A 222,030-nucleotide genomic window follows, 5' to 3' on the forward strand; every position below is an offset into this window, starting at 1 on the left:
GAAGCTCTTAAAGGGCTTCTACCAGAAGACCTTAAGGGGCTTCTATCAGAAGCTCTTAAAGGGCTTCTTTCAGAAGCTCTTAAAGGGCTTCTATCAGAAGCTCTTAAAGGGCTTCTATCAGAAGACTTTAAAGAGCGTCTATCAGAAGACTTTAAAGAGCGTCTATCAGAAGATCGTAAAGAGCTTCTATCAGAAGACCTAAAGGGCTTCTATCAGAAGACGTTAAAGGGCTTCTATCAGAAGACTTTAATGGGCTTCTATCAGAAGACTTTAAAGGGCTTCTATCAGAAGACTTTAAAGGGCTTATATCAGAAGCTCTTAAAGGGCTTCTATCAGAAGAATTTAAAGGGCTTATATCAGAAGACCTTAGAGAGCTTCTATCAGAAGACGTTAAAGGACTTCTATCAGAAGTCGTTAAAGGGCTTCTATTAGAAGACTTTAAAGGGATTCTATCAGAAGACTTTACAGCGCTTCTATCAGAAAACTTTAAAGGGCTTCTATCAGAAGCTCTTAAAGGGCATCTATCAGAAGCTCTTAAAGGGCTACTATCAGAAGACCTTAAAGGGCTTCTATCAAGAGACCTTGAAGGGCTTCTATCAGAAGACTTTAAAGGGCTTCTATCAGAAGACCTTAAAGGTCTTCTATCAAGAGACCTTGAAGGGCTTCTATCAAAAAACATTAAAGGGCTTTTATCCGAAGACCTTAAAGGACTTCTATCAGAAGACTTTAAAGGGCTTCTATCAGAAGCTCTTGAAGGGCTTCTATCAGAAGACTTTAAAGCGCTTCTATCAGAAGACCTTAAAGGGCTTCTATCAGAAGACTTTAAAGGGCTTCTATCGGAAGACTTTAAAGGGCTTCTATCGGAAGACTTTAAAGGGCTTCTATCAGAAGACCTTAAAGGGCTTCTATCAGAAGATCTTAAATGGCTTCTATAAGAAGACTTTAAAGGCCTTCTATAAAAAGACCTTAAAGGCCTTCTATAGGAAGACCTTAAAGGTCTTCTTTAAGAAGGCCGTAATATACTTCCCTAAGCCGAGCTTATAAGGCTTCTATTAGAAGTCTTTAAATGACTTCTATAAGAAGTCTTTAAAGGCTTTCTATAAGAATACATTTAAGACCTTCAGTAAAACGACCTTAAAGCTGTGTGAACGGATTTTTCAGCGAATTATTTGAATTACCTTAACACAGAGAGTCCCCAGTATTCTTATTACACCTAATAATCCTCCAAAACATTAGTTTCACTTCCGTGTGAGAGTAACTACCATTCTCCATTGTTATTGTTGTTGGCCTGATTCAAAGGATTTTATGGCGCGCTATTTTTTCTTATCTTTTATTTCAGTGTTAAAGGACTCCATGAATGACAACATCATCATCACCAACATCGTCATCACTAACACTACAACCACCAAGCCACCATTACGAACATCACCATCCGTAACAATAACACCCAAAAGCAACAGCAACAGCAAACAATGATAATGATGTGCCAAAGCGTCGCAATTCGAAAGCGCCAAATCAAGGCGCCAAGTGCGCGTAACAAGTGGCTATTTGGGAAATTGTTGCAAATTGCGACAACTTGTCGGCAAATCGGGATTGTTGGTGTTGTTATTGTCATTGTCGTCGTCGTTGCTGCTGCTGCTGATGCCACACTACTTAACAGTCTGGTTGATTGGTGCCTGCTGGCTGGCGCTGACGTTGCCGCCACAACGCTTTTGTATCTTCGTCTGTTTTTTTGTCTTTAGTCGATTGTTGCTGCTGGTTACTGCTTCGGCTGGTGTTATATGGGCCCCACAAAAATTTTGTAAACACAAAACTAGAAAATCAAAATCAAGCGTGTCGTCGGACTATCTGTCTGATTTAAGACAAAATATTAAGAGGGAGCCAAATGCCAGTAAAAATGGCCAAACAGTAGCAGTGGCGTGCGTCTTTGGCTCTCGCTCATCATCGAAAAGGCGACAACAAAGTCGCGTCTCATAACGGCATCGTGGAGACACACGTTCGTTGTTTATGAATAACTAACCATCCAAGACACCGAGCGCCAAAGAAACATCACAGCTCTCTGGGTGGGTCTTTTTTCGTGGTTTGTTTTTCTTTGGTTTGTCTTTCCTTTGGGTGGTTATGTATTTCCTTTCCAAAAGTCTCAACCTTAAGAACAATTCACATTAGAAGTCGAGTAATTTGTCGCACTGGGGGGATAGTTATTGTGGTATTTAATATGACGACAACAATAATTGTGACTCCAATGGGACAGACCGACCGGTAAAGAAGTCATGTTGCACAAGGAGGCACAGTGGGTAAGATTTTCTTTAGTACAATTTTTCTAAAATAAGGGAGTCTTTATATATGAGCAGAACTGAAAGAAGACAGTTAAGAAGAACTTAAAGGTCTTCTATATAAAGGTAATAAATTCCTTCTATAAGAAGACCTTAAAGGCCTTCCATAACAAGACCTTAATGGTCTTATTTAAGGAGACCTTAAAGGGTTTCCATGAGAAGACCTTATAGGCCTTCTACAAGAAGACCTTAAAAGCCTTCTATAAAAAGAAGACCTGATAGGCCTTCTATAGGAAGACCTAAAGGCCTTCCATAAGACGACCGTAAAAGCCTTTTTTAAGAAGGCCTAAAATGCCTTCTATAAGAAGCCCTTAAAGCCTTCTATAAGAGGACCTGAAAGGCATTCTATAGAAGACCTGAGAGGCCTTCAATAAGAAGACCTGAACGGCTTTCTATAAAAGGACCTTAAAGCCCTTCTATAAGAAGACCTAAAAGTCCTTCTGTAAGAAGACCTTCCTAAAAAGAAGACCTGAAAGGCCTTCTTTAAAAAGAAGTCCTTAAAGGCCTTCTATAGACAGAACTAAAGCCCTTCCATAAGAAGACCTTGAAAGCCTTCTATAAGAAGACCTTAAAAGCCTTCTTTAAAAATACCTAAAATGCCTTCTATAAGGAGACCTAAAAGGCCTTTTATAAGAAGTCCTTAAATGTCAGCTGTAAGAAGACCTTAAAGCCTTCTATAAGAAGAACTTTAAGGCCTCCTATATGAATACCTTAAATTCATTCCACAAGAAGACCATAAAGACCTTCTATAAGAAGACCTGAAAGGCCTTCTATAAGAAGACCTAAAGGTCTTCTATAAGAAGCCCTGAAAGCCTTCCATAAGAGGACCTGAAAGGCCCTCTATAAGAAGACCTTAAAGGCCCTTTATAAGAAAACCTGAAAGGCCTTCTATAAGGAGAGCTGAAAGGTCTTCTATAAGAAGACCTGAAAGGCCTTCAATAAGAAGACCTGAATGCTTTCTATAAGAAAACCTTAAAGGCCTTCTATAAGAATCATTTAAAGCCTTTTATAAGAGGACCTGAAAAATCCTCTATAAGAAGACCTTAAAGGCCTTCTATAAGAAGACCATAAAGGCCCTTTTTAAGAAAACCGGAAAGACCTTCTGTAAGAAGACCTGAAAGGCTTTCTATAAGAAGACCTTATAGGCATTCTATAAAAAGAAGACCTGAAAGGCCTTCTATAAAAAGAAGACCTGAAAGGCATTCTATAAGAAGACCATAAGGCCTCACCTTATCTATAAGAAGATCTTAAAGACCTTCTATAAGAACACCCTATCTATAAGAAGACCTTAAAGGCCTTCTATAAGAAGACCTTAAAGGCATTCTATAAGAAGACCTTAAAGGCCTTCTATAAAAAGACCTAAAAGGCCTTCTATGAGAAGACCTGAAAGGCCTTCTATGAGAAGACCTGAAAGGCCTTCTATGAGAAGAACTGAAAGGCCTTCTATGAGAAGACCTGAAAGGCCTTCTATGAGAAGATCTGAAAGGCCTTGTATGAGAAGACCTGGAAGGCCTTCTATAAGAAGACCTAAAAGGCATTGTGTAAGAAGCCCTTAAAGCCATCTATAAAAGGACCTAAAAGGTCCTCTATAAGAAGACCTTAAAGGTCCCTTATAAGAAAACATGAAAGGCCTTCTATAAGAAGACCTGAAAGGCCTTCAATAAGAACACCTGAAAGACTTTCTATAAGAATACCTTAAAGGCTTTCTATGAGAAGACCTGAAAAGCCATGAAAGGCCTTCTATGAGAAGACCTGAAAGGCTTTTATAAGAAGACCTTAAGGCCTAACCTTATCTATAAGAAGATCTTAAAGGCCTTCTATAAGAACACCCTATCTAAAAGAAGACCTTAAATACCTTCTATAACAGGTTCGGAGATACCACCCTTCCGTGGAGAACTCCCTATTTCCGCACATATAGTTGATTATCCAACTTGTCAAACATTGCTAGGGAGTGGCCTTTTCTACATCCTTGAACAGCTTGGCATGGTTGACGGTATCGAAAGCCATCGATAGGTCAAGAGCCACCATATCTGTTCGGTAACACTGTCTGTTTTCTACTGCACTATGTATTTTCCGGTATCGTTGTTGATGTTGGACAACTGGAAAACTGCTTCCCAACGTTTGGAGGAGTAGTGCCTCTAGAATCTTTGCTACTGGCATCCTTGCCAGTCTTCAGTAGCGGAACCATCCTGTCTTCTGGTACAATTGGGCGACAACGATAGGTTGGACACTTGTTATATACCAGCTCCGGGTTCTTCCAGTTACTTAAGCATTACCATTAATATTCCATGTGGGCCCGGATAAATTACCGCTCCCAAGAGAAAAAAGCCCATCTGCCTAGAAAACATGGATTTTTTAAAGAATTTTTTATGGATCCCAACTGCCTAGAAGACGCGGATTTTTAAAGAATTTTTATTGAGGCAATCTGCCTAGAAAGCGTGGATTTTTTAAAGTACAATATGGGCGACAACGATAGGTTGGACACTTGTTATATACCAACTCCGGGTTCTTCCAGTTACTTAAGCATTACCATTAATATTCCATGTGGGCCCGGATAAATTGCCGCTCCCAAGGAGAAAAAAATACACGAACACAAACACCTAATTGTTGAGGTGGTGATCTTATGTCGAAGATTACTCCGAGTCAATCCGGTGCATAGAACCGGGAGCAGTGGGATTGTAGACAAGGGGTAGGGAGTCTTTATAGCAGAGCGGTGGGGTGTCTTTATAGACGATCGGTAGAGACTCTTTATAGAAGAGTGGTAGGGAGTCTTTATAGACGAGAGGTAGGTACTCTGAAGGGAGTTTTTATTTTTATATTTATAAATAATTAAAAATTGTCCCCACTGTTCTAACTTCAAAACCCTTTCCGCTTATTTTCAATAAAATCATCAGTCGATGTTAATATGGAAAAATTTGTAATTTCTTATGCCGTGTGTGTGTTTGTTTCCTTCTCTTTCTTTCATTGTTTCCTTTGTGGCTAGCCCTTTTGCTTATCATTTATTCATTTAATATCCATTGCTTGGAGAGAGAATGGTATGTAAGTGCCGATTTGATTGGACGCCAATATAGACGCCAATTGTCGCTAAAATCATGTCGCGTCAATATTTTACGGAATATTACATTCACCCCAAAAACTAAAGTAGACGTAGATTTGTGTTTTTTAGCAAACCGTATAAATACGAATGTAAACAGGGTACGGATATGGGTGTGAGTGTGCTCGGGTGTCTGTGTGTGAGAGTTTATTTTTGTAGTATGATGTGGTCTTTGGCATATCAAAAGAGAGGTATGACACAATTAAATGAAGACTTACTTTTTCATATTTTAACTGTAGAAGACAGACAGACGGACAGTAGTTGGAATATGTTTGTGTTTTTGTGCCGTTGGCGTCTCAAAGCGATCATTTATTGGAAAAACAAAAAACTGGGCTACGTACTATTGAGGTCTTGTGAATGGGGACAGTTTTTAGATAGTCCAAACAAAACAGGACATTTCTACTGCCGGGGTTGCCCGGGGGTAGGCCCATCTGCTCAGAAAACGTGGATTTTTTAAAGCATTTTTTATGGAGCCATTCTGCCTAGAAAACGTGGATTTTTAAAAGAATTTTTTATGGAGCCCATCCACCTAGAAAACGTGGATTTTTTAAAGAATTTTTGTTTATGGTGTCAATCTGCCTGGAAAACGTGGATTTTTTAAAGAATTTTTTATAGAGCACATCTGCCTAGAAAACCTGGATTTTTAACGAATTTTTTATGGAGCCCATCTGCCTAGAAAACGTTGATTTTTTTAAAGAATTTTTTATAGAGCACATCTGCCTAGAAAACCTGGATTTTTAACGAATTTTTTATGGAGCCCATCTGCCTAGAAAACGTTGATTTTTTAAAGAATTTTTTATGCAGCCCATATGCATCGAAAACGTGGATTTTTTAAAGATTTTTTATGGAGCCCAACTGCTTAGAAAACGTGGGTTTTTTAAAGATTTTTTATGGAGCCCATCTGCCTAGAAAACGTGGATTTTTTAAAGATTTTTTTATGGAGCCCATCTGCCTAGAAAACGTAGCTTTTTAAAGAATTTTTATGGAGCCCATCTGCCTAGAAAACGTGAATTTTTTAAAGAATTTTTTATGCAGCCCATCTGCCTAGAAAACGTGGATTTTTTAAGAATTTTTTATGGAGCCCATCTGCCTAGAAAACGTGGATTTTTTAAAGAATTTTTTATGCAGCCCATCTGCCTAGAAAACGTGGATTTTTTAAAGAATTTTTTATGGGGCCCATACGCCTGGAAAACGTGGATTTTTTTAAAGAATTTTTTATGGAGCCCATATGCCTGGATTTTTTTAAAGAACTTTTTATGCAGCCCATCTGCCTAGAAAACGTGGATTTTTTAAAGATTTTTTTATGGAGCCCATCTGCCTAGAAAACGTGGATTTTTTAAAGAATTTTTTATGGAGCCCATCTGCCTAGAAAACGTGGATTTTTTAAAGAATTTTTTAAGGAGCCCATCTGCCTAGAAAACGTGGATTTTTTAAAGAATTTTTTATGGAGCCCATCTGCCTAGAAAAGAATTTTTTATGGAGCCCTTCTGCCTAGAAAACGTGGATTTTTTAAAGAATTTTTTATGGAGCCCTTTTGCCTAGAAAACGTGGATTTTTTAAAGAATTTTTTATGGAGCCCTTCTGCCTAGAAAACGTGGATTTTTTAAAGAATTTTTTATGGAGCCCTTTTGCCTAGAAAACGTGGATTTTTTAGAGAATTTTTTATGGAGCCCTTCTGCCTAGAAAACGTGGATTTTTTAAAGAATTTTTTATGGAGCCCTTCTGCCTAGAAAACGTGGATTTTTTAAAGAATTTTTTATGGAGCCCTTGTGCCTAGAAAACGTGGATTTTTTAAAGAATTTTTTATGGAGCCCATTTGCCTAGAAAACGTGGATTTTTTAAGGAATTTTTTATGGAGCCCATCTGCCTAGAAAACGTGGATTTTTTAAAGAATTTTTTATGGAGCCCATCTGCCAAGAAAACGTGGATTTTTTAAAGAATTTTTTATGCAGCCCATCTGCCAAGAAAACGTGGATTTTTTAAAGAATTTTTTATGCAGCCCATCTGCCAAGAAAACGTGGATTTTTTAAAGAATTTTTTATGCAGCCCACCTGCCAAGAAAACGTGGATTTTTTAAAGAATTTTTTATGCAGCCGATCTGCCAAGAAAACGTGGATTTTTTAAAAAATTTTTTATGCAGCCCATCTGCCAAGAAAACGTGGATTTTTTAAAGATTTTTTTATGCAGCCCATCTGCCAAGAAAACGTGGATTTTTTAAAGATTTTTTTATGCAGCCCATCTGCATATAAAACGTGGATTTTTTAAAGAATTTTTTATGGAGCCCTTCTGCCTAGAAAACGTGGATTTTTAAAGAATTTTTTATGGAGCCCTTCTGCCTAGAAAACGTGGATTTTTTTAAAGAATTTTTTATGGAGCCCATCTGCCTAGAAACCGTGGATTTTTTAAAGAATTTTTTATAGAGACCATCTGCCTAGAAAACGTGGATTTTTTAAAGAATTTTTTATGGAGCCCATCAGCCTAGAAACCGTGGATTTTTTAAAGAATTTTTTATGGAGCCCATCAGCCTAGAAACCGTGGATTTTTTAAAGAATTTTTTATAGAGACCATCTGCCTAGAAAACGTGGATTTTTTAACGAATTTTTTATGCATCCCATCTGCCTAGAAAACGTGGATTTTTTAAAGAATTTTTTATGCAGCCCATCGGCCTAGAAAAAGTGAATTTTTTTAAAGAAATTTTCATGCAGCCCATCTGCCTAGAAAACGTGGACTTTTTTAAAGAATTTTTTATGCAGCCCCAACTGCCTACAAAACGTGTATTTTTTTAAAGAATTTTTTATGCAGCCCCAACTGCCTACAAAACGTGTATTTTTTTAAAGAATTTTTTATGGAGCCCTTCTGCTTAGAAAACGTGGATTTTTTAAAAAAATTTTATGGAGCCCTTCTGCCTAGAAAATTTTGATTTTTTTAAAGAATTTTTTACGGAACCCTTCTGCCTAGAAAACGTGGATTTTTTAAAGAATTTTTATGGAGCCCATTTTTTATTGAAAACATGGATTTTTAAGAGAATTTTTTATGGAGCCCATCTGCCTAGAAAACGTAGATTTTTAAAGGACTTTTTATGGAGCCCTTTCTGCCTAGAAAACGTGGATTTTTTAAAGAATTTTTATGGAGTCCACCTGCGTAGAAAACGTGGTTTTTTTAAAGAAATTTTTATGGAGCCCATCTGCCTAGAAAACGTGGATTTTTTAAAGATTTTTTTATAGAGCCCATCTGCTTTGCAAACATGGATTTTTTAAAGAATTTTTTATGGAGCCCATCTGCCTAGAAAACGTGGATTTTTTAAAGAATTTTTTATGGAGCCCATCTGCCTAGAAAACGTGGATTTTTTAAAGAATTTTTTATAGAGATCATCTGTCTAGAAAACGTGGATTTTTTAAAGAATTTTTTATGGAGCCCATCTGCCTAGAAAACGTGGATTTTTTAAAGAATTTTTTATAGAGACCATCTGCCTAGAAAACGTGGATTTTTTAAAGAATTTTTTATGGAGCCCATCTGCCTAGAAACCGTGGATTTTTTAAAGAATTTTTTATAGAGACCATCTGCCTAGAAAACGTGGATTTTTTAAAGAATTTTTTATGGAGCCCATCTGCCTAGAAACCGTGGATTTTTTAAAGAATTTTTTATAGAGACCATCTGCCTAGAAAACGTGGATTTTTTAAAGAATTTTTTATGGAGCCCATCAGCCTAGAAACCGTGGATTTTTTAAAGAATTTTTTATGGAGCCCATCAGCCTAGAAACCGTGGATTTTTTAAAGAATTTTTTATAGAGACCATCTGCCTAGAAAACGTGGATTTTTTAACGAATTTTTTATGCATCCCATCTGCCTAGAAAACGTGGATTTTTTAAAGAATTTTTTATGCATCCCATCTGCCTAGAAAACGTGGATTTTTTTAAAGAATTTTTCATGCAGCCCATCTGCCTAGAAAACGTGGATTTTTTAAAGAATTTTTTATGCAGCCCATCTGCCTAGAAAAAGTGAATTTTTTTAAAGAAATTTTCATGCAGCCCATCTGCCTAGAAAACGTGGATTTTTTAAAGAATTTTTTATGCAGCCCATCTGCCTAGAAAACGTGGACTTTTTTAAAGAATTTTTTATGCAGCCCCAACTGCCTACAAAACGTGTATTTTTTTAAAGAATTTTTTATGGAGCCCTTCTGCTTAGAAAACGTGGATTTTTTAAAAAAATTTTATGGAGCCCTTCTGCCTAGAAAATTTTGATTTTTTTAAAGAATTTTTTACGGAACCCTTCTGCCTAGAAAACGTGGATTTTTTAAAGATTTTTTATGGAGCCCTTCTGCCTAGAAAATTTTGATTTTTTAAAGAATTTTTTACGGAACCCTTCTGCCTAGAAAACGTGGATTTTTTAAAGATTTTTTATGGAGCCCTTCTGCCTAGAAAATTTTGATTTTTTTAAAGAATTTTTTACGGAACCCTTCTGCCTAGAAAACGTGGATTTTTTTAAAGAGTTTTTTTTTATGGAGGCCATCTATATGGAAAGAGTGAATTTTTTAAAGAATTTTTTATCCAGCCTATCTACATAGAAAACGCGGATTTTTAAAGAATTTTTTATGGAGCCCTTCTGCCTAGAAAACGTGAATTTTTTAAAAGTTTTTTTTTGAGTTCATCTGCCTGGAAAACGTGAATATTTTAAAGATTTTTTATGGATGTCATCTGCCTTGAAAACGTGGATTTTTTAGAGATTTATTTTATGGAGGCCAACTATATAGAAAGCGTGGATTTTTTAAAGAATTTTTATGGAGCCCATTTTTTATGGAAAACATGGATTTTTAAGAGAATTTTTTATGGAGCCCATCTGCCTAGAAAACGTAGATTTTTAAAGGACTTTTTATGGAGCCCTTTCTGCCTAGAAAACGTGGATTTTTTAAAGAATTTTTTATGCAGCCTATATGCCTAGAAAACGTGGATTTTTTAAAGAATTTTTATGGAGTCCACCTGCGTAGAAAACGTGGATTTTTTAAAGAAATTTTTATGGAGCCCATTTGCCTAGAAAACGTGGATTTTTTAAAGATTTTTTTATAGAGCCCATCTGCCTAGAAAACGTGGATTTTTTAAAGAATTTTTTATGGAGCCCATCTGCCTAGAAAACGTGGATTTTTTAAAGAATTTTTTATGGAGCCCATCTGCCTAGAAAACGTGGAATTTTTAAAGAATTTTTTATAGAGATCATCTGTCTAGAAAACGTGGATTTTTTAAAGAATTTTTTATGGAGCCCATCTGCCTAGAAACCGTGGATTTTTTAAAGAATTTTTTATAGAGACCATCTGCCTAGAAAACGTGGATTTTTTAAAGAATTTTTTATGGAGCCCATCAGCCTAGAAACCGTGGATTTTTTAAAGAATTTTTTATGGAGCCCATCAGCCTAGAAACCGTGGATTTTTTAAAGAATTTTTTATAGAGACCATCTGCCTAGAAAACGTGGATTTTTTAACGAATTTTTTATGCAGCCCATTTACCTAGAAAACGTGGATTTTTTAAAGAATTTTTTATGCATCCCATCTGCCTAGAAAACGTGGATTTTTTTAAAGAATTTTTCATGCAGCCCATCTGCCTAGAAAACGTGGATTTTTTAAAGAATTTTTTATGCAGCCCATCTGCCTAGAAAAAGTGAATTTTTTTAAAGAAATTTTCATGCAGCCCATCTGCCTAGAAAACGTGGATTTTTTAAAGAATTTTTTATGCAGCCCCAACTGCCTACAAAACGTGTATTTTTTTAAAGAATTTTTTATGGAGCCCTTCTGCTTAGAAAACGTGGATTTTTTAAAAAATTTTTATGGAGCCCTTCTGCCTAGAAAATTTTGATTTTTTTAAAGAATTTTTTACGGAACCCTTCTGCCTAGAAAACGTGGATTTTTTAAAGATTTTTTATGGAGCCCTTCTGCCTAAAAAACGTGGATTTTTTAAAGAGTTTTTATTTAGCCCTTCTGCCTAAAAAACGTGGATTTTTTGAAGAATTTTTTATGGAGCCCTTCTGCCTAGAAAACGTGGATTTTTTAAAGAATTTTTTATGGAGCCCTTCTGCCTAAAAAACGTGGATTTTTTAAAGAATTTTTTATGGAGCCCTTCTGCCTAAAAAACGTGGATTTTTTTAAAGAGTTTTTATTTAGCCCTTCTGCCTAAAAAACGTGGATTTTTTAAAGAATTTTTTATGGAGGCCTTCTGCCTAGAAAGCGTGGATTTTTTAAAGAATTTTTCATGAAGCCCATCTGCCTAGAAATCGTGGGTTTTTTAAGGAATTTTTTTATGGAACTGACATCAACATAATTCAATGGCCAAATGCTGTGCCGAATACTTTTGTCACCCCAATTGACTTTGGTATCAGTGGCGTTGTATTGTTGATGTTATTCCGATTGTTATTGGTTTTGTTAGTGAAAAGTAATGACTAAATCATGCATATTTGACAAAGTGATTATGTCGGAAGATTCCTTAACCACTTGCCTTAAGCACATTCCCCTTGGTTAAGCAGGACTTAGAAGCTTTTTTTATTTTAGTTCCTGCTAAGGTCGGTAATCATGGCGGGTGATGATCTGTAGGGCTATGATGATGGCATTATTGATGTCGCCGCCACCAATGCTGCTGTCAATGAATATGGTAACGGTGTGTTTTGTTCACATGATTTTGTTATGATGTTCGGGTCGACAGCTTGGTTGGTTGGTTGGTCGCCGTTGTATTGAAGCGCACACAAATTTTTGTGTTCGAAACGTCTGTGAGACATGCCGGCAGCCAAGAATCTTTTCCAAACTGAAATAAGAAACTACGCCACACAGATAGATTTCCATTCGCATTCCGACACCACGGGGACTAGACGATAAATGTCGCCATATTAGCAGCAATAGCTGTAGTCATCGCCAAATGAACTAAACAACCAAACAACCAGCCTGGCAGCCAGTGTCTCGCAAAAGACTCATAAAGACAGAGTGTGTTTAAAGAAAAATGGTAAAGAAACCGATGACAAAATAACGAACCACCAAAGAAGCGCCAAGCTCAAGAGAAACAATATCAAGAACATGGAAGGCGAAGATGTAGAGCAAAGGCAGAAGAGTCAGGACTTGTTTGTTTTATTCACATTACAAATTTTTCAATTGTTTCTTTCAGCGGAGTTTTTGTTTTAGGGGAATACCCTATAGACAGCAAGTTGGCCCATAAGTAATGCCTCCTTGTGGCCTTCTAAAAAGAATCCCTTGTGATCGCCTACAAAGACTCCCTTCTGGTCAGCCATAAAGACTCCCCTCTGGTCGTCTACAAAGTCACTTCTGGTCTATCATAAAGACTCCCTCCAGAGCATTCATAAAGACGCCCTCTAACTCGTCTATAAATACTCCCTTCAGCTCGTCTATAAAGACTCCTTTCAGCTCGTCTATTAAGACTTCCTTCAGCTCGTCTATTAAGTCTTTCTTCAGCTCGTCTATAAAGACTTCCTTCAGCTCGTCTATAAAGACTCCCTTCAGCTCGTCTATAAAGACTCCCTTCAGCTCGTTTATAAAGACTCCCTTCAGCTCGTCTATAAAGACTCCCTTCAGCTCGTCTATAAAGACTCCCTTCAGCTCGTTTATAAAGACTCCCTTCAGCTCGTCTATAAAGACTCCCTTCATCTCGTCCATTAAGACTCTCTTCAGCTCGTCTATAAAGACTCCCTTCAGCCCGTCTATAAAGACTCCTTTCAGCTCGTCTATAAAGACTCCCTTCAGCTCGTCTATAAAGACTCCCTTCAGCTCGTTTATAAAGACTCTCTTCAGCTCGTCTATAAAGACTCCTTTCAGCTCGTCTATAAAGACTCCCTTCAGCTCGTCTATAAAGACTCCCTTCAGCTCGTTTATAAAGACTCCCTTCAGCTTGTCTATAAAGACTCCCTTCAGCTCGTCTATAAAGACTCCCTCTAACTCGTCTATAAATACTCCCTTCAGCTCGTCTATAAAGACTCCTTTCAGCTCGTCTATTAAGACTTCCTTCAGCTCGTCTATTAAGTCTTTCTTCAGCTCGTCTATAAAGACTTCCTTCAGCTCGTCTATAAAGACTCCCTTCAGCTCGTTTATAAAGACTCCCTTCAGCTCGTTTATAAAGACTCCCTTCAGCTCGTCTATAAAGACTCCCTTCAGCTCGTCTATAAAGTCTCTTTTCAGCTCGTCTATAAAGACTCCCTTCAGCTCGTCTATAAAGACTCCCTTCAGCTCGTCTATAAAGACTCCCTTCAGCTCGTCTATAAAGACTCCCTTCAGCTCGTCTATAAAGACTCCTTTCAGCTCGTCTATAAAGACTCCCTTCAGCTCGTCTATAAAGACTCCCTTCAGCTCGTCTATAAAGACTCCCTTCAGCTCGTCTATAAAGACTCCTTTCAGCTCGTCTATAAAGACTCCCTTCAGCTCGTCTATAAAGACTCCCTTCAGCTCCTCTATAAAGACTCCCTTCAGCTCGTCTATAAAGACTCCCTTCAGCTCGTCTATAAAGACTCTCTTCAGCTCGTCCATTAAGACTCTCTTCAGCTCGTCTATAAAGACTCCCTTCAGCCCGTCTATAAAGACTCCTTTCAGCTCGTCTATAAAGACTCCCTTCAGCTCGTCTATAAAGTCTCTCTTCAGCTCGTCTATAAAGACTCCCTTCAGCCCGTCTATAAAGACTCCTTTCAGCTCGTCTATAAAGACTCCCTTCAGCTCGTCTATAAAGTCTCTCTTCAGCTCGTCTATAAAGACTCCCTTCAGCTCGTCTATAAAGACTCTCTTCAGCTCGTCTATAAAGTCTCTCTTCAGCTCGTCTATAAAGACTCCCTTCAGCTCGTCTATAAAGACTCCCTTCAGCTCGTTTATAAAGACTCTCTTCAGCTCGTCTATAAAGACTCCCTTCAGCTCGTCTATAAAGACTCCCTTCAGCTCGTTTATAAAGACTCCCTTCAGCTCGTCTATAAATACTCCCTTCAGCTCGTCTATAAAGACTCCCTCTAACTCGTCTATAAATACTCCCTTCAGCTCGTCTATAAAGACTCCTCTCAGCTCGTCTATTAAGACTTCCTTCAGCTCGTCTATTAAGTCTTTCTTCCGCTCGTCTATAAAGACTTCCTTCAGCTCGTCTATAAAGACTCCCTTCAGCTCGTTTATAAAGACTCCCTTCAGCTCGTCTATAAAGACTCCCTTCAGCTCGTCTATAAAGACTCCCTTCAGCTCGTCTATAAAGACTCCCTTCAGCTCCTCTATAAAGGCTCTCTTCAGCTCGTCTATAAAGACTCCCTTCAGCTCGTCTATGAAGACTCCCTTCAGCTCGTCTATAAAGACTCCCTTCAGCTCGTCTATAAAGACTCCCTCCAGCTCGTCTATAAAGACTCCCTCCAGATCGTCTATAAAGACTCCATCCAGCTCATCTATAAAGACTCCCTTCAGCTCGTCTATAAAGACTCCCTTCAGCTCGTCTATAAAGACTCCCTCCAGCTCGTCTATAAAGACTCCCTCCAGCTCATCTATAAAGACTCCCTCCAGCTCGTCTATAAAGACTCCATCCAGCTCGTCTATAAAGACTCCCTTCAGCTCGTCTATAAAGACTCCATCCAGCTCGTCTATAAAGACTCCCTTCAGCTCGTCTATAAAGACTCCCTTCAGCTCGTCTATAAAGACACCCATCAGCTCGGCTATAAAGGCTTCCTTCAGCTCGTCTATAAAGACTCTCTTTAGCTCGTCTATAAAGACTCTCTTCAGCTCGTCTATAAAGACTCCCTCCAGCTCGTCTATAAAGACTCTCTCCAGCTCGTCTATAAAGACTTCCTCCAGCTCGTCTATAAAGACTCCCTCCAGCTAGTCTATAAAGACTCCCTCCAGCTCGTCTATAAAGACTCCCTCCAGCTCATCTATAAAGTCTCCCTCCAGCTCGTCTATAAAGACTCCCTCCAGATCTTCTATAAAGACTCCATCCAGCTCATCTAAAAAGACTCCCTCCAGCTCGTCTATAAAGACTCCCTCCGGTTCTTCTATAAAGACTCCCTCCCGTTCTTCTATAAAGACTCTCTAATGCACGTCTATAAAGACTCCCTACCGCTCGTCTAGAAAGACTCCCTTTAGCTCGTCGATAAAGACACCCTGCAGCTCATCTATAAAGACACCCTTCACCTCGACTATAAAGATTCCCTTCAACTCATTTGCAAAAAGAATTTTATTTAGGTCATTGGTAAAAACTCCCATTAGATCGTCTAAAAATCCGTAGGTCTTACCGCATTCGATCTTCACTACGCTAATAATGTACAAATAGAAAAAACTCCTTAACCCCCTTTGAAGAAGCGTATGGAGACAGCGGAACAGAATAGTTGCCATAATTATTTTGACTACAACTGATGTTAGTAATTTGTTGTTATTGTTCAATATTATTAGTGTTTCAAAGCTGTGGTCACATTTGACTCATGCAACTGTATTCCCGTCCATCCATCCGAACCATGCCACCCTTTGCAAATATCACCATTATGACCAATTGAAAGCGCCACGTTGTGCCGCCACTTTACTGATGTTATTGTTCTAATGACGGTGATGATGATGTTGATGATGATAGGCGAGATGGCGGCCACAACGACGGCAATGCCGGTTGTTTTCCATTGCGCCAAGGAATCATATCATTGATGGCGACTGTCTTTTGTTTTCTGGAGTGTGATGAAGTTTTGTTGGTTTCGTTTTTTTGTTGTTCTTGTTTGTTTGTAAAGAAAACCATAACAATCTAGAGAAGAGAGGGAAAGAGAGTGAAGGAGAGAGAGAGGGAGATATGCATATTATGAGGAGTGGTGGTAATGCATTCATTATCAAATAACGGCATGAGTGTCATTTTAAAGAACAGCAACAATCATCAGCAGCAGCAAAAATATTCAAATGGCCTTTTAATGAAAATTTGAATTAAGGAAGCGTTAGACCAAATTAAATGGCTGCAAGCGAAATGTGTCAGCGTATAATCAGTTTTCTAATTGCATATAATTATGGTATTTAATGAAGCAAATGGTGGGGTTATGCGGTAGGTAGGTACTATCAAGGGGGAAGGAATTAATTTATACATAAATCCCACAAAAGCCTTAAGATTAATTATGGCGTATGATTATTACAATTTCCAAAAATTAAATTACTCATACGCCAAAGATCACTGTAATTTTAATGATCCGAAAAGAACAATCGTTTTTAGTTGTGCTCGGAATTATGCGTAGAAGCCAATAAAACAAAGTCCTCCGTTATCATCTAGTTGTCCTTTTTATGAACTTTAACAAATATTCTGTACAAATGATACCCTGATAAAGGCTCGTCTAAAAACCTCCCTTCTCTTAGTCTATATGTAGCTTACACTGTTCGTCTCTCTTTTCGTTTGTCCATGAAGAGCATTCATTCTAGTCATTACCTAGACATCTTCAGATGTCGCATGTCCAAAAGGCATCCGTCTTTTGGTATATAAAGACAAATACGAGGGGAACTAGAAAAGTTTGCGGCCTAGGCAACAGGACGCCAGACGCCATTTGACATTTTTGTTGGAAAGTTTGACAGTTTTTAGCCTAAACGTACTCAGGACAGTTTGACATTCGATCATGTGTTGTGTTGTTTACAGCAATCGACCGTGTAGGTCTCGAAGGTGAGTCAAAACCTACGAAAGTTGTTATTTTTCGAGTATTTTATGGACGGACTAGGGTGAACTCTTCTTTTTAAATACCCTAATGAATCTTAGCTCCAATAAATTCGAAAAAAATTGGAGTAAATGGAGTAAACAAAATATTTGAGGCGTGCAGTGAGAGGGGAAGTGTGTTTCAGAACATACCCGTATAAGTTTTTTGCCTGAAGTCTCCGGAGAAATTTAAACAACAAACATGAGAAGACGAAACCTTGTGCACCATGACAATGCGAGCTCTCAAACATCAATCCAAAGCAACGCCTTTTTGAAAAAAAAAAAAAACGAGAAATTGATGGGTGATCTGCCGTACATCCCTACCTTGGCATTCAATGACTTCGTTTGATTCCCGAACATCAAGAAAAAATGCGTGGTCAACGATTTTCGTCGCCAGAATATGATGTTGAGGCATTCGAAGACCATGTCTTGCAGGTGTCTCAATCAAGTCACTCTAAACAACACAACACATGATCGTATGTCAAAGTGTTCTGAGTACTTTAAGGCTATAAACTGTCAAACTTTTCAACAAAATGTCAAATGGCGTCTGGCAACAGAACGTGTTGTCTAGGCCGAAAACTTTTCTAGTTATCTTCGTATTGCTCGTCTATAAAGACTCCCGGCAGCCCGTCTAAGATGACTCACTCCAGAACGCCAAAAAAGACTCCCTCCCGCTCGTCTTTAAAGATTCCCTCCCGCTCGTCTATAAAGGCTCCATCCTGCTCGTCTATAAAGACTCCCTCCCGCTCGTCTATAAAGACTCCCTCCAGCTCGTCTATAAAGACTCCCTCCCGCTCGTCTATAAAGACTCCCTCCCGCTCGTCTATAAAGACTCCCTCCCGCTCGTCTATAAAGACTCCCTCCCGCTCGTCTATAAAGATTCCCTACCGCTCGTCTATAAAGAGTCCCTTCAGCTCGTCTATAAAGGTACCAGTCAGCTCCTCTATAAAGACTCCCTTCAGATCGTCTGTAAATCGTATATAAAGAATCCTTCAAGCTCGTCTATACAGACTCCTTTCTGCTCGTCTATGAAGACTCTCTTCCGGTCGTCTATAACGACTGCCTTCAGCTCGTCTATAAAGACCCTATACAACTCGTCTATAAAGACTCCTTCCAGCTCGTCTGTACAGACTCCTTTCAGCTCGTCTATGAAGCTTCTCTTCCGGTCGTCTATAAAGACTCCCTTCCTGTAGTTTATAAAGACTCCCTGCCGATCGTGTATAAAGACTCCCTCCTGGTCGTCTATAAAGAATCCCTTTTGGTCGTCTATGAAGACTTCATTTTGGTCGTCTATGAAGACTCCCTTGGGCTCGTCTATAAATCCTCCCTTCAGCTCGTCTGTAAAGACTCCCTTCAGGTCGTCTATAAAGACTACCTTCAGCTCGTCTATAAAGACTCCCTTCAGCTCGTCTATAAAGACTCCCTTCAGCTCATCTATAAAGGCTTCCGTCAGCTCGTTTATAAAGACTTCCTTCAGCTTGTCTATAAAGACTCCCTTCAGCTCGTCTATAAAGACTCCCTTCAGCGTGTCTATAAAGACTAACTTCAGCTTGTCTATAAAGACTCCCTTCAGCTCGTCTATAAAGACTCCTTTTTGGTCTATGAAGACTCCCTTGAGCTTGTCTATAAAGACAACCTACAGCTCGTCTATAAAGACTCCCTTCAGCTCGTCTGTAAAGACCCTATACAACTCGTCTATAAAGACTCCTTCCAGCTCGTCTATACAGACTCCTTTCAGCTATGGAGCCTCTCTTCCGGTCGTCTATAAAGACTCCCTGCCGATCGTGTATAAAGACTCCCTCCTGGTCGTCTATAAAGAATCCCTTTTGGTCGTCTATGAAGACTTCATTTTGGTCGTCTATGAAGACTCCCTTGGGCTCGTCTATAAATCCTCCCTTCAGCTCGTCTGTAAAGACTCCCTTCAGCTCGTCTGAAAAGACTTCAGCTCGTCTATAAAGACTCCCTTCAGCTCGTCTATAAAGACTCCTTTTTGGTCGTCTACAAAGACTCCCTTTTGGTCTATGAAGACTCCCTTGAGCTTGTCTATAAAGACAACCTACAGCTCGTCTATAAAGACTCCATTCAGGTCGTCTATAAAGACCCCTTTCAGCTCGTCTATAAAGACTCCCTTCAGCTCGTCTATAAAGACTCCCTTCAGCTCGTCTATAAAGACTCCCTTCAGCTCGTCTATAAAGACTCCCTTCAGCTCGTCTATAAAGACTCCCTTCAGCTCGTCTATAAAAACTCCCCTCAGCTCGTCTATAAAAACTCCCATCAGATCGTCTGTAAAGACTCCCTTCAGCTCGTCTATAAAGACTCCCTTCAGCTCGTCTATAAAGACCCCTTCAGCTCGTCTATAAAGAATCCCCTCAGCTCGTCTATAAAGACTCCCCTCAGCTCGTCTATAAAAACTCCCATCAGATCGTCTGTAAGGACTCCCTTCAACTCGTCTATAAAGACTCCCTTCAGCTCGTCTATAAAGACCCCTTTCAGCTCGTCTATAAAGACTCCCTTCAGCTCGTCTATAAAGACTCCCTTCAGCTCGTCTATAAAGACTCCCTTCAGCTCGTCTATAAAGACTCCCTTCAGCTCGTCTATAAAGACTCCCTTCAGCTCGTCTATAAAGACTCCCTTCAGCTCGTCTATAAAAACTCCCCTCAGCTCGTCTATAAAAACTCCCATCAGATCGTCTGTAAAGACTCCCTTCAGCTCGTCTATAAAGACTCCCTTCAGCTCGTCTATAAAGACCCCTTCAGCTCGTCTATAAAGAATCCCCTCAGCTCGTCTATAAAGACTCCCCTCAGCTCGTCTATAAAAACTCCCATCAGATCGTCTGTAAGGACTCCCTTCAACTCGTCTATAAAGACTCCCTTCAGCTCGTCTATAAAGACCCCTTTCAGCTCGTCTATAAAGACTCCCTTCAGCTCGTCTATAAAGACTCCCTTCAGCTCGTCTATAAAGACTCCCTTCAGCTCGTCTATAAAGACTCCCTTCAACTCGTCTATAAAGACTCCCTTCAGCTCGTCTATAAAGACCCCTTTCAGCTCGTCTATAAAGACTCCCTTCAGCTCGTCTATAAAGACTCCCCTAAGCTCGTCTATTAAGACTCCCCTCAGCTCGTCTATAAAAACTCCCATCAGATCGTCTGTAAAGACTCCCTTCAACTCGTCTATAAAGACTCCCTTCAGCTCGTCTATAAAGACTCCCTTCAGCTCGTCTATAAAGACTCCCCTCAGCTCGTCTATAAAGACTCCCCTCAGCTCGTCTATAAAAACTCCCATCAGATCGTCTGTAAGGACTCCCTTCAACTCGTCTATAAAGACTCCCTTCAGCTCGTCTATAAAGACCCCCTTCAGCTCGTCTATAAAGACTCCCTTCAGCTCGTCTATAAAGACTCCCTTCAGCTCGTCTATAAAGACTCCCTTCAGCTCGTCTATAAAGACTCCCTTCAGTCTATGGAGACTTCCTTCATCTCGTCTATTAACACTCCCTTCAGCTCGTCTATAAAGACTCCCTTCAGCTCGTCTATAAAGACTCCCTTCAGCTCGTCTATAAAGACTCCCCTCAGCTCGTCTATAAAGACTCCCCTCAGCTCGTCTATAAAAACTCCCATCAGATCGTCTGTAAGGACTCCCTTCAACTCGTCTATAAAGACTCCCTTCAGCTCGTCTATAAAGACCCCCTTCAGCTCGTCTATAAAGACTCCCTTCAGCTCGTCTATAAAGACTCCCTTCAGCTCGTCTATAAAGACTCCCTTCAGCTCGTCTATAAAGACTCCCTTCAGCTCGTCTATAAAGACTCCCCTAAGCTCGTCTATAAAGACTCCCCTCAGCTCGTCTATAAAGACTCCCTTCAGCTCGTCTATAAAGACTCCCTTCAGCTCGTCTATAAAGACTCCCTTCAGCTCGTCTATAAAGACTGCCTTCAGCTCGTCTATAAAGACTCCCTTCAGTTCGTTTATAAAGACTCCCTTCAGTCTATGGAGACTTCCTTCATCTCGTCTATTAACACTCCCTTCAGCTCGTCTATAAAGACTCCCTTCAGCTCGTCTATAAAGACTCCCTTCAGCTCGTCTATAAAGACTCCCTTCAGCTCGTCTATAAAGACTCCCTTCAGCTCGTCTATAAAGACTCCCTTCAGCTTGTCTATAAAGGCTCCCTTCAAGTTCGTCTATAAAGCCTCCCTTCAGCTCGTCTATAAAGACTCCCTTCAGCTCGTCTATAAAATCTCCTTTCGGTTCGTCTATAAAGACTCCCTTCAGCTCGTCTATAAAGACTTCCTTCAGCTCGTCTATAAATACTCCCTTCAGCTCGTCTATAAAGGCTCACTTCAGCTCGTCCATTAAGGGACCCTCCAGACCTAGGAAGACTCTTTCCAGTTCGTCTTTAAAGACTCCCTTCAGCCTCGTCTATCAATACTCCTTCTACCTCGTTTTTAAAGATTTTTTTCTGGTCTTTTATAGAGACATACTTTCGTTCGTCTCCTTTGTAGTCGTCTATTCAGCTCCCTCCATGTTATTTATAAAGACTCCTGTCAGCTCCTCTATAAAGACACCCATCAGCTGGTTTATGAAGACTCCTCTCCACTCGTCTATAAAGACCTTCTTTAGATCGTCTATAAACTTCGGTTCGCATCTTAAGTCTTCCTCCAGCTCGTCTACAAAGAATCCTTTGTAGTCGTCTGTAAAGTCCCCCCCAGTTCTTCTGGGTTCTTTGTAGACAAGTTTAAGGGAGTTTAACTTGTCTATTATTCATATTCCAATTTTGTAATTCAATTATTCCTGCTATTAATGAACAGATTTCTTATTGTTATTATTGCTGTTGTTGTATTATTTTTTAAGTTGTTGATAATCTACTTTTTTGTGTAGAGTTATTATTATTATTGGTATAACAATTGTTGTTGCTACTATTTAAGTTTGTTGTTATTGCCTAAAAAAGGAATTATATATACGTGTATGTGTGTGTTCGCCCGATGATGTATGCAACAAACATTGGAACAAAACAATATGCCACCATCAATGGAGACAGAGACAGTGGCGTTATATTGTGGCGACAATGAACAGAGAAAAAAAAACAAACATCCTGCCACTGTGGGCCAACCATGCGAGCCAATCGTCGTTTGAAATTCAGGAGTCAGGATGAATGGCGACCGGCAAAAGGACGCTGTACTTACCAAACATATCATCGTATCAGAATAAAAAACAAAAAGAAAAAATATATATTCGAAACGCAAAAATCCTTTTGTGAATTGTACTCGTCGCCGTCGATGCCGCCGCCGCCAGTTAAAACGGCGAGGACAAAATTGGTTGGTGGTTATGATGTTTACGGAGATGACGATGATGATGTTGTTATTGTTGTCAATGTCGCCGAACAGAGCACATGTTTTCATGGATAGACAATTAGAAAAAAACAGATTACAAATAACTACGACAAAATTTTCCCGCGAATTTTTCTCAAAGCTTTCACCCATTGGCAGCCATGTGTGTGTGTATCTTCAAAGGACAATGACGATGATGATGATGTACTATTTGGCATTCTCTATAAAAGTAGCATCACCACAACGAATCCTGTTTAGTTCACATGCTAACATGATTAAGATAACTTCGTCCTTTCGGTTCTAAAAAAGAAAAAAAAAAGAAAAATCCACAAATCGAAACAAGTGAAAATAGAAAATATCGAAAACTCGAATGGCTTTACGAAACTTTTGTGATCGTATCTAAAGGTGATCCTATTTATTAATTGTCAAGTGTACAAATTGACCAAAGTACAACCAAAATAGAAGACAATACTTAAAAAAAGTGATAATTAATTAAAAATAATTTATTAATTAATAAATATAATTTACATGGAAATTTTGCATACATTTGTTGAGTGCGGTTAGATGAAAGGTAAGTATTGGATACTGAAATGCAATGACGGAATATAATATTGAAGTGAACTAAAAAAAACATATTGGTAATTTAATTTTTACAAAAAATGTAAGCAATAGTCGTAAATTAATATACATAATTCGTATAAGAATAAAATGAGTAATAAAAAATAATAATTTATTTTTCAATTCTATTTTATACATAAAAATAAAAAAAATTAAAAAATGTATAATATAAAGAATATAGAAACCATAATAATGTTTTATTTCTTGAAACGCGTTTGTATTTTATAATATAGAGGTCCCAAAGCCTACTTTGTTTTATCTGGTCCAGTTACCTTTTGGATTCTATGTAATTGAATGCTGATATGTTTTAAAGAAAAAAATGTAAATTTAGTATTCCCCCTCTTCAATCTTCGCCATAGGTCAAATTTCTGAGATATCGCGTGATGAGTTTTTTGATTTTTTCCCTACAATACTTGGGAATTTTTGGAAAAAAAATCCAAAAATTCATCACGCGATATCTCAGAATCTTGACCTATGGCGAAAATGTTCTTATGGGTTCTTGATATACTCACCAAGGGATTTTATCTCCGAAAGAAATTTTTCACCCCAAAGACTTTGAGTTCCATTTTGTGTCACAGTGTTATAAAACTGATACATTTTTTTAGTTTCCGATTTCAAATGAAATAATTCGAATTGTAAATACCTATATTTCGAATTTTAAATGGTACTCGTATGTAACAAATTACATTTAAAATGTTTCGAATTACATCCGAACAAGTAAAGAGAATCAACCTGTAAAATAAATAACATTTCCGTAGGCGAAAAAAGAAGTTTTGGATGTTTTAAGTGTACATTCTTAGCTCGACGTTTCGCTGGCCTTTTCCAGCTTTTTTAAGAGCGTTTTATTGAAAATATTACTTTTTTTGTAATTACCTATAGTAATTAATATTAAAAACTGTACTCCACAGCACATAAGTAATATAATAAAAATTAATAATTAAATAAATCACAGTAATAATTAAAGCTAAATCACAGTTATAGTTAGGTTATTGGAATACTTTTTTGTATTTTTATCACCTATCGAATCAAAAAAATAGAAAAAATTTTACACATTGGAAATGAAATTTTCGCGATTTATTATTAAAAATCATTTTTTATCAATTTCATTGAATTTCTTGAAATTTTCTGTATTAATATACGATTAATTACAAAAATGTTAAGTCTTATTTGATAGTAGGATTCGAATAGTTACTATTTTTTTTTCTTCAAAATTTTTCAATACAATTTTTCCATTATACCAGTGCACTATGGTTTCAAACAGGAATTTTTTGGCCAAAACTATTTTTTTGAAGTATCAAAATTTTAATTTGTTTTTGCGCAGAATAATAAAAAAACACTTCAAGTCAACCGAAAATAATTAGTTTTTGTAAATACCGTTAGTTGGTTGGCGCATTACCAAAATTGACACTTTTTTATGTAAAAATAAAACAGATTTTGTGTTGTAAAATATACAATTTTTGTTGTATTGCGCCGCTGCATAAATATACTGAAGTGAGACCAAAGTTATTATAAATCGGGAAGCTGTTAGTGAGTACTTCCATAATATTAACAAAAAGATCGAAGAATTTTGTAAAACTAGGGGTCTGTACTAGGATGAGGGAATTTTTTGTAAATACCTGTTGTGACTGTAAGTAGTATCCAATTGAAATAGAACGATAATACCCACATCTATCAACCGATTTTTCTTAAAATTCATTTAAGGGTTTCAGAATGTAGAAAACATGTATGTTTTATTTTTTTTTTTTTTTGAAAATAGGTCCATTTTTTGTCATTGCCCCCACATAAAAGTACCGTCCGATTTTAGATATTTTGTGGATTTTAGCGACGCTTTATGACCGATTCGGCTTAACTTTGGTATTTCGACCTCTTGGAAGATATGAATCCTTCGTACCAAAAATTATTAACATAGGTCAATGTTTTGGTTTAGACCCCACACAACGAGACTACCCTGTTCAACACATTTTGGCTGTTTTTGGTCATTTGGGTCGATAAAACGTAAAAATTGCTGTAATATAAATAATAATTAATTTCAATACAAAATGGATGTTGAAATAGTTTTGGCCAGAAAATTTGGATTTGAGACTATTGTGCAGTGTGAAACTTTTGTTATCTTACCAAAAAAATAAAAAAAATACATTTCTTAACCTTTGTTTTGTTGTTTTATTTAGGAATTTACCTTGAGCATCTCAAAAACTCCCTAATTTTTCGATTTTGAAAAGGGATTAGAAATTTTTGTACCAGCCAAACAATAAACTAACTAAATTGATGATCAAGACAGCTACAGATTCGGCATCCATGCCGAATAATCTAAAGTGATATTTTCACCAGAAGATAGTTATTTAAATACGAAAGGGGATTTGAATTTGAGATATTTAATTGCCAAACTTATCTCAGGCACAAAAAATTTCATTCATTCTTTTTCAAAATCGCAAAATCAAGCAGCTTTTAAGATGCTCAAAAAAAATTGCGAAATAAAAAAAAACAAAACAAATTAACACCCTGTTTATGTATGTCGACCGAAAGTTTTCTTGCGCTTCCGAAATGGAAAAAATCATTTTCTGTTCATGTAAACACCTTCGAAACGAACATTTATGTGACCGACAAGCCATACGAAATAACACGTAAACGTACACTTTTTCCATTAAATTTGGGTTTATCTTTTTCGAAAGGACTGTCTTTTGGAGAAAGAGAATGTCAAAATCACTCACTTGCTTTGTAGCTATTGAGTAACGACATTCTTGAAACAAAATAAAAATTTTGTAGACACGTTTTAAAGGCGGTTTCATTCATTATTTTCAACAAATCAATTGAATAAAGTAATTCAAAATACCGACACATTTTATTTTCTCAAACAAAATAAATCACATATCCCAGTTGTTCGGGTAACTAGGGAATAACTAGCAATTTTGCTGCCTACTGGTAAACACAACTAGTTACCACCCAATCTACTCGTAATGCTATAGACTGGTGAATTTAACATGGGGATGTCATAGGAAGGGGTCTATTGTCTGCTCACTGCATTACCAGTAAGCACCCAATTCGTTAGTCGTGTGAAAGGCAATTGTCTCCTCATTGCATTACCAGTAACCAGTCAATTCGATAGTCTTGAGAAAGCCACTTGTCCCTTCATTGCATTACCAGTAACCAGTTAATTCGGTAGTCAGAAATGATAGCCATAATCACTAGTAACTTGTAATCAGTATACCAGTTTAAACATTTTAATTATAACAGTTAATCTGTATATTTCTTATATGAGCTAACCACGCTTTATTTAATTACATGACGTGTATATACATACATATATTGGAAATGACAATTTAATATTTATAAGGTTCTTTGTTGTGAATCCTTGATACTGGAGCTAAGGTTTATTTGGTCCTGGGAATGTGCATCTCCAGTGTGCTGCGAATAATTCAGAAGTGTCTGAAATAAAATGTATAAACGTTTAATGAGATAATGAAAAAATGTATTGTCCCAAAGAAAGTATCTATTACTTACCAAATATTCTTCTGAAAATATTCATCCTTTTTTATACCCTCAGCATTTATGCTTCATACGGGCAAAATGTATGTTTGGACGAAATGTGTTTCAGACAATTTGGAGTCGATTTAGCAATGTCCAGCCGTCTGTCTGTCTAGCTGGCTGTTGTGCAAGATAACTCCCGAACGGATGAACCGATTTGGTCCAAAATTTGGCTTTCGCAATATTTTGTCCAAACTTAGTTTAAGTTCGAAGATGGGTTTTTTCGGTCCACTCCTTCTGGTACCTCCCCGAAAATGTTCGGAAAATTTGTGCGCACGATAACTCTTGAAGGGTTTCTCCATACTTTGCACAAAATTTCGGTAAAGTTCATTTTAGGATCTGCTTTCGAATCTCTTTGATTTTTGCTGTAACAACTTGTATTCACTGCCTTCCATACGACGGTACAAGTTTCATGAAGGGCAAAACCATACTTCCTGAGAAAATAGCCTGAAAGTTTCAAAAAACCCCTATGACACCGTGTGTAGTGGTTGGATTGCAAGATAACTCTCGAAGGGTTCTGCCGATTTGGTACAAAATTTGGTCATCGTAATATTTTATTTAAGCTCATCCGGCTTTGTAAGATGACTTTAACTGATACTAGGTCCTCAGTTAAAATTGGAAAGAACCTCTCCGAAGAATTTTGTACCAAAAGAGGTTTCAGACAAGGAGACAGCCTTTCGTGTGACCTATTCAACATTTTGCTGGAAAAGGTAATACGAGATGCAAATGTCAAAAGAAATGGCACAATTTACACCAATAGCCACATGTTACTTGCCTATGCTGATGACATAGACATCATGGGACGGTCAGTAAAGGAAGTAACTGATACCTTTAGGAAGGTCGAAGCAGAATCTGCGAAAGTGGGTCTGGCGGTAAACGGCGAAAAGACCAAATTGATGGTGTCGACGCGCAAAGCGTCCATAGAGCTCGGGCCAACTGTGGAAGTTGGTACCTACAATTTTGAGGTAGTTAAAGACTTCGTCTACCTCGGCACTGCCATAAACACAACAAACAACATCAGTTGCGAAATAAGAAGAAGAATTGTATTGGCCAACAGATGCTACTATGGTCTAAGTAAGCAATTTAAAAACAAAGCCACATCTCGTCACACAAAAATAACACTATACAAAACGCTGATACTACCCGTGCTAATGTATGGCTCCGAAGCATGGGTACTTGCGCAAGCAGATAAGGCAGTGCTTGGTGTGTTTGAGAGGAAAATTCTTCGAAAGATCTACGGGCCGATTTGCGTTGACGGTGAATATCGACGTCGTATGAACCACGAGCTATATAAGCTATACAAAGACATGAATATAGTTAAACGTATCGAGATGCAACGATTGCGTTGGCTAGGCCATATCATGAGAATGAGCGATGATGAACCCGCTAAAAAGGCGTACGAATACATGCCAGATGGCGGTGCACGCAGAATCGGCAGGCCTAAGCTTCGATGGAGCATACAAGTGGATGAAGAAATGAAAAGGCGCGGTATTCCAAAAAGTCAAGCGAAAAACAGAGAGGAATGGAGATCTTTTTTTAGTTCGGTCTATGGAACAAATGTTCTGTAATGGGCCAACTAAGTAAGTAAGTAATATTTTATTTAAACTTAGTTTAAGTTCGAAGACAAGCCATATTGGTTCACTCCTTCAGGTAGCTCCCCCACAAAAGTTCAAAAATGTTCGGAAAAATTTTGGCACGATAACTCTTAAATGGAGTAACCGATTTGGTCAATACTTTGCAGATCGTGAAGCTTCTACCAGACATAGATAACGTTCAAATATGGATTCAATCGGTCCACTTCTTCGGGTACATCCCACACAAAATTTCGGAAAAGTTCAGTTTAGGACTGTAACAACTTGTACTCAGTGCCCCTATACGAGTGTAAAAGATTTATCAGGGGCAAGTCCATACTTCCTGAGAAAATAGACCGTAAGGTGCGAAAAACTCCTATGACACCGTTTGTAGTGGTTGGTGCGCAAGTTAACTCTCGAACGAATCCACCAATTCGGTTTAAAATATGGCGTTCGTAATATTTTGTTCATACTTACTTTAAGTTCGAAGAGGAGCCATATCGGTCCACTCCTTCAGGAACCTCCCCCACAAAAGTTCAAAAATGTTCGGAAAAATTGTGCGCACGATAACTCTTGAAGGGAGTGACCGATATGGTTCACACTTAACACATCCTAATATATCTACCAGATATAGATCAAGTTCAAATATGGACTATATTTGTTCACTCATTCGGGTACCTCCCACACAAATTTTCGGATAAGTTCACTTTAAGACCTGATCTTGAATCGTTTTGATTTATGTTAAAGCAAAAAAAAATTTCAGGGGCAAGACCATACTTTTTGAGAAAACAGCCTGAAAGATGGAGTGGTTAGAGAGCACTCTCGAACTGATTAACCGATTTGGTCCAAAATTTGGCCTTCGTCATATTTTATCCAAACTTAGTAGCAATACAAAGATGAGCAATACCGGTCCACAACTTCCGGTACTTCCCCCCAATATTAAAAAAATGTCACTAAAATAGTATGCACAATATCCCCTGAACGGGGCAACCAATTTGGTCCAAACTTTGAATCTATTAATATTTTTTTTCCAAATTTAGTTTAACTTATAAAATGGCCCAGATCGGTCCTCTCCTTACGGTACCTCCCCCACATAAGTTCAAAGTTTCAATTTACATAGGCGGAGGGTATACCTCTGTCGGCAAAGCCGACTGATACTTTCTTACTTGTTTGGTATAGAAGTTTCTATTACTCCTAGGATGTTTAGTATTGCAAATGAGCAATATCGGTCCACGTTTTGATATAACCCACATAGAACGGTACCACCCGATTTTCGGTATTTTGAAGGGTTTAGCCTCATTATCACACCGAAATGGCAGAAATTTGGTATTTAGCCTTCGATAACTTTCCGCCAGAAATTTGTCGGTATAGGTCCACGCCTTCATATAGCCCCCATAGAACGTTTCGGAGGAATATTGAGGCCACAACCATTAAAAACACAGAAAATCGGAGGTACGTTCTATGGGGACTATATGATTTGTCGTTATAGGTCCACGCCTTCATATAGCCCCCATAGAAGGGTACCCCACGATTTCCGGTACTTTGAAGGTTGTGGCTTCAATATTCCTCCGAAATGGCTGAAATTTGGTTTTTAGTCTTCATGTTGGCTATAAAACTATACATTTGAAATTTGTCGGTATAGGCCACGCCTTAGTATAGCCCCCATAGAACGGTACTTCTCGATTTTCGGTACTTTGCAGGTTGTGGCCTCAATATTCCACCGAAATGGCTGAAATTTAGTATTTGGTCTTCATTTAGGGTATTAAATGTTTCATATGAAATTTGTCTGTATAGGTCCGCGACTTAGTATAGCCCCCATAGAACGGTACCTCCCGATTTTCGGTACTTTGAAGGTTGTGGCCTCAATATTCCACCGAAATGGCTGAAATTTTATATTTGGTCTTCATTTAGGGTATTAAACGTTTGATCTGAAATTTGTCTATATAGGTCCACGCCTTCACATAGCGCCATAGAACGGTACCTCCCGATTTTCGGTACCTTGAAGGTTGTGGCCTCAATATTCCTCCGAAATGGCTGAAATTTGGCATGTAGTCTTCATTTGGGGTACAAAACTTTCCATTTGAAATTTGTCGGTATAGGTCCACGCCTTCATAAAGCCCTCATAGAACGTACCTCCGATTTTCGGTGTTTTGACGGTTGTGGCTTCAATATTCCTCCGAAATGGCTGAAATTTGGTATTTAGTCTTTGTTGGAGGTAAAAACCGTTCTGACTGAAATTCGTCGCTACAGGTCCACGTTCCGATATAGCCCCCATAGAATGGTACCCCCCGATTTCCGTAATTCTGAAGGTTTTGACATCAATATCCCACCGAAAGACTGAAATTTGTTATTTATTCTTCCTTAAAAAATATTCCAGAAGAGAATTATTAGTATGAATTATTAGTATAGATCCGTGGGTTCCTGTATCCTTCATAGACGCGTACTTCTTTATTTTCGGTATTTTAAAGGTTTTTCCGAAATATCGGAAATTTGTTATTTAGTCTTCTTTGAGTCTAACAACTTTCCGCCAGAAATTTTACTTTAATACAACTCGCGGTGGAGGGTATAACAAGTTCGGCCTGGCCGAACTTAACGCCGTTCTTACTTGTTTTAAATTGTCAGGGGTAAGAAATACATTCCACCTTTTCCTTCAAATTACGGATTTTTTTAAAACAAAATATTTATACTTTACTGAACAGTGTGGAAAGGGTATTTTAAGTTTCTTTTGCCCAATATTACTGTGACATCGCGAAATATTCGTCGCAGACCCCCCTTGAAATTTCAGATCTCGACAAGATAAAGCGATCTGTGTGTGTCCGTCCGTCTATTAAAAATTGTAATAAAAACCCCAGGCCTCAATTATGGACCGATCGTCACGAAATTTTGTGAGGCGGTGAAGTTCCGAACAGAAGAGACACCATTAGTTAGTTGCAAGGGGTCGTATGGAGCAAAAACAAAATTCTTATCCGATTTTATAGCTATCCTGTAGGTCGCAATAACAGTCCAATCCTCCCGAAATTTTAGGAAATGTTTGAGTTTTAGACAAAGAAGAAGCTTGCAATTTAACATGATGGTCAGATAATAATGAACAGGTTTAATGAACCAAAACTTTTGGCCCAGTTGGTTAGTTAGTTGGTTGCCATGAACTTTTTTTGAACTTTTGTGTCTTTATGTCAGGAAGCATGGACTTGCCTGCGAAAGAAGTTATATCGTTGTAATCAGAATCCATGGACTACCTTCGACGAGAATATCAAAGCAATCCTCGAACAGAACTGAACTGAGCTTACTTGAAAATTTTGAATTTTTGTGTTATAGGTACTCGAGCTGTTGTCCGTATTGACCTTCTTGGAACTTGATGTGCGTTTGATAGAAGTATTACGAAAGTCAAAGGTTGGACCAATGTCAGTCGTTTTCCGGGAGAAGTACCCTAAGGTATTGTCCGTATTGTCTAAGAGAAATATTACGATGAACAACGTTTGGACCAATGTCAGTCATTTTAGTGGTTACCATAGGATTTTTAGAGCTTTTAAACTATTATCTCTGCAGGGAGTTTTCCGCGAAAAACATAATATCACTGTACAACAAGGAGTACCTTCGGTGAAAATTTCATCTACGGATAGATCGAATGTATTTAGGGTCTTTTCAGAAGTTCATAGCCCTTTTTATACATTTGAATTTGCCAAATTTTAGATTAGGACTAAAGTTCAAAAGCTCTGCGGAGGAAGTACTTAAAGTAATGGACCGACATAGTCCATTATGGACGTGGATCTTATACCGCACCGTACCGTAAGTTGTGGACCGGTATTGCCCATCTTCGAACTGAAACTAAGTTTGGACAAAATATGACGAAGGCCAAATTTTGACCAAATCGGTTGGTCAGTTCAGTCAGTTGACCAAATGGTTGGTCGTGCTCTCTATCCACTACATATGGTGCCATAGGGATTTTTACATCTTTCGGGCTGTTTTCTTAAGAAGTATGGACTTGCCCATGAAAAAAAGTTTACCGTCGTTATTGAGGCAGCGAATGCAAGTTGCTTCAACAAAAATCAAAGTGATCCGAGAGTAGGTCTTAAAGTGAGTTTATCCACCCGACGGAGTGGAAAAATATAGCCCATATTCGAACCTGACCTATATCCGGTAGCTATGTTAGGATGTGTAAAGTATGGAACAAATTTGTCACTCCCGTACGCACAATTTTTCCCAACATTTTTGAACTTTTGTGGGGAGGTAACTGAAGGAGTAGCCCGATATGGCTTATCTTCGAACTTAAACTAAGTTTGCACAATATATTACGAAGGCCACATTTTGGACCGAAACGGCAGATCCGTTCGAGAGTTATCTTACGCTCCAACCACTACACACGGTGTCATAGGGTTTTTTTTTGCACCTTTCAGGCTATTTCCTCAGAAAGTATGAATATAAGTTGTTGCAGCAAAGCGATGCGAGAGCAGGCCCTAAACTGAACTTTTCCGAAATTTTGTGTGGGAGGTACCCGAAGGAGTGGACCGATTGAGTCCATATTGAAAACTCATCTAAGTCTGGTAGGAATTTCACGATGTGCAAAGTGTGCAAAATCGGTTACTCCCTTTAAGAGTTATCGTGCGCACAAATTTTCTGAACATTTTCGAACTTTTGTGGGGAAGGTACCTGAAGGAGTAGACCTATAACTCTTATTTTCGAACTTAAACTAAGTTTGGACAAAATATTACGAAAGCCAAATTTTGGACCGAATTGGTTGATCCGTTCGAGAGTTACAGACAGACAGATATACAGACGGACGGACATGGCTAAATTAATTCCAAATTGCCTGAAACGCATTTCGTCCAAACATACTTGGGGTCTAAAACCATTATTTCGATGAGGCACATTTTGCCCGTATGAAAATGTATATACCCTCATTAGCATAAATTCTGAGGGCATAATGAGTAAAATGATCCTCGAACTGTGCTTAAACGAAAATTTTGAACTTTTGTGAGGGAGGTACCCGAAAGTGTTATCCAAAATATACCTTCTTGGAACTTGATGTACGTTTGAAATAAATTCTACTACGTGGAAAATTGCGACCCAAGTTATTTAGCAAAATGTTGAACTTTTGTGGAGGAGGTACGTGAAGCAGTGGACCAGATGCGGGTGGTAAAGTTTGGACCAAAACGGTTGATATAGTGATATAGTATACAGACCGACAGACTGACGGAAGGACAGGTTTAAATCGACACCAAATTATCTAAAACGGGTTAATTTCAAACATTTCGACTAGTCAGTTTTTATCGTATCAAAGTGCTTATACCATGGATACTCTAAAGGCTGAGAGTATAATCAAGAAGTACACGATAAGCATTTTCATAATAAGTCTGTAAAACTTTAGCTGGTAGCTCAATTGCGTATTTTTCCATTGTTGAAATTGCAATAATCTAAAATCCAGAAAAGTCTAGTAACATCCAGAAAAAACTCAACGTTTATGTGAGGATCACATTCAACATTGACTTTTCCAATGTAACCACTTTTTAGATATTCTTCTGACAAACGAATACTAGACCCTAAAAACTTCATTATTACTCTTCCCTTTTGATTTGTTTTATTTCATCCATTTGATGAATTAATTCACTTAACCGACACAAACCAAAAAAATTCACATCACATTTGTTGCAAATTCAGTGGAAACGCCATTAAATGGGGGCAGGTGTAATTACCATGTCTCCAGCGGAAACATGGCTTTGTGTGTTCACAAAATGTTCGACCTTATTTTTTAGCGAATGTGTGTGCGCCTTTTTGCAACATTGGGGAAATCAGTCTGAATTCTTTTTTCAGTTTTTGTTTTTAACTTAAAATTCCATCAGACCGGCGACTTCTTTTATGGATGTTTTACCTTAAGACAGACAGAAGAGGAACAGAAACAAGTTTTTTTTCATGTTTCGACAAAAGTTTGTGTTATTGTTGTGTGTGACTTCTGCCTACCTTACCTGGTTGTCTTCCTTCAAGCGTGCGGTTGGAAAAAAAATGAATTACTTCCTTTTAACTTGTCTGTAGATTGACACGACGACACTCGAGGAAAAGTATTTTCGAGGGAACTCCTTATAAAAGATCATATGTTATGTTAGATCAATGAACTCTAAGCTCAAAATTGTCTCCTCTATTCTATTCATTCTGAAAGGGTCAATAATGTGCCTCATCGAAATAATGGTATGGCAAGTATATTTGGACGAAATCCGTTTCTGTCAAATTGGTCCATACTTTGCACATCGTAATATTTCTATCAGACATAGATCAGGTTCGAAAATGGAATATATCGGTTCATTCCTTGGGGCACCTCCCACACAAAATTACAGATTAAGACCAGATTTTGGATTGTTTTGATGTGTTTGCAATATATTTCCTAAGATAGTGGCACAAAAGGTCCAAAGAAAACCCTACCGGCACCAACTAAAATGAGCACGATAACTGAGTTTTCGGCTTGGGCGAAACTTTGCACGTAACAACATTGCTTCCAAAAGTTCGTCGAGTTGCAAGAAGGTATATATCGGGAAACTCCCTCAGAAATGTTCCCTTAAGTACAGTTTAGGGGCTGTTAAGAATATTTTTGACATTTTTACCGAAGATTATCCTTGTCATCCTGTTAAAAAAAAATTCTAGGGAGACCGACAAAAAGAACTTGTTGGCGCGATGAGGAGTGACTGGCATTCGCTCAATTTTTGCACATCGCAATCTTTCTATAATTGTTCCACAAACATCCCATAAGGGACAAGGGAGACTTCTCTCATATCAATGAGTGCACCCCGATTCGTATTAACTCAATGATAGGGCATCTACCGTTTATCGCCGAGTCCGAACGGCGTGTCTAGGACACTACTTTTTTTTAGAAGTTTTACATTTGCATCAAAGGTAGTCCTGTCGATTCGGATTATATTTTTTTGCGCGATCAGGTCATGTTTCCTAACATAACGACCAAAAACCTCTAAAAAATCCTACGGTGAAATACTATTCTTTTGCTAGGGGGGACAAGAAATATGGGTCCCATAATTTAAAGCCACTATTTCATATACTTCTAGTTTTGTCTTTGTTGCGCAACTATAATTTAATTGTCCATAATTTTCTCGACAACGGCGGAATGTTGCAAAAACCCACAAAAAATGCCCTAGATCTCATCTCAATGTTCCAAAAACCCCGCCAAAAAAGACCCTATATCATCATCTATATCATCAACTCGTCTATAAAGACTCCCTTCAGCTCGTCTATAAAGTCTTCCATCAGCTCGTCTATAAAGACTTACTTCAGCTCGTCTATAAAGACTTCCTTCAGCTCGTCTATAAAGACTCCCTTAAGCTCGTATATAAAGACTCCCTTCAGCTCGTCTTTAAAGACTCCCTTAAGCTCATCTATAAAGACTCCCTTAAGCTCGTCTATAAAGACCCCCTTAGGCTCGTCTATAACGACTCCCTTCAGCTTGTCTATAAAGACTCCCTTAAGTTCGTCCATAAAGACTCCCTCGAGCTCGTCTATAAAGACTCCCTACAGCTTGTCTATAAAGACTCCTTCCAGGTTATCTATAAAGACTCCCTTCAGCTCCCCTATAAAGACTCCATTCAGCTCCTCTATAAAGACCCCCTTCAGCACCTCTATAAGGACTCCCTTTAACTCGTCTATAAAGACTCCCTTCTGGTCGTCTATTAAAACTCCCTTTTGGTCATCAATAAAACTCCCTTCTGGTCGTCTATAAAGACTCCTTTCTGGTCGTATATAAAGACTCGCTTCTGGTCGTCTATAAAGGCTCCCTTCTGGTCGTCTATAAAGGCTCCCTTCTGGTCGTCTATAAAGACTCCTTCCAGCTCCTCTATAAAGACTCCCTTCAGCTCGTCTATAAGATTCCCTCCAGCTCATCCATAAAGACTCCCTTCAGCTCGTCTATAAAGACTCCCTCCAGATTGTCTATAAAGACTCCTTCCAGCTTATCTATAAAGACTCCCTTCAGCTCGTCTATAAAGACTCCCTCCAGCTCACCTGTATAGACTCCCTCCAGCTCCTCTATAAAGACTACTTTCAGCTCGTCTATAAAGACTCCCTCCAGCTTATCTATAAAGACTCCCTTCTGGTCATCTATAAAGACTCCATTCTGGCCATCCATAAAGACTCCCTTCTGTTCTCTATAAAGACTCCCTACTGGTCGTCTATAAAGACTCCCTTCTGGTCGTCTATAAAGACTCCCTTCTGGTCGTCTATGAAGACTCCCTTCTGGTCGGCTATAAAGATTCCCTTCAGCTCGTCTATAAAGACTCCCTTCAGCTCGTCTATAAAGACTCCCTTCAGCTCGTCTATAAAGACTCCCTGCAGCTCGTCTATAAAGACTCCCTTCAGCTCGTCTATAAAGACTCCCTTCAGCTCGTCTATAAAGACTCCCTTCAGCTCGTCTATAAAGACTCCCTTCAGCTCGTCTATAAAGACTCTCTTCAGTTCGGCTATAAAGACTCCTTTCAGTTCGTCTATAAAGACGATTTCCTGTGTTTATAAAGGCTCCCTTCAGCTCATCTATAAAGACTCCCTTCAGCTCGTCTATAAAGACTCTCTTCAGTTCGGCTATAAAGACTCCCTTCAGCTCATCTATAAAGACTCCCTTCAGCTCATCTATAAAGACTCCCTTCAGCTCATCTATAAAGACTCCCTTCAGCTCATCTATAAAGACTCCCTGCAGCTCGTCTATAAAGACTCTCTTCAGTTCGGCTATAAAGACTCCCTTCAGCTCGTCTATAAAGACTCCCTGCAGCTCGTCTATAAAGACTCCCTTCAGCTCGTCTATAAAGACTCCCTGCAGCTCGTCTATAAAGACTCCCTTCAGCTCGTCTATAAAGACTCCCTGCAGCTCGTCTATAAAGACCCCCTGCAGCTCGTCTATAAAGACCCCCTGCAGCTCGTCTATAAAGACTCCCTTCAGCTCGTCTATAAAGACTCCCTTCAGCTCGTCTATAAAGACTCCCTTCAGCTCGTCTATAAAGACTCCCTTCAGCTCGTCTATAAAGACTCCCTTCAGCTCGTCTATAAAGACTCCCTTCAGTTCGTCTATAAAAACTCCCTTCAGCTCGTCTATAAAGACTCCCTTCAGCTCATCTATAAAGACTCCTTTCAGCTCGTCTATAAAGACTCCCTTCAGCTCGTCTATAAAGACTCCCTTCAGCTCGCCTATAAAGACTCCCTTCAGCTCGTCTATAAAGACACCCTGCAGCTCGTCTTTAAAGACTCCCTTCAGCTCGTCTATAAAGACTCCCTTCAGCTCGTCTATAAAAACTCCCTTCAGCTCGTCTATAAAGACTCCCTTCAGCTCATCTATAAAGACTCCGTTCAGCTCATCTATAAAGACTCCCTTCAGCTCGTCTATAAAGACTCTCTTCAGTTCGGCTATAAAGACTCCCTTCAGGCCGTCTGAAAAGACTCTCTTCAAGTCTCTCTCCCTTCAGATCGTCTATAAAGAATCCATTCAGCTCGTCTTTAAAGTGTCTTCATGTCGTCTATAAAGACTCCCTTCGACCTATTTTCTGGTCGTCAAAAAAGCCTCCCTTCTGCTCGCTTATAAAGTCTCCAGTCTGCTGGTCTATAAAGACTCCCTTAGTGTCGTCTATAAAGACTCCCTTCATGTCGTCTATAAAGAGTTCTTTCATTGAATACAATCATTCCTCCTTGTCAGAAGCAAAATAGCTTATGATTCTATAAAAAGAGCGCTTCCATTGAATTGCGAATTTTTCTCGAGTCTAACAATGAAGCTCTCATTCTCTCTGTGCACCCTTATTCCATTTATGTTCGTTCACATGAATATGTCGTGTCCATAGCCCGACTGACACTGCGCCAACTAAATGGCTACAGTTGAGTTGTTCTAAGTCACCCAAGTTGCTCTCGTACATGAACTGGTGGCGCCGGTAATTGTCAAGAATCTTCCGATCGCTTTGTTAAACATTGTAAGTCAGTCGGTGATGAGAGCAGACCTCTAATACAACAACGCTGCCGACTGTTGTCTCAAGTAGGTGGTAAATGCATTCAAATGAATGTTGTTTCTCTGGTGGCTATTGACAGTGAAGACGTCGTCGTCTGTCGTCTGAATAGCTCTGAAATTAATTTAATATGCTAATAAGTTATATGCGGTTGCATGTTGGGTTGTTCTTTAATGAAATTGTAATAAAATAGCCAAAAGGTTTGCTATTTAGAGAAGACAAGGTTAGACATGACAAGATCATCAGATGTCAGATATAAATTTGGAATATTTTCTTTAGACAGCCTATGGTGACTGTGGAATTCCTTATAAATAAAATTGTCCCAAACACTTTGGAGGATCATCACCACTTGAGAAAGACTTTTAAAATGTCCTCTTAATATTTCGACGGCATAACTTTGTAATCTACCAAAAATGCCGCTGATCCCACTCATCGTCTGCCTATAGTAATTCACATCGTTAATTAGCCCCAAAATGAAGCATATGTAGGTAGGTAGGTATGTATGTATGGAAGTTTGCTAAATGAATGTTGTTGTAAACGATCATCAATCGCATCAAAAGACAATCCCTTCATAATAAAAAGCAATCTCAATTTCTTCTTGACTGACCCGCTGATGATGTTCAATGTCCATTTAAGCTACGCCAGCGCCATTTATGAAAACAAAACAACAACAACAGACAACCAAAGCATTTCCTTACCTTGGAACAAAAGGCGCATACCCAATGTTTGTTATTGATCTGCTACTCTTTTTTCCCTTAGTTACTTATTGCAAAGCGGGTCGGACACAAACTGTTGTTCCCTTTTCTTAGAATTGCCCAGAAAAAACAGGCAAACACAAAGCAAGAAGAACAAATAATACATTCCTTAATGGGATTGAGACCACAACAGGAACAAATTCCATAGCAAATACTAATCATATACCGGAGAAAAGATGATGATGGTGATGTTTCTGTTGATGACCACGAATATTGGGATAGATGTTGAAATAAGGATGATGAGAGGTGAAGGGAAACTAATTCAAGTTAATTTGGCATAAAGGTTTTTTTGGGAGGTGACTTTACACTGTCCCACACAAAGTGGAACAGAGGACTGATCTTTGTATGAATCTGTGCTATAAAAATTGATATCTGATATATCGGAGCTATAATTGGGGATTTCTGAGATTTTGATCTTAGAGTAACCGTCTGAGATATACGCATTGATATAACATTTTTGAGAAACAAAAAACGGAATTAAAGGTACTAGGTTAGGTTCGGTTCAAGAATGCGCAACCCTGTAATACGCTGACTTCTTCACTCGGCCTATGTTCCATTTTGTTCATTCTGCAGAAAAGGTTCATCCGGTAATTCGATTTCCATTATATTACAAATAACATATAGAAACTTTTCTAGAACTTTTCTGCAATCGAGGATAGGACGAGAGTTTATGGTCCATGACTTGAGAGCCTTAATGACCGCCTGACTATCGACATATGTAGTCATTGATCCTGTAAGTTTACTTTTATGTCCATTTGCCAATTCTGCTGCTTTCATGATTGCAAGAATCGCTGCCTGAAAGACTCTGAGTATTTGGTTAATGGATTCTCGCAGTAGACGCCGGTGTCAGTACCTTCCACCTTCGTGGACCCGTCTGCATATATACCAGACCTTCCAGAGGGAAAATTACGGATAGTGAGTCAATCTTGAAGGAGGTGTGCATATATCGTTTGAGCAATATTTATCTTTAAATTCAAGCTGACTGTCAATTAAGTTAAATACCTTCGTCAGAAATGTGAAATCTGGCACGGATGAGTACTTTTGACGGCTCCGATCATCAGTATTTACCCAACACTTTGTACATTCGATTGTATGGAATGCTTTATTCCCATGTGGTTACCGCATCACAAGATCGGCTTAGGTTTAAGTTAGTCATGACATAGCCCATAACGCCATAACCCATGGCGGAACTACCAGGTAGTGGTATCACACCAGCTGATCGAATATGAATATTTATAAAAAAATTATTTTTGTTGTAATTTCCCCAACAACATAAAGAAAGTTTTGACATAACATATTCAAAATTTTACGATGCCACTACCTGGGTAATTGTGCCATGCCATAACCATAAAAAAACCAAAAATCATTTGGTTATTATGGTTATGGCTATGGCGTTATGTTATGTCACTACTAATCGAATACCTTGATTTCCATAGGTGTGGTTCAATCAGCTGATTGATATGGCGTTATGGTTATGTTATAACTAGACAGCGGAATCCTATGCAAATGCATATATGGTTAAGATGGTCGTAGAGAAAATCTGATTAGACAGAAACTCGTTTTATCACAAAATAAAACGAATTAGGCCCAGAAATTTTTGCATATTTTGACATATTTTTATATATTTGCATAAAATGAGCATATGCAAAAATAGATACAAGGATTTGCGGTCCAAAAATTCCTCAGAAATGTCTGAAATGTGGTATTAAGTCTTCGTTAGGGGTATGAAACTTTACACCTGCAAATTGTCCGCATGGGTCCACGTCTTCATATAGCCCCCTTAAAACGGTTCCTCCCGATTTTCGATATTTTTAAGGTTGTGGCCTCAACATCACACTTATATGACTGACATTTTGTATAAAGTCTTCGTTGGGAGTATAAAACTTTCCACCTGAAATTTGTCAGTATAGGTCCACGTCTTCATATAGCCCCCATAGAACGGTACCTCCGGATTTCTGGTATTTTGAAGGTTGTGTCCTCAATATCCCTCCGAATTGGGTGAAATTTGGTTTTAAGTCTTCGTTGGGGCTATTAAACTTTCCACCTGAAATTTTTCGATATAGGTCCACGTCTTCATATAACCCCCATAGAACGGTACCTCCGCATTTCGGGTATTTTGAAGGTTGTGGCCAAAATATCCATACGAAATGACTGAAATTTGGTATTAAGTCTTCCTTGGGGGTATAAAACTTTTCACCTGAACTTTGTCGATATAGGCCCACGTCTTCATGTAGCACCATAGTACGGTACTTCCCGATTTCCGGTATTTTGAAGGTTGTGGCCTCAATATTAGATTCAGGTTATACATTTCTCTTCTTTATTGACTTGTCTGAAAAGAATTTTAATTTGCATATGCAAAAATTTATGCATTTTGCATATGTTATATGTTCCGATTGCAATTTAATCAGATGCCAAAAATATACCCTGTCCCAAAATTTGACATGAATCACACCAAAAATAGGGTTTGCATAAAATTCCGCTGTCCAGTCATAACTAATTCTACCTTAGATAGGAAAAACCCCGGTTACTTCCTTCCGGTCGTCTATAAAGACTTCCTTCCAGCCGTCTATAAAGACTTCTACCGGTCGTCTATAAAGACTTCTACCGGTCGTCTATAAAGACTTCCTTCCGGTCGTCTATAAAGACTTCCATCCGGTCGTCTATAAAGACTTCCTTCCGGTCGTCTATAAAGACTTCCTTCCGTTCGTCTATAAAAACTTCCTTCCGTTCGTCTATAAAGACTTCCTTCCGTTCGTCTATAAAGACTTCCTTCCGGTCGTCTATAAAGACTTCCTTAAGGTCGTCTATAAAGACTTCCTTCCGGTAGTCTATAAGGACTTCCTTCCGTTCGTCTATAAAAACTTCCTTCCGTTCGTCTATAAAGACTTTCTACTGGTCGTCTAAAAAGACTTCCTTCGGTTCGTCTATAAAGACTTTCTACCGGTCGTCTATAAAGACTTCCTTAAGGTCGTCTATAAAGACTTCCTTCCGTTCGTCTATAAAGACTTCCTTCCGTTCGTCTATAAAGACTTCCTTCCGTTCGTCTATAAAGACTTCCTTCCGTTCGTCTATAAAGACTTTCTACCGGTCGTCTAAAAAGACTTCCTTCCGTTCGTCTATAAAGACTTCCTTCCGGTCGTCTATAAAGACTTCCTTCCGTTCGTCTATAAAAACTTCATTCCGTTCGTCTATAAAGACTTCCTTCCGTTCGTCTATAAAGACTTCCTACCGGTCGTCTATAAAGACTTCCTTCCGTTCGTCTATAAAGACTTTCTACCGGTCGTCTATAAAGACTTCCTTCCGTTCGTCTATAAAGACTTTCTAACGGTCGTCTATAAAGACTTCCTTCCGGTCGTCTATAAAGACTTCCTTCCGGTCGTCTATAGAGACTTCATTCCGGTCGTCTATAAAGACTTTCTTCCGTTCGTCTATAAAAACTTCCTTCCGTTCGTCTATAAAAACTTCCTTCAGGTCGTCTATAAAGACTTCCTTCCGTTCGTCTATAAAGACTTTCTACCGGTCGTCTATAAAGACTTCCTTCCGTTCGTCTATAAAGACTTTCTACCGGTCGTCTATAAAGACTTCCTTCCGGTCGTCTATAAAGATTTCCTTCCGGTCGTCTATAGAGACTTCATTCCGGTCGTCTATAAAGACTTTCTAACGGTCGTCTATAAAGACTTCCTTCCGGTCGTCTATAAAGGCTTCCTTCCGGTCGTCTATAGAGACTTTCTTCCGGTCGTCTATAAAGACTTTCTTCCGTTCGTCTATAAAAACTTCCTTCCGTTCGTCTATAAAAACTTCCTTCCGGTCGTCTATAAAGACTTCCTTCCGTTCGTCTATAAACACTTCTATAAAGACTTTCTACCGGTCGTCTATAAAGACTTTCTACCGGTCGTCTATAGAGACTTCCTTCCGGTCGTCTATAGAGACTTCCTTCCGGTCGTCTGTAAAGACTTCCTTCCGGTCGTCTATAGAGACTTCATTCCGGTCGTCTATAAAGACTTTCTTCCGTTCGTCTATAAAAACTTCCTTCTGTTCGTCTATAAAGACTTTCTACCGGTCGTCTATAAAGACTTCCTTCCGGTCGTCTATAAAGACTTTCTACCGGTCGTCTATAGAGACTTCCTTCCGGTCGTCTGTAAAGACTTCCTTCCGGTCGTCTATAGAGACCTCCTTCCGGTCGTCTATAAAGACATTCTACCGGTCGTCTATAAAGACTTCCTTCCGGTCGTCTATAAAGACTTCCTTCCGGTCGTCTATAAAGACTTCCTTCCGGTCGTCTATTAAAACTTTCTACCGGTAAGGACTTCCTTCCGTTCGTCTGTAAAAACTTCCTTCGGATCGTCTATATATAGACTCCCTCCACGTCGTTTCAGGCCGTCCATAAAGACTGCCTTGAGGTCGTCTATAGAGACTCCTTTCCGCCTTTCTATAAAGGCTCCCTTCAAGTAGTGTATGTTGTTGTTGTGACAGTATTTTTTATGGGCATGTGTCGCATGCTGGGCAGATGTTTTGCACTGTGTCAACGATCCTTGATCTATAATAATTTAGACGGCTGCACCATCCCCAGCATAGTTGAGCCAAAACTACACTTACTTGTCGTGGCAGCTGACTCTCCTCAGCTGCGATAGATGGGGGATGTAATCTGAGGACTGCATTCAAATGATAGTTGCTCATGGCATATGCGACTGCGTCCGTATGAATGCTATTCAAACCTGCTTGATATGCTTGTTGATCTTGGGGGTTCTCTCTTGTAACGCTGGACCTCTCCTCCTTTTCCATTGCATTATTTTAATTTTCAAGACATTGTTTCAATTCTCATATTCCCGGACCACAAGGGCACCGCATAGTATACCACAGACCAAACTATCGCGTTATATGTGGTTTCTTTATCTTCACCCTCTTTTCTAGGAACTTGAGGACCTTTTTCCTACATCTCAGCTTGTCGCCGATGCTGTGGCGTGCGCGGATGGCATGAACACACTGTCGAATGTGATCCCTACATTTTTGGGATAGTTTGTGGTCGGAATTCTGCTACCATCGACCATGACATTCAACTCTGTTCTCACCTGTGCCGTCCATTTGGTGAACAGAGTGGCCGTCGATTTAGTGGCGGATATTTGCATACTCCTCTAGTGGAAAAAGTGGTAATATCTGTCCAATTGGTGTTGAGCCTTTTACAAATAACATGTAGGAAGGTATCTGATGCCAAAATCGTACAATCATTAGCATACGTTACGATTTCAATGCTCTCTGGAGAGGTGGAATACAGGAGAGGTAGAGCTTAAACAGTTCCGGAGATATCATCCCACTACCTCCCTGGTTCACTCTAAGGGGCTTGGACTTCTTGTTCCTGGCGTCCACATATATAGTTGATTATCAAACTTGGTCGTAGGGTTGTCCGTTTGATGTCTTGAAACAGCGTGGAGTGCCTGACACTATCAACGGCTTTTGATAAGTCAAGCGCCAGCATCGCTCTTCTGTCACACGGTCTGCTCTGTTTAAGTCCTTGACTAATAATATGTGTGGAAATGGCGTGCAGCGCTGTTGTCGTGCTGTGCTGCTTACGGAGCCAATGTTGATGATCGACAAATGGACAGCTATTTTTTTGCTACGGGCGACAAAAGCGAAATCGGTCTGAACGATTCACTTTTGGTGCTATCCTTGTCCAAACTTTGGAAGCTATGTAGGTGGCTAGCGACAGTTGAGAACTTTAGAGAGATTTCCGACTTCTGGTACATCCAGCTATTTCAACATAACCATGGAGATTCTATCAGAGCCCAACGCTTTGGATGACTTAAGTCTACCTTCTGGTCGGCTTTAGGACGTCTATAAAAGCTGCCTTTAGTACGTCTATAAAGACTTCATTCAGCTCGTCTGTAAAGACTGCCTCCAACGACTATAAAAACTTCCTCCTTGGTACCTTCAGGTCGTCTATAACGACTGCTTCTTTTGTGAATTTTACGAAGACTTCAAGTCGCCTTTAAAGACTCCCTTCATCTGTAAAGACTTCCTTTAGCTCTAGCTCTTCTATTACGACTCCCTTCATGTTGTCTAAAAAGACTCCCTTCAGCTCGTCCATAAAAAACTCTCTTCAGCTTATTTTAAAGAGACCCTCCAACTCCTCTGTTAAGTGTCTTTCCTGGCTCCATTCAGGTCGTATTAAAAGACTCCCTTCCGGCCGTCTATAAAGGTTATTTTAGTACTTGGGATTGTTTCTTTAGAAAAAAAGTATTTGGGATATACTGACAGTCTAAATAAGCCTCAAAAGAACCTACTTATTTTTTTCACCCTCTTACTCTGGGTATGGTTGGAATTTCATGTTGGTAGCATCATCATCATCATCTCATCATAAGACAATGTGATGGAGGGAGACAAGTTAATGTTGAAAGGAAGAATGAAATTAATTTTTGAATTTTGGAGTAGATCACGCTGAGGTTGTTTATGTTAAACAAGGAAACGAAAGAGCCAAGAGCAACGTTTTTTTTTGGTTATGGGAAGGTATGCCTATGTCTAACTGAAAATTTGTTTTGTTATGATGTTTTAAAAAGTTGTAAAATAATCATTTCAAGTTTGTCCAGAGGAATTTATTTAGTAATGACTCATTCTCAAAATATATTCAAGCCTTGTTTACGGGTATACCTTCCCACAAAATATTACCAAGAAACGAAAAACAAATAAGACAGGCACGCACAAAATTGCTTTGCTTTTTGGGATTCCTATTAAGACGGACCACTCCATTGTATCCAAAATAACAAAAATTGTGAACCATCAACGGCCACAAAACTGATACCCAGTTGTTTGGAGAACATTAAAGCCTTTTAGCAATGATCTTTCTTATAACCGGCAAGGTAAGTAAGTGGTGGTGGTAGTACCTGTACGTAAAGCAGACGAACGAACAACATATTGGGAAGGTAGCATTCTTTTTTCGTTGATTTTTTTTTAGGATGTGCCGCCTTATATTTAGAAGAAACCAAGAAAAAAATAGTAAAAAAAAAAAAAATAACATAAAAAACGTGGAGACCGGCGTCTTAGTTTTTTGTTTAAGTGGTCAAGAGCAGCATGGTGCGGATGATTCTGCATAGGATTGCATATTCGTATGGTGCGGGATTTAAATGTTGATACGTTACGATATGAGCACCGGGCGGAACAGTGGATGTGTGGTGGTCACAGATAACAATAATAACAACAAAATTCAGCACAACAACAACAAAACATAGCAAAAAAAGTAATTAATGCCATCAGAATGAAAGCAAATTATCTCATCTGCGTTTTTATACCCTACACCACTATGTGGTAAGGGGTATTATGTGTTAGTGCATTTGTATGTAACATACAAAAGGAAGCGAGATAGACCCATAGTTCCTTCTAGGGATATACATAGAATCACTTTCTGAGTCGATTTATGCATGTCCGTCCGTCCGTCCGTTCGCAACATACAGGTCGCATTTGTTGACCGATTTCGCTGAAAATTTTTTTAGCCGTCGGAAGATCAAGTTCGAAGATGGGCTATATCGGTCCAAGTTTTGGTATAGCCCCCATATAACGGTACCTCTCGATTTAAGGTATTTTAAGGATCTTAGCCGCATTTGTTGCCCAAACCAGCTGAAATTTTACATTTGAGGTTCCCAATGGCCGCGAAATTGCACCACTAAAAATTGTCAAGATAGGTCCACCGTTTGGTATAGTCCCCATATAACGATACCTCCTGATTTAAGGTATTTTATGGATCTTAGCCACATTTTTTGCCCAAACTAGCTGAAATTTTACATTTGAGGTTCTCAATGGTCGCGAAATTACTCCACTAAAAATTATCAAGATAGGTCCACGGTCTTAGCCACATTTTTTGCTTGAACTAGCTGAAATTTTACATATGTGGTTCCCAGTGGCCACGAAATTTCGCCACTTAAAATTATTAAGATAGGTCCATGTTTACATATTTCGACTGGTGTAGGGTATTACATAGTCGGCGCCGCCCGACTTTGGACTTTTCCTACTGGTTTCTTCTTCTGTTGAGCATGGCGACTTTTTTCCAAAATTTGTTGTATTTATCTTAATAGTTTGTTTTTGTTGTTGGATTTTTGTCCCTTAGAAGATCAGGTAATACTTATCGAAGTACTTTCTATGTATGGATAAAAACCAACAGAGTCCTACATTTACGTTTGTATGTGGAAAGTGAACGAAAGGAAGTCCTCATAGCATAACATTTATGGCCTGTTTCACTAAGACGATTCGAACACAAAATCGTTCGAAATACTGCCACACATCTTTTTTTTTTAATGTTTGAATTGTTTTTATTTTCAATCAAACAAACCTTTCCTACAAAAACAGGAGTTTGGTAATATTTCGAACGAATTTGAATTCGAATCGTCTTAGTGAAACAGGCCATTAGTATTTTTTTGTTGTTGACTCATGGCTATCAGACAGACACAATTTACAAAGTTTGCAGAAAACATAGCTCACGTAGCAAGTTTCGTCGCCTTATGTAACAAGTTCCGTGTATACAAAGATGCATTTCAATCATGGAGCCAAGTGATCTGACATGTCATCAATTTTACAGAGCCCGGACATAACTCCCAAAATGATTTTGGAACTTATGTCCATTAATGAACTCCCACCAAGTTGTGGTAGTTAAGTTTGCTATGTGTTCGTACGAGTTACATGTGTCACTACACCCAATTTTGCTTCTTCCGAATTGCAGTTTATTTCAGATCAGTTCATTTTCCCCAGCAGGGCAACTTAATTTCAGTTTAAGAGCTTTTCGAAGATCGTTTTGAAAATTTCAACGTAGCTAGCCCTAGTGGTCGTGATTACAAACATATAATTTGTCCATTGGCAAGTCCGCACTTCTTGAGATAATACCCAAAAACCTCTAAGTATCTTTACGTTGACCAACTACGATAACTCGTAGGTACGACAACTATCGAAAAGAGTGACTGATTTTGGTTAAACGTTTTGAACGTCGTAATATATGTATCTATCAAACTTTAATCAAGTTCCCTCAGAAAAGTTCCAAGGTGCGAACATCGATTCGGACCATTATCTTGTAGCAGCAAAGATACGCCTCACCCGGTTTTATTTTAACAGATTGCACGAGCTTCCTCCGCTCATCGCGTCAACTTCTTGGAAGACGGCACTCCTTGTCTTTACAAACTGAAGCAAAAAAAAGCTGTCTGCTTTATAGAAGATCCTTAAGGTCTTCTTACAGCCTTCAAAGTATACTTATACAAGGTCTTTAAGGTAATTTTATTGAAGCCTCTTAAGGTGTTCTCATAGAATATTAGGTTGAGAAGAAGGGCGATACAAAAATCGGCACATGTCCGTATGGACATACACTTAAGCCGGAGAAGGTTTGTTGTGCGCTCTAATTTGGAGTCTAGAGGTAGTTATATTTCATATTCCTCAAGTAGAAAAACTGCATTATGTCAGCTATGTATCCGCATACATGACATTATCTATGCCGTTTGAACGTATGTACTTTCAGAAATATAGAGGTTAAACAGTTCCGGAGATATCATCCCGCCTTGGGGAACTCTTTGTTTCACTCTATACGGCTGAAGGGAAATCTTTTCTATATCCTCGAACAGCTTGGCATGGTTGACGGTCTCGAAGGCCTTCGATAGGCTTATATGTGTGGATATGTCGTGTAATGCTGTTGGGTGCTGTACGGTTCACCACTGCTGGCATCCTTCTCTGACTGCAGTAGCGGGACCACCCTGAAAACATTCCAGGCTTCGAAGGATTGAGGACACTTTTTAAAAACTCAAGCCCGCCTTCATCCATTGAAAATAACAGCAGTTCTATCACCCATATTTCCCGTATACGAGAGTGATTTAACCATTGCCCACAATTTACTTAATCCTGTATCAGTGTTGCATTGTTTCAGGTGGTCTAGTTTGTTGACTACAAGACTAAGTTCTCTAAGTCATTGGTCTTCAGGGTTCGTACGTAGAAGCTCATCACGCTCATTAGCTAGTTTCGTCTCCTCTGCTTGGGAACTATGTCTAATGTCCCGAAAATTTCTCTCAGCTACCCAAAGATCTGAGGGAATAGACAGCTCCATGGTTCAGGAAAGTACGGCGTTCAAAGTTTTTGAAGTCGGGTGGTCTGTTTACGGAGACGATAATCGGAAGATGGTCTGAGCCAAGGAAAATGACGGGTTGCAAGGACACGTCATTTAGCAGACTGCTTGTACAACGGTGATGTCTGGCGAGCTGTGACAGTCACCTCTCATTCTCGAAAGGGCGTCTTCATTCACCGTGCAAAATATGGAGCTATCAATTTGCTCGACCAACGCTGTACCCCTCTGTTCATTGTAAAGGCCTGAATGTCAAAGCTCATGATGAGCGTGCAATTGTCGTAGGATCAGACAATTATTGCCCTCCAAAAGCGAATTAATATCGGTCATCTATAGAAGCCCGCTCTCTTTCAAAAGGAGTCTATAGAAGACCCCATTCTCTCAGAAAGGGTCTCTAGAAGTCCGCTTTCTTTCAGAAAGGAAGGAAGAAGGCCGATTTCTTTTAGAAAGGGTCCATAGGAGCCCGCTTCTTTCAGAAAGGGTCTAAAGAAATACCCTTTCTTTCAGATAGTGTCTGTTTTTCAAAAAGCGTCTATAGAAGCCCGCTTCCTTTCAGAAAGTTTCTATTGAAGTCCGTTTCTTTCAGAATGTTTCTGTTAATGTCCGCTTTCTTTCAGAAAGGGTCTATAGAACCACGCTTTCTTTCAGAAAGGGACTGTAGAACCCCGCATTCTTCAGAGAGTTTCTATTGAAGCCCGCTTTCTTTCAGAATGTTTCTGTTGAAGTCCGCTTTCTTTTAGAAAGGGTCTATAGAACCACACTTTCTTTCAGAAAGAGTCTATAGAAGCCAACTTGCTTTCAGAAAGGGACTATAAAACCCCGCATTCTGCAGTGAGTTTCTATTGAAGCCCACTTTCTTTCAGAAAGTTCCTATAGAAGCCCGCTTTCTTTCAGAAAGTGTCTATATGGGCCCGCTTTCTTTCTGAAAGGGTCTATTGAAGCCCGCTTTCTTTCAGAAAGTGTCCATAGAAGCACCCTTTCTTTCTGGAAGGGTTATAGAATTTCGCTTTTTTAGAAATGGTCTATTGAAGACCGCCTCCTTTCAGAAAGTTTCTATTGAAGCCCGCTTTTTTCAGAAAGAGTCTATAGAAACACATTTTCTTTCAGAAAGGGTCTATAGAAACACATTTTCTTTCAGAAAGGGTCTATAGAAGCACCCTTTCTTTCAGGAATGGTGTATAGAACTGCGCTTTCTTTCAGAAAGTTTCTATAGACGCTATAAAAAGACCCTAATTTTTAGAAAGGGTCTATAGAAGCAATCTTTCTCTATAGAAGTCCGCTTTCTTTCAGAAAGGGTCCACAGAAGCCCGATTTCTTTCAGAAAGTTTCTATAGAAGGCCGGTTTCTTTCATAGACGGTCTATAAAAGCCCGCTTTCTTTTAGATAGGGCATATAGAAAGTTTCTATAGACGTCCGCTTTCTTTCAGAAAGAGTCTATAGAAACACCCTTTTTTAGAAAGGTTCTATAAAAGAAAGAAAACAGGACGGGTCTATTGAGGCCCCCTTTCTTTCAGAAAGAGACTTTAGAAGTCCACTTTCTTTCAGAGGCCAGTTTTCTTTCAGAAAAGGTCTATAGAAAGACCCCGCATTCTTCAGAGAGTTTCTATTGAAGCCAACTTTCTTTCAGAAAGTTTCTATAGAAGCCCGCTGTCTTTAAGAAAGTGTCTATATGGGCCCGCTTTCTTTCTGAAAGGGTCTATTGAAGCCCGCTTTCTTTCAGAAAGTGTCTATAGAAGCACCCTTTCTTTCTGGAAGTGTGTATAGAATTTCGCTTTTTAGAAATGGTCTATTGAAGCCCGCCTCCTTTCAGAAAGTTTCTATTGAAGCCCGCTTTTTTTCAGAAAGAGTCTAAAGAAACACGTTTTCTTTCAGAAAGGGTCTATAGCAACACATTTTCTTTCAGAAAGGGTCTATAGAAGCACCCTTTCTTTCAGGAAGGGTGTATAGAACTGCGCTTTCTTTCAGAAAGTTTCTATAGACGCTATAAAAATACCCTAATTTTTAGAAATTGTCTATAGAAGCAATCTTTCTCTATAGAAGTCCGCTTTCTTTCAGAAAGGGTCCACAGAAGCCCGATTTCTTTCAGAAAGTTTCTATAGAAGGCCGGTTTCTTTCATAGAGGGTCTATAAAAGCCCGCTTTCTTTTAGATAGGGCCTATAGAAAGTTTCTATAGACGCCCGCTTTCTTTCAGAAAGAGTCTATAGAAACACCCTTTTTTAGAAAGGTTCTATAAAAGAAAGAAAACAGGACGGGTCTATTGAGGTCCCCTTTCTTTCAGAAAGAGTCTTTAGAAGTCCACTTTCTTTCAGAGGCCAGTTTTCTTTCAGAAAGGGTCTATAGAAAGACCCTTTTTAGAAAAGGAAGCACCCTTTCAGGAGGGATATATAGAAGCACCCATTTTTTCAGAAAGGGTCTATAGAAGCCCGCTTTCATTCAGAAAGTTTCTATAGAAGTCAGCTTTCTTTCAGGAAGGGTCTATAGAACCTCGATTTCGATTGGAAAGTGTCAATAGAAGCCCGCTTTCTTTCAGAAAGGATCTATTGAAGCCCGCCTCCTTTCAGAAAGTTTTTACTGAAGCCCGCATTCTTTCAGAAAGTTTCTATAGAAGAACGCTTTCTTTCAGAAAGGGTTCATAGAAACACCCTTTCTTTCAGAAAGGGTCTATAGAAACACACTTCCTTTCAAAAAGGGTCTATAGAAGCACCCTTTCTTTCAGGAAGGTCTATAGAAACATTCTTTCTTTGAGAAAAAGTCTTTCAGAAAAGGTCTATAGAAACATCCTTTCTTTCAGAAGGGATCTGTTGAAGCACCCTTTCTTTCAGGAAATGTCTATAGAAGCCCGTTTTCTTTCAGAAAGCGTCTATAGCTTTCTTTTAGAAGTGTCTATATGGGCCCGCTTTCTTTCTGAAAGGGTCTATTGATGCCCGCTTTCTTTCAGAAAGTGTATATAGAAGCACCCTTTCTTTCAGAAAGGGTCAATAGAACCTCGCTTTCTTTTAGAAAGTGTCTATAGAAGCCCACTTTCTTTCAGAAAAGGTCTATAGAAGCCCGACTCCTTTCAGAAAGCTTCTATTGAAGCCCGCTTTCTTTGAGAAAGCGTCTGTAGAAACACCCTTTCTGTCAAAAAGGGTCTATAGAAACTCCCTTTCTTTTAAAAATGATCTATAGAAACTCCCTTTCTTTTAAAAAGGGTCTATAGAAGCACCCTTTCTTTCAGGAAGGTCTATAGAAGCACTATTTCTTTCAGAAAAAGTCTTTGAGAAAAGGTCTATAGAAACATCCTTTCCTTCATAAGGGATCTGTAGAAGCACCCTTTCTTTCAGAGGGGATCTGTAGAAGCACCCTTTCTTTCAGAAGGGATCTGTAGGAGCACCCTTTCTTTCAGAAGAGATCTGTAGAAGCAACCTTTCATTCAGGAAATTTCTATAGAAGCACCCTTTCTTGCAGAAAGCGTCTATAGAACCACGCTTTCTTTCTGAAAGGTTCTATTGAAGCCCGCTTTCTTCCAGAAAGGGTATATTGAAGCCCGCTTTCTTTCTGAAAGGGTCTATTGAAGCCCGCTTTCTTTCAGAAAGTTTTATAGAAGCCCGACTCCTTTCAGAAAGCTTCTATTGAAGCTCGCTTTCTTTCAGAAAGCGTCTATAGAACCACGCTTTCTTTCAGAAGTGTCTATATGGGCCCGCTTTCTTTCTGAAAGGGTCTATTGAAGCCCGCTTTCTTTCAGAAAGGGTCTATTGGAGCCCGCTTTCTTTCTGAAAGGGTCTATTGAAGCCCGCTTTCTTTCAGAAAGTTTTATAGGAGCCCGTTTTCTTTCAGAAAGTATCTATAGAAACCCGACTCCTTTCAGAAAGCTTCTATTGAAACCCGCTTTCTTTCAGAAAGCGTCTATAGCACCACGCTTTCTTTTAGAAGTGTCTATATGGGCCTGCTTTCTTTATGAAAGGGTCTATTGAAGCCCGCTTTCTTTCAGAAAGTGTCTATAGAAGCACCCTTTCTTTTAGAAAGGCTCGACGCCCTTCAGAAAGCTTCTATTGAAGCCCGCTTTCTTTGAGAAAGCGTCTATAGAAACACCCTTTTTTTCAAAAGGGGTCTATAGAAAACTCTTTCTTTCAAAAAGGGTCTATAAAACGCCCTTTCTATCAGATAGTGTCTTCAGAATCAACCTTTCTTTCAGAAAGTGTCTATAGAAGCCCGTTTTCTTTCAGAAAGGGTCTATAGAAGCCCGCTTTCTTTCAGAAAGAGTCTGCTCCTTTCAAAAAGTTTCTATTAAAGCCCGTCTTTTTTCAGAAAATTTCTATTGAAGTCCGCTTTAATTCAAAAAAGTTATAGAAGCCCGCTTTCTTTCAGAAAGGGTCTATAGAACCACGCTTTTTTCAGAAGGGGTCTATAGAAGCCCGGCTCCTTTCAGAAAGTTTCTATTAAAGCCCGCCTTCTTTCAGAAAGTTTCTATTGAAGCCCACTTTCTTTCAGAAAGAGCTTATAGAAGACCGATTTCTTTCAGAGTTAGTCTTTCAGAAAAGGTCTATAGAAACATCCTTTCTTTCATAAGGGATCTGCAGAAGCACCCTTTCTTGCAGAAAGTGTCTATAGAATCAACTTCTCTTCCTGTTTTGTTAAGTTGTTTATTTTTATTATCCAATTGGAACAGCTGATTGTGGTTTTTTCATCTTACATTTCATAATAAAAAATATTTTTCTCTGTTTACAATGTAAATTTTTACATTGCATAGACTGTGGCAACTCTGTTATGTTGCAATGTTTGTGTGTGTGTGTGTGTGCGTGTGTTTAAAAACGTTCTGTTATGCTCTTCGTGTATCACACAGATACACGATTTGTTGTTTAACATTTCCGTATCTCTGCTATACTATGACACACAACTCACACAGATACTACCACTGTGTTAGAGTGTGGGTGCATGAGAGACAAGTGTGTGACCACGAGCAAGAGAGACCAATCTGTTTTACGGCTGTCGGCAACATGAAAAATTTTCTTTACTTGACCCGTTCAGTTTAGTTGCTGTTTGAAACTAGTCCGCACAACGTGTTCGGCGCGAATAATGATTAAAAATAAAATAGATATAAATATATTTTTTTTGTTTTAATATAGAATTTATGTAAAAAAGTAGTTTTTTGTTTCTCTTAAAAAGAAAAAAACAAGAAAGCAAACGACACATACTGCTGCCATATGAACCAAGCAAAGAAAATAACAAAAGAATAAAAAACGAACCAACGAATGGTAATAGTGTGGCGTATAACTATTACTGCCGTAAAAAATGTGAAAAACATAAAAATATTGATGATGAAAAAGTAAATAGTTTTTGTGTAATCAAAAAAAAAAAAGTGGAAATTAGCAAAAAAAAGTGACAAACAAGTTTAATTTCCTTATATTTGTGCTTGTGTAAAAGATTTTATTAGATGAAAAAAAAATTGTATTTGTAAAACTACTGCCGGATTTTCAAGAAGCCTCAGAGAAGAGTGCCCCCACTCCCTCCATTCCCCAAAGATAGAAAATAAAACCAGAAAAAACATTTTGAGTAAATCAAATCAAGAGAGATAGAGAAGAATACGAGTAGTGTGAACTCTATATGTGTGAGTGTGTGTAAAAGAGACCTGCCTTGCACACCCATCTCTGGTGTGCTGCCACTTTTGCGCTAGTCCGTTTTTATACTCAGTTTTTTTTTTGGTTCTTTGGGGGAGCTTTGGTTGTCGTCTGTTTTGTTGTCTTTTCATGTGTTTCTTATCGCCATTTAAGCTACGACGTGCCGTAACATATTGGATGCCACCACCATCAATACTACCTACCGACCCAACTACCAACCCCCGTTGCGCTGCTGGCTCCCCATTTTAACTAACGTCAGCAGTCAGCCGTTGTCCATTGCCGTATGTTATATGAAACGTTCAATTTTCATAGTATTTAAAACGACAACAACAACAACACCAACAACAAGTAGGAAGAAGGAGATTTGAATACAACTTGCCATTACTCTTTTTTTTCTTTGTTTTTGTTGTTGTTTTTTCTTCTTATTCTGTTGCTACTGCTGGGTTAAACTACATACGTTTCTATACAGCAAAACTTGCAAATAAAACAAATAATCAAAACGAAAAAGAAGAAGAACAAGAAAACTAATAACAACAAGAAACAGCAAAGAACAGCGGCGGGCGGCCACACAGAAATTGCAAAGAGAAATCACAAGCTAAAGGTATTACAGAGAACACACAAACATTGAAACTATTTGTACAAAGGGATTTTAGCAACAACAACAACAACATATCATTGTCAACAAACATTAGCAATTCCTGGCACATATCACAATAATAACAACAATAGCAACATTATTATACATAAATATTTGTTTGCATTCTAGACTTGTTGTAACAGAGAGCAAGAAAGAACAAGTAAACGGCCTTTTAACATCAACAATAACAACAAAAAGAACAACAACAACAACATTGCAAGAAAACCGGTGAAAAATCAACGTATTAACACCCCTTTTAAATACCCAAGAGATTCACACACAAACACACAGAATCAACCAGAGTCAATCAATCGGTACTCGCTCTCTATCCCCCCAATAATACTCTCCCCCCAACGTTTCGGCAAACGAACAAACAAACAGTGTCAATTGCCTACATAAATGTTAACGATCACAGTGGGAGCAGAGAAGGTGGCCCCCCTAAAATTTCAGTGAGAGCCAAACCACAAGAGACATAGAGGGAGAATAACTGTGGAGTGTGTTGTTTTTATAATATTGTGAAAAAAATCGAGAAAGAGAGCTCCACACAATCCCCATCCATATATGGGAGATTAAGGGGCATTGCTGTGTGTGAATAGGAACCAAGTGAGGTGTTTTTTGTGTTAAATCAAACCACACGTTTTTTTATTATAATTTTTCGAACAAAAATTACAAAAATTCAAAACACGTAATATTTGACGTTCATTGTGGTGTATATCAATAAAAATATTCTAAACAACAAAATTAAAAAAGAAAAAAAAACCATCATCATAAACCAACATTAAAAAATTGTTTTAAACAAAAAGAAAAAAAATCCTCAAAGCAAAAGAAGGAGAAGAAAAGCAAAAAATATCTTATCACAAAAAATATGTAATATAATGTAAATGTAATTTAAATATAATAACAACAACAAATACATATCCCCCAAACATATCAATCAAATAAAACATCATCACGCGTTACGTTCGTAGAACAAAAAGTAAAAATAATTAATAAATAAATTTAGTTTAGAAAAAGATATCGAAAATTTAAGTGAGTGTAATTTTAAAGTGAAACAACGACTGTAACGAGTAAAAGATAACAAAAATTGCAAAATCAAAACCTACATATCAAGTAAGTTGCAATCAAAATTATTTCTTTTTATTTGCTTTTATTTTACAAAAATTATTGCAAAAAAGTATCCATCGAAATTATAGTTTTTTTTTCAATTTTTTTTTTTTACTTTAAACACAAATGTGAATTAAGTTAATTTGTACACTATTTGAAAAGTTAGGTATTTGTGTGGAATTTGAATACTGTGGGTAAAAATTTCAAAATTCCGAAAATCGGGAGTAACGTTCAATGGGGACTGTATCAAAACGTGGACATGTATCGTAAAAAAATATGGAGGAAAGTTTTGTAACTACAGAGAAGACTAAATACTAAATTTCAGTCATTTTGGTTGAATAATGTGGCTAAAATTCTCAAAATACAGAAAATCGGACGGTACCTTTCTATGGGCGATATAAGAAGACATGGACATATTCCGACAATGAAATCGGGTAAAAGTTGTATACTAAGGTTATGACTTTTTCACAACCTCATATCCCCGTATAATAGCGTGATGAGTTTCTACATAAAATTACATAAAATCTTAATTATAAAGTGATTCGATAAAAAAGCTTCCGCACAAAAAGAGTTTAATGTTTTTATTTTGCAGAAATTTTGGACATTTTTTGAAGTCACTATGAAAAGATATTTATCTGAAAACAAGGGGCACACGACATTACCGATACGACATAATCGTTGGTTTCTCACTAATTTATCATCGTATTATTACATATATATCATTTTATATTATATATAACATTATTTTATATATCATAAAAATTAAAAGTGGTTTGTGAGGGACATTTTTCAATATTTATGTATATGAAATAAAAGTTATATTAGTCATTAATAGGCAAAAGGTCATTCATTCGTACATTAGGAAATAATTTGTTGAGATTTTTATACCCTCAGCCTTTAGGCTAAAGAGGGTATTTACACTTTGATACGACCAAAAATGTGCCTCATCGAAATAATGGTTTTAGACCCCAAGTATGTTTGTACGATATCCGTTTCAGACAATTTTGAGTAGATCTAGCAATGTCCGTCCGTCTGTCTGTCCGTCTGTCTTTCCGTCTGTCTGTCTGGCTGGTGCGCACGATAACTCTCGAACGGATCAATCGATTCCGTTCAAATTTTGGGTATCGAAATATTTTGTCCAGATTCGATTTAAATTCGAAGATGGGCCATATAGGTCCACTTCTTCAGGTACCTCCCCCACAAATGTTCAAAAATTGTCGCAAAACTTGTGCGCACGATAACTCTTTTAGGGAATAACCGATTAGGTCCATACTTTACACATCGTGTAATTTCTACCAAACTTAGATGAGGTTCCAATATGGACTCAATCGGTCCACTCCTTCGGGTACCTCCCAAACAAAAATTTCGGAAAAGTTCAGTTTAGGACCTGGTCTCGAATCGCTTTGATTTTTGTTTACGCAAGTTGTATTCGCTGTCCTCTATACGACGCTGTAAGTTTTATTAGGGGCAAGTCCATACTTCCTCCCACACGAAAATTTCGGAAAAGTTCAGTTTAGGACCTGGTCTCGAATCGCTTTGATTTTTGTTTACGCAAGTTGTATTCGCTGTTCTCTATACGACGCTGTAAGTTTTATTAGGGGCAAATCCATACTTCCTGAGAAAACAGCCTGAAAGTTACAAAAAACCCTATGACACCGTGTGTAGTGGTTGGAGCGCAAGATAACTCTCGAACGGATCTGCCGATTCGGTCCAAAATTTGGCTTTCGTAATATTTTGTCCAAACTTAGTTCAAGTTCAAAGATGGATTATATCGGTCCACTCCTTCAGGTACCTCCCCCACAAATGTTCAAAAATTGTCGCAAAACTTGTGCGCACGATAACTCTTATAGGGAATAGCCGATTAGGTCCATACTTTACACATCGTGTAATTTCTACCAAACTTAGATGAGGTTCCAATATGGACTCAATCGGTAAACTCCTTCGAGTACCTCCCACAAAAAATTTCGGAAAAGTTCAATTCAGGACCTGCTCTCGAATCGCCTTGGTTTTTGTTGCAACATCTTATATTCACAGTCCCCTCTACGAAGGTACAAGTTTCCTCAGAGGCAAATCCATACTTCCTGAGAAAACAGCCTGAAAGTTACAAAAAACCCTATGACACCGTGTGTAGTGGTTGGAGCGCAAGATAATTCTCGAACGGATATGCCGATTCCGGCCAAAATTTGGCCTTCGTAATATTGTTTCCAAACTTAGTTTAAGTTCGTAGATAAGCCATATCGGTCCACTCCTTCAGGTACCTACCCCACAAATGTTCAAAAATATTCAGAAAAATTGTGCGCACGAAAACTCTTGATGGGAGTGACCGATTTGGTCCATACTTTACACATTCTCATAATATCTACCAGATATAGATCAGGTTCGAATATGGACTATATTTGTCCACTCCATCCCGTACCTCCCACACAAAATTTGGGATAAGTTCACTTTAAGACCTACTATTGAATCACTTTGATTTTTGTTGAAGCAACTTACATTCGCTGCCTCAATTACGATGGTAAAAGTTGTTTTAGGGGCAAGTCTATACTTCTTGAGAAAACAGCCTGAAGGGTGTAAAATCCCCCTATGGCACCCCCATGGTCTATGTCGGTCCATTCCTTTAAGTACCTTTGCAGCAAAATTTTTGAACTTTAATCCTAATCAACATTTTTGTCGGTTCATACGAGACCAAAATTTTGAAACCCCCTAAATACATAAGTTTTTTGTGAAAAAAGTGTTTCAATTTGCACAGGCTGAGGGTATATCTCTGTCGGCAAAGCCGACTGATACTTTTTTACTTGTTTTTTTTTTTTTAATTTCATAGTATTTTTTCAAAAAAAAAAAAAAACAAGTAAAAAAATATCAGTCGGCTTTGCCGACAGAGATATACTCTCAGCCTGTGTGGATTGAAATATTATTTTTTCCCAAAAAAAAAACTTAGGATTATATCTCAAAAGTTTGCGGGGATATCGATAGATTGATACCTTTGGTAAAAATGTCCAAAGGATCCTCGAACAGACCCTTAACCACACAAAAATGTTGAACATTTGTGTGGGTGGTACCACAAGGATTGGACCGATAGGGGTTAAATTGGAACATAAACTAAGCTTCGACAATATTTATTAGATATCAAGAGTTTGGCGCGTACCACTTTAGCGAATATTTTCGAACTTTTGTGGGGGAGGTACCGTAAGGAGTGGACCTATAAGCACCACCTTCGAATTTAATCTAATATTCGAAGAAATATTATAATATCCAAAGTGTGGACGAACGCAGTATTAGGTTTGAGCACTCAAGCCACTCATATGGTGCCATAGGGATTTTTCTACAACTTTCGGGCTGTTTTCCCAAGAAGTATGGACTTACCCCTGAAAAAAAACTTTTACTGTCGTAATTGAGGCAGCGAATGCAAGTTGCTTCAACAAAAATCAAGGTGATTCGCGAACAGGTCTTAAAGTGAATTTATCCAAAAATGTGGACAAATATAGTTCATATTCGAACCTGCCCTATACCTGGTAGATATATTAGGATGTGTAAAGTATGGACCAAATCTGTCACTCCCATCAGGAGTTATGGTACGCACAATTTTTCCGAACATTTTTGAACTTTTGTGGGGGAGGTACCTGAAGGAGTGGACCGATATGGCTTATCTTCGAACTTAAACTAAGTTTGCACAAAATATTACGAAAACCAAATTTTGGACTGAATCGGCAGATCCGTTCGAGAGTTATTTGCGCTCAAACCATTACATACGGTGTCATAGGGGTTTTTTGTACCTTTCAGGCTATTTTCTCAGGAAATATAGACTTCCTCCAGATGAAACTTGCACTGTCGTTAAGAGGGCGCTGAATATAAGTTGCTACAACCAAAATCAAAGCGATTCGAGACCAGGCCCTAAACCGAACTTTTCCGAAATTTTGTGTGGGAGGTACCTGAAGGAGTGGAACTATTGAGACCATATTGGAACCCCATATTACTCTGGTAGAAAGTTTACGCTATACGAAGTATGGACCAAATCGGTTACTCCCTTCAAGAGTTATCGTGCGCACAAACTTTCCGAACATTTTCGAACTTTTGTGGGGGAGGTACCGGAACCCAGCAAAATTTATTTGAATTTGTTCCTTGTGAAGTAGTGATTGAATAGCTTTTTTTGAAACAGTCCACGCAGAGTCATGAAAAATGCAGTCCGTTCTTCACATTTTGACAATGTCCGATTTGTATCCATTTCATAAATTTTTCACATTTTAGAAATTTCAAAATTTTGCAAAAAAAAAAACTTAAAAAGACAAAGAACATAATTTGTTTCTTGTTAATTATAATAACAGCAATATGTTTGCATCCATAAAAAGTAATTTGTATACAAACAAGTAAAAAAGTATCAGTCGGCTTTGCCGACAGAGATATACCCTCAGCCTGTGTATATTGAAACAATTTTTCCAAAAAACGCATGTATTTAAGGAGTTTTAAAAATTTTGGGCGTTTGAACTGACAAAAATGTTGATTAGGATTTAATATCAAAAGTTTTGCGGAGGAGATACTAAAAAGAATGGATCTCCAGCCACTACATATGGTACCATAGGGGTTTTTTAGAACTTCAGGGATGTTTGCACAAGAAGTATGAACTTGCCCCTGAAACAACTTTTACCATCGCAATTGAGGCAGCGAATGCAAGTTGCTTCAACAAAAATCAAAGTGACTCGAAAGCAGGTCTTAAAGTGAACATGTATCCGAAATTTTGAGTGGGAGGTACCGGATGGAGTGGACAAATATAGTCCATATTTGAACCTGGTCTATATCTGGTAGATATATTAGGATGTGTAAAGTATGGACCAATTCGGCCACTCTCTACAAGAGTTATCATACGCACAATTTTTCCGAACATTTTTGAACTTTTGTGGGGGAGGTACCTGAAGGAGTGGGCCGATATGGCTTATCTTCGAACTTAAACTATGTTTGGACAAAATATTACTAAGGCCAAACTTTGGACCGAAACGGCAGACCTGTTCGAGAGTTATTTTGCCCTCCAACCTCCTCACACGGTGTCATAGGGGTTTTTTGCAACTTTCAGGCTATTTTCTCAGGAAGTATGGACTTGCCCCTGATGAAACTTATACCGTCGTATGGAGGGCAGTGAATACAAGTTGCTAAAGCAAAAATCAAAGCGATTCGAGAGATGTTCCTAAACTGAACTTTTCCAAAATTTTGTGTGGGAGGTACCCGACGGAGTGGACCGACTGAGTCCATATTAAAACCTGATCTAAGTCTGGTACACGCTCCTCGATGGGCAAAGTATGGACCAAATCGGTTACACCCTTCAAGAGTTATCGTGCGTACACATTTTCCGAACATTTTCGAACTTTTGTGGGGGAGGTACCGGAAGGAGTGGACCGATATAGCTCATCTTCGAACTTAAACTAAGTTTGGACAAAATATTACGAAAGCCAAAATTTGAACCGAATCGGTTCATCCCTTCGAGAGTTATCGTGCGCTCCAGCCAGCCAGACAGACAGACAGACGGACGGACATTGCTCAATCGACTCCAAATTGTCTGAAACACATTTCGTCCAAACATACTTGGGGTCTAAAACCATTATTTCGATGAGGCACATTTTGCCCGTATGAAAGTGTATATACCCTTCATAGCCTAAAGGCTGAGGGTATAAAAATAATAAAAGTGATTTCGAACTACATCATTGTTTGTAGCCAAAGAAGTAGTTGAATCATATGTTGCTGTGATTTATTCACTACAAAGAACTAATGCAAAATTTGTGCTTAAGAAGTAAATTAGACAGTATCCTCACTGCACCATGCCCTTGTAAAAATCATGACTTCTTTCACGTAAAAAGATGTAGTCCGAAATCACTTGCACTCATGATTTAACTACTTCTTTGGCTACAAACATTTTGCTGGGAAGGAGTGGACCGATGTAGCTCATCTTCGAACTTAAACTAAGTTTGGGCAAAATATTACAAAAGCCAAAATTTGATTTGAATTCGGTTCATCCGTTCCAGAGTTATCGTGCGCTCCAGCCAGCAGGACAGACAGATAGACAGACGGACGGACATGGCTAGATCGACTCCAAATTGTCTGAAACACATTTCGTCCAAACATACTTGGGGTCTAAAACCATTATTTCGATGAGGCACATTTTCATCGTGTCAAAGTGTATATACCCTCTTTAGCCTAAAGGCTGAGGGTATAATGACGCGTACTTTATATGGGGCGTTATATGGGGGCTATACCAAAACGTGGAATTATATAAACAAACTTTGGTAGAAATGTTTTTTAGCCTCTGCAGACACAAAATACCAAATTACAACCAATTCCAATTGGTAAAATGGGACAAATATCTTAAAAATTCCTTACATTTTCGTGTCTTTGACAACTTTACTGACAATAATGTGGGGAATATTTTTGTTAAAAATATTAACCCTCATGCGGTTCATTAAAGAGGTCTTTTTGGTCCTTTTTTCAAATTATTTCCTGTTGGTCACCAAAGAAATCAAGTCTCCATTTGAATGACATTTTAGATATTTCGCAAAAAATTTGACAATTTTGTTTGATGAAATTTACGGATTTAATTGACACGGACAATTTTGTGGAACATTTTGATCAAATATGATCAGGATTTGTGTTAATTTTCTCGTTTAGAGTTAAGCTTGATGATCTGAAATTATTTGCAAGTGAAAAAGGAAAGCCAAGGACTCGAACCCACATAGTCATCAAATTACGTTACCTGGTTTCATTGGTGGTAAAGCAAATCTTCGGACGTATCGACTATGCAATGGCTTCTCTGTCCTAGAACTTATCGTTTTTCAAATGCAAATGTGTTTTTTGTACATTAACGCGGATACTTGGCCACAGAAATGTATTCTTCATGACAAACGCTTTTTGCGCTGACTTTGAAGTTATGAGTTGGCTTTGAACGCTAACACGCCATGACAACATTTTTTGATATGTTTTTCAAGGACGTGGGTTCAAATCCCAGCCGGGCTCAGCCTGTTTTTTATTTTTTGAAATTTTGCCTTTTTATGGCGAAGATCATTTTTTAATGATTTTTGTTAATTTTCTCGTTTAGAGTTAAGCTTGATGATCTGAAATTATTTGCAAGTGAAAAAGGATTTTTTGAACGATTTTTCGAAAAAATTACCAAAAGGACCCTTTGATAAACCGAATGATGTCTATAAAATCCATACCTTGGTCCAGAATGGTTTTTTCCTGGCCAAAAATTCGGTAACTTTTGAACGGCTAGAAATAATCAGACAGACAAACAGGTAACATGGTAATCAGTCAAGTGGTTGAGGCATTTAGGCTGAAAATCAAATTTTTGAAAATTTTGCGATTTTTTGTTTTTATACCCTCAACCTTGGTATAGAGGATATATTAAGTTTGTTTTTCAGTCTCTAACGCATTGAAATGATAATTTGCAACCTTATAAAGTATATATTGGGGTGAACAAAAAAAATTGAAAGGCCTGCTCCCTAAACCTTTTCCATTTGATCCAAAATCCTTATATGAAATTTTATGGGGATCGGTTAACGTTGACCCGTGCCACCTGATTGATCTTTGTTTCCATAGTAATTTGTATTGGGGATCAAAGCCCACGAAATCGCTCTGCAGGCCATATTTATTGTCAAATCAATGGAAAATTCTACCAATTCTACAATTTTTTATTTTTGCCTTATTAAGACGAAGGTCATTTATAGTGATTTTTAATTAATTCTCTTTCGAGTTTGAGCTTATTAGACCTATTATATACATTGACAAATTAGGAGTCTACCGAAGTCCCACGCATTCAACCATTACGCTACGTTTCACGGGTGGTTAAGCCGATCTTCAGGCGTATTGAATGTTGTTTTTGTGGCAGACGAATGTTTATGTTTATGAAAATCGGCTGGCATTTTTATATTCCAAATTTGGATATTGGAGCAGTATCATCCTAGTATATACATATATTCTTGATGAGGATAAAATTCTGAGTCGATATAGCCATGTCCATCTTTTGTAGTCAATCTAGGGTCAGCAATAACTGATCAAGAACCTGAGGGTCTTTTTTCCCATGGTAAGTTTAAGTTCGAATCCTCCATATAACGGTACCCCTCCGATTTTAGCTACATTTTTAACCGAACTAGCTATAATTTGACATTTAAGGTTCTTAGTGGGCACAACATTTCTCCGTCAAAATGTGTCAATATAAGTCAATGTTTAGGTATAGGCCCCACATCACGATACCTCACGGGTTTCGGTATTTTGAGCATTTAACCCTGCTACTACGTTAGAAAAAAATCACATACGCTATGTTGGGGTCATTTGATGACCCATTTATTGAAAAAATTATATAATATACATTTTTAAAAGGGTTTTAAGGCGTGGGATAATAGCTTGAAGTGTTTATTAGATACACTTTTTGTCTGATCACTAATAAATTCAGTAAATAACTAAAAATTTACATAAATTCGATGTCAATAATATTCGCAAAAAATCTGTCACTGAACTGAAAGCATTACGATTCGTTGTTATTGAATGTAAAAATTACAACAATAAATGTAAATTTTTGGTATTCTTTATTACTTTTTTGTTTTGTTGACATCTAAAACTAGAAAAATATGTAAGGAAAATGCTAAAAAAAAATAAATTAAATTTTGACTTGCCATATTATATACGCACGGGGTCATAAAATGACCCTAACATGTTATGTGTATACACATGCAATAAATAGACTTCTAAGCAGAAAATATTTATGAAACTAATTGATTTCAGTATATCTCAAAAATTCATGCACTGAGTAGTAAGGACTTTTAATTATATCCCACCAGTAAGACATACGGTGATGATAAATACGATTTGGGTCATCAAATGACCCCAACGTAATAGCAGGGTTAAGCTAATTTTTTTGACCGAATTATATTTAATTATTATATTTGAGGTTCTTAGTGGTCACAGCACTTCTCCACTACAAATTATCAACATACATAGGTCCTTGTTTTGACATAGCTCATATATAACTAACGGTACTCCCGATTTTCGGTATTTTGAGGATTTTAGCCAAATTTTTGATAAACTTTGCCACCAAAAATTGACAACGCAGATCCGTGTTTTGGTGTGGTGACTCCATATAATGGTACCTACCGATTTCCGGGATTTTAGCTACATTTTTTTACTGAAATAGCGGTAATTTCACATTTGTCATTCCCAGTGGTCGCAAAATTTCCACGTATATAACGATTTTCCGGATTTTTGGTGTTTTGTGGAATTTTATTTATTTATTCAATTCATTTTTAATACTAAAGCCTCCAAGGCCAATAAATAGTATTAACAAAAATTTTTACAACCTAAGTAGAAACTTATAATAATTAAGAGCTACATTTTTTAGCCGAATCATCTGTCATTTGACATTTGAGGTTCCCAGTGGTCACAAAACTTTTTTTTCGCCAAAATCTGTCGACATGGTCTGGTACTTCCACCCAAAAGTATGTTGAATGGAGAAACCGATTGACTAAATGCAGTTTAATTTAAAAAAGGGTCCATATCGGTCTTCTCCTTAGTATACCTCCCTTACAAAAGTTCAACATTTTTTTAGGTACAGTTTAGGACCTATTCGCAGGTCCTTTGGAAATGTATACCGAAGCTACTCATTGTGGTACAGCGATATTATGTTTTTCTTGAGAAAGTTCATGCTTCTAAATGACTCCCAAAATAAAATCCACTTCCAAAATAGACCATTTGGGTCCATTCCTTCAAGTACCTCCTCCGCAATACTTTTGAGCTTCAATAAAAAATCTGAAAATCTCAAAAATACATTATTATTAGGTAAAAATATGTTGGTTTCGTAGGCGGTATTCGATTCGATATTGTTACTATGAAAGTTTCAATTCATACAGGCAAAGGGTATATCTCGGTCGGCAAAGCCGATACTTTTATACTTGTTTTTTTTTTTTATTTTAAATTTTAGTCGAAAGGGTTCGATTTGTTCTCAAGACTCGTGGAGAGACATATCGTAGAATTAGAGTACATTTGGTGCAGTCCAACTGTTTCTGCAGTCTGGATTAATCCTAGATTTAGGGATGTTTGGACAATATTTTCGGCTATACCAATGATACCTTCACTTAAAACTCAGACCTTGACTTAGAATTTGGTGTAATGCCTTAGTTCCGTGTGTATTTCGCCAAGATCGTGTTAGGTAAGCGAATCAAATTTCTTTTGTCCTATAGATATTGTTACCTATGTCTATTCTAATTAACCATTCGGTGGATCTCCATTAAAAAAACATGTTCTAAGCTACTCTTTTTTTCTTTGGTCATATGTAGCTCTATATATGTGGAGTTTTAAAGAAAATGTCTTAGATCATTTGGAACATTTTCAGGCTGGATTTTGTTTTAAATTGTCTTATGATCATCGGTGTCACCTATAAGCGTGGACTTTAAAAGAATATTTATTAAGTTATTTGGGTCTCAATAAGGGTAATTTTTTTCTTCTGTATCACCTTTAAGCGTAGATTTTTTAAAGATTTTGTTAATGCTTTCTGGAACTAAGGGTGAATTTATAATAGTTATAAAGTTTATCTTGAACTAAGTGTGGATTTTTAGGTTATCTTTTTTTGGGTATTTTTTTTAATTGTTTATAGTCATCTTCAGCTCTTTAAAGTTTAGATATTTTTTATTTTTGAATGACCATCTTGAGCTCTATAATCGTGGATTTTTAAGAAATATTTTTAAACTTATCTGGAGCCCCATAAATGGGGATACTAAGGTCATTTTGAGCTCCCAAAAGCTCCATAAGTTGACTCACATAATTTTCTTATTCTTAATTTTTTGTTTTGCATTATTATTAATAATATTTATTGAACAAAAAATATTTTTTTTAGTATAGTACACGTCAAATATTCAAATGATATATTTATTTTAAACAATCATCTATACATACATGTGTATGTATGTATGTACATATGTTATATGCCCACCAAATATTTCCCAATAAACAAACGTGTTCTATATCATTTATAATTTATATTTTGTTTTCAAATATTTTGTGTATTATAACAAAATATTTTGTCTAATAAAATATGTTTTTTTTTTGTTGTGTGCGCTTAAAACATTGTATACAAAATGGCATATATGTATGTATATTCGTACATATATACAAACATATGACTGAGAAATAATATTTATAGAAGCCATAAATCCCAACCAAATATATTTCTATGAAAGCCACAAATTGTTTAGCTCGCTAAATCATCATGACCCTCATCATCATCATCATCTTCATCAGCATTATGAATAAAAAGATGAATGAATTGCCGCTAGAAAAATAATTTAAGAATGATTAACAAAATATCAAATTTGAAAATTTGTTATAAAACATTTTGTTTTAATTTAATTAAACATTGTGTAAAACACACAACAATAAAAATCGGGGTAATAAACAATAATTGATGTCCCCGTGGGAATTATTTGTTATGATTTTTTTCTATGAAAAAGAGAAGGAAATTCTCAAGAGAATATTAAAAAAACGTTATTAAAATCACAATTATAGCATGACATCTGCTTTCAAACTTACAAGGGGGACTAAACAGTTTCTGGACTAACAATGAAAACGCGAATATTTATTATCAAGAATAGTTTTATTGTTTTCTTAAGTATCTCCAGCAACACTTTTGTCGAAGCACTTTTTCCACTCCGATTGAAAAACCTCCAAAACATGGTTTTTGATGGCTTCTACAGCATCTTCTGGCGACTGCGGGTATTTTTCGTGCTCATACGCATATTTACATGATTCGTCACCTGGATCCATCTCGTAAACGTCTTTCGGAGCACCGCAATCGTACTTTTTCAAATTTCTTGCACCGATCAACACGGGATCCAACGAGAAAACCCCGATTTTTGCTGCCAAGTGTTCATGCAATATCAAATGATAGTTGGTGAAATAAATACCCAAGAATGTCGCTATCTCATGGTTTTTGGACGACCTTCGTTTTTTAGCAAGTGTCGGCCACCATTGAATTCACTAAACCAGTTTTTCATAAAGCTATAGAATTGTCCTATATCGACATACAAATATTTGATTTTTTCGGTGCGCTCTTGCCGTGATTATCTACGAAGAAAGTTGTGAACATTTTTCGACAAAAATGTTCACAAGTAAATTCCATTTTTTGCAAATCCCAGTAAACAAAATAATACATGGTCATATGTCAAACTGTCCTGAGTAGGTTTAGGCCAAAAACTGTCAAACTTTCCAAAATAAATGTCAACTGGGTCTGGCAACGCTTCGTCTTGCCTAGCCCAGATACTTATTTAGTTTCCCTCGTATTCATTAAAAAAAATATTCTTGAAAATCCATGTTGAGAACTGCCCTTAAAAATATAACTTTATAATCCAGGTTTTTAGCTCTGACTGTCCTTTAATAACTTCTTTTAAACTACACCCCACTGTAATATATCTTCATTAAAAATGCACACCCTTAAAGGTGTTTTCTTTAAAAATTCACGTCCTTAAGGATGTTTTCTTTAATTTTTCTTTTCAATATTTTTTTTTTAAATCCACTTCTTCAAATGGTTTTCTTTAAAAATCTACATCTTCAAATTTGTTTCTTTAAAACTCCACGCCTTCAATTTTTTCTTTAAAGATCCAAGTTTTCAAAATTTATTTCATTGAAAACTTTTCATTTGAAAATTGTTTTCTTTAAAAATACACGTCTTAATTTTTTTTTTTTAATACACGTCTTTCATTTTTTTATTTAAAAATACACGTCTTAATTTTTTTTTAAATACACGTCTTTAAATTTTGTTCTTTAAAAATCCACGCCTTCAAATGTTTTTTCCATAAAAGAAGAAAGAATTTTTTCTTTAAAAATCCAAGTTCTAAAACTTCTTTCTTTAAAAAATTCAGGTTCTATAAATTTTTTTCTTTTTAAAAGTCCACCTTCTAAAAATTTTGTCTTTAAAAATCCAATTTCTAACAAAATAATTTTCTTTAAAAATTAGTGTTCTAAAAATGTTTTGTATGTTTTATAAATCCAAGTTCTAAAAATTTTTTTCTTCAAATTTCTTTTTTTAAATCCAATTTTTCAAAATTTGTTTCTTTTTAAATTTTTTTCTTTTAAAATCCAAGTTTTGAAAATTTTTTTCTTTAAAAATCCACATCTTCGAATGGTTTTTCTTTAAAAATCCACGTTCTAAAGAATTTTTTTCATTAAAAATCTAAGTTCTAAATTTTTTCTTTAAAAATCCACGTTCTATAAACTTTTTTCTTAAAAATCCACACTCTAAAAATTTTTTCTTAAAAAATAAAAATCCTTTCAAAATTATTTTCTTTAAAAATTGGTGTCCTAAAATGTTTTTTCTTCCAAAATTCACCTTTTTACAATATTTTTTCTTAAAAAATCCACGTTCTAAAAATGTTTTTCTTCAAAAATCCAAGTTTTCAAAATGTGTTTCTTTTCAAATTTTTTCTTTAAAAATCCAAGTTTTGAAAATGTTTTTCCTTTAAAAATCCACGTCTTCAAAATATTTTTCTTTAAAAATCCACGTCTTCAAAATATTTTTCTTTAAAAATCCAAGATTTCAAAATGTTTTTCTTTAAAAATCCAAGTTTTTAAAATTTTTAGCTTTTCAATTTTTTTCTTCAAAAATCCTCGTCTTCAAAATTTTTTCCTTAAAAATGCACGTTCTAAAGAATTTTTTTCTTTAAAATCCAAGTTTTCAAAATTTGTTTCTTTTCAATGTTTGTCTTTAAAAATCCAAGTTTTCAAAATTTGTTTCTTTTCATTTTTTTTCTTTAAAAATCCAAGTCTTCAAATTTTTTTTCTTTAAAAATCCAAGTTTGCAAAATTTGTTTCTTTTCAATTTTTTTCTTTAAAAATCCAAGTTTTCAAAATTTGTTTCTTTTCAATTTTTTTTTTTTTTTAAATCCACGTCTTCAGAATTTTTTCCTTAAAAATCCACGTTCTAAAGAATTTTTTTCTTTAAAAATCCAAGTTTTTGAAATTTGTTTCTTTTCAATTTTTTTCTTTAAAAATCCAAGTTTTCAAAATTTTTTTCTTTAAAAATCCAAGTCTTCAAAATTTTTTTTCTTTAAAAATCCAAGTTTTCAATATTTGTTTCTTTTCAATTTTTTTTTTTTCTTTAAAAATCCAAGTTTTCAAAATTTGTTTCTTTTCATTTTTTTTCTTTAAAAATCCACGTCTTCAGAATATGTTCCTTAAAAATCCGCGCTCTAAAGAATTTTTTTCTTTAAAAATCCTAGTTTTGAAAATTATTTTTTTAAAAATCCATATTCTAACACTATTATTTTCTTAAAAAAAATTAAAATGTTTTTCTTAAAAAATTCACGCTCTAACAATTTTTTTTTTAAATCCACGTTCTATTTTTTTTTTAAATCCACGTTCTAATTTTTTTTCATTAAAAATCCACGTTCTAAAAATGTTTTTCATCAAAATTTTTTTCTTTAAAAATCCAAGTTTTCAATATTTGTTTCTTTTCAAATATTTTTCTTTAAAAATCCAAGTTTTGAAAATTGTTTTCTTTAAAAATCCAAGTTTTCGAATTTTTTTTCTTGAAAAATCCACGTCTTCAAAAGGGTTTTCCTTAAAAATCCACGTTCTAAAGAATTTTTTCTTACCATTGTAGGTAAGTCGAGCTTAATCTTATATTCGTTTTTTTTCAGACTTGAAAATCCTCGTTCTAAAATTTTTTTCTTTAAAAATCCAAGTTCTAAAAAATTATTTTCTTTAAAAATCCGCTTTCCAACAAAATTATTTTCTTTAAAAATAGGTGTTCTAAAAAGTTTTTTCTTTAAAATCCACGTTCTAAAGAATTTTTTTCTTTAAAATCCACGTCCTAAAGAATTTTTTTATTTATAAATCCACGTTCTAAAAAACATTTTCTTTAAAAATCCGTTCTAAAATATTTTTTTTTTAATCCAAAGTTGTTTTCTATAAAAATCCACGTTTTAATTTTTTTCTTTAAAAATCCACGTTCGAGAATGTTTTTCTGTAAAACTTCATGTTTTAATATTTTTTTCTTTAAAAATCCAGGTTCCAATTTTTTTTTCTTTAAAATCCACGTTCTAAAAATTTTTCTTTACGTATTTTTGTTTTTTTTTTCTATAAAAATCTATGTTCTAAAAATGTTTTTATTTAAAATCAACGTTTTTTTTTCTTTTAAAATCCACGTCCTTAAAATTTTTTATTTAAAAGTTCACTTTCTTAAAAAGTTTATAGAAAACCTTAAAGGTTTTATAAACAGTTTTTATGGTCGTCTCTTAGAAGACCTTAATGATTCTTCGCTAAAGTCTTCTTATAAGGTTCTCTTCCAGAACGCATTTGAGACCTCTTAGTAGAAAGCCTATAAGCCTTTTTTAAGCCTATAGAAGAAGATCTTTGACATATTTTTATAGAAGCCTTTAAGGTATCCTAATAGAAAGCCAATAGAAGATCTTAAATATATTTGTATAAAAGGCCTTTAGGGTCCTCTAAGAAATCCATTTAAAGTCTTGTTATAGAAGTCCTTTAGGGTCTTTTTATAGAAGACCTATAAGTTCTTCTTGTAGAAGGCCTTCTTCTTATAGAAGACCTGTAAAGTCTTCTTATAGAAGACCCGTAAGGTCTTCTTATAGAAGGCCTTTAAGGTCTTCTTTTGGCAGGCCTTAATGTCGTGTTATAATAGGTCATTAAGTTCTTCTTATAGCAACTTTTATAGAAGGCTTCTAAGGTCATTTTATGAAAGACTTTTGAGATTTTCTTTTAGAAGAAATTTAAGTCTTCGTATAGAAGACCTTTAAGGTCTTCATATAGAATGCCTTTAAGGCAATATCGGGCGTCATTACAAGTAAAGACTAAACATTGTGCATGTAGTGTGTTAAACAACAACAAATGCCTCAACCGAACGAAAGTACACGATGTATCCTATAGTGTAGGTGTGCATCCATATGCTGATGAGCATAGGTCATGCCCATTGCTGATTTAAAGTCTTCTAATAGAAGATCAATGATGATAAGAACCCATACAATTTTCTAGTAGAAGGGCTTTAAGGCCTTCTTATGGAAGCTCTTTGAGGTCTTGTTATGAAAGGCCTTTTCGGTCTTCTTATAGAAAGCCTAAAAATCTTCTTATAGAAGACCCTAAAGGTCTTCTTATAGCAGGCATTTAAGATCTTCTTGTAGAAGGCCTTTATGTACTTCTTATAGAAGGCCTGTAAGTTCTTCTTATGGAAGGTCTTTAAGGGTTCTATAGAGGTCCTTTAATGTCGTCTTATGGATGTCCTTTAAGGTCTTCTTATAGAATGTTTTTAAGACCTTAAGATCTTCTTGCAGAAGGAATGTCCTTTATAGTCTTCTTTTAGTGGTTCTTAGAAGCCTCAATTGGTAGACCCAAAATTATCCATCAAATAATCGAGTTAATATTATCCGATATTAATTTTATATGTATCCATAAAATGATCTTCATCGGCAGAGAACATATCAATTCAAACCTAGAAGAGAGTGAGATATCCCACACTGCAATATGAGTATCTCTACTCTTCATCTTGTAATATTTGTGGTCTAGCTATTTCAAATTGCAGTGTTCGTTTGTTCGTTTTTACTAAAGTATCTGTAAAGGAATTTTCTCTGTCCACCACCCCCCATTTTCCCCTACTCGTCAATTACTTCTTTATGGTAATGTTAATGTTTTCCATGTGTGTTCGTGTAGCCTATGTGCACTTTTCTCTTTTATGCACTCAGAGACAGCTGATATACACTATAAACTACATATTTATGAATGTATGTATGTGCATATGTCTCTCAATGCATGGAGAGTGCAGTGCAGTGGGGCTTTGGGGTCTGAAATTCTTGTTCAATTTCTACACTTGTTAGTTTTTATAAGTGAATGCAGCAGAACAATGTTGATGCGATGGATGGTGTTGATAGTGGTTGTATTGGATCATTTTCGGTATCTCTGCTCATTCTCATTTTGCTGTCAGTCCATATTTTGTGTAGTTGTGTGCCGGTGTGAATTGCGAGTGTGTGTTAGTGAGTATCTGTGTGCATGATTTGTATTTAGTTGAATTGGTGGCGCCATGCACGACGCCGCTGTTGCCGTTACTATTATTTCTTTTATTACGTCAGTGGCGCCCACTGGCGCCTGATGTTTTAAGCTGGCTGTTTTTTTTTTTCATTCTTTTTTCTTTTTCTACCTTTAACTGATTTAATTTGTTACTTCGTTTATTTGACTCCCTCCTTAGTTAGTTGTTCGCTCGTTTCGCCATCCGAGCGACTGGTTGTTTGGATAGTTTGCTTGCAATGTTAGTAACCAAGTGCCAGCCTGCCCCACTAACTAACCAAACTGAGTGACTGACTAAATGAATGAATAGTTTGGCTCCCCGGCTGGCTGGCTAGCTGACTGACTAACTAACTAGCTCTAGACATTAGACGCTATGAGTGCCATATAGTATGTTGAGTTATTGTTGTTGTTGTTTTCGACTGCACGCAAAGTAAAATAAAATACATTTGATTGTTATTCACGAAAACAACGTTCCATTAGCAGCGTCTATCAGACGCCGCTAACGAGACATCTTCTATGGTTCAATACCCACCAAAAACAAAAAATTTACAAAAAAGAGAAACAACAAAAATATTATTTATTTTTTTGGCGAACGACAACAAAAGTAACAAAAAAAATAGGTGTGATAACAAAATCTAATTTTCTAACGAAATAAAAAACTCAAAAAAAATTATTTGGGAATGGGTAGAGTTAGACATGACACGACATTTTTTCTTAAATAACCCGAGGAAGGTTTTGAAAAAAAAAAAATATGACACCATCTGTATATTACAGGAGACAAAATTACATTAGGCCTACTTATTAAAGCTATTTTAAGGTTCTTCTCGTAGGAACCCTCGAAGGGTTCCATAAAACGTGGATTTTTTAAACAATATTTCTCAACAATTATCAGCCCATAAAACGTGGATTTTTTAAACAATATTTTTCAACAATTATCAGCCCATAAAACGTGGATTTTTTAAACAATATTTTTCAACAATTATCAGCCCATAAAACGTGGATTTTTTAAACAATATTTTTCAACAATTATCAGCCCATAAAACGTGGATTTTTTAAACAATATTTTTCAACAATTATCAGCCCATAAAACGTGGATTTTTTAAACAATATTTTTCAACAATTATCAGCCCATAAAACGTGGATTTTTTAAACAATATTTTTCAACAATTATCAGCCCATAAAACGTGGATTTTTTAAACAATATTTTTCAACAATTATCAGCCCATAAAACGTGGATTTTTTAAACAATATTTTTCAACAATTATCAGCCCATAAAACGTGGATTTTTTAAACAATATTTTTCAACAATTATTGGGCCAAGAATCGTGGATTTTTTAAAGAATATTTTTCAACAATTATTGGGCCAAGAATCGTGGATTTTTTAAAGAATATTTTTCAACAATTATTGGGCCAAGAATCGTGGATTTTTTAAAGAATATTTTTCAACAATTATTGGGCCAAGAATCGTGGATTTTTTAAAGAATATTTTTCAACAATTATTGGGCCAAGAATCGTGGATTTTTTAAAGAATATTTTTCAACAATTATTGGGCCAAGAATCGTGGATTTTTTAAAGAATATTTTTCAACAATTATTGGGCCAAGAATCGTGGATTTTTTAAAGAATATTTTTCAACAATTATTGGGCCAAGAATCGTGGATTTTTTAAAGAATATTTTTCAACAATTATTGGGCCAAGAATCGTGGATTTTTTAAAGAATATTTTTCAACAATTATCAGCCCATAAAACGTGGATTTTTAAACAATATTTTTCAACAATTATCAGCCCATAAAAGTGGATTTTTTAAAGAATATTTTTCAACAATTATCAGCCCATAAAACGTGGATTTTTTAAACAATATTTTTCAACAATTATCAGCCCATAAAACGTGGATTTTTTAAACAATATTTTTCAACAATTATCAGCCCATAAAACGTGGATTTTTTAAACAATATTTTTCAACAATTATCAGCCCATAAAACGTGGATTTTTTAAACAATATTTTTCAACAATTATCAGCCCATAAAACGTGGATTTTTTAAACAATATTTTTCAACAATTATCAGCCCATAAAACGTGGATTTTTTAAACAATATTTTTCAACAATTATCAGCCCATAAAACGTGGATTTTTTAAACAATATTTTTCAACAATTATCAGCCCATAAAACGTGGATTTTTTAAACAATATTTTTCAACAATTATCAGCCCATAAAACGTGGATTTTTTAAACAATATTTTTCAACAATTATCAGCCCATAAAACGTGGATTTTTTAAACAATATTTTTCAACAATTATCAGCCCATAAAACGTGGATTTTTTAAACAATATTTTTCAACAATTATCAGCCCATAAAACGTGGATTTTTTAAACAATATTTTTCAACAATTATCAGCCCATAAAACGTGGATTTTTTAAACAATATTTTTCAACAATTATCAGCCCATAAAACGTGGATTTTTTAAACAATATTTTTCAACAATTATCAGCCCATAAAACGTGGATTTTTTAAACAATATTTTTCAACAATTATCAGCCCATAAAACGTGGATTTTTTAAACAATATTTTTCAACAATTATCAGCCCATAAAACGTGGATTTTTTAAACAATATTTTTCAACAATTATCAGCCCATAAAACGTGGATTTTTTAAACAATATTTTTCAACAATTATCAGCCCATAAAACGTGGATTTTTTAAACAATATTTTTCAACAATTATCAGCCCATAAAACGTGGATTTTTTAAACAATATTTTTCAACAATTATCAGCCCATAAAACGTGGATTTTTTAAACAATATTTTTCAACAATTATCAGCCCATAAAACGTGGATTTTTTAAACAATATTTTTCAACAATTATCAGCCCATAAAACGTGGATTTTTTAAACAATATTTTTCAACAATTATCAGCCCATAAAACGTGGATTTTTTAAACAATATTTTTCAACAATTATCAGCCCATAAAACGTGGATTTTTTAAACAATATTTTTCAACAATTATCAGCCCATAAAACGTGGATTTTTTAAACAATATTTTTCAACAATTATCAGCCCATAAAACGTGGATTTTTTAAACAATATTTTTCAACAATTATCAGCCCATAAAACGTGGATTTTTTAAACAATATTTTTCAACAATTATCAGCCCATAAAACGTTGATTTTTTAAACAATATTTTTCAACAATTATCAGCCCATAAAACGTGGATTTTTTAAACAATATTTTTCAACAATTATTGGGCCAAGAATCGTGGATTTTTTAAAGAAATATTTGTCCTCAATATTAGTTCTGCTTTAATTCCTGGACAAACTGTGATTGACTGAATCCCAATTAGTTTGCAAATGTTGATTACAACATCAGCAGTAGCATGACATCAGGTAAAATAACCAACAAAAACAAAAGATAACACACAAAATGTTCGTCGCCGATGTTATCCTTCCTGTAGGGTTGGTCGTTTCTCGATCCGTTTTGTGTGCCCTGACGGGCTAACTTTATGTCGGCCTTTTTGGCAGACAGTTTTAATGGTTTGTTGACGAGTTAACTGACTGCCAGACATTAATATTAATGATAAGTCAAAGAAGAAGAAGAAAAAGAGAAAAAACCAAACAAACATAAGACAACTCAGGAGGTAGTAAGGAGAGTCAAAGGAGGAACAAATTACAACAGCAAAGGAATAGATAATAGTCACATATTAGGGTGTAACTTAGTGAAAATTGATTTGGGAATATCGCAAACATTTATATTGCACCAAAGATTCTATCAGCAAATAATAGTTCCAATAGGTGATGGCATAACGGTTTGGCATTGATATAGCCACATTATTTCAATGCCACACGCTTTAGAATGGTAGTAAAGGGTGTAAGAACAAATTTTACCACCCTAATGTGTGTAAGAAAAATACACCGGCTAGACAAGGTATGTAATAAACTAAAATGCATCCATAGGGGTTCTATATAAGACAACGATGTTGTCGTTGTCGTCATCATCACCATCATTATTATTATTACCAACATCGAAGACAAGCCAACATCGACCAGCCGGCAGGCAGGCGGCAGACACAGATATGCAGGTACTAAGAAAACGTTAACGAAAACAACATTGACAAGTTGATGGTGCTCGAATTGATGAAGGCAATTTAACAAGCAACTTGTCTTTAAAGACTCATTTACAATTCGTATGCATTTCTTCTTTTTTTGGAATTGTGTTGCATTATGAATTGTGGTATCTTCCGCTGCCGCCACTACACCCCACCCATAAAGACACTTATTATTTCGCCTACCTTCCTTCCCTTCTTCCATACGTTAGTAATATGTAGTAAACTAAGTGGTAATGGCTGTGGCCGAGACAGACCTCCAACCAGCACCCTTGACTTGTAGTAACGGTAGTAGTCATGGTTCGATGATATTTCTAGCTTTGATGGATGGATGGTCTGTCGGTCGGTCGGTCGGTCGGTTGTTCATACATTCGATTACTGTGAGTAACTACCTCAGAACAACAATGAAGAGTAGAACGAACTATTGTCGCAAAATATAACAACAACAAAAAACTATTTCAACCATGACATCAAGTTAATCCGCGCGGAACATATTGTTGTCTCATTTGATAAAATAGTTTTATTGGCGCCACCACCAATGCCTAGTCGCCACTCGACATCACGCTAGCCAAAAGTGCTTAACAACCCAAGAAAGTAAAATTAGCAGCAAGTAATGCAAATTACTTTTGAATGGCATATTTAAATGGATGTTGGGAGAAGAAGAATGAATATGTGGTGCTGGACTTTCAAGATTATTGGCCTAATATTTTTTGATCAATATTCTTTAAAAAATCCACAATAATTGTTGAAAAATATTCTTTAAAAAATCCACGATTATTGGCGTGAAAATTGTTGACAAATATTCTCTAAAAAATCCACGATTATTGGCGTGATAATTTTTGAAAAATATTCTTTATTGATCTGATAATTATTGAAAAATATTCTTTAAAAAATCCACGATTATTGGCGTGAAAATTGTTGACAAATATTCTCTAAAAAATCCACGATTATTGGCGTGATAATTTTTGAAAAATATTCTTTATTGATCTGATAATTATTGAAAAATATTCTTTAAAAAATCCACGATTATTGGCGTGAAAATTGTTGACAAATATTCTCTAAAAAATCCACGATTATTGGCGTGATAATTGTTGAAAAATATTCTTTAAAAAATCCACGATTATTGGCGTGATAATTGTTGAAAAATATTCTTTAAAAAATCCACGATTATTGGCGTGATAATTGTTGAAAAAAATCCTTTAAAAAATCCACGATTATAGCCGTGATAATTGTTGAAAAATATTCTTTAAAAAATCCACGATTATTGGCGTGATAATTGTTGAAAAATATTCTTTAAAAAATCCACGATTATTGGCGTGATAATTGTTGAAAAATATTCATTAAAAAATCCACGATTATTGGCGTGATAATTGTTGAAAAATATTCATTAAAAATCCACGATTATTGGCGTGATAATTGTTGAAAAATATTCATTAAAAATCCACGATTATTGGCGTGATAATTGTTGAAAAATATTCTTTAAAAAATCCACGATTATTGGCGTGATAATTGTTGAAAAATATTCTTTAAAAAATCCACGATTATTGGCGTGATAATTGTTGAAAAATATTCTTTAAAAAATCCACGATTATTGGCGTGATAATTGTTGAAAAATATTCTTTAAAAAATCCACGATTATTGGCGTGATAATTGTTGAAAAATATTCTTTAAAAAATCCACGATTATTGGCGTGATATTTGCATAAAAATATTCTTTAAAAAATCCACGAGTATTGGCCTGATAATTGTTGAAAAATATTCTTTAAAAAATCCACGATTATTGGCGTGATAATTGTTGAAAAATATTATTTAAAAAATCCGCAATTATAGGGCTGATATTTCTTTAAAATATTCTTTAAAAAATCCACGATTATTGGCGTGATAATTGTTGAAAAATATTGTGTAAAAAATCCTCAATTATTGGCCTGATAATTGTTGAAAACTAAACTAAAAATATTGTTTAAAAAATCCTCAAAAATATTGTTTAATAAAAAATCCACAATTATTGACATAATAACTGTTGAAAAATATTCTTTAAAAAATCCACGAGTATTGGCCTGATAATTGTTGAAAAATATTCTTTAAAAAATCCACGATTATTGGCGTGATAATTGTTGAAAAATATTCTTTAAAAAATCCACGATTATTGGCGTTATAATTGTTGAAAAATATTCTTTAAAAAATCCACGATTATTGGCGTGATAATTGTAGAAAATATTCTTTAAAAAATCCACGATTATTGGCGTGATAATTGTGGAAAATATTCTTTAAAAAATCCACGATTATTGGCGTGATAATTGTTGAAAATATTCTTTAAAAAATCCACGATTATTGGCCTGATAATTGTTGAAAAATATTCTTTAAAAAATCCACGATTATTGGCGTGATAATTGTTGAAAAATATTCTTTAAAAAATCCACGATTATTGGCGTGATAATTGTTGAAAAATATTCTTTAAAAAATCCACGATTATTGGTGTGATAATTGTTGAAAAATATTGTTTAAAAAATCCACGATTATTGGACTGATAAATGTTGAAAAATATTCTTTAAAAAATCCACGATTATTGGCCTGATAATTGTTGAAAAATATTCTTTAAAAAATCCACGATTATTGGCCTGATAATTGTTGAAAAATATTCTTTAAAAAATCCACGATTATTGGCCTGATAATTGTTGAAAAATATTCTTTAAAAAATCCACGATTATTGGCCTGATAATTGTTGAAAAATATTCTTTAAAAAATCCACGATTATTGGCCTGATAATTGTTGAAAAATATTCTTTAAAAAATCCACGATTATTGGCCTGATAATTGTTGAAAAATATTCTTTAAAAATCCACGATTATTGGCCTGATAATTGTTGAAAAATATTCTTTAAAAAATCCACGATTATTGGCCTGATAATTGTTGAAAAATATTCTTTAAAAAATCCACGATTATTGGTGTGATAATTGTTGAAAAATATTCTTTAAAAAATCCACGATTATTGGCCTGATAATTGTTGAAAAATATTCTTTAAAAAATCCACGATTATTGGTGTGATAATTGTTGAAAAATATTGTTTAAAAAATCCACGATTATTGGTCAGATGTTGGTTGAAAAATATTCTTTAAAAAATCCACGATTATTGGTGTGATAATTGTTGAAAAATATTGTTTAAAAAATCCACGATTATTGGTCAGATGTTGGTTGAAAAATATTCTTTAAAAAATCCACGATTATTGGCGTGATAATTGTTGAAAAATATTCTTAAAAAATCCACGATTATTGGCGTGATAATTGTTGAAAAATATTCTTAAAAAAATCCACGATTATTGGCGTGATAATTGTTGAAAAATATTCTTTAAAAAATCCACGATTATTGGCCTGATAATTGTTGAAAAATATTCTTTAAAAAATCCACGATTATTGGTGTGATAATTGTTGAAAAATATTCTTTAAAAAATCCACGATTATTGGCGTGATAATTGTTGAAAAATATTCTTAAAAAAATCCACGATTATTGGCGTGATAATTGTTGAAAAATATTCTTAAAAAAATCCACGATTATTGGCGTGATAATTGTTGAAAAATATTCTTTAAAAAATCCACGATTATTGGCCTGATAATTGTTGAAAAATATTCTTTAAAAAATCCACGATTATTGGCGTGATAATTGTTGAAAAATATTCTTTAAAAAATCCACGATTATTGGCGTGATAATTGTTGAAAAATATTCTTTAAAAAATCCACGATTATTGGCGTGATAATTGTTGAAAAATATTCTTTAAAAAATCCACGATTATTGGCGTGATAATTGTTGAAAAATATTCTTTAAAAAATCCACGATTATTGGCGTGATAATTGTTGAAAAATATTCTTTAAAAAATCCACGATTATTGGCGTGATGTTTTTTGAAAAATATTCTTTAAAAAATCCACGATTATTGGCGTGATAATTGTTGACAAATATTCTTTAAATATCCACGATTAATGGCGGGATAATTGTTGAAAAATATGCTTAAAAAAATCCTAAATTATTGGCCTAATAATTGTTGAAAAATATTATTTAATATTCTTTCTTGTGCAGATGGATACTTTTTTGCTGTTTTTTTTTTTTTTGTTCCTTCTTTTTCTTTTCTATAATATTTCCATTAATTAATTGTTTTTCCATTCTCTATTCATTTACAGGAATATACTTTATTGTGTGTTCGTTCGATCGTATCCGCTCGTTAAGAAAAGTGCAAATATTCTCATACAGTGATTCGTCGATAAAGTGTTAAATCGGGAAATCAAACGCGTTTCGTTACGGAATTGACGTAAAATTGTTGCACACACAGTGAGAAAGAGAAAAAGAGAGAATCCTCTCGTTCGTTGCAATCGAAATAGGAAAAAAGGAGAACGCGATTTTTCGGAATATTTTGCGGAAGCGGAATTTGCCCCATTTCATTGAGTGTTCGTTCAACCATTGAAGTGAAAAGATTGTTCACAAAAAAATCACCTAAGCATTTGTCGGTAAACAAACTCAACGAAATAATAAAACACACACGCCACCCGACGACGCCAACACGCCGACGAAATTAAACCAATCCACTTAGTTAAGGCGAATAATGCAAATAGGATAAGATCGATGTTACCGCTACATTTAATGTCTCTCCATGAAATTTCAAAGCGAGAAGAAAGAACTATGGCGTTATGCGTCAAAAAACCTAACAACACCTGTACGTGGGACGACCAGACAGCCACCACTGCCGCATCGCCTTCCACCTCAACGCCACCCTCAAATGGAAGTGGATCATCCGTCATCCTTGTTGAGGCAGACATTCTATTGCGACGTCTCTGGCGAGAGTTCCAGTACGATGTCGCTGCGTCCACAACTGAATACACCGCCACCGCCCTATACGCCCATGGCCGGGGACGAATTGGATTGCACGAATCCATCACGCGACTTTTGTCAAATGTTCCGCCAGCCGCAGGCCTATGTAACGGATGGAGAAACAGAAACATCGCAGTCAGCGACCGAATCCGAAACCGGTTACGCCCGGAGGCAAGGTGGTTACAATTGCGTAAACACTGGCGACATAATGCACGTAGACGATTACGAAAAATTGAACGAGACCAGTTCAGGCAGCAGCAGCAGCAACAACACCACCTCCTCCTCAACCTGCACCAGTACCTTTCACCTAACGAAGGAATTGCCCAGGAGATTAGAACGGACCGTGAACCCCAACACCACCACCAACACAACGGTGCCACGGCGTGTGCTGTCGAAAAGCAATATTGCCCTGACCCCCGTTGCCACAACCATTGTGAATTCGGCAACCACCTTGACCTCGGCAACAACCTCATTTGCTGCCACAGCAGCAAAAATACTCAGGAATTGTTGTGGCGGAGGTTTCGGTTCCTCCAATTCCATTGTGGCCACCAGCAACACAATCACCACCGATATGAATCCAAGCCATTTAGCCTCCACGACCACAACCACCACCACCAACAACAACAACAATGCCTTACCTTACGAAAGTTCGAAAAAGTTAAGCGAAAATGTCAACTATACGGCGGAATATTATTTCAATGTTCTGATGAAACAACTCAAGGCCCGTCAAATAACCTGTCTATTAAAGGCTGTCAAATCGCGTCACGATCCAGTGACAACGTCAGCGGGAGCATGTTCTTCCAGCGGCAGCAGCACCAGTTCCATGACTACATATCAAACCAATTGCATATTAATGCGTCGTGCCGAAATACTCGGCGAAGAGCCATATGTGATAGTATGTCGCCTATTTTTGTGGCGAGATTTGAAAAATTCCTCCCAGCTAAAACGCTTACCCGTATGTCCAAACGAACGCGACCCAGTGTATGTGTGTTGCAATCCATTGCACTGGAGTCGCATTCTCGAAACAGGTATGTTAAAAAAAATAAAGAATAGAGTTAAGGGGAACAATAACGATGGTTCATGAGTGGAATGGAGAGACATTTGAATTTTTTGAAAATTGTATTAGAAATCTTTAATATTTTGAAAAAATTTTACTTTTTGATATTTTGGGCAATTTCTAAATAACACTACTCGTACCTAAAATTCCTGAGAATGTTGTGTGATTCGTCTCCTAAAAGTATGCACCACACATACCTATAAGTAACATCACAAATATTCCGTAAACATCCACAATTAATCCTCGGATTTTGGTTGAAAAATATTCTTTAAAAAATCCACGATTATTGGTCAGATGCTGGTTGAAAAATATTCTTTAAAAAATCCACGATTATTGGTCAGATGTTGGTTGAAAAATATTCTTTAAAAAATCCACGATTATTGGTCAGATGTTGGTTGAAAAATATTCTTTAAAAAATCCACGATTATTGGTCAGATGTTGGTTGAAAAATATTCTTTAAAAAATCCACGATTATTGGTCAGATGTTGGTTGAAAAATATTCTTTAAAAAATCCACGATTATTGGTCAGATGTTGGTTGAAAAATATTCTTTAAAAAATCCACGATTATTGGTCAGATGTTGGTTGAAAAATATTCTTTAAAAAATCCACGATTATTGGTCAGATGTTGGTTGAAAAATATTCTTTAAAAAATCCACGATTATTGGTCAGATGTTGGTTGAAAAATATTCTTTAAAAAATCCACGATTATTGGTCAGATGTTGGTTGAAAAATATTCTTTAAAAAATCCACGATTATTGGTCAGATGTTGGTTGAAAAATATTCTTTAAAAAATCCACGATTATTGGTCAGATGTTGGTTGAAAAATATTCTTTAAAAAATCCACGATTATTGGTCAGATGTTGGTTGAAAAATATTCTTTAAAAAATCCACGATTATTGGTCAGATGTTGGTTGAAAAATATTCTTTAAAAAATCCACGATTATTGGTCAGATGTTGGTTGAAAAATATTCTTTAAAAAATCCACGATTATTGGTCAGATGTTGGTTGAAAAATATTCTTTAAAAAAACCACGATTATTGGTCAGATGTTGCTTGAAAAATATTCTTTAAAAAATCCACGATTATTGGTCAGATGTTGGTTGAAAAATATTCTTTAAAAAATCCACGATTATTGGTCAGATGTTGGTTGAAAAATATTCTTTAAAAAATCCACGATTATTGGTCAGATGTTGGTTGAAAAATATTCTTTAAAAAATCCACGATTATTGGTCAGATGTTGGTTGAAAAATATTCTTTAAAAAATCCACGATTATTGGTCAGATGTTGGTTGAAAAATATTCTTTAAAAAATCCACGATTATTGGTCAGATGTTGGTTGAAAAATATTCTTTAAAAAATCCACGATTATTGGTCAGATGTTGGTTGAAAAATATTCTTTAAAAAATCCACGATTATTGGTCAGATGTTGGTTGAAAAATATTCTTTAAAAAATCCACGATTATTGGTCAGATGTTGGTTGAAAAATATTCTTTAAAAAATCCACGATTATTGGTCAGATGTTGGTTGAAAAATATTCTTTAAAAAATCCACGATTATTGGTCAGATGTTGGTTGAAAAATATTCTTTAAAAAATCCACGATTATTGGTCAGATGTTGGTTGAAAAATATTCTTTAAAAAATCCACGATTATTGGTCAGATGTTGGTTGAAAAATATTCTTTAAAAAATCCACGATTATTGGTCAGATGTTGGTTGAAAAATATTCTTTAAAAAATCCACGATTATTGGTCAGATGTTGGTTGAAAAATATTCTTTAAAAAATCCACGATTATTGGTCAGATGTTGGTTGAAAAATATTCTTTAAAAAATCCACGATTATTGGTCAGATGTTGGTTGAAAAATATTCTTTAAAAAACCCCCGATTATTGGTCAGATGTTGGTTGAAAAATATTTATTAAAAAATCCACGATTATTGGTCAGATGTTGGTTGAAAAATATTTATTAAAAAATCCACGATTATTGGTCAGATGTTGGTTGAAAAATATTCTTTAAAAAATCCACGATTATTGGTTAGATGTTGGTTGAAAAATATTCTTTAAAAAATCCACGATTATTGGTCAGATGTTGGTTGAAAAATATTCTTTAAAAATCCACGATTATTGGTCAGATGTTGGTTGAAAAATATTCTTTAAAAAATCCACGATTATTGGTCAGATGTTGGTTGAAAAATATTCTTTAAAAAATCCACTATTATTGGTCAGATATTGGTTGAAAAATATTCTTTAAAAAACCAACGATTATTGGTCAGATGTTGGTTGAAAAATATTCTTTAAAAAATCCATGATTATTGGTCAGATGTTGGTTAAAAAATATTCTTTAAAAAATCCACGATTATTGGTCAGATGTTGGTTGAAAAATATTCGGTAAAAAATCCACAAGTATTGCTCATATGTTGGTTGAAAAATATTCCTTAAAAAATCCACGATTATTTGTCTGATGTTGGTTGAAAAATATTCCTTAAAAAATCCACGATTATTTGTCAGACGTTGGTTAAAAAATATTCTTTAAAAAATTCACAATTATTGGTCAGATGTTGGTTGAAAAATTTTCTTAAAAAAATCCACAATTATTGGTCAAATGTTGGTTGAAAAATATTCTTTAAAAAATCCACGATTATTTGTCTGATGTTGGTTGAAAAATATTCTTTAAAAAATCCACGATTATTGGTCAGATGTTGGTTGAAATTATTTCTTTAAAGAAATCCACGATTATTGGTCAGATGTTGGTTGAAAAATATTCTTTAAAAAATCCACGAGTATTGGTCAAATGTTGGTTGAAAAATATTCTTTAAAAAATCCATGAGTATTGGTCGGGCGTTGGTTGAAAAATATTCTTTAAAAAATCCACGAGTATTGGTCAAATGTTGGTTGAAAAATATTCTTTAAAAAATCCACGATTATTGGTCAGACGTTGGTTGAAAAATATTCTTTAAAAAATCCACGATTATTGGTCAGATGTTGGTTGACAAATATTCTTTAAAAAATCCACGATTATTGGTTAGATGTTGGTTGACAAATATTCTTTAAAAAATCCACGATTATTGGTCAGATGTTGGTCGAAAAATATTCTTTAAAAAATCCACGAGTATTGGTCAGATGTTGGTTGACAAATATTCTTTAAAAAATCCACGATTATTGGGAGAATGTTGGTTGAAAACTATTCTTTAAAAAATCCACGATTATTGGTCAGATGTTGGTTGAAAATTTTTCTTTAAAAAAATCCACGATTATTAGTCAGATGTTGGTTGAAAAATATCTTTTCAAATATCGATGGTTATTGGGTCAGATGTTGGTTGAAAAATATTCTTTAAAAAATCCACGATTATTGGTCAGATGTTGGTTGAAAAATATTCTTTAAAAAATCCACGATTATTGGTCAGATGTTGGTTGAAAAATATTCTTTAAAAAATCCACGATTATTGGTCAGATGTTGGTTGAAAAATATTCTTTAAAAAATCCACGATTATTGGTCAGATGTTGGTTGAAAAATATTCTTTAAAAAATCCACGATTATTGGTCAGATGTTGGTTGAAAAATATTCTTTAAAAAATCCACGATTATTGGTCAGATGTTGGTTGAAAAATATTCTTTAAAAAATCCACGATTATTGGTCAGATGTTGGTTGAAAAATATTCTTTAAAAAATCCACGATTATTGGTCAGATGTTGGTTGAAAAATATTCTTTAAAAAATCCACGATTATTGGTCAGATGTTGGTTGAAAAATATTCTTTATAAAATCCACGATTATTGGTCAGATGTTGGTTGAAAAATATTCTTTAAAAAATCCACGATTATTGGTCAGATGTTGGTTGAAAAATATTCTTTAAAAAATCCACGATTATTGGTCAGATGTTGGTTGAAAAATATTCTTTAAAAAATCCACGATTATTGGTCAGATGTTGGTTGAAAAATATTCTTTAAAAAATCCACGATTATTGGTCAGATGTTGGTTGAAAAATATTCTTTAAAAAATCCACGATTATTGGTCAGATGTTGGTTGAAAAATATTCTTTAAAAAATCCACGATTATTGGTCAGATGTTGGTTGAAAAATATTCTTTAAAAAATCCACGATTATTGGTCAGATGTTGGTTGAAAAATATTCTTTAAAAAATCCACGATTATTGGTCAGATGTTGGTTGAAAAATATTCTTTAAAAAATCCACGATTATTGGTCAGATGTTGGTTGAAAAATATTCTTTAAAAAATCCACGATTATTGGTCAGATGTTGGTTGAAAAATATTCTTTAAAAAATCCACGATTATTGGTCAGATGTTGGTTGAAAAATATTCTTTAAAAAATCCACGATTATTGGTCAGATGTTGGTTGAAAAATATTCTTTAAAAAATCCACGATTATTGGTCAGATGTTGGTTGAAAAATATTCTTTAAAAAATCCACGATTATTGGTCAGATGTTGGTTGAAAAATATTCTTTAAAAAATCCACGATTATTGGTCAGATGTTGGTTGAAAAATATTCTTTAAAAAACCCCCGATTATTGGTCAGATGTTGGTTGAAAAATATTCTTTAAAAAATCCACGATTATTGGTCAGATGTTGGTTGAAAAATATTTATTAAAAAATCCACGATTATTGGTCAGATGTTGGTTGAAAAATATTTATTAAAAAATCCACGATTATTGGTCAGATGTTGGTTGAAAAATATTCTTTAAAAAATCCACGATTATTGGTTAGATGTTGGTTGAAAAATATTCTTTAAAAAATCCACGATTATTGGTCAGATGTTGGTTGAAAAATATTCTTTAAAAATCCACGATTATTGGTCAGATGTTGGTTGAAAAATATTCTTTAAAAAATCCACGATTATTGGTCAGATGTTGGTTGAAAAATATTCTTTAAAAAATCCACTATTATTGGTCAGATATTGGTTGAAAAATATTCTTTAAAAAACCAACGATTATTGGTCAGATGTTGGTTGAAAAATATTCTTTAAAAAATCCATGATTATTGGTCAGATGTTGGTTAAAAAATATTCTTTAAAAAATCCACGATTATTGGTCAGATGTTGGTTGAAAAATATTCGGTAAAAAATCCACAAGTATTGCTCATATGTTGGTTGAAAAATATTCCTTAAAAAATCCACGATTATTTGTCAGACGTTGGTTAAAAAATATTCTTTAAAAAATTCACAATTATTGGTCAGATGTTGGTTGAAAAATTTTCTTAAAAAAATCCACAATTATTGGTCAAATGTTGGTTGAAAAATATTCTTTAAAAAATCCACGATTATTTGTCTGATGTTGGTTGAAAAATATTCTTTAAAAAATCCACGATTATTGGTCAGATGTTGGTTGAAATTATTTCTTTAAAGAAATCCACGATTATTGGTCAGATGTTGGTTGAAAAATATTCTTTAAAAAATCCACGATTATTGGTCAGATGTTGGTTGAAAAATATTCTTTAAAAAATCCACGATTATTGGTCAGATGTTGGTTGAAAAATAGTCTTTAAAAAATCCACGATTATTGGTCAGATGTTGGTTGAAAAATATTCTTTAAAAAATCCACGATTATTGGTCAGATGTTGGTTGAAAAATATTCTTTAAAAAATCCACGATTATTGGTTAGATGTTGGTTGAAAAATATTCTTTAAAAAATCCACGATTATTGGTGAGATGTTGGTTGAAAAATATTCTTTAAAAAATCCACGATTATTGGTTAGATGTTGGTTGAAAAATATTCTTTAAAAAATCCACGATTATTGGTCAGATGTTGGTTGAAAAATATTCTTTAAAAAATCCACGATTATTGCTCAGATGTTGGTTGAAAAACTTTCTTTAAAAAATCCACAATTATTGGCCTGATGTAGGTTAAAAAATATTCTTTAAAAAATCCACGATTATTGGTCAGATGTTGGTTGAAAAATATTCTTTAAAAAATCCACGATTATTGGTCAGATGTTGGTTGAAAAATAGTCTTTAAAAAATCCACGATTATTGGTCAGATGTTGGTTGAAAAATATTCTTTAAAAAATCCACGATTATTGGTTAGATGTTGGTTGAAAAAGAATCTTTAAAAAATCCACAAATTTTGGTGTGGCGTTGGTCAAAAAATATTCTTTTAAAAATCCATCATTATTCCTCTGATATTGGCTGTAAAATTCTTTAAATATTCACGACTATTGTGACTTGACCTCCTAAAAGTATGCAGCACACATCGATATTACTAAATATGTTTTAAGGTGCGTAAATATTGATTGTTTTGAAATGTCAGTGTTGCTTAAATATTTATCGCAACGTTCCAGACATCACACGGAAACGGAAAATTGATAAAAACTGCTACTGAAAATTGCTTATGTGTAGCCTGCTTAAAAGTATACCTTAAATGTACATAAATACCAACGTTCATTACCATTGTTCCATTTTAGAAACACCACATTTATAATTCTGATATCTTTCAAATCATCTTTCATCTTACATATTCTATTTTCGATTGAAATATTCCCTTTCTTTATTTTTTTTATTTTTGATTTTTCTTAATACTATGTGACAGAGATCACGTTGCCCTCAATAACTGCAACAACAACAAATAATTCAAGCAATTCGTCAATACCAAATTATTATCAATAAAGGAAGAAATGAAAAAAAAATGTTTGCAACAATGTTTCGTAAAAAAAAAAATAATCAAGCAAAAAATATTGAATGATGAGAGCACGACTTAACAAACCACTGAAAACGCCACTCCTCCTCCTCTTCCCCGCAATTCCAAATACTATTTCATATTATTCAATACAACAATTACCAGCATGAATAAATGCAATATGAGGAGAGCGAAAACAACAAGAGAGCGAAGCAAAAAAAGCAACTCAATGACAACAGGCGTCTAAATTCTTTACAAGCGATTTGCGTAAATTTAGCAAGTGGCGCCAGGAAAATATACGCGTATGCCATTAAGTTCGCGTGGTTTGATGCGCTTGGCGGCGTTCACCAAATAACAGCAACAACTAATGTTGTTGTTTTTCATCTAATTCACCCATAAGTTGTGTGTGTATGGGGGATTTTATGGCATAGCGTCGCCAAAATTTCACAAAAAAAAAACAAGACGCATTTCAACTATTTGAAATAGTTAGCCTTTTGCTGCTAAAATGTGCTATTGGCGTTTTCTTAATGCATTTTCGAAAGCAGCAACTGCCAACACAAACCCACAAATTGAAAGAAAAAAAAAAAAAAAAATAAAATAAACAAATCAATTTTAAATATTTCTTGGCGCACATACAGAGGTGTAAATATTTATAGTTTTGAAAAGCAAAGCAAACAAAAAATGAATCATTGAGAAATATTAATATCAATAATTTCAAATCAAATAGATGAGAATATCATACAATTGCTTCCCATAATTTCAGAATTGCTGGACAACCATATGATGCTGTTATACTTAATACCATGTGTGATGCATACTTTTAGGCAACCAGTAATATTAGCTAATTCTCTATGGATCCTATGCATTTTATTGCCGGCAGCTCCTGCTGAATCATTGAATGATTAAAATTGAGAAAACAATATTTTTAAAAAACATTTGAAAACAATATTTTTAAAAATATATTCCTTAAAATTTCACGATTGGAAATATTCCTTAAAAAATCCACGATTATTTGTCTGATGTTGGTTGGAAAATATTCCTTAAAAAATCCACAATTATTTGTCTGATGTTGGTTGAAAAATATTCCTTAAAAAATCCACGATTATTGGTTTGAAATTTTTTGAAAAATATTCTTTAAAAAATCCACGATTATTGGTTTGAAATTTTTTGAAAAATATTCTTTAAAAAATCCACTATTATTGGTTTGAAATTTTTTGAAAAATATTCTTTAAAAAATCCACGATTATTGGTTTGAAATTTTTTGAAAAATATTCTTTAAAAAATCCACGATTATTGGTTTGAAATTTTTTGAAAAATATTCTTTAAAAAATCCACGATTATTGGTTTGAAATTTTTTGAAAAATATTCCTTAAAAAATCCACGATTATTGGTTTGAAATTTTTTGAAAAATATTCTTTAAAAAATCCACGATTATTGGTTTGAAATTTTTTGAAAAATATTCTTTAAAAAATCCACGATTATTGGTTTGAAATTTTTTGAAAAATATTCTTTAAAAAATCCACGATTATTGGTTTGAAATTTTTTGAAAAATATTCTTTAAAAAATCCACGATTATTGGTTTGAAATTTTTTGAAAAATATTATTTAAAAAAATTCACGATTATTGTTTTGAAAATTTTTGAAAAACATTCTTTAAAAAATCCACGATTATTGGTTGGAAGTTTTTTGAAAAATATTCAGTAAAAAATCCACGATTATTGGTATGAAGTTTTTTAAAAAATATTCTTTAGAAAATCCACGATTATTGGGTTTAAGTTTTTTAAAAAATATTATTTAAAAAAAAATCACGATTATTGTTTTGAAATTTTTTGAAAAACATTCTTTAAAAAATCCACGATTATTGGTTGGAAGTTTTTTGAAAAATATTCAGTAAAAAATCCACGATTATTGGTATGAAGTTTTTTTAAAAATATTCTTTAAAAAATCCACGATTATTGGTTTGAAATTTTTTGAAAAATATTCTTTAAAAAATCCACGATTATTGGTTTGAAATTTTTTGAAAAATATTCTTTAAAAAATCCACGATTATTGGTTTGAAATTTTTTTGAAAAATATTGTTTAAAAAATCCACGATTATTGGTTTGAAATTTTTTGAAAAATATTCTTTAAAAAATCCACGATTATTGGTTTGAAATTTTTTGAAAAATATTCTTTAAAAAATCCACGATTATTGGTTTGAGTTTTTTTGAAAAATATTGTTTAAAAAATCCTCGATTATTGGTTTGAGTTTTTTTGAAAAATATTTTTTAAAAAATCCTCGATTATTGGTTTGAAATTTTTTGAAAAATATTCTTTAAAAAATCCACGATTATTGGTTTGACATTATTTGAAAGATATTCTTTAAAAAATCCACGATTATTGGTTTGACATTTTTTGAAAGATATCCTTTAAAAAATCCACGATTATTGGTTTGAAATTTTTTGAAAAATATTCTTTAAAAAATCCACTATTATTGGTTTGAAATTTTTTGAAAAATATTTTTTAAAAAATCCACGATTATTGGTTTGAAATTTTTTGACAAATATTCATTAAAAAATCCACGATTATTGGTTTGAAATTTTTTGAAAAATATTCTTTAAAAAATCCACGATTATTGGTTTGAAATTTTTTGAAAAATATTCTTTAAAAAATCCACGATTATTGGTTTGAAATTTTTTGAAAAATATTCTTTAAAAAATCCACGATTATTGGTTTGAAATTTTTTGAAAAATATTCTTTAAAAAATGCACGATTATTGGTATGAAGTTGTTTTTTAAATATTCTCTAAAAAATCCACGATTATTGGTATGAAGTTTTTTTTTAAATATTCTTTAAAAAATCCACGATTATTGGTTTTAAATTTTTTGAAAAATTTCTTTAAAAAAATCGTCGATTAGTGGTCTGAAATTTTTTGAATAGTATTCTTTAAAACATCCACGATTATTGGTTTGAAGTCTTTTGAAAAATTTCTTTAAAAAATCCACGATTATTGGTTTGAAGTTTTTTGAAAAATATTCTTTAAAAAATCCTCGATTATAGGTTTGAAATTTTTTTTTTGAAAAAAATTCTTTGAAAAATCCACGATTATTGGTTTGAGGTTTTTTGAAAAAATATTCTTTAAAAAATCCACGATTATTGGTTTGATGTTTTTTGAAAAATTTCTTTAAAAAAACAATAATCGGTTTGAAGTTTTTTGAAAAATATCCTTTAAAAAATCCACGATTGTTGGTCAGATGTTGGTTGAAAAAATGTTCTTTAAAAAATCCACGATTGTTGGTTTGAAGTTTTCTGAAAAATATCCTTTAAAAAGTCCACGATTGTTGGTCAGATGTTGGTTGAAAAAATTTTCTTTAAAAAATCCACGATTGTTGGTTTGAAGTTTTTGAAAAATATCCTTTAAAAAATCCACGATTATTGGTCAGATGTTGGTTGAAAAAATGTTCTTTAAAAAATCCACAATTATTGGCCTGGTGTTGGTTGAAAAAAATTCTTAAAAAATCCACGATTATTGGATTAGGAGGTCTTCTATCCATAGAGCTGTTCTATTCATATACGACCTTTAGGAGGTCTTCTATCCATAGAGCTGTTCTGTTCATAGAAGACCGTTACGAGGTATTTACAGGAGACCTTTAGTTGGTCTTCTATCGATTGAAAACTTTCAGGAGGCCTTATATCCATATATGACCTTTAGGAGGTCTCCTAAAGACCTTTCGGAGGTCCCCTAAAGACCTTTAGGAGGTCTCCTAAAGACTTGGTATTGGTATTTTTCAAAGCGGCAACCCTGCACCATTAAATACACAGTGCGTTTTTGCTAATTTGCCATTGTGCGTGTGTGTGTGTAAAACAATTGTTTGTTTGTGTTAAAGAGAGAGAGAGAGCATATTAATGCAAGACTGGTGCATGTTACGATAATCAGCTAACGAAAGACGTCTACGACGCAGCATTGAACGCGTTCTAAACTTGTTGGGGCTAAGGCACACGTTATATTGAGTAGAAATACAGGCGTTTGGCTCTGACAAATACAATGGACATACTCGTACACTCATATCTCGCTCACATACACCGACACCGACGACATGCAAGTACGTATTTATGGCACTGAGTGTATCCATCGCGTAAAGTGGCGCCAAGCAAATAGGCGCCGACGACCGACAGACCATACTTTTAAATAATGTTGCCCATTGTTGTTGCTGCTGCTGTTTTATTGATACTTTGTTGATGTTGTTGTTGCTGCTGTTGTTACTGCTTATTGTTTGTATTATTCGTACGTTTGGGTTAAGTTCTTCAAGTAAGTTTAGTGTGTTGAGCTATTAAGTTTTTTGTTGTTTTTTTTTTTTAATTTTTGTTGTTGTCTTTTTTTTTGCTCTCGACGGTCATGATTGTGAACACCAACCACAGCAACACGAACAAAGTTGTCTGGACAAGTAAGAACCACGACAATGACGACAGCGGCAACGACTGACTCTTCTTTATGGCTCCATTGTAGTTCGAATCATATCACTTGTAGTACCAACTCCAACAACAACAACAACTCATTCACCATACACTTGATGTCCTTAGGGGTCAGAGTGGAGAGGTGGTTTGCTTCACTTAGTAAAGCAAACATTCATTTTTGTTGGTTTGTCAGTTTCAAAAATTGAAGTTAACTGATTTTAAGTGAGTTTGCGAACCAAAGTAATGACCATTAAATTCTGATTAAACATTTGAAGAAAGGTGTGTTCTGGAGAATAAAGCTACATAAACACACACCTTAGGAACTTCTATTATGAGTTATTTAGTTAAATTATGATAGAGAGAGGGCTGGGGGATTAATTATAAAATAAATAAATAAATAAAATATTGTCTTGCATTAACAAAAGAGAGCTTCTTAGAACCCTTTCTAAATCAAAAGAGAGCTTTTTATGACCCTTTCTAAAACAAAGAGAGGTTCGTAAAACCCTTTCCAAGGCTTCTTAAGACCATTTCGAAAGCAAAGAGAGGTCCTTAAAACCCTTTCCAAGGCATAGAGTGCTTTTCAAGACCCTTTCCAAAGCAAAGAGAGCTTCTTAAGACCCTTCCGAAAGCAAGAGAGGTTCTTAAAACCCTTCCCAAGGAAAAGAGAGCTTCTTAATACAAATTCGAAAGCAGAGAGAGTTTCTTAAAACTTTTTCCAAAGCAAAGAGAGCTTCTTAAGGCTATTTCCAAGGCAAAGCGAGTTTCTTACGACCCTTTCCAATGCAAAGAGAGATTCTTAAGACCATTTACAAAGCAAAAAGAGTCTCTTAAGGCCCTTTCCAAAGCAAAGAGAGGTTCTTAAGACATTTTCAAAGCAAAGAGAGCTTCTTAAGAACCTTTACAAAGCAAAGAGAGCTTCTTATGACCCTTTCTGAAGCAAAGAGAGCTTCTTAAAACCCTTTCCAAAGCAAAGAGAGGTTCTCAAGGCCCTTTACTAAACGAAGAGACCTCCTTAAGACCATTTCCAAAGCAAAGAGAGCTTCTTAAGGCCATTTCCAAGGCAAAGAGAGCTTCTTAAGATCGTTTACAAGGCAAAGAGAGCTTCTTAACGTTATTTCCAAAGCAAAGATAACTTTTTAAGAACCTTTCCAAAGGAAAGAGAGCTTCTTAAGACCCTCTCCAAAGCAAAGAGAGGTTCTTAAGACATTTTCAAAGCAAAGAGAGCTTCTTAGGACCCTTTCTAAAGCAAAAGAGAGCTTCTTATGATCCTTTCTAAAACAAAGAGAGCCTCTTAAGACCCTTTCCAAAGCAAAGAGAGGTTTTTAAGACATTTTTAAAGCAAAGAGAGCTTCTTAAGACTATTTCCAAGGCAAAGAGAGCTTTTTAAGACCCTTTCCAAAGCAAAGAGAGCTTCTTAGGACCCGTTCTAAAGCAAAAGAGATCTTCTTATGACACTTTTTAAAACAAAGAGAGCTTCTTAAGACCCCTTTCAAAGCAAAAAGAGTTTCTTAGGACCCTTTCTAAAGCAAAGAGCGCTTCTTTAGACCATTTCCAAGGCAAAGAGAGCTTCTTAGGATCATTTCCAAAGGTAAAGAGAGCTTCTTAAGGCAATTTCCAAAGCAAAGAGAACATTTTAAGATCCTTTTTTTCCAAAGTAAAGGGTGCTTCTTAAGACAGTTTGAAAGGAAAGGGTGCTTCTTAAGACAATTTCCAAAGCAAAGGGTGTTTCTTAAGACAATATCCAAAGTAAAGGGTGCTTCTTAAGACAATCTCCAAAGTAAAGGATGCTTCTTAAGACAATTTCTAACGGAAAGGGTGCTTCTTAAGACCATTTTCAAGGCAAAGAGAGCTTCTTACGATCGTTTCCAAAGCAAAGAGAGGGCTTCTTAAGGTAATTTCCAAAGCAAAGACAGCTTCTTAAGGTAATTTCCAAAGCAAAGAGAGCTTTTCCGAAGGCAAACAGAGCTTTTTATGACCCTTTCTAAAGCAAAGAGAGCTTCTTTAAACCATTTCCAAAGTAAAAAGAGCTTCTTAAGACCATTTCCAAACCAAAGAGAGTTTCTTAAGACCCTTTCCAAAGGAAAGAGAACTTCTTAAGGTTCTTTACAAAGCAAAGAGAGCTTCTTAGGACCCTTTCTAAGGCAGATAGAGCTTCTTTAAATGCTTTCCAAAGCAAAGATAGTTTCTTAAGACCATTTCCAAAAGACCCTTTTTAAAGCAAAGAGAGCTTCTGAAGACTCTTTCCAAAGCAAATGCAGCCTCTTAAGACCCTTTCCAAAGCAAAGATGGTTTCTTAAAGTCCTATTCCAAAGCAAAGATGGCTTCTTAAGGTCCTTTTCCAAAGCAAAGATAGCTTCTTAAACCCCTTTCCAAAGCAAAGCATAGAGAGCCTCTTAAAACCCTTTCCAAAGCAAAGAGAGGTTCTTAAGACATTTTCAAAGCAAAGAGAGTTTCTTAAGGCTATTTCCAAAGCAAAGAGAGCTTCTTAAGACTCTTTCCAAGGCAAAGAGAGCTTCTTAAGACCCTTTCTAAAGTAAAGAGAGCTTCTTAAAACCGTACCAAAGCAAAGAGAAGTTCCTATTACCCTTTCTAAAGCAAAGAGAGCTTCTTAAGACCATTTCCAAGGCAAAGGGAGCTTCTTAAGATCATTTCCAAAGCAAAGAGAGTTTCTTAAGACGCTTTACAAAGCAAAGAGAACTTCTTAAGACCATTTCCAAGGCAAAGAGAGCTTCTTAAGACCCTTTACAAAGCAAAGAGAGCTTCTTAAGATCCTTTCCAAACCAAAGAGAGCTTCTTAAGATCATTTCCAAAGCAAAGAGAGTTTCTTAAGACCCTTTACAAAGCAAAGATAGCTTCTTAAGATCATTTCCAAAGCAAAGAGAGTTTCATAAGACCCTTTACAAAGCAAAGAGAGCTTCTTAAGACCATTTCCCAGGCAAAGTGAGCTTTTTCCAAGGCAAAGAGAGCTTCTTTAGACCCTTTCTTAAGCAAAGAGAGCTTCTTAAGACCATTTCCAAGGCAAAGAGAGCTTCTTAAGACCATTTTCAAGGCAAAGAGAGCTTCTTAAGATCATTTCCAAAGCAAAGAGAGTTTCTTAAGACCCTTCCGAAATCTTCTTGGGAAATTAGAAATAAACTGTTTACATTTTAATCACTTAAACCACGGTTCCCCTCAAAAACAAAATTGGCTTATTGGCTTTAAATTCTGGTTTCATGTTACCTACAAAAACAGCATCTCAGTTGTTCATCTTTCTACCCAAAGAAATCAGGTTCCTTCAATTTTCCTTGGAAACCAAAGTTGAGATTTTGTGAACATCAAAAAACCAAACTGTCTTTCCGTTCAACTTTAAACTGATGATTGGTTTTTGACATTTGTTGGATGGTGGCTACAATGATGATGATCTTTCTTCCATTCTTGTCAAAATTGACAATCGTCTCGAAATACCACCACCACACAAAGACGAAGATGATGAGGTTGATGACGATGATATTGGCGCTGAACTAATTTCGGCGAAATTTTCTGATTTCCTTCAAGAAAGCAACGAAAACAAATAAAAATATTTCTAAGAAATATTTAAAAACGTAACCCTTGCGAACACAAGAAGAACCTGAAACCAAGCCATTAACTCAAGAACAATAACAACAACAACGCCGACTAACTGGCAATTTCCCATAACCAAAATGCCAGGTTATGTGGCAGAAAATAATTCTTCTTCGGTTTTTTGGTTTTACTCTTCAACGTTGTCTGATCGCCTTGTTACCTTTTGGGTTAGCTGGCTGAATGGTTGGTTTTCTGGCTGGTTGGCTACCTGTTGTTGTGGTTGGCTCTCCTCCTCCTTCTCCTCCTCTGTCTTGGGTGAATATTGAAATGTGCAATTTTTGTGTGTCTTTACGTCTGTCTTTTTGCTGCGGATGTAGCAAAACATCAAAGATATTTATAAACAAACACTAAACGTAAAATAAAATAAGATAATGGGCGAATATCATCCATCCTTTCAATGTCTGTCTGTCTGTCCATTTAGTTAATTTGCCACGATTTGTGGGTATGATCCCTGTGAATCCTAACTAGCCATCTACCTACAGCAAACGCCACCATACACCGTGTATGATCCTGATGAATGTTTTAGGCAAAAGCAACAACAAAAACCTGCAAAACTACAGCTCTTAAATGTTGATGATCTCTTAAGGAACTTCGATCAGTTGTTGTCTTTTAGATGTTTTTGTTGTTGTTGTTGTTGGTTGCTATGAATCGTTTGTATGCAGCATGTTTTGCGGTAATGTTTTATTGGCTTCTGGCAAATGAATGCCGTTTCTGATGTTGCTGCTGTTGTTGTTGTTTGCTGTTTGTTGCCTGGCTAGCTGACAAATCATGATATTTGAGTTACAGCCAGTCCATGGATGCTGTTGTTTAAATTGCGCGGGCCATGATGCAGGCGATGACGCTGCTGCTGCTGCTCATGATGGCGATGATGACGATGGCGGTTGGTTGTTGTTTGGGCTTGTTAACCATAATGAATGCCATCCTTGAAGCGCACACACGACGTCACGAAACTGACATAAATTAAAAAGGAGAACAACTTCAGTAACAACAGCAACAATAACAACAACAGCTAAATTGTCTTCGGCCAACAATTCCAAACAAAAACAATGGCAATGTTTTCTTGCAGCAGCAACAACAACAATAAAAAATACATTACAAAAAATCTGCAACAATAGCAACAACATCATCAGTTTAAACATGATCGTTACGATCACAAACGAGAAAAAAACTGAAATTTTTACAAGCTCTCCAATGAAGCAAAACAAAACCAAAAAAAAACATCCAAAGATACCCCAAGAGTATTCAAGCTTATTATACATCCATGGGGAATCAAAGAAGTCCACAAAGCCAAGATTTTCAGCATAATATGTCCGTCCCAAGAAATGCGAACAAGAAAAAAAGAAACGCTTCGCTTCAATCTTCTGCTGATTGATGAGCTTGTCTTTTGATGAATGCATACCAAAAATGCTCTTCTGCCTTACCTACATACCTGTCACTACCACAATCGATAGATAGCTAACAAGGCAGCAGACAGACAGACCCAGCAGCTTACGGTTTTCTTGTACTCCATTAGAAGACTATAAAACAAATTCTCCATTATAAATTAATTGTGTAAGAATGTATGAAGAAAAAACACCAACAACAACAACACACACTAGCCAGTACAACAGGCTTTGTGGTCTTGTCTAGTTTAACAATTTATTTAATTATAGCTTTATATAATCGGTGGGTTATGACTCAGCGGCGCTGTTTAGCCCTCTCTCTTTCGTGATCTAGCCAACCAGCCAGCCAGTCTTGAATGTTTTACAAGTGCTGCAAACTTTTAATTGGTTATTAACAATTACTTTATATTACAAACGCTTTTTGATTTAAAACAAATATCTCAATTAGTGCAAATTGCAATTTTGAAATGGGGAGACAATTTTAATAAAATTTTCAAAGTAATTTTATCAAAATTTAAACTTAAGGGAAAGGGTCTTAAGAAGCAGTTTTTAATTTGGAAAGGGTTTTAAGAAGCAGTTTTTACTTTGGAAAGGGTCTTAAGAAGCAGTTTCTACTTTGGAAAGGGTTTTAAGAAGCAGTTTTTACTTTGGAAAGAGTCTTAAGAAGCAGTTTCTACTTTGGAAAGGGTTTTAAGAAGCAGTTTTTACTTTGGAAAGAGTCTTAAGAAGCTCTTTCTGCTTTGGAAAGAGCCTTAAGAAGCTATCTTTGCTTTGGAATGGGTCTTAAGAAGCAGCCTTTCCTTTGGAAATTGTCTTAAAAAGCAGCCTTTCCTTTGGAAACTGTCCTAAGAAGCTTCCTTTCCTTTGGAAATTATCTTAAGAAGCAGCCTTTCATTTGGAAATTGGCTTAAGAAGCACCCTTTCCGTTAGAAACTGTGTTAAGAAGCGTCCTTTCCTTTGGAAATTGTCTTAAGAAGCAGCCTTTCCTTTGGAAATTGTTTTAAGAAGCACCATTTCCTTTGGGAATTGTCTTAAGAAGCACCCTTTCCTTTGGAAACTGTCTGAAGAAGCAGCCTTTCCTTTGGAAACTGTCTGAAGAAGCAGTCTTTCCTTTGGAAATTGTATTAAGAAGCAGCCTTTCCTTTGGAAATTGTCTTAAGAAGCACCCTTTCCTTTAGAAAATGTCATAAGAAGCATCCTTTTCTTTGGAAATTGTCTTAAGAAGCATCGTTTCCTTTGGAAATTGGCTTAAGAAGCACCCTTTCCGTTAGAAACTGTCTTAAGAAGCATCCTTTCCTTTCGAAATTGTCTTAAGAAGCAGCCTTTCCTTTGGAAACTGTTCTAAGAAGCGTCCTTTCCTTTGGAAACTGTCTGAAGAAGCAGTCTTTCCTTTGGAAATTGTCTTAAGAAGCACCCTTTCCTTTGGAAATTGTCTTAAGAAGCACCCTTTCCTTTAGAAAATGTCATAAGAAGCATCCTTTTCTTTGGAAATTGTCTTAAGAAGCATCTTTTCCTTTGGAAATTGTCTTAAGAAGCACCCTTTCCCTTGAAAATTGTCTTAAGAAGCAGCCTTTTCTTGTCTTAAGAAGCACCCTTTCCTTTTGAAATTGCCCTAAGAAGCACCCTTTCTTTCGGAAATTGTCTTAAGAAGCAGCCTTTCCTTGGGAAATTGTCTTAAAAAGCATCCTTTCCTTTGGAAATTGTCTTAAAAAGCACCCTTTCCTTTGAAATTGTCGTAAGAAGCAGCCTTTCGTTTGGAAATTGTGTTTAGAAGCACCCTTTCCTTTCGAAATTGTCTTAAGATGCGCCCGTTCCTTTGGAAATTGCCTTAAGAAACAGCCTTTCCTTTCGAAATTGTCTTAAGATGCGCCCGTTCCTTTGGAAATTGCCTTAAGAAGCAGCCTTTCCTTTGGAAATTGCCTTAAGAAGCAGCCTTTCCTTTGGAAATTGCTTTAAGAAGCAGCCTTTCCTTTGGAAATTGCCTTAAGAAGCAGCCTTTCCTTTGGAAATTGTCTTAAGAAGCAGCCTTTCCTTTGGAAATTGCCTTAAGAAGCACCCTTTTCTTCGGAAATTCTTTTAAGAGGCACCCTTTCCTTTAGAAAATGTCATAAGAAGCATCCTTTTCTTTGGAAATTGTCTTAAGAAGCATCGTTTCCTTTGGAAATTGGCTTAAGAAGCACCCTTTCCGTTAGAAACTGTCTTAAGAAGCATCCTTTCCTTTCGAAATTGTCTTAAGAAGCAGCCTTTCCTTTGGAAACTGTTCTAAGAAGCGTCCTTTCCTTTGGAAATTGTTTTAAGAAGCACCATTTCCTTTGGGAATTGTCTTAAGACGTAGCCTTTCCTTTGGAAACTGTCTGAAGAAGCAGTCTTTCCTTTGGAAATTGTCTTAAGAAGCATCTTTTCCTTTGGAAATTGTCTTAAGAAGCACCCTTTCCCTTGAAAATTGTCTTAAGAAGCAGCCTTTTCTTGTCTTAAGAAGCACCCTTTCCTTTTGAAATTGCCCTAAGAAGCACCCTTTCTTTCGGAAATTGTCTTAAGAAGCAGCCTTTCCTTGGGAAATTGTCTTAAAAAGCATCCTTTCCTTTGGAAATTGTCTTAAAAAGCACCCTTTCCTTTGGAAATTGTCGTAAGAAGCAGCCTTTTGTTTGGAAATTGTGTTTAGAAGCACCCTTTCCTTTCGAAATTGTCTTAAGATGCGCCCGTTCCTTTGGAAATTGCCTTAAGAAACAGCCTTTCCTTTCGAAATTGTCTTAAGATGCGCCCGTTCCTTTGGAAATTGCCTTAAGAAGCAGCCTTTCCTTTGGAAATTGCCTTAAGAAGCAGCCTTTCCTTTGGAAATTGCTTTAAGAAGCAGCCTTTCCTTTGGAAATTGCCTTAAGAAGCAGCCTTTCCTTTGGAAATTGTCTTAAGAAGCAGCCTTTCCTTTGGAAATTGCCTTAAGAAGCACCCTTTTCTTCGGAAATTCTTTTAAGAGGCACCCTTTCCTTTAGAAACTGTCTTAAGAAGCAGCCTTTCTTTTGGAAATTGCCATAAGAAGCACCCTTTCCTTTGGTAATCGTCTTAAGAAGCACACTTTCCTTTGGAAACTATCTTAAGAAGCACCCTTTACTTTGGAAATTGTCTTAAGAAGCACCCTTTCTTCGGAAATTCTTTTAAGAAGCACTCTTTCCTTTGGATATTGTCTTAAGAAGCTGCCTTTCCTTTGGAAATTGTGTTAAGAAGCACCCTTTCCTTTTAAAATTGTCTTAAGATGCGCCCGTTCCTTTGGAAATTGTCTTAAGATGCGCCCGTTCCTTTCGAAATTGTCTTAAGAAGCAGCCCTTCCATTGGAAATTGTGTTAAGAAGCACCCTTCCCTTTCGAAATTGTCTTAAGAAGCATCCTTTCCTTTGGAAATTGTCTTAAGAAGCACCAATTCCTTTGGAAATAGTCTGAAGAAGCAGCCTTTCCTTTGGAAATTGTTTCAAGAAGCAGCATTTCATTTGGAAATTGTCATAAGAAGCAGCATTTCCTTTGAAAATTGTCTTAAGAAGCAGCCTTTCCTTTTGTAATTTTCATAAGAATCGGCCTTTCCTTTGGAAATTGTGATAAGAAGCACCCTTTCCTTTTGAAATTGTCTTAAGATGCGCCCGTTCCTTTGGAAATTGTCTTAAGAAGCAGCCCTTCCATTGGAAATTGTTTTAAGAAGCAGCCTTTCCTTTGGAAATTGTTTTAAGAAGCACCATTTCCTTTGGGAATTGTCTTAAGGAAACTGTCTGAAGAAGCAGCCTTTCCTTTGGAAACTGTCTGAAGAAGCAGTCTTTCCTTTGGAAATTGTATTAAGAAGCAGCCTTTCCTTTGGAAATTGTCTTAAGAAGCACCCTTTCCTTTAGAAAATGTCATAAGAAGCATCCTTTTCTTTGGAAATTGTCTTAAGAAGCATCGTTTCCTTTGGAAATTTGCTTAAGAAGCACCCTTTCCGTTAGAAACTGTCTTAAGAAGCATCCTTTCCTTTCGAAATTGTCTTAAGAAGCAGCCTTTCCATTGGAAACTGTTCTAAGAAGCGTCCTTTCCTTTGGAAATTGTTTTAAGAAGCACCATTTCCTTTGGGAATTGTCTTAAGAAGCAGCCTTTCCTTTGGAAACTGTCTGAAGAAGCAGTCTTTCCTTTGGAAATTGTATTAAGAAGCAGCCTTTCCTTTGGAAATTGTCTTAAGAAGCACCCTTTCCTTTAGAAAATGTCATAAGAAGCATCCTTTTCATTGGAAATTGTCTTAAGAAGCATCGTTTCCTTTGGAAATTGTCTTAAGAAGCACCCTTTCCCTTGAAAATTGTCTTAAGAAGCAGCCTTTCCTTGGGAAATTGTCTTAAGAAGCAGCCTTTCCTTGGGAAATTGTCTTAAAAAGCATCCTTTCCTTTGGAAATTGTCTTTAAAAGCACCCTTTCCTTTGGAAATTGTCGTAAGAAGCAGCCTTTCGTTTGGAAATTGTGTTTAGAAGCACCCTTTCCTTTCGAAATTGTCTTAAGATGCGCCCGTTCCTTTGGAAATTGCCTTAAGAAACAGCCTTTCCTTTCGAAATTGTCTTAAGATGCGCCCGTTCCTTTGGAAATTGCCTTAAGAAGCAGCCTTTCCTTTGGAAATTGCCTTAAGAAGCAGCCTTTCCTTTGGAAATTGCTTTAAGAAGCAGCCTTTCCTTTGGAAATTGCCTTAAGAAGCAGCCTTTCCTTTGGAAATTGTCTTAAGAAGCAGCCTTTCCTTTGGAAATTGCCTTAAGAAGCACCCTTTTCTTCGGAAATTCTTTTAAGAGGCACCCTTTCCTTTAGAAACTGTCTTAAGAAGCAGCCTTTCTTTTGGAAATTGTCATAAGAAGCACCCTTTCCTTTGGTAATCGTCTTAAGAAGCACACTTTCCTTTGGAAACTATCTTAAAAAGCACCCTTTCCTTTGGAAATTGTCTTAAGAAGCACCCTTTACTTTGGAAATCGTCTTAAGAAGCACACTTTCCTTAGGAAACTATCTTAAAAAGCACCCTTTCCTTTGGAAATTGTCTTAAGAAGCACCCTTTCCTTTGGAAATTGTGATAAGAAGCACCCTTTCCTTTTGAAATTGTCTTAAGATGCGCCCGTTCCTTTGGAAATTGTCTTAAGAAGCAGCCCTTCCATTGGAAATTGTGATAAGAAGCACCCATTCCTTTTGAAATTGTCTTAAGATGCGCCCGTTCCTTTGGAAATTGTCTTAAGAAGCAGCCCTTCCATTGGAAATTGTTTTAAGAAGCAGCCCTTCCATTGGAAATTGTGTTAAGAAGCACCCTTCCCTTTCGAAATTGTCTTTAGAAGCACCCTTTCCTTTGGAAATAGTCTGAAGAAGCAGCCTTTCCTTTGGAAATTGTTTCAAGAAGCAGCATTTCATTTGGAAATTGTCATAAGAAGCAGCATTTCCTTTGAAAATTGTCTTAAAAAGCAGCCTTTCCTTTTGTAATTTTCATAAGAATCGGCCTTTCCTTTGGAAATTGTCTTAAGAAGCACTCATTCCTTTGGAAATTGTCTTAAGTAGCAGCCTTTCCTTGAATTTGTCTTAAGAAACAGCCTTTCCTTTGAAAATTGTCATAAGAAGCACCCTTCCCTTTGGAAATAGTCATAAGAATCATCCTTCCCTTTGGTAATCGTCTTAAGAAGCACCCTTCCCTTTGGTAATCGTCTTAAGAAGCACCCTTTCCTTTGGAAATTGTCTTAAGAAGCTCTCTTTGCTTTGAAAAGAGTCTTAAGAAGATCTTTTTCCTTTGGAAAGGATCTTAAAAAGCTCCATTTGCCTTGGAATGGTCTTAAGAAGCTCTCGTTGCTTTGAAAATGTCTCAAGAAGCTCTCTTTTCTTTAGAAAGGGTCTTAAGAAGCTCTCTTTGCTAGGGAAAGGGTCTTAAGAAGTTCTCTTTGCCTTGGAAAGAGTCTTAAGAAGCTCTCTTTGCATTGGAAATGGTCGAAATGGTCTTAAGTAGAGCTCTTTGCTTTGGAAAGGGTTTTAGGAACCTGTCTTTCCTTTCGAAATGGCCTTAAGAAGCTCTCATTGCTTTGGAAAGGGTTTTAAGAGCCTCTCTTTGCTTTCGAATGGGTCTTAAGATGCTCTATTTGCCTTGGAAAGGGTCTTAAGAAGATCTCTTTGCCTTTGAAATGGTTTTTAAAAGCTTTCTTTGCTTTCGAAATGGTCTTAAGTAGAGCTCTTTGCTTTGGTAAGGGTTTTAGGAACCTGTCTTTCCTTTCGAAATGGTCTTAAGAATCTCTCTTTGCCTTGGAAAGGGTTCTAAGAGCCTCTCTTTGCTTTCTAAAGGGTCTTAAGATGCTCTCTTTGCCTTGGAAAGGGTCTTAAGAAGATCTCTTTATAATAAGCTCGGAGCTGTCGTCAGTTGAAGCTGCTCAGTTGAAGAGATACTGGATAATTTGGGAATAGTTCAATTTAGCGGTTCACCTACAAGAGCGTACGAACTAGTTTACTTTATATATGCAGCTCATTCTAGTTCACTTCGTCAGTAAAAAAACATGGGTAAATTTGTAGGTGTTTCTGGGGTCGGTATCACAAAGATTGGACCTAATTATGTCCCGATATGATAACTGTGCTCCCATTCGAACTATCACCCAATTGGTAAACTTGTTATTTTTTTTTTTTGCTTCTTGAAAAAAATTTTGCCCAAAATTTGTTTAGCGCCAATATCATCGTCATCAACCTACCTCCACATCTTCGTCTTCGTGTGGTGGTATATTGAGATCATCATTGTAGCCACCATCCAACAAATGTCAAAAACCAATCATCAGTTTAAAGTTGAACGGAAAGACAGTTTTTTGTTTTGATGTTCACCAAATCTCAACCTGGGTTTCTGAGGAAAATTTAAGGAACCTGATTTTTTTGGGTAGAAAAAAATGAAAAAATGAGCAAAAAATTGCTGCTTTTGTAGGTAACATGAAACCAGAATTTAAAGCTAATAAGCCAATCTTTTTTGAAGGGAGCAGTGGGTTTAAGTGTTTGATAAGTACAAAAAAATATTTCAAATAAAGAAAGGAAGGAAAGGATGCTTCTATAGCCCCTTCTGAAAGAAAGGGTGCTTCTTCCGCGTCTATAGACCCCTTCTGAAGAAAAGGATGCCTCTATAGCCCCTTCTGAAAGAAAGGGTGCGTCTTCTGCGTCTATAGACCCTTCCTCTAAGAAAGGGCGCTTCTAAAGAACCCTTCTGAAGGAAAGGATTCTTCTATAGACCCCTTCTGAAGGAAAGGATGCTTCTATAGCCCCTTCTGAAAGAAAGGGTGCTTCTATAGACCCTTTCTAAAAGAAAGGGTGCTTTTATAGACCCTTCCTGAAAGAAAGTGTGCTTCTATAGACCCTTTTCGAATTGAAGGGTGCTTCATTAGTCCCTTTCTGAATGAAAGACTGCTTCTATAGACCCTTTCTGAATGAAAGACTGCTTCTATAGACCCTTTCTGAAAGAAGGAGTGCTCCTATAGACCCCTTCTGAAAGAAAGGATGCTTTTTCGGAAAGAAAGGTTGCTTCTATAGACCACAGCCGACCAAGAAGAGGGCACACAAAATTCTCAATATTTGCAACTTTTGACAGTGAGTTAGTAAGGTTGTATGCACGCATGCTGCAAAACAAAAACAAATCAAAACATTGGTGTGCTCTTTCGTTGCGTTCGGGTCGTGTGTGTGTGAATTGCCGAAAAACTTCGTAACTTTAACAATATCAAAGCACGACATTGCTATAGACCCTTTCTGAAACAAAGGGTGCTTTTATAGACCCTTTCTGGAACAAAGGGTGCTTCTATAGACCCTTTTTGAAAGAAAGAATGCTTCTATAGACCCTTTCTGAAACAAAGAGTGCTTCTATAGACCCTTTCTAAAACAAAGGGTGCTTCTATAGACCCTTTCTGAAACAAAGGTGCCTCTATAGACCCTTTCTGAAACAAAGGTGCTTCTATAGACCCTTTCTGAAACAAAGGTGCTTCTATAGACCCTGTCTGAAGTAATGGTGGTACTTTCTCTCAGAAAGGGTGCTTCTGTAGACCCTTTCTCTCAAAAAGGGTTCTTCTGTAGAGCCTCTCTGAAAGAAAGGCTGCTTCTATAGACCCTTTCTGAATGAAATTGTGCTTCTATAGACCCTTTCTGAAAAAATGAGTGTTTCTATAGACCCTTTCTGAAAGATGGATGCTTCTATAGTCCCTTTTCTGAATGAAAGGATGCTTCGTAAGACCCTTTCTGAAAGGAATTGTGCTTCTGTAGGCCCTTTCTGAATGAAATGGTGTTTCTATAGACCCTTTCTGAAAGAAAGAGTGCTTCTATAGACTCTTCCTGAAATAAAGGTTGCTGCTATAGACACTTTCTGAAAGAAAGGGTGCTTTTGTAGGCAATTTCTGAAAGGAAAGGCCCTTTCTGAAGGAAAGGATGCTTATATAGACCCCTTCTGAAAGAAATTGGCTTCTATAGACCATTAGTGAAAGAAAGTGGGTTCTTATAGACACTTTCAGAAAGAAAGGCTGCTTCTATGGACTCATTTTGAAATCTTCTTTTATAGGGTGCGCCATCTAAGTTTAAGAAGATATCCCTTAGCTTGTTCTATGGCTGCTTTCAAGGACCAAACCCACTGTCGATTCATGCCATTGCCATTAACCTCCTATACACACAACCATGCTCAGTAATATAAGCGTAACAACAACTTAACTTCCTTGTCGCGTTTCGTCTTAAATTTCTTTAGTTCTTCTTCATCGTTGTCGTATGTCTCGTCGTCCCTTGTGATTGCCCGATTAATGCTTACATAAGTATGGTTGTATTATTAACAAATGATAAGAGTGGCTAAGAGGCGAAGACAGGAAGACAGGCAACCGAGCAGGCAGTCAACAGCAAGTGGTGGTCGCAGTAGTAGAACCAGCACCAATTCCACTTTGTGTAGACAGCAAAACCAAATAAAAAAGCAACTACAGATCGTTCATCAATTCCTGGAATTGTAGCATGTACCATTGATGCATTTTAAAATCGAATGAAATAACAAAACAAAAACCTATAACCGATACGATGATGTACCCCCATTATGGCCAACAACAGCAACAACAATCAACGGCAGAGACAGGCAGTCCGTCCTACGACAAAAAAGACACGACACAAAGAGTCTGGCAAAGGTTTGCTTATTTTCCATGGCTCTTAAAAGCTTCGGCGCCATGTGCATTGTACGAAAAAAATGTTTAGAGTTTGTGAGTTCTCCGGCACAACCATCGTCATCATCATCGTCGACATTGCGGATGAAAGCTTCTTTTAGCATGACGATGGTGGAAGAGTCTCAAATTGTTTATGTTATTACTACCTCTAATATTGGGAATTGGTTTAGCTGCAAGGTAGGCAGGCAGATAGGTAGGTAGAAAAAATACATACCTACCGACAACATAACAGCGAGATCATTAGCAGCAACAACAACAGCAACAATCAAGAAATGAAGAACATTAAAGCACATTCCAATGTCTTGAAATTCAAGGAAAAAACATTTTACATATTCATTTAGAATTAATTGAATGGAATGGTTTGTGGTGGTCGGCTAAAAGAGGGAGAGAAGGAGGAAAGAATTAGCTTCTTTAACCCCTTTTTGCATTGCCGCCGCCATTAATGTAGCGCCGGCGTCTCATTTGATTTTTTTTTTTTTTTGCAGTCATGTTACAAAATAAAAGAATGTTTGGATATTTTTTACGCTTTGATGGCTTACGGATGTCAGAACTTCTAAAAAGGAAGAAATTAGTTTCGCTTGGTTTTCGTTAGAGAGACTAATATTAATTATTTATCAAACAGGCACACCTTATCAACGGCCAGTAGGTTTTCTTACATAAGTCCCAAAGGATTTTCAAAGAATATCAATAGTTTTTGTTCTTTACATTAGGTCTTCTGTCTACTCAGAAAAAAAAAACAAGAAAGTCACATACTTCTTACAAAAGGCCCAAGGGGTTATTATAAAAGACCCAAATGACTTCTTATAACAGGTCAGAGGTCTGATTTAATAGTACAAACAAGTACCCCTTTAATGGAGCCAAAGTTCTTCTTAAAAAATACCAAGGGGTCTTTAACATTCCTTCCACTACAAGCTAATCCGCCACCCAAACACCACAAATAAATTCCAGTTTGAAGCATGTCTGCCGAATTTCATTCATTTTTTTCCTCCTCATCTATTAAGCTAATCACATTCATTATTCATTCAGTAAAATATTTTCTTTGACGAATTTGTTGTCGTTTCGATGTCAATCAGCCAAAAGGGCCTAATGGCGGTTGCGACTGATAAACAAACATACATCATATACAAAACATAAACATTTTTTTTGTGGATATGTATATTTGTACTATTTAGTTTGTATATATGTAATTTGTGTGTGTATTCTTTTCTTTATACATTGAGAGGAGATCATACTCCACTAATATAATTTTGAATAAAATTTTTTTAGTTTGTTTATAATCAAGAAGAAGAAATAAATGACGAAAGCCATAGCTAAGAGGAAGACCTTCTGGTAATCTATAAGGAGCGCACAAGGTTTTCCTATAGAACACCACAAGGTCTTCATCTAATAGAAGAAAACAAAATGTTCTTAGAGAAGACCAGAAGGTCTTTCTCTAGAAGACTGCAAGGTCTTCGTATAGAACACCACAAAAACTTCTTATAGAAGACCACGAAATACCAGAAAATATTTTTTTTATAGAAGACCAGAAGGTCTTCCCCAGAAATTTTTAATAGACGACCAGAAGGTCTTCCATAAAGTATTCTTATAGAATACCACAAGGTCGGCTTAAAGAATGCCACAAGGTCCCCTTAAAGAAGACCAAAAGGTCTTCTTGTAGAACACCACTACGTCTTCTTATAGAAGATCATACGGTATTTTTATAGAGAACCTTCTTAGAGAAGACCAGAAGGTTTGCTTAGAGTATACCGGAAGGTCTTTTTATAGAAGACCAGAAGCTCTTCTTATAGAAGACCAGAAGGTCTTCTTATAGAAGACCAGAAGGTCCTCTTATAGAAGACCAGAAGGTCCTCTTATAGAAGACCAGAAGGTCTTCTTATAGAAGACCAGATGGTCTTCTTATAGAAGACCAGAACGTCTTCTTATAGGTCTTCTTATAGAAGACCAGAAAGTATTCTTATAGAAGACCAGAAGGTCTTCTTATAGAAGACCAGATGGTCTTCTTATAGAAGACCAGAAGGTCTTCTTATAGGTCTTCTTATAGAAGACCAGAAGGTCTTCTTATAGAAGACCAGAAGGTATTCTTATAGAAGACCAGAAGGTCTTCTTATAGAAGACCAGAAGGTCTTCTTATAGAAGACCAGAAGGTCTTCTTATAGAAGACCAGAAGGTCTTCTTATAGAAGACCAGAAGGTCTTCTTATAGAAGACCAGAAGGTCTTCTTATAGAAGACCAGAAGGTCTTCTTATAGAAGACCAGAAGGTCTTCTTATAGAAGACCAGAAGGTCTTCTTATAGAAGACCAGAATGCCTTCCTATAGAAGAGCAAAGGTCTAATTGTAGAAGACCAGAAAGTCTATTTATAGGAGAGCTGAAAATCTCCTTATAGAAGACCAGAAGGTATTCTAGGAGAAGACCATAGGGTCTAGAAATATTGTTTAAAAATCCACGCCTAAAGAGCTCAAGATGGCCTTAGAAATATTGTTTAAAAATCCACGCCTAAAGAGCTTAATATGGTTTTAGAAATATTGTTTAAAAATCCACTCCTAAAGAGCTCAAGATGGCCTTAGAAATATTGTTTAAAAATCCACACCTAAGGAGCTCAAGGTGGCCTTACAAATATTGTTTAAAAATCCACGCCTAAAGAGCTGAAGATGGCCTTAGAAACATTGTTTAAAAATCCACGCCTAAAGAGCTGAAGATGGCCTTAGAAATATTGTTTAAAAATCCACGCCAAAGAGCTGAAGATGGCCTTAGAAATATTGTTTAAAAATCCACGCCTAAAGAGCTGAAGATGGCCTTAGAAATATTGTTTAAAAATCCACGCCTAAAGAGCTGAAGATGGCCTTAGAAATATTGTTTAAAAATCCACGCCTAAAGAGCTGAAGATGGCCTTAGAAATATTGTTTGAAAATCCACGCCTAAAGAGCTGAAGATGGCCTTAGAAATATTGTTTAAAAATCCACGCCCAAAGAGCTCAAGATGGCCTTAGAAATATTGTTTAAAAATCCACGCCTAAAGAGCTGAATATGGCCTTAGAAATATTGTTTAAAAATCCACGCCTAAAGAGCTGAATATGGCCTTAGAAATATTGTTTAAAAATCCACGCCTAAAGAGCTGAATATGGCCTTAGAAATATTGTTTAAAAATCCACGACTAAAGAGCTGAAGATGGCCTTAGAAATATTGTTTAAAAATCCACGCCTAAAGATCTGAAGATGGCCTTAGAAATATTGTTTAAAAATCCACGCCTAAAGAGCTGAAGATAGCCTTAGCAATATTATTAAAAAATCCACACCTAAAGAGCTCAAGATGGCCTTAGAAATATTGTTTAAAAATCCACGCTTAAAGAGCTGAAGATGGCCTTAGAAATATTGTTTAAAAATCCACGCCCAAAGAGCTGAAGATGGCCTTATAAATATTGTTTAAAAATCCACGCCTAAAGAGCTGAAGATGGCCTTATAAATATTGTTTAAAAATCCACGCCTAAAGAGCTCAAGATGGCCTTAGAAATATTGTTTAAAAATCCACGCCTAAAGAGCTTAATATGGTTTTAGAAATATTGTTTAAAAATCCACTCCTAAAGAGCTCAAGATGGCCTTAGAAATATTGTTTAAAAATCCACACCTAAGGAGCTCAAGGTGGCCTTACAAATATTGTTTAAAAATCCACGCCTAAAGAGCTGAAGATGGCCTTAGAAACATTGTTTAAAAATCCACGCCTAAAGAGCTGAAGATGGCCTTAGAAATATTGTTTAAAAATCCACGCCAAAGAGCTGAAGATGGCCTTAGAAATATTGTTTAAAAATCCACGCCTAAAGAGCTGAAGATGGCCTTAGAAATATTGTTTAAAAATCCACGCCTAAAGAGCTGAAGATGGCCTTAGAAATATTGTTTAAAAATCCACGCCTAAAGAGCTGAAGATGGCCTTAGAAATATTGTTTAAAAATCCACGCCTAAAGAGCTGAAGATGGCCTTAGAAATATTGTTTGAAAATCCACGCCTAAAGAGCTGAAGATGGCCTTAGAAATATTGTTTAAAAATCCACGCCCAAAGAGCTCAAGATGGCCTTAGAAATATTGTTTAAAAATCCACGCCTAAAGACCTCAAGATGGCCTTAGAAATATTGTTTAAAAATCCACGCCTAAAGAGCTTAATATGGTTTTAGAAATATTGTTTAAAAATCCACTCCTAAAGAGCTCAAGATGGCCTTAGAAATATTGTTTAAAAATCCACACCTAAGGAGCTCAAGGTGGCCTTACAAATATTGTTTAAAAATCCACGCCTAAAGAGCTGAAGATGGCCTTAGAAACATTGTTTAAAAATCCACGCCTAAAGAGCTGAAGATGGCCTTAGAAATATTGTTTAAAAATCCACGCCAAAGAGCTGAAGATGGCCTTAGAAATATTGTTTAAAAATCCACGCCTAAAGAGCTGAAGATGGCCTTAGAAATATTGTTTAAAAATCCACGCCTAAAGAGCTGAAGATGGCCTTAGAAATATTGTTTAAAAATCCACGCCTAAAGAGCTGAAGATGGCCTTAGAAATATTGTTTAAAAATCCACGCCTAAAGAGCTGAAGATGGCCTTAGAAATATTGTTTGAAAATCCACGCCTAAAGAGCTGAAGATGGCCTTAGAAATATTGTTTAAAAATCCACGCCCAAAGAGCTCAAGATGGCCTTAGAAATATTGTTTAAAAATCCACGCCTAAAGAGCTGAATATGGCCTTAGAAATATTGTTTAAAAATCCACGCCTAAAGAGCTGAATATGGCCTTAGAAATATTGTTTAAAAATCCACGCCTAAAGAGCTGAATATGGCCTTAGAAATATTGTTTAAAAATCCACGACTAAAGAGCTGAAGATGGCCTTAGAAATATTGTTTAAAAATCCACGCCTAAAGATCTGAAGATGGCCTTAGAAATATTGTTTAAAAATCCACGCCTAAAGAGCTGAAGATAGCCTTAGCAATATTATTAAAAAATCCACACCTAAAGAGCTCAAGATGGCCTTAGAAATATTGTTTAAAAATCCACGCTTAAAGAGCTGAAGATGGCCTTAGAAATATTGTTTAAAAATCCACGCCCAAAGAGCTGAAGATGGCCTTATAAATATTGTTTAAAAATCCACGCCTAAAGAGCTGAAGATGGCCTTATAAATATTGTTTAAAAATCCACGCCTAAAGAGCTGAAGATGGCCTTAGAAATATTCTTTAAAAATCCACGCCTAAAGAGCTTAATATGGTTTTAGAAATATTGTTTAAAAATCCACTCCTAAAGAGCTCAAGATGGCCTTAGAAATATTGTTTAAAAATCCACACCTAAGGAGCTCAAGGTGGCCTTACAAATATTGTTTAAAAATCCACGCCTAAAGAGCTGAAGATGGCCTTAGAAACATTGTTTAAAAATCCACGCCTAAAGAGCTGAAGATGGCCTTAGAAATATTGTTTAAAAATCCACGCCAAAGAGCTGAAGATGGCCTTAGAAATATTGTTTAAAAATCCACGCCTAAAGAGCTGAAGATGGCCTTAGAAATATTGTTTAAAAATCCACGCCTAAAGAGCTGAAGATGGCCTTAGAAATATTGTTTAAAAATCCACGCCTAAAGAGCTGAAGATGGCCTTAGAAATATTGTTTAAAAATCCACGCCTAAAGAGCTGAAGATGGCCTTAGAAATATTGTTTGAAAATCCACGCCTAAAGAGCTGAAGATGGCCTTAGAAATATTGTTTAAAAATCCACGCCCAAAGAGCTCAAGATGGCCTTAGAAATATTGTTTAAAAATCCACGCCTAAAGACCTCAAGATGGCCTTAGAAATATTGTTTAAAAATCCACGCCTAAAGAGCTGAATATGGCCTTAGAAATATTGTTTAAAAATCCACGCCTAAAGAGCTGAATATGGCCTTAGAAATATTGTTTAAAAATCCACGACTAAAGAGCTGAAGATGGCCTTAGAAATATTGTTTAAAAATCCACGCCTAAAGATCTGAAGATGGCCTTAGAAATATTGTTTAAAAATCCACGCCTAAAGAGCTGAAGATAGCCTTAGCAATATTATTAAAAAATCCACACCTAAAGAGCTCAAGATGGCCTTAGAAATATTGTTTAAAAATCCACGCTTAAAGAGCTGAAGATGGCCTTAGAAATATTGTTTAAAAATCCACGCCCAAAGAGCTGAAGATGGCCTTATAAATATTGTTTAAAAATCCACGCCTAAAGAGCTGAAGATGGCCTTATAAATATTGTTTAAAAATCCACGCCTAAAGAGCTGAAGATGGCCTTAGAAATATTCTTTAAAAATCCACGCCTAAAGAGCTGAAGATGGCCTTAGAAATATTGTTTAAAAATCCACGCCTAAAGAGCTGAAGATGGCCTTAGAAATATTCTTTAAAAATCCACGCCTAAAGAGCTGAAGATGGCCTTAGAAATATTGTTTAAAAATCCACGCCTAAAGATCTGAAGATGGCCTTAGAAATATTGTTTAAAAATCCACGCCTAAAGAGCTGAAGATGGCCTTAGAAATATTGTTTAAAAATCCACGCTTAAAGAGCTGAAGATGGCCTTAGAAATATTGTTTAAAAATCCACGCCCAAAGAGCTGAAGATGGCCTTATAAATATTGTTTAAAAATCCACGCCTAAAGAGCTGAAGATGGCCTTATAAATATTGTTTAAAAATCCACGCCTAAAGAGCTGAAGATGGCCTTAGAAATATTCTTTAAAAATCCACGCCTAAAGAGCTGAAGATGACCTTAGAAATATTGTTTAAAAATCCACGCCTAAAGAGCTGAAGATGGCCTTAGAAATATTGTTTAAAAATCCACGCCTAAAGAGCTGAAGATGGCCTTAGAAATATTGTTTAAAAATCCACGCCTAAAGAGCTGAAGATGGCCTTAGAAATATTGTTTAAAAATCCACGCCTAAAGAGCTGAAGATGGCCTTAGAAATATTGTTTAAAAATCCACGCCTAAAGAGCTGAAGATGGCCTTAGAAATATTGTTTAAAAATCCACGCCTAAAGAGCTGAAGATGGCTTTAGAAATATTGTTTAAAAATCCACGCCTAACGAACTCAAGATGGCCTTAGAAATATTGTTTAAAAATCCACGCCTAAAGAGCTCAAGATGGCCTTAGAAATATTGTTTAAAAATCCACGCCTAAAGAGCTCAAGGTGGCCTTAGAAATATTGTTTAAAAATCCACGACAAAAGGGCTCAAAATGGCCTTAGAAATATTGTTTAAAAATCCACGTCTAAAGAGCTCAAGATGGCCTTAGAAATATTGGTGATTATTCCCAGTGAGTTTTTTGTGGCCATAGTTTTATGTTGAAATATGAACTGTAAGTAGTTTTTGCCCACTGTTGCTGTAGAACAAATCGACCAATGTTGCAAAACTTCATGATCCTAGCTTCAGGGGTTTTGCTTGAAAGTTAATGATTAGCTAGTCAGTGAGCCATCGCCTAAGAAATTAAATACACCTAGAATAGAATATTTAGTTCTGAATCATCCAATACAACATATTGCGTTAAACACATTTTCAAAATTTGTCTAATATAATAATTGTGTTAACAACATTTCCAATCTATTAACATTTCATAGGAAAGTTCCTATGGAATATTCCATGCCCGGTGTTCAAAACATGGTTGTCCAGGTAATAGTTAAAGAAACAATAACAAAAACAATAAGTATTTCGGTGACCATTATCAACTTTTTTTATAGAGGGAATGTTGTAGTTTATTTCTTCTTTGGAGCTACATACTTTGTTTCGAAATAGCAATAGTATTCTACTCTCCTATTTTGTATATTAGAGTCTTGTGTTTTTATATTATTTAAGTTTCGTTAAATATTTTTGAAGCTGTCACCTGGATTTTTGTTTTTGTGTTTTGCAATTTTGAAAAAAACTTTGGTTTTTTGCCTCATAACATAATGTCAGTCATTCTCAGTCGCCTGCCACACCTTAGATTTTTGTGTGTTTCGTTTGTTTATTTTGTTTGCCTCGAGAAGAATTTGTATTGTTTTTGTTGCTGCTGCTGTATATACAATTTGAGGGATTAAAATATTTTTGTATAGATTTTTGTTAATGACTTTTTGAGGTTTGTTTGAATGAACAAAAAAAAGACCGAAAAAGTAATAAGAAAAAAATAAATATAAAATATAAAAATATGCTCTGCATACCTTCATAGACAGCTTTGTGGAGAGATAGATACATATTTATGTGCAGATTAAAAGTTAATGTGCTTGGGAGACATTAATTGAAATAAATGTCTTTATGTCCAAAAGCTAAATTTATTCTTTCGATTTCGGATATATTCCCTAATGATTAATAATAAAGTTTCAGATATAACCCTCGAAATTAGGGAATGAAAAAACGGTATTTATGGTAGATTGTAATGTAATCAAAATTAATTTTTAGGACATCTAGGAGAATACTAGAACCTCACTACGGTCTTATAGTTACATCATACGATTGGAATGATAAATAAAACGATTTGTTGTTGACAAATCGTTGATGTGATTTTTTCAAAAATTTTAGTTCGTATATTTTTTGAACCAATTTGTAAGAATGTGATGTTTTTTTCTCGTTTAAACCCACGTGCAATTCCCAATTTACAATACACGTTTGTGGTGACAATTTTATGAATGAATTTTATATTGTTGTTGTACGTGTATTGCCTTATTATAAAATATTTGTATAAATAAATATGTGTAACATCAATAACAATAACCATAAAAACCAACAATCATAAAATACATACCGAAATACATACATATGTTAATAAGTATGTTTGTATTTGAAAACTTCAAAAGTTATGAATGAAATACTTTTGTGACATTTTAAGTTCACTATTACAGTATCAATTTGAAATTTACATTTTATTTCGACATTTTGATGTTGATCATCTATTATTAATGTCATATCAAGTTGCAATAGCATGTTTATGATGGTTTATGGGGAAATACAATAAAACAATATTTGTTGTTAACATTGGGGAACAAACCTTATATTCTCTAATTTTTATTCGAAAGCAACATTTAAATATCCATCCCATTTTATCAACTAAGTAATAGTGAATTTTACATAAAACTAATGTCAGTTTTTGGGTTATTTTTGTATTTACAGAAAGTGCCCCGCCTCCATATCGCAGCCAAAGGATGGACAGAAACGAAGGTAAGGAACTAAAATATCTGAAACTACAAGTTATAATTTTTAAACAATATTTCAAAGGCCATCTTCAGCCATTTAGGCGTGGATTTTTAAACAATATTTCTATGGCCATCTTCAGCTCTTTAGGCGTGGATTTTTAAACAATATTTCTATGGCCATCTTCAGCTCTTTAGGCGTGGATTTTTAAACAATATTTCTAAGGCCATCTTCAGCACTTTAGGCGTGGATTTTTAAACAATATTTCTATGGCCAACTTCAGCTCTTTAGGCGTGGATTTTTAAACAATATTTCTAAGGCCATCTTCAGCACTTTAGGCGTGGATTTTTAAACAATATTTCAAAGGTCATCTTCAGCTCTTTAGGCCTGGATTTTAAAATAATATTTCTAAGGCCATCTTCAGCTCTTTAGGTGTGGATTTTTATACCCTCAGCCTTTAGGCTAAGGAGGGTATATACACTTTGATACGATGAAAATGTGTCTCATCGAAATAATGGTTTTAGCCCCCAAGTATGTTTGGACGAAATGTGTTTCAGAAAATTTGGAGTCGATCTAGCCATGTCCGTCCGTCTGTCTGTCCGTCAGTCTGTCTGTCCGTCAGTCTGTCTGTCCTGCTGGCTGGAGCGCACGATAACTCTCGAACGGATGAACCGATTCGATTCAAATTTTGGCTTTAGTAATATTTTGCCCAAACTTAGTTTAAGTTCGAAGATGAGCTATATCGGTCCACTTCTTCCAGTACCTCCCCCACAAAAGTTCGAAAATGTTCGAAAAATTTTGTGAGCACGATAACTCTTGAAGGGAGTTACCGATTTGGTCCATACTTTATCTAGCGTAAACTTTCTACCAGAGTAATATGAGGTTCCAATATGGTCCCAATACGTCCACTCCTTCGGGTACCTCCCACACAAAATTTTGGAAAAGTTCAGTTTAGAGCCATCTCTCGAATCGCTTTGATTTTTGTTTTAGCAACTTGTATTTAGTGCCCTCCATACGACGGTACAAGTTTCATCAGGGGCAAGTCCATACTTCCTGAGAAAATAGCATGAAAGTTGCAAAAAACCCCTATGACACCCTGTGAGGTGGTTGGAGCGCAAGATAACTCTCGAACGGATCTGCCGATTCGGTCCAAAATATGGCCTTAGTAATATTTTGTTCAAACATAGTTTAAGTTTGAAGATAAGGAATATCGGTCCACTCCTTCAGGTACCTCCCCCACAAAAGTTAAAAAATGTTCGGAAAAATTGTTCGTACGGTAACTCTTGAAGGGAGTGGCCGAATTGGTCTTTACTTTACACATCCTAATATATCTACCAGATATAGATCAGGTTCAAATATGGACTATGCTTGTCCACTCCATCCGGTACCTCCCACACAAAATTTCGGATAAGTTCACTTTAAGACCTAATATCGACTAATTTTGATTTTTGTTGAAGCAACTAGCATTCGCTGCATCAATTACGATATTAAAAGTTTTTTTAGGGGCAAGTCCATACTTCATGAGCAAACAGCCCGAAGGGTGTAAAAACCCCCTATGACCCATATGTTGTGGCTGGAGATCCACTTCCGTAACGGTCAATGTCGATCCATTCCTTTTTGTATCTCCTCCGCAAAACTTTTGATCTTTAATCCTAATCAACATTTTTGTCGGTTCAAACGCCCAAATTTTTTAAAACCCCCTAAATACATACGTATTTTGGGAAAAAATTGTTTCAATATACACATGCTGAGGGTATACCTCTGTCGGCAAAGCCGACTGATACTTTTTTACTTGTTAAACAATATTTCAAAGGTCATCTTCAGCTCTTTAGGCGTGGATTTTTAAACAATATTTCTAAGGCCACCTTGAGCTCTTTAGGCGTGGATTTTTAAACAATATTTCTAAGGCCACCTTGAGCTCTTTATGCGTGGATTTTTAAACAATATTTCTAAGGCCATCTTCAGCTATTTGGGCGTGGATTTTTAAACAATATTTCTAAGGCCATCTTCAGCTCTTTAAGCATGGATTTTTAAGCAATATTTCTAAGGCCATCTTCAGCTCTTTAGGCGTGGATTTTTAAACAATATTTCTAAGGCCATCTTCAACTCTTTAGGCGTGGATTTTTAAACAATATTTCAAAGGTCAACTTGGGCTCTTTAGGCGTGGATTTTTAAACAATATTTCTAAGACCATTTTCAGCTCTTTGGGCATGGATTTTTAAACAATATTTCTAAGGCCATTTTCAGTTCTTTAGGCGTGGATTTTTAAACAATATTTCTAAGGCCATTTTCAGTTCTTTAGGCGTGGATTTTTAAACAATATTTCAAAGGGCAACTTGAGCTCTTTGGGCTCGATTTTTAAACAATATTTCTAAGGCCATCTTGAGCTCTTTGGGCTGGATTTTTAAACAATATTTCTAAGGCCATTTTCAGTTCTTTAGGCGTGGATTTTTAAACAATATTTCAAAGGTCGACTTGAGCTCTTTGGGCTGGATTTTTAAACAATATTTCTAAGGCCATCCGCAGGTCTTTAGGCGTGGATTTTTAAACAATATTTCTAAGGCCATCCGCAGGTCTTTAGGCGTGGATTTTTAAACAATATATCTAAGGCCATCCGCAGGTCTTTAGGCGTGGATTTTTAAACAATATTTCTAAGGCCATCCGCAGGTCTTTAGGCGTGGATTTTTAAACAATATTTCTAAGGCCATCCGCAGGTCTTTAGGCGTGGATTTTTAAACAATATTTCTAAGGCCATCCGCAGGTCTTTAGGCGTGGATTTTTAAACAAAATTTCTAAGGCCATCTTCAGCTCTTTAGGCGTGGATTTTTAACAATATTTTTAAAGGTCATCTTCAGCTCTTTAGGCGTGGATTTTTTAACAAAATTTCTAAGGCCATCTTCAGCTCTTTAGGCGTGGATTTTTAAACAATATTTCTATGGCCATCTTCACCTCTTTAGGCGTGGATTTTTAAACAATATCTCTAAGGCCATTTTCAGCTCTTTAGGCGTGGATTTTTAAACAATATTTCAAAGGTCAACTTGAGCTCTTTGGGCTGGATTTTTAAACAATATTTCTAAGGCCATCTTGAGCTCTTTGGGCTGGATTTTTAAACAATATTTCTAAGGCCATCTTGAGCTCTTTGGGCTGGATTTTTAAACAATATTTCTAAGGCCATCTTGAGCTCTTTGGGCTGGATTTTTAAACAATATTTCAAGGGCCATCTTCTGCTCTTTAGGCGTGGTTTTTTAAACAATATTTCTAAGGCCATCTTGAGCTCTTTGGGCTGGATTTTTAAACAATATTTCAAGGGCCATCTTCTGCTCTTTAGGCGTGGTTTTTTAAACAATATTTCTAAGGCCACCTTGAGCTCTTTAGGCGTGGATTTTTAAACAATATTTCTAAGGCCACCTTGAGCTCTTTAGGCGTGGATTTTTAAACAATATTTCTAAGGCCATCTTGAGCTCTTTGGGCTGGATTTTTAAACCATCTTGTGCTCTACGATTAAATTATTACCCTCTCCTTGAAACCCCAATAATTTAAAAAATATTTAACAAAAAGAATACTCAAGACGACAAGGTATTATGACTGCAATTATCACCTGGCTGGCTTGCGGACCACAAGGCATTCCTCTGTGCCTATGTGACGCGTACATTTTATTTTTAAAAGAAAGTCACAACGACCCATTCGTCTTCTACGCCAAAAAAATGAAATACAATGTGTTTTTCGTATAGATTTGCAAATATTATTTTATTTTTATTAATTTATTTATTTTTTATTCGTTCATTTCTTTAAGTAAAAGCGACAAGACAGAAAACACACAAACATTACGGCGCCGCAATAATTTGTGTGAATTTTTCCCTCTGGTCTTGTTGTAATTTTATTTTCATGAAAGGCTAACAAATAATAATGCGACCGACCGCCCGACAACTGAATGCTCTGCTACACCCACCGTCAGGTTGGCATTATGGGCCACCATGGCTATGGTTATCCCGTGCTGCCATTGACGCCGCTGTTGCTGTTATTTGTTGCCCTAATTCTTTGCATTTCAATTATTTTTTTTTTCTAAGGTTTTTGTTGTTGTTTGTTTTTTTTTTTTTTTGCAACACAACCCGCCACGTATGTTTTGATGGAGCAAATAAACATTTGGTTGGGTTTGTTGGCGCCGCTTTTATATTTTTCTTAATATTTTTATTTTCATTTCTTTTTTTTGTTTTTTTTTTTGTCTTTTGTGTAAATAAACCAAAATTGTTGTAAACGAAAATATTTTCCTTGTTGTAATGGTGATGGTTGGCCATCATCATTTTTGCACTATTGCATGTCCTTCACACAACATTCGTGGCAGCTTCAGACCACCTTCTCTGAAGTCATTCCCAAATATCCAATTGATGACCAACGTCACTGGTTCCGTTTTGGACTTTCTTGCTTGATTTGCACGCAAACTGCACATTTCCTCCAAACGCTTTATTGCCATGACTGTTCCCCACTTCCCCTCACTCCTCCCTATCTCTCTGTTGGTGGCAGCCAATGCTATGACGGCGATAATCACCTCAAAAAGCCATGAGAATAACGACGATATTTATTTTCTGTTGTTGTTGTTGTTGTTTTTCTTTCAAGTTAATTGCAGTTGGTTTGTATTTTCTTTGCAATCAGCCGTCAGCCTGTCGGTCTGCCACCCAGTGATAGTGACCAACAAATCAAGGCGAATCTGAATTGTTTATAAATTCTTAGTTTCTAAAGCACGCGTGCGGCACCCACAGTGCTTACCGTGTTCGCCAAGGAATTTCAAAGTGAAAATAAATAATGGAAAATTTAATAGAATGGATGGAATTCATACAGGGAAATTGTTTAAAGAAAAAAACAATTGTTGAATTATTTTTAAATGTTTTACCGAATACATACTTTGCTTCAGCTCTAAGAAAATCTACAACTCTTCATGTGTGGATTTTTTATAAATATTGTTAAGGCCTTCTCGAGCTCTTTAAGCGTGGATTTTTAAAGAATATTTCTTAGGGCATCTACAGCTCTTTAACGTGGATTTTTAAAGAAGATTTATAAGGTCATCTGCAGTTCTTTAAACGTGGAGTTTTAAGAAAGATTTCTATGGTCATATACAGCTCTTTAAACGCGGATTTTTAAAGAAGATTTCTACGGTAATCTACATCTCTTTAAGCGTGGATTTTTAAAGAAGATTTCTAAGGTAATCTACAGCTCTGTAAGCGTGGATTTTTATAGAAGATTTTTAAGGTCATCGACGGCTCTTTAAGGGGGATTTTTAAAGAAGATTTCTAAGGTCATCGACGGCTCTTTAACCGTGATTTTTTTAAGAAGATTTCTAAGGTCATCTAAGCGTGATCTTTTTAAGGAGATTTCTAAGGTCATATACGGCTCTTTAAGCGGGATTTTTTAAGAAGATTTCTAAGGTCATCTACGGCTCTTTAAGCGGGATTTTTTTAAGAAGATTTCTAAGGTCATCTACGGCACTTTAAGCGGGATTTTTTAAGAAGATTTCATCTACAGCTATTTAAGCGTGGATTTTTAAAGAAGATGACTAAGGTCATCTACAGCTATTTAAGCGTGGATTTTTAAAGAAGATTTTTAATGTTATTTTCAGCTCTTTAAGGGTGTATTTCTAAAGAAGATTTCTAATGGTATCTACAGCTCTTTAAGCGTGTATTTTTAAAGAAGATTTCTAAGGTACTCTACAGCTCTTTAAGGGTGTTTTTTCAAAGAAGATTTATCAGGTCATCTACAGCTCTTTAAGCGTGGACTTTTTAAAGAAGATTTCTAAGGTCATCTACAGCTCTTTAAGCGTGGATTTTTAAAGAAGATTTCTAAGGTACTCTACAGCTCTTTAAGGGTGTTTTTTCAAAGAAGGTCGTCTACAGCTCTTTAAGCGTGGATTTTTTAAAAGATTTCGAAGGTCATCTACAGCTCTTTAGGCGTGTATCTTTAAAGAAGATTTCTAAGGTCATGTTCTGCTCTTTAAGCGTGGATTTTTAAAGAATATTTCTAAGACCATTTAAAGCCCTTTAGGCGTGGATTTTTAAAGAATATTTCTAAGACCATTTAAAGCCCTTTAGGCGTGGATTTTTAAAGAATATTTCTAAGACCATTTAAAGCCCTTTAGGCGTGGATTTTTAAAGAATATTTCTAAGACCATTTAAAGCCCTTTAGGCGTGGATTTTTAAAGAATATTTCTAAGACCATTTAAAGCCCTTTAGGCGTGGATTTTTAAAGAATATTTCTAAGACCATTTAAAGCCCTTTAGGCGTGGATTTTTAAAGAATATTTCTAAGACCATTTAAAGCCCTTTAGGCGTGGATTTTTAAAGAATATTTCTAAGACCATTTAAAGCCCTTTAGGCGTGGATTTTTAAAGAATATTTCTAAGACCATTTAAAGCCCTTTAGGCGTGGATTTTTAAAGAATATTTCTAAGACCATTTAAAGCCCTTTAGGCGTGGATTTTTAAAGAATATTTCTAAGACCATTTAAAGCCCTTTAGGCGTGGATTTTTAAAGAATATTTCTAAGACCATTTAAAGCCCTTTAGGCGTGGATTTTTAAAGAATATTTCTAAGACCATTTAAAGCCCTTTAGGCGTGGATTTTTAAAGAATATTTCTAAGACCATTTAAAGCCCTTTAGGCGTGGATTTTTAAAGAATATTTCTAAGACCATTTAAAGCCCTTTAGGCGTGGATTTTTAAAGAATATTTCTAAGACCATTTAAAGCCCTTTAGGCGTGGATTTTTAAAGAATATTTCTAAGACCATTTAAAGCCCTTTAGGCGTGGATTTTTAAAGAATATTTCTAAGACCATTTAAAGCCCTTTAGGCGTGGATTTTTAAAGAATATTTCTAAGACCATTTAAAGCCCTTTAGGCGTGGATTTTTAAAGAATATTTCTAAGACCATTTAAAGCCCTTTAGGCGTGGATTTTTAAAGAATATTTCTAAGACCATTTAAAGCCCTTTAGGCGTGGATTTTTAAAGAATATTTCTAAGACCATTTAAAGCCCTTTAGGCGTGGATTTTTAAAGAATATTTCTAAGACCATTTAAAGCCCTTTAGGCGTGGATTTTTAAAGAATATTTCTAAGACCATTTAAAGCCCTTTAGGCGTGGATTTTTAAAGAATATTTCTAAGACCATTTAAAGCCCTTTAGGCGTGGATTTTTAAAGAATATTTCTAAGACCATTTAAAGCCCTTTAGGCGTGGATTTTTAAAGAATATTTCTAAGACCATTTAAAGCCCTTTAGGCGTGGATTTTTAAAGAATATTTCTAAGACCATTTAAAGCCCTTTAGGCGTGGATTTTTAAAGAATATTTCTAAGACCATTTAAAGCCCTTTAGGCGTGGATTTTTAAAGAATATTTCTAAGACCATTTAAAGCCCTTTAGGCGTGGATTTTTAAAGAATATTTCTAAGACCATTTAAAGCCCTTTAGGCGTGGATTTTTAAAGAATATTTCTAAGACCATTTAAAGCCCTTTAGGCGTGGATTTTTAAAGAATATTTCTAAGACCATTTAAAGCCCTTTAGGCGTGGATTTTTAAAGAATATTTCTAAGACCATTTAAAGCCCTTTAGGCGTGGATTTTTAAAGAATATTTCTAAGACCATTTAAAGCCCTTTAGGCGTGGATTTTTAAAGAATATTTCTAAGACCATTTAAAGCCCTTTAGGCGTGGATTTTTAAAGAATATTTCTAAGACCATTTAAAGCCCTTTAGGCGTGGATTTTTAAAGAATATTTCTAAGACCATTTAAAGCCCTTTAGGCGTGGATTTTTAAAGAATATTTCTAAGACCATTTAAAGCCCTTTAGGCGTGGATTTTTAAAGAATATTTCTAAGACCATTTGAAGCCTTTTAAGCGTGGATTTTTGAAGAATATTTCTAAGGCCATCTACAGCCCTTTAAGCGTGGATTTTTAAACAATTTGTCTAAGGCCATCTACAGCTCTTTAAGCGTGGATCTTAAAACAATTTGTCTAAGGCCATTTGAAGCCCTTTAAGCGTAGATTTTTAAAGAAGATTTGTAAGGTCATCTACGGCTCTTTAAGCGTAGATTTTTAAAGAAGATTTGTAAGGTCATCTACGGCTCTTTAAGCGTGGATTTGTCAAGAATATTTCTAATGGCATTTGAAGCCCTTTAAGCGTCGATTTTCCAAAAATATTTCTAAGCTCATTTGAAGCCCTTTAAGCGTGGATTTTTCAAGAATATTTCTAAGGCCATTGGAAGCCCTTTAAGCGTGGATTTTTCAAGAATATTTCTAAGGCCATTTGAAGCCCTTTAAGCGTGGATTTTTCAAGAATATTTCTAAGCCCATTTATTTCTAAGACCATTTGAAGCTACTCAAACGTGGATTTTTAAAGAATATTTTCAAGACCATAACTTCCCTTTTAAAATACATTATTTATTAATATTTTTATTTTCTTCTCTTTTTTAAGGACTAACTTTTCTAAATTACGGCAACTCAACATCTTTCGGAAGTTCAGATGCCGACGGCATTTCCAGCATACGAAAAGTCAATTCCGATATTTATGTTCGGAGGACAGAATCAGTTACCACTGACGGTGAAGGTAAGTGCAAGCAAAATAAGCCCCATAGCTCCCTATTAAAACATAAGGTCGCAATTATGAAATCCAAAATTCTATATCAAAATCTATGATGATATTGAATGCAAAACATTCTGATATTTTATGATGTTTCTTCTCCTAAGCTTAAATTTGTTAGATTTCCTTTGGCTGGGGAAACGTAGGTATTATTTGTCCTGCCTTAGATTTTTTTCACAATATTTTTTCCATTTTCTTTTTTAATTTGGTTGATGATCATCCTCCTCATTTATCCCATAGGATGAATAACGAACACTCTCTTACCATAGATTCAAAATATGATGAGATGCCTACTGAGCACTCAACTAACTGATCTCTTCTGCAATGCAATTACATGCAATGCAGCCATCAGCCGACATTCAATCAGTCGTTGCACTTCATATCAATGTCTGGCGATGCAATAGTATGTGTCAATAATATATGTACATGTGCGTTATGGCATTTTTTCTGTCTTCTATACTTTAATATTTGGTTGAAATTAAAAACAAAATATCAGCAGCAATAACAACAAAAATTTATAATAAAAAAATCGCACACTCACAATCTCGCTGAAAAGCTAAAATAAAAAAAAAATATCATCAATATATTGTAGAAAGTGACGACTTGACGCGGCAACCTGGCGCCTAAGAAAACATGACTACTAGCCCCCCATGTTTGTTGTATTTTCCGTTACTCGTCTTCCACCCCGTTTTTCAAATGGTGGAGACAAACACCACCCCAACCTTTTCTTCGCCATCCCCTTGTCGTGTGAATTCTGGGTGAGGAAGAAGAAGAAGAAGGAGACGACGAGTGTTGGAGTGTGCATATTTATTGTGTGGGGCTGACGCCGACAAAAAAAATCGTAAGATAAACGACGACAACATTGAATAAATAAACAAACAAGTGAGCCAACCAACCAGCCAGCAAGCAGCAAGCAAGCTAACTATCTAACAACAAGCGCAACGAACAAACGAATGAATGACTGAACGAACGTATATATGTTCTGTCTGTCGTCTAACCGGTAGGTAGGTCGGTCAGTCGATCGACCGGCTGACGAACATCATCGCCACACAACATTAGCGCACAGCATTCCGCAGTCACGGTATGGTTGGTTTTTTTTTTTGTGGTGATATGATTGTGGGGGCACACACTATTGCAATAGTGGTCTTATTTTATATGTTCGCTCTTTCTCGGGCCCCATTCTCTCACTCACAATATAAACAATCGAAACATATGAATGTCTTCTTATGTAGAACAGGCATGCTCACTTTGTTACGGTTTGGTATAGGTAAGAGGCTATATCGTCTTTTCGACACGACGGAAGATAGGAAGAAAGAGAGAATACGTGAGAATTGTAATCACGAAAGCAGACATTAGGCAGCACCACTGATTCGGATTTGATGAGCTACTAATGACCTGTGAAATATTCTATAAAACCCAAATGACCTTAGAAATATTCTTCCACTCTTAAAAGGGCTTCAAATGGCCGTAGAAATCTTCTTTAAAAATCCACGACAAAAGGGCTTCAAATGGTCTTAGAAATCTTCTTTAAAAATCCACGACTAAAGGGCTTCAAATGGTCTTAGAAATCTTCTTTAAAAATCCACGACTAAAGAGCTCAAGATTAGCTTAGAAATCCACGCTTAAAGAGCTCAAGATGGCCTTAGAAATCTTCTTTAAAAATCCACGTCTAAAGAGCTCAAGATGGCCTTAGAAATCTTCTTTAAAAATCCACGTCTAAAGAGCTCAAGACGGCCTTAGAAATCTTCTTTAAAAATCCACGTCTAAAGGGCTCAAGAGGGCCTTAGAAATCTCCGTTAAAAGAGTTCAAAATGGCCTTAGAAATATTCTTTAATAATCCACGCCTAAAGAGCTCAAGATGGCCTTAGAAATATTCTTTAAAAATCCACGGCTAAAAAGCTCAAGATGGCCTTAGAAATATTCTTTAAAAATCCACGCCTAAAGAACACAAGATGACATCAGAAATCTGCTTTAAAAATCTACGCATAATGAGCTGTATATGACCTTAGAAATCTTCTTTGAAAATCTACGCTTAATGAGCTGTAGATGGCCTTGGAAATATTCTTTAAAAATCCACGCCTAAAGAGCTCAAGATGACCTTAGAAATCCACGATTAAAGAGCTGTAGATGGCCTTGGAAATATTATTTAAAAATCCCCGCCTAAAGAGCTCAAGATGACCTTAGAAATCCACGATTAAAGAGCTGTAGATGGCCTTGGAAATATTCTTTAATAATCCCCGCCTAAAGACCTCAAGATGACCTTAGAAATCCACGATTAAAGAGCTGTAGATGGCCTTGGAAATATTCTTTAATAATCCCCGCCTAAAGATCTCAAGATGACCTTAGAAATCCACGATTACAGAGCTGTAGATGGCCTTGGAAACATTCTTTAAAAATCTACGCATAAAGAGCTAAAGATGACCTTAGAAATCCACGCTCAAAAAGCTGTAGATGGCCTTGGAAATATTCTTTAAAAATCCAAGCCTAAAGATTTAAGGATGACCTTAGAAATCCACGCTTAAAGAGCTCAAGATGTCCTTAGAAATCTTCTTTAAAAATCCACGTCTAAAGAGCTCAAGGTGGCCTTAGAAATCTTCTTTAAAAATCCACGTTTAAAGAGCTCAAGATGGCCTTAGAAATCTTCTTTAAAAATCCACGCCTAAGGAGCTCCAGATGGCCTTAGAAATCCACGCTTAAAGAGCAGTAGATGACCTTGGAAATATTTTTTTAATCCACGCTTAAAGACCTGTAGATGGCGTTGGAAATATTTTTTTTTTAATCCACGCTTAAAGAGCAGTAGATTATCTTGGAAATATTTTTTTAAATCCACGCTTATAGAACTGTAGATGGCCTTGGAAATATTTTTTTAAATCCACGCTTAAAGAACTGTAGATTATCTTGGAAATATTTTTTTAAATCCACGCTTATAGAACTGTAGATGGCCTTGGAAATATTTTTTTAAATCCACGCTTAAAGAACTGTAGATGGCCTTGGAAATATTCTTTAAAAATCCACGCTTAAAGATTTGAAGATGGCCTTGGAAATATTCTTTAAAAATCCACGCTTAAAGATTTGTAGATGGCCTTGGAAATATTCTTTAAAAATCCACGCTTAAAGATTTGTAGATGGCGTTGGAAATATTCTTTAAAAATCCACGCTTAAAGAGCTGTAGATGGCCTTGGAAATATTCTTTAAAAATCCACGCTTAAAGAGCCGTAGATGGCCTAGAAATATTCTTTAATAATCCACGCTTAAAGAGCCGTAGATGGCCTAGAAATATTCTTTAATAATCCACGCTTAAAGAGCCGTAGATGGCCTTGAAAAATATTCTTTAAAAATTCACGCTTAAAGAGCTGTAGATGGCCTTGGAAATACTCTTTAAAAACCCACGCTTAAAGAACTGTAAATTGCCTTAAAAATTGAACCTGCCAAAACCTTCAATCAAAACTTCAATAAATAGTGTGTTTGGGATGCATAAATACCATCCTTAGGCTTCTCCATACCCATGTTCATGTTACAACAACAATGTTGAAAAATCCTCCAACATTGTAATACAAAGTAAGATTGATTGACATTACCTAGAGTCTCTCCCAAAATAGAACTCAAACCTTACACGAGCCATGTTAATCTTCCAACATATTCATGCCACAGAACAGGAGACTACTTAAGCCTAGCATCACACCAAATAAATGACACAAACACTCCCACAGATATTCAAATTCAAATGTACCATTGCCATCACCATCACCTCCACCATTCTCATCATCATCGTCAGACATCAAATGTTGTTTGTTGGGAATTCTTTCAGGTAATCTGTATGCGGCGCTTAAAAAACAACAAAGCTGTAATTGATTATTGATAGACAAGACAGGCATATCTGAAGACAGACAGACCAGATAAAATGTTATTTATAGCTCAAAGTGTAGAAGCTTTATGTGTGTGTGTCTAATTGTAAGAATGTTTGTTGTTTCGCTTTGCAAAGTCTTTAATTGCTTGGCATTTCTCGATGCCGTGCATTATTTGAGTGAAATATTTATTAACTGCCAACAACTAAATTGCCAAGCGAAGCCAAGCCAAACCAAACTAAAGCGCTAAGGCATTAGAGGAGTCGAACCAAGCAAAAAAACAGTCGAGCAAACTGCCTGCCTGCCAACCAATCCAAGTCAATCCAATGTTTCAATAGAAATGACCTTCAATGTGACAAATCTCGCTGGAATTCCATGCATACCAAATGAGACACCACCACCACTACCAGAAAAGTACGTCGCAGCAAGTACTTGCGATTTGTAAAGTTGAAACGAACGTGTGTACATGTATGTTTTAATGGAATGGAAAACTATTATAGATAATTAGTTTTCGATTTTTTTGGAGAAATGTCTTTATAGACTTCCAAAAGGGAGTCTTAAATGAAGACCAGAATGAAATCTTTATAGGCAACCTAAAGACTGATTTTATAACGACCAAAAGGACTTCTTTATACGCCGGCAGACGAGTCCGTATAGTCGACCTACTCTTACAGACAGGTTGAATAGAGTCTTTATGTGTAAACAGAAGGGAGCCTTCGTAGATGACCAAGAGAGAGAGATTCTGGACATACATGCGGTTGTCTTTATAGACGACCAGTAGGAACACACAATAAAGGTCCACAATAGATTCTTCATAAACGACCAAAAGAGAGTTTTTCTAGACGACAGAAAGGAAGACTTAATAGACGATCAAAAGAAATTTAGGCAATCGAAATGAAACTTTGATATTCATCCAGAAGTAAGTCATCATATACTACCAGAATGGACCCATTTAGAAAAACAGAAGTGAGTGCTATAATCTCACATTTTACTGACTAGAGGATAGTCTTTATATACGACCAAAAGATGATCTTCATAGACAACCAGTACGAAAACTTTATAAAAGTCCGATAAGGAGTTTTTATATACAACCAGAAAAGCTTCTATTCTTTACAGACGACTGGAAAAAATTCTAGACGAACAAAAATGAGTTTTTAAAGACGACAAAGAGGACTCACTATGAACGACCAAAAGGGTGTTTTGTGAGTGTCTTTATTGGAAAGGAGTCTTTTTCATTAAGAGAATCTTCATGGACCACCGAAGGGTCTTTATAGACGACCAACAGGATTCGTTTTTCAACAAAGTGGATTTTTTCCAAGGTCGTGGATTTTTATAAAAATATTTTCAAGAAAAAATTTGTAGAACATTTTTTTTTGTTGTGAAAAAAATATTTTTTCAAGAACTTGGATTTTTAAAAAAATTTGTATAAAAATATTTTTAAGGACGTGGATTTTTATAAAAATATTTACAAGGACAACAATTTGTATAAAAATATTTTTGAGGACGTGGATTTTAATAAAAATATTTACAAGGACAAAAATTTGTATAAAAATATTTTTGAGGACGTGGATTTTTATAAAAATGCTTTTTTTTAAATACGGGACTTTTTAAAAAATATTTTTTAAGGATGTGGCCTTTATTATAAAATATTTGTCAGTTACGTGGACTTCTAGAAAAATATTATTCAAGGACGTGGATTTTGTAAAGAATATTTTTTATTCCAAACACGAGGATTTTTAAAGAATTTTTTTTTTCCAAAAACGTGGATTTTTTAAAAAATATTTTTTTTTCAAAAACGTTGATTTTTTGGAAAATACTTTTTATAACACGTGGATTTCTTAAAGAATTTTTTTTCCAAAAATGTTGATTTTTTAAAGAATATTTTTTATTCCAAAAACGAGGATTTTTAAAGATTTTTTCCAAAAACGTGGATTTTTTAAAAACATATTTTTTAAAGACGTAGATTTTAGAATGTTGTTTCCAAAAACCTTTTTTTCCAGAAAATATTTTTTTTATAAGCGTGGATTTCTTAAACATTATTTTTTTCAACAACGGGGATGTTTTTGTTTTTTTAAAACGTTGTCTTTTAAAAAATATTTTTTCCAAAACGTGGATTTTTTAAAGAATATTATTCCAACAACGTGGATTTCTAATTTTTTTAAACCTGGACTTTTAATTTTTTTTTAAAACGTGGATTTTTAATTTTTTTAAACGTGGATTTTTAATTTATTTAAACGCGGATTTTTAAATTTTTTAAAAACTTGGATTTTTTAAAAAATACTTTTTCTCTATTTTTTCCAAAAACGTAGATTTTTTTAAAAAAAATATTTTTTTCAACAACTTGCATCTTTAATTTTTTAAACCTGGATTTTTAATTTTTCTTTATAAAACGTGGATTTTTAAATTTTTTTAAAAACGTTGATTTTTTTAACGCAGATTTTTAAATTTTTTTAAAAACGTGAATTTTTTAAAAAATATTTTTTCTCAAATCGTGGATTTTTAAAGAATACTTTTTCTTTATCGTGGATTTGTTAAAGAATATTTTTTTAATCGTGGATTTTTTAAAATATATTTTTCCAAAAACATGGATTTTTAAAAAATATGTGGTTCACAAACGTGAGTTTTTTAAAAAATTATAATTATAATATTTTTAAGGACAAACATTTGTATAAAAGTATTTTAAAAGACGTAGATTTTTATAAAATATTTTCAAGGACAAAAATTTCTATAAAAATGTTAAGGACTTGGATTTTTATAAAAATGTTTTTTAAAGACGGGACTTTTTAAAAAATATTTATTAAGGACGTGGACTTTATTAAAAAATATTTGTCAGTTACGTGGACTTTTAGAAAAATATTATTCAAGGACGTGGATTTTTTAAAGAATATTTTTTTCCAAAAACATGGATTTTTTGGAAAATATTTTTTTATAACACGTGGATTTCTTAAAGGATTTTTTCCCAAACATGTGGATTTTTAAAGAATATTTTTTATTCCAAAAACGTGGATTTAAAAACAAAATATTTATCAAAGACGTAGACTTTTTAAAGAATATTGTTTCCAAAAACCTTGATTTTTTAGAAAATATTTTTTATACCCTCCACCATAGTATGGAGGGTATATTAAGTTTGTTTTTCCGTTTGTAACGCATTGAAATACTCATTTGCGACCCTATAAAGTATATATATTCTTGATCAGGGTAAAATTCTAAGTCGATCTGAGCACGTCCGTCCGTCCGTCCGTCCGTCTGTGGTAATCACTCTAGCATCCACAAAAATGGTGATAGGACGCTGAAATTTTGGGAAAATGCGTCTTTTGTTTGCAGGCAGGTCAAGTTCGATGATGGGCTATATCGGTCCACGTTTTGGTATAGCCCCAATATAATGGTACCCCCCGATTTACGGTATTTTGACGTTTTTAGCTACATTTTTAGACCGATTTGGCTATAATTTGACATTTAGGGTTCTTAAGTGTCAATAAACATATATAACAAAACTTGTGGACATAGGTCCACGTTTTGGTATAGCCCCCATATAACGGTACCCCCGATTTGCGATATTTTGACGTTTTTAGCCACATTTTTAGACCGATTTAGCTATAATTTGACATTTAGGGTTCTTAAGTATCAATAAACTTATATAACAAAAGTTGTGGACATAGGTCCACGTTTTGGTATAGCCCCCATATAACGGTACCCCCGATATACGGTATTTTGACGTTTTTAGCTACATTATCAGACCGATGTAGCTATAATTTGACATTTAGGGTTCTTAAGTGTTAATAAACTTACATATTTAGAAGTTGTGGACATAGGTCCACGTTTTGGTATAGCCCCCATATAACGGTACCCCCCGATTTACGGTATTTTGACGGTTTTAGCTACATTTTTAGACCGACTTAGCTATATTTTGACATTTGGGGTTCTTAAGTGTCATTAAACTTATTTAACAAAACTTGTGGACATAGGTCCACGTTTTGGTATAGCCCCCATATAACGGTACCCCCCGATTTGCGGTATTTTGACGTTTGTTGCTACATTTTCAGACCGATTTAGCTATAATTTGACATTTAGGGTTCTTAAGTGTCAGTAAACTTATATAACTAAATTTGTGGACATAGGTCCACGTTTTGGTATAGCCCCCATATAACGGTAGCCCCCGATTTACGGTATTTTTACGTTTTTAGCTGCATTTTCAGACCGATGTAGCTATAATTTGACATTTAGGGTTCTTAAATGTCAATAAACTTATATAACAAAAGTTGTGGACATAGGTCCACGTTTTGGTATAGCCCCCATATAACGGTACCCCCCGATTTACGGTATTTTGACGGTTTTAGCTACATTTTCAGACCGATTTAGCTATAATTTGACATTTAGGGTTCTTAAGTATCAATAAACTTATACAACAAAAGTTGTGGACATAGGTCCACGTTTTGGTATAGCCCCCATATAACGGTACCCCCCGATTTACGGTATTTTGACGTTTTTAGCTACATTTTCAGACCGACGAAGCTATAATTTGACATTTGAAGTTCTTAAATGTCAATAAACTTCTGTGACAAAACTTGTGGACATAGGTCCACGTTTTGGTATAGCCCCCATATAACGGTACCCCCCGATTTACGGTATTTTGACGTTTTTAGCTACATTTTCAGACCGATATAGCTATAATTTGACATTTAGGGTTCTTAAGTGTAACTAAACTTATATAACAAAAGTTGTGGACCTAGGTCCACGTTTTGGTATAGCCCCCATATAACGGTACCCCCGATTTACGGCATTTTGACGTTTTTATCTACATTTTCAGACCGATTTAGCTATCAATTGACGTTTAGGGTTCTTAAATGTCAATAAACATTTATAACTAGTGGACATAGGGCCATGTTTTGGAATAGCCCCCATATAACGTAACCGCCCGATTTCAGGTATTTTGAGAATTTTACCTACAAGTTTTAACCGAATTATCTGTAATTTGAACATTTGACATTTGAAATTCTTAGTGGTCACCACACCTCTCCACCAAAAATTGTCAAGAAAGCCCCCACATAACGGTACCTTCCGATTTTCAGTAATTTGATGATTTTACCTACAATATAAAACCGAACTAGCAGTAATTTGACATTTGAAGTTCTTAGTGGTCACAACACCTCTCCATCAAAAATTGTCAACATAGGTCCATGTTCGGATATAGCTCCCATGTAACGGTACCCCCCAATTTTGAGTAATTTGGCAATTTTAGCTACTGTAATTTGAAATTTGAAGGTTGTAGTGGTCACCACACATCTGCATCAACAATTTTCAACATAGCCCCAATATAACGATACTTCCCGATTTTCGGTACTTTGAGGATTTTACTTAAAATGTTTAACCGAACGTAGGTCCATGTTTTTGTATAGCCACAAAACAAACCTCCCGATTTTCCGTACCTTAGCTTTATTTTTTGGACGAACTTTCTGTAATTTGTTCATTTAAGTTCATATTTTCGTATAGCCCAGATACCTCCGAACTAGCTGTTAATGACATTTGAAGTTCCCACGTTATGTACCGATTTTCGATATTTTGAGGATTCTAGCTAAATTTTTTAACCGAATTAGGAGCTATTTGACATTAAAGGCTCCCATCAAAAACTGTCAACATAGGCCCATGTTTTATTATAACCCCTATATAACAGTACCTCCCAATTTCTAGCCCACCAAAAATTGTCAACAGTTAGATATAGGCACCATAAAAAAGGACCTCCCGAATGAAGCATTTTATGTACATTATCTGACATTTTAACGTACTCACTTAAAGTTGGGGACAGGAATGAATATTTTATGGTGGAGGGTATGAAAAGTTCGGCCCGGCCGAACTTAATGCTTTTTTACTTGTTTTTAATCGCGTGGGTTTCCTAAAGATTATTTTTTTTCAGCAACATGTATGTTTTAAAAAAAATATTTTTCCAATAACGAGGATTTTTAAAAACAAAAAATTCCAACAACCTGGATTTTAAAAAAACAATTCCAACAAAGTGGATTTAAAAAAAATCAAACTACGTGGATTTTTAAAAAAAATCCAACAACGTGGATTTTTAAAAAAAAATTCCAACAACGTGGATTTAAAAAAAAATTCCAACTACGTGGATTTTAAAAAAAAAAATTCAAAAACATGGATTTAAAAAAAAAAATTCCAACAACGTGGATTTTTAAAAAAAAAATCCAAAAACATGGATTTAAAAAAAAAAAAATCCAAAAACTCGGATTTTTTTCAAAAAAATATTTTTTCCTACAACGTGGATCTTTACATTTTTTTTAACTCTGGATTTTTAATTTTTTTAAAAAACTTGGATTTTTTTTAACGCGCATTTATACATTCTTTTGGATTTTTAAAAAAAAAAATATTTTTTCTCAAATCGGATTTTTAAATAATACTTTTTCTTTATCCTGGATTTGTTAAAGAATATTTTTTAATCGTAAATTTTTTGGAAAATATTTTTCCAAAAACGTGGATTTTTTAAAAAATATTAATTGTCCAAAAACGTAGATGTTTTAAAGAATATTTTTTTTCCAAAAACGCTGACTTTTTTTAAAAAATATTTTTTTCTGAAATAATTTTTTTTTAAACACGTGTATTTTTTAAAGAATCTTTTTTCCAAAAACGTGGATTTTTAAAGAATATTTTTCCAAAAACATGGATTTCTTAATGAATATTTTTCCCATAAAAACGTAGATTTTTTAAAGAATCTTTTTTTTCCAAAAACGTGGATTTTTTTAAAAAAATATTTTTTTTCCAAAAACGCTGACTTTTTTTAAAAAATATTTTTTTCTGAAATAATTTTTTTTTAAACACGTGTATTTTTTAAAGAATCTTTTTTCCAAAAACGTGGATTTTTAAAGAATATTTTTTTTTCTTTAATGGTGTTTTTTTTTGTTTTTGAATAATATTTTTGCTTTAATAAAAAACGTGGACTTTAAAAAAATAATTTTTTTTCTGAATTTTTTTTTTTTTTTGTGAAACACGTTTATTTTTTAAAGAATCTTTTTTTTCAAAAACGTGGTTTTTAAAGAATATTTTTTCTTTAATGGTGTTTTTTTTTTGTGTTTGAATAATACATTTTCTTTAATCGTGTTTTTTTTTTTTTTTTTTTTTGAAGAATATTTTTCTTTATTCTTGGATTTTTTAAGAATATTTTTTTCAACAAGTGGAGTTCTTAAAAATTTTTTTCCAAAAACGTGGATATTGTAAAGAACATTTTTTTTTAAAACGTGGATTTAAAAAAAATCTTTAATCGTGGATTTTTTAAGGAAAATAATTTCTTTAATTTTGGTTTTTTAAAAAAAAATATTTTTTCTTTAATGTTTTTTAAAAACGTGGATTTTTATTTCTTTTTAATCGCGGATTTTTAATTTTTTTTAAACGTGGATTTTTTAAAAAATATTTTTTCTCAAATCTTGGATTTTTAAAGAATACTTTTTCTTTATCGTGGATTTGTTAAAGAATACTTTTTCTTTATCGTGGATTTGTTAAAGAATACTTTTTCTTTATCGTGGATTTGTTAAAGAATATTTTTTTAATTGTTGAATTTTTAAAAAAAAAATTGTCCAAAAACGTGGATTTTTTAAAAAAATATTTTGTCCACAGACATGAATTTTTTAAAGAATATTAATTGCCCTAAAACGTAGATTTTTTAAAGAATATCTTTTTCCAAAAACATGTAGGTATATTTTAAAGAATATTTTTTCCAAAAACGTGGATTTTTAAAAGAATCTTTTTTTTCAAAAACGTGGACTTTTTTAAAGAATCTTTTTTTCAAAAACGTGGACTTTTTAAAGAATCTGAAATAAACACACAGATGTAAAATTCTGCAGTCCAACAATAAAAAAACGCCAACAACAATCTTTTTTAAAAAAAAAAACGTGGATTTTATCTTGATTTAAAAAAATCTTTAATCGTGGATTTTTTAAGGAATATCATTTCTTTAATTTTGGTTTTTTAAAAAAATATTTTTTCTTTAATCGTGGATTTTTAAAAAATATTTTTTCTTTAATCGTGGTTTTTTTACAAAAAAATATTTTTTGTTTAATCTTGAATTTTTTAAGAATATTTTTCTTTAATCGTAGATTTTTAGGAATATTTTTTTCTTTAATCGTGGTTTTTAAAAAAACATGTTTTCTGTAATCGTGGTTTTTTAAAAAAAAACATGTTTTCTGTAATCGTGGTTTTTTTAAAAAATATTTTTTGTTTAATCGTAGATTTTTTAAGAATATTTTTTCTTTAATCCTAGATTTTTTAAAGAATATTTGTTTTACTCGTGGATTTTTTAAGAGGAAGTCTTTATAGACGACAAGAATGTGGTCTTTATAAATGAAGGTAATGCCTGTGAACGACTAAAAAGCAAAGACGAGCAAAGGAAAATTCTTATAGACGACCAGAAGTGAGTCTTTATACACGACCATATAGGGGTCTATATAGATGACCAGAAAGAACGCCATTCACAACCAGAAGGATTTTTTATAGACGACCTGGAGGTTGTCTTTATAGATGATCTGAAGGTAGTCTTTATGAACGAACGGAAGGAGGTTCTATGGACGACCAGTAGGGAGTCTTTCTAGATGACCAAAATGGAGTCTGGTAGTCTATAAAGACTCCCTTATGGACGACAAGAAGAGATTCGTTATGAACGACCCGAAGGACGATCGGGAGTCTTTAGCGACGAACGAAAGAAGTCTTTTTAGACGACCAAATGGGATTGTTTATGGACGACCATGTGGCTGACTTAATGGAAGAAGGGTATCTTTAATAGCGTCAGAAGAAAGTCTCTATAGACAATCATAAAGGAAGCCTTATAGACAACCACAATGGAGACTTTATAAACAACTACAAGGGAATCTTTAGTTTTAAATTATAGGCAGCTGGGACTCTTAATAGACTAACTAAAACTGGGAAACTTAAAAGAAACCGCGTTAAGGAAGATTGTTTTCCCTTTCCATCTTCCAAAACAATTTCTTACAATTGTTTCTCTTATCCAAAGCAATACACATGCCACATGTCACATTCTCTGATTATAAAAAGGTCAGATTTAAGTTCAACGTTCATTTTTTTTTTGCCAATTTCAATTATAAAACAAACCCCAAACAGCACAACAACAACAACACATTATTCTCATTTAGTACAACTGTGGCTGCTAAGGTGTGTCCGATAAATGCAATAAAAACCCCCATCAATACGCTGTGAATCAACGCCACGAAGGGGGGTTATAAAAAAGAAGCAAAAACACAACATTATTTTTGCCTGCCACTGTAAATTATTATTATTCCCAGACTGACGCCTCAGTGTGTTTATTAAATTGTATTTTTGTTTAAATTGAAGTGGCGCCAGACGTATTTAATAACTACACCATCGTCAGTCAGTCAGCAGTGGCTGAAACTTAGTTGCTGAAAAAATAGCAACAACAACAACAGCAACAATAAAAAATAAGCTATGCAAAAAACGCAAAAATATTCTTGGCGGCATAAAAAAACCGACGAGACACACTCACAACCCATTGTACCCAATATTATTATTAATAACAATAATAATATTAACAACAACAACAACAATAACAATCATACTTAATAAAAAATGCAAAGGAGATAGTAAATTTCTTTGGTGGGATTTTTTGCTGTTCATTTGTGAGTTTGTTCATCGTGGCGCCTTTTGTTAATAATAGTATTTTATTGTCATTGTTAAAAAAACTCACATTCTGGATACTCTAATGGGTCAATGAGTTATGGGGCGGACGATGAATGTGGTTGGCGACTATTTTTAGTTAAAAAAAAAAAAACTGTATTTTTGATTTGAAATTTAAAAATACTTTTTTTCGTTTTATTTTTAAGAATGGATAATTGGCAACTCACACAAACGTGTGTCGATTAATTGTTTAGATCTTGGCCGGACCGGTTTAATTTGTGGTCATAAAATCAGACTTTATGCAAATTGAGTGTGTCAGTGTTAATAGACCGGGATAAGCATAGAGTTCCATCATTATCTAGGCGCCAAGCACCGTCCGTCCCACTGCATTTCTAATTGCTTCACTCCCTGTTCCCAGATTCTTGTTTAAGTTACTCTACCGCCCCGCCTCCATCCCTTGTAGCATTGTGGACTATCTAATATTTCATGTCACGTCGTTTTCACGCTTATGCTTTTCTTTTTTTTTCGAATTTCGCAAATTATTATAAATGAATTACCGATAACCACCCGACACTATTAATAAACAATTTTCACCTAAATGCCAATAATCACCACGGCAGCAACAACAACAGCGACAAGTCCACTTTACCTAAATAGCATGGAATGATTACATAGAAATTATAATGATTATTATTATTTTTTTTTTGTTTCTATCGAAACGCCAGCAACCAACCAGAAAAACGTGTATTAAACTGTCGTCTTGGCGCACCCTAAAATCCAATAACAAACACACACAGCCAGCTTATCACAATTGTTTTATAGATTCCAACAACGTCATCATCATCATCCACATCACCATTTCAATTAAAAACAAATTAAAAATTGAACATAGTCGAGTTATAAAAAAAATAATTATAATTATTTTATATGGGAAATAGAAGAAGAACACTTTGTAAGCTGAGGAGGAGAACTTTTTGAAAATGAAAAAGAGGAGAGGTGAAGTGAAGTCTTCCGAGACGAGCTGAAGACGGTCCTTATATATGAGTTTAGGTGACAACAAGGGAGTCTACATACACAACCATAAGGGACGACCACAAGAGGTATTTAGAGACGAATAGCAGGGAGTTTTTATAGACCAGCAGAGGGGGGTTTTTAGAGACCAGCTGAAGGGAGTCTTTAAAGACGAGCAGAAGGGAGTCTTTATAGACGACCACAACAGAGTCTTTATAGACGACCACAACAGAGTCTTTATGGACGAACAAAAGGGAGTCTTTAGAGACGAGCAGAAGGAAGTCTTTATAGACGACCAGAAGGGAGTTTTTATAGACGACCAGAAGGGAGTCTTTATAGACGACCAGAAGGGAGTCTTTAAAGACGAGCAGAAGGGAGTTTTATAAACGAGCAGAAGGGAGTCTTTATAAACGAGCAGAAGGGAGTCTTTATAGACCAGCAGAAGGGAGTCTTTAAAGACGAGCAGAAGGGAGTCTTTATAGACGACCACAACCGAGTCTTTATGGACGAACAAAAGGGAGTCTTTAGAGACGAGCAGAAGGGAGTCTTTAAAGACGACCAGAAGGGAGTCTTTAAAGAGGACCAGAAGGGAGTCTTTAAAGAGGACCAGAAGGGAGTCTTTAAAGACGACCAGAAAGGAGTCTTTATAGACGAGCAGAAGGGAGTCTTTATAGACGAGCAGAAGGGAGTCTTTATATATGACCTGAAGGGAGTCTTTATAGAGGACCAAAAGAGAATCTTAATATACGACCACAAGAGAGTCTTTATGGACGAACAAAAGGGAGTCTTTATAGATGACCTGAAGGGAGTCTTTATAGACGACCACAACAGAGTCTTTATAGACGACCAGAAGGGAGTCTTTAAAGAGGACCAGAAGGGAGTCTTTAAAGAGGACCAGAAGGGAGTCTTTAAAGACGACCAGAAAGGAGTCTTTATAGACGACCAGAAGGGAGTCTTTATAGACGACCAGAAGGGAGTCTTTATAGACGAGCAGAAGGGAGTCTTTATAGATAACCAGAAGGGAGTCTTTATAGACGACCACAACAGAGTCTTTATAGACGACCAGAAGGGAGTCTTTATAGACGACCAGAAGGGAGTCTTTATAGACGACCAGAAGGGAGTCTTTATAGACGAGCAGAAGGGAGTATTTATAGACGAGCAGAAGGGAGTCTTTATAGATAACCAGAAGGGAGTCTTTATAGACGACCATAAATGAGTCTTTATAGACGACCATAAGGGAGGCTTTAAAGAGGACCAGAAGGGAGTCTTTAAAGAGGACCAGAAGGGAGTCTTTAAAGACGACCAGAAAGGAGTCTTTATAGACGACCAGAAGGGAGTCTTTATAGACGACCAGAAGGGAGTCTTTATAGATAACCAGAAGGGAGTCTTTATAGAAGACCAGAAGGGAGTCTTTATAGACGAACTGAAGCGATTCTTTATAGACGACATGTAGCTAGTCTTTATAGACGAGCTGAAGGGAGTTTTTATAAACCAGCAGAAGGGAGCCTTTATAGACGAGAAGAAGGGAGTCTCTATAGACGAGCAGAAGGGAGCCTTTATAGACGAGAAGAAGGAAGTCTTTATAGACGAGCAAAAGTGAGTCTTTATAGACGAGCAGGAGGGAGTCTTTATAGACGACCAGAAGGGAGTCCTTATAGACGACCAGAAGGGAGTCCTTATATATACGACCAGAAGGGAGTCCTTATAGACGAACTGAAGCGATTCTTTATAGACGACATGTAGCTAGTCTTTATAGAGCCTTTAAGGGAGTCTTTATGGACGAGCTGATAGGAGTCTTTATAGACGAGCTGATAGGAGTCTTTATAGACGAGCTGATAGGAGTCTATATAGACGAGCTGAAAGGAATCTTTATAGACGAGCTGAAGGGAGTCTTTATAGACGACCTGTAGCTAGTCTTTATAGACGACCTGTAGCTAGTCTTTATAGACGAGTTCAGAAAGTCTTTATAGACGACCAGAAGGGAGTCTTTATAGACGAACTGAAGCGATTCTTTATAGACGACATGTAGCTAGTCTTTATAGAGTCTTTAAGGGAGTCTTTATGGACGAGCTGATAGGAGTCTTTATAGACGAGCTGATAGGAGTCTTTATAGACGAGCTGATAGGAGTCTATATAGACGAGCTGAAAGGAATCTTTATAGACGAGCTGAAGGGAGTCTTTATAGACGAGCAGAAGAGAGTCTTTATAGACGAGCAGAAGAGAGTCTTTATAGACAAAAAGAAAGGAGTCTATATAGACGAGCTAAAAGGAGTTTTTATAGACGAGCAGAAGAGAGTCTTTATAGACTAGCAGAAGAGAGCCTTTATAGAGGAGCAGAAGAAGTTTTTATAGACCAGCAGAAGGGAGTCTTTATAGACGAGCAGAATGGATTCTTTATAGACGACCATAAGATAGTCTTTGTAGATGACAACAAGGGAGTCTTAATATACGACCCCAATGAGTCTTTATAGACGAGTAGACGGGAGTCTTTATAGACGAGCAGAATGGATTCCTTATAGACGACCATAAGAGAGTCTTTATAGACGAACTGAATCGATTCTTTATAGACGACATGTAGATAGTCTTTATAGACGAGCAGAAGGGAGTCTTTATAGACGACCAGAAGAGAATCTTTATAGACGACCAGAAGGGAATCTTTATAGACAAGCGAAATTGAGTCTTTATTGACGACCAAGAAGGGAGTCTTTATAGACGAACAGACGGGAATCTTTATAGACGAGCAGAAGGGAGTCTTTATAGAACAGCTACAGTTAGTCTTTATAAACGAGCAGAAAAGAGTCTTTATAGGCTATCACAAGGGGCCTTTAGAGACGAACATAAAGGAGTCTTTATAGACGAACCGAAGGAGTCTTTAAAGGTGCCAACAAGGGAGTCTTTAAATACGACAATTAGGGGGTCTTAATAGGCAAGTAGAAGAAAGTGTTTATAGAAGAGCAGAAGGGGGTCTTTATTGACGACTAAAAGAGAGTATTTATAGACGAGCAGAAGTGACGAACAGAAGGGATTCTCTATAGACAAGCAGAAGGGATTCTCTATAGACGAGCAGAAAGGAGTATTTATAGACGAGCAAAAGTGAGTCTTTGTAGACGAGAAGAAGAGATTATTTATAGACGAGGAGAAGGGAGTCTTTATATACGATCACAAGAAAGTCTTTATGGACAGAATGGAGTCTCTCTAGACGAGCAGAAGGGAGTCTTTATAGACAATCAGAAGGGTGTCCATAAATAAATCCAGAAGGGAGCCTTAATAGACGAGCAGAAGGGAGTCTTTATAGATGAGCATAGGGTAGTCTTGATAGATGAGCATAGGTTAGTCTTAATAGATAAGCAGAAGCGAGTCTTTATAGACACCAGACGGTATAACTTATATACGACCAAAAGGGAGGATTTATAGAAGAGTAGAAGAAAATCTTTGTGTCGTGCGAATCTGCACCACAGGTTGGACAGATGTTTTGAACTGTGTCATCAATTCTCGCCCCATGGGTATTTAGACGGTTGCCTCATTCCGACCGTAATTGAATCAAAACTCCTTTGGTTTGTTGTGCCAGCAGATGTTCTGCAGCTGCTATAGAAGGGGAATGTACTCCGAGGATCGTATTCGAAACCATAGTTGTTTATGGCATCTGTTTATGTTTACTACATCTGTGTGATAGGCTCGCTGATCTAGGTGTTCTTTTGTATCGTTAGACCTCTTTCTATATCTTATATCATGAAGATCTCTCCTGACATGCCTAGGTGAAGCACCCATCATACGTTAATTAGTATGACTCTCACTGTAACACCCGAGCAAGCACTGCATTGGGAGCACGCCATTTTGTTGCCGTACTAGACGAATCTTCGTCTACTCAAGCAGATGGTCAACTGGTGACATGAGGAGGCACCCTGTTCACCAGTTTTAAGGGCAACGTTCTGACAGTTTTGAATATTGTTCGATGGCGTGAACCACAGTGGTGCCGTATAGCTTACCCCAGACCCAATCTATCGTGTTATATGTAATAAACAAGATTTCTTTTTCTGCCGGCAAGGGACTTGAGGATCTTGTTCCTGACAGATAGTTGTGGCATGTCAGATAGATAGTTGTGGCATGCGCTAACGACGTGAACATAGTGTCGAATGTTATCCCTAGAATCTTGGGGTAGTTAGTGGTCGAAATTCTGCTACCATCGATTAGGAGATTTAACTCTATGCTGTAGACTCAGTGGCGGATATTTGTGTGAGGAAAAGGCGGTTAGATTGAGCAAACAGCAGTCTTTCACAAAAGACGTCAGGAAAGGTAGCCGACGCCATTATGATACAATCATCCTCATACGTAAAGATTTTACTGCCTGAGATATCACTCTTTTTTCTTCGACTTATTTTTCCTAAATTTCATGTATGATTTCCGTTCACATAAAGTCTTCAGACGATCTAGACTTGTGCTCACCGACCAACCTATTAACTTCCAGTGTCAGCTCCCACCTCTAGTGTCACTAGGCTTGGCTCGACAAAGCTCATAGCGCTCATTTGTTAGTCACGCCGCCTTCGCTGGATAATTTGGTTCACTTCGGGTATGCAACCAAAAGGTATGCATAAAACGAGCGACTGCAGCTGTGATGATGACCCTAACGTCCTTTCTGTTACCCGAACATTAGATTTGGGCAGTTCTCTGAAGCGGTGAACTCCTTCAAACTAAGCTAATCAGGTAGTTGTGTAATTATTGATGCATATACAGGGTTTCTGACGTGATGCATTCGGGTGGTTATAGTGTTGCTGACGATTCATAGCACACCGCTATTCAATGTCAATGCAGATTGGTCCATAGATCTTTTGAAGAATTTGTCTTTCAAGAATATACCGCCTGCCTATCACGGAATATATCTTCCTATATTTGCTGAAAAACCCTAAGTCATAGTTTTCCTAAAATACGAGGTGACTAACCTTCGTTTTTTTTTATTAGAATTTTCTTCCCAAGAAAAACTCAAACGAAATACAGAAATATAGGAAAAGAAAAGCAGGAATAAACACACAAAAAAAAGCAAACATACGTTGTGTACAAAATGCTTTGTTTATTACAGCATTTGTTTATTTTTAGAAGCTTTTTATTCGAATTGATGCTGCCACTGGAGGAGGTGGCGACGACAGCTGCAGACGGCGCTATTACCATGCGTTGCTTGCAAAGTGTGAATGCCACAATAAAATTGGTTAAGTCAATAATTAACAATTGCTTTAGAAGTTGGTTTCTCAAGGGAAGTAATGAACCAAATTGTCTCCCTCGAAAAAAAATATTTCACCTATATATACTGATAAAACACACTTGGTATGATATGCCCCAAGGAAAATCTTCTTCCATAGGCCACACAACTCCGAATGTTATAATTTGCATCATAATAAATCCAATATTAACTTTCTCATCGTCATTCAAGGGTCATTAATGGCTTAAAGGCCTGAAAAATTACCCTTCAGACTATAATCGTGACAATGGTCACGCTAATCATCATCATCATAATGATAATCATTATTATTTTATTATAGAGAATGTGTAATAATGTTGCAAAAAAATCTAATATATAAAATACATAAACAACAACAACAGCAACAACAACAAAACTACCAATATCAGCCAGCGCCAGCGAAATAATAAACTTAAACAATAGCAAAATAATCATGGCCCGATTGGCATTTGCCGGCTGATGGACGGCTTTCTGACTGCCGCCTAACCTAGTCATGGCGACACAAGTTCCGGCGCTAAATAATACGGCGCCTAATATCATTAAACGACACTTTGTTGTAGTTGTTGCTGCTGTTGTTGACACTGTATATTCGCGAAATGTATGTATGTAGCCAGTTGTTGCCGGTATTGCTGTTGCTGCTTCTACTGCTGCTGCTGTTGCTGCCACTATTAATTAGGTCGTGTTAATACGTTTAGTTTCAGTTTTATTTTCCTGTACGTTGTATTTTGATATTCTGTTCCTGTCTTTCCTCCTCGCTACTAAGCAAATTTCTTGAGAACCACACGAAAAAAAGACGCCGAAACATGGTTTTGTTTATTTGGAAATGGATTAGGAATGAATGTGGCAACAAAATATGTATGTTCATATGTATGTATGTATGAGAAACAAGAAACAAACAAACGAACGGAAAGATATAAACCAAATTCCTAAAATAACAATGTACACACGCCCAAAAAGTTGTATAGACACACTCACCGGGTTTCATACAAATATCGGGAAAATGTGTATGTGGCCAACATCAAATTCTCGTGATGACCAAAAACAAAATATACACTGGGACAAAAAATTAAGGGCAAAAATTTTAGGCAGCTAGAAAAAATCCTTATGGATGACAAGAAAGGAGGGTTTATTGACGACCAGAGATCAGTGTTTACCGTCGACCTGATGGGAGTCTTTATAGGCGACGTGCAAAAAGAGTTTATAGTCGACCTTAGTGGAGTCTTCATTGACGACCAGAAGGAAGAAGGAGGGGTCCTATAGACGGCCAGAGGGGAGTCTGCATTGACGGTCAAAAGGGAGTCTTTATAGACGACCAGAGGGGAGTTTTTATAGGAGTCCAGTAGGGAGCCTTTATAGGCGACCAGAAGGGAATCTTTTTAGAAGACCAGAAGGGATCAGAGGAAGTCATTATTGGTGAGAGTTTTAATACACGAGGGAGAGTTTATAGACGACCAGAGGGGAGTTTTGATAGGAGTCCAGAAGGGAGTCTTTATTGACAACCAAAAAGGAACCCTTAAAGACGGAACATTGGGGAGTCTTTATAAGCGATCAGAAGGGAGTCTTTATAGACGAGAGAGTCTTTATAGATGACCAGAGGGGAGTTTTTATAGGAGGCAAAAAGGGAGTCGACCAGAATGGTGTCCTTATAGACGAACATAGGGGAGTCTTATAGACGAACATAGGGGAATCTTTATAGGAGAGTCTTCATTGACGACCAGAAGGCATCAGATGAAGTCATTATTGGCAACCAGAAGGGAGTCTTTGTACTCGAAGGAGTCTTTATATACGTCGAGGTGGAAGTTTTTATAGAAATTCAGAGGGGAATCTTTATAGACGACCAGAAGGAAAGTTTTTATGGTAGGCCAGAGTCTTTACCGGAACCCAGAGTGGAGTCGTTACAGACAAGGGAGTTTTTATAGTAGGCCAGAGTCTTTAAAGGAGTCCAGAGTGGAGTCTTTATAGGAGACCAGAAGGGAGTTTTTATTGACGATCAGAAAGAAGTTTCTATAGACGAACATAGAGGAGTTTTTATAGAGCCTTTGCATATGACCTGAATGGAGTCTTTACAGACGATCAAAAGGGAGTGTTTATTGATGACTAGAAAGGAGTCTTTAAAGACGACCAGAGGGAAATTTCTGTAGGAGTCCAGAGTGGAGTCTTTATAGGAGACCAGAAGGGAGTTTTTATTGACGATCAGTTTCTATAGACGACATTTTGGAGTCTTTATAGAGACTTTATATACGTCCTGTGGGAAGTCTTTATAGGCAAGCAGAAAGGAGATTTTAAAGACGACCAGAGGGAAGTTTTTATATGAGTCCAATGGGGATTCTTTATAGGCGATCAGAAGGGAGTCTTTATTGACGACCAGAAAAGAGTCTTTATAGACGAACATAGGGGAGTCTTTATAGGCGATCAGAATGGAGTCTTTATCAAGGAGGGAGTCTTTATAATCGACCAGAATGGATTCTTTATAGACGACCAGAGGGTATTATTTATAGGAGTCTAGAGAGCAGTCTCAACAGACCACCCGATGCGGAATGTAGTAGAGAGTAGAGCTGGCAAAAAATCGATGGCACCATCGATAAAATCGATTGTTTTCTAAAAATTAAATATAGATAGATAGTTTTGCCTATCGATATTATCGGAACAAAAAACCCCAACCCAAACCTCATTAAAATAAATAGAAATGTCGCTGCTTTTCGGGTTTGTGTGTGTGAGAAAATAAGCCCGTAGTCACACGTACATATTTTTCGGAAAGGTAAAATGTATTTTTTTAATATTTTTTATAAGATAAAAGCAATTTTTTATTCTCCTTTGCATTTCTGTGAACTACTTGTGCAAAATGTCAAGAAAAGCATTGACATTTCTGCCATTTTCATCTCCAAATTAATGGTGTTGACAGCTTACCGATAACATCGATAGTAATCGATATTTTAAACTATTATATCGAAAATATCTAATGTTGGGAATATCGATGGTTTGCCAGCTCTAGTAGAGAGGCTACTGCTAAACAACGACAGATGCGAATAAAGAGAGCGTATGTTTTGTGTTGTAGATCCGATAACGTATATGGGCGACCATAGCAGCTTTATAGATCACCTGAGTATTTTTAGGAGAGCTGAGGGGAGTCTTTTTGTAGGCGACCTGAGTTGGAGAGTCTTTATAGGGGAGTCTTCTTTGACGACAACTAGAAGAGAGTCCTTATTGATGATCAGAAGGAAGTTTTTACAAGCAGACCAAAAGGTGTCTTAATAGGCCACCAGTCTAAACGTTGATAACGCAGTCTTTATTGACGACCAGGATGTAGTCTTTATAGACAATCAAAGGGGTGTATTTATAGTGGTTTTGAGAGGAGTATTTATAGACGACCAGAGAGATGTCGTTATAGACGGCCTGAGGATGTCTTTATAGTTGACCAGGCAAGTATTTTAGATGATCCGAGGGAAAGTCTTTTTAGACAGCCAGTGGGAATTAATAGACCTCCAAAGGGGAGATAACCATTTAAATTTTCTAAGGCCACCTGGAGCTTTTTGAACGTATATTTTACAAGATGTTTTTCTAAGGCTACCTGGATCTTCTTATGCGTGGATTTTATAAGAATTTGTCTAAAGCCATCCTGACTTATTTAAGCCTGGATTTTTAGGAAATAAGGTCACACGGAGCTTCTTAATCCTGAATTTTTAAGAAATTTTCAATTTTTTTAATAAATTTTCTAAGGCTACCAGGAGCTTTTTAAGCCTCGATTCTTTAAAAAAAAATTATAAGGCCACAAGGAGCTATTTAAGCGTGGATTTTTAAGAAAATTTCTAAGGCCACACGGAGCTATTTAAGCGTGGATTTTAAGGGACTTTTTTAAGGCCACACGGAGCTATTTAAGCCTGGATTTTTAACAATTTTCTAAGTCAACCTGGATCTATTTAAGCCTGGATATTTAATACATTTTCTAAGGTCACCTGGAGCTATTTAAGCCCAGATTTTCATGAAATTTTCTAAGGCAACCTGGAGTTCCTTAAGCGTAGATTTCATAACAATTTGTCAAAGACCACTCGGGGTTATTTAAGCCTGAATTTTTAAGCAATTTTATAAGGCCACACGGATCTATTTAAGCCTGGATTTTTAATAAATTTTCTAAGGTCACTTGGAGCCATTTAAGCCCGAATTTTTATGGAATTTTCTAAGGCAACCTGGAGTTCCTTAAGCGTAGATTTGATAACAATTTGTCAAAGGCCACTCGGAGCTATTTAAGCCTGGATTTTTAAACAATTTTCTAAGTCCACGTAGAGCTATTTAAGCCTGGATATTTAATAAATTTTCTAAGGTCTCCTGGAGCTATTAAGGCCGGGATTTTTATGACATTTTCTAAGGCAACCTGGAGTTCCTAAAGCGTAGATTTGATAACAATTTGTCAAAGGCCACTCGGAACTATTTAAGCCTGGACTTTTAAGAAATTTTCTAAGGCCACCTGAAGCTATTTAAGCCTGGATTTCTATGAAATTTTATAAGGCTACCTGGACCTCCTTTAGCGTGGATTTGATAAGAATTTGTCTAAGACCACCTGGAGCTTCTTAAGCCTGTATTTTTAATAAATTTTTTAAGAAATTTGTTGAGACCACTTGGAGCAATTTAAGCCTGGATTTTTATGAAAATGTCTAAGGCTCCTGCTAGCCTAAGAAATTTTCATAAAAATCCAGGCTTAAATACCTCCTTAAGCGTGGATTTGATAAGAATTTGTCCGGAGTTATTTAAGCCTGTCTAAGGCTCCTGCTAGCCTTAGAAATTTTCATAAATATCCAGGCTTAAATAGCTCCTTAAGCGTGGATTTGATAAGAATTTGTCCGTAGTTACTTAAGCCTGGAATTTTAGGAAATTTTCTAAGGTCACCCGGAGTTATTTAAGCCTGGATTTTAAAGAATTTTTCTAACTATGCAAAGCTATTTATGCCCGGATTTTTATGAAATTTTCTAAGGCAACCTGGAGTTCCTTAAGCGTAGATTTGATAACAAGTTATCAAAGACCACTCGGAGCTATTTAAGCCTGGATTTTTAAGAAATTTTCTAAGGCTAAGCTATTTAAGTCAAAATTTTTAAGAAATTTTCCAAGGCCACCTGGAGGTATTTAAGCCTGGATTTTTAAGAAATTTTATAAGGCCACAAGGATCTACTTAAGCCTGGATTTTTAAACAACTTTCTAAGTCCACCTTGAGCTATTTAAGCCAGGATATTTAATAAATTTTCTAAGGTCACCTGGAGCTATTTAAAACTGGATTTTTATGAAATTTTCTAAGGTCACCTGAAGCTATTAAGGCCGGGACTTTTATGAAATTTTCTAAGGCAACCGGGTGTTCTTTAAGCGTAGATTTGATAACAATTTGTCAAAGGCCACTCGGAACTATTTAAGCCTGGATTTTTAAGAAATTTTCTAAGGCCACCTGGAGGTATTTAAGCCTGTATTTTTAAGAAAATTTTTTAAGGCCTCACGGATCTATTTAAGCCTGGATTTTTAAACAATTTTCTAAGTCCACCTAGAGCTATTTAAGTCTGGATATTTAATAAATTTTCTAAGGTCGCCTGGACCTATTAAGGCCGGGATTTTTATGAAATTTTCTAAGGCAACCTGGAGTTCCTTAAGCGTAGATTTGATAACAATTTGTCAAAGCCCACTCGGAACTATTTAAGCCTCTATTTTTAAGAAATTTTCTAAGGCCACCGGGAGGTATTTAAGCCTGGACTTTTAAGACATTTTCTAAGGCCACCTGGAGCTATTTTAGCCGGGATTTTTATAAAGTTTTCTAATGCTACCTGGATCTGTTTAAGCCTGGATATTTAAGATATTTTCTAATGATGCCTGGAGCTGTTTAAGCCTGGATTTTTATTAATTTTTCTAAAACCACCTGGAGCTATTTAAGCCTGGATTTTTAAGAAATTTTCTAAGGTCACCTGGAGCTATTTTGACCTGGATTTTCAAGAAATTGTCTAAGACCACCTGGAGCTATTTTAGCCTGAATTTTAAAGACATTTTCTAATGCTACCTGGAGCTATTTAAGTCTGGCTTTTTATGAAATTTTCTAAGGTCACCCGGAGCTATTTAAGTCTGGTTTTTAAGAAATTTTCCAAGGCCATCTGGGGCTATTTAAGCCTGAATTAAGGCCGCCTTGAACTCTTTAAGCGAAGTAGCCCTGTCCGTCTTTCTGACTTGGTGGTGCTCACTAAAACACTTGAATGTATCTATCGATTTGGCCCAACATTTGGTCCTTGTAACTCTCGAATAGACCAGCCGATTGGGCCTAAAAGTTGGTCCTCGTAATATTTCTTCTAGATATTGTAGATCAGGTTTGAATATGGACTATATCGGTCCACACCTGCAGGTACCTTCCACACAAAATTTCAACATTTTTCGCACAAGTGCCGTTTAAGGACCTTAATCCCGGATCCTCGCTGTAACAACGGTACAATTTTATTTGGGTACAAGCCAATCACCCCGATTCATATTAGCTCCCTAATATTGGACCTACTTTTTATCGCCAAGCCCATTCTTCCATGCATAATGACCCAAAAGCTTAAAAAAGTTCTACGGAGACCAACTTAAATGGCTGGTGGGCACGTTAACTATACAAAGGATTCAACTGCTTAATTACTTTCTTGTGATATGATACTATATTCGAAAGTACCGAAAATTCTCAAAGTTTCCAGTTTAAGGCCTCTGAAGATATATCTCAGTTGGCAAAATCCACTGATTCCAAGGTAAATTTATAGAAGGTATGTGCATGAATTACAACAACTAACAAATTTACAAAAACAACATTGTTGTTATTCAAAATTAATTGTCAAAGAAAATATTGAATAATGGGGTCGTTCTAAAAAACTTCGCATAAAAAACATAAATATATTTTGAAAATCCTCTATAATAGAACAAATTTGAATGACAATGTAAATATAAAGCATTCAGATCTGTCGTAGGTCATTTTTATTACTCTTTTAGGAAGAGAAACAGTATTTTACGGTAACAAATTTCGATGTTTCACATTTCTTGAGTAGACCCTATTATATTTTGAAAATTAAACTTACAAAAAAAGTAAGAATACAGCTGATTGTCACTTCTACCTTCTATAAATATGCCTTGACTGATTCTTTTATATTTGTTTTATTTTGATTTTTTTGTATTATAATTTTTTCTCAGTGTATTCTTTGATTTGTTTTCTGTACACACAAAAAAAGAATCGACCATGTGTAAATCGTTGCGTACTAAACACATAAATCATTATGTGTGTGCAAATATGTTGTTGTGATACAAGCAGCGTGCGGTTTCTGTTGTGGAAATGAACTCGTAAACACCCTGTAAGTTCCTATAACCCCGGCCACCTCTTTCTTTTCCTCTAAATAAAAGAAATTTATTGATTCTTGTTACCAATTGTTGAGCAAACGTAAAACATACATAAATACGAACAAACAACATAAATACGAAGAAAAAAAATTAAATATGGCATTCAAACAAGTGTATGTTATGTTTGTTATTGGATGTTGATGGATTCCCCAATAAAAGCAATGGTAATTTCTAAAACAATTCTAAGAAGCTCTCTTTTGAAGATGCCTCAGTTCCCACTAAAAAACTTATTTGTATTCAAGGAAGTTATGGAACGGTTTTCGGAATAGATAACATAAATTTGGTACGGGAAAATGTGTTTGGTAATATTCGAAATAAATGTAATGCAATGGCATTTCTCAAAAATTTTTATTACTATCACAGGTGTTAAAAAAAATTGCAATATTAAAAACGTATTTTTTTAGAAACAGGAAAACAATTTTATTTCATTTTTGTATTTTATACATTTCCGGTTTTTTTTTTTTTTTTTTTTTTTTTTTTGATATAAAAATCACCCAGACCCACCAAACTAATACAAAAAGTCTTGTATTACTTCACATGCTTAAAAATAAGTGTGTAGTCTTGATATTGTATCACTCGATTACCTCAACCAGGACCCATCATCAATAGCACGGAAACGGCTGCAACAAATTAATTTGTTCCGAATGACGTGTTCCGTTGCTTTCTTCTGAGCAAACAAATAATCAAAAGCCAAAAAAACTTTCACAAACAAAGCAACCGACCGACCGAATAGTGTATGATCTAATATGTAACTAAAGTATTTATAACAAATGATGTTACAAACTTATCTTTGAAATCCACATTACCTTTGTCACCTTAATAACATCACCGGCGAAATGTGAGTGTGTAAACAACACATTGGGATGTAGGGGAAAATATATATTTTTTTCATAATTTCCAATTGCAATGGACTGCCACGCTAGTGGGTCGGAATATTATACTGATGACCGGGGTAAAGAATATCACTAAGGAGCTCCTTAACGTGGATTTTTTAAGAAATTTTCTAAGACCAGATATACGCGTGGATTTTTAAAGAAGTTTTCTAAGGCCACTAAAGCACTGTAAGCGTGGATTTTTAAAAATTCTGTAAGGAAACCTGGAGCTATTTAAGTGTGGATTTTGAAGAAATTTTTAAGGCCACCTTTTTAAGAAGTTTTCAAAGGCAATGGTGCTACTCAAGCGTGGATTTTAAGAAATGTTCTTAGGCCACCTGTCGCGGATTTTTAAGAAATGTTCTAAGGACACCTGGAACAATTTAAGCGTGGATATTTTAGAAATTTTCTAAGGCCACCTAGAACTATTTAAGCAAGGATTTAAAAAAATGCAAGACAACTTGAAGCTTTTTAAGCGTGGATTAAAAAGTTATAAGATCACCTGAAGCTTTTTCAGCGTGGATTTTTTAAAAAAAATCTAAGACCAGAAGAAGCTATTTAAGAGTGTATTTTTTAAAAAATTCTAGGACCATCTGAAGCTATTTAAGCGTGGATTTAAATATTCAATATTTTTCTAATGCCATTTGCAGCTCTTTCAGCGTGGATTTAAAAAAAATCTAAGACCACCTGAAGCTATTTCAGCGTGAATTTTTTAAATATTTTTCTAATGCCACCTGCAACTCTTTCAACGTGGATTTTTTTAAAGAAATCTAAGACCATCTGAAGCTCTTTCAGCGTGAATTTTTTTACCTAGAACTATTTTAGCATAGATTTTTTTTAAAAAAAATCTAATCCTTCTTGAAGCTATTTAAGCGTGGATTAAAAAAAAACATCTAAGACAACCTGAAGCTATTTTAACATTGATTTTTTAAAAAAAATCTAATCTGGATTTAAAAAAATAAAGACTAACTGAAACTATTTAATCGCGGATTTTTAAAAAATCTAAGACCACTTTCAGCGAGGATTTTTTAAATATTTTTCTACAGCTCTTTCTCAGAGGATTTTTTAAATATTGTTCTAATGCCACTTGCAGCTATTTCAGCGTGGATTAAAAAATCTAAGACCACCTGAAGCTCTTTCAGCGCGAATTTTTTTAAATAATAAAGTTCTTTCAACGAGAATTTTTTAAATATTTTTCTAATGCCACCTCACACTCTTTCAACGTGTATTTTTTTTTTTTTAAATTAAGACCACTTATAGCTCTTTCAGCGAGGATTTTTAAATACTTTTCTAATGTCAGTTGCAGCTCTTTCAGTGTGGATTAAAAAAATCTATGACCACTTGAAGCTCTTTCAGCGTGAATATTTTTAAATATGTTTCTAATACCACGTGAAAGAGTTCAGCGTGGATTAAAAAAAAATCTAAGACCACCATGAATTTTTTAAATATTTTTCTAATGCCACCTGCAGCTCTTTCAGCGTGGATTTTTGAAAAAAGAAAATATTTTTTTTAAATATTCTTCTAATTCCACCTGCAACTCTTTGAGCGTGGATTTTTTAAATATCACCTGCAGCTCTTTTTCTAAGGCCACATGGAGCTATATAAGCGTGAATTTTAAAAAAAAAATGCTAAGGCCACCTGGAGCTCCTTAAGCGTGATTTTTAAAGAAATGTTATAAGGCCACGTTTAAAGAACTCCAAATTGCCTTAAAATCCACGTTAAAATATCTGCAGATGGCCTAAGAAAATTAAAAAAAAAATCCACGCGTAAAGAGCTGCAATTGGTCTTAGAAATTTCTAAAAAAAACCCACGCTTAAAGAGCTCCAGATGGCCTTAGAAGGTGGAGCTCTTTAAGCGTGTGTTTTTTAAAAATGTTTTTTAAGTTCACTAAGCGTGGATTTTTAAAGAATTTTTCTGAGTTCATTTGAAGATCTTTAAGCGTGGATTTTTAAAGAATTTTTCTGAGTTCATTTGAAGATCTTTAAGCGTGGATTTTTAAAGAATTTTTCTGAGTTCATTTGAAGATCTTTAAGCGTGGATTTTTAAAGAATTTTTCTGAGTTCATTTGAAGATCTTTAAGCGTGGATTTTTAAAGAATTTTTCTGAGTTCATTTGAAGATCTTTAAGCGTGGATTTTTAAAGAATTTTTCTGAGTTCATTTGAAGATCTTTAAGCGTGGATTTTTAAAGAATTTTTCTGAGTTCATTTGAAGATCTTTAAGCGTGGATTTTTAAAGAATTTTTCTGAGTTCATTTGAAGATCTTTAAGCGTGGATTTTTAAAGAATTTTTCTGAGTTCATTTGAAGATCTTTAAGCGTGGATTTTTAAAGAATTTTTCTGAGTTCATTTGAAGATCTTTAAGCGTGGATTTTTAAAGAATTTTTCTGAGTTCATTTGAAGATCTTTAAGCGTGGATTTTTAAAGAATTTTTCTGAGTTCATTTGAAGATCTTTAAGCGTGGATTTTTAAAGAATTTTTCTGAGTTCATTTGAAGATCTTTAAGCGTGGATTTTTAAAGAATTTTTCTGAGTTCATTTGAAGATCTTTAAGCGTGGATTTTTAAAGAATTTTTCTGAGTTCATTTGAAGATCTTTAAGCGTGGATTTTTAAAGAATTTTTCTGAGTTCATTTGAAGATCTTTAAGCGTGGATTTTTAAAGAATTTTTCTGAGTTCATTTGAAGATCTTTAAGCGTGGATTTTTAAAGAATTTTTCTGAGTTCATTTGAAGATCTTTAAGCGTGGATTTTTAAAGAATTTTTCTGAGTTCATTTGAAGATCTTTAAGCGTGGATTTTTAAAGAATTTTTCTGAGTTCATTTGAAGATCTTTAAGCGTGGATTTTTAAAGAATTTTTCTGAGTTCATTTGAAGATCTTTAAGCGTGGATTTTTAAAGAATTTTTCTGAGTTCATTTGAAGATCTTTAAGCGTTGATTTTATAAGAATTTTTCTAAGGCCTTTTGGAGCTTGGAGCATGGAATTTTAAGAATATTTCTTAGGCAATTTACAGCTTTTTAAGCTTAGAATTTTAAGAATATTTCTAAGGTCATCTACAGCTATTTACGCGTGGATTTTTTTAAATAAGTTTTCTAAGACCACCTGCAGCTCTTTAAGCGAGGATTTGTTATGAATTTGTCTAAGACCACATGCAGCTTTTTAAGCGTGGATTTTTTAAAAAATTTTCTGAGACCACATGCAGCTCTTTAACCTTGAATTTTTTAAGACCACCTGCAGCTCTTTAACCTTGCATTTTTTTTAAAAAATGCCCTAAGACCACCTGGAGCTATTCAAGCGTGGATTCTTTAAGAATTTTTCTGAGACCACCTGGAGAGCTGTTTAAGTGGAGATGTTTTGTAGAATATTTCTAAGACCACCTGCAGCTCTTTAATCGTGGATATTTTTAGAAATTTTTAAGGCCACCTGGAAATATTAGAGCGTGAATTTTTACGAATTTTTCTAAGACGAACTAGGACTATTCAAGCGCGGAATTCTACGAATTTTTTAAGACCACATTAAGCTGTTTAGGCGTGGATTTGTTAAGAATTTTTTTAAGACCACCTGAGGCTATTTTAGCGCGTTTTTCTACAAATTTTTAAGACCACATGAAGCTGTTTAAACGTGGATTGGTTAAGAATTTTTTTAAGACCACCTGAGGCTATTTTAGCGCGTGTTTCTACAAATTTTTAAGACCACATGAAGCTGTTTAAACGTGGATTGGTTAAGAATTTTTAAGACCACATGAAGCTGTTTAAGCGTGGATTTTTTTCAGAATTTTTCTAATATATTCCGTTTCATCCCAATATCGACTTCAATGGACTTTTGTGTGTTTCGTTCTACTTTTTTCTCGTTTTTACTATTGCCACTGTGTGTACAATGTGCCGCGATATTGTATATTATGATGTACATTTTGAACAGTGACCGCCGGCATAGCTACATCATTTTTAAATTTAGACATTTTTATCTCTGTGTATCTCCTCAACGTTTTCATTGTCCGTTTGTCGTATTAATAATTGCTGTTGCCGCTTCTGCTGTTGTTGCGTTTTTTTTTTTTCTTTTTGATGTTCATTAAGATTTTTTTCTTGACCACTTTACTAAGTTGATGTTTTTTTTTCTGCTTTGTTTTTACTCAGCAATTTCAATATGACAAAATATTCGTATATCTTAGTGTAAATGAATGTCTTAACAATACCGCAACGGATTAACAACATCAGCAATAATACAAATAATGCACACACACGAAAAAATAAAAAACATGCCAAATAATTGTCATTGGTAGGGGTGATACTTTCTACACCCTATGCTGGCGTAAACAGTTTGACAAGGAACTTTATGAATGACCAAAAAGGAAGTCTACATTTACGATCAGGGAACTTATTTAGTTCTATAAAAAAATGCTCGTTTAGCAGTTTAGGTTATACCATAGTCTACTCTGCTGCTTATAATTACATATTAAATTTCAGTTCACTCAGTATTGGGACTTGATTTGATTACTTGCCATTGATTTATATCGAATTTGTTTTGTTATGCAAATTTTATTCTCTTCATTATTACTATTTTTTTTTTTTGTTTTTGCTTTACCTTATTTATGTTTGTTGGGTTATTTTATGACCACATTTCTAATTCATCTCCCCCATTTAAAATTAACATTCAATACAATCGGCATTATCAAAGTGAGCAATAAATCTTCAACTACTTAGTTCGGTGGTTTGGCTATTTTGTATCTCGGGGAATGTTGAGTCTATGTGTGTGTGTGTGTGTGATTTCTTTTATTGTTTAATTATATTTTTTTAATAAAATAAAACAAAATTCTTTACGAATTAAAAGGAGAAAACAAATCAATAGATGCGAATGTGGAGAATAACACAAAATATGATAAAACAAATTTTTGTTTTTGTTTTGTGTGAAGGAATCGAACCGAGTAACCAAAATTTTTGAAATCGTACTCAAGCTATTTTAAGACAGACGATCTGGTTCTACAGGTTTTAACATTTTTACTGCGAATTTGGTTTCTGGTTGTTAATATTTTATTCTATTTTTTTTAGTAACAGTTGAGAGTAAAATTGTTTATAGTTTAATTATAAAACAAACTATAAATATGATTTTTTGTGCTTATCTGGAGCTCCTTTAGCGTGCATTTTCAGATCATTTTTCAAAGGTCACCTGGAGCTCTTTAAGCGTGATTTTTTAAGAAAATGTCGCATGCCACTTGGAGTTATTCAATCGTGGATTTTTTTTTAAAGAATTTTTCTAAGGTCACCTGGAGCATCTTTGGCGTGGATTTTATACAAATTTTCTAAGGTAACCTGGAGTTCTTGAAGTGTGGATTTTTTAAAAAATTTTCTATGGTCATTTGGAGCTCTTTAAGCGTGGATTTTTTAAGACATTTTCTAAGGCCATTTGGAGCTCTTTAAGCGTGGATTTTTTAAATAATTTTTCTAAGGTCATTTGGAGCTTTTTAAGCGTAGATTTTTTAAGAATTTTTCTAAGGCTTTGGAGCTTTTTAAGCGTGGATTTTTTAAGAATTTTTCTAAGGTAATTTGAAGCCTTTTAAGCGTGGATTTTTTAAGAATTTTTCTATGGTCATTTGGAGTTCTTTAAGCGTGGATTTATTAAGAATTTTTCTAAGGCCATTTGAAGCTCTTTAAGCGTGGATTTTTTAAGAATAATTTGAAGCCTTTTAAGCGTGGATTTTTTAAGAATTTTTCTATGGTCATTTGGAGCTTTGTAAGGGTCTTTAAACGTGGAGTTTTAAAGAATATTTTTAAGGCCATTTGAAGCCCTTTAAGCGTGGATTATTAAAGAATATTTTTAAGGCCATCAACAGCTCTACAAACGTGGATTTTTAAAGAATATTTTTAAGGCTATATGAAGCCCTTTAGGCTTGGATTTTTAAAGAATATTTTTAAGGCTATTTGAAGCCCTTTAGGCTTGGATTTTTAAAGAATATTTTAAGGCCATCTACTGCTCTATAAACGTGGATTTTTAAAGAATATTTTTAAGGCCACTTGAAGCTCTTTAAGATTGGATTTTTAAACAATATTTTAAGGTCATCTACAGCTCTACAAACGTAGATTTTTAAAGAATATGTTTAAGGCCGTTTGAAGCCCTTTAGGCGTGGATTTTTAGAGAATATTATAAGGGCATCTACAGCTCTACAACCGTGGATTTTTAAAGATTATTTTTAAGGCCATCTACAGCTCTTTAAGCGTGATTTTTTAAAGAATATTTGAAGCCCTTTAAGCTTAGATTTTTAAATAATATTTTAAGATCATCTACAGCTCTACAAACGTGGATTTTTAAAGAATATTTTTAAGGCCATTTGAAGCCCTTTAGGCGTGGATTTTTAAAGAATATTTTTAAGGTCATTTGAATCCCTTTAGGCGTGGATTTTTAAAGAATATTTTTAAGACCATTTGAAGCCCTTTAGGCGTGGATTTTTAAAGAATATTTTTAAGACCATTTGAAGCCCTTTAGGCGTGAATTTTTAAAGAATATTCTAAGGGCATATACAGCTCTACAAACGTGGATTTTTAAAGAATATTTTTAAGGCCATTTGAAGCCCTTTAGGCGTGGATTTTTAAAGAATATTTTTAAGGTCATTTGAATCCCTTTAGGCGTGGATTTTTAAAGAATATTTTTAAGACCATTTGAAGCCCTTTAGGCGTGGATTTTTAAAGAATATTTTTAAGGCAATCTACAGCTCTTTAAGCGTGAATTTTTGAAGAATATTTGAAGCCCTTTAAGCTTAGATTTTTACATAATATTTAAAGATCATCTGCAGCTCTACATATGTGGGTTTTTAAAGAATTTTCAAGGCCATCTGAAGCTCTTCAAACGTCTTCTTTAGGACCTCCTAAAATGTTTAAAAAAAAATCACGCTTATTCTCTACAATAGGTCCTCCTAAAAATCTTAAAAAAAACACGCTTATTCCCTACAATAGGTCCTTCTAAAAATCTTAAAAAAATCCACGCTTATTCTCTACAATAGGTTCTCCTAAAAATCTTAAAAAAAATCCACGCTTATTGTCTACTTTAGGTCCTTCTAAAAATCTTAAAAAAATCTACGCTTGTTCTCTACAATAGGTTCTCCTAAAAATCTTAAAAAAATCCACGCTTATTCTCTACAATAGCCCCCTAAAAATCTTTAAAAAATCCAGTCTTATTCCCTACAATAGGTCCTCCTAAAAATCTTAAAAAAATCCATGCCTATTCTTTACAATAGGTCCTCCTAAAAATCTTCAAAAAATCCACGCTTATTCTCTGCAATAGGTCCTCCTAAAAATCTTCAAAAAAATCCACGCTTATTCTCTTCAATAGGTCCTACTAAAAATCTTGAAAATAAAATCCACGCTTATTCTCAACAGGTTCTCCTAAAAATCTTTCAAAAATCCACGCTTATTCTCTTCAATAGGTGCTCCTACAAATCTTAAAACAATCCACGCTTATTGTCTACTTTAGGTCCTTCTAAATATCTTTAAAAAATCCACGTTTATTCTCTACAATAGGTCCTCTTAAAAATCCTTAAAAATTTAAGCTTATTGGGTACTTTGGGTCCACCAAGAAATCTTTAAAAAAATCCACGCATATTGCCTACTTTAGGCCATCCTAAAAATTTCCAAAATATCCACGTTTATTGTCTACTTTAGGTCTTCTTAAAAATTTGCATTTGATTTTCATTTTGTGTAAACTTGCATGTATGTATGTATGTATGTGTGTACCTGGTGATAATATCCATAGTACAGCATCAAGTTAAAATACCTCATTGCAAACATTTACAATGAATGTCTCAAATTGAGCTATCATATTGACAAAACATCTATCACACTATGGCTACATGTTTCAGGTTCAGGAAATGCCAATTCCAAATAAAATAACAATAAAACTTAAAGATAAATTTAACTTCAAGAAGAGAAATATATTTTGGGGATTGCTCCAAATTTGAAGGAATAATAATCTAATCTCAACAAAAAATTCAACAATGTTGACCCTGTTTTTAAAATTCTTATAAGATCACTTACAAAGACGTCAATGTGTGGCGTCTAATTGTCGCCATCAGTGATCATGTTGCTGATTAGTGATTCCTTGACAAGAAAACAAAAACAATATTTGTGTGAATATCCACCGGCCAAGTGTTTTCAATTACAACTATGTCTAAAATTTGGTATTTTTTTCATAATTTTTGTTTAATTTTAAACATATTGTACATATGAAATAAATGCAATGGCGTGGCTGTTGTAAAGCCGCAAATAATTAAATTGAAAATTGTGGGTTTGCAGAAGGATATTAGGAATTTTACGAAATTTTATTGTGGTACCCTACCCATATTTTAAGCCAACTTTTTTTAATGGATTTCCTTCACCTTGCTATATCCTCCTCAAAATTTTCAAACGACAACGTCGCTGATGCCGCCGCCGCCGGCTACATTAATAGAACAGCCACAACCAAAATTAGCCATAAAATTAAAAGCCACCTTCGTTACCGTTGTTTGTTGTTGTCATTGTTGTTGTTGTTGTTTTTCTCGTTTTTTGGCAAATTTTAAATGTTTTGATCATCGCCTTTTGAAATCAACAACAAATGCCGATCATTTTGGTCGTACTTATTGCTTCATAAAAGCACACTCGTTTCAATTTAAAATGGTAATAATTTTGGCGCCACCAATACCATCACCATCATCATCATCATCCTCACTGCGTCATCCTCACCCAACAACAACAACAACACTACAACGATAAATGAATGATATTACGTAAAAAATAATCAAAAAACAAATAAAAATTCGAAACAAGTGCAACCTAGAAAATCGTTTTATTTTATTTAATTTAAACAATAAAGGAAATGTGGGGAAAGAGATCATTCCAAGATATTAATTGGGTTGATAATACTCCAGAAAATCTTTAAAAAAATCCAAAGCCACTCCCTACAATTGTTCTCATAAAAATTGTTTAAAAAATTCACGCTTTTTGTCTACCTTAGATCCTCCCAAAAAGCTTTGACAAATCAACAATTATTGTCTACTTTAGGTCCTCCTAAAATCTTACAAAAAATCCACGCTTATTGTACACCTTGGGTCCTCCCAAAAAGCTTTGGCAAAATAACACTTATTGTCTACTTTAGGGTCCTCCTAAAATCTTAAAAAAATCCACGCTTATTGTCTACTTTAGGTCCTCCCAAAAAGCTTTGACAAATCAACACTTATTGTCTACTTTAGGTCCTCCCAAAATCTTAAGCAAATCCACATTTATTGTCTATTTTAGGTCCTCCAAAAAATGTTTAAAAAATCCACGCATATTGTTTACTTTAGATCCTCCTAAAAATCTTAAAAAATTCACGATTTTTATAAACTTTAGGTCCTTTAAAAAATGTTTAAAATATCCACGCTTATTATAGACTTTAGGTCCTCTAAAAAATCTTTAAAAAATCCTCGATTATTGCCTACTTTAGGTCCTCCAAAAAATCTTTAAAAAAGCCACGCTTATTATAGACTTTAGGTCCTCCAAAAAATCTTTAAAAAATCCACGCTTATTATAGACTTTAGGTCCTCCAAAAAATCTTTAAAAAATCCACGCTTATTATAGACTTTAGGTCCTCCAAAAAATCTTTAAAAAATCCACGCTTATTATAGACTTTAGGTCCTCCAATTTTTTTTTTTTTAAATCCACGCTTTTTATAGACTTTAAGTCCTCCAAAAAATGTTTAAAAAATCCACGCTTATTATAGACTTTAGGTCCACCAAAAAATCTTTAAAAAATCCAAGCTTATTACAGACCTTAGGTCCTCCAAAAATCTTTAAAAAATCCACGCTTATAGACATTAGGTCCTCCAAAAAATCTTTAAAAAATCCACGCTTATTATAGACTTTAGGTCCTCCAAAAAATCTTTAAAAAATCCACGCTTATTATAGACTTTAGGTCCTCCAAAAAATCTATAAAAACCCACGCTTATTACAGACTTTAGGTCCTCCAAAAAATCTTTAAAAAATCCACGCTTATTATAGACTTTAGGTCCTCCAAAAAATCTTTAAAAAAACCACGCTTATTACAGACTTTAGGTCCTCCAAAAAATCTTTAAAAAATCCACGCTTATTATAGACGTTAGGTCCTCCAAAAAATCTTTAAAAAATCCACGCTTATTATAGACTTTAGGTCCTCCAAAAAATCTTTAAAAAATCCACGCTTGTTATAGACTTTAGGTGCTCGGGAAAATTTTTAAAAAATCCACGCTTATTATAGACTTTAGGTCCACCAAAAATCTTTAAAAAATCCACGCTTGTTATAGACTTTAGGTGCTCGGGAAAATTTTTAAAAAATCCACGCTTATTATAGACTTTAGGTCCACCAAAAATCTTTAAAAAATCCACGCTTGTTATAGACTTTAGGTGCTCGGGAAAATTTTTAAAAAATCCACGCTTATTATAGACTTTAGGTCCACCAAAAATCTTTAAAAAATCCACGCTTGTTATAGACTTTAGTTCCTCCAAAAATCATTAAAAAATCCTCGCATATTATAGACTTTAGGTCCTCCAAAAAATCCTTAAAAAATCCACGTTTTTTATAGACTTAAGGTCCTCCAAAAAATCTTTAAAAAATCCACGTTTTTTATAGACTTAAGGTCCTCCAAAAAATCTTTAACAAATCCAAGCTTAATATAGACTTTAGGTTCTCCAAAAAATATTTAAAAAATCCAAACATATTATTGACTTTAGGCCCCCAAAAAAATCTTTAAAAAACCACGCTTATTATAGACTTTAGGTCCACAAAAAAATCTTTAAAAACTCCTCTCTTATTATAGACTTTAGGTCCTCCAAAAAACCTTTAAAAAATCCACGCTTATTATAGACTTTAGGTGCTCAGGAAAATTTTTAAAAAATCCACGCTTATTATAGACTTTAGGTCCACCAAAAAATCTTTAAAAAATCCACGCTTGTTATAGACTTTAGTTCCTCCAAAAATCTTTAAAAATGCTCGCTTATTATAGACTTTAGGTCCTCCAAAAAATCCTTAAAATATCCACGTTTTTTATAGACTTTAGGTCCTCCAAAAAATCTTTAAAAAATCCACGCTTATTATAGACTTTAGGTCCTCCAAAAAATCTTTAAAAAATCCACGCTTATTATAGACTTTAGGTCCTCCAAAAAATCTTTAAAAAATCCACGCTTGTTATAGACTTTAGGTCCTCCAAAAAAGGATTAAAAATCCACGCTTGTTATAGACTTTAGGTCCTCCAAAAAAGGATTAAAAATCCACGCTTGTTATAGACTTTAGGTCCTCCAAAAAAAGGATTAAAAATCAACGCTTGTTATAGACTTTAGATCCTCCAAAAAGGATTAAAAATCCACGCTTGTTATAGACTTTAGGTCCTCCAAAATCTTCAAAAAATCCACGCTTGTTATAGACTTTAGATCCTCCAAGAATTCTTTAAAAAAATCCACTCTTATTACAGACTTTAGGTCCTCCAAAAATCTTTAAAAAATCCACGATTATTATATACTTTAGGTCCTCCCAAAAACGTTTAAAAAATTCCACGCTTATTTTTTTTATTTTAAACTCAAACCATAAAATCTAAATATAATTACCCCATTAATGTTAAAAAGTTAAGATTAATAAATTTTTATGTTAATTTTATTCTTCTTCTTAGAAATGAAAAAAAATATTTTTAAACATGACTCAATATCAAATCGTTTATTAAAATCCAGCTAATCTCAAAATTATGATGCCAATTAACTTAAATGTGTCTCTTTCTCACCTCCTCATTCTTTGCAGATAGACGCTGTTCACCCAATTGGTGTGAAGTTGCCTATTGGGAATTGGGTCAACGTGTTGGTGAACGTTATCCCGCTGAAACGCCAACCATAAATATTTATTCCGAAAAACCCTATAGCAGTGCTACGGGGGTTATAGAAGGTATGTGTCTAAAGGATTTAATTGAGAAGCGTACCACACCATCACCAAATGATGTACAAAATACGAGACAAAAAATAGGTTTAGGTGGGTTCTCATTAAGTTTTGTTTCGAAGCAAATGTTATATTAAGCGTTTTTAATTTCTTCTTCTAGGTGTAACACTAAGTCAAGAGACGGATGGCGTTTGGCTATATAATCGTGCAACAGTGCCAATATTTGTCTATTCACCCACCTTAACGGATAGTTTGTCTCGTGTTTATCGCGTGGAACCAGGAGACTGTCTTAGAGCCTTCGATATATACAAGTAAGTTTAAAAACAATATTTTAGTTTTAGGTCCTCTTAAAAATCTTTTAAAAAAAAATCCACGCTTATTGTCGCTTTTAGGTCCACCCAAAAATCATTAAAAATCCATGCCTATTGTTGATTTTAGGTCCTCTCAAAAATCTTAAAAAATACACGCCTATTGTCGAATTTAGGTCCTCCTAAAAATCTTTAAAAAATCTTCGCCTTTTGTCGAATTTAGGTCCTCCTAAAAATCTTTAAAAAATCTTCGCCTTTTGTCCATTTTAGGTCCTCCTAAAAATCTTTAAAAAATCTTCGCCTTTTGTCCATTTTAGGTCCTCCTAAAAATCTTTAAAATACCACGCCTTTTGTCCATTTTAGGTCCTACTAAAAATCTTAAAAAAATCCACGCCTTTTGTCCATTTTAGGTCCTCCTAAAAATCTTTAAAAAATCCACGCCTTTTGTCCATTTTAGGTCCTCCTAAAAATCTTTAAAAAATCTACGTCTTTTGTCCATTTTAGGTCCTACTAAAAATCTTAAAAAAATCCACGCCTTTTGTCCATTTTAGGTCCTCCTAAAAATCTTTAAAAAATCCACGCCTTTTGTCCATTTTAGGTCCTCCTAAAAATCTTTAAAAAATCCACGCCTTTTGTCCATTTTAGGTCCTCCTAAAAATCTTTAAAAAATCCACGCCATTTGTCCATTTTAGGTCCTCCTAAAAATCTTTAAAAAAATCCACGCCTTTTGTCCATTTTAGGTCCTCCTAAAAATCTTTAAAAAATCCACGCCTTTTGTCCATTTTAGGTCCTCCTAAAAATCTTTAAAAAATCCACGCCTATTGTCAATTTTAGGTCCTCCTAAAAATCTTTAAAAAATCCACGCCTATTGTCAATTTTAGGTCCTCCTAAAAATCTTTAAAAAATCCACGCCATTTGTCCATTTTAGGTCCTCCTAAAAATCTTTAAAAAAATCCACGCCTTTTGTCCATTTTAGGTCCTCCTAAAAATCTTTAAAAAATCCACGCCTTTTGTCCATTTTAGGTCCTCCTAAAAATCTTTAAAAAATCCACGCCTATTGTCAATTTTAGGTCCTCCTAAAAATCTTTAAAAAATCCACGCCTATTGTCAATTTTAGGTCCTCCTAAAAATCTTTAAAAAATCCACGCCTTATGTCCATTTTAGGTCCTCCTAAAAATCTTTAAAAAATCCACGCCTTTTGTCCATTTTAGGTCCTCCTAAAAATCTTTAAAAAATCCACGCCTATTGTCAATTTTAGGTCCTCCTAAAAATCTTTAAAAAATCCACGCCTTATGTCCATTTTAGGTCCTCCTAAAAATCTTTAAAAAATCCACCCTTATTGTTGATTTTAGCTTCTCCTAAAAATCTTTAAAAAATCCACCCTTATTGTTGATTTTAGCTTCTCCTAAAAATCTTTAAAAAATCCATGTCTTTTGTCCATTTTAGGTCCTCCTAAAAATCTTTAAAAAATCCACGCCTATTGTCAATTTTAGGTCCTCCTAAAAATTTTTAAAAAATCCACGCCTTTTGTCCATTTTAGATCCTCGTAAAAATTTTTGAAAAATCCACGCCTTTTGTCCATTTTAGGTCCTCCTAAAAATTTTTAAAAAATCCACGCCTTTTGTCCATTTTAGGTCCTCCTACAAATCTTTAAAAAATCCACGCCTTTTGTCCATTTTAGGTCCTCCTAAAAATCTTTAAAAAATCCACGGCTTTTGTCCATTTTAGGTCCTCCTAAAAATCTTTAAAAAATCCACGCCTTTTGTCCATTTTAGGTCCTCCTAAAAATCGCTAAAAAATCCACGCCTTTTGTCCATTTTAGGTCCTCCTAAAAATTTTTAAAAAATCCACGCCTTTTGTCCATTTTAGGTCCTCCTACAAATCTTTAAAAAATCCACGCCTTTTGTCCATTTTAGGTCCTCCTAAAAATCTTTAAAAAATCCACGGCTTTTGTCCATTTTAGGTCCTCCTAAAAATCTTTAAAAAATCCACACCTTTTGTCCATTTTAGGTCCTCCTAAAAATCGCTAAAAAATCCACGCCTTTTGTCCATTTTAGGTCCTCCTAAAAATCTTTAAAAAAACCACGCCTTTGTCCATTTTAGGTCCTCCTAAAAATCGCTAAAAAATCCACGCCTTTGTCCATTTTAGGTTCTCTTAAAAATCGTTAAAAAATCCACGCCTTTTCTCCATTTTAGGTCCTCCTAAAAATCTTAAAAAAATCCACGCCTTTTCTCCATTTTAGGTCCTCCAAAAAATCTTTAAAAAATCCACGCCTTTTGTCGATTGTTGATTTTAGGTCCTCCTAAAAATCTTTACAAAATCCACGCCTATTGTTGATTTTAGGTCCTCCTAAAAATCTTTAAAAAATCCACGCCTTTTGTCGGTTTTAGGTGGTCCAAAAAATTTTTAAAAAAATCACGCCTATTGTCGATTTCAGGTGGTCCAAAAAATCTTTAAAAAATCCGCGCCTATTGTCGATTTCAGGTGGTCCAAAAAATCTTTAAAAAATCCGCGCCTGTTGTTGATTTTAGATGACCCTAAAATCATTAAAAAATCCACGCCTATTGTCGATTTGGGGTCCTCCAAAAAATCTTTGAAAAATCCACACCTGTTTCCTTTTATAGGTCCTATTAGAAATCTTTAAAATTCAAGGCTTATTGTCGACTAAAGTCCCTGATATTTTGTTAAAAAAAATCTCAAAACATTTAGTTTATTGTCATCTTTAAAAATCTTTAAAAAAAAACTTTAATTAATTTGTATATATTTTCATTTTTCCAGGGCCCACACCCTCGTCTATTCCGATCAATTTCCAGGCGTTCAAACCGGACCCATTGATAAATTCAGTATGCGCATAAGTTTTGGCAAAGGTTGGGGTTTCTCCTACAAACGGCCGGATGTTACCCGATGTCCATGCTGGTTGGAAATTCTGTTTCGGCCACAACGGTGACAACAATTCGTGACGTCAATGGCAAATGGTAATGAAAATCTTGTTAAAAGGAAACACCAGCAAAAGCCTTTGGACTCTTCTTCTTCTGCAGTGATGTTGACGATGAAGAAGGTGGTGGTAGCAACACCTCTGCTCAACACAACAACCGTATCAATATATGATAGGAAACGGATACAATTATGTGTGGCAATGGAGAAACAACCACACAGCGGCGGCACTGTCTACAGTAACGGTAAACGGAAAAACTTCAGCAGCAACAACAACAACAACACCAGCAAGAAAAACATAAAATGGTCATGTCCTTTTAATGACCACGGGCATTCCTCCAACTCTAACTCCTACTCCTCCTCCTCATCGTCGTCCACGGCATCGTCGTGCAGCAGTAGGCTGATGCATACATTTCAACGCACCCTAGTCAGACTGATCAAAAGTTTACTCAATCATAGTCTGGTGGCAAAGTGAGGAAAAAAACCGAGGCCCCACAAAATCTCTTTTGAAATCAGGGGTTTTGGGTTTTACATTCTGGGAGTAACAACCAACCACAAGTTAAGTCAAGTCAAGCAGCAACAACAAATATTAAAAAAAAACACACACACACAAAATATATTCCCAAATACGAAGCGAACTTAGTGAACTTAATAACAACAACAAACAAACAAATTGATATAAAAATAACTCAAGGACTGCAAAAGATAAACAAATATTCTATTATATATTATTATAAAAAAAATACAACAAGAAACAAATAATTTAAATAATATATATTTTTTGTAATACAACAACAACACGAACTTCAAACGGAAGAAACACACATACACAGTCAGATGAGTAGATATATAAAAACAAAAATTTAAAAAAATTGAGATAGAAATGGTAAATTTATATGTAATATATATATGTGTGTCTACACATGTCTGATAAAACTGCAGATTTTTTCTGTCTTGAACGAAAAACAAAAAAATCAAAACTAAAAAAAACGGTCAAACTGTTGCAAACTGGAAATCCTGTGATCTGCTTAATTAAAATACGAAAATTTGAAATTTAATTATATACATATATAGAGATATTTGCAAAATTAAATTATCACATAAATATTTAATGCTAAAACCCCATATTAAGATGAAGAAAAAAAAAAAAAGAGAAACATAACCTAAAAAAATATGCAATGAAAAGAGGAGTTATAGAATTTTCTCTCTACGAGTTTGGACATCATTCTCAGGCAGCTATTCTTAAACGTTCTTCTATAAAATGGGGAGAGTTCCTTTCGGGTTTCTATTGATAAAGGAACCTTATTTGATCCACAACACTTTCTGATGTGATCAAAAAAAGAAAATAGTGCTGTAATGAAAACCCATTCGATTTGCAGAATCGAAATTGAATATATTTGGGTTGCCTTTGATGATATTATTAAAATAATATTTTTTATAATCAATATTATAATTAAAATATTTTCTAAAATTCGAAATATATGCAGGGCAATCATGAATAAAAATTCCTTGCGGAATTCGTTCCCTTTCCCCAATTTCAAAAATTTTCAAGAATACACGCCTAATGTCGATTTTAGGTCCTCCTAAAAATCTTTAAAAAATCCAAGCCAATTGTTGATTTCAGGTCCTCCTACAAGTCTTTAAAAAATCCAAGCCAATTGTTGATTTAAGGTCCTCCTAAAAGTCTTTAAAAAAATCCCCGACTATTGTTGATTTCAGGTCCTCCTAAAAGTCTTCAAAAAATCCACGCCTATTGTTGATTTCAGGTCCTCCTAAAAGTCTTTAAAAATCCAAGCCAATTGTTGATTTAAGGTCCTCCTAAAAATCTTTAAAAAAAAATCCACGCCTTTTGTTGATTTCAGGTCCTCCTAAAAGTCTTTAAAAATCCAAGCCAATTGTTGATTTCAGGTCCTCCTAAATGTCTTTAAAAATCCAAGCCAATTGTTGATTTAAGGTCCTCCTAAAAATCTTTAAAAAAATCCACGCCTATTGTTGATTTCAGGTCCTCCTAAAAGTCTTTAAAAAATCCAAGCCAACTGTTGATTTAAGGTCCTCCTAAAAATCTTTAAAAAATCCAAGCCAATTGTTGATTTAAAGTACTCCAAAAATCATTAAAAAATCCATGTCAATTGTTGATTTAAGATCCTCCTAAAAGTCTTTAAAAATATTTCCTGATATAATTGCCCAAAAGCTTCAAATAACCTGCACAGAGGTTCGCGTCTGTTATTTTAACTAGCATCTAAAGCGTGCTACACCATATAAGAGCCCTCTCAGCCAAAGAGTTACTAATGATAATCCCTAAGCACCAGGATGAACCGGAGTTCAGTATTTGACAAGTATCCTCAATCTATCGTTAGCCACCCATATTTTACCTGAAGCCTGGGAGATTCGTTACTGAAGGCAAGAAAGTTGGCACGGTGGCTCCTCTACTGAAAAGCCAGGCGAGGATGCATCAGTGGCCAATCGCACAGACCGATAGCCCTCTTGTTTCCAGTAGCGAAGATTCTAGGGGCACTATTCCTCCCTATTATGATAAGCAGTCTAGCAGTTTCCCAACATCAACATGGGCAAAGCGGTTGCTCAAGCAACCGGAGTTGAGTATTTGACAAGTGTTCTCAATCTACCCCTGGCCTCAACTGAAGCCAGACGAGGATGCCAGCTGAGGCTAGTCGTATAGAACGATCTCTCTCCTGTCGGCAGTAGCGAAGATTCTAGAAGCAGTTGCAAAAATGGATTCCGAAAAATTTACAGTATCCACACATATCAGTCGAGGACTGAACCAGAACAGGCCGTACAACCGAACAGTCATGGTGGCTCACACATATCAATAGAGGACTGAACCAGAACAGGCCGTGCAAACGAACAGACATGGTGGCTCTTAACCTATTGAAGGCCCTCAATGCAACGCTAAGCTGTTTGAATACCTAAAGAAGACCTCCCTCCAGCCTTGTTTGAAACATTGGATAATCCTTGGATAATCAATCAACTATATGTGTGGACGCCACAGGTTTGTGGAATTCCGGAACAGTTTAACCTCTACCTTTCTGAATGAATTCCACAGCCTTCTGATGGCATAGAGATCATAATGTATGCAGATGATTGTACAATCTTGGAGGGTCGGATCCTATCGTTGATGATATTTGTGATAGTTTATATATCTACATAGCTAAATTAGTACAGTTCTTTCGCCTGAGGAATATGAAATTATTCATGGACGGCTGAAAATTGGCTCCAACATATTGGTCGATAGTGTCCAGATTCCGACCACAAAACATGTTTAATGTCCGCGTAAGCCTCAGCTGTCTGAGACAACATCAAAAGTTGTAACAAGGTCTTCAAGTCGCTGGCCGGCAGTATTTGGGGTGCCTAACAAAAGGAACTTTGTTGACCTCTTACAAAGCGATGGGCTGGTCTGTGATAAGCTACGCGGCGGCAGTGGAGGAATACACTGTGCAACATTTTTGAGCCATATGCGTGCAAACAACTTCTGTGCAGCATTTTTTGAAAGTAGTGGACTAATAGACAAAAACCATAGTTGGGTTTTGTTTTCTTAGATCGGGTTCGGATTTTATGGCCTTATCTAAACATGGTTAAATACCGAATTTTTTAAACAAATTGGGGCTGTATCTCTGAAACCAATACGAATTTTGTTTTGACTTATGCAGCAAACTTGTAGATAAGAGCAAGAAGAAAATATTTGGAGGAATAGTGAACTCGAAAAGCTGAACTTATTGCCTCAAATTTTATAATGTATCTAAAAATTCCATAATTTGTGTATATTTCGCAGCGTATCTCCCAAAATGTTAAATTTTTCTTAATGTCACCTTTTGGGAAAATATTCGCTGGAATGTAATACACAACTCTTCAGAACATTATATTGTTGTAGAATGCCTCTATCGCCTTGTTTCTAGCAAAATTTTTCAACAACAATTTGGTAAATATTTCAACAATTCATTGAAATCCCCAACATGAGAATAAACAGCCTGTGTGAACATTGTATGAAATAAATTCTGTAGAAGGTATTTTATGAAATACCCCTTAAGCAACCTGAAATAGCCATTTTAGGGTTCCAGAATGTTCTGAAGAATTGATGGTCACATTATTTGGAAAATTTTTAGTATGGTTAATTGGTTCAACTCCCAATAGTTCAGTTGCTACTGCCCAGAATTCCAGAAATTATGTACATTTTTCTATATTTTAACGAGTTTGATGCTCTAGATGCAGCGTTTCCTAGTTCATCTGTTTGACACATAAGTTCTACTAATTTGGGGCTATAATATTGCTGAAGACCGCAAAGTTAGTTTCGGAGATAAAGCTCCGATCACTGGATAAAGGGGTTATTTTAGGTTTGTTTAGATGAGGCCCTAAAATCTAAACCCGATCTAACAATACAAAAACCAAATAAGGTTTTTGTAGTCTCAATATGTACTTTCAGAAAATACCCATTAGAAGTTGTTTGCATTTCCAGTGTTGCACAGTGATATTCAAACCTACCAGAATGCCGTCCTGAGGACTGCAATAGATTGCCACTTATGAGAAATGGAAGGTGCATTAGCGGAACAATATATTGTCGGTGCAACCAGGGGCGTAGTCAAAAATGCATCTCTTTGAAAGAGTAAAATTTAAAAAAATAATGTGTAAAAAATGACAATTTCCTGGGGGAGGGAGGTGGTGGACCCCCGGGCTTATCAGGCAAGCCTTAATAGTATCCATTCAGACTGATGCAGTTGCGCAGCCACGCCTTAATAGTATCCATTCAAACTGATGTAGTTGCGCAGGCAGCCCAACAGTACTGTGTGAATGCCGTACTCGGAGACCACCTTCCAAACATCGCACCAGAACAACGACAACTGCCAAGGCAAACACGAATGGTTTTAGCCCACGTAAGGTTAGGACGATGTATCCTCATCCATTCATATTGGGCCCGCATTGATGGCACGATATCCAACACATGCCCTGCATCTGATTTGGGATGGCAGCTTTTGTTTAACTGCCCTGATTCTTTATGGACATAGCCAGCCCAGGTTGCAGAATGCTCGAATCGGGCTGAAATACAGTAGATAGCCCTTGGCATCCTGAATACAACGATATATAATTTTCCGGGGGGAAGTCGATACTTCCCGAGATATGGGTCTTGACATTTCGGAAATTTCGTACTTTCACACCTTTAGGTTGTTTATGGGCACCTCTCGGATCGGGCTGAAATTTTTACACTAGTTAGCCCTTCGCATCCTGAATACAACGATATATAAATTTCCGGGGGGAAGTCCATACTTCCCGAGATATGGGTCTTGACATTTCAAAAATTTCGTACTTTCGCACCTTTAGGTTGTTTATGGGCACCTCTAGGATCGGTCTGAAATTTGTACAGTAGATAGCCCTTGGCAACCTGAATACAACGATATATAATTTTCCGGAGGGAAGTCCATCCTTCCCGAGATATGGGTCTTGACTTTTTTACTTTTATCACCATTATTTTTAAAACCTATGCAATATGGGACTCGTTTTAAAGCTCACGAAGAGTACTTTCATAACTTTCGAATTGTTCGTTCCCATACTTTTTAATAGTAAAACTCGTAAAAGAGAGAACTATAAAAAAAAATTTCTCACACAAAAGTTTTTTGAAATAGTTCGGGAACGGAAAAATGGAAAATACGTCAAAAAAACTGGAACAAATGTCAAAGTCGGCGTACCAGCCAATCTGACGCCGGCAACCATGTTATTATCCATGGTGGAATAAGAAGGTGTTACATCTATTGTGATCAAATTTGACTTTTGGTATGATTCGATGTAACACCTTCTTATTCCACCATGATCGAATCATACCAAACGTCAAATTTGATCACAATAATGCACTGCTGTGAATTGCTGGTTTACATTTTGTATGAGATTTTATTCACAATAATGCATTTTGACAACTAGTCTGAAAATCAGATGATTTTGTCGAGGTACCTTCTTATTGTGCCATGTTACTATCTTTTACACGCTCAAATTTGTCGAGTAAAAAGTTTTTAAAGAGAGCGTAATTCAGCGCAATTTTTGTTTAAAGAGAAGTGAACATTTTACAACTTTTTTGTTTACGGGAACGGTTTTTCGGGTAAAATGTGTAAAAGTCGTAAAAATTTACCAACACTTTTGCCCTTTATTCCAGATTAAGATCACTTCTCGGATCGTGTTGACATTTGAATAGCGGGTAGCCGTTGAGATCATGAATACATTATATTTTTTCTTTGCTAGGACAACCCAATACTTCCTGAGATATGGGCAGTGAAATGTCACAATATTTAGGGCCACACTTTTATACACGTCTGGCATTAAAGTTTTTAGTAGTATTTGTGGCTGTATACTTTTTTCTCCATACTTCTCTCAATGATGGCCCGAATGTTCCAAAAAACCCCGCCGAAGTGGTATTGATGCAATCTTAAAAGGGTTATGGTTTTTTTCTGAACTACCAAATGGCCATTCACCACCTGTTTAAAATTCAGAATATTTGAATTTTATGATGCATTTGCAAAACTCATTATACTCACATCACAAAAACATTTCCGAACTTTCAGCTCAGTTGGCAACAAAATTTTCCTGGTCAGAGTATATACATACATATTTGAATATTTGTCCTTTAAGTCACTTCTATGTTAATTTTGACTTATAACGCTGCATTTTGTTTCTTTGGGATAGTCCACACCTCCTGAGATAATTACCCTAAATCTGTAAAATAATATGAAAAATTAACGTTGGACCAGATTCTATAACTCCTCTTGTTCCAAAGCTTGATACAATGTTGAAGCTTTTTTTAAAAAATAATATTTTTTTTATATCTATTAGACTGCACCTACAAATCAGCGAAACAAAAGCTTTACACAATTAGAATTAAAGAAAATAAAATGTATTAGAAAATTCCAATTATAATTAGAACATCATTTGAGTGTTGTGTGATGAGTTAGAAAACGGAACAAAAACAATAACATTATGGATTCTTCTGCTGGTCAGAATAATAATAATAATACAAAAATACATATATATTTAAGTTATTGTATTTAATTTTGAACTTTGAGACCAATATAATTACAATACTCCCCAATATGTTTTCACATGGGTGCAATGCATCAAATTGGTTATTCATTGATGTTTTTCAAGATTTGATGGAGAGTGAAAACTGGTCTACAACATAAAAACCAAAAATACCGAATACTTTCCGAAATTCCCAACCCTTGACTTTTAATTTCAAAATATCTATTTTTTTACAAAATTGATAATTTTGTTATATTTTAATTTAATTTTTTTTAGATTTTTGTTTCATTCTATTCAAAATTCTTAACAAGACTCACTTGCATTTCGCTCTTACATGAAATGCAAACATGAGATATATTTTATGAGGAAACAAAAAGAATCATATTTTGACTGAAATAAATCCTTTTTTGGGAAACTATTTTAAAAAATATATTTTTGGTTTTTATTGTTTTACATCTGCTAAATGACCAACACTGGAAATAAAATTGGAAATGTATTTTCAAATCACCAAAAGAAAACTCAACACAATTCCACAACACTCATTTGCTTTTATCTAATTCCAATCCAACAAATTATTGTTTCTCTTTTTTTAAGAAAAAAAAAAAACACAACAACAAAAACATCCAAAAATCTTGATATTATGTAAATAAATTTGTTTAAATTATAAACAATCGCCTAATATTATTATTATTTGTTTAATTTATTAAAAAAAAACTCCCAAAATAAATAGGCTAGCAAAAAAACGCAAACCTTAAAAACCCCGCCATCCAATTAGTATAACAATTAAGAATATATAAAAACTGTAATTATTTTTAAGGACGATTTCATGCAACAGCAAAAAAAAAAACAATTTCCTTCAACAAGCAGAAAAAACATTTGCAACAAAATTATAGTATTTTTTTGTAACTTTGTTTCAATCCGTTTTCCTTTTTTTTTGTTCATTTCATCAACACATGAAATCAATCGTTAAATGAAGTAAAAAAATTCCAAATTTGTATTTTAATTGTAAAGTTTAAATTTAAAGAAGAAATAAAAATAATACTTTAAAATATTATTATTATTACTATTTGTAAATCTAATGTGCGAATGTAATATAAATGTATGCTATATATTGTTAAGTTTTAAGAAATTTTGTACAATAAAACAACAACAACAAATTGAGAAAAGAGAATTTGAAATGAAAACAAAACAAAACAAACTTATTTAATACACAAACAAAACATGAAATTGTGTTTTTATTGGAAAGGTTTGGGGAAGTGGGAAATGATTCAAAGTAAAAGGATCAACCAAGGGAAAGAAAAACACATGGAAGAAAACAACCAAAGGGGAAAAATAAGCCTGGATCTTTTTTAGATTTTAAAAAATTCCAAAGAGAAAACATTGGATATTTTCAAAAAGGATATAAACATAAGATATTCTATCAGGAAAATACACCAACCAATGACTTTAAAAGAATTTAAAAAAATGACAATAAACGTGGATTTTTTAAAGAATTTTAGGTGGTTCTAAAGAGGACAATAAACGTGGATTTTTTATAGACTTTTTGGTGGTTCTAAAGAGGACAATAAACGTGGATTTTTTAAAGACTTTTTGGTGGTTCTAAAGAGGACAATAAACGTGGATTTTTTAAAGACTTTTTGGTGGTTCTAAAGAGGACCATAAACGTGGATTTTTAAAAACTTTTTAGTGGTTCTAAAGAGGACCATAAACGTGGATTTTTAAAGACTTTTGGTGGTTCTAAAGAGGACAATAAACGTGGATTTTTTAAAGACTTTTTGGTGGTTCTAAAGAGGACAATAAACGTGGATTTTTTAAAGACTTTTTGGTGGTTCTAAAGAGGACAATAAACGTGGATTTTTTAAAGACTTTTTGGTGGTTCCGAAGAGGACAATAAATGTGGATTTTTTAAAGACTTTTTGGTGGTTCTAAAGAGGACAATAAACGTGGATTTTTTAAAGACTTTTTGGTGGTTCTAAAGAGGACAATAAACGTGGATTTTTTAAAGACTTTTTGGTGGTTCTAAAGAGGACCATAAACGTGGATTTTTAAAAACTTTTTGGTGGTTCTAAAGAGGACAATAAACGTGGATTTTTTAAAGTCTTTTTGGTGGTTCTAAAGAGGACAATAAACGTGGATTTTTTAAAGACTTTTTGGTGGTTCTAAAGAGGACAATAAACGTGGATTTTTAAAGACTTTTTGTTGTTTCTTAAGAGGACAATAAACGTGGATTTTTTAAAGACTTTTGGTGGTTCTAAAGAGGACAATAAACGTGGATTTTTTTAAAGACTTTTTGGTGGTTCTAAAGAGGACAATAAACGTGGATTTTTTTAAGACTTTTTGGTGGTTCTAAAGAGGACAATAAACGTGGATTTTTTTAAAGACTTTTTGGTGGTTATAAAGAGGACAATAAACGTGGATTTTTAAAGACTTTTTGTTGTTTCTTAAGAGGACAATAAACGTGGATTTTTTAAAGACTTTTTGGTGGTTCAAGGAGAACAATAAACGTGAATTTTTTAAAGACTTTTTGGTGGTTCAAGGAGAACAATAAACGTGATTTTTTTAAAGACTTTTGGTGGTTCTAAAGAGGACAATAAACGTGGATTTTTTAAAGACTTTTTGGTGGTTCTAAAGAGGACAATAAACGCGGATTTTCTAAAGACTTTTTGGTGGTTTTAAAAGGGACCATAAACGCGGATTTTCTAAAGACTTTTTGGTGGTTTTAAAAGGGACCATAAACATGGATTTTTAAAGACTTTTTGGTGGTTCTAAAGAAGACAATAGGCGTGGATTTTTTAAAGACTTTTGGTGGTTTTAAAAGGGACCATAAACATGGATTTTTAAAGACTTTTTGGTGGTTCTAAATAGGACAATGATTAGGTTATGTTAGGTTGAAAAGAGGGGCGATATAAGAATCGCCACATGCCCGTATGGACATACACTTAAGCCAGAATAGACCTGTTGTGCGCTCTAATTCCGGAAGCCTAAGGGGAATAAATTTTTTATTGCTTAATTTATTAAAAGAAAATAAATTTATCATATCATAATTGACATAATCTCTTAAGTTTTTGAACTCTCTTGCCCTAATTTGGTGGAGTTCTAGTATAGTGTTATTTCCTAGAAATTGGTTTCTTAGCGTCGCGAAGGCTGGGCAATGACAGAGATAGTGTTCCAACGTTTCGTCGTCCTCTCCGCATGCTCTGCATTCGCTGCTTTCTGCACAACCGATTTTGTGCAGGTGTGCTTGTAGCCCTAGGTGTCCTGTAAGGATGCATGTCAGTCTACTAATGTCTTTTTTACCATTTGAAGGAGTTCCTTTGTTTTACCCTCGTCTGGGTTTCCCCAGAGGATTTTTATATTTTTCTCTTTCTCTTCAGTATTCCAGAGGGATGTATGGGCGTTTTCTGCCCATGTTTTTAACTCTAGACGCGCCGCTTTTAAAGGCTTAGCTTTATCTAGGCTTATCGTAGTTGGCTCCCTGGCTTGCCTTGCCAATAAGTTAGCTATCTCGTTACCCCTAATCCCTTTATGTCCTGGTACCCATATAATGTTAACCGAACCATGGTGGGAGTAGTCGTTGATTGATTTTTTACACTGCAGGACAGTTTTTGATTTCACCGTCTTGATTATTATTGCTTTAATTGCTGCTTTACTTTCCGTTAGGATGTTTACAGTGATTGGCCTTGTGTTAGCTTTAAACCAGTTCAGACACTCTGTGATCGCTCGGATTTCGTCTTTCGTCTTTCTGGTCTTCGATATATAGACCCAGACCCGTTCTCCCCCCTAGAACGGCCCCATCTGTGAACCCACAGCTTCCAGTTGGCATCCGTTCCAGGGTTCCATCGATCCACATCTCCCTGTCCGGTATTAAAATTTCACACAAGGCGGATTCAATTGTTTCAGGTATACGGTCTGATACAATATGATCTATTGACTCACCCGTTGTAACCTGTAAAATGCTTTGGTGGTATGTTTGGTGGTCTCTTACGATCCACTCGCTCATCGACTTAAGTCTTATAGCTGCGATGGCTACCTCATACTTTACCTGAATTTCTATTGGGTGGACAAATAAAATTGTTTCTAAAGCCCTAGTTGGTGTAGTCCTCATTGCCCCGCTAATACTTAAGCAGCACTTTCTTTGGACTTTTTGCAGTACTTTTACGTTGCATTTATTGTCCGTAGCTGTCCACCATACCATCTGCATAACAGATGGGTTCAAATCCCTCGTCGGTTAAGATCCTTAGCAGACTATATGTGGTGGTAACGCATAGGAGAGGTGATAGTATTCCCCCCTGTGGCGTCCACTGACCAACTTTGTCTCTTTTTGTTACGTCTTGTAGCGCGCAGCTTATCCATCTATTCCTTAGCATGTGGTCTATCCAGTGCCTCAAGGCCCGGTTTACCTGAAACTCGTCTAAGGAGTGGATTAGCGTTTCGGTGCTGATGTTGTTGAACGCTCCTTCGATGTCGATGCAAAATGCGAGTGTATACATCTTCATCTCGAAGGTTCTCTCTATATGGTGTACTACATCATGTAATGCGGTTTCCACTGATCTACCTTTTACGTATGCATGTTGTTTGTACTTGAGCATATCGCTAGAGATGTTACTCTTTATCATGGTGTCGACCGTCCGTTCCATTGTTTTGAGTAAGAATAAAGTTAAACTTATCGGACGATAAGATTTTAGTATTGCATAACTTGACTTACCGGGATTGGGAATAAATACTACCCTTGCCTCTTGCCAGGCCAATGGAGTATACGCAAAGTTTAAGCAAGCATTGAAAATCTCGACCAGATTGGACGAAATGTAGTCCACTTTCCTTTGAAGTAAGGCTGGGAAAATCTGGTCTGGTCCCGCTGCTTTGTATGGTGAGAAGCTCATTATTGCTTCTTTAATCATCAAGTTGTCGATTTTTGGTGCTTCTTCTGATGCATAAGCTATCTCCATCATTGACACTGTGTGTGCCGTAGTACTCGACGGGAAGTGCGTTCTGATCAGAAGGCTAAGAGTTTCCTCGGTTGTTTCCATCTGTTTACCCGTCTCATCAACCATAAACTCGGGTTGTGAGTGAGTTTTAGATAGAAACTTTTTAATTTTAGAGACGTCATTTACGCTATCTACCTGTTCACAAAAAAGCTTCCAGGACTTCCGTTTGGCGTTTCTTGCCATTTTGTTGTATTCCTTTAGTTTTGTTTGGTAGTTGTCCCAGAATACAGCTGCTTTTTTACGTTTTGCCCTATTGTAAAGTCTTCGGACCTCTTTGCCTTTGTTACGAATTTCCCCTGTCATCCAGGGTTTTTCGTAGGCAGATTTCCTCTCTCGAAGTGGACAACTTTCTTCGAAAGACCTTACTAGAGCCTCTGTTAATTTATTGACATTTCTATCTATATCTATTTTGCTTAGGCAAACCTCAACTTCTTGCCCTAGTCTATCTTTAACTTGTTTTCCGAATTTAGTCCAATTTGTTTTGGATTTATTTCGGAAAGTTATCGGATTTGGCGGTGGCCTTGATATTTTAAACCTAATATACCTATGATCAGAGAAGGAGTGTTCCTTTGAAACCCTCCACTCATGTACCTCGTTTATTAGATTTTCTGAACATATTGTTACATCTAATACTTCCTCCCTAACTCTGTTAACAAAGGTTGGTGTATTTCTTATGTTAAGGATTATCAGGTAGTTAATATTCAAAAATTCTAGAAGGGCTTGACCCCTCTTGTTAGTATTAGTACTACCCCACGAAATATGGTGAGTTAGCATCGCTACCTACTAGTACTTCGTTACTTGTTTGCTTGATTTTCCTCACCAGTTGCTGTAGCTCCGACGATGGTGGTAATGTCGGCGAGTCGAACGGCAGGTAAATTGATGCTAGGCATATATTACCATTCCCTTGCTTCAACACTGTGGCGTCCGAGGTTGACAACTCTGGGGAGAAAAGAAAGCATAAGTTTTTATGGGTAATAATACAGGTCCTCGGTCGGTTTCCTGTATTAGCGTAAAAGAGTTGGTAATTAATGTGGTTCAGTCCGGAAACCTTGTTCTTTACGGTCCAAGGTTCCTGGATTAAACCGATGTGTATATTACCTTTGTTTATTTTATCCATCAGGGCTTGAGTTGCCGTTTCGCTCCGATGGAGGTTTATCTGGATGTCCTCAATCATGAGTCATCCAGTAAGCGGGCTTCTTGGGAGTCGCTGATGGCTTCGACCCCCTCTTCGGTTTTGCTTGGTGGTTTGTCCTCCTTGCTGGATAAGTGGGCATCCTCTTCTTCTTCCCCGACTCGTGCCCTTCCAACTTTAAAGGTGACTGCATTACAGATGTAATACGCCTTGCCCTTTGTCTTTGTAAGACTGCCTAGTGAGAGGTCGTCAATTCCAAGCACAAGGAGAGTGCCATCCTCTTTCTCCTCCCCGTGGAAGACTTCCCACCTCTTCACTTCCAAGGTCTCATTTTGCATGCCAAAGACCTCGAGCATGCGTTCTGTCTCAAACTTGCAGCCATTCCCTTTGACGTATACCGTCGCTTTAGTCAGGTGAGGTATCTCGTCCTTCCTCACCAGCTTCAATTTGCCGTCTTCCCAAGGAGATGTCACACTGTTGATCACTTCCTCGAGAGCGGCCGGGTTCGCGTGCGGTCCCAAGTGGTATACTAAGAGGTCCCCTTTGTGCTCGCTGCTAAAAATTTTTATTGGCCCACTCTTTAAAATGTGTTCCAGTATTTTATCGCTGACCATATTTTCGATGGCCTGCTGGTGTTCTTTAGGTAATCTGCCGGACCCTCTACTGGTATCGATCACTGCATAGCACCTCTCGTCCCTGTAGTTCTTCCTGGCCACCTTGGCGTAAGTAGATGGCGGCTCCGAACCAGTCTCTGCGCCCATCTTCCTCTTCTGGAGGGCCCTGGGCTTCTTATCAGAGCCCTTGGAACTTCCAGAGGATTCCGCGGTGGCGCTCACCTTCTTCGTGCCCGAGCACTTCTTTTCGCCCTCCGTCGAAGGGTTCTTTGGGCAGTCTCCTTCGCATGGGTTTTGAGAGGAATTGCTTAGGGCATTTGATGGTGGGAAGCTCATTTTCTTCTTACTTGGTTTGGCGGTATTTTCTTCCTCCGGAGATCTGATCCTCTTCGCCGCTTCCGTAGAAGTGGAGGGATTGTTGATCTCTTTTGGGGCGGCCCGCTGTTCTTTATTTAGCTGTGCCTGGATCCTCCTGTACCTACGTCTCTGGGCTCCAGTCCACCGAACTTTTTTCTCCGTTGTAAGTTTAGATATGCTTTCGCTTACCTCTTCTACCATCTTGTGGACCTCCTCGTTAACGGGCTTTTGCAGCTGCTGTCTGATTCGGAGTCAGGGTCGCTCCCATCCTCGGATGGCTGGGTCCAGATTAAACTCTCCCTACGCTTCCCCTTCTCCTCATCTTTTTTACCTTTCGGTTGCGTGCTTGTAGCAGTACCGTCGACCACAGATGCCAAGGCACCCACATCTGTGGGAGATGTTTGCTCACGATCGCTTGATGACGACGAGTGTGACTCACAGGCAGATCACTATTCCCCCCGGTACTGGGTTATTTAGGCCCTGCACCGTAACGTTTATTCCTTCTTTGTCCTCCATGTTTGTTTTTTGTTTTAGGGGAACACCCCCGTAGTCAGTTTTTTGTCCGCGGGAACCTCAGAGGTCCCAGAGGTAGGTGGTCGTGCCACTCTACCCTAGACGGGTCATGTCACAAGTGATTTCCCTCGTAAATGATAGAGTAGCCGCCGGTGGGGACGCGCCCGGTAGGAGAACTGACAAACACCCTCGGGGACAATAGGACAATAACCGTGGGTTTTTTAAAGACTTTTTGGTGGTTCTAAAGAGGGCAATGAACGCGGATTTTTTAAAGACTTTTTGGTGTTCTGAATTCGGCAATAAACGTGTGATTCTAAAAAGAACAATAAACGTGGATATTTTAAAGACTTTTAGTGGTTCTAAAGAGGACAATAAACGTGGATTTTTAAAGACGTTTTTGTGGTACTAAAGAGGACAATAAACTTGGATTTTTTAAAAACTTTTTGGTGGTTCCAAAGAGGACAATAAACGTGGATTTTTTAAAGACTTTTTGGGAGTTCTATAAGGACAGTAAATGTGGATATTTTAAAGACTTTTTGGGGGTTCTAGAGAGAATTATAAACCTCGATTTTTTAAAGACTTTTTGGTGGTTATAAAGAAGACAATAAACCCGGATTTTTAAAGACTTGTTGGTGGTTCTAAAGAAGACAATAAGCCCGGATTTTTAAAGACTTTTTGGTGGTCCTTAAGAGTTCAAAAAACGTGGATTTTTAAAGACTTTTTGTGGCTCTAAAGAGAACAGTAAACGTGGATTTTTTAAAGACTTTTTGTTGGTTCTGAAGAGGACACTAAACGTGGATTTTTTAAAGGCTTTTTGGTGGTTCTAAAGAGGACAATAAACGTGGACTTTTTGGTGGTTCTAAAGAGGACAATAAACGTGGATTTTTAAAGATTTTTTGGTGCTTCAAGGAGGGCAAAAACGTGGATTTTTTAAAGATTTTTTGGTGCTTCAAGGAGGGCAAAAACGTGGATTTTTTAAAGACTTTTTGGTGGTTCTAAGGAGGGCAAACGTGGATTTTTTAAAGACTTTTTGGTGGTTCTAAGGAGGGCAAACGTGGATTTTGTAGACTTTTCTATAAGGACAAAAAACGTGGATTTTTAAAGACTTTTCTATAAGGACAAAAAACGTGGATTTTTAAAGACTTTTCTATAAGGACAAAAAACGTGGATTTTTAAAGACTTTTCTATAAGGACAAAAAACGTGGATTTTTAAAGACTTTTATGTTGTTCAAGAAGGACCATAAACGTGGCTTTTGTAAAGACTTTTTGGTGGTTCTAAAAAGGACAAAAACGTGGATTTTTTAAAGACTTTTTGGTGGTTCAAGCAGGACAATAAACGTGGTTTCATGAAGACTTTTTGGTGGTTCTAAAGAGGACAAAAAACGTGAATTTTTAAAGACTTTTTGGTGGTAAAGTCGACAATAAACGTGGATTTTTTTAGAGATTTTCTGTTGGTTCAAAAAGGACAATAAACGTGGATTTCTTAAAGACTTTTTGGTGGTTCTAAAGAGGACATTAAAAGTGGATTTTTTAAAGACTTTATGGTGGTTCTAAAGAGGACTATAAACATAGATTTTTAGGGACTTTTTGGTGGTTCTAAAGAGGACTATAAACATAGATTTTTAGGGACTTTTTGGTGGTTCTTATGAGGACAAAAAACATGAATTTTTTAAAGACTTGTTGGTGGTTTTAAAGAGGACCATGAACGTTGATTTTTTAAAGCCTTTTTGGTGGTTCTAACGATTTTTAAGGACTTTTTGGTGGTTCTTAAGAGGACATTAAACCTGGATTTTTTAAAGACTTTTTGGTGGTTCTAAAGAGGACTATAAACGTGTATTTTTTAAGAATTGTTTGCGGTTCTAAAGAGGACAATAAACGCGGATTTTTTAGACATTTTGGTGGTTCCAAAGAGTACAATAAACGTGGACCTTGTGAAGACTTTTTGGTGGTTCAAGCAGGACAATAAACGTGGTTTCATAAAGACTTTTTGGTGGTTCTAAAGACGACAAAAAAAAGTGGATTTTTAAAGACTTTTTGGTGGTAAAGTGGACAAAAACGTGGATTTTTTAAAGATTTTCTGTTGGTTCAAGAAGGACAATAAACGTGGATTTTTTTAAAGACTTTTTGGTTGTTCTAAAGAGGACAATAAACGTGGATTTTGTAGACTTTTTGGTGATTCTAAAAAGGGCTATAAACGAGATTTTTTTAAAGACTTTTTGGTGATTCTAAAAAGGGCTATAAACGAGATTTTTTAAAGACTTTTTGGGGGTTCTAAAGAGGACAATAAATGTTATTTTTTTAAGACCTTTTGGTTGCTCTGCAGAAGACAATTTTTAAGAATTTTTGGTGGTTCTAAAGAGGACAATAAACGTTGATTTTTTAAAGACTTTTTGGTGGTACTTAAAAGGACAATAATCGTGGTTTTTAAAGACTTTTTGCTGGTTCTCAGGAAGACAATAAACGTGGCGTTTTTAAAGATTTCCTGGCGGTTTTAAAGACGACAAATACATCAAAAACTAGTCCTTCATCGATCGATATATTCATTAAACATTTTATTTGCCCATGTTATGACCAGAAAACATCAGCTTTTAAGCCAAAAATTAAAATGTTGATTTTTGCTGTCCACCATTTCTGTAAAACCTAATATTTTTTATGAAATCGATCGATGAAGTACTTGACGTATGTGTTCTAAATAAGCTCAAAAAAATATGTTGCACCGCAAAACGGCTTAAAAAACAGCGTTTCTTAGACGGTTTCTTTTCTACAAAACTACTAAATAGCGGTATTCACTAATGGTGTTAAAATGGCATTGTAGGTAGATCTTGTACATGTTGTTAATATTGTAGATCTATAACTGTTTACAATACAACAAGAACAAAACACATACATGAAAGTTTAATTTACCACAGGGTTGTTAATTTACTCGACCTAAAAGTATTGTAACATTGCACTGTACTTTTTACAAGGGTGTAGAACAGCTGATTGTTTTGACGCCACCTTGGTTTTGAGTTTTATTTTATGTCGGAGTTTTGTTTTGTGTTCGAAAAATGGGAAAAAAAAGAATAAAAGCATGGAGGCCAATAAAAAACAAATTTTTAAGAAAAAAAAGTTTAATAAAACTGAAACTAAATGATAAACTAAATGATGATGTTAAGATGTTTTGATTTCATTTGTTTACAATATGCACAAAAAAACGTTTACACTTTGTTGTATAAAACCCTAGTACAAGAGTTGTAAACCTACCACCATGAATGTATACCCCTAATTTTTTTCAACAAAAACAAAAATCAGAACGTAGATTAATAAGGGGTCGATTATGGATTACTATTAAACTCTAGTTGCGTTGCCGATAGCAAATTTAATGATAAAAAATCCAATTTCTACATTGAAATTCTTACTTTTTTACCATTAAATTAGTAGCTGAAGGTTCAAAACACTGATATTGAATGAATTTGTCAAACATTTCTGTCGTTCCACTCATTTTAATTGTATGATTTTCTTTTCTGGCAACTCAACTGAAGTTGCGATGTTTGTTATGAGATAGTTCCATGTTCTTACCTTTTCATTGGGTATTGCTAAATACATTTTGTGAATTGGCTAATTAATGAATAAATCTTTTCTGCTCCTCTCTCGCACTATTGCTCTTTTCAGTTGCCAGGATGATCACCACAATGTTCAAACCTTTCGTTTGGTTCAATAATATTTACTTGAAATAAAACAGCATTTATTTTAGGTCGTCTTAGTGTTAAGAATTATGTTGTTTTATTTAAAACTTTCAAAATTATAGTTTTTATGTATTTTTTTTTTTTTTGCAGTGATATTGAGTTTTTATGTGGTTTATTTTTCTTTTACATAATAATGCCGGTTTTATACAAATTGCTACCGAGAATGGTTTTGGGATGATTATAGATTTTCCGTTTGTGGTGTTTGGATTTTATAACAGATTATATTGAAGTTCAAGTACGAGTAAAATGTGTTTTCTTTTTCTTGTTATGCGAACAAAATTAAAATTAATCTAATGTGATTGGGTGTTATTTTTTTTTTTGTTTTTTGTTTTTTGTTTTATAATTTTCTCAAAATATTTTTCTATACAGACTTTTTTAAATGAAACAAACCCTATTAAAGAATAAGCACAAATAAATTATATAAAAGAAATTTTGCAAAATAAAAAAACAGAAATAAATATTTTATAATTATACAAAGATGGGGAAGAAAATATTGAATACAGTTCTAAAATCATTTTTTGTTTCTGTTGCAAAAGTAATATTATTCATATAAATATTATTTTATTATTACTGCTTTTTATAGTTTTGTTTTTTTTTTTTCATTTATATACTAAGCTTAACTAAGTGCGCAGCAGTATTTTTGCAAAAATTTATACCTTCATACACACATCGTATTTTTGCAGAAAAGTGAACATTTAAAGTTATATTTGTAATAAAAAAATTAAAATTGTTTAATTTCGTGTAAATATAAACTCTGTTCCAGATCCTGCAAGAAGCTAATATTTTTTACTAAGAAAACATTTTTGGCTTTATGTTATCGAAAAAAAATAGTAAAAATTAGTAGATTCTTGTAGTACTGGAACAGACCAATATATGTGTTTGAAAATAATATAATTTTTTGTGATCTACCATGTTTAGTTACACATACAAATAATATATTTATTTGTTATATATTTAGCTGTATAAAATTTTTATTAATTTATTTGTATTTTTGTTTTCTTTTTTTATTAATATTATGAGCAGTTGGGATTTTTTAAACATATATTCATCCATATACTGCAAAATTTCATTTATATAATTGTTTTCTTTATATTTTTGTTTAAACAAAATAAAACATACATATATGGGTAAGATAAATTGTTAAAGAAAATGTTAAGTTTTTTTATGGTGCCTAGGGCATCTGTAGTTGACAGTTTTAAATTTTTGCATTTTCAAAAAATTATTGCAGTTTTTTTAAAAGAATTACAAAAAATATGGTTCCATGTTACAATGTTATTTGATTTATTAAATAAGAATGCAAAAATTATGAATAAAATGGACCAATAGAAAAACTCTACAATGCTTAATTGGAAACTTTAGTGTTGTCACTCAAAGAATTACACAAAATCGTAATAGGAATACAAACACATATTGAAGGACAATGTTTAAATTAAATATTGGTTTTGCTTCATTTAAAACATTACGTACAAAAATAGATGATTTGTTTCTTTACACGACATAAAATCGACTTTTATAAAATATATGTCAAAATAGTTTTACTGTCAATACCAATTTGTAGCCATTTCGGTACAATAATGCGGATAAGACCTTTAAAATGCCGAAAATCGAGGATTACAGTTATATGGAAACTATATAAAAACAACCTGTACCGACAAATTTCCAAGTGAAAGTTTTGTAGCCTCAAGGAAGACTAAATTCCATCCATTTTGGTGAGTAAATGTGTTCAACACCTTCAGACTACCTTGAACCGACGTGATGCGCTATATGGGGGCTACATCAATAGCGTGGACCAATATAAACAATTTTTCCTAGAAATGTTTTTTAACCTCTGGAAACACAAAATCACAAGTTACAACCAATTCCAAGGTATATCAGACAAATACCTTCAAAATTCCTTATATCGACGCGTTGCGTTATGAGGGCTTAGCAACTTTAAATGAAAACCGCTTACACCTGGGAAGTTGTTGCTGATTTTGAAACAGCAATGTCCATAGATGAAAAAAAATCCAAAAACAAGAAAAAATCGCTGGAGGGATTTTTAAATAATTCGCGGCCAAAATTCACATTTTTAGGTTTATTTTGGGGTTTCGCAATTTTGCTTGGAAACAAACAGCAAGTCCTATCGAAATGGGGCTAAAGAAAAAGTTGTTGCTGTAAAAAGACTCTAGAGGACTAACGGTAATGATTTGTTCCTAGGGTTTACCATTTTTGAGATATAGAAGTTCATGTCACAATTGTAGTTATTTTTTGAAAGGTTTTCACGATTTGCTTGAAACGGTAAGTCTTATCGAAATGTGACTGTGAAAATTTTCTACAAGATTGCCTTCGGTAATTTTTTCCTCGGTTGTACCATTTTTGAGATATATAAGTTTAAGTTGGGAAATTGCAGTCATGATATTGTTGTATAAGGAGACGATACAGTCCCTGCATTGTCCCAATTTGAACTTCTATTTCTCAATAACGGTAAAACCTACCAACATGTCATAAAGGTCAATCTTGTAGAGAATTTGCATAGCTACAATATTTTCTTTAGTCTCATTTCGATAGAACTTGCGGTTTCCAAGCAAAATCGTTAAAACCTAAAAACCCCTAAAAATGTCAACTTTAATCGCGATTTATTACAAAAGAGCTCCGGCGATTTTTGTTTTTTGATTTTTCTCATCTACAGAATCCGCAAAAAATTCCCAGGTGTAAGCACCTTCCATTTAAAGTTGTTTCAAGAGCACCGTGACCTACAATACACTTGACCAACATTTTATTCACCTACTTCAATCTGTTCAGACGCTAGAGTGATTTACACATACGGACAGACAGCCACATCGATGTAGAATTCCACGCTAATTTAGAATCAAACAAGTAAAAAGTATCAGTCAGCTGTGCCGACAGATATATACCCTCAGTCTCGGATATAATGAAGTGAAGTCAAGTAGAATTGCCTTAGACCCAAAAAAATGGTAAAAGAGACACAAAGTGAACATGTTGCAAAAAAATTCAAAACGATCCGAGACGAGTCCCTAAACTGCACTCTTTCCAAAATATATCCCACACATGTGCATCACCTGAAGGATTGGTCGCAAGTAGTCAACAATATTGGAATGTAATCCAAGTCTGGGTGACGTAGGGGATGGAAGATTCCAAGGAACGGTCCTGACCGGTTTTAACATGGCAAAGCCCAGGATTTATCTTGGTCCCTCTTTCATCCCAAGTGGACACTGACCTCCCCGTGGTGTCACCTGGGGAACTGCCTTTAACACCCGTTAAAGGTAGTGAGCTAACATGTGCCGCGCGTTCACCCATAAGAACGTTAAAAACTTGGGTTTGGGCGTCGGGTTAGTAACCCTCCCCTAGAAAAAACAGCCTACTATGAAAAAACGAAAGAAAAGAAAAACAAACCCCTCTAAAGTTGACGAACCCCGCAAACGTTTTAAGGACCATGATCTGCGAATCTGCACCTGGAATGTTCGCACTCTTTATAGAGAAGGTGCAGTCTTCGCATTGGCAGACGTACTTGAAAAGTACAAGACCGATATTACTGCCATACAGGAAATACGATGGATTGGGAAAGGCGTCACAACAACACCTAAAGGTGACGCACTGTATTATAGCTGCCATGACGTAAAGCATGAGTTTGGTTGTGGATTCGTAGTAAGTCGGAGACTAAAACATCTTGTATCCAGCTTCACTCCAGTGAATGAAAGACTTGCTGCAATTCGAATAAAAGCTAAATTCTTCAACATCAGCTTTATTTGCGCTCATGCTCCCACTGAAGAAAAGGATGAACAGACCAAAGATATATTTTACGAGCGCTTAGAAGAAACATATGACCGTTGCCCTGCCCATGACATTAAAATCATTCTAGGCGATTTTAATGCCAAAATTGGAAAGGAGAATATCTTTGGCCCAACAGTCGGGAAATTCAGTCTCCACAGTGAAACATCTGACAATGGTATGAGACTGATAGACTTTGCAGCTGCAAAAAACATGGTAGTTAGCAGTACCAGATTTAATCATCTCGATATTCATAAGGGCACCTGGCTGTCTCTAGATCAGAAAACAAGAAACCAAATTGATCATGTTGTGATAGATGGAAGACATTCATCGAGCGTGTTGGATGTATGATCGTTCCGAGGCGCAAACATTGATTCGAACCACTACCTTGTTGCAGCAAAGGTACGCACCCGCTTAAACGTAGCAAACAAAGTACGAACAGACACAACACGAAAGTTAGACATCGGTAAGCTGCAATCACAACAGATAGCCCCAGCATATTCCACTCAACTAGCCCAATTGCTTAATCAAAGCCCTCCTCAAACCGATAACATATCAGCGCAATGGCAAAGCATTGCCCACTCCATGCAAACAGCCGCAAAATCCATACTTGGATACCAGAGACCTCCACCAAGGAATCCATGGTATGATGAGGAGTGTCGTGCTGCCACCGAAGAGAAAAATGCGGCATATAAGGCTACTTTACAATCCGTAGCAACGCGTAGCGCACGAGAGAGATACAGGGAGAAAAGGAGAGAGGAGAAACGTCTTTTCCGCAGGAAAAAGAGAGAGATGGAAAAGCGGGAGTGTGAAAAAATCGAGATGTACAGGAGCCAGAATGATGTCCGAAAATTCTACCAAAGAGTCAAGCATCAAACTGATGGCTTTGGTACAGGCACATCCTCCTGTAGAGACCAGCAAGGTAATTTGGTAACTGATACAGATAGTGTACTCAGGATATGGAAAGAACATTTTTCAAATCTGTTGGTATCCAATAGCAGCGAAGACGACGAAGATACCACAGTCCCAATCCCAGAAGATGGTATTGAATGTATACCGCCCAGCCAAGATGAGGTAAAGACAGCAATAAATCGGCTGAAGAATAATAAGGCAGCAGGGGCCGATGGCTTACCAGCCGAGCTGTTCAAAACCGGAGGCGACACGCTGATAAGGTGTATTCATCAGCTAGTTAGCACCATCTGGCAGGAAGAACGAGTACCCGACGATTGGAACCTGAGTATCCTGTGCCCCGTCCACAAGAAGGGAGATAAGACTGTATGCTCTAACTATAGGGGCATAAGTCTACTCCCTATTGCCTACAAGATCGTGTCAGGGATATTGTGCGAACGACTAAAGCCAATGGTCAACGAGATTATTGGACCATACCAATGCGGCTTTAGACCTGGCAAGTCCACCATTGACCAGATATTTACCCTGCGGCAAATCCTGGAGAAGACCCAAGAGATGCAGATCGACACCTACCACCTTTTTGTCGATTATAAAGCAGCCTTCGACAGTCCGCTGCGCTCAAAGGTATTCCAAGCCATGTCTGAATTTGGTATTCCCGCAAAGCTCATCCGGCTTTGTAAAATGACTTTAACTGACACGAGGGTCTCAGTTAAAATAGGAAAGAACCTCTCCGAAGAGTTTGGTACCAAAAGAGGTTTCAGGCAAGGAGACAGCCTTTCGTGTGACCTTTTCAACATCCTGCTAGAAAAGGTTATACGAGAGGCAAACGTCAAAAGAAGTGGCACAATCTACACCAATAGTCACATGTTACTTGCTTATGCTGATGATATAGACATCATGGGTCGATCAGTAAAAGAAGTAACTGATACCTTTATAAAGGTCGAAGGAGAATCTGCTAAAGTGGGTCTGGCGGTAAACGGTGAGAAGACCAAGTTGATGGTGTCGACGCGCAATGCGTCCATTGAGCTCGGACCGACTGTGGAAGTTGGTTCCTATAATATTGAGGTAGTAAAAGACTTCGTCTACCTCGGCACCTCCGTCAACACAACAAACGACATCAGTTGTGAAATAAAAAGAAGAATTGTATTGGCCAACAGATGCTACTTTGGATTAAGTAAGCAGTTTAAAAACAAAGCCACATCTCGTCAAACAAAAATAACGCTCTACAAAACACTGATACTACCCGTGCTGATGTATGGCTCCGAAGCCTGGGTACTTGCGCAAGCAGACATGGCAGTGCTTGGTGTGTTTGAGAGAAAAATTCTTCGAAAGATCTACGGACCAATCTGCGTTGACGGTGAATATCGACGTCGCATGAACCACGAGCTGTATCTGCTATACAACGACATCAATATTGTTAAACGTATCGAGATGCAGCGATTGCGTTGGCTAGGCCATATCATAAGAATGAGCGATGATGAACCCGCTAAAAAGGCGTATGAATACATGCCACATGGCGGTGCACGCAGAATTGGCAGGCCAAGGAATAGATGGCGCAAACAAGTGGATGATGAGATGACAAGGCGCGGTATTCCAGAGTGCAAAGCAACAAATAGAGAGGAATGGAGATCTCTTCTTAGTTCGGCCTATAGAACAAATGTTCTGTAATGGGCCAGCTAAGTAAGTAAGTAAGTAATCCAAGTCTGTAAGAAATAATACGATGTACAAAGTTTGTACCAAATCGGTTTCGCCCTTCGAGAATTATATTGCCCACTAGTCAGTTGAGTCGGTGTTGGCAAGGGCTTCCTATTATCTCAGGAAGCATGAACTTGCCCCTGAAAAAATTGCACCATCGTAAAAGGGCCAAAATGTTTGAAAAAGTCAAGAAGATCTGTGTATACTTTGCCCAAATTTTGTGTGGTAGGTACCCGAAGGAGTGGGCTGATGTCCATATTCGAACCTGATCTATGCATAAAAGTAATATTTTCACATCCTTATACCCTAGACAGGCGGCAGCGTTAATTTGCATTAACTGCGTTAATTCAAATTTAAATTCGTGCATTGGGTCTATCTGGTTACCCTAAAACTTGTAACAATTTGCACCAATTGTTGCTGGAAGTCGTCTGTTAACACAAAAAGCCAGCAAAAGAAAGCGAATCGAGAGAGACATTTTGACAGTTCTTTTACCGGGAGTTTGCAAATTCTTGCTGGACAAATTTTTTCTAGCAAGCACTTGTAACTCTTCTTTTTCCTGAAAACAATCAACAGCTGATTGCTTGCTGGTTTTTGCTGGGAAGGTGTCTGTTTAGTTTTTACAACTTTCTTGCAAAAGAGAATAAAAACTCCTTACTCTCAGGGAAAGTTCTTGCTGGGAAAGTAACCAGACAGACCTATTATCTACATTCTTAATGCACAAAATCAGACTGAATTTAGGTATTTCAATATGGCAATACTGTAATGCTTGGTTTACATTCACGAAATCCACTCGATTTCAACTGTCAATTCCTTTGCGTATCCGTCAAATGAGAACTCATCTGAAATCCATTAGATTTCGTTTGACGTTTAATCAATGGAATTGACAGATGTGGATTTCGTAAATGTAAACCAAGTTCAACAAATAAAGAAACTAATTATTGAGAAGTTCGCATCAAACATCCGAAAATTTTCCGAGTTTCTTATAAATCAACAGAATTTGTTCCGATTTTCGGAAAAAACTGTCGAAAATATTCTGATTTTTTGCCGAACATCGGATCAAACGTCCGATAATTTTCCGAATATCGGATCAAACATCCGATAATTTTCCGAGTTTCGATTCAAACATCAGAATTTGTTTCGATATTCTGAAAAAGTATCTGAAATTCGTCCTATTTTCTGTCCATTATCGAATGTTCTTTTAGAGTTTTTTTTTTCGAAATTGTGCAGATTCATTCGAGTTTTTTACGAATTCGTTTAGAATTCGGGAAGAAACTCTAATGTTTTTCCGATTTTTTCCGACAAAACTTTCCGAATTCGTGGGCACCTTCACACAATTTTGTTCCGATTTCAGAACGACTTCGGCATCAGAATCGGAAACTTGTGCAGAGTTCTGTTCCGAATTCGGAAAAAAAATCGGAAAAAATTGTTAGCTGGGTAGTTCACTTTCCTAGTTCAAAAAAGTGTCAGTAACGTCATACAACCTAATGACCGGTGACCATTGAACTAAATTGAACTTGGTCGTTCAATTGAACTAGATTGGTACAACTCTATTGTTTACCAGCAGTCAGCTGTTTCGTAAATGCAGAAAATGTCGTCTATCAGGGTAAAATAAAATGCAGATTTTAATGCAAATTAACGCTGTCGTCTGTCTAGGTTATTAGTTTGGAACAATTCGGTTGGTTACTCCCTTCAGGAGTTATCGTGCGTATCATCAAAGCGAACTATTGTGGGGGAGGTGCCAGGCGGCGTGGACAGATAGACTCATCTACGAACTTAAACTAAGTTTGGACAAAATATTACGAAACCCAAAATTTGAACCAAATCGGTTGATCGGTTAGACAGTTATTGTGCGTACTAACCAGCCAGACAAACGGACGGGCGGACTTGACTAAATCGACACCAAATTGTCTGAAACGGATGTCGTCAAAAATACTTAAGGTCAAAAACCAGTATTTCGATGAGGCCAAAAAGCTGAGGGTATAAAAAAGGATATTGAGGGGGGGGAAGGACATATTTTAAAAGGATAATAAGTATCAAGAAATTAAACAAAAATATTGTTTGAAAAACATCTATGGGTCACTATTATATGTGTTCTTTTACTATCTGAAGGATTTCAAAACGCAAAATAAACCAATTTGGAGGCATTAAAAATATAATTTTTACATTGAAAGTTAATGTTAAGAAGCTCATCCTTGAAATTCAATCATCACTTTTTACTTTAAGTTAACCGGAACGCTATAAATCTGTTCGGTAAATCCAAACTATAACAAAAGTAGACTTATAATAATTGGGGTATGAATTTAAAAAAATTCTAAAAAAATTATTTCCGGTTGCACGAATGAATGACCCTTTTCCTATTAATTACTAAAATAACTTTTATTCCATTTAAATATTGAAAAAGGTCACGCACAAACCACTTTCAATATGGAATAAAATCATATATGATATAAAATGATATACATATATGCAATGCATTGATATGGGGATAAAATTTGTGAGAAACAAAAGCTTATGTCGTGCGGCTTTAAAGCTTGTAGTTAGCAATTTTGGTTCTTCGCCATTTGTAAGACATTGATCTGATATTGCAGTGGCATGTAATTATGCCAACAGTTAATCTTAAATCGGCCTTCTTCAGCGTAAGTAGCAATGAGATCCCGCGTTCGGAGAGGAATGGCCACATGGCCTTGAAACCCCTACAGCTGGATTCGTTTTGCGAAACTAGGCTAGCATTATGCCGATAGCCTTGTTCCCCCAGTCGCATGAAATGGCACTAAGGTAGCTTGGCTGAGTTAACGATTGTAACATCTTGTGACTCTGATCGGCGACGCTCCATTTCATCTGCTATTTCATTTCCTACAATGCACTATAGGTAATTTGCATTGTTTTTGAGACAAAAATTAATTACGTCGGAATTAAACGATCTTTTAACTTTTTAAATAGTTTATATGTAAAAGTGAGATAAAACAAAGATTTCTATAGATAAATTCGGATATAACGAACAACGGTTATAAGCAACTACGTATATAACGAACAAAGCTATATCTTCCAATGACATTTTCATTAGTTTTCTAATACACAACAAACTGCTGAAAAATAACAAAAATGTTGACCCCGCGAGTAGATTTTTATACGAATTGTTTTTATAATTTTGTATATTTTTGAAATATACGTTAATAAAGATGAGTTCAGTACTCATTTAAACTGTATCAATGATTAATATAGAAGTATATAAGTATATAAGTCCTAGAAAATCATACAATTACAATGAACACACAAAATAACCTACGGCCCTCAGTCTCCGGCAATCAGAGGGTGCTAAGAATCCCCGGAGGTAAAACCAAAACCAAACTTAAGATAGGAACCTGGAATGTGAGAAGCCTTTATGAGCTTGGGAAACTAGACAACACCATAAGCGAAATGGAAAGACTACAAATTGACATCCTGGGTATCAGTGAAACGTGGTGGACGGAGGATGCGGAATTTGTTTCCCAGAACGCAAAAATTTACCATTCCGGAAACAGAGAAGGAATTCACAGAAAGGGTGTCGCTATAATAGTAAAAAGCAACATAGCGGCCTGTGTTGCTGGATATGTTCCAATTTCTGATAGGGCGATGATGGTAAAAATATCAGCAAAACCTATAAACATGAACATAATTCAAGTATATGCGCCAACATGCGATAGCGATAACGACGAATTGGAACAGTTTTATTGCGACGTTGAAGATTTATTAAAGATGACAAAACCACACGACATTACCATAATCCAAGGAGATTTTAATGCTAAAGTTGGGCAAGAAGAAACAACAGGAATCACAGGAAAATTTGGCCTAGGACATCGGAATGAAAGAGGAGAACGACTGATACAATTTTGTCAAGAACACCGTTTTAAGATTGGGAATACTATGTTTCGCCTCCACCCAAGACGGCTTTACACCTGGAAATCGCCGCAAGACAATAACAGAAATATTGTTAGAAACCAAATCGACTACATTTTAATAAATAAGCGATATTCCTCCTGCATAAATAAATGCTCTACGTACCCAGGAGCAGATGTTCCCTCGGATCATAATCTTCTGTTGTGCAAACTACAGATAAAGCTAACTACCATCCGAAAGAAAACACCAAAGCGAAGAATTAATATTCAAAAATTAAATGATCCTTCCACTAAACAATCCATGAAAGATCACCTTAATGCAGAACTATGCAATATTGATGGAGAAGATGTCGAAAATCTATGGAACAATGTAAAAAACTCCGTGAATATTATAACCAACAATATCCTTGGAACCACAACAGCTAAAAGAGAAGACACATGGATGACGGACGAGATACGCGCACTTCGCATAGAAAGGAGTCAATATAAGAACTCAAATTATGAAAAATATTGGGAAATTAACCAAGAAATAAAAGTTGCAATTCGGGCCGCAAAAAATGAGCAATTAAATAAACAGTGCCAGGAAATTGAAAGACTCCAAATCCTACATGACGACTTCAATCTCCACAAAAAGTTAAAAGAGGCATCTGGAATATATTCAAAAAGATCATCTGCATTTATTTTCGACGAGAATAATACAGCCATATACGAAACTTCAGAGAAGAAGAAACACTGGGAAAAATATATTAGAAGTCTGTTCACAGATACCACAAGAACAGAAATTCATAACACAGATAGAGGAACCAATTTTAGAGGAAGACGCATTACAGGAAGCGAATTAGATGTGGCCATAAATTCAATGAAAAACAACAAAGCTACCGGGCCGGATGAAGTCCCATCTGAATTATTTAAATTACTAGATGGAAGAAATAAACAACTATTGTTGAAATTATTCAACCAAATTTATGAAACAGGACAATACCCTCAAGATTGGCTGAAATCTACTTTTATTATGATTCCCAAGAAAAATAATGCGAAGACGTGCGGAGATTATAGATTAATAAGTCTTATGAGTCATGCCCTTAAAATATTCTTAAAGATAATACATAGGCGCATATACCCAATATGCGAAGCACACATGGGAAAATCGCAATTTGGCTTCAAGGAAGGCATGGGAACTCGAGAGGCCCTACTTAGCTTGAATGTACTTATACAAAATTGCCGCGATGTACAAAAGGATGTATATATATGTTTTGTCGACTACGAGAAGGCATTCGATACGGTCAGCCATGACAAATTGATGGAAATTTTGATTTCAATTGGGTTAGAGGATAGCGATATAAAATGCATCAAAAACCTATACTGGCAACAGACAGCAAACATTCAAGTAGATGGTGAACTTACTGGAAATGTTCCAATCTCGAAAGGTGTAAGGCAGGGTTGCGTACTATCGCCCCTTCTGTTTAATTTATACTCCCAAAAAATATTTGAGGATTCAATATGTGCGAAAAACATCGGAATAAGAATAAACAACACAATTATAAACAATATACGTTATGCCGACGACACCACCCTAATTGCAAGCAGCCTCGCAGGACTACAAAAACTAATAGATGCTCTTGAACATGCCAGTACGTCATATGCCTTAAAAATTAATATAAAAAAGACAAAGTTCATGATTATAAGTAGAAGGGGCATCGAATCCAACACTCCTTTAAGCATCAATGGTACTCAAATAGAAAGAGTCTCAACATTCAAATATCTCGGAGTTCAAATTAATGAAAACTGGGATCCATCAAAAGAAATAAAATGTCGAACTGAAATGGCAAGAAACTCTTTTCATAAATTTAGAAAAATATTAACGAGCCATGACATAACTCTGGAAACAAAAAAACGATTTGTAAAATGCTACATATGGTCAGTACTATTATACTCGGCAGAAACATGGACACTAAAAGCAGCAGACGAGAGAAGACTGCACTCGTTTGAGATTTGGATATACCGACGGATCTTAAAGATATCCTGGACCAATCACATCTCAAATAATGAAGTACTGAGGCGAATGAATACCGAAAATCAAATTATCAGAACTATAAAGACGAGAAAAACTGCTTATTTGGGACACATTATGCGAAATAGAAAATATAATCTCCTCCAAGCTATTATAAGAACCAAAATTGAAGGTCGCAGACCAAGAGGAAGACGAGAAATAACATGGATGAAAAACATTCAGGAATGGACAGGACACCAAGATGAAATAAGCCTTTTAAGCGCCGCAAGAAACAGAGAACTAGCTATAATTGAATAAAATGTTTTAACTCTATAATATGTAATTAAATAACTCTGTAATAATTAACATTGTATGATCGCTAATATCCGAATACGGATTTGCAAATAAAGAAGAAGAAATGATTAATATGCAAAAGAGAGATAAACGTTTATAGAAAACCACGGATATAACGAACAATTTGTTACCATTATTTATTTTACTTCCACTGAAATTGTAAATATCAAAAATAAAATACGCCTGAAGATCGGCTTAACCACCCGTGAAACGTAGCGTAATGGTTGAATGCGTGGGACTTCGGTAGACTCCTAATTTTTCAATGTATATAATAGGTCTAATAAGCCCAACTCGAAAGAGAATTAATTAAAAATTTTATGTTTATTATTTATTTCACCAAACCAAAATTCGACAATTTTACGAGTTTTTCTGGAGAAGTGGCCTAATAAAAACTGATAATATTAAAAAAACGGGCAAAATCGGGTTTTGAAACCTATAAATATCAACGCGGAAGACTTTTAGTAATGTGTTTTAGGTGGCAAAAGCACGGCTAAACGCAGTAAATTTAGTAAAAGTCTATAAGAAGTGAGTTTAAGAAAAATATAATATTTTTTTTTTTACTTTTTGTGTATTTTGTTCGCTACATAAAATGTTTATGGTATATTATACATATATTAAATAAATTCTAGTCGCAATGGCCAATCTATTCCATTTTACATAAATTTATATTTGATTTATATTTCCACGATTTTAACCACATTAAAATAGGCCTTATACATAATTTATTTTTTTTTTTTTTTTTTTTTCTTCGAAATTCTCAGTTTGACTGCAATTTAAATCGCGATAATGACGGTAGGTATTTTGAAAAATGTCATTTATATTCATACATTTTGACATGTTCCTTTTCAATGCCAACTAAAAAATTATTATTAATAGTTGCAAAATCCACTTTTTGCCTCAAAAACTGGGAAAATTACCTATAGTGCAATGTTACAATAACCCAAAATAAAGTTTCAGTTGATTTTAGGTAAGCCAAGCCGTTCTTGCAATCCAAAACTACCGCAGACTTAATGGAGTATGACCTAAGTATTTTCGTTGAGGTCAAAAAGCTGAGGGTATAAAAAAGGATATTGAGGTGGGAAGGTAAATTTAAAAGGATAATAAGTATAAAGAAATTAAAGTGAAAATAAAGAGTGACAATTTACAGTGATGCGGCAGATTCTTCTCGTCGCAGCAATATCAGATCTTTGGCAAAAAGAAACAAACTTTTCAGTTCGGTTTCACAGAAGGTTGTGAGAGATTGGATCGTGTGTCCACTAGGGTTATGACTTTTAGACATTTTTTTCTCAAAGCGATTTCCTGTAGCGAGAATGAATTTTTGCCTATTAATGCCAACAATAACGTTCATTCCATTAAATTATTAAAAAACTACCGCAGACTTAATGGAGTATGACCTAAGTATTGGCTAACGGCGTAGATCGTCACCGGTCCATCTAGCCTTTAATTTGTTTTCTTTTTTTGGGTCACCCTACTGTACATATATTGACAATTTTTCCTAATAACGATTACTGTGAACTGAGGACCTCGTTACATTTTCGAAATACAAAAAAAAAAATATTTGGGTATATATCTTATTTATCTTTGAGTCAAATTTCAGTCACCTACTTGAATTCGTTTGAATGTTATGAATTTTTCGCCACTTAATTATATCTTCGCCCACTATGGATTGATGCAGTTTCTACTTCTGTGGAGTTTACCTCGCCTGCAAATCCATTTCATGTTAAAGTTTGCATCGTTATTGATATTTTTGATTCCACCTTGTCGTCAATTGTCGCCTGAATTATTTATAAGTTTTTGGTACGTATGATCATACCGCTTCTAAACGATAAATTTAATGTAAAGATATAAAATAATTTTAAAATATGAATAAATTAAATTTTTTTTCAAATCTGAAACTTCTTCAATATACCGTTTAATACACAATAATTATTGGTCTGAGATATTGACTTTTCCTATGACTTTGTGTGAATCTGAATATTTCTTGTCTCAAAAAAAACGCCATTAGAGTTTTTATAACCATTTGGAAAAAATTATTTCGTCCTTCAATATTTAATAAACTGCGTGGAAAATACTTTGAAAATATAAATTTATTATTAAAATATAATTTATTTTATTTAATAAAATATTCAATTGCTGGTTTTTTGTAGTTATTTTTTTTCTCAGATTTTTTTTTTTTTTTTTTTTTTTGACTTCGTATTATGGTTGATTCAGAAATTTAAATACGTTTTTTCTGTTTAAATAATTTTAAGTTTAGAGATAACTTTTTAAAGATATTTCTTTTATATAGTTTTGTTTTTTTTTTGTGTTATTAAATTAAAATTTCGTTCCTAAATTCTAAGGTTTTGCTTTTACAAATATTTACAAAACACCAAATTAAAATAAAAATCAAAAAAATGTGGGGAGAAGGAAGGGAAGGAAATAATAAAAACATGTGTAATTATAAAGTTATATAGTATATAATGGTAGATGTTCACCAATAAAAATAAACAATATTATTATAAAAAAAAACTAAAACATAAAATATGTATGTATGTATTTATATAAGTTTCGTTATTTAATGTGAGTTACTATATGTTTTTTTGCCAGTTATGTTGTTTTCTTTTGAAAAGTATAAAATCTGTTGTTATGCAGCAGATAATTGTTGATGCCAAGATTTTTAGCACCACCTATTAATAGACAAAGTTAATTTAGATAAAAAAACTGAAATTAAAAATAACTACTTATATTAATATAACAAAAGATATTATAAAAAAAAACGATTTCAAAAAATCCTAAGACTTTTTCTGTAATTTAAAGTTAAAAAAAGAAAAAATAAACATTTTTGTTAATGAAAAATGAACAAAAATAGCTGATGTTAACTTTCATATAAACTTTAAATTTTTTAAACGCAATTCAACAATTTTATATTTAAAAAAATGTAAAAAATGATTACTTAAAACAGCAAATAAAATTTAAATTCCTTCCATATTAAAAACGGTGTCTCCTCTTTAATTTTTAGTTTAAAACGAAATTAAATCAAAGCACAATTTCCGAAAAAAAATTAATTTTGTCAGGAGGACCAACTTTTTCCTTAAAAAACACGTTGTGTCATTACCCTGACTGACCAAACTGACCAAAACACATATTGATGTTTTTCTTTCGTATAATAATAAAAAAAATATATTATTTAAACTAAATTTTAGTTGCTGCTCGATGTTGGATTTTATCTATCGCATCTGCAAATTATAACTTTTGTTGTTGTTGTTCTCTATAAATGAAATATAAATTCATTAAATGTGCTTATTCTGTATTCCTTTAGCAGTTTTTTTTTGTTTGTTTTTTCTTTTCAATTTACGTTTGTTGTTAATGTAAGTCTACATTTGTTTTCTTATATCGAAAGAAGATTTGTATGCAAATTTTACTACTTGCCTGTAGCACACAGTGTTGGAAAGAAGGAATAGGGGGAGTTTTTGTTTTTTATATCATTGGTAGTTGAATGATATTTTTTGTTGTTCGATTGGTGTTACTGATGATGTATGCTCAACTATATTTTTGCATCGAAAATTGTTCTCTATTTTCCTCTTGCCGTTACCATTGATGGTGAATGAATAATTTGATGGTGTTGTGGGTTTTGCATTTGTTTTTGTTGTTTTTTAGTTAATTTGTTGTTTAGCTTCCGTTATAAGAGCCAACAATGAGTCTAGTTTTAAATCTTTAAATCGTGCAAAATGATTCATAATTGGTTGTATAGAGTCCGATTCGATAGCGGCACAAATGGTTTGATTTTGTATGGTGCGATTTAATGATGTGGCCACTTGATCCAGAAATTGACGCCAGCTATTTTTATTCTGCTCCGTTAAGGTTGTATCTTCGTTTTTGTCGTAAATATTTTCAGCTTGTAATATTAGACAGACAAGTGAAGATATTCCAAACTGCAAGGGAAGAAAAATGAAAAATACGTGTGTTAAAACAAATGACTTGAGGCTAACTGATTCAATCTAATTAGAGTCGCACATGCGCAATAAAGATACTTTTTTAAAGTTTATTTCTATAATGTTGTGAGCTACATCCAATCTTTTGAAATTTTTAATTAAAAAAGCGCCAGCGTTCATATCAACAGTTCTATTCGTTTACCCAATGCCTAAACGTATCCAATTTACACACAATTACGAGTTTCGAAAACCACGTATTTGCCCACTAACAGTCCCACGGCAGCGGGTTCGTTCGCACTGGATTGACCAGTGTTCCGACCAGCGGCTGCCACTTCAGTGTACACATGTTTGTATTTGTATCGGATTCTTTTGGTCCGTGCCGGGTCGGAAGACAACCCGTGAGTCGTCGTCATCGGAATACGCCACTCCCCCGCAGCGCCGCCAGTTCTTTGGGTGCAGACAAAGGAACCTCGTTAACCTTTTACAGAGCAATAGACCGGTCTGTGGCAAAATATGCGGCAACAGTGTGATAGGTAAATGTTTGCGCTACACAGTGGAAGGATATTCAAAACTGCCAGACATATTTGTGTTGCTACAATAACAATAGAGAGACGGACAGGCATTGCTAGATCGACTCCAAATTGTCTAAAGAATATTTGGTCTTAATTTATGTGGAGGTCTAAAACCTACATTTGAATCAGTCTCATTTTATACCTATCAAAGTGTAAATAACTCCCTTAGCCATAAGGCTGAGGCTGAAAAAATAAATGTTAAAATACTTACTTTGCTACAGAAAACGCCATTTGCTTTTTTATCATTCAAAGAGATAGCTGATGAAATTTTTACAATTATTTCAAAATTTGCCGATTTGATTTGTTTGTTAAATTCTGGATATAGGGAATATAGGATGCCCTCGGCATCATCACGATCTTTTTTCACGACACTTTGCAGTGAATGAAAAACGCCAATCCAAACGTTCCAACGGGCATCGTGTTGTTCAATGTACGGCATAATGCGACGAATTAAGACCTATTGATGAAATTCAATGATATCAACATGTATTGGAAATAAAGAAACCCCGTTTATTAAGGTCCTACTTACTTTGCCTTTGCGCACATTCATCATGGCAACAACTTTGTCATGTTGCAAACCGGCTACAAGTTTTTCAACCAATGCTTCCTTGGTTTCAATTTCATAGTTAAATTTACTTCTTAGTGATGGATTACTGACCGGATCGGCTGCTCGTTCTTCTGGTGTTTTATTGGCATTCTCTAATTGCTCCATAGCAGCAATGCGTTCACTTTCCTTCTTCTTTTTCATTAGAATTGTTTGAATTGCATTGGGATTATTTAAGTCGTCCAACTTGAGAAGGACACGATATAAAGTCTCAATGTGTAACAAAATGTAACGTGATTTTCGTTGAGTATTGGAAGAGTTAAGTTCGCCACCAGTTGTATTGGGTAATTGCGGTGTTTCAGAACGTTTTCCTCCCGATAATGTTAATGAGCCATTGTTGGCAACAGTTGTGCCAGTTGATGCTCCAGCATCAGTGTTGTCAGTACCATTTGTTGATTCATTGCTCATAATTTCAGCATCAATTATTTTGCGAGGAGCCGTTACACTGCCGTACTGTAGCTTACCAAGTGAATTTTCAAATTTCAGTGGTGTAAAAACATACATCGGTAATTTCAAGTCTTGATTATTGTTGTGATTATCGGAGTTGCGACGTTCCCGTTGCTGGCCATTGCGATTACCATTCTTATTGCCCAATTGTACAAGAATAAGTTGTGCATGTCCTTTGGGCTGCGTTAATGGATGATTCAATTGGTTGTCCTTGTGAGCTTGACTATGACGCAAGCTACCATTCTGAACAGACTTGCGTTCTTTATACACAGTATAATAGTAGTCATCAATGTATGGAGTATCGGTATTCAACTGTGAAAGCTGAATGCCAATAAGCCAATGCTTGTCTCGGGTACTCATCAAATTGGCATACTCGTCATATTCTTCGGGCGGTAAGTTGCCATTGCCTGTAGCATCTCGGCGTAAATCTCGCAGATTAACACCTGGTAATGACATTGGGTTGATGTTGCCCATTGTGTGACCTCTTCTTAATTGATGTAGCTGGTGTTGTTGTAGATTTTGTCCCGTAGAATTTTGGTGCATTTGTTGTTGTTGTGACTGCCTGGCAGAATTTTGTAGCAGCGGATGATTTTGTTGTATTTCCTGTACCAAACGCATATTGAACATATTAAATGAGGAGTTTGATGAACTTTGATTGTTCAAAAGCATCATGGGATTTGGTGGATGCCCGGGTATACGATTTGCAGCAACTGCTGCAGCCACTGCCTGTTGTTGTTGAGCCAGCAGCGTTGCCGGATGTATGCCAGCGGCTACAGCAGCGGCGCGCATTGCATTAAAATTTGGATGCATTGCAAAGTTGTTGAGCGCAACTGGTAGGTGCGGATTCGGCAGTGGACGTTGATTCGGAAAATTGTTTGGCAAACCATGTTGATTGAGTAGTGGATGCGGTGGCAATTGTGGATGAGGTCCAGCCGGTGGGAAAAATAATCCCGGATTAATTCGATTTCCGGCCGCATTTAAAGCTGCTGCTTGTGGGTGTTGCTGTTGCTGCTGTTGTTGTTGTAGTAAACTTCCCAAAGGATGTTGAGCCAAATTATTTGCAAAATTACTTGACGGTCTTGGTGGTGATTGTTGTTGCTGCTGCTGCTGAGCTATATTTGGTAAGAGATGAAAGGAAATTTTATTTTTTATTATTCAGTCATGTCCGGAAGGTAAAAAGATTGACTCTAAAGTATGCGGTAAAGTCATAAATAAAGCTTATATGATTTCTGATATACAAATAATGGCAAAGACATAAACTAAACATTTTTATTAGAAAAAATAAACTTCGCTTTACCTTTTTGCTGTAATTTTTGTTGCTGTTGTTGTTGTGCTAACAATTGTTGGTGTTGTTGGTGATTCATTTGTTGAGTTAATTGTTGTTGATGTTGATGAATCTGTTGTTGAAGCTGTTGGTTTTGCTGAGTTAGTTGTTGTTGTTGTTGCTGCTGCTGATTCTGTTGCATTGGTGTTGGCGTTTTAGCTGTGTTCTTTAATGTTTCATTAAGCAAACGTTGTTGCTGAACAGCTGCTGCATCGTTTGCAGGTGTATTGCGATCCTGTTGTTGTTGTTGTGAATTTTGTTGTTGCTGCTGTTGCGTTTGTTCCTGTTTAGCAGCTGCTTGTTGCATTATCAAATTCCTTTCAATGTCTTCCAAAGTACATATTTTAGGTGGTCCACCTTGCGACTGCATAGGCGGAAGGTTATGTAAACCGAGTGGATGCATATTTATAGGCGTTTGACGATGTGATGCTTGCTGTGCTTGCATCATTTGAAATTCCGCGTGTTGGTGTTGCGGATGTGGAGGTGGTGGATGGTGTGGTGCCTTGTGAAAAGGACTGGGAAAATGTTCGCGTAAAAAATCAGCCGGGTTGGGTGGCATACGCATGTTACCACTAACATCGTTTACGTTATGGTGTTCTCTTGCAGGATGTAATGACCAAACACTAGGATCCATTTTCATAGGATCCCCCAAAAGTGTGCTCATGTTTTCACTTTCTCCATAGCTGATATCAACATCATCCAACTTCATGCCAGTCAAATTTAATTCTAAATCCGAATCTGAACGACGTTGTTGGCGGGAATTTCTCAAGACATTCATGGAAGCGCCGTAACCAGCTCTGCCACCAACACCACCGCTTGCCACATTTCCCGTACTGTCTAATGCATCACTCTCCAGTTCGCCATCCAAACGCACTAGATTTTCATGCACCTCCTCCCAATCACCATTAATTGCCGAGCCAAAAGTCTCGTCATTTAATGCATCATACTCTTCCTCAGATGGTTCAGCAATTCTTCCTCCGCCATCATCGTCCAACTAGAAACAAAGAAAAAACAATTCATTAGAGTTTTTTTGGGAAATCACAATGCCATTGTTTGCCACGGGGCCACTACGACGACAGCATTACAAACAAAACAACAAGCAAATCAGTACACTCGCAGCACTACCCAATGACCGACCGACCCAACAGAAAAGTGGCACCATTGATTGGCCAAGAGCATTTTATACGCATTAGTTTTTAATAACTGTGTAATCACAAATCTTTAAGGAATATCCATTTTCCAATTACAGGGACTACCACTTACCGGCATAGAGGTATCAAATCCAAAAAATGAGTTTTCCATCGATTAATATTGTTTATTTTATGTGAAATTGTCATGACTTGTGTCACACAGCCACATTCATCACATATGGGCTGGCTTGGACATTCGACTAAAAACGAACACTGCCGAAGAAAACGAGTTTGGTGTTGCCACCCATTTTAAATACAAATAAAAAACATATAAAAAAGAAAAAAATTAAATTAAAATTATTAGAGTATGTATCCATTAAAATAATAATTTATTTAAAATATTATCTTAGTTTTATAATAAAATTAAACTAAACAATTTTTTTCTAAATCGCCCTGTTGTTCAGTAAATAATTATTGCCAGATCTTCAGTTACACGACAAGTACTTGTCAGTGTGGCCATTTTAGCATTTTTGCAGCTAAATTTAGTATTATTTTTGGTCTGTTCCTTTACTTTTGAAAATGGTAAAACCGGCAAAAGTAGAAGTAGTAGAAGTTGTAAACTGCTCCCATATGAATGGTATGGTGTCCGAAGTAAAGGAACGCTTTTCGAGTAAAAAGTGGTAAAACTTGAAGATTCTTGCACGTAAAGGAACAGAGCTTTTTTTTTGTATTTAGCCGCTAATACTATGTTTACATTTACGAAATCCACTCGATTTCAGCTGTCAATTCCTTTGCGTATACGTCAAATGAAAACTCATCTGAAATCTATTGGATTTCATTTGACGTTTGAGCAATGGAATTGACAGTTGAAATCGAGTGGATTTCGTAAATGTAAACATAGTATAAGTCTCAGTCCACACTAGAATGAATTTCATTAAAAAATTTCATGAAATTAGGTGTTCATAGGTCGAATTCCCCACTACAGCATTTTCATGATTTTACTCTACTATGGAACTCGATCTAGAGACGCATAATTGCATGCCAAAATTTCAGTGAAATTACTCTAGTGTGGCCCGGGACTAAATTTCCAGTTAGCATTTTTCATTTATCAATTAAATCCAAAATATTTTGGTTCTTTTTTATTAAAAAAAAAATCTAATCATTTTTGGTTGACTATACATGTAAGCATGGCAATTTTTGCGTACTGATTAAAAAAGAAAATATGACATCACAGAACCATAGAAAAGTAGTCTGATTCTGTAACGTTTTTCTACCGAACCAATATTGTTAATTAACGAAAATGTTCGGTTGAAATACCGAAAGTGTTATTCTGTAACTGAAAGTTATCGATACAAAAATTTCAGCCTGTTTCTGTATGTCGAAAGTAGAATGTGTGCGAATGAAACACGCCCAAACTTTAATTTTCGAAATAATTTTACCTTTGCTTTGGCTCCAAAACAAAAAACAAATTTGAAAAACACACAAGAGTTTGGACGTCTTTCATTCGCACGCATTCTTCTTTCGACATACAGAAACTGGCTGTTTTAGCGACGAATATCGGTGAAATGACGGAATTTTAAAGAAGATACACATCATTTCAAAATGAAAAGCGCATTAGAAGTATATAAATTCAGTAGTGCGATTCTTTATCTCTCTACCGATGGAATTAACGACAAATGTCGATAGTTAGCGATATTTGTCGGTAAGTGCTATTCTGTATACAAATTTTACCGATTTTTATGTCGGTAAGTATCGAAAATCATCGGTCAGTTACCGACGAAAAAAAAGGAGTCGTTAAGTCTACCGACATAAAAGAATTTTCATATTTTAAACAAAAAAATCAATGGAAATCAATTTTTAAGAAATGATTTTGGAATATTTTTCATGGCAAATAAAATTGTAAGCTGAGATACATTTCTTTACGCATAAAAAAAGAAAATTCTGCGACATATGGAGGATCCTTTCAATCTATGTTGTAGGAAGCTTATGACAAATTGGAAATGGATACATTTTATAAAATAATGGATGAAATTGGGGGTCATTTGGAAACCTCCAGAATTGCGGGAAAAATCTCTGAGAAAATAATGACTATTTTCAGTACGAACAAAATATTTTTAAGGTTATATTCCGTAACAGCTGCTACCCATATAAAAATGTATTGGTGGTTTCGATTAGCATCAACATTAAAAGAAAGAAGAATTTTTCTACATTTGTTGCGTGTTTTTGGACTGAAGGGCGAAAATTTGGGGTGGGCCAGTTGGTTGTTGATGGCGGCGCTATTGCTGCTAAATCAGGAACACCATTATTCCAGATGATATTAGAACTTATTATTGTGGCTGGGGGCCAAAATGCTTAGCATAATAAAGAACACAATGTAGATTGTGATTCTTAACCCAAAGCAATGAAATAATTTAATTGGAATTCAATTAAATTGTACGCGTCTGCACATCATGTGAAACCTGAGAAAACTGAAAAGAGGAAACAAGAGTATTTAATGTATGAGTAAACAAAAAAATATATTGGAAAATTTAAGAAAATGGTGGAAAAAGACGGCGCTATATAAGGGAATTCGCGGAAAATTTAAGAGATCAGTTGCTCTATAACCGCCATTTAGATTACCTGACAAAGCGTAGAAAAAAATCATTTATCTGCCGACTAAAGTAAAAGAAAAGACAGTTGTGTGTAACGTTTATTTATTCTGTTGGTGGAAACAAAAATCAAAAATTTCCCAAACATAGAAACGAATCCGCAATTTCACTGGCCTCAGGTTATCCATAATTGGGGCCAGTGTATCTTTTCGATAATTGGTGCAGCTATCATCATTTTGTTGTGGGATGCAGCTTTTGTCCTTATTGTGCAGCTGCCGAATATTCAAAAAACTGGTGGGCTGCAGATGTCGTTTTGCGTTGAATCCGGTCTGTTGCCTCATGCATTATTCTCCTTGCAACCATTGGTATAACAAACGTTTCTCTGTGAGTTATTGGTGGTACGCTGAAGTGCCAGAAAAATACCTTATTGTCCGGAAAGAGAGGTAACCAGTATCATACATTTTATGTGTTTAGAATCAACCAAAAGGTCCAGTGGCGGTTATCTGCAAAATAAAGAGAAGAGAAAATTTACATTATTCAGATGCAAAATCTTTAAGATAAGGGCAACTAAAATTTATCGAAGAACTTGTTTAAATGATATTTTTTGAGATACTATTTAATTTTGTCAATGATTCAAAATAACTAATGATATTAATCAAAAGATAAATTTATGTATGTTAATGTTGTGTTGTCCTTGTGTCTGTCCTAGCATATAAGTAATTTGCATTTGTAAGGGTCTTTTAACGCCAGTTAAAACCAGATAATTTTTGGGGTTTCAGTAGAACGCTAGAGAAGCGAAATTTAAATTCGTTAGGCCAAATTAGCCTGAAAACCATCTTAAGTGAGCTCTCTTAGGGTAGGCAATAATTTATGATTTCATGATTGCTAGATAGCAGTGAACCTCGCAGCTCTAGAGTACTAACAAGAAATCTGCGTTGACAGTTTATTCAGTTATTTTTCTGTACATTTACTGGTGTTAGATATCCCAAGTTTTAACTTCAAAGAAAACAGACAATATTATTAAATTTACTTAGTTGTAAGACTCCTTTTATAATAATAAATGTTTTAATGTCTTGGTTGTAGAAAAGAAAATTTATCATGTGTTAGTCAATTATTCAGGGGGTCCTCCTTAAAAAGGTGATGAGGTGAGTGTGTGTGTGTCGTGTGGGGTTTCCAATGAAAGTATGTTCGTGGACAATTTGGAAACCATGGAAGGGAGGGCGAGTGCAGGAGGGCAACAACAATCCTCCTTTATCAATAGCAGGTCTCGTAAATGTATAAAGTGTTTGTGTTTGTTTTTTTAGCTTAACAAATTTATGTTCGCCCTGATGGGCTAGAGTGGATGGTTGAGAACCTGACCTTGGGACCGCAAGCTAGTCCGGATGGTCCAATCTAGCGCCGCCATATCAGGAGCCGTAACAGATGGCGCCCAATTCTAAAATAAGGTTCCGTAGAACCATAATTTCAATATTATTGTGCAATAACACCGAAGTGCAATAACCATAGTCCATAGGGAATTAAATAGACATAAGTATTATAGCGATATTCTTTGTCCTGGCTGATATTGAGCCATGTTTTCTATTGAAAACATGTTAATGTGCAATATTAGTTTAAGGTAAATTAGGATATTTTGTATAGTACTTCCACTCGGAAAAAGTCAGTGCAATAACTTGTTCGTCTTGTGTGTAACAATGTTTGTATTGTGAATGACTAGTATGTTGTTTTTTTTTGTTTGATGTAGAGTAAAAGCAATAGATAGAATTTTCGGCAAAGGGAAGATTACAGATTCGTCTGAATGATAGTTATTCAGATGTTAAGCGTAAATCCTATCTGCGAGATCTTTTTTTTTCGAAATGTTGAAAAATTGCCGTAGAAACAGTGTCGAAAGTAGGTATTAAAGAATCATTTTTTTTTTGTTTGTTAGTGTATGTCTTATTTTACCTGCATTGATAACCGAAAGGGCATTTTAAAGATGTATGAAGGAATTAATGAAAACACACACCTCACATACCCATCTTAAGGAAAACCCCTATATGTTTGTAATTGTCTTATTTGTTTTGATTGAAATCGATTGTTTTAACCTTTTATATGATATTTTATTTTTTTTATTACCAAGTGATTTGTTTTGTTGGTCACAACTGCATGTTGATACACACTTAGAAGCAAGCCAAATATTGCTGAAATCATTGTCTAGTCTTGGTAGAATCATAGGCATTTGCCAATGACTGAGGAAAATTATTTACAGACTTTACGTAGAAGCAAAAGAAACCGCACTGAGTCCTTTGACAGTAGTAGAATATATGTGCAAACGTTGCCAAAATATAGGAAATATAATAAAAAGGGCAGAATGGTAAATCCACCGGCAGGGATGGATACATCATTTATTGATATGTCCCAGACGATAAACAATAATCATTCTAACAATAATTCGACTCCACATAATATGGTACCCAATGGCAAACAAAGTGGCTCAGCTCCACCCAATTCTAACCCCGTGAATGATGAGGCATTAAGGGAAATGGTGAATGGAAGTGTAGCGAATGCGCAATTGAACTTACGGCCGTTAGTGCAAGAATGTATCGGAGACGAGATGAAGAAAGTCTATGAAGCAATAGGTAGATTAGGGGATATTGTGAAAAACTTAAACGTTAACCCAACTCCCGCGAATAATACCAGAAATAATACTGCATTGTTATTTCCGAATCCACCACCACCGATTGATTCACACAGACCTACGGAGATGCCATCAAACCATATGTTATTTGGCCCCTCAGGTTCCCACTGGGAAAAACACAGCAAGGTAGAAAAATTTAAGCTAAAGTTTGATGGGAGTCAGTCAGGCATGTCTGTTGAAGACTTTGTGTTTCGGCTGGAATATTTGAAAAAGCAGTACAACGTGTCATGGGATGAAATTTTTGCAGAATTCCAGACACTACTCTCGGGCGGAGCCTACGTGTGGTATTGGCTGCAAGTAAAGACAGGTATCGTTAAGGATTGGCCTTCACTAAAAGATTCACTTTACAGGCGTTATATGAATACACGAACAAATTACGAAATCCTGAGCGATATAGTCGACAGGAAATTGAAGCCAGGAGAAGTTATCGACAGTTTTTTCCAATCAATAAATACCATGAGGTCCAGATTGGTTCAGCCCATATCTGATGCGGAATTAATTCAGATCGTCAAAAGGAATCTAAAAGGAGATATTTTCCGAATGGTATATCCAATGAGTATTTACTCCATGGAGCAATTGCGAATGGAGTGCATTTTAGCGGAAAAAACTTGTTCGAAACGGGAATTCAGACCAACACCGACAGCTCCACCTCGCCAGGCGAGGGTAAATGAAATAAATTGCATCAATTTCGGGAGCAATTATAATTATGACCAACAATAGTGTGAAGATGATAAGATGCCAGAGATATCGGAGGTTAGTAAGGAACCAGTTTGTTGGAACTGTCGCCAACCTGGTCATAGGTTTATGGATTGCCTTTCCACGCATCGATCTGTTTTTTGCTACCGTTGTGGTCAACCGAAGATCGTGACACCTCGTTGCCCGAAGTGTAAGCCGGAAAACGGCCGGAAGAATATGATGTCGGCGGGGAGATCATATTCGGTGGACAAACCCGCAACGTCCAACTAGCAACAACCAAAATAAACAACAATTATACTTCTATACGACACTATCTCCCTGTAGAAATTCGAAAGGCAAACTATGAGATTGCGAGGAAGAGAATATTCGAGGGTGAAGAAAATAACACTATGGTAGAACAGAAAACTATTCCAGAAACTCAAACGACAGAACAGCTAGGAAGAAAACCAAAACACAATCCGAAAAAGTTTGCCAGAATTGTGAAACTGAGGCAAAGAAAAAAAGAAAATAAGAAAATTCGAAACATGGTTACAGAATCGGTGAGAAAATTCAACGAAACGTCTGATCCCAGGCCGTATGCCATGATAAAAATTGGTGAAAAGGAGATCAGAGGCCTATTAGATTCTGGAGCCACAGTCTCCATATTAGGAAAAGGGTGTCGAGAACTTGTAGAAGAATTAGAAATGGGTCCAGAAACGTACTACACCAATATAAGAACGGCTTCAGGCCAACTACATAGAATTTTGGGCAAAATTAGAGTAAAGGTTAAATATAAAGATCTACAAAAAGAAATATGTTTCTTCCTGTGTCCCGATCTGGAGCAACCTTTATACCTAGGGATAGATTTTTGGAAGGCATTTAAGCTAGCCCCAGACGTGGTGGAAGTAAACGAAGTTGACATAGAAAAAATACAATCAAAATTTGCGGATGACAACAAAAGCCAGAAAAAAGAGATGCATATCCTCACTTCTGAACAGCAAAAGAAGTTAGAAAATATTATAGATAAATTTCCTTCGTTCGAAAAAATGGGTCTAGGTCACACGTCTCTTGAAAAACACACGATTAAGCTTGTGGAAGGAACGAACCCTATTAAAGACAGGCATTATCCGATTTCGCCGGCTATGCAGGAAATCGTGTATGAGGAGTTGGACAAAATGTTAGAACTTAAGGTAATAGAAGAAAGCGACAGCCCGTGGAATAATAGAACAACCATCGTACGAAAACCGGGAAAGAACAGATTTTGCTTGGATGCGCGCCGATTAAACGCAGTAACAATAAAGGACGCGTATCCATTGCAAAATATTGATGGTATTCTTAGTAGGATTGATCAGACCGTATACATAAGCAGCGTAGATTTGAAACATGCCTTTTGGCAGATAGAGCTGGACGAGGAATCTAGACCGTACACGGCCTTTACTGTGCCGGGGCGTCCGCTCTATCAATTTAGGATGATGCCATTCGGCTTATGTAATGCCGCACAGAGATTATGTCGCCTTATGGATAAGGTTATACCGGCTCGACTTAAATCGAATGTTTTCATCTACTTAGATGATTTGCTGGTAATATCAGAAGATTTCAATTCACATATGAAGTTACTAGAACAGGTGGCAGAGTGTCTTAGAAATGCGAATCTGACTATAGGCCTCAAAAAGAGCATGTTTTGTTTCAAAGAGCTAAAATACTTAGGCTTCATAATTGGAGGTGGGGTTTTAAAAACGGACCCAGAGAAGGTCCAAGCGATCAAGAACCTAAAAATACCGAAAAGTCCTAGAGATGTTAGGAGTTTCTTGGGTACCGCGGGGTGGTACCGCCGTTTTATTAAGAACTTTGCGAGTATTTCCGCTCCATTAACTGATACTCTGAAGAAAGGCCCTAAATTCAATATGAATGCCAAAGCGATAGAATCATTTGAAACATTGAAAATAGCATTGACGACGGCTCCAGTCCTCAAGCACCCTGATTTTTCCAAACAATTTTTTATACAGTGCGATGCATCAGAGCATGGAATAGGGGCAGTTTTGTTCCAAAAGGGAGAAAAGGATGAAGAGTTCCCCATAGCCTTTTACTCCCAAAAGCTGAATAGTTGCCAAAAGAACTACAGTGTAACAGAAAAAGAGTGTTTGGCGGCCGTTATGGCTGTGAAAAGATTCAGACCCTATGTGGAGCTGATGAAATTCACGGTCATAACGGACCATGCTAGTTTGAAATGGCTTATGGGAGTAAAAGACTTGAGTGGGAGACTCGCACGATGGTCTCTGATGTTGCAGGGGTTTAATTTCGAAATCGAGCACAGAAAAGGCAAGGATAACGTGGTGGCAGACATGCTATCCCGCCTAGAAGTCGTCGAAGAATATGACGTAATAGACGACTTATTCGATTTCGAAACAACAGAATTCGAAAGTGCCCAATACAAAGAAATTATTGCGCACATAGAAGAAAACAAGCAAAAGTTGCCAGATTTGAAAATAGAAAATGGATTAGTTTTCAAGCGAACAAAGCCTGAAAATGATTTGGAATCGGATGAAATGCCATGGAAACTTTGGATTCCAGAATTATTAACCCATGTATTAATCCAGAAAGCTCATGATGATCTAACATCCGCACACGGAGGCATTGCTAAGACACTTCATCGCTTGCAAAAATTTTATTATTGGCCGAAAATGGTCCCACAGGTAAAACAATATGTAGCAAATTGCCAGACATGTAAAGAAACTAAATCGATCAATAAAAATACACAACCGACAATAGGGTGTGAAGTCGTGACGGAACGTCCATTTCAAAAACTATACATGGATTTTTTAGGGAAGTATCCCCGATCGAAATCTGGCAACAGCTATATCTTTATAGTTGTTGACCATTTTTCAAAATTTGTATTCTTGAAAGCAATGAGAGAAGCTACAACGTCGAACGTAGTACAATTTTTAATACAAGAAATTTTTAGAAAGTTCGGAGTGCCCGAGACCATTCATACGGATAATGGCGCGCAGTTTACGGCCAAAGGGTTCAAAGATATGACCGAAATGTTTAAAATCAACCACATGCAAACAGCACCTTATTCGCCCCAATCGAATGCCTCGGAAAGGGTAAACCAGTCCGTTTTGGCAGCGATTCGGGCCTATCTAGGAGAAGATCATAGAGAATGGGATACTTATCTAACAGAAATCGAATGTGCATTGCGATCATCGATTCATACAGCTACGGGTGTTACCCCATTTTTTGCATTGTTTGGGTACGAGATGTACACTAACGGCAGCGATTATAAGCTGGCCAGAAAACTAAAATCTCTATGTGATCATACCATCAATGACTTAGGTCGGAAAGAAAGGCTAGAAATCATTAGGGAGAAGATAGCCAAAAACCTACACGAAGCGTATGAGCGGAGTGCTAAACGCTACAACCAACGGGCACGCATAGTGAAATTTTTACCGGGTCAGGAAGTCTTCCGTCGAAACCATGTCTTGAGTGATTTTGGAAAGAACATCAATGCAAAATTTTGCAGAAAATATGTGAAATGTAGGATTGTTAAACCCATAGGGAATAACATGTTCGAAATAGAAGACATGCAAGGGAAGCCGTTGGGGACTTGCCATGTAAAAGATATTAAAGTATAACACTTGAGGATTGCTGATTATCAGTACTGTGGTAAAGCTAGAACAAAGTAGGTAATTACGAATTCTAACAAGGCTACGGCCAGGGCTGTGTAGCTAAACCTTACCACTGAAATGGCTCCAACATATGTAGCTAATTGGAACCGGTGCCGAGCGTACTGAGGGAGACCAAAGTGGCAGGTACGAGAGTTAGATTCAAATTACGTAACAGTTCTAGCCAATACCAACAATAATGATACGATGAACCCACAAGCGAAGAATAATCAATTTAAAATTCTCCATATAAAGAATCAAGTCACTAAGAATGCTCCCCGAAAGAATAACTTTTCCCAATACCCCTCCCATAAACATATATCTTCATATTATAAATTTATTCAAGGATAAAATAATACATACCGTAATCACCTGAAAATAGTTATAGATGATAGATAATACAACAGAGCATGTGTCAGGCATTAGTCAAAACCAAAAGTATTGTCCCAGCGGCGTACCCAACTCTAAAGTCAATACCAAAAGAAAAATGAAATTAAACCTTCACGATGTCAAATTTAGTTCAAGAGTTTTTTTGGAGATTTGGGTAGTTTCCGTTTGTTTCTATAATTCTATTTGCCATAATGGTATAGGCTGCAAATCCAAAAGTCCGACATATTTATTGTTTTGTACCTACACAACGGTGTAACAGGCTCGTTTTTTACACATCGATGAAGTGTACCAAGTATAATCGTTTACCTGCATATAAACGTCATAGGATTCAAAAGAAACCAAAATAGAGTAGCATTCAAAAAAAAGTTCACGATGTTTGGTTTATTTACCAATTTACATTTTTCTGTAAGAATGTGGCTTTCATAAGGCGGCGAGGTGATGTAAATTTCATATTTCACTACCCATGTTACAAAATCTGAAATGACCTCGACAAAATCAAGCTGTCAGCACTGTTGTTCGGTATTTTATTTGTTAAAAATGCTTGTTAGAAGGTTTTGGGATGAAAAACAAAATATGATCTGATTTTCAAAATATATCCCTCTCATACCGAGAAATGGGGTATATTTATAATTTCTCAGTAAACAGTTTTATGCCGGCCATACACTAACTGCCAAACTGCACTGCCAAATGAACCCCTTGTATACGTGTGTAATTGAATAGTGTGTGGCATGTCTTCAATCCATTTTTCAGAAATGATGAATTTTCCTCCAAAAGCACGATTGTGAGTTCAAATTTTTAACAATTTTTAATTTCTTCACAAGCAATATTTGTTATTTTCAAAAACTGTCTGTCGATTGCTTGGGAAATAAACAAAATTCATCGGATTGAAAGGGGTTCATTTACAAAATCAAAACTAGTTTGAATTCAGTCCTGCTTAAAATACTCACACATACATTAACAAAAACTTCAAAATTTACTAATACTATTATAAATGCTGTCCTGCATGCCCACAGTGTATGGGCCACATTAAACAATGATACATGTTGTATAACCCCGTGTTTTTGTAAAAAAATTTTATGTTCTCACACGAATTGTCAAATTTTGTAGATCGATTTACTCGCCTTAGCGCAAATGTGGAACTCTGATTTTTGAATGAGGAATTCTTAACTATATATTGAACGTGTCTATAAAGAATTAGATCTGTATATCATCTGGGGGCTGAGCTTTGGATGCCCAAATTATTACGAATATAGACGAACGAACAAAAAAATAGTTACAAAAACAGGGGGTAACTCCACTTTTGGCAAAATCGTTTTTTGTTTGTGTATGTAAATAAAAAAACACACAAATAAGCGATAAAGTCTGTTTTTTTTATAGAGAAAATAGTTGTCAAGAATAAAAAAAAAAAAATTGGCAATTAAATTGGATTATCACTACCAGTGAATTATGTGTCAACAGACATTTTCATGAAAAAAATTAAACTTATGTTTTTAATTAACACTGTGGACATCCAGCAAGATGTAGTGGTAGTGATGCATAACGCCCTTAAAATGGGCATACAACAATTGGTTTTATAAAAGGAAAATGAAATTAAATTAGAATGTAGGTCGGCTACTCTGTTGTATTTGATGTATCATTGACTGATAAATTCAAGGCATGAAAAACTTGTCTATCACTGGTATGTAGGTGCTAGGTTATTGAGTGGTGTCCTACATCTTTGTAAAACGTGCACTAACTAAAACGGTTCTTCGGCTGGATGATCATTGTAGATATGGAATGGGCAGGTCAAAGCTAATTGTCGAGTCGACGATGATTTTCACACCCATAGAAACAAAAAAAAAAAAATCTTTCACTAGTACACATCTAGGCTGAAAAGATTCACTTAAAATATGGTTGAAGAAAATAAATTGATATTTTTTTGTATACCATATAAATCCAGATTTATTATCGATGCCCTGATATTTGTTGGTCCCTCAAAAAGGGGAACGGGTACAACGACGATTAATTCCCAGATAAAAAAACTCACTGCTGTCCAAAAATATGATTTCGGAGTAAAAACTGGCTGGTGCCGCTTATACTGTCAATATATAAAGAATAATCGTGGATGAAAACTTACCAGTATAAAAAAATGAGGCAAGAACCACAAAAAAATCCAATCCCAAATGGAAACACAAAAAGCTCACATAATCACGAGATCCGCCCAGGTCATCTAAAAAGAAGGAAACAAAATTAACATTGGTAAAAAAATGGTCCATACACACTATTACCAAAGTCACATGTTGACCACCTTCACGTCATAAGAACAATGACAAGATATAATTGTGTTTTTCGTTGGGAAATGGCAATGAAACCATTTTATCCGAATAATTCGGATGGAATACCATCCCCACCACTACGCACCACTAATTTGCTAGTCGATATCATTTGTGTTGCGCTACACCAAACCAAACAATCTGCGTTGAATAATTTCCAGTAGGTTATTGACGAGAGAGGTTGCATAGGCCTTTATTCCCAGGAAAAACTGTTTCACCTATAGGATAAACCAAAAGACATACTTAGAGACCCTACCACACATACCAATCAACTAAAATGCGCTTACCGGAAAAAGCTATATTTCGTCCTTGTATAGTACTACTTGGTAAAGGCGTAGTTTAGTCCATTCTAAGGAATGGGAAATAAAATCATGAGTGCTGTTTACGGCTTGGACGTCGCCTGAAAAAAAAGAAAGATGTGTTATTGGGATTGTGGAGGTAGAGAACAAAAAATATACTCACTATTCGACACAAATAGCAGTCCACGTAAAAACCGATAAACGTCCGAATCAGTCGACATGCAGTTCCATTTATTTGTTATGACATCATGACAGGTGGTGACGAGCAAGAAACATATTCCGAGAGTTAGAAATGTAGGGAATCTTGCACTATTGTCGGCATCACTAGGAGTACCTTAGTCTGCAGCGTTATATTGTGTTTCCATATTTCTAGTGGCAGCGACTAAAAACTAAAAAAACGCTGAATTGGAAGAAATACAATTAGACTGGGATTACGAAGTATGAATGAAAACAAAAAAATGAAAACAATGTCTTCTTCTTCCTGATTTCATTCATGCAGACACGAATGACGTACAATCAGTTGGCGGCAAAATGTTGCCATATGTGTAAATCATACGCTATGGATGAGATAGTAGTTGTGGACGTCGACGTTCTGCTACAGATGCGCATATATGTGTGGTGAGACACCAAACATATTAATGACGCCACAGATGTACCGTTGCTTCCCAATGGAGCCTCGTGGTTCTCCGTTTTGTACTTACCTGGATTCCAAAAATATGCCCGGCGTTGAGACTTCAGGGAGTGGGAGTTCCCCACGTTGGGAAAATTTACAAACTCGCACATCGTCCCTTGCAAAATAACTCAACAATGGCCGATGTTTTGTTGCGTGTTTTTGGACTGAAGGGCGAAAATTTGGGGTGGGCCAGTTGGTTGTTGATGGCGGCGCTATTGCTGCTAAATCAGGAACACCATTATTCCAGATGATATTAGAACTTATTATTGTGGCTGGGGGCCAAAATGCTTAGCATAATAAAGAACACAATGTAGATTGTGATTCTTAACCTAAAGCAATGAAATAATTTAATTGGAATTCAATTAAATTGTACGCGTCTGCACATCATGTGAAACCTGAGAAAACTGAAAAGAGGAAACAAGAGTATTTAATGTATGAGTAAACAAAAAAATATATTGGAAAATTTAAGAAAATGGTGGAAAAAGACGGCGCTATATAAGGGAATTCGCGGA

General features: G+C 35.6%; 2 protein-coding genes and 1 long non-coding RNA gene across 5 annotated transcripts; 1 reads left to right on the plus strand and 2 right to left on the minus strand.

Annotated features, from left to right (window-relative positions):
- The first annotated feature begins 53,906 nt into the window (after nucleotides 1-53,906).
- Dad (Daughters against dpp) lies at nucleotides 53,907-170,002 on the plus strand. The gene is made up of 7 exons (XM_073959988.1): nucleotides 53,907-56,247; nucleotides 81,537-83,249; nucleotides 117,583-117,630; nucleotides 126,047-126,178; nucleotides 165,955-166,179; nucleotides 166,247-166,397; nucleotides 169,174-170,002. Exons 2-7 carry the CDS (start codon nucleotides 82,004-82,006, stop codon nucleotides 169,340-169,342), a joined length of 1,971 nt encoding a protein of 656 aa, XP_073816089.1. The 5' UTR covers nucleotides 53,907-56,247; nucleotides 81,537-82,003; the 3' UTR covers nucleotides 169,343-170,002.
- Nucleotides 170,003-202,544: 32,542 nt separating this feature from the next.
- Patr-1 (Protein associated with topo II related - 1) lies at nucleotides 202,545-208,677 on the minus strand. Of its 2 annotated transcripts, XR_012408968.1 has the most exons (6): nucleotides 208,379-208,677; nucleotides 207,089-208,109; nucleotides 205,270-206,903; nucleotides 204,952-205,197; nucleotides 203,666-204,168; nucleotides 202,545-202,923 (listed from the first exon to the last, which is right to left on the minus strand). XR_012408968.1 is itself a non-coding variant. In XM_073959989.1 (5 exons), the coding sequence occupies exons 1-5, from the start codon at nucleotides 208,415-208,417 to the stop codon at nucleotides 203,890-203,892; spliced, it is 3,219 nt and encodes a 1,072-aa protein (XP_073816090.1). In that variant the 5' UTR covers nucleotides 208,418-208,677; the 3' UTR covers nucleotides 202,545-203,889. The 2 variants fall into 2 exon arrangements, 1 of the variants encoding a protein (XP_073816090.1); XM_073959989.1 differs by having other exon boundaries at nucleotides 202,545-204,168.
- A 1,837-nt stretch (nucleotides 208,678-210,514) lies between these two features.
- Nucleotides 210,515-221,910, minus strand: LOC141389011 (uncharacterized). 2 transcript variants are annotated; one of them, XR_012408970.1, is made up of 6 exons: nucleotides 221,547-221,910; nucleotides 221,009-221,234; nucleotides 220,834-220,946; nucleotides 220,502-220,764; nucleotides 220,351-220,443; nucleotides 210,515-211,336 (listed from the first exon to the last, which is right to left on the minus strand). It is a non-coding gene; the product is annotated as an uncharacterized lncRNA (long non-coding RNA). The 2 variants fall into 2 exon arrangements; XR_012408969.1 differs by having other exon boundaries at nucleotides 221,009-221,245; nucleotides 221,547-221,909.
- Between the last annotated feature and the right edge of the window lie 120 nt (nucleotides 221,911-222,030).

Source organism: Musca autumnalis, unplaced genomic scaffold (genome assembly GCF_047663935.1).
Source record: "Musca autumnalis isolate F117 unplaced genomic scaffold, ASM4766393v1 scaffold_1, whole genome shotgun sequence".
NCBI lineage: Eukaryota > Metazoa > Arthropoda > Insecta > Diptera > Muscidae > Musca > Musca autumnalis.

Excerpts from the sequence above, each read along its gene's own strand:
- Dad (XM_073959988.1), top strand. The coding sequence starts at position 82,004 with ATGAAATTTCAAAGCGAGAAGAAAGAACTATGGCGTTATGCGTCAAAA. Across the intron at positions 126,179-165,954 it reads AGTTACCACTGACGGTGAAG|ATAGACGCTGTTCACCCAAT; the intron begins GTAAGTGCAAGC and ends CATTCTTTGCAG. Across the intron at positions 166,180-166,246 it reads GAGACAAAAAATAGGTTTAG|GTGTAACACTAAGTCAAGAG; the intron begins GTGGGTTCTCAT and ends TTCTTCTTCTAG.
- Patr-1 (XM_073959989.1), bottom strand. The coding sequence starts at position 208,417 with ATGGAAAACTCATTTTTTGGATTTGATACCTCTATGCCG. Across the intron at positions 206,904-207,088 it reads ACAAAAATTACAGCAAAAAG|CTCAGCAGCAGCAGCAACAA; the intron begins GTAAAGCGAAGT and ends TACCAAATATAG. Across the intron at positions 205,198-205,269 it reads TGAATGTGCGCAAAGGCAAA|GTCTTAATTCGTCGCATTAT; the intron begins GTAAGTAGGACC and ends TTTCATCAATAG.